The 283,750-nt window shown below is 40.4% G+C and overlaps 20 protein-coding genes, 5 long non-coding RNA genes and 1 other non-coding gene across 48 annotated transcripts in view; 15 read left to right on the plus strand and 11 right to left on the minus strand.

The window, feature by feature from the left end:
• The first annotated feature begins 19,132 nt into the window (after positions 1 to 19,132).
• tmem161a (transmembrane protein 161A) lies at positions 19,133 to 28,319 on the plus strand. The gene is made up of 11 exons (XM_061779459.1): positions 19,133 to 19,430; positions 19,889 to 19,992; positions 20,082 to 20,165; positions 20,780 to 20,871; positions 20,971 to 21,127; positions 21,697 to 21,912; positions 22,010 to 22,153; positions 22,224 to 22,337; positions 22,418 to 22,592; positions 22,770 to 22,866; positions 25,227 to 28,319. The coding sequence occupies exons 1-11, from the start codon at positions 19,428 to 19,430 to the stop codon at positions 25,532 to 25,534; spliced, it is 1,494 nt and encodes a 497-aa protein (XP_061635443.1). The 5' UTR covers positions 19,133 to 19,427; the 3' UTR covers positions 25,535 to 28,319.
• Positions 28,320 to 29,384: 1,065 nt separating this feature from the next.
• On the plus strand, positions 29,385 to 44,732 carry malt2 (MALT paracaspase 2). 8 transcript variants are annotated; one of them, XM_061778520.1, is made up of 19 exons: positions 29,385 to 29,562; positions 29,852 to 30,003; positions 31,686 to 31,852; positions 32,117 to 32,265; positions 32,342 to 32,501; positions 33,682 to 33,869; positions 34,157 to 34,253; positions 34,339 to 34,392; positions 35,035 to 35,121; positions 35,417 to 35,443; positions 36,097 to 36,300; positions 36,977 to 37,154; positions 37,236 to 37,310; positions 37,377 to 37,504; positions 42,366 to 42,515; positions 42,600 to 42,654; positions 42,729 to 42,831; positions 43,533 to 43,670; positions 43,751 to 44,732. In XM_061778520.1, the coding sequence occupies exons 2-19, from the start codon at positions 29,867 to 29,869 to the stop codon at positions 44,036 to 44,038; spliced, it is 2,385 nt and encodes a 794-aa protein (XP_061634504.1). In that variant the 5' UTR covers positions 29,385 to 29,562; positions 29,852 to 29,866; the 3' UTR covers positions 44,039 to 44,732. The 8 variants fall into 8 exon arrangements, with proteins under 8 accessions (XP_061634504.1, XP_061634505.1, XP_061634510.1 ...); XM_061778521.1 differs by having other exon boundaries at positions 34,342 to 34,392; XM_061778522.1 differs by having other exon boundaries at positions 29,386 to 29,562; positions 32,135 to 32,265.
• A 116-nt stretch (positions 44,733 to 44,848) lies between these two features.
• safb (scaffold attachment factor B) lies at positions 44,849 to 63,198 on the plus strand. Of its 4 annotated transcripts, XR_009789277.1 has the most exons (22): positions 44,849 to 45,143; positions 45,433 to 45,523; positions 47,539 to 47,603; positions 49,378 to 49,560; positions 49,635 to 49,688; positions 50,076 to 50,109; positions 50,900 to 51,308; positions 51,617 to 51,660; positions 51,737 to 51,840; positions 52,664 to 52,813; positions 52,905 to 52,993; positions 59,774 to 59,811; positions 59,891 to 59,967; positions 60,049 to 60,191; positions 60,273 to 60,378; positions 60,948 to 61,144; positions 61,218 to 61,383; positions 61,640 to 61,704; positions 62,186 to 62,244; positions 62,336 to 62,429; positions 62,510 to 62,567; positions 62,651 to 62,718. XR_009789277.1 is itself a non-coding variant. In XM_061778529.1 (21 exons), exons 1-21 carry the CDS (start codon positions 44,991 to 44,993, stop codon positions 62,745 to 62,747), a joined length of 2,382 nt encoding a protein of 793 aa, XP_061634513.1. In that variant the 5' UTR covers positions 44,849 to 44,990; the 3' UTR covers positions 62,748 to 63,198. The 4 variants fall into 4 exon arrangements, 2 of the variants coding, with proteins under 2 accessions (XP_061634513.1, XP_061634514.1); XR_009789276.1 differs by having other exon boundaries at positions 62,336 to 62,567; positions 62,651 to 62,741; XM_061778529.1 differs by lacking the exon at positions 62,336 to 62,429 and having other exon boundaries at positions 62,651 to 63,198.
• A 7,107-nt stretch (positions 63,199 to 70,305) lies between these two features.
• On the plus strand, positions 70,306 to 80,966 carry lpla (lipoprotein lipase a). The gene is made up of 10 exons (XM_061780732.1): positions 70,306 to 70,534; positions 71,396 to 71,604; positions 72,354 to 72,533; positions 73,757 to 73,868; positions 74,599 to 74,841; positions 76,562 to 76,804; positions 77,199 to 77,319; positions 78,304 to 78,486; positions 79,394 to 79,501; positions 79,991 to 80,966. Exons 1-10 carry the CDS (start codon positions 70,432 to 70,434, stop codon positions 80,040 to 80,042), a joined length of 1,554 nt encoding a protein of 517 aa, XP_061636716.1. The 5' UTR covers positions 70,306 to 70,431; the 3' UTR covers positions 80,043 to 80,966.
• A 4,681-nt stretch (positions 80,967 to 85,647) lies between these two features.
• On the plus strand, positions 85,648 to 95,323 carry LOC133481409 (lipoprotein lipase). The gene is made up of 10 exons (XM_061780733.1): positions 85,648 to 85,911; positions 86,434 to 86,630; positions 87,874 to 88,053; positions 88,418 to 88,529; positions 88,614 to 88,847; positions 90,438 to 90,680; positions 92,812 to 92,932; positions 93,177 to 93,395; positions 93,996 to 94,103; positions 94,198 to 95,323. The coding sequence occupies exons 1-10, from the start codon at positions 85,812 to 85,814 to the stop codon at positions 94,217 to 94,219; spliced, it is 1,536 nt and encodes a 511-aa protein (XP_061636717.1). The 5' UTR covers positions 85,648 to 85,811; the 3' UTR covers positions 94,220 to 95,323.
• A 1,323-nt stretch (positions 95,324 to 96,646) lies between these two features.
• Positions 96,647 to 128,444, minus strand: si:ch1073-396h14.1 (disintegrin and metalloproteinase domain-containing protein 10). 4 transcript variants are annotated; one of them, XM_061780727.1, is made up of 15 exons: positions 128,164 to 128,441; positions 125,681 to 125,828; positions 124,553 to 124,671; positions 124,289 to 124,438; positions 118,962 to 119,053; positions 118,224 to 118,346; positions 115,089 to 115,181; positions 114,793 to 114,961; positions 105,234 to 105,397; positions 102,647 to 102,818; positions 102,411 to 102,555; positions 101,560 to 101,743; positions 100,321 to 100,420; positions 99,823 to 100,043; positions 96,647 to 96,899 (listed from the first exon to the last, which is right to left on the minus strand). In XM_061780727.1, exons 1-15 carry the CDS (start codon positions 128,222 to 128,224, stop codon positions 96,795 to 96,797), a joined length of 2,046 nt encoding a protein of 681 aa, XP_061636711.1. In that variant the 5' UTR covers positions 128,225 to 128,441; the 3' UTR covers positions 96,647 to 96,794. The 4 variants fall into 4 exon arrangements, with proteins under 4 accessions (XP_061636711.1, XP_061636712.1, XP_061636715.1 ...); XM_061780728.1 differs by having other exon boundaries at positions 99,743 to 100,043; XM_061780731.1 differs by lacking the exons at positions 125,681 to 125,828; positions 128,164 to 128,441 and adding exons at positions 125,321 to 125,420; positions 125,503 to 125,660 and having other exon boundaries at positions 124,543 to 124,671.
• On the plus strand, positions 100,610 to 105,310 carry LOC133481411 (uncharacterized). The gene is made up of 4 exons (XR_009789551.1): positions 100,610 to 101,263; positions 101,442 to 101,596; positions 101,687 to 101,792; positions 105,203 to 105,310. It is a non-coding gene; the product is annotated as an uncharacterized LOC133481411 (long non-coding RNA).
• LOC133481410 (uncharacterized) lies at positions 112,242 to 126,010 on the plus strand. Of its 3 annotated transcripts, none has more exons than XR_009789550.1 (6): positions 112,242 to 112,463; positions 116,790 to 117,003; positions 122,023 to 122,199; positions 124,412 to 124,468; positions 125,293 to 125,428; positions 125,668 to 126,010. It is a non-coding gene; the product is annotated as an uncharacterized LOC133481410 (long non-coding RNA). The 3 variants fall into 3 exon arrangements; XR_009789548.1 differs by having other exon boundaries at positions 125,671 to 126,010; XR_009789549.1 differs by lacking the exon at positions 125,293 to 125,428.
• Positions 128,445 to 133,367: 4,923 nt separating the features above from the next.
• On the minus strand, positions 133,368 to 137,334 carry LOC133480708 (uncharacterized). Its single transcript, XR_009789347.1, has 3 exons — positions 135,723 to 137,334; positions 134,918 to 135,011; positions 133,368 to 134,804 (listed from the first exon to the last, which is right to left on the minus strand). It is a non-coding gene; the product is annotated as an uncharacterized LOC133480708 (long non-coding RNA).
• Positions 137,335 to 144,023: 6,689 nt separating this feature from the next.
• On the plus strand, positions 144,024 to 173,479 carry tpm4a (tropomyosin 4a). Of its 4 annotated transcripts, none has more exons than XM_061779198.1 (9): positions 144,024 to 144,454; positions 146,213 to 146,338; positions 165,576 to 165,709; positions 166,487 to 166,604; positions 166,708 to 166,778; positions 167,124 to 167,199; positions 167,312 to 167,374; positions 168,682 to 168,751; positions 172,402 to 173,479. In XM_061779198.1, the coding sequence occupies exons 1-9, from the start codon at positions 144,341 to 144,343 to the stop codon at positions 172,482 to 172,484; spliced, it is 855 nt and encodes a 284-aa protein (XP_061635182.1). In that variant the 5' UTR covers positions 144,024 to 144,340; the 3' UTR covers positions 172,485 to 173,479. The 4 variants fall into 4 exon arrangements, with proteins under 4 accessions (XP_061635182.1, XP_061635181.1, XP_061635185.1 ...); XM_061779197.1 differs by lacking the exon at positions 172,402 to 173,479 and adding an exon at positions 170,113 to 170,577; XM_061779201.1 differs by lacking the exons at positions 144,024 to 144,454; positions 146,213 to 146,338 and adding an exon at positions 153,089 to 153,580.
• Positions 173,480 to 174,839: 1,360 nt separating this feature from the next.
• LOC133480707 (small ribosomal subunit protein eS27-like) lies at positions 174,840 to 177,731 on the minus strand. The gene is made up of 4 exons (XM_061779202.1): positions 177,578 to 177,731; positions 175,736 to 175,850; positions 175,123 to 175,233; positions 174,840 to 175,029 (listed from the first exon to the last, which is right to left on the minus strand). Exons 1-4 carry the CDS (start codon positions 177,581 to 177,583, stop codon positions 175,001 to 175,003), a joined length of 261 nt encoding a protein of 86 aa, XP_061635186.1. The 5' UTR covers positions 177,584 to 177,731; the 3' UTR covers positions 174,840 to 175,000.
• A 3,102-nt stretch (positions 177,732 to 180,833) lies between these two features.
• Positions 180,834 to 195,911, plus strand: LOC133480438 (ras-related protein Rab-8A). The gene is made up of 8 exons (XM_061778427.1): positions 180,834 to 181,075; positions 181,469 to 181,529; positions 184,122 to 184,182; positions 185,245 to 185,322; positions 185,699 to 185,788; positions 187,027 to 187,092; positions 187,165 to 187,215; positions 192,501 to 195,911. Exons 1-8 carry the CDS (start codon positions 180,952 to 180,954, stop codon positions 192,588 to 192,590), a joined length of 621 nt encoding a protein of 206 aa, XP_061634411.1. The 5' UTR covers positions 180,834 to 180,951; the 3' UTR covers positions 192,591 to 195,911.
• A 2,394-nt stretch (positions 195,912 to 198,305) lies between these two features.
• On the plus strand, positions 198,306 to 206,310 carry hsh2d (hematopoietic SH2 domain containing). Its single transcript, XM_061778426.1, has 6 exons — positions 198,306 to 198,411; positions 198,546 to 198,689; positions 201,326 to 201,415; positions 202,319 to 202,484; positions 204,895 to 205,026; positions 205,107 to 206,310. Exons 2-6 carry the CDS (start codon positions 198,571 to 198,573, stop codon positions 205,413 to 205,415), a joined length of 816 nt encoding a protein of 271 aa, XP_061634410.1. The 5' UTR covers positions 198,306 to 198,411; positions 198,546 to 198,570; the 3' UTR covers positions 205,416 to 206,310.
• A 1,324-nt stretch (positions 206,311 to 207,634) lies between these two features.
• On the plus strand, positions 207,635 to 215,712 carry tax1bp3 (Tax1 (human T-cell leukemia virus type I) binding protein 3). Its single transcript, XM_061778428.1, has 4 exons — positions 207,635 to 207,834; positions 210,985 to 211,104; positions 213,838 to 213,915; positions 214,073 to 215,712. The coding sequence occupies exons 1-4, from the start codon at positions 207,796 to 207,798 to the stop codon at positions 214,235 to 214,237; spliced, it is 402 nt and encodes a 133-aa protein (XP_061634412.1). The 5' UTR covers positions 207,635 to 207,795; the 3' UTR covers positions 214,238 to 215,712.
• A 3,907-nt stretch (positions 215,713 to 219,619) lies between these two features.
• On the plus strand, positions 219,620 to 232,878 carry slc1a6 (solute carrier family 1 member 6). 3 transcript variants are annotated; one of them, XM_061780341.1, is made up of 13 exons: positions 219,620 to 219,727; positions 219,822 to 220,011; positions 220,085 to 220,144; positions 223,669 to 223,938; positions 225,365 to 225,502; positions 226,064 to 226,271; positions 226,867 to 226,909; positions 227,095 to 227,220; positions 227,299 to 227,483; positions 228,870 to 229,103; positions 229,588 to 229,782; positions 230,428 to 230,562; positions 230,751 to 232,878. In XM_061780341.1, the coding sequence occupies exons 4-13, from the start codon at positions 223,713 to 223,715 to the stop codon at positions 230,947 to 230,949; spliced, it is 1,689 nt and encodes a 562-aa protein (XP_061636325.1). In that variant the 5' UTR covers positions 219,620 to 219,727; positions 219,822 to 220,011; positions 220,085 to 220,144; positions 223,669 to 223,712; the 3' UTR covers positions 230,950 to 232,878. The 3 variants fall into 3 exon arrangements, with proteins under 3 accessions (XP_061636325.1, XP_061636323.1, XP_061636324.1); XM_061780339.1 differs by lacking the exons at positions 219,620 to 219,727; positions 219,822 to 220,011; positions 220,085 to 220,144 and adding an exon at positions 221,742 to 221,847; XM_061780340.1 differs by lacking the exons at positions 219,620 to 219,727; positions 219,822 to 220,011; positions 220,085 to 220,144 and adding an exon at positions 221,742 to 221,847 and having other exon boundaries at positions 227,302 to 227,483.
• A 1,272-nt stretch (positions 232,879 to 234,150) lies between these two features.
• ccl44 (chemokine (C-C motif) ligand 44) lies at positions 234,151 to 239,164 on the minus strand. Its single transcript, XM_061780387.1, has 5 exons — positions 239,001 to 239,164; positions 236,552 to 236,681; positions 235,956 to 236,103; positions 235,145 to 235,223; positions 234,151 to 235,051 (listed from the first exon to the last, which is right to left on the minus strand). The coding sequence occupies exons 1-4, from the start codon at positions 239,062 to 239,064 to the stop codon at positions 235,185 to 235,187; spliced, it is 381 nt and encodes a 126-aa protein (XP_061636371.1). The 5' UTR covers positions 239,065 to 239,164; the 3' UTR covers positions 234,151 to 235,051; positions 235,145 to 235,184.
• A 282-nt stretch (positions 239,165 to 239,446) lies between these two features.
• LOC133481249 (uncharacterized) lies at positions 239,447 to 241,616 on the plus strand. Its single transcript, XR_009789494.1, has 4 exons — positions 239,447 to 240,054; positions 240,216 to 240,464; positions 240,580 to 240,754; positions 241,537 to 241,616. It is a non-coding gene; the product is annotated as an uncharacterized LOC133481249 (long non-coding RNA).
• A 1,850-nt stretch (positions 241,617 to 243,466) lies between these two features.
• On the minus strand, positions 243,467 to 246,812 carry LOC133480835 (alpha-2-HS-glycoprotein-like). Of its 2 annotated transcripts, XM_061779478.1 has the most exons (7): positions 246,578 to 246,812; positions 245,813 to 245,923; positions 245,648 to 245,732; positions 244,616 to 244,785; positions 244,420 to 244,536; positions 244,236 to 244,316; positions 243,467 to 244,165 (listed from the first exon to the last, which is right to left on the minus strand). In XM_061779478.1, the coding sequence occupies exons 1-7, from the start codon at positions 246,779 to 246,781 to the stop codon at positions 244,022 to 244,024; spliced, it is 912 nt and encodes a 303-aa protein (XP_061635462.1). In that variant the 5' UTR covers positions 246,782 to 246,812; the 3' UTR covers positions 243,467 to 244,021. The 2 variants fall into 2 exon arrangements, with proteins under 2 accessions (XP_061635462.1, XP_061635463.1); XM_061779479.1 differs by lacking the exon at positions 244,236 to 244,316.
• Positions 246,813 to 250,190: 3,378 nt separating this feature from the next.
• Positions 250,191 to 250,742, minus strand: LOC133480943 (uncharacterized). Its single transcript, XR_009789401.1, has 3 exons — positions 250,624 to 250,742; positions 250,451 to 250,518; positions 250,191 to 250,384 (listed from the first exon to the last, which is right to left on the minus strand). It is a non-coding gene; the product is annotated as an uncharacterized LOC133480943 (long non-coding RNA).
• Positions 250,743 to 254,874: 4,132 nt separating this feature from the next.
• LOC133480861 (alpha-2-HS-glycoprotein-like) lies at positions 254,875 to 257,146 on the minus strand. Its single transcript, XM_061779534.1, has 7 exons — positions 256,906 to 257,146; positions 256,377 to 256,487; positions 256,213 to 256,297; positions 255,532 to 255,701; positions 255,347 to 255,463; positions 255,144 to 255,224; positions 254,875 to 255,075 (listed from the first exon to the last, which is right to left on the minus strand). The coding sequence occupies exons 1-7, from the start codon at positions 257,107 to 257,109 to the stop codon at positions 254,932 to 254,934; spliced, it is 912 nt and encodes a 303-aa protein (XP_061635518.1). The 5' UTR covers positions 257,110 to 257,146; the 3' UTR covers positions 254,875 to 254,931.
• Positions 257,147 to 258,727: 1,581 nt separating this feature from the next.
• LOC133480836 (antihemorrhagic factor cHLP-B-like) lies at positions 258,728 to 260,773 on the minus strand. Its single transcript, XM_061779481.1, has 7 exons — positions 260,521 to 260,773; positions 259,989 to 260,099; positions 259,825 to 259,909; positions 259,557 to 259,726; positions 259,362 to 259,478; positions 259,173 to 259,253; positions 258,728 to 259,106 (listed from the first exon to the last, which is right to left on the minus strand). The coding sequence occupies exons 1-7, from the start codon at positions 260,725 to 260,727 to the stop codon at positions 258,963 to 258,965; spliced, it is 915 nt and encodes a 304-aa protein (XP_061635465.1). The 5' UTR covers positions 260,728 to 260,773; the 3' UTR covers positions 258,728 to 258,962.
• Positions 260,774 to 263,585: 2,812 nt separating this feature from the next.
• Positions 263,586 to 266,236, minus strand: LOC133480828 (antihemorrhagic factor cHLP-B-like). The gene is made up of 7 exons (XM_061779462.1): positions 265,957 to 266,236; positions 264,630 to 264,740; positions 264,466 to 264,550; positions 264,200 to 264,369; positions 264,015 to 264,131; positions 263,826 to 263,906; positions 263,586 to 263,759 (listed from the first exon to the last, which is right to left on the minus strand). Exons 1-7 carry the CDS (start codon positions 266,158 to 266,160, stop codon positions 263,616 to 263,618), a joined length of 912 nt encoding a protein of 303 aa, XP_061635446.1. The 5' UTR covers positions 266,161 to 266,236; the 3' UTR covers positions 263,586 to 263,615.
• A 1,944-nt stretch (positions 266,237 to 268,180) lies between these two features.
• On the minus strand, positions 268,181 to 270,278 carry LOC133480851 (alpha-2-HS-glycoprotein-like). Its single transcript, XM_061779519.1, has 7 exons — positions 269,986 to 270,278; positions 269,569 to 269,679; positions 269,405 to 269,489; positions 268,792 to 268,961; positions 268,604 to 268,720; positions 268,437 to 268,517; positions 268,181 to 268,365 (listed from the first exon to the last, which is right to left on the minus strand). Exons 1-7 carry the CDS (start codon positions 270,187 to 270,189, stop codon positions 268,222 to 268,224), a joined length of 912 nt encoding a protein of 303 aa, XP_061635503.1. The 5' UTR covers positions 270,190 to 270,278; the 3' UTR covers positions 268,181 to 268,221.
• Positions 270,279 to 272,935: 2,657 nt separating this feature from the next.
• On the minus strand, positions 272,936 to 282,900 carry pole4 (polymerase (DNA-directed), epsilon 4, accessory subunit). The gene is given in 11 exon segments (XM_061778961.1): positions 272,936 to 273,125; positions 273,197 to 273,277; positions 273,372 to 273,488; positions 273,558 to 273,682; positions 273,685 to 273,717; positions 274,239 to 274,323; positions 274,394 to 274,504; positions 274,886 to 275,046; positions 280,943 to 280,984; positions 281,188 to 281,272; positions 282,630 to 282,900. Coding segments are annotated over 11 exon segments (1,245 nt in total). The 5' UTR covers positions 282,891 to 282,900; the 3' UTR covers positions 272,936 to 272,981.
• trnap-cgg (transfer RNA proline (anticodon CGG)) lies at positions 276,778 to 276,849 on the plus strand. The gene has a single exon. It is a non-coding gene; the product is annotated as a tRNA-Pro (tRNA).
• Positions 282,901 to 283,075: 175 nt separating the features above from the next.
• The window catches only part of LOC133480618 (serine/threonine-protein kinase NIM1), a 16,443-nt gene continuing 15,768 nt past the window's right edge, over positions 283,076 to 283,750 (plus strand). The window contains exon 1 of one of the 2 annotated variants that reach the window (XM_061778958.1): positions 283,076 to 283,208. In XM_061778958.1, the coding sequence (XP_061634942.1) occupies positions 283,199 to 283,208 (10 nt within the window). In that variant the 5' untranslated portion in view covers positions 283,076 to 283,198. Of the gene's footprint in view, positions 283,209 to 283,249 lie in introns of those variants that run through there. The other variant, XM_061778957.1, reaches the window with a different exon arrangement.

Below are 283,750 nucleotides of genomic sequence, written 5' to 3' on the forward strand. Positions count from 1 at the left end.
CCTGGACAGCGTGGAGAGGTTCTGGTGTGGATGAATATCTGCTCCTTTTAGCATTGGACTTGTAGGTTCACATGCAGGCCTGCTGATTGGAGATGTGATGTGTGTCTCACGGGAAAATACCTGGAAACAAACAATGCATTTATATGAGAAAGATTCCATTTGTGAATATGAATTGTGCAGCATGCCATAATATATAACATTTAAGTGACACTACATATTTAATGTTGGATAGAATGAGTTATGATAGTATGCTTTGTCTACTTCATCTTCTATTTTATATATTATTTACCGGTCCATTATATTCATTTACGATTACATTTCAAACTACTGTATATGCATTTGGACACTTCTTGAGGTACGGCTGCACCATCTATTGATATTAAAAGTGTTGTATGCAATATTCTGAATTTAACATGCTTAGATTTATGTTATTGTAGAAGTGCTGTATAAGGTTGCCAAAATATTAGGAACCGTCCTTAATATGATGAAGTGCTTTTAACAACCAATAAAATAAATAATGTTTTTAAATGAAGTTGCCAGTGAGTGTATTTGTGTATGTATGAGTGTATTTATTTGTATGTATAAAATGCCTCCTAAAAAGGAACATCGCTCTTTGTGATTTAATTTTTATTTTTTTTGCAATTATTTCAGCTGCAAACACTAAATGGACGACAATTGGAATCTCTCTTTTTCACACACACACACACACACACACACACACACACAGGGAGGCGCACAAGCAGCGCACTTCACAAGCGATTACACAAAGTAGTGCGAGATTACATCCACCGAATATCTGACGTCCTTTGCGGATTTAAAGCTGGCTTGTCAGCCTTTCAAATTCTTTCCCTTGGTTCCCTCACATGGGTCAGAGCCTGTTGCTAGGCTACCAACCCCAGAATTCATAAGTTCAGGGAAAAGGGTTTACAGATATATATATACAGATATATATATATATATATATAGAGAGAGAGAGAGAGAGAGAGAGACAGAGAGAGACAGAGAGAGAGAGAGAGACAGGCTGTTGCAATTCAAAGTAAAAAATAAGTTTCATAACTAGGTTTCGATGGGTGGAAGCAAGTGTAAATATTAAGTAAATATCAGTTTTCCACTATATATTTAAAAAAAAAACATTGTCAATTGAAAAATGCACAAATACAATCCACATGCTCCTATTTTTGGGAATAAATCACTCAATTCCACACATCAGTGTGACCAGTGCTTGAAATCAGCTTCTTTCTAAGCAGCAGCATAGTTCTGCCTTTATTTTATTCTGCAGAGGCAAAAAAAAAAAAAAAAGGAAAGGGAATAAAATAACAAATAACACTCTAGCATGTGACACACACATTCAATGTACAATCCAGCATGTGACAAACTAGAATAATATCTACAGTATACTGTATAGCAGGGCTAGGCACCCTGAAGCTTGTGGGTTATATTATTGGGTATAGATTTTCACGTTTGGCTATGTAGTTTTCAAACTTAATATGCTTAAATTACAGGCATAACAAAAACAAAACTGTTATTGCTGGATGTTTAGTATTTAATTGCTACTGGTTTAATCCCTATAAAGGCTCATCATACTGTGTATCATAATAAAACATTTGTTCAATTGTTGCAACGTCCTGTTGGGTAATGTAGAGAAAATATTCCCCAACGAAAGCACATGATTTGGAATAAATGAGACGGCATAGCAATAAAAATGCTGAAAAGCAGACACGGGAAGTTGAGCAATCAGTGATGGAGACAATGCAGCATGGCAGGTGTCGGTGGACCAGACCGGACCAGACCAGACTCCATCTGGTGCTGAGGGCCTGAAGAGGGCCCAGACAGACACATATTAATGTGGGAACGCCGACGTCTAGCCTGCCTGACTGAATTTCAATCTCAAAGCCGCCCCCCAACCCCCTTTCTCCGACCCCCCTATTTATTACCCCACAGCAATGCATTCATTCCTACCAACCAACTGGGCAAACACTGTATGCGTGGGTGCATGTGCAGTCAGAGCATAAATGGCATTGTCAAATTAAATGGCGCTATAAATGCGTTCGCCGGGTGTCGCAATAATCCTATTAGACACAAACGCGACACGAATTAACACACCTTTTGTACTTATCAAATCACAAAGTACAATATTCCTGTGGATACTGAAATTAAAATTTACAAATAGATTGTGAATGCTGAGACACACAAATATTGAGGTCATTAGTAGTATAACCCGGTGGGGTGGCAATATTTTCTATATTACTGTAATAAAAGTTCGGAAACAGCAAATTCTCTTTCTAGTTCATTGCTTGCAAGTAAAAGAAGAGATTGGATAGGGCAGACACACTATACAATGTCTTCTAATTAAGACGGCAGCTGGTGTCCCACTTAGTGGATATAAAAAGTCTACACACCCCCGTTAAAATGCCGAGTATTTGAAATGAGACCACAAGTGCGCACACCCGCTTATTCCTGGGATGTGGTGTTCAGAATTAACCAATCACATTCAAACTTTGCATGTTAAATGGGTGTCAGCACAGACCTGCCACCATATGAATTACCTCAGATTAACTGCAAATAAAGTTCAGGTGTTCAAGGCTTTTCGTCTTTTTTTTTTTTTGCTTTGTAACTTTTTTTTTTGCTTTCTAAAAGAATGAAGGTTTTGTGCTAACAACTGCTCTTAATTCATTCCACCTTGAGTTCCGAGTTGAAGCTGGAAAAAAAAAACACCAAAGCATGCCGCTGCCACCAACATGCTTCACTGTAGATATGCTGTTCTTTTGGCAATGAGTGGTGTTGTGTTTGCGTCAAACATACCTTTTGGCCATTGGAATTACGGCCAAAAAGTTCCACCTTGGTTTCATCGGACCATAACAAAATCTCTCAAACACATGTAGAAAGACATACAATTGAATATAGTTACTTGGAACAGAATCACCTTGGCCAATGAGCCGCTCACAGCATTGACACAAATTGTATGACAGGCAAAGAAAGTAATGCTTTTCTTTCAGCATTCGCAATTTGTTATGAATACTCATCTTTCAGTAGTCACACAATTTGACAAAATGTTACCTTTGCATTGATACTCATCTCTCAGCATTGACACATTCTCTCATTAACATTGTGTGACTGCTTGTCTCTTTGCAGCCGCACATTTTATTATGGACAATATACGCGCGCCTGCTCCTTGAACAATAACAATACAAATGCTCATCTTTCAGCAGAGCAGAGAAGTTTTTATGGACTAGAGGGTGAATTCTTAGCATTCACACATAATTATAAATAAATGTAATATTGACAGGATTTAACAGTGTCATTGCTTCTGCCTTAACATATTTTCATTTATACTACATGTCTCTCAGCATCACAAACAGCATGGATGCCTGATTAACTCATTTGTACAAACTACAGTGTGAATGCTCATCTCTCAGCACGGACATAAGTTGATGACAATACCATTTGTATTATTGAGGACCTAAACAATGTAAATACATCTCAATATTCATTGACCAACAATAACACTTCCTCTCATAACTGACATCTATGGGCAATAGCACTATTGACAGTGCTCATCTGTCAGTATTGACACAAACATTTTGTGATTGACAATCGCAACAATAACACTTCCTCTCATAACTGACATCTATGGGCAATAGCACTATTGACAGTGCTCATCTGTCAGTATTGACACAAACATTTTGTGATTGACAATCGCAACAATGTAAAAGAACTCAATATTCAGGCTATTCAATATTCAGTCTATGCCGCATATAACATTTCAGTTTCCTGATAATACAAGGGTTACTGATCACATGGCACACAAAAAACACAAGAGCAGTAGCATGGCTAACTCCTTCTCCACTATGTGACTCAGTGACATGACACTTTATGGAAGCTATAGCTGCAGCTCTGTAGCAGCTCCAGCACTGCACTGTGGCTTGTTTAAAATTCAGGCCCTTCTCAGACAATACATCCAGAGCGGAACTAGGAGAGGCGCTTTTCCTTCTCAGATAAAATGGGGGGGGGGGGGGGGAAATGATGGGTGGCATCATAAAAAAAACTAGACTGACCCTGCATGGTGTCTAATCTTGGCTCTCAAATCATACTGACAGGAAATATTTATATATAGCTGCTGCGTGAAATACTGCAACATACAGGGATGCTTGGGAGTGGTTAAGAATGCGGCTGGAACCTACAGGGGGCTCAAGTTCGACTCCCTGGACCACCATAAAGACTTGTTTCGTTGCCTACTGCTATTACTTTTGAGCCAGATCAAAAGTTATTCTCCATATGTTAATGTCTCTTTACTTCATATAACAGTCAGGCCTTACACATGCATCTTGGATCTGGCTAAATCCTGGAATGAAGGGGCTGAATCGCTCTCTGCTTCAATAGAAGATTTCAGTTTCAGGCCCCAGTAAATTAATAAATATGATGCAACAATCATATTCTATTCATTTGTGGGTTAAATATTTTGCGGTGGCAGAAAAGTCCTATGTTCAAATCTCAGTTTGCATGTTCTCCTTGAGGATAATCCAGATACTTCATCTTCTTCTCACAGCCCCAAAAACACACGTGTTAGGTTAATCCATGACTAAATTGTTCATAGGTGTGAATGTGCGCGTGAATGGTTACATGTGCCCTTTGATTGGGTGGCGACCAGTAAAGTCAGATGTGGCAACCTCCAGTTCAACGTCAACTGAATACATCGTAGGTGGGCCTTGCTAAGTGAATGACAAATATAACAATCAAACATATATTGTGGGCATTTGTAGCACAAATATGAATAGTGCCTGCAGTGACGCTACAGGATGAAAGTTGTCAGGTCATTCCATGTGTGTGGACAGCAAGAAAACCAAAGGACAAGGACAAGGATGCTGGCACATTCTGCTCCACTGAACAAGTGCATTTTCAATAACCATGCATTGACTTTGGGGGAACGTCGACCTCCCCAACATGGCCGCCATGTAGGAACATCAGTTAGATGGGCTGCTACAGTTCGATGGGGTATTTAGTTTTCATATCTATGATTTGTCGGTCAAAAGTTTTTTTATTTTTGTTATTTATTTATTGTATTTTTTTTAATTGCATATGGGCCAGATCCAATGCTGTCTGGACCATATGACCCATGGACTTTAGGTTGCACACCCGTGAAAGACAGCCCTGTGAGCGCACCCAAAAAAAAAGACTACTCCAGCAAATAGATGGCATCCAATACGAAATTTCATAATTGAAATCACCCCCTCTCAATAAAAGAGAAAGAAGGGCATAGGTGCATTTTTTTCCCTGGCTCGATGGGCAGGATGCATTCGTTTGGAGCAAGGGTGTGCTGGTGCAGTGGACCAATCAGAAGGCTCTCTCACCAAACACATCCGTACTCATGTCATGCCCAGCATACAATAATAATATAATTGACAGAATAACAGAAGACGTGCGTGTTCAAGTGAAGCAGCACCTCCTCCAATGGAACCTCCCCACGGCATGGCAGTCACTCCACAAAAACGCATAGCGCCATGAATCGACCCCCCCCCCCCCTTTTTTTTTTTGTATTTGATGCTCCAGGTTGCACGGGAATATACAGGTATACATCCAAAAACGGGGACGGAGGAATGAAGGGTCTCTTTTTTACCCACGTGATCCACGCGGACGACGCTTGCGTGCTTCTCGGTCCTCCATCACCACCATCATCCTCATCCTCGCTCCATCCCTCCTCGCAGCCATGCGTGACGTGACGTCCGCGGGATTAGTTTCTACATTCGGTTCTCTAGCTTTATGATATTGCATAAACTCATACAGCTAGATAACCAAAGAGAAAAACTAACCCACGTCTCTCTTAAAGGAGCCGCCGCCGGCGCCGACGCTGCAGCGTGTTGTGGTCACGTGGAGAGAGCCCTCCTTCGCCCCTCCCCTCGCCTCGCTCACCTTCCTTCTTTAATCAGACAGATGCGTTCAATGACCATCGTAATTGGCAAAGCAACGCGGGGAATAAGCCGTACTTGTGCAACCCCGCCGCAATTGAACACTGACGACGCGTGCAGTCGTGGAGGATGACATCATCACGTCGATGACGTCAAACCCACCTGTCGTGCGTCGTCATACACAAACGCTCGGTGATAATAAAGTCTGACGTGTAAACCCACGCGTGGGTCGTGCAGCCTTTCAATCATCGCAACAAACAAGAAGCGTTATGTCTTGTGTTGCGTTAAAGGCCACCTCACATCGACCCCATTTCACACACACACACTTTCCACAGTGAATTAATCCACGGATTGTTGGAGAACACACGACAAATATGGCAACAGCAGTTAATGTCAACACAACATAATCGCTCATCATGGACATGTGTGAAACATGCGTTGAACTCAGTAGCGTGTATAGTATACAGAAGTCCATTCATACGACTGTCGAGATTGAATCACATGACCTCCAAAAGCAGGAAGAAAAAAAAGGTTAAAAAAAAAAATAATACAAAAAAACAGATTCGGATATGGTGAGGCCTAAGTTAAGTATTTTTCTTAAACCGTTCTTATAGTGTAAAAATCACAATATTGAAGCAAGTTCATTCCAAATATCAGCGGGCCTACCCTGACATGCAATCCGAGGTGGGAGCCTCCCTCCCCGGCCTTACCCAGCCGTGATGGCCGGCGACCCACATGTTGGCCGGTGGTTGGTGTCGAATTATTAAAAAGCTTAACTGTATGCAAAGGAGCCAGCAATGCATGTTTTGTTTTAAAATAGCACATTTGATGTTACCATAAAGCCAAGGGAAGAAAATGCGAGTTCGTAGTGAGGAAGAGGCCAAGAGTGAGCAAGCATGCTGATTTATGACGAAGGTAAAATCATAGTGCTTTAGGCTGCATACGAATATTTAAAGATGTCAACAATGACTCCATAATGATCACAAAGGTCCACCTTAGAGAAGACAATAGGTTTTCATACAAATAAGTGCCAAAACATCGGAGACTACAGTCATCTTTATGTAAAATAAATTAAGGAGAAGAGACCAACAACTTTGGAACTAAATTGGCAGGAGGCGATTAAGCATTAAATACCTTTCCTTGACTCATATCATGCCTCAAGAATATTCATATTTTCGCAGTAATAATAGAAATCGAGAGCTGCTGCTAAAAGCAAATTAGCAGTGGAACAGTACGTTTAGGAATGAGTAAGATCATTAAAATATATATATATATTAAAAAAAAATAAGAACTTGTGTAAAATATCCACAAATAATTGAGATTATAGCTACTTGTTTTGGAATAATTAAATAAAATAAATGCTACCATATATTTATTGTATTACTATAGCTTAATGGGTGTGTGTGTGTTAGATGTAAGAGACAGTTTTCTTAAGATTTACATTTCCTACATCATCAGTCTTGAGAGAGTCATAAAAACATTTATTTTATATTTTTATTGGCATTATTTATTTATTTAAAAGAATATTGTGTAAAAGATTGTTTGAATATTTGTCATTATGAGCGATTATGAAATTGCAATTTGTTTGACAGAATGGTGACGAAAAAAATATTCGTCAGCTCAACGTGACAACCCCCCCCCCCCCCAACCCCCCAGCTACGTCACCTCCCATCAAATAGGCTACAGTAGCGCGTGTGTACGTGAATGCACCCAACTTGCTTTGATTAAAGTGTTCTCTGTGTTCTGTATCGTAATACAATTCCTATATGTTGTTGCCAGAACGTCCACTGAAATGAAAAACGTCTGAAAATGAGACACAGCTTCGACGGGACTATGCGACCACTGTCCATGGTGCTGAAATTAATTTAGAAAACACACACACACACAGGAAAAGCTTTCCTATCAATAATCTTGGAAAAATCGGTTCAAACGTGAACGAATTTCAAACCGCAATACAACTTCATGAATACATGTTGGTTGTGGAACTGTAAAACGGTAAATTATATGTGTGTGGTTTTTTTTTCTGATTAAAATGTCAACGAGTATAGACCTTTCACAAATTAAGTTTTCATCAGCAAATGGATAAATTGTTGTATACAATCCATAAAAAGAAAAAAAAACTGGATTATCCAGCCAAATGTTAATAACATTATGTTTCTTAGTTTTCGTTAAAAGCACATAGAATTATCATAGCAAATCAGGTTCTTTGAAACTTAGCACGTTTGTGCGATCATTGTATTAGTTACATATAGTTAAACTGTGTTATATAATAGGCCTGTAAGACATGACGCAAGGAAATGTTGCGTGTTTCTACTAGGGGCGAAAATATACTACACATATAAAACAGCCAGTATAAAGTTCAAGTATTAAGAAAAAATAATAATTTTTAGTATAAATTAACAGCATATATAAACAGCTTTAGCTGCGTGATATGATTTAGCATTTTGTTTGTACTTCAAACTGACTTCCATCGTGATATATATATATAATGTTTTTCTCACTCTCTCTTTGCTGCTGCAAAATGTTAACATGCATGCTATAAATTACTGAGACGAATTAAGATTATATATATATATATATATTTTTTTTTTAAATCCAGGCAAAAATAACAATAGATGCAAAAAAAATGTCAACATCAAGTTCAACAACGTGCTGGCGCTTATTAGCATCACAATGCTGTCTGGAGAACATACACACACACATGCACACACACATGCAGACACACACACGCACGGGGAAACATTTTCCCATGGTTGTGCTACCAACACACAACTAAATGGACGCCACTGCCACTGACGCCCAATTGCGAGCCATTATAAAAACACATTAATCCATTGAAAAAATAAAAAATAAAAGAAACACATGACTTACATGCAGTATGGTAAATCCATCTTAATGGCTTCGAGTCCTCCCCCACACCCCACCACCCCCCTCCCGAGTTGCTGAATTTCGAAGTGAGCCAAGCCTTCGTTGGAACGTAACATCAACTTGATCCAGTTTCACTTTCATACAACAAGGCGCCATTGCTTTAGCTTCACTAGCATCCACGCAGCGTCTCGTCCGGGCACGTTCTCGGATGAGAGTGCGCGTGGCGTGGACTCTGCGTCTCCTTGGTCCTTCTCTCTCTCTCTCTCTCTCTCTCTCTCTCTCTCGCTTTCTCTCTCTCACTCTCTATCACTCTCTCTGACGTAAGACGGCTGTTCTTTCCGGGTAAATGTAGAGAACATTGTAGAACAGACGTGTTCTTGAATGGGGCGCGAATAGTGGAGTTAGAAGGAGACAACTCGAGAGGGTGCTGCTATAGCGAGCAAAAAGAAAAAGGAAAGAAAGAGGAAGAGAGAGCGCAAGAGAGAGAGAGAGAGAGAGGAGATAGACGGCACAGCGCGATGACGTCGCACGCCAGGATAGGCTCGTCCAAACAGGAGGTCCAATGAGACGCGTCCATTCGGGTGATATAAAACACCTTGTTTCGCCGAAAGATAAATTTAAATCCATTTTTAATTCGTGCTTTTTTGTATTATTATTTTAATTCATTTAAGGCATTGAATGAAAAATATGTTTCGCTTACTATATTTTTTTATAGGCTAATTATGGGCTATAATTAATTATAGGCTAATTAGGTCAAGGCTGCCCACAGGCAATCGGCCACAATATTAGGTACACTTGCATTCAAATTGTGTGACATTTATATTCAATTCGGCCTTGAATCATCATCATCATCATATCGGTAACAATAAGCCTTAATATGACACCCATAATAATTAAAATTAATACAATAATCTATTACTCTTCCTCTTACTACTACTACTACAACTACTACTACTTCTAATAATAATAGTAATAACAATAATAATAATTAGAAATACAATACAAATATTTTAAAGCATAAATACAATAAAAAATACACTGATAATCATGAAAAATATGACAATTCATATTATTATTACTACTACTACTACAATTACTTCAAAAAATAGTGTATAGTAATAGTATTGTACATTTTACTTTGCTTCCCGTGTTTTCCCATTCTACTCAGTTCTCAGTCATGCATTTCTCATCAACCATTTTATGGCTTTAAATCATATTTTTAGATTATATTAGATTATAACTGCTTTTACATATGGGACGAGGGGTGGCAGGTAATTGGGGGATTTGTTGTCACCTGTTTTGTGAAGCACTTTGTGCTGCTTTTTTTATATTAAAGACTATATGCAAATAAAGGATTGCTTGATTGATTGATTGTGACGTAGAATTTCACTGCACATCACAGACATGACAGGTGCACCTAATATTTTGATCACCTACTGAGGAAGGCAAAATATGAGAAACCCCTCAGTACAATGCATTGCAGTTAAAAAAAATGTACACATAAAATTCTCTCATATATTATTGCGACATGAATAACTCTCAGGTATCAATCAACAACTAGCATTGTTGATGTGTGCATACAGACGCATTGAATATGCGCAATTATTATTATGAGGTTTGCTTTTGGCGGGTTCATTGACCTTCAATTTTCCAGTCGCGAAAAAAAAAAACGCGCAATCAACGTGAGCAATGGCGACATCTATCGGTAATAAGTGGCACTGCAGCGCATTAAAAGGCCCGGGAAGAGAAGACCACGACGGCCTTCGTCGCGCGGCAGCCACGCCCACTTTCGGCCATTTCAACCAAACCCGAATACATAAACACGTTCAATATGAATCAAACAATAAATGAGATATTATAGCTGCTTTATAGATTCAATCGAATGCAGTTAACACGAACCGAGCCGCTTAAGTGAGGCCTTTTTACACGGCGTCTGATCGGAAACGAACGCACTCTGATCTTTTTGATACCAGAAACATATTTATTGCTACTAGGAAATCATAACTACAATATGTGAAAATGAATTGATTTTACTAATAGAAGCAATGTGCTTTTCATCTCTCTTTTCAGCCAATTCAAATAGTCAAAGGTGCTTTGTGCATGATCAAATCAAATCATTTGTACGGGCAATCAAAATGATGTTAAAGCACTCGCTATTAATATACACAAATACAATATAGATTTAAAAGTAGTATAAATAAAGTAATAGACGAAATACAAGTTTTGTTGTCTATAGTATCGTTATAAGATACTATGCTCGGAACAAGAAATTCCATCATGACTTCATATAAGAAGCTTTCGCCTTGAAAGTATAGGGGTAATAATAAAGATTAAAGCTGCAATATTTAGCCTAGTAGAGGTAGTATTTTCCTGCATGTTAAAAAAAAATTATGAATGTAATGATGTTAGAGTTTGTTTTTTGTTTTTTTAATTCAAAACGTTTTAATGTTGTATTTTATGCATTTTGCAACATTCAAGAATAGGCTAAACTGCAGATTAATGTAACACGATGAACTATAATTAAAAAATTAGCATTATTTTACATAAAATAAAAAATTCATGATAAGCCTAAAAGTTCAACCTTTATTGTGTATTTTTTTACCCAAACTATTGATTGATAATTTTAAAAAAAATTATTTCAACTCTTAAAAAAAATTCTCGAAAAAATTATGATTTAAATATTTTTTCAACATGTTCTTTCCATCTCACATATGTCAAGCGTATTTTAAAAATCTATTGACTTGTACATAATACTTATGCTGATAAATTTCATTGAAGAGAATTAGTATTAATATGCTAAATGCTTTACATTTTAATGATATCCTCTTACCTTGGTGTTATATCTGTCATGTACTTCCATGTACAGTTGTTATTTCTAGTAGATAATTAAATTTAGTGAATGTGAGGTGATTGTAAATACACACGTAACATTCACAGGAAGAAGGACAAGGAAGTTGCCTGAAATAAAGTGATCATCTTGCAAGTCAACATGCATGAGCCAATGGTTAATCACAATAATAAGTGACCCATTCGAGTGGACACCTCTCGAAATTGTAATGGCTGCCCTTCAGAAAAGAGGTTTCATCTGACATGAAGGACATTGCATGAGAAGTCCAAATATTTGAGCAAATATTTGTCTGCACTCCAAATAACACCAGATTGTTGATGGACGTTGCACAACAATGGGAAGAGTGACAGAAAATATTGAAATAAATTCTCCCATTACATTATTTATTTCAATTAAATCAGGATGCATAATGTCGGGGCAAAGGACTTTTACGTTACATTTATGTTTGTCACTGTAAATGTACAGTTTATGTATATGATATGTATATGTAGATGATACTCCATAGAATGCATTTTGGTAAATTTGGGTCTTTAATTCGGGTATCAAACTGAAAAATCCTAATTATCCTATGTAAAGTTTATGTATGATGGTGTTATGGCAAGATATGATGTGTCTTAGAACGCTTGAGTCCCCAATTTGGGCCTTGAGCTGAAATAGTCTTGGAAAGCTTGATTTAAATGCAAATAACGTTTTCTGTCAAAAGCAAGTTCACAAGAATTTACCACAGAAATGACACACATTTTGGAGATGGCGGCTAGCAATATGAAGCACAAAATGTAGGCCAAATGAGCACCCGATCTAGTGCAAAGATAATTTGGTTGAATGTGTAAAGCTAATTGTGCATGTACAGTACTAGAAATGTACCATTAGCAGGGCTTGGAAACATAGATCCTTTGTGCTTGTGGTGGACTACATACCAACTTGCCTTTGTGTTTTCTGTATATAAGCCAGTATTGATAGTGCAGTGATGACATGATGGCTGTCAGATGTTCAAATACTTAATGGCAAATTAAGACCTAATATTAGGAGAATCTCAGGATTCTCTTTCATTTACTGATGATGTATGCAAAATAAAAACATGCTTTAGTAAAGCGCTTGAGCATTATATAGCATTACAATACTAAATCCTTTTTTTTTTTTGCTGTTTTTTGTGTTTTTGCTTTTAACCACTTGGTGTGCTCCTAAAATGACACTAATCGGATGCATCAGCTTTATATCTGAGTTTCTAAGGTGCATTTTCATATATACAAAAGCAATGCCCTTCTTCAATTACATAGATATTGTGATGTATCGTCTGCAATTTTATTCTAATATATCCAGTTGGATTTATTTGTTTTTCATAGTCCTGCTTTTGCCCTGTTTCTGAATGGTGTTTTATATAAAACAAACCAAATATCTAAATAGTAAATACAGGGGTAAAAAAAAACCCAATAAAAATAGAACAACTATTATAAATTAAATACATTAAAATAAAAAATGACAAAATAAAGTTGAAAAAAATACCCCCAGAAAATATAATGTGAACATGAGACATATGTTTGTATAAAAACCTCTGTTCTAGTTTCTTCTTTTCCAATATATTGATTACCACAAAATTGCTCTAATAGTACGAATTAGAAAAACATTTATTCCCATTCTTACTGCCTCGATGTGGCCTCCCAGGAAATTGTAAAAAACAATACAACCTCACATAAACTGTTTATAAAAAAAAAAAAAAAAGAACCCCATAAAAATATTAAACCCCCAAATGCTCATACCTTATCTTATTAAACATTTGTTCAATGATTGCATAATATTCTTAGGGCCCTCAGAGGACTTCCGAAAAACTGAATGAATCCTGACAGAAAACACACATTCACACACAAAATTACTCTCACAGAATGCATAAGAACCATACAAAAACAGGTAAAGAACACCTGTGAGGTCATCATTTAGTGGTAATAAATAACCAACTTACACTTTGTGAAGGAAGCCGACAGTGAGGAAGACAGAAGATATTTGCGCATCCCATAGCCACGTGCAAACCAGACTAGTTTTTCTTCGACGCTTTCCTGGTTTAATTGGCGACGAGGGGCTGAATCTTATGCAAATGAGCGGCGGCATCAGTCTGGGTGAAAAGGAGGGGAGCAAGAGGGCCAAAGTCTCGCCTCTTTTCCCAGGCAGTTCCCTCGGTCAAGTTCAAGCGCATTCAGACAGCCACGAATGCACACAGCAGATTGATTGGGGGAAGGTGGGTGCACTCTGGAGAAGGGGAGGGACCTGGGGGGGGGATGTCTGACTCTGCATAGGGTGTAAAACTCTTGACAATTATAGCCCATTTATTAATTTTTTTTCATTAGGTTATTTATTTTTTTTTTTTTGATGAATTGAGTACTATTGTCTTAAATCTTCTGCTGTGACATTGATGTGAGGGAATGTCAAACATGTTTTATTTGGCACAAGTTTCAAGGATATAAAAAGCTAAATGGTGTGGTTTGGGGGTATGTGTTGGAAATTCACCCAAAAGATAACACACTCCTGAAAGATTTCAAACTATTTTCTCCTTTGTAATATTTTCAAAGCATGTCTGGTTAAACCTTCATTATGAAAAGTACAAACTACTACGAAACTGACAAGACCTCACAAGATTTGAGCTCAGCAAGCATCAAAGAGTTAACTGTGCATGTTTTGCATTTTCTTTTGCTTGTTTGCGACAGTTTTTCCAAAGAACAGCACGGCCTCAACAAGGACTTTTCAAAGAAGAATATATGTAATTTGGAAGTTACGTAAAGGGGATGTTATTTCAATAACCTTACTAAATTAGAAAAAAAAAAAAGTCATTCATATGCAAAAAGAATAAAAATAAGTCATAAAACTTCTTCAACAACCATTTCGCATCGCACACTTGAGATGTCAGATGTCAAATATTGACTTCAGCATTACGTGCAAGAGCACAGTTCAGCAAGCTAAGGCTACAGCTATCGGTTATTCTACAATAACCCCATCAATTAATTGAGTAATCGGATATAAATAGTTTCTCTATTATTAAACGCAATGGTCTCTATTTTCGTGACTGGCGTGAATCTGGCGCAGCGGGTGGCATAACTGTGTGCGCAGGCGGGTTAGACCCGGTGTTCGTAATTTTGCAGACGTGATCACAGCCGACTTCATTCACGTCCAATCAAAGCGACTCCTCTCATTACCTTTAAATGCGACACGCTAGTAGCGCACTGACAGTCTTTGACATACCGGAGAGCAGACAACCAAATTTTTCCAAGAAAAATTTGATTTGTTCAAGTCAGGGAGGTCGAAGCGCGCAAAGTACAATTATACGGAACTGCAGACAGACCTCCATGGGCAGATGATGTAAAGTTTTCTTGGGAGGAGATCACAAATACAGTATCTGCGATGTAAAGTGAGCACTTGGAGACCGCGCTGCAGATGCGCCATCTTTGAAAATATGACTTTAAAGGTGGGACCTGTACTGGTGAGTGACGTGGGTGTCAGCAAATGAGCATTAATAAGTAAGAACAACAATAATTTCTTTAAAGTAGTAAAATATGCACACACAAAAATAAAGTCATCAAAAAGTTGCACAAAACATTAGCGCGTTGTCCAAGAAGACTTCAGGAAATCTGGCAAGTTTTCAGTAATAATACAGCAGCTCAGTACAGCGAGCATTAAAGGCTTACCTCTTTGTGTGTGTTTTACGTTTTCTTTGGCTTTTTGTGACACTTACTCCAAAAGAAGGAGCAGTCTTTACAGGGGACAAAAGAAATACACACACAAAAAAAAAGTCACACAAAAGTCGCACAAAACTTCAAAGCTGCAACTGGTGTCCTGTGAGATGTCAGTAGATCTCCCAAGATTCCAGTAATCGTACAACAGCTCGGTACAGCGGGCGTTAAAGGATTAACTCTGTGTGTGTTTTTCCTTTTGTTTGGCGTTTTGGTGACACTACAAAAGAAGGAGCAGTAGGACAAAAATGTCGGACGAAACACCAGAAGTTCTTACAGCCAATATGCATTACATCACTTGAGATATCAGAAAATTTGATATCCGCTGCCCATGGGCACCATGCTGGTGTCCCCTGATGTACAATCAGTCAATGGTCAATCTATCACTAACCTATGCTAGCACAGTAGTAAAGTCATAATTGCAGTAAAAAAAAAAAAATCTATCAAATTAAAAGCGGTAAATACTGCGGTAACTGAGCGTGCCTTCTTGTGCCACGTGACTACTTAATTCTTAATTCTGCCGTTCAAACTCGCAACCTCAAAATGTCATTAGTACAGCAAATATTTGCATGAAGAAAACTTGGCTATATATACAAAATTTAATGAAATATGAAATGTCATTTCATGACCATTGTAAACTGAGGATCCCTTTTATTTATATTTTCAGACATTAAAACGACCTACTGGACCAGAAAACAAAAGATCGGACAGGCACACGTTTGTAAATTCACCTTGAGGTTTCACTCGAAATGTATAATCAATATGGTTAGAAATAACAAAAATACTCCTATATCGCTCCGTCTTTCACACATTTGGGTGGTGAGCTGCCCAACTTTTATGCTCTCTGTCAACTTCACATGCAAGCTTTAATCTCATCATATATGCATGTGTGTGTGTCAATTCAAAGTCATTTAAATAAACTCAGTGTGACAGTGAAGGCTCTTCACGACTGGTTCCCACAGAAGAAGAAGCAGCAAAATGAAGGGAGAGGGTTGGGGCACCATGGAAACATTTGCATGTATTCAAATTAGCCGTTGAAAGGCTGCGCACAAGGCCGGACAAAGGCGAGCCAATGGCGGGGTCGCACCCCCCAACCACCACCCCCTCCCAGAAACCCTGCAGCAGCCTGAGAGAGGGAAGCAGTGTGGGAACCGGGAGGCCCCGATCCACTAAAGTACCGGGCGCGAATTTGCATTTTATTTGTGTCCATTTCTCCTTTGCTAATTTGCGGCTGCCCACTCACTAGCCACAGATGGCTAACACGGTGAAGGGATTATACAGCTGTGGTGATGATAATGGAAGACGTTCTGTGTGTGTGTGGCGACCTGCTTGTGGGAAATATCATGGGCAATATACTTCCAAGATTGGAAAGCAAAATTTAGTTTTTATCATCTTTCTTTTAAAAACTGGTCATATGCTGCATTCCCAATAAGGTAGTACTTTCCAACATCCAACAAGGAATGGTGAATTGACTAAAAAAGATTCCCAATTTGTAATTTAAAAGCAATTTTACCCATTGAAAAAAAGAGTGGTATCTTGACTTGTGAGTTTAATTAATTTCTGTGACGAAGCTTGTAACTCAATTTACTCAAATAAATTGTTGCCATTGATCTGAATAGAAACACTATTAATCTGTTCCAGCCCCCTCACAAACACATTTTGCTGCAATTTTAGTTAGAGATGCAGCTCTACACAGCGGTCATCGAATCAGTCATGTGTTCTTCTATCACAGTCTGGTTTGGTGCTGCTACAAAAAAGGACAAACTCCGACTGCAACGAACAATCAAAACTACTGAAAGGATTGTCGGTACCCCCCTACCCACCCTTGAAGACTTGCACGTGCAAAATCCTCTCGGACCCTCCACATCCCGGTCACCGGCTCTTCCGGCCTACAATTCCATTGCAACATGCTGCCAATTTTTTTGTCTGACTTTGCTGTCACATTTATGTCGGGGCAATTATATATTACTTGTGCACTCATTGTAGTAGTCTTGCCACGCTGCACTAATTGCATATCTGTTGTTGACCAATACTGGCCACTCATGCATCTGTTCCATTTGCACACTGATTGAGGAGTATCTGCAACATTTGCACAATCAACATTGTCCCAGATTAGCGCACTACTCACTTGAAGTCTCGGCACCCTTTGCACAATGGTCATTGCACCCGACTATTGCTATATTAGTCATTCGAACTGCTCTAAGTGCTAGAGGACATCTTTTTGCACAATTGTCCCCAAAAAAAAAATTGTACCGGCATTACCAGATAACTAGCCAGAGGAGCGTATCAGAGACTTTAAGCCTAATCATTAGCCTAATGCTCATTTTTACCTAACCAAACGTAAAATTACATGTTGGAGGAAGCATGAAATGATGAGATTATCATTTGTAAATACGATGGTGCGATGTATTGATACAAAAAAAATAAGACAGATAATTGTAGTTTAAAGTTACAAATAATCTGGTTTGTATTTCTCTTTTTAAAAGCCAATATAATCAGTAAATCATTTTGTTGCTGCTTCATAAACAAAAACAAAAAAAATTGGAATATATTCTCATCACAGCCAGTTGAACACAGAACGTGACCGAACACCACTGAACTATTCGCATCGGCAACTAGTTTTGATTAGTTGTTGAACATCTGCAGCTAGTTTGGCTGCGATTCCAAATGTCAATTTGCAAGTGAATGGGATTACAACATCTATCATCACATCATCGATGTTGTTTTTTTTCCTTTCAAATTTATTTTCGTTATTATGAATGACTTTTACACGGTGGCCGACTGGTTAGAGCGTCAGCCTCACAGTTCTGAGGACCCGGGTTCAATCCCCGGCCCCGCCTGTGTGGAGTTTGCATGTTCTCCCCGTGCCTGCGTGGGTTTTCTCCGGGCACTCCGGTTTCCTCCCACATCCCAAAAACATGCATGAATTGGAGACTCTAAATTGCCCGTAGGCATGACTCTGAGTGCGAATGGTTGTTTGTTCCTATGTGCCCTGCGATTGGCTGGCAACCAGTTCAGGGTGTACCCCGCCTCCTGCCCGATGACAGCTGGGATAGGCTCCAGCACACCCGCGACCCTAGTGAGGAGAAGCGGCTCAGAAAATGGACGGATGGATGGATGGATGAATGACTTTTATCTTCGTAGTTCAATAATATAATCCATGACTGTATATCACTGGAAGGCAGGATGTCGCTCTTTTGCAGATAGCGTACAAACAAACAACCATTCGCACTCACAGTCACACCTACGGGCAATTTAGAGTCTCCAATTAATGCATGTTTTTGGGATGTGGGAGGAAACCGGAGTACCCGGAGAAAACCCACGCAGGCAGGGGGAGAACATGCAAACTCCACACAGGCGGGGCCGGGGATTGAACCCGGAATTTGGAATAATTTGGATTTTTTGGGAATTTCATAAGGATTAAATTCATTATTGTTTTCGTTAAAGAAGTGATGTTGTTGGGAAATATCTGAATTTACACATTCCTATTTTGCATTTTTGTCTATTTGATGTCAATGCTCTGATAGTACTTGAGTATCTTATCACTAAATACTCAAATAATTACTTGGAGGACTACATTTTACTGTTACTTGGGTGACGTCATATGTTATTTAAAGTAACAGTACTCTTACGGGAGTACATTTTTGGCAACTCTAACGTCACATTACTAGCAAAACACAGATTTTGAAATTATATTCATTAATGTTAATGTTTGATGTTAATCTATTTAAGGTCAGAAACAGAAACGTATATTAACTTACATTAAACAGTGTTGGATATGTTTCATAGACTAACTACAAGACCTACCACCGGTGTGACAATAATGCAGTTTTTACTAGTTGATGAAATTCACAGAGTATTTGAAGGCAACGCTTGACCTCGCGGCCACATGCGGGACGCTGAAGCGATTCCCCCCGCCAAACGCTCGGGGGCAGCAACATCTGTCAAGCGGCCAACGCGCACATTGCCGCTTACGTCAGAGACGACGAAGAAGAAGCTTCACATGTCCCTTCTTCAGCTGTCGTCACCGCTTGGAAAGTCTCTGCTGCTCTTCGTCGGAGCGAGCACCTAATTCGGAAAAAAATAAAAAAAATGGTAACGTTAATTTACAGTAATTTGACTAACAGCTGGTAGGTTTGACAATGACGTCTTTGGCCAGCGTGCTAATGCTAACGAGCTAACGCCTGCAGCAGCACTGACAGGTGCTTAAGTTTGGCTAAATTTAGCTCGGCAGCCACTTGCCTGCTTCATTCATTCGCTCTTGGCTTGTAGCACACTCTTAAAAGAAACTATTTGTGTGTGTGTTTTCTTAACATGTTGAGCGACTTCCGTTGTGTACGGTTGGAATTAACTTACCTGCAGTGTAGCGCAAATTGTCGTCCCTGGAAACACTCAACCTCCCCCACCCACTCAGCTCTGGCTATGTTTGGCTTGTGACCACCAGGGTGTAACCCACGCTGTGATAGGCTGCAGCTCATCCGTGACCTGCCTGTCGAATGAGAAGAAGCGCCATTGGCTAGACATTGAATTGATGTGTTTTGTCCTGACACTAGGCACTGATGGGAATCCAGCTGGTGGTCAGTTTGCTGACCGCCAGCATCATGCAGAGGATGGCGCCGCATTGCTCCTTTGCACGCTGGCTCCTCTGCAATGGCAGGTGAGTGGCTGTTAGGCTACTTTTGCGTTCATGTGGGGGGGTGGGGGGTGGGGAACACATTTTTGTCATTCCCGATTTTTTTCTTTAAGTCTGTTCCGGTTCAAGCACCCATCCGAGGGGGAGCTGTGTGCGCTCGCTGGGAAACAGATGCCCAAAACAAATAGGAGAGACAGGTGGGACAACAAACACTACAGGAGAGAATGACTGCAGGAAAATTCATGTATTGCAGGTGTCGATGTTCTTAGTATTATCCCAATGACCTCACAAACACTGCATCACTGTCCAATCAAATGCGTTATCTTCTTTTTATTCGAAACATGACGAAAAATGCAAAATTTGGAGACACATCCTTTTTTTTGTGATGTGTATTTTAATAACTGAATATTTTTCGAATACATTTTTTCTTTCAGTAGTTCAGTTCAAAAAGTGTAAATTGTATATGATGCATTCAATAAACAGAATGAAATATTTAATTATATTATTTAGTTTTAATGATTATAGAGTACAGCTTATGAAAAACCCCAAATTCACCATGTCAAGAAATTGTAATGTTACATAAGAAACTATAACGAAAAAAAAATACAGAAATTAGGTAGGAAGTGGCCTTCCGAAAAGTATTTTCCAATGTGTTTAATGAATCTGTAGAATATGAATTTCACTTTTAGAAGTGAGCTACTGAAATTAATGAGGAACTAAGGAAAACAAATTGTAAAAATTCCAGAATGGTTCTTTGGTTTTACATTTTCATACCGGAATATTATTGAATGTGTTGATGTTGTATTCTCAGGAGACAAAATGGAGAGAACAAGCCTCTCACTGTGCCCAGAGACATCAACCTTCACCTGGAGAAAGCTCCAGTCAATGCCATGGACGCCCTTGGTTTGACAAACGCTTCTCAAAACCATATGAACCAACTAACACTCACTAGGCACTTGCAAATAACACTATTCTTCTTTTCCTTTATACATTGGCTCTCAGTGCTGCGTTTCTTCCTGGAGTACCAGTGGCTGATTGACTTTGCCGTCTATGCGACTGGCGTCTTCCTTTTCACCGAGTGTTACTACAATGTGGTGGATGCCAGCAAGGAGGTGAATATTGGCGCCATCTGGTGTGTTCTCACTGTTCTTTTTGGCCTGTATCCTTTTCTGGAGAATCTCAAAATCTACCAAACATGCCTTCTCTCTTCATTAAGTCAATTATTCATCTTCTTATGTGATGACAGGATGCTGAATTAAAAAGTATATCCAGTTACGGCAATATCCTACTTTGCTGGTCTCTGTGCAAAGGCAGATATATGGCAGATCTTCTGTTAATGCTCTGATGTGTAAATTTTGCAGGATCTCTGTAGCCACTTTTTACAATGCCATCTGCCATTTTTCTGTATCCATGTTCTGTACAAATGGCAAAGTTGAAGTGTTGCCCTTACTGATTTTGTATCAGAGTCATAACAGAGATAGGATACTGGTTGTGTTTTTGAGATCTGAAGTGTAGCGAAGTAGGACAAATTTAAACCTGGTCCCGGCTTTCCACTCTTTCCTTTCACACAAGTGAAATGCCTGTAAATCTGGAAAACTCTCCTTTGTCCTCCCATTGTTGGTCCCTTTTTGACACTTTACTCGCACTGTTGTGTTGTTGTATTAGCGCAGCTTTGCAGGTGTGGTACTCTGTGTGAGATAGAGTTTTCCTTTAACCTGAATCCTTCAGCAAAACCCTCCACACGCTGATGAGCCACTACTTCCGCTCGGAGGAGGGCGGCGAACGTTCCGTGTGCCTCGCTTTCGGCTTCCTGTGCCTGTTGGTAGCCATGCTGGTACTGGTGGTCCGGGAGGACTACCTGGAGTTTGGCTTGGAGTCGGGCTTTTCCAGCCTCTTCGACAACTTGGAGGTGTTTGCCAAGCAGCAGGGCTACGCTGACTGGTCGTAAGTTGACTGATAGCATTGCCTCACTGTTCTAGCGGGTGTAGAACATAAACTCAAGAGGCCACAACACAGTACACTCTCGTATGCTGGTGTCAAGGATCCCCGTCACCAAGCTGACCGTGAAGCTCAGCCTGGCCGCCTTCTGCGCCTACGTCGGCGCTCTGATGGCGTTCCCTGGATTGCGTCTGGCTCAGACTCACCTGGATGCCGTGCAGATGAACTCGGATCGTCCACTCATTCAGTAAGTGATGATGCCTTTAGCAGAAATTCGAAGGTACTCCAGCTCAACGCTCACTTAATGTCTCCTGTAGGATTTTACTACACATGAGCTTCCTATCTCCGGTTGTCGTGTTGATTCTGTGGGTTAAACCCATGGCCAGGGACTTCCTCGCCAACGCGCCCCTGGGGAAAACCTCTGTCATTCTGTGAGTGCATGCAACATTTTCCTCATAACCAGACGGTCACTTGTGAGCACCCTTTTGAATGAATTCACCTCACCTTGCAGGGTGTCCAGCGATGCCTTTGACAGCGTGCGGCTGTGGACCGTGGTGGCTCTGTGCGTCCTGCGGCTAGCGCTAATCCGCTACCACCTGCAGGCCTACCTCAACCTGGCTCAGAAGTGGGTGGAGCAAATGAAGAAGGAAGCTGGGCGTATTGCCGCCATTGACATTCAGAGGAAGGTCAGACCACCACTTTGTTCATTTTTGTTACCTTTATTAATTTCCTCCATTTATGATACTGTACTTAAGTGTATCTGCGTGCGCGTGTGTGTGCGTGCACGAGTGTGTGCGTTTTCATTTATTTTCTTAACCGTGAGTTTGAAATAATCCATTGAATTGAACACTCTATGTCTCCAGGTTACACGTGTGTTTTGCTACCTGAGCGTAGTGACTCTCCAGTATGTGGTTCCAGTGCTTCTCATCCTCTTCTCCACGCTGGCCCTCAAGGCACTGGGTCAGTAATTCCACCTTATACACACACCTGGTAATCATGGTCAAAGAAATAACAACAGCAGCCAACTTTAACCCTTTTATTCTGACGTTTGACAGCAATAAAAATAGCCTAACTGTAATTTTTTTCACCCTGAAATTTGACGACTTTTCCTGAAGTGACCCAAAAATACACAACGATGCAAATATTTACAAATGTCTTTCTTATGCACATGTGCTTCAAAGTTTCGAGGAAGCTGTTCTGGGTCAAATTTTACCCATGTCTTCTCAAACGAGTTTTGGATTTACCAGTGTGTGTGTGTTAAATCAAGGAAAATGGTGCTAATGGTGGGAATCGTACATTTGTGAAACTATGTGCCACAAATGTGTTTATCTCTTATAGTGATACACACAAAGGTGTTTATCAAAACAACTACCTGCAATGCAGCCCAAAAAAATATCCATCCATCCATTTTCTTTTACTGCTTATCCTCACCAGGTTCGCTGCTGGAGCCTATCCCAGCTATCTCCGGGCGGGAGGCGGGGTATACCCTGAACCGGTCGCCAGCCAATCGCAGGGCACATAGAAACAAACAACCATTCACACTCACATTCAAACCTTCGGGCAATTTAGAGTCTTCAATCAACCTACCACGCATGTTTTTGGGATGTGGGAGAAAAGGCACTGGGATAACATGCAAACTCAACACGGGCGGGGCCGGGATTTGAACCCCGGTCTCCAGAACTTTGAGGCAGATGTGCTAACCAGTCAACCACCGTACCGGGCCAAAAATTAATTAAATAAATAAATCTATGCTCATGAACCTACCTGAGCTGACATTTCGGTGAGTGAGGTTATGACAGACAGTTGATAGATGATTTTATCCAAAACGAGTGGTGTCAAACATGAAAACAAATCTATTTCCGTTTTTTCTGAAACATTAACGTGTGTAATGTGCGCCCATGTATAATACATACCCCCAAAGTTGACCTCAAATTTCTGGAAAACCCTTCTACCAATGTACAATGCATTTTTACAATGCATGATTTTGCTTCTACCCATATGATCAAAACATGAAGTATTTTTTTCAAATAATCATTCTGAAGTTAAGCACTCTATTTGAACATGTAATACTTTTTTATTGACTTCCTCTTATTTTGAAATTCACAGCCCTACTTTTATTTACTAAACGAGAAAACACACAGTTGTGCTTATATGTTTGATTACCCAGCCAGAATTTGTACGATGGGTACAATTCTTTAAAGAAAACATGAAGGGTTAGGCGAAGCACATTTAATTTTATTTTAATGGGATTCAAATTAGACTGTCAAGCATTTCAGAAAAGCATGATCATTAAACAAAACATAACCATAAAGAAATGAATGATGGTTGTTGGTCAGTCATCCATCCATCCATTTTTCTGAGCCGCTTCTCCTCACTAGGGTCGCGGGCGTGCTGGAGCCTATCCCAGCTGTCATCGGGCAGGAGGCGGGGTACACCCTGAACTGGTTGCCAGCCAATCGCAAGGCACATACAAACAAACAACCATTCGCACTCACATTCACACCTACGGGCAATTTAGAGTCTCGAATTAATGCATGTTTTTGGGATGTGGGAGGAAACCGGAGTGCCCGGAGAAAACCCACGCAGGCACGGGGAGAACATGCAAACTCCACACAGACGGTATCGGGGATTGAACCCGGGTCCTCAGAACTGTGAGGCAGACGCTTTAACTAGTCGGCCACCGTGCCGCCTGTTCAATCATATTTAAAATAAATAAATAAAAATAAAATATTTCACAAATTCTGCCAGGGTATGCAAACTTAGGAGCACAACTGTATATACAGTATATGCAGTCATACATACCCCTGTCATATTGGAATGAAAGTGTAGGCTACACTTTTTTCATAACCTCTAGGTGGCGGCATATTAGAATGAAAGTGTACACCTTTCTCATAACCTCTAGATGTCGGTATACATTTATAAAATGGGAAAGTTTTTTTCATTTTGAAAACTTTTTCCTATACCTATGTATAATGCGCACTATTGACTTGACAATTTTTTGGGGGGGAAATGCGCATTATACACGAGAAATTACGGTAATACATTTGATATAGACCGGTAATTCTCAGTGTATTTGCCTTTAGTGGTATTTGAAAGAATCAATAAGTACAGTTTAGTTGTATTTAAGTCATTCATTCATTAAATGAAATATATTTGCATATAAGTTTTAAGAACTGTTTGTTTTTCAAAAGTTACTGTACTTGGGTATTTTTATTTATGTGCAGTACATTTTTATTGAAACAATAAGTACAGTTTTGATTATTTCTTAAAGTTGAATTTTGATAAGTGATGTTTTTTTTTTTTTTTTTTCTCTCTTCCAGGGGGATTCTCTTGGGGCGGAGCAAGTGCAGACGAGACCCCCGGCGTGAAGCCCGCCTCGCCGTTGCCCACGGCGGCGCCAGTCATCTCGGGCGCTCTGGACGAAGATGAGGAGTTATTCGAGGACATGGAGGAGGACATCCAGGTCACGGTGGCGCGCCTTTTGGAGATGTTAGCCGCGCTGCGCTCCGTTCTCACACCGCTCTTCTTCAGGGGCTTCTTCGCCTTCCTCACCTGGTGGGTGGCAGCCTGCCAGGTGGTCAGCTCGCTTTTAGGCGTCTACTTCCACCAGTACCTTATGCACAACTAGGAAGACACACGGATGCACAGAGCTTTTGGATGCTCCGAAACATTGTTGCTCAGGTGAGACCGGAACCGGCTTCTGGTATGAAAACATCATCAACAAAAAAGGCAACATCTTCCACCTGCTTCACAACTTTATGCAACATTTCAGACTCAATCCTGCTGCTTCAAATGCTGCATTCAACATTTGACTTCCTACAATATTTATACATAAGGCCAGCTGCACATCAAGTGATACGGTCAAACATGACTGAAGTTTTGCTTTGTGTGAGGGGTTCTGCAACTACTGCTGCGATTCAAAATGTAAGGTCCCGTATTTTGTCTATTTAGACCTCCGTAGGATGACTCTCTAACATGGACTTAGTATAAAATTTTTAATTTTATTTAAAATAAAAAAAATTAAAATCCTTGGTTTTGTCATACGCGTGTCCAGAAAAGCCCCTCTGACAACTACTTCTGTTTGACCTAGTTTTGTATTCACTTTGTTCATATTTGGCTAAGACCCACTTGTGAGAATACGTGTTTGTAATGGTGACAGCGCGGGGTCTGGAACGGACAGGGAAGTCTGAGATCTTTGCTCGTGATGTAGATAAGCTTGATAAATTTCTGGAACTCAGGAATGCATGGACGATTTTAATTCATATTCCACATATTTTCTGAGGCACCACAGAGACAATATACCTTCCCAAGTACTACAAAAAGTTGGTTTGGCAAAATATATCCCCTTTAAATCGCAGGTGAACGGCATCGCAAAGTTGCAGATGTAACGGCCTATCAAAAAGGTTATCTCTTAACATGAGCTTTCACAACACAAATTTATGTTTCCTGGTATCACGCGAGATCAAGCCGGACGGCACTAGGCCGAACTAAGACAGTGCATACAATAATACACAACTACTGTATATAATTTCATATGTACATCTGGATGAGAAAGCGAAGCATGGAGAGTCTCTGTAGCCTAAATGCACGAGTGGAGCCAATAAATTGGGCGCTCATTGCCAAGAGCCTTTCAAATAGTCACACTCACGCTCCTGTTTTCTCACTTTGTATTATTGTAATATAACTACAGCGGCCATGGCAATCCTCGTGGCAATGGCGCCACGTTATTTGTGGTTCAATAATAAAAACTATGCAGTACAGTATAAGGTATGTGGTTCCTCAAAACTTTGTTTCCTGATGAGAACACCAGGGGTCGCAATTTTTCTGTTGTATTGAGTTTGTGTGTGAGGGTCAATCGCCAGGAGTGTGGGTGTAAGACTGTGCGTCATAGAATCTTTTGTCTCTGCTTGTCCAGTTCAGTCGCATTCAACTGTCGCTCAATGTGCAAAAACTGGGAAGTCTGCACTGAAATGCTGCTCAACTATATTTCTATGTCTCTGTATGAAGGAGTATTAGGACCTTAGAATTTTTTAAATATATATATATACACAAGTCGAGATCTTCCATCCATCCATCCATTTTCTGAGCCGCTTCTCCTAATTAGGGTCACGGGCGTGCTGGAGCCTATCCCAGCTATCATTGGGCAGGAGGCGGGGTACACCCTAAACTGGTTGTCAGCCAATCGCAGGGCACATACAAACAAACAACCATAAGCACTCACAATCACACCTACGGGCAATTTCGAGTCACCAATTAATGCATGTTTTTGGGATGTGGGAAGAAACCGGAGTGCCCGGAGAAAACCCACGCAGGCACGGGGAGAACATGCAAACTCCACACAGGCGGGGCCGGCCGGGTATTGAACCTGGGTCCTCAGAACTGTGAGGCTGACCCTCTAACCAGTCATCCGCCAAGTCGAGATCTTACTGGAATAAAGTATTTTTTTCGAAAGTGAAGTCCCATTTTTTTCAAAAAAAAAAAAAAAAGGCATTTTATGAAAACAAAAAGTCATAAGAGTAAGGTCATCTTACGAGGGGAAGTACTAGCAGCTTTTAAAAAGTGAAAAACCTTTTCACTTTTAGTATTAGATGTTCAGGAAAAAGAAGCACACAGAAACAAGTATTCTGTTCATTAAATGATCTTTGTTCTTGTATTATAACTTTTTGTTGTTGTCAGATATCCTTTCATTGCTCAAAAAAATCAACTGTTTGGCTTTACTTGGCTTATATTTTCTTTGCCACCTTAGCATGGTATCTAGCTATTCCCATGCTGTGATGTATTCTTTTGGGCCAAAAGCTGACAATTTTCAAGCAGCTTTGTTTACTGCTCGTCATTGGTGACTTTGTTAGGGCGACGCAGTGTCAACAGTGACAGTTTGTACTTTTTATTGGTGTGTTATTGTATCATGTTATTGTTTTATTAAGGAACCGATTCAAGAGTGCTATTCTTATTTTTTTTTTGTGTGGTTGAACATTTTTGTTAATCATCTACATTATCCCTCCAGATTTCCTAAGTGCCTGAAAGCTGAAGGATTTTTAACAAAACCTCCCTTTTATCCCTTTTTGTAACTATTTTTAGTAAGTAGCTTATAATGAGAAGGAATCATGACTCACCAGCTGTGTTTTTAGTTGCAGCATCTTAAATTGTTTTGTGAAAGTGGCATTTATTTATTTGTTGGTGACAAATTATGACAACCATTTCCTAAGAGGAATTTACTTCATTTGAAGTAAATTTTGCTTAGGGTTAAGAATTTGCTTAGTGAATTTGCTTAGGATAGAGATTATACAAAAAGATTCAGTAATGTGAAGTGCAACTGAATAATCTTTTGACGTTGGAATGCATGGTGTGTGTTTTTAAAATAATTGTTTTTTTTCTTGCTAAATTTTTGTGGCTTATTAAAAGCATTTATTCTCTCTCTCGTTTCCTTTTTAACAACTGCAAACAACCAAAATAGGAAAAGCATTTTGTTTTCATTTTGGGGGAAGCATAGCGAAACAAATAAATGTTTAAACATTATTAAATTACTGTATATTATATCATCACAATATAAAATATATTTATGTGATTCATATTTGTAAAATGATTTTATTTAGATTTTCTTTTTAATAAAGTTTTGGCACATTTTTACACAGTTTAAGACTTAATTATTCAACCTTATATTTTTTTCTAAACCATTTTTTCCCCCCTTGTTTCAGGTAACCCTGTTCAGAAATGTTTCAAGTCTTTTCTTGACATTTTATCTTATTCACTGCTCTATTTTTGTAGATTTTAAGTTATTTTTACATACCCAAGTGAGTGATTCTCAAATGTTTAGGCATGAGTACCACTAGTGCAGACTCCCTCTAGTGGTATATGAAAGATTCACAAATATTCAAACTGCATGCTATTACAGGTTCAGGTAGTCCAGTATAGTAATTTAAGTACAATTTTACAAAGTACAAAGTAATTTAAGTTAAATTGTATTTAACTTTTAATTACTTTACAAATACATTACAAATGCATTTAAACTTTAGAACTGCTTGATTTCAAACATTTGGTAGGTAGATTGTTATATCAAAGTTATGTGCAATACATTTTAATTGAATTATTATTTCAGCAGTTGTTTTCCTATGTTTAAGTGTGGCGTTAATGTTCAAACAGTACAGTAGTCTTACAGTAGCTTATAATATTAAATAGAGAATAGTTTTCAGGAATAAAACATGCCTTGTTTGATGCACACTTAGGCATGCTACTGTATTTTAAAGTGAGTCAGTGGTGATTATTTTCAGTATCTCAGTCACTTAGAATGTGTAAATCAGCACAAGTCTTCTCTTGTAGCGTACACACTGCTGCAGTACGTTTATAGCATGAATGATCGATAATCAGTATTAATGGCAGCGACAGAGAGCCCACAAATCAAGTTTCGCTTCCGGCCGCCTCTGTTTTTAATGTCGGTTACGCTCTTGGTGCGTACCATTGACCGCGGTGTGGTCGCCATGGCAACACGTGCGAACCAACCCCTTTATGCAGGAGATGGAACTAAATGAGGAACCGAGATGATCATCCGAGGAACCACTTCACACACTTCATGAGTGTTAAAATGACTCACATCAATTATTTTACAACCAACAGAGACGTCTCACGCGACTAGTTTGAAATCTTACGTCGAGTCACTCGGTAAGTTTTAAACGAGTTTTGTCACATCAACGCGGATGGCGGAAGTGCGAATTTGGAGTGGCGTGTTGAAACAAGGTTCACATCGTGATAAACTTGTAGTTTGTCAGTGGTGAGCCGATTCAATCTTACCCACCCAGAGCTTCGCTTCCTTTTTTTTATCGGGGAAATCCCCCCACCAGTGGTGAACATTTTACTGGGACTACTTTTTTTCACCGTGCTCCTTTTTTCCCCCAGTGATCTGTCTCTTGTGTGTCTTTTTTCTTTCTTCTTTTTCTTCTTCTTTTTATAGCTCACACGCGAAACGATGGAGGAGTTTAACTACAGTCTCGCTAATTTGCCTGTAGAAGTGCTCGACAGGCTGGCCACGATGTTGGACAACTCCACCTGCGGATGGAGGCAGCTGGCCCAAGCTGTTTCTGAAGAGCCGAAATTCCGCTGCAGGTGGGCCATGAACGCACCATCGGCACTCGTGTCGTATGTACTATATATACTAAATAAGAAGACTTTATCGAGTAAAAGAGCAAAGTTTTGCCTAAACCGTCGAATCATTTAGAATTGCATAATTATATTATCAATTATATTGTAACGAGATGTTTTGGTCTAGCTGCTAATGGTGAAATTACACTTTCTGGGCAAAAGTACTCGGATACCTACTGGCCAATACACGTACTACAGCAAGTGAAAGTGAAAACTGGTGCATCTCAATAAATTATATATGGCGGGAAATTCCCAGCAATATAGTTAATGAATCTGTGTAATACTATATATGAATTTCCCTTTTTAATTTGAACTACTGAAATAAATGAACTTTTCTACATTGTTCTAATTTACCGTATTTAGACTTTTTTTTTTTTAGTGCACCTGCTACAGCTTTCATTCTTCTGACTAAAAAGTCAAGACTTTCAAGACATTTGTGTTACTTATCTGTCCTGGATCATCCCAAAGGTCTTCTTTCACACAGTGTCAGACATTTTATAGGGTTTTACAGTAAATTAATGACAAGTGTCAAATCAATGTTTCTATACATTGCAGTAATGAGTTCCACTACATAAAAGGGAGCTCTTTTGGCTTGCAGAAGAAGAAAATCAGAAAATGCTTATATTAGAAGAACTGACCGGGATGTCACGCTATTGCACACAACCCACAGTCAGGGTTTCATGAAAACAAAGTGCAATGTATACTGTATGTAACCTGAGAGTTAGTCAGGCACATTCAACAAACTATGGGTAACATAAACACACATGATCAATGTTACGTTAATCCTTATCATTCATTAACAATAAGGAATAATGTCTTTATTACTGCAACAGTTCAACTTTTTATGGTGCAATGGAGCAAATGGCTTCACAATTCTGCTGCATGTAAAATACAATAACTCTCTGTGTGATGTCAACCAAAAATTCCATTATGCAGTGAAAACTGTAGTTAATTACTGTAAAATCACTCTAAAGTATTTTACTGTAAGGTATGTGATAAATAACGTTAAGTTTACAGGAATGTCTAACAGTGCTCCAAAATCCTCCGGGCACCCCTTTATCTCATTCACTGCCAGCCTTCCCAGTTAACACGGATATTTGACTTTTAAAGCCGTCAATGGCAGTGAATGTGTTAATAAAGAATTTCCTCATAGAGCTTATCTTGTTCACAGTGGAATAGAAAAGGTCCTTGCACTAAACTGTTCCTACAATTGGAAGGATAGAAATGGATGTATATTATTGAGTGTTTACCAGGGCTTTTGTCCTCATCGTGAACTCTTTACATTTAGAGTACCAGGAGAAAAACACACAACCCCTGGGAAAACATGCAAACTCCATGTAGGAAGGTCAGAGCTGAGATTCGAACCCAGAACCTCAGAATTGTGAGACAGATGTGCAAACCACTTTCACCGCATGTGTAGTTCATTAAAAAAAAAATCTAATTATGTGGGGAACTTGTAGCACAGCACCCCTGGACAATTGTGGAGGCTCTTTAGTAACAATAATCATCTCAGTTATCACATTATCACAAATGTGTGTGCAGTAGTTAAATTCATCATTAATTCTGGGAATTTTAGGTCCAACACCCCATATAAAGTAATAACATGGTAATGTTACTATGTAACACACTCAACTTCCCTCATGCAGTGAAAGGGATGTGACCAGCTGCTCGCTCCAGGTGCTGAGTGCAACAGGAAGCCCGGGACGTAGCTTCTTAGATCTGCTGGTCGAGCGATCTTGTTCTATGCTCTTTCTGCTACAGTGTTTGAGGAAGATTGATCACCGGGAGGCTGTGCAGCTCCTCACCGCTATGGGTAAGCTCCTACCAGGCTAAATGTCTACTCGAGAATAGGGGTTCTTAAACCGTAGCTTGGCGGTCCGCAAAAGAATTCACAATGAATTCTTCTTCTTCTTCTTCTTTTTTTTAAAGTGCATGTTATTGTGTCAATAAAACAAATATAATAATAACAATGATTAACATATTGTTAGATTGATACTTTGCCAATTGTGGATAGTATGTTGGATTTGTCATTTAAAAAAAGCAATTTGGAAGCATTATTGTCTAAAATTAGCTATAGTTTCTCCTTGTAAAACAGCAACAGAGCTGATCCGGGTCACAGTACAGCCTAGCTCCCAGCGGGCGACGCTGGGCAGCCAGGTAGTGTTGACATGTAAGGCCTCCGGCCCTCCTGGACTAAGTTACCAGTGGTTCAAAGGCAAAGAGGAGGTGAGTATTGCTATTGAAAAAAAGATGTTGAGTTCAGATGAAATCATTACTATAGTGGTCTCTTTCTCTGTGTAAGATTTTGGAAGCAACTGGACACACACCTGAGCTCATTGTGTGTCCTTTGGGCCCCGAGCACCAGGGTAGCTACATCTGTCGGGTTAACCATGGAAACGCATGCGTCTTCTCCCAGTGGGCTCAGGTGCGCTTGGTTCAACCTTCACCCGGCACAAGTCCAGGTATGACCCTCCCCGCTCTCCTTCATCCATCCATTTTCTACAGCACTTGAAGAGTTCAAACACAAACGCTGACAAGCACCATTCAGGCAAAAAAAAAATTCTTAACCCTGCAAACCAAACTAGTATGTAAAACTATTTGAAAATAAAGATTGAATTGCAGAAACTGAAATTTTGCTGCAGCTAATATCAATAATGCCGATAAGCGCACTAGGTATCGCAGTTTTTCCGTTTCAGCGAGTTGCTTATGTATGCAAGGGTCAGTTGACTAGTGTGCGGCGTGGAGTCTTCGCCATTGTACAGTTCAGTCGCTTTCGGACACGTCTTGGTGTATGGCGGGCCTAAAATGTATTTAAAAATATATTTTACGTATTTTAATATATATATAAAATGGAAAGTTTGCAATTCTTCGACTCACTTCACTAATCCCCTCTCCTCCACCTCGAGTCTGACCAAAGCCACACCCGTCAGACGTGCGCAAGCACGATTCTCAAACATGGCCATTCATAGTGGTACAAAGTTATGAAAGTGCGTAATTGTGATAGTCACAGAATGCAGTCCAGCTTCAACAAATATTTAAGCAGTACTAAGCTAGACTTAGCACTGTAAAGCCAACATTAGCGCCATACAGCGTGCTTATGTTGGTAGAATGACTTATTCGTAATAGAGTGTTATCATCCATCCATCCATTTTCTACAGCGCTTATCCTCACTAGGGTCGCAGGTTTGCTGGAGCCTATCCTAGTTTTTAGCAAACACCTCTGGTTCCTCCGGTTTCCTTCCACATTACAAAAATATGGATGGTAGATTGATTGGAGACTCTAAATTGTCCGTGAGTGTGGCTGGTTATTTGTTTATGTGTCCTGCAAATGGAAAGACTATTGCTCCGCTTTTAAAGGGAATGAAGGAACCCGTTTCGATTGGACAGGATTTGGAGTCAGCCGTGAACACGCCCACATCAACGTGTACGTCCCACTTTTAAATGCGCTGGGGGAAATTACCATGCCATGGATTTGCGCCAGTCACGAAAATAGAGCCTAAATGTTGGTGAGAATTTGGGTTAAAATGCAGATACAGGAAATAATTTTCCTTTTCGCTGTTTCCAGTGACGAATTGGATGAAAATGGTACAGTCCTGTCCAGCCAGTGAACAAGAAATAACCTATTCAAATCTTCTCATTCCAGGATGTAGCAGCAACATCTTTTCAGGGTCATCCAGTGGGGTGCATATAATCTACCAACCAAAGTCCCAAGTGGTGTCTGAGGGTGACGCGCTACTCCTGGAGTGCACTGCCGTGGCCAATCCTCCTGCCCAGTGCCAGTGGTACCACAACTCGGCTCCAATGCCACAAAGCAAGGCTCGTCTTCTCAAAGTAAGTCATACGTCATAATTCCCATATCTTTAGATCATACTGTAATTTGAAAAACACAGTGAAACCTCCAATGGGGAATGCGATCAGCTCCATGATGCTTGTTGACTTCCAAGTTGTTGTCATTTAGAAAACTGGTTATGTCAAAGGAAATAATAGAATGAAACTTAATCACGAACCTTTGTGAACTGTACAGGCAATGCAGCATTCCCAACTGCCATACAAAGACGGTAGTCATAAAGTATCAGTGCATCACTAATACAATATCATTTCTGTTTCTGACATTCCAGATCCCGTGTGTGACCACAGCACATAGAGGGCAATACAGATGCAAGGTGTTCAACTTGTATCACGACGTGTGGAGTGACCCTGCAATTGTCAGCATTGGTAAAACATGGTTTATTGTATGTTTCATCTATATTGCATGACATTTCTGTAGCTATAATGTCATGTTTTTCCCTTTACGTATAAGCAGGCCCAACTTCCATCACTGATCCCTCCTGGGTAGCAGTTGACCGCGGCCTAGGTATTCCTTTAACAAAATATCTAGTTATGCAGAGAGGAACTGAAGATATGTTCACTTCCTCTGCTTTGTTCATTAGTACATCACTTGTTAATTCTTGTTTTACAGTGTAAACATTTGTAGAAAAACAGAGCACTGGACAAACAAATCCGCTTCAGCATTTCTTTCATGAAAATAAGCCTAATGGTGTTTTTATAGAATGAATGGTGATACAGTGGTTAGCATGTCTGCCTCACAGATCTGAGGTTTGGGGTTTGAATCTGGACAGTGACATTGGAAGTTTGCATGTTCTCCCTGCATTTGAGGGGGTTTTCTCCGCATACTCTGGCTTTCTCCCACATTCCAAAATCATGCATGTTAGGAATCGTTGAACGGAAGACTAAATTGTCCGTAGGTATGAATGTGACTGTGAATGTTTGCTTGTCAATACGTGTCCTGCGATTGGCTGGCGACCGGTCTAGGGTGTACCCCGCCTCCAGGCCAAAGTCAGCTGGGATAGGCTCCAACACAACCACAACCCTGATGAGGACGCGTGCTATTGAAATGGAGAAATAGTTGTTTGCATAATGCTGCTTATAGACCAACTAGGCAGACCACATGCATATTTATTTAAAAAAAATTTAATTCATTTTTTTATGTTTATAGAATCCCAGGAAGTGGATAGGCCTATCATCAGTGCAGGAGTATGTCCACAGATGACCAATCCACCACCATTATCAAAGCAGTTCTATGGTAAAAAGAATTTTCTCTTTTTATTTAATCTCAGCATATTATAAAAATCCCTAGATGCTTTGCAAATGTCCTAATGGACTCAAGTAATCGGTAGGGCTTGGTGATCTTATCGATTCATTTGTTATTTTTTATTTTTTTTTGTCAGGATGATTTTTTTTTAGCGGTTTCCTTAGTTTAAAGGACTTGTCGTGTACTGCTTACACTAACAATGGATGCGATCAGGGGAGCAAGTTTGCAAAAGCAGAGTCACTGTTGATACTTAGCAATTTGGTCACCATATTTATTGACTTTTCAGACACCTCCAGTGACTTCAAAGTGACTAGTGAGTATAATTCCCACTAAGAAAAAGACAACAATGTTTTCCATATGACAAGTAATTTATCACGCTGAACATTGCGAAAGCCATTTAGACGTTGCAAAAGCAGTGATTTATCCCCGTTGGAATGTTTTGACCCGAGGGGGTGTAGCCTTACTCTTCGACAACAGACATATGAACCAACCAATTCTTACAGTTTGATGGCTCATTTTGTTATGTTAAATTATTGAACATTTACAATGCTTATTAATTTGGGATCGTGTTTACATGCAGTACATATTTTTGACAAAAGGCATTTTTACAAGAGGAACATGTTTGTTATCAGGAGAAATAAAGCAATTCCCAGAAAGAAAGAAAAAAAAATCTAAACTTGTTTTAAATAATGTCATCTTCATTTTCTTTTTCTAAAAGCAAAGGGGACAAAAATCAGTTTTTGGTGGCAAAAAAGGAAGAGATTTTATATTAAGAACATATCACCCAGCCCAAGTAGTCGCATTGAACACTTATTAATCTGATGACCATGGATATACTGTATGCCCATAAAGGCTGTTCCTAGCGATTGACGAAATCTGAGGAATCTAATTGGACACGTATACAGTAAGTGTTACGAATTTCTTGCAACGCCGTGACATCGTCACTTAAGCTCTTTCCCTCCTCAGCCACAGACAAAGTGGCTCTCCTGATCGGCAACTTGAACTACCGCTACCACACTCAGCTGTCCGCTCCCATGGCCGACGTCCACGAGTTGAGCAACCTCCTCAGGCAAATGGACTTCAAGGTGGTCTCTCTGCTGGACCTCAACTGGCAGGAAATGCACAGCGCCGTCACCGAGTTCCTGCTGCTCCTCGGCAAAGGAGTTTACGGTTCGTCTTTGGGGCATAGAAGCTTTAAAAGATGTTGTCTTGTACTGCATTTCCTCAAATAATACATTATTTTAATCTAAATGAAAAAGATTGAAATACTGTACTAGAAAGATGTTATAAAAATGCAATTCATGTAAAGACACTGGTAAATTGTACTGTATTATCATAATACTGTACTATATATATATATATATATATATATATATGTAGTAATAGTGCATGTGATGTAAGGATGTATAATACTTATTGTAATATACCAATTTGTATTATAACAATATTAAATGTGTAAATGTGTGTGTTATCACATGTTGGTTTTATTATATCAATATTTTCTAAAAATCCAAATAAGATAAACTTATGATGATTTTTTTTTTGTACAAATAAAGGCAACCGCTTTAATAAGCGCCTTACTTATAATGAATGCTTGGTACTCTGTGGTTGAATAAATTTACACACTGGCCAGTAGGTGAGGAAAGATGGTGGTTTCAGATTTTCTGTTAAATTTTGTATTTATTAATAACACAACTAATCTATCAAATAAATGCTTATATCCCTATATGTATAGAACAACATTTCCTGGAAGAGTAATTACTGCAAATGACCACATTCAAATGATTTTACAAGAATCAAAACAAACATCATTCATCCTTCCTTGTTCATCCTTCTTCTTGCACAGGCTTGCTCTACTTTGCCGGTCACGGTTATGAGAACTATGGCAACAGTTTCATGGTGCCCATCGATGCGCCAGCCTCGTACACATCAGAGCACTGCTTGTGTGTGCAGAATATACTAACCAGGATGCAGGAGAAAGAGACCGGACTCAACGTGTTCCTGCTAGACATGTGCCGGAAAAGGTTTCACATTAAATGTTGCCTGCCTTTTATCTTACGTCCTCTCTGTGCATATTTGTGCTTGAACTGTTTTAATTCCTTTAGAAACCCAAACGACGAAGTTGCCGTCCAACCCGGACTGTTGAAGGTGACAGCAAATATAGTGTTTGGATACGCCACGTAAGTTGAAGCAAAAATACCCGCGGTAATATAAAGACCAATTTACAAACACCTTTTTGTATTTAGATGTGTCGATGCCGAGGCTTACGAAGTGAGGAGGGAAGGTGTGTCCAACGGCATCTTCATAAGCTTCCTCAAGCGGCGGGTTTGCGAGGATGAGAAGGTCACGGTCATGCTGGACAGGGTAGCAGAAGGTACGTATGTAAAATTGTATGTTTTCTATGCCGCCTGTCCTCATTAGGGTTGTGGTTGAGCTGCAGCCTAATCGCGGCTAATTCTGGGTGAGGGGCCGGGTACACCCGGAACTGGTTGCCGACTATTCATATAGCACACATACTGTATACTCAGATTCACACTAATGTACTATTTTCTTCAAATCTTCAATGAAACTAACATGCATGTTTTGCGTGCCCCTCTCATCAGTGGAAGTCCTAGTTTCAATCATAGTTTGAATGGTACCCTGTGTGAGACACCCCCCTTTGACATTACATAAAAAAGAAAATTAAAAAATTAAAAACATTTGGTAGAGCAATTTTTTGCTATACCAAATGTTTTTGGTGTTGCTGCCTCCCCATCCATTTTGGCCTGTGCGACCCCATATACTGCACATGCCAGAAACCGCCACTGCCTCTCATGTAGCTAAATGTTATAGTACACCTTATAGAAATTCTACTGTAATTTTAAGTTACATTCAAATCTGCACATTTCTTAAGGATTCAACCCCATAACTTTATTCAGGGCTCACGGGTGGTGTAATGGTTCTCTCACCCAGTAACAGTGCTGGCTTGAAATTGTATTTTTAATTTTTTTTTATTTTCTTTATTCTTTGTTTAGCCAGGAATTGTCTCATTGAGATATAAGATCTCTTCTTCCAGGGAAAAAAAGGTCATACATAATACACATGAAACACAAAAAAAAAACAAAATGAACATTAAGACACGCAAACAAAATAAAAACCAGACAGACACAGTAGGCTACTGTTTCAGTGGCAAGAAGGATAATCACGTCAGCACTGCTCATGCGCCCGGTGCGACACCCTACGATGTCGGCCTCCAGGTCTCTCGTTGACGGGGGGGATGGGTGCTGACAGAACACTTCGTTCCAAACCAGTCATTGTACGATCAAAAAACAACAGTGGGTGGTGGGGGGACATCTTAACGTTCCAATTCCATTTGTTTTCATCAAGATTGCAGCGTCGGGCAACTGCCCCTGTCGCCCATATCAAAATAATGTTACTGCACTTGCCTGACTTCCATGTATCCAGTATGGATTTAGTTCCCTCTAGGTGATACTGTGAATTTGAGTGTGAGCGGTTGGCTGGCTCATGTGCCCTGTGATTGACAGGCATTGGCAACCACTCCAGTGAGTAGTCTAACTTTCAGATGGGATGCACTCTAGCTTCCTGTGAGCCTAAACAAGCCTAGACATGTGCTATAGAAAAAGGATGGATGGTGAAAAACAATGGATGGAACTGTATTCAGTTTGTTGTATACTTAATTCATAATTTAATTTTTTTTTAGTTTGTGTTATTGTATATTTTCTTGCCTTATATTATTGTATTATCCCATGTTGTAAGCAAAATATTAGATACAATGCTCACCATCGCAAACTATAACCACAATAATAAACATTTTGTACCTCTCTGTCAATCAAAACAGAGCATTATAATCTATGGTAAAGGCAGAATTTATGTTAGAGCTCTTGTATTGGGTGTCATTAGATTGCGCAATCGTATCCAGTGTTGTGGCTGATAACAGGTGAACTTGTTTTTCTTTTTATTGCTTCCTTTTGCAAGCAAACACTGGAAATGAAATGACAGTCATTATTATTAAACACTTAACTACCCACTTAGTTATATAGGGAAAAGAACTTCAAACTTACTCTAATTTTCAGTGTTTCCGAATGGAATTGATAAAGAATAATTAAGTATACATGTTATATTTTAGGCGGCACGGTGGCCGACTGGTTAGAGCGTCAGCCTCACAGTTCTGAGGACCCGGGTTCAATCCCCGGCCCCGCCTGTGTGGAGTTTGCATGTTCTCCCCGTGCCTGCGTGGGTTTTCTCCGGGTACTCCGGTTTCCTCCCACATCCCAAAAACATGCATTAATTGGAGACTCTAAATTGCCCGTACGTGTGAATGCGAGTGCGAATGGTTGTTTGTTTGTATCTGCCCTGCGATTGGCTGGCAACCAGTTCAGGGTGTACCCCGCCTCCTGCCCGATGACAGCTGGGATAGGCTCCAGCACGCCCGCGACCCGCGTGAGGAGAAGCGGCTCAGAAAATGGATGGATGGAGGTTATAGTTTAAGTAATATTTTAATACTTTAAAGGGCCATGCATGCAAAAAGAAAACTCAATCACTATACAGTATGATCAAACTGAACCTGTCTACTCACCATTTGAAGACAGTCATGGAGAAGGAATAAGAAGTGTTACAGAGTTATACGGTCACCTCACGGCATTTTGTATATACAGACCCTTTCCAAAAAATCTGAATACCATGGAAATTTACAATTCCAGTGCAACATGCTGCCAATTTTGTCTTGAGTTTGTTGTCACATCTCTGTCGGGCCAATTATACATTACTCGTGCACTCACTGGCCACGCTGCACTGTTTGCATATCTGTTGTTGACCTATACTGGCCACTCATGTGCCTGAGTAGCATCTGCAACATTTGCACAATCGACATTGTCCCAGATTATCGCACTACTAGTCACTTTAAACTGCACACGTTTCTTGAAATCTCTGCGCCCTTTGCACATTGGTCATTACACCAGACTATTGTTTTATTAGTCATTTCAAACTGCTTTAATTGCTAGAGGACTCTGCATCTTTTTGCACATTGTCAAAAAAAAAAAAAAATAATAATAATAATAATTGTACCGGCATTACCACATTACTGGTAACCCTTTATTGCTCAGTGACTGGGTTTTTTATGTCTTTATGTCTTAAAAGTATTCTCTGTCAATTGACTGTCTGTTGTCATACTAGAGTGGCTCCAACTACCGGAGATAAATTCCTTGTGTGTTTTTGACATACTTGGCAAATAAAGATGATTCTGGTTCTGATGAAAAGTTTATTTCTTTCCATAATTCCATTCAAAAAGTTAAACTTTCAGAGATATATTTGGGGCCCACAATTTAAACAATTTCAAGTATGTATTTGTTTATTTTTACATAATTTGGGCTCCCAGCCTATAAAACCCATGAAATCAAGAATTTAAAAAAATAGAATACTGTGAAGAAATCACCATTTACTTCTCAGTTTTTGTCGAAAAAAATAAATAAATTAGGGTCCTATTAAAATCAATCAAAATATGGTACTTCCAAAACGATTTGTTAATCTTCAATACTTGGGTGGGAATCCCTTTGCTTTAATCATTGCCTCGATGCGCCATGGCATTGAGGCAATCAGCCTGTGGCATTGCCTGGGAGTTATGGAAGCCCAGATTTCCTTGATGCTTGCTGTCAGTTCTTTCTTTTTGGGTCTAGTGCCTCTCCTTTTCCTCTTGATAATACCCCGTAGATTCTCAATGGGGTTTAGATCCGGCGAGATGGCTGGCCTGTCAAGCATTGTGATGGCCTGGGCATCAAACCAGGTTTTGGTGCTTCTGGCGGTATGAGCAGGGGCCAGGTCCTGCTGGAAGATGAAACCTGCATCTCCATAGAGATCCTCAGCAGAAGGAATCATAAAGTCCTCTAAAACATTCTGGTAGACTGTTGCGGTGACCTTTGATTTAAGAAAGCAGAGTTTACCAACACCTGCACTGGACAGTGCACCCCAAATCATGACTGACTGTGGATATTTCACACTGGACCTCAAGCAGCTTGGGTTCTGTTCTTCACCCATCTTCCTCCAAACCCTTGGACTTTGATTCCCAAATGAAAGGCACACTTTACTTTCTTCAGAAAAGAAGACCTCGGACCACTGGCCGACAGTCCAGTCCTTCTTCTCCTTGGCCCAGTTGAGACGCTTCTTACGTTGGCTCGGGTTCAGAAGTGGCTTGACCCGAGGAACCTGACAGTTGTACCCCATCTCCCATATGCGTCTGAATGTAGTGGTTTTTGAAGCTGTGACTCCCGCCTCATTCCACTCTTTCTGGATCCCTGCTAGATTCTTGAATCTTCTGTTTGATAATCCGCTGAAGCCCACGGTCATCTCTTTTGCTGGTGCATCTTCTCCTGGCACATTTTGTCCTTCCACTAGACTTTCCGTTGATATGCTCGGACACAGCACTCTGTGAACACCCAGCCTCCTTAGCTATGAACTTTTGTGGCTTACCCATCCTGTGGAGGGTATCAATGATGGTCTTCTGGCCAGTTGTCAGTCTGCAGTCTTCTCCGTATTGAACCCAGCTCAGACAATTGAACCAAACTGAAGCAATTTAATGACACCTGGGGAAACCTGTGCAGGTGCTTTGAGTTTAGTAGATGATTTGTGTGTGACACTCAGTTTGAAACATTTATAGCCTGCAAAATTTGGGCTGATTTCTTCACAGTATTATAATTTTCTGAATTCCTGATTTTGTGGGTTTTATGAGCTGGAAGCCAAAATTATGTAAAAATAAACAAATAAATAATTGAAATTGTTTAAATTGTGGGCGGTGAATCTATAATCTAGGAAAGTTTAACTTTTTGAATGGAATTATGGAAATAAACAAACTTTTCCATGTTATTAAATTTTTTTAGAAAGGGTCTGTATTGCTGAAGTGTTGCTAATACCAGAACCTATTGTTACATTTCTGGTTCTTTAGTTACCTTGACAGTTTTCCTCTTTGCCATCACTGGTTCATCTTTGTGATGGAGTCACACAGATACAGCCAAATTAAAAGCAAAACACACTTGTGGAGTTACCGGTAATCCTTTAGATGCTCACTGAAGTGACATATATCGAGGTTTCATGAAGTTTCTAATAATCCAAGATTTAACTTTTGAGGCATTATTTCCATAAACTGTTAGTTAAACTCCAAATTGTACCGCTTCTGCACTCTGTATTTGCTGTATAGGGCATCTCATGACAACAGACCATCTGTCTTTTTTTCATCCTCTAACCAGACATGGGTCGCTTTGAAATCACGCGTGGGAGGCAGGCTCTGGAGCTCCGCAGTAATCTGTCCGAGCGGCGTTCCCTCACTGACCTTATTCAGACATCGGACTGCTCTGTGGCATATTCGACTCGTAACCTACAGTGGGCTGTAGCTCATGGTACATTAATTCAAACCACTCAGTCCAATCTTACCACAGTAAACTTCACTACTTATTCAAATGTGCACATTTGCATCTTTACAGTTCTGCCGAAGAGCCATTTCATCCGATTTGACTGCGGTGTGAAGGTCCAACTAGGGTTTGTATGAAAACAGATGATGTCAGTTATTTTCCCCCAATAATAGTTAAATTTCCTCATAATATACACTGTAGATTTGCTGCTGAATTCTCCAACATCATGGTCATCTACACACGCATACTGGACAAGCCCAAAGAAATTGCGACATGCTCTGCTCAGCTTACTGACTTTCCTGAGGTATTGTTTGATCACACACACAATGGTGATGTGTTCCTTTTTCTAGTGCAGTATTCAATATTTAATACAGAGTAGGTGTTTATTTGCCACATAATGTCTGGAAATACACTTTACTTAAAATCGTATTTATTTTAATGTGATGGGGAGAATCTTATCTGAAGATCCGAACATGCAAACTAAACACAGGAAGGCCGTAACCAAGAATCGAACCCCAAACCTCAGATCTGATGTGCTAACCACTAGGTCACTGTGCTGCCATGTGATGTTGTGGAATAATTTACCCAGTTGACATAGTAATTGTTAGCGTAAATTGGAGATTTTGGCCTAGTGGTTAGCACGTCTGCTTCACAGTTTTGACCTTTGGGCTTGAAGGCTCAGGCCTTCATGTGTGGAGTTTGTATTTTCTCCTCATGCTTGCATTTGCATTGGTTTTCCCACAATCCCCCACAAAAAAAATAAATAATTTTTTTAACTCTCTAACTTGTTCATAGGTGCAAATACGAGTGGATAGTTGTTTGTCTATATTATGTGCCTGCGACCTCAAAGAAGATAAGTGCTATAGAAAATGGATGAGTGGATATTGAATGTCTTGGCAGAATCTCTTTCTGAATGTTCCGAACAGGAGCGTGATGCACACCAAAATACTGAACTATGCAAACTGTCCTCCCTCTCCTTAACTGCATGTTGTGTTCTAATGGCAGGATGTGGATATTGACCTGAAGAAGAGCAATCAAGAAACTCTGCTCGAAGCTGGCAGTTTATTATTAATCAAAGAACAACTTCCTTCACCTGAACTCCCCAGTCTGTACACTCGCATTCGCAGCCTGCAGAGACTCAAAGTCAGGCCTCTTTTCATAATGATCAGCTCTAATCGCCTTATGAACGCCTTTAATATTTTTAGGCTTGTTTCGCCTTACAGATGGAACTCACATTTGCCGTCTGTCTCCGATACACTTACGTCCACTTGGAGGAAGAAGTGGAGGAAAGGCGAAATGTTACAGTCGGCAAACCGCTGGTGTCCAAACTGAATCTCCATCAACTGCGACCGAACTCGGATTCGTCATCCCTCAGCCTGGACTCGTGCACTATCGCTGAGGTGTCCTCCTTCTCCGAGGACTTTGCCACATTGGCCTCCAACACGTGGTCACTATTTGCACCTGCTAATGCTGACAAATGTCAGGACAAAATGAATTACCATTCCTACTAAGCCTTATCAAATTATGGAGAAAAAGTGTGACATTTCATAAAAAAAGTTTTTGATTTTATCTATACATTACAATACTGTGCAAACGTACCTACCACTAGCTTTATTTTTTATAATGAACCATTATCACAGCATTTATTTTGGCATTGTAAACCAGTAACTATTGGGCAAATTGGCAGATTACACACAAAATAGACTGTAAAAAATAAAATCCAACAGAGATTAAATATCTCAAATCAAATATTTCAAACATCTTGACCCCGAAAAATCTTGATAAAGTATTACAACTAGTTTTATTAGTGGTTATGATTACATTTATCGTCAAATTAGAAATACCACAATTCAATAAGTGTAGGTGGTATGCAAACAATCACTATTGTTAGTGTTTTTTTTTAAGATGCTTTGTTTACTTGTGTTAAGAAATCTTGACAATTCAAATTTCCCTGTTTTTTCTACACGTATTTCTTTTCTTAAACATTACTGTCTTGCCCAGGGACACAACGACGCCATGCGCTCGGGCGGGGATACGAACCGGCGCCCTTCCGGTAGCGGAGTAGTACACTACACTCGTGAGTGACATTAGGATTTTGAGAGGTAAACAGCCCCCGTAACGTGTCTGGCACAAAAAAATAATCATAACCCCTGACCTTTTATATTACAGTTTTTTTTATGATAATAAACGCATTTGTGCATTAATGCACAGTGTAAATTGTGTGTTTACTGTACTGTACCGACTGAATGATCCAGCCTGTGATTGGTTATTTTGTTATGTCCGTGTTCCCCCATACCACCGCACTGCATTTACAACGCGCATGCGCCAAACGCCACACGCAAAACTGTCGGAGTGGACGCCATTTTGAGCTCACTTTTCCACGCCGCCGCAGTGCACGATCAGCGCGCTTTGCTACGATTATCTACAGGGAGAAGCGTTGTTTGTATTTTACATTTCGAAACGATGGCTGATCCATCGACCGAGACTGGGACTCCGGAGGGCGCCGAGGTTCGCAAACTAGCGGACCTGAGAGTTATCGATTTGAAGGCCGAGCTGAAGAAACGAAACCTGGACACCGTTGGCGTCAAGAGCGTCCTGTCGGAGCGCCTGAAAAAGGTCTTACTTTGTTACTTAAAAGAGCAAAAAAAAAAAAACCGAACCATATCAGTTATAAACCTCCACATAGCATTTTAATACGAAACGTGATAGAATTTGAATGTGCGCAACAGCTCAGAATAAAGTCACGTGATGAAGCTACGTTAGCTAACAGGCTAATTGACGCCATTGTACTAACTAGCTCCGAAAGGCTAAATCTATTAGCATGTGCTAAAATGGCCTCCGTTGTAAGTTGTAAGTCTCTCCGTGGCCAAATTTGGCATGTTTTTTTTTTGTCATACGCACACAGGCTATCGAGGAGGAAGGGGGAAACCCTGACGCAATCGTCCTTTCAGCGGAGTTGGCGCCGAAAAAAGCCACGCCAAGACGGGCTGCAAGAGGTAAACCGAACATGCAAAATATATACTGTGTGTGCTTAGCCCTATCTTCCAGCAAAAATCAAAGCATGCAAGGAGTGTATGTAAATATATGCTTGGCCATTATACCTACGAGCAGAAGTGAGCTCTTCATGTGCTCTTTTGTGCCCCCAACCTTAATCTGCAATCTCATGAAAACTCATGAAAGGTTTTTGTTTATGTAGTTACATTCTATTTTCATTTTTTTAAAACAAGTTGTTGGTTGCTTCTATACAACCTGAATTTATCCTCTGGGATCATTCGTGGATAATCTTATAAATAGACCATTTACATATACAGTGGAACCTCGATAAAACAGACCCCGATATAACTGATATCGGATAAAACGGACCGTTGGGACTGAACAATGTGTCCAAAATAGTTACCATTTGTCACATAAAATGGCATTGACAAAGTGTATTAGTTCCAGAATTGGCCGCTGTTGTGTATTGGTGCAGTGTGGCCAGAGAATGGGACTGACATATTTACAGGTCTCAGATAAAGAATATAACTAGATCCAATTCCACACGACGTGCGTACGTGGCGGCCATGTTGTATGTGGGACATTGACGTGGTGGCCATGTGACAATGGGTCTAGCTATTGAACAGACAGCGCTCTACAGAGAGAGAGAGAGAGACATGGCGCTGAAGAATACGAAACACAAGTCTTTGGAGTCTGGAACATGCTGTTTTTGGTACAGTAACAGTTTTTTTTGTCATCCCGTTCACTTTTGGCAACGGATTTGGAACAAGGGAGCGCACTCAACCCTCACAGCTCATGAAAGCAACTCTCCTATGATGATTACTGTATGTCAACAATGTCACCATGACCAAGCACACTGGTGTGGTAAGTTTGGATAAAATGTCAAACTTAAACACATTTTCAAGCTGTTTATTTACAATAACTTTCGACTATACTGGGGGATTTAGGGCACGGAAAACCCCTATAATACAATAATTTTGTACTGTACAGTAACGTGGGTGGATTTGGCCTTAAAAAAGGGCTTCAATGTAACGGACAATCAGCTACATCGGACGACCCCCCTGGCCTTATTATGCCGTTCTATTGAGGTTCCACTGTAATTCCATAACAGTAAAGACAGTTGTCAGTTTTTTTCTAATTTAGCATGATGCCACTTTTTTTATTAATTTTTTTTTTATTTTTTTTTTTATATACACGTATAACCATCTTCCATGTAAAACCAGCCATGCTTGAAGTGCTTTTTTTCCAAAAGTTATTGATTTAAAATTTTAGCCCATGAATAATAATCTATCTAGATGAGTTTTCGTTACGGTCCAAAGCCAATGTAATCATAACAAGAGATCTTAATTGTGTGGGGAAAATAATTTAAAAATATGATTATTATGTAAATTTTTCCCGTTTTGTTGATAGAACTTATTGAGAGAGCAAATGGTGGTGGGAAACTGAAATTCCCTTTTTTTTATTACGGTAAAGACAAAAGTCCATAACGGTAGTGAGTTGCACAATTTGCACTTCCAACTCTTGCTACAAATGCATAAGTGATCCTAACTACACAGTAAACCCATCACACTCTTGTCTTTATACATTCATTAGAATGGTAAAGGCATGTAATTGTTCTGACAAATTGTAATTGTTCAGACAAATTCACACATACCTCAGAAATGTTCTTTTGGTCTCTGCTCTCTGCTACTAACATTTCACCTGTAGGCCGCATGCTGATGTATTCTTATACCACTGTGCAAACTAGTTTGTTGCGTGCCATTCATTACCTAAATGACCTAATTACAGTAAAAAATTCATATTACCAAATCTTGAGCTTGACATAACTTATGATCATAAATTATTACACAATTAAATTTATACTCATCTTTGTTGCTCATAATATCCATCACAACAAAAGTGAAATATCCATAAGTATTTGGACTTTTTACACACACTTCACAATTCTCAGTTCATATTGGTCTGATCTAATAAATTCTTAGCTGTACATTGATTTTTGTCTGCCTTTTGTCCTCAGAAATGATGCAGGGCTGCGATGAAAATGAGGACTGCAACTTGGAAGATGAATCCCGTGATGGTCATGTATGTTTTCCCCCCCACCACCACCCATCATCATCAGATATACCCCTCAATATCAGAACAGACTGTTACGTTTATCAAGGTCTAAATATTAGGCTTTACACAATCAGGATTTTTGTTAAAAAAAAAAAAAACGATCCGATCACAAGATGGAGTAATGTGTCAGGATTTTGGTTAAACAAAACAAATGATCCGATCACAAGATGGAGTAATGTGTCTATTTAAATGACTTTGTTCATTTATTGTGTACAGTATACTGATTATCTTCACGTATTATCTAGCACACGTGTCAAACTCATGGCCCCGTGGACCAAATGTGGCCCGTCGTGTCTTTTTAGATGGCCCGCGGGGGCTTGAAAGGTCTTAAAATAAGTCAATTGAGCAGTTTACACGTGTATTCACCATCAACTGCATTTCCCATAATACGTCGTTGCCAATTTACCGTCAAGTGACGGGATCTTACCATTAGGTGGTAGTGTAAAGCAGCGTGACTTATAAGTGACTTGAGAAACGTCTACAAATGATCCCAAAATGTCGAGGAAGTGAAAAATTGATTCAGAAAGAAGGCTTTTTCAACAAAGATTGGAAAACCAACATATATTTTTCTGCTGCTGTGTTCACGGGTTTCTGTATTCATGCAAACACATTTTTACCATATTCACTATTCACACATTTCTCATGAGCAGGTGGCATTGCCTCTGCACTTTATACCAGGCTGATTTATATTTCTAAAATGCTAACTCTGTCACAAATGTTCTGAGTAGTGCAAAATTGTCAAGTGTAACAAAAAACTTTTGAAAAAAGTTAGTCACAAGTTGGGTTTGGAGATATTTTTCTTTATTTACTAAAATAGTTTGATGGTTGGTTGATGGGCACCGCGGGTTTCTTAGGATTCATGTTATAATACCAGGGCAATAAGTAATAATAAATATAGTTATTTAACTATGTTGAGGAGAATAGTTACATTTATTTTACGTTACATTTAGTTACATTTACTGTCTTCTAACTGGCCCTTCGATGGCATCGATAATGCCAATATGGCCCTTGATGAAAGCGAGTTTGACACCCTTGCTAACATTTTAGACGAAAGTTAAACATCAGTGACCTCTAGGGGGTATTCAAGGATTGGCCACTGACATAAATTTAGGTAAAATCAACATTACAACATGACAGAAATACTGGGTGATAACTTACTGTGATTAATTTACTTTATTGCAATTAAATTACCTTAACAAATACTGTTAATGACATGCTTACTAACTTTCTCACTGTCCCGGCTATTTGGACGGGTGTTGCCCAGAGTTTGCATCCATTTGGCTTTTCCTTTTTTTTTTCCCCCCTCCACGCTGCGTTGCTTGAACGCCGATTGCTCCTCCTTGTGTACATTCTTAAGGTGCCCGACGTTCCCCACGACGTACTTTAGTTGTGCAGACTGCATGTGTTGTTTGTCTGAAACACTGCAAAATAGTCCCACACCAGCGACACCGTTTTTTTCACCTACACAATTGAAAAAAACTTTATTGGTCGTCAGATAGTTACAGTACTACGCCACAAGACGCGTGACAAGGCTAAAAATAAACTAGCTTTTGGATTCTTACACGACAGCGACACGGACCAAATGTCTTTTGCGCAGCCGATTGATGTCATTGATCAGATCGGCGAATTATGACATGAAAGCCGATCGGAAGATCAGCATAAAATGCTAATTATAGGCCAATGCAGATCAAACCGATCAGATCGGTGTAAAGTCTACTAATTATGGTACCTTTCTCCTCAGGATGAACATGAGAACATCCAGGATATGGATATCCTTGACATGAATGTGCTGGATGAGGCTGACAATGACAACGCATTGCCGGAACAGGATGTAGATGAGCTGGGGAATTTAATTGACGGCGAGGAAGAAGAGCACCTGGATGACGACGACGTAACCATTGACTCTGAAGATGAAGCAAGACAGGTGTGAAATGCAATTATGTAATAACTGATCATCATGACAAGGACATTGTTTTATTCTAACCTCATTTTCATCAGCTGGATGACTCAGGAGGGCTGGAAGATGATATGTTGTGCTCTTCACTTTATGTGGTAGGTAAGATTTTTTTGGGGGAGATAGACCTTTCCCCCACAATATTACGTTTCACCTAACGCAGCACCAGTACATCACAGACTTTTGTTTAAAACGTATTAACTTATCCATATCAACAAAAAGTGCAGTTTACAGCCATCAGTAGTTTCTGTACATTTTGCTTGCAATTTTTTGTTGTTCAAATAAGTTTTCAATGTGTATTTAATAGGTTTAAATGCATTTTAAATTGTGTGGAAGGGGTAAAACAAACCACAAAAACTCTACTGTAGATTTTCCCCTAATGCGTTGGTCAGGAATTAATCCTGCTGTGAACGTGGGTTCGCTGTATTTGCATATTTTGCAGATAAAATCTGTTCATATTAAGAAGCTCATTATTTGTCTTTCAGACTGCAGACGCTGATGAACTATTGGCAGAAACAGGTAATGTATAGAAAGGGTCAGAAAATGGGGTTTTCTTTGCGTTTAGTTTGGAATGCAAACACTATCTTTTAATATCAACAAGGGGAGAGAGAGAGAGAGAGAGAGAGACTGGAAGCCCAAAGGGGATTGCTGGCTCTGTGTTGAAATTTGGTTGACAGCCATTGTTAAAAGTTGTATAATCTGGTCCAGTTACCATTTTTGGCCCATTTTGGGGGTTAACACTTTGACGCACATTGACAGCAATCAGACTGACCGAGAGTCAGGGTGAGCTGTTGCAGGCTGCCTGCAGTGTTTCCAGGTGGACGCACGAAGACGGCCAGCGTGAAGATCCATCAAGGCAACGAGCACCTTTTTACAATACGGTCTCAAGCTCTCATAAGGACATGAAACTGTTGGATTTGAGTTGAAGTTTTGCTCAAAAGACACTGTGAAGCCAAGCATAAGGACTGTTACAAGTACCCCCACTGTGGCGACGCTGATCTTGCACCTCTCTTCCACAATGGACTCTCTGCTTTCGATCAGGTGAACAGCTTAGCAGTTTCTCAACCTGCAAGGAAAGAGATAGTCTCCCCCCCCCTCTACATGCTTGGTTATCTTACTACCTTTTGGGCTCCCTTCCAGTCTCTCCGTAGGGTCTAGGGTCTGCTTCAGCACTATGCTTAGTTGTTCTAGGAGCACAGGCACGTGGTCATGACGTTCCTAATCCTGGCCTTGCCACTTCCTCCTTAACCATTGCTGTGTTTCAGAAGTGATTAAACTCTGTGCCATTCTATTCCTGTTAAACCTGTAGAACATGACAAAGTAGCTGGGTCTTGTTTATCTGAGCCGCTTTTCGAAGACCGCCACCTGAGCCAGGAGACGAGCGCCGATGAAGAACAGGCTGCCTCCACCGGCGGGGAAGACATTGTGTTCACCGAAACGGGAGCCAAAGCTGACGTGGAAGGCGACCGGGATGCTCTTGAGATGGACTCCACGGAGGCCGGGGATGCGGAGAAGGCCCCAGAAGAGACATTGGACAATGAAAAGGGCTCACAAGCTGTTAGTGTAAACGAACAGGACGTTGGGGTTGAAAGTGTTGGTTCAGAATTGGGGTCTAAGAAGGGGGATGAGGATGAGAAGACAGAAGAGAATGCGACTGCGGATTCAGCCTCGGCAGTGAAAGAGTCGTCCTCTGTAGAGGGCGAAGATCAGAATAAGAGGTTTGTTGCTTTCTGTCTACTAGAAACCAAAATGGCTATCTCTCTTGAATTGGCTCTTTTGTGCTAGTAAGAATTGGATGCTCTTGAAGGCGGTAAAAACAATTCAATGCATTTGTCTTTCATATCTCACTCCCTGCACTTACACACTTCATCATCCGAGTAACATGTTGGGGTTGTCCGGTTGAAGTCCCGTTTACTCACTGTTAAATACCTACAATGGGTTGATCGTCGCCACTTTTTGTCTAAAGACACAAATTTGTTGAAGTGCTTGCAGATGTCCTCACTTGTCTTTGTTTGACTTTCTCTAGTTCTGATGACAAAGATGCTAAGGACGAGTCTAAGGATGAAAAGGGTGAGTGTGTTTACCATGGTAGGTTTTACAAACATTTGATGTCATGCTCATAAATTGATATTTTTGGTGAATTTAGCCACTGCAAGTGCTGCTACAGGCAGCAGGAATCTGTGGGTCAGCGGGCTCGCTTCCACTACCAGGGCGACCGATCTGAAGACGCTCTTCAGTAAACATGGCAAGGTCAGTGACATGAACGGTTGTATTTAATTGCTTGATTTTGTTCATCATAAATAATTGTGTAGATTATGTGTAATTTGCTCAAGATAACGTCTTCCAATGAGGTTATTTTGTGGGGTCATCGCATTATGGCCTTTTTTTAATACAAATATTGAATATTAGTGTAAGTTAGTGATGTTTATGTAGCAATGGTCTCTTAAGTAGCAGTTGTGTGAAGGTATATAATTACTCTGACATCGACGTTAATTTCCGTTACACCATCTTTGGTGTTTCGCATTAGTATGTGTCAGTGGGCTTTGGTTAAACATTTTGGTGCTTAGATTTACTGTACAAAGTTTAAATCTCTTTATTTTACGTGTCAGATTCATCCAGTAAACTTCACCTGGGATTTATAGCATGTTGTGGATTAGACTGTCTTCCATAGCTGCTTCAGGTGATGTCCTTCCGCGCTTGCCGTTCTGCCGCTGGGCTCCGGAGGCCAAATAAAGTATTCTACAATCTACTACAGCACGCTCGTCTGGTTTTCGTTCTTTCCGCACACAAATAGGAGTGACTATTAAACAGCTTGAAGCAAGCACACTTAACATATTTTTTGACAACCTGTGCAGAAGTACCAGTACTAAAAATATTTGATTGTTTCATTTTTGACAGTGCAGTCTCATGTTTTTTTGCAGTTCAGTTATACCATGCGACCTCTGTTATTGAAATAGAATAAATAGTTTTTGTTCATCCCAGGTTTGGGAAAGTATCCCTATTATTATTGTGGGGGCTTACAAGGCACTCTATGCTAGGGCACCATTCCTTACATAGCCCATTTGTCTTGCAGGTTGTTGGCGCCAAGGTGGTGACCAACGCTAAGAGTCCCGGTGCCCGCTGCTATGGCTTCGTCACCATGTCCTCCACAGAAGAGGCCACCAAGTGCGTCAGTCACCTTCACCGGACTGAGCTCCACGGAAAGATGATCTCTGTTGAGCGCGTGAGTTTTGTCACCACGGACCAAAATCAAGATACTCAGATGTGAAATTTGATGGCCCTCTTTCTACTTAATCCCGTCTTTAATATTGCAGGCTAAAAATGAGCCTGCGGGCAAGAAGCCAGCTGACAAGACTGATGCCAAGAAGTCAGGCGGTGAGCGGAGACACTCCACTGACTCCAAGTAAGCTTGACTGCATATTTTTTTTTTTACTGCCTCAGCATACACCGCGTGGAATGTCAATTGAAGTTGGGTGAGCTTGGAACAATATGTCCATGCCAACATTGAGGCATCTAACAAGTTAAAAGGTGGGTTGCACTGATGGATTTTAGCGTTTATTTTAGTTTTCAAACCAACGTAAGAGCTGATGACAAACACAAAAAAATAAAAAGTATTTTACCATACTGGAAAGAAAGTAGTCTCATTACAAGCTTAACATTGAGCTAAAACTTCACCAAAGGTCAATCTAGCAACTTTACATCACAATGAATTGGGATAGAAATCTCACAAACGTTGTCTCACAGAATCACAAAACACTGACCTTGTGCCTCATCGGTGGGTAGGTAAAGGAATCAACGTTTTACAGAGTATTTGGTTGGATTCATTACTTTTTCATGCCGTCTCGTTTTACTTTCGTTTTCACCGGTGTTGTGTGAAGTTACATTTTGTGCCAAAATGCTGCGTTTCAGTGCATACCCTTCAAAATAAAAGGCTACATGCTCAAAACAGGAAGTCAGGTTGAAACATATAAAACCATTCGACGTGATAAAACAGTCGCAAATAGTTTTAACAATGCTATATTTAACTTTTAGCTAAAGCAATTAATGAATATTAAGTCAATTTGCTTAGGTACACGGAAATTGCCTTTTTGTTCATAGGTCTGCTATTGACACTGGTTATAAAGAACCCTGAGTCGAATTTTAGTCTATGCTGCGGGTTGCTAAGAAAATGAATGTTCATAATTTGAACAGCCCCTAAAAGAGTCTGAATGGAGAATCTTTTGGAACTGGAATTGAAGTTAGTAATCAGGGCTGGAATCCCTCAAATTCAAACAATGCTCAACCCTAAACACAACCTGTTGCTCCTCAATTTGTGTCTGGCAGCAGAGTAAGCGTTCTAATTTGCAATCGCTCTGTTTCACGTCACAATGACTGTGTCTGTCTTGGCCAATCTTGCTTTTGACTGCACACACAGAATTTGCAGTCATGAATACTGAAAAGGTTTCATATTTACCATTGTCTGCACTGGTTGCAAATCAGGGATGGAAAAATCACTTTTAGCACACCCTCACACCACAAGACAATCTGTGCTGAATTTGATTGGAAGAGGTCAGTAGCTCAAATTTGGCTGATTATCTGTATGCGTGTATCACACTTTAACTCCACAGTTAGAAATGGCTATGCCTGTTATTTTAATTACTATCGACTTCGCGTTCGATAAATAAAATGGACACGATAGTTTTTCCGGACTCGATATTTTATTCTCATGTTGTGCTGACTGGCGTGCGGTTGGACGTTTCCACTGCCAAATGGCCTGCTACTAGCGACTAGGTTAGTATGTATTAACCGCTGCAATGGCGGACCGGCGTTGGCGCTGCCCAGTACTCTACAGCCTTGCTCTATGCACCTCGTGAAGATCCACATAACAGAGACACTTAAGGCAAACTGAACTGTTAATTACGTTTGCTAGGAGACGAACTAAACATCTTGCTCGATCATGGCGGCAACGTAAAATATTTGCTCTGAGTTGTTGTGTGTGGTAGTCCCCCACATAAAACACACACACACACGGGAGTGTTAATGGTTTATTCACCATGACCATGGCGGCACACGTTTTTTCACCCAGTAGTTGACTACAGCGAATGTATTTTATTGAGAGATGTAGGGGTGTCTCGAGCGCTTCAGCGAACACACCCACATAGTGCTGCAGCTCAAGGACATGTCTTATTTTTCATGATTTCTGTGTTTTTGGGAAAACATTTATGTTCATGCATTGTTGACCTTAAGGATCTAAATATTCCTTGAAACAACAATTACCGTATTTTCCGGACTATAAGCCGCTACTTTTTTTCCTTGCTCTGAACCCTGTGGCCTATGCAACGATGCAGCTAAAATATAGATAATATATAAATACTTAAAACATGACCGTTTCCCATAATGCACTAGGGTTTGGGCATGCGCAGATGCCTCCAGCGTGTAGAAGACGACGAGGCTAGTTTTTGGTGCACTCAACGCAAAACACAGTAAGACGCGCACTAACACAAAATATGTTTTATTTTTCACACCCTCATCATGGAAAGTACAAGAAGAAAAGCGTATGATGCAGCTTTTAAGTTGAAAGCCGTCGATCTGTCTATCGTGCTTTTAAAGCGGAACTCTGAGGTGAGTGGGAGGCTTGAATGACCAGCGGCGAGAAATCTTTCTCAAAAACTGGCCGCATGCGAAGATCATCCTTTTCTGAGGTCTGCCAGTGGATCTTAAAAGCGTGGAGCAGTGTGAAATAATCTACGATCACCAATGGATTTCGAAAGGCTGGACTGCTACGTGAGGAGAACAGCACAACTTCAGCAGTAACTGTCTCTCGAGATGAAAATGACATTGAGAGCGAAACCGACAGAGACTGAAACGGTGTGTGACGGAGATGTTCTAAGGCTCTTCAACTCTGACACTGAAGAAGACGACTTCAGTTGTTTCAGTGAACAGGAGGAGGATGAATAAAAACAATGACATTTCTGTTATGTTTGAGCCGTTTTACTGCCGTGTTACAGGCACAGTTTGGAAACAATTACGGTATGTAAATAAGCATTTACAGAATCTTTGTGTAAATATCTAATTTCACAACGTATATATGTGGCGTATAGTCTGGAGCGGCTAATATGTTTTTAAAAAATTTTGTTTTCCCCCAACAAATTTAGTGGGCACGCCTTATATTGCTCTGTAGTCCGGAAAATACGGTAGTCTCAAAACCACAAATGTGAAAAGGAAGGTGCCATTTCGATACTGACAGGTTGGCTACGTGGCGGCACGGTGGTCGACTGGTTGGCACTTTGTGGAGTTTGCGTGTTCTCCCCGTGGCCGTGTGGAAATGAATTCACTCTTTCAATACTAAAGACGTTTTATAAAATTCCGTTCAGTGCCGAAGCCACTCCTTCGTTAGTTTAGCTGTGTGCTTAGGGTCATTGTCTTGTTGGAAGGTGAACCTTCGGTGCAGTCTGAGGTCCTGAGCACTCTGGAGAATGTTTTCGTCCAGGATATCCCTGCACTTGGCCGCATTCATCTTTCCTTCGATTGCAACCGGTCATCCAGCTGAAAAACCACCATGCTTCACTGTTGGTCCTGTATTGGACAGGTGACGAGCAGTGCCTGGTTTTCGCCACACGTACGGCTTAGAATTAAGGCCAACAAGTTTTATCTTGGTCTCATCAGACCAGAGAATCTTATTTATCACCGTCTTGGAGTCCTTCGGGTGTTTTTTTAAATCAAACTCCATGAGGGCCTTCATGTGCCTTGCACTGAGGAGAGGCTACTGTCGGCCACTCTGCCATAAAGACCCGACTGGTGGAGGGCTGCAGTGATTGTTGACTTTCTAGAACTTTCTCCCATCTCCCGACTGCATCTCTGGAGCTCAGCCACAATGATCTTTGGGTTCTTCTTTACCTCTCTCACCAAGTTTCTTCTCCCCCCATTGCTCAGTTTGGCCGGACGGCCAGCTCTAGGAAGGGTTCTGGTCCTCCCAAACGTGTTACATTTAAGGATTATGGAGGCCACTGTGCTCATAGGAACCTTAAGTGCAGCAGATTTGTTGTTTTTGTTTTTTTGTAACCTTGGCCAGTCTGTCTGAGCTATTCAGGCAGTTCCTTTGACCTCATGATTCTCATTTGGTTTGACATGCACTGTGAGCTGTAAGGTCTTATATAGACAGGTGTGTGGCTTTCCTCATAAAGTCCAATCAGTATAATCAAACACAGCTGTACTCCAATCATCTCAAGGATGATCAGAAGAAATGGACAGCACCCGAGTTAAATGAGTGTCACCGCAAAGGGTATACATATGGCTGTGTGATATTTTAGTTATTCTTTTTTTTAAATGTTTCAGCAATTTCTGTCAATATGGGGTTCTGTCTGCATATTGAAGAAAAATGATTTTAGCAAATGGCTGCAATATAAGCGTGAAACATTTAAGGGGGTCTGAATACTTTCCGTACCCACTGTATATCCGTTGAGTTACATCACTTGAAGCAGGCTTATCGGTAAATACATTATTTTGAAATCAAATGCTATTCCTAAATGTTTTACCTAGTTCATGAAATAAAAACTGTTCACATGTTGGGAGTCACAAAAGCAAAAAAAAAAAAAAAAAGGATTCATCAAAGTCACGGTATGCACCATATTGTTTGTTTAAATAAATAAATAAATACTTTTTTCCTCCGGTTTCTAGGAGAAATGACTGAATTTAGTAAAACCTACCTATATTCAACTGCTTATTACTAAAGAACGGAAAAAGGAAGAACCTTCTAAAGCAGTCAATAGCAGTGAATGTTAAGAACGGTACCTTTACTCTGTTACAATGATCTAAATGTCGCTCGCTACTTTTGTTGATCAATTATTGCTTATTTATCAACTATTTCGTGTGTGAGACTTCGACTTCCGCATCGGGCGCTGTTTGCGCCAATCCAGTTTAAGTCTAGTTCACCAATCAAACGACACAAAGTCACATGACCTCACACGTCTTCGGTTGTGCTTCCCAGGCATAGGTATTAACACTAGATAAGCCACCCCGGCTGATTGTAGTGCCTACGTGGTGGCCATATTGGGAAGGTCGTCGTTACCATGAGAACGAGTGCGCTACTCTTGTTTACATTGAAACGAACAAAAACAACAGCTTTCATGTATTGTATTATTTGTCTGGCACTGTCTGCCCAAACGTGGATATTTCTGCTCACTTGTAACTTTAGAAAACACTGTGCAGTAAATTGCAGATGTTTTGACACACACACTGCAACATCAGAATTTGCACATTCACATTTTATTTTGTAAATGTTTTTTATTGATGCTCATGCTGTGGTTAAAAAAATATTACTCACTATTTACTTAGTACTTGAATTATTTCACAGTGTACTTTTTATCCTTAGTAATTTTTTGGACTACTTTTTACTTTTACTTGAGTCACATTATTGTCAAGTAACAGTACTCTTGAGGACAATATTTGGCTACTCTCCCTACCTCTGGAGCGGACATCCTCTATTGTTACTCTTACTTTTAAGCAACATTTTTACTCATCAGATCAGCCCGTGTCGTACATGTTGCACTGGCCTTTTGTATTTTCGCGTTGAGGTGCTACGGGTCCTGGCCCGGGTTGTGGTCCCAGCGGAACTGCGAAGCACGCGTAACATCGGCGATAAGAGTTGATCCGCTAGTACATTTTCTATTAATTAGGAAACACGGCTACAATTACCTAATTAGTTTACGGATGTTAATGTTAAATGTATTAAGTGACGGAGCGATGTTAGGGATTATGTCACAAAACAGAATGAGCTACCATATTTTCACAACCATAGGGTGGACTGTATTAAAACGAGCAGTCTCAGTTACGGGGTCTATTTCTGTATTTAACACATACATAAGGCGCATTATTGGGCGCAGGCATGGTAAAACATTCGCAAGCTTAAAACATACGGTACCATGCATTCACGCTAAAACAATGTTTTTAAAAAGGCAGCGGGAGCAAAACTGAGTTCGGTAGTACTTTATTGAAGTATTTAACAATGTACTCACGTTATTTCTTAATCAATCCTCATCCACAAATCCATCCAGGTCCTCATGTTCTGTATCCGAAATGAACAGCTGGGCAAGTTCTTCATCAAACACGGCAGGTTCGAGTCAGTCTCGTTGCCGTGTGGCTCCTCAGAAATGCTTTTACGAAAGCTCGAACAACAGAGCAAGCAGAGACGTTAGCCCAAGCATCCACAATCCATTCACAAATTGTGTCGTAACTCGCCCGGCGCTGCCTCGTAGTCTTTGTAAAGCTGTGTTCGCCATCTGTCATCCATCGCTCCCACGCCGCTCGCAACCTCACTTTGAACGCCCTGTTTACACCGATGTCCATCGGTTTGAGTTCATTAATCCATTGCTCTAGTTGGTCTTCCAACTCGGGCCACCTCGCCTAGTTTACGCGTTTTGGTTTTCTTTTTTTTTACGCGGAAACTCAGCTTCGTCTTCTTGACTTGACGAAGCTCGTTTTCCTGCTTCCTCCACTTGCGAACCATGGATTTGTTGATCTTGAATTATCTCGCGGCTGCTCTATTCCTATGTTCCTCCGCGTAACTGATAGCTTGCAGTTTAAACTGTGCTTCGTAAGCGTGTCTCTTCATAGGTGCAGTTTTCGACTGCGGTCAAGCCAGCCTCCACTTGTAAAGTAGCAGTCAAGCCAGCCGCCCCTAATTTTTTTCATAGTAGGCATTACGGTAATAGGTCGCCAACTCGCGGCAAAAGGCACCTTCAAAATAAAAGCTTCCCAATAATGCGGACGTCAGTGCTCTTCAGTTAAGGAATGCAACCAGAAAAGTTAATTTGAATCTTGAGATACATTAGAAAATGTAGTTTATTTGATATTTTAGGCACTTATATAGCACTCTATCTACATCATCACAGTGCCCAAAGCGCTTTAATCATAAATTTGTACATCAACATGTACTTTAGCGGTGTAAATAAGTTTTTCTGCGTGAATACATTTATTTTTGCCCTTTTGTAGTCTTCCAGATTGCTTAATTTGTTAAAATAAAAAGAAAATTATCTGCAGGGTCCCAGGGGGATCCCACCAGACCCCCCCCCCTTACAATGTTTTGCTTTTTGTCACCTTTTTCATGCCTTTGGCGTTTCCATGTCTGTGAGAAATCAGACTGAATTTTAATTGAACATCCCTGTACTAGTATAATATCAGCTGACCAAAATGTCATATCCTGCAGGTCTGGAAAGGATGAGGGAGAAGGAAAGGATGGCAAAGGTGAGTGAAGGCGATTATTTCCCCGCAGCTTTTTAATAGCAAATTATTGCTATCAAGTCATGGCTCTTTGTTTAAACAGGGGACGAAAGGACCGTAGTCATGGACAAGTCCAAAGGGGAGCCTGTCATCAGTGTCAAGGCCAAAAGCAAAGAGCGCGTGAGTGTGTCTGTGATGATAGGAGGAAATGGAACCCGTGAAAGGTGGTCTTCACTCCCCAATGCCCCCTCTCCCCACCAGAGCTCAAAAAGTCAGGACCGCAAGTCGTCCAGTAAGGAGAGGAAAGACATCCTGTCGTTCGACCAGATCAAGGAGCAGCGCGAGCGTGAGAGGCAGAGGCAACGGGAGCGGGATATGCGAGAGATGGAGCGACGCAGGTATAAGTAAGGAGCCACGCAGGGAACATAAAAGCAGAATCTACTGCACATCTGACAGGAATGTAACCGGATTCTTTCTCATTGCAGCGATCGTGGACAGGATGGACGGCCGGACCGAGAGCGTGAACGAATCCGCATGTTTCGTGAGAAAGAGGAGCGGAAACACTTGATAAAGAAGAGACACTGGCTAGAGGTGAGGTCATAATATACTACTACTAATAACACAGCACTACACTATCTAGACAAAAGTATTCAGACATCCATCCATTTTCTACAACACCTTACCTCATTAGTCACATGTGAGCTGGAGCCTATCCTGCTCAAGCACAGGCACATGTAGACAAGCATTCACACTCACATTCCCACCTATTGAGGTGGGAAGCTGGAGAAACTTCACACAAGCACGGGAAGAACATGCAAATGCCACACAGGAAGGCCGGAGCCAAGATTTGAGCCCCAAATCTACGAGCTGTGAGGCAGACCCACCTTTCTGCAATATCCAGACACTTCATAAATTAATCAGGAGTCCGAGTAGTTGTCATACCATCTTAAGACATTTTGGACAGTTTCAAGGTACATAACTGTACCCGAGTACCAGATCTTGAAGTGCATCAAGCACCTTTGGATTGAACTAAAACAGATTGTGAGCCAGGGGGCCCTCTCCCATTCATTATCATTGACTATAATATATAAAAAAGTTAGATTTTATTTTAATGAAAGGACCAAAAATTCCACAGAATTCATTCTAAAATCCCCACGCAGGCTGAGAAAGAGCGCCTGAATGTGGACCGCATGGAGCGCCAGTTCCTGGAGCGGGAAAGGATGCGCATCGAGTTTGAGAGGCGTCGGGAGCAGGAGCGCATCATGAGAGAGCGCGAGGAGCTCCGGAGGCAACAAGAGCAGCTTCGCTACGAGCAGGATCGGCGCCCCATGAAGAGGCCTTATGACATGGACGGCAGGTTCGGGCCGTTTTATTACGAGACCAAGTCTTTCCGCTCAAATGTGCCCCTGTGACAAATTCCTCCCTCTCAGGAAGGACGATTGGCCTGACAAGCGCTTGAACATGGACGACCGGTACAACCGCTCTGACTTCGGCCGGCAGGATCGTTGCCAGGACTTTGACCAAAGGGAGCGAGGGCGGTACCAGGACGAAATGAGGGGCGGCGCTCGTGGCATGGGAGGAGACAGAGATAGTCTGGTAAGAACAGGAACATTCCCTGTTCACCTACAAGTACTGTACACTGCCGGGTTTAAAGTAGTCTTTGAATAATTTGGTGTGGGGGGTGGTTATGCAAATGAGCCCGAATGGCTCTCTTTCATCCATTTTCAGAAATAGGCATATAACTAAAGATTTAACCAACGATTTTTCTATATACAATGAAAAGTAAATTTTTCGTCTCCCCTCTTAATTAATCTGTGTGGCACGCAACTGTTTGAACTCTTTGCATCTGTAGACTTTCAACGACAGACATGGCCGAGACTCCTGGGGCGGCGGAGGCTATGACAAGCGCATGAACAGGTGACTTCCATTTTCAGCTCTACTCATGAAAATTTCATCTGCCACTGAGCTTTCAAGCTCAAATCCCTGGATGCAGGGGTACAAAATGTAGTACGACGAACGCTCCAGGGCAGTTTCACCAACCTTTTTGAGAGAGAGCTAGCTACTCTGGTACAGATTAATGGGAACTGGACTAAAATCTGGCCAAAATCTCTTTAGGCATTTACTAGAAAGTTGAATGTGATGAGGAATTTACACAGCATGACAGTCACTCAAAGCATGCATTTATTAAATCAACAAAATGATGTTTTTTCTTTATCTTTTTGAGCAATAAATAAAATGATCAGCAAGAGCCCAGATGGAAATCCAGTCTAAAATATAATCACGGTGTCATATTTCTGTATGCTAATTTGCTGTGTTCACTTCTGTATCCAGTGCCACCTTCTTGGCAGTGGTAACAAAAGTTGTCACTATAGTTTTCTAAAGTTGAGATTTGTTGCAGGGATGGAGGCCGAGACTGGGATTCTGGTCGGAAGATGGATGGGGACCGGCCGTGGCAAGGTACAAATGCTTTTATTGATTTTATTTTATTTACTATTATTTACGAACATGATTAGGAAGGATTCTGCATTTGTTGTTACTGCTTTTCTAGTGTGTGGTGTACTTGAGATGGCCAACACCACAGACTATACCTAATTCTCTGCTACCAATCGGGAGCAGCCATCCCCCAAACCAGTCCCAATTGTGTTTGTACCCTTAACATACATTTCTTCCCAGTTGAAAAGTGTTTCTCACAACAATGTGCGCATTTGTCGCCCATGTTCAGGTCGCGATGGTGGTATCCCGGGCTCAAGCCACATGGGGGGACGTGGTGGCATGGCAGGGTGAGTTGCTTTGACTCATCGTGGTTTTACCTGCTAAAGTTCGGTGATAAATAAGTGTTGTGTGTGTATTTGTGTGTCATTAGTCGCGGAGGCTACATGAACTCATCCCAGTCTCTCTCGGGGGCGCTCAATCGACAAAACCAAACGATGCAGGGCGGAGCCTTCAATCGACGCTTCTGAACTTTTGTCTGGAAACAACAAAACAACACCGTCTCTCTTTTAAAAACAACAACAAAAAGTCCACAAGGGAAGGTTTTGACCATTTTGTATTTTCTTTTTATTGGGACTTCTTTCCTTCGGCGATGTTCTTGTTTCAGTGTGGTAGTGGTCACTCGAGTGTCTTTTTTTTGTCATTGTAAATTGAAATGTTTTATAGACACATGGTTGATGGACCTAACCCTCACCCGCATTTCATGCTCAGCTTTCACTTTTGCGTCTCTACCAAGCTGAAGCAATTATTATTATTATTTTTTTTTTTTCTTTTTTTGTGGGCAACAGTTTTGTCTCAGTCAAGTTACATCCTAATTGTAATCAGCTCCCTTAAGCCTTTTAATTATTTCCATCCCAACGAAAAATGTTTACAGTTGTTCTTGATTGTGTGAGACTGGTAATAAATGGTTTGTAATTGAAACCTTTTTTTTATTGCTGATTTAACTTTTCCTCTTTAGCTGCTAGTTACATTAGTGACACTGAATCTCATTGACAGAGTTGAACTAGACTGGAATATCTAGTGAATGGCCTCACGCTTATGAGTTGTTGAACATTAGAAAGCAATTATGACCTGTAAATGTATTGGTTTAAAACTCACACACTCCCAGTCCACCATGTTAACATGGATATTTGAATACAACAGCTGTCAATGGCAGTCAATGAGTTAATAGTGCAAAATTAAAGCCAAATACATCACCCTTGTCGGGGTTTGGCAACAATAGTAGAGACAATATTATTTTTGCCTTTTTGTGCAGAGTTGTACAGTTACATCTCAAAGCCAAATGCTGTGGAAAAGAAATTAGATTTCCCAAACAGGAAAATGTTAATGGTTTGATGAATCCAAGAACTTTGAGGTCATAACTCAAACTGCGCAAGCGACACTTTTGCTACTGTACAGTAAAGCATGCTGGTGGCAGCATTGTGCTTTGGGGGTGTTTTTCTTCAGCTGCAATTGGAGCCTTCGTCAAGGTGGGAATCATGAACAATTTGAAATACCAGTCACTGTTAGCATGAAGCCTTCAGTGTTCTCCTAGAAAGCAAAAAAAAAATAAATACAGCAAAAGCTTACAAGAAGAGCTGAACTTTATTTGGGGTTAATCAGAGGCATTGAAATGGTGTCAGATGTTCCGACTCAGAATGAGTTTGAATATCCATCCATTCTGTACCGCTTATCCTCACTAAGATCGCAGGCGTGCTTGAGCGTATCCCAGCTATCTCCGGGCGAGAGGTGAGGTACACCTTGAACTGGTTGCCAGGCAATCGCAGGGCACATAAACAACCATTTGCACTTGCATTCACACCTATGGGCAATTTTCTTCAATCAACCTACCATGCATGTTTTTGGGATGTGGGAGGAAACCGGAGTACCTGGAGAAAACCCACCCAGCAGCATCCCTTGTTATATATTCTCACTCTATTTTTAGTTTACCTCTTGAAAAGCTGTATCAAGATGTACATGTACTTTACATTCTGTTTTGCTTACTTTATCCAGCTGCATGAGAGGGCCACCATTATAGACTACAACAACATATCAAAATATTTAATATCTTTGACGTTCAATACATACAATACGAGTTCTGGCTGATTATTAAAAAAAAAATAAAAAAAAATCTATTATTTTGACAGCTCTTGTATTGGATCTCGTTAGATTTTGCAAGTGTACCTAATAAAGTGTCCGGTGGATGGACCTTTTCCTAAATGTTACCCAAATGTTCTCACTGACGTTTTACTGCTTGTGCGCTAGGAGGCGCCCTTCACTCACGATTGAACACTTAACACGTCTCTCAGACATACGACGTTTCCATGTTACGAACGGAACACAGGATAAGAATATGTGACTAGCGCAAAGGAAGGCCCTCAGTTACTGCTGTATTTTCTGTTTTTCATTTGATTTTTGAAATTTATTTATGGCCTTGGAGTGTTTTTTGTACAAACATTAGCTGTAATTATAACTGCTATTTTATTGGTGTAGCTCAGTGATCTAGCACATTCTCCATCTGCTAATAGTGCACATGTACTGGAAAGCGGTCACTTTAAGTCAACATGACAACTAGGGTTAGGGTTAGAGGACTCCATGAGGCAGAGGACTCATGGAGTGAGAGGTGGATGACTTCCAACTTTCATAGGGTGGAAAAATGTACACAATCCATGCTGGTGCTCCATGCTGTGTGGGATCCTTTACTTCACTTCTTGCCTTTGGTGCATGTTTATTTACCTTTCAGTGTGTGTGTTCTCTTCACCAATGGGCGGCTACTGCCGTGCAAGGCACTGCCAGTCTCACTGGGACCAAATCAGCGTTGAGTGTCTTGCCCAAGGACACTTCCGACACTCGGAGCTGGGATTCGAACCAGCGGCCCTTCGGTCACTGGACGACTCGCGCTACCAACATCCGCTGTATTGATAGTTTTCTTCTTCCAATACTTGAAGCTGAGGCAACTTTTGTAAGGCAACAAGGGGTAATGGTGTGATGCCACGCCAGTGTTGCAACTGCAGGCCTCTCACAATCTAAGACTGCAGAAAGAATTGATGCAAAGTGTCATTAAAGTGTAAGCAGCCACTGTGATGCACGAAAGAGAAAAGGTCGGAACAGACACACACATCACAGTGAAGCCATTTCTGCTCACATGTTTTTGTTTGAAGTAAGTTTGTGTCAGGTACTATGATCTTGGGACCTATAAATCTTTTTCACCATCTAACTTTTTTACCGCATCAAGATATACCGGTACTCATTTAAGCCGCTGTTTTCTGGCAACTAAATGAAATGCCTAGATTGGTCTCCAGCCAATCACAGAGAACATAATCAACAAACAACCAGTTGCACTCACATTCCCAGCTTTGGACAACTTAAGAGTCTTCAGTAGAAAACCCACACAAGCTTGGGGAGAACATGCAAACTCCACACAGGAGGGCCCGAGTCGAGGTTCAAACCAAGAACCCTTCAAAAGTGAGGCAGACATGATAATCACTACCACCGCGCAGAATATCTTTATTCAAGTTTTGCCTATGCCCTCTCTGTTTTTCTATATTTGAAACTGACCAAAAGTCTGTAATTGTGATGTGGACGGAAAGCAATGATGACTTGAAATAAAGTGTCCCGCGACCCTTGTGAGGATAAGCGGCTTGGAAGATGGATGGATGGAAGGATGAAATAAAGTGCACTTTAACCCAGACACAGAAGCTGTTGAAGTCCAATAATTATGAAATCCCCTGTTGCCATTTTGTCTGCATGGCTCAAATCTAATAAACACGAACGTGAGTAGCTGAACCAGATGATAAACAGCCCAGTGAAGGCCTGGCCTTCTGCTTCTAGAACTTGCAGATAAATAAACCACTGTCATGCGAACGCACTATAACAAAATATACATTAAGGACATACACATATAAGTACTGAGACTCATTAAGCAAAGAAAGGTGACCAGTAGTGCGTTAATACTGAAGAATCTAACAGTAATAGCAGTCCACATATGTTTTGATACATTTTTATTTTACTATAACGAATAAAAAAATTTATAAGGCAGTTGTGTGTTCAAATCTGGACTTGCTCCGAGTGCCCCGACTTCCTCCCACATTCCCATGACCAGTCCAGTGCGTACACCGCCTCTCGCTCAAAGTCAGCTGGGATATGCTCCAGCTCACCCATGACCCGAATGAGGACATGCGCCACAGAGAATAGATGGCTTTATATTTTGCAACATGACTCCAGGGTGCTTTGAGGTTTTTGGGCTTGATCCTATGGAGGTTACCCGTGTAGCAATCTCCACTTAGACTCAACAAAAGAAATAGAAGCCACAATAGAACCGCTTTAGGAAATGGTTGCGATGTATGTGAGTTTAAATAAGGGTTATGGCACATATCACATCACATCACATCACATTGGTGGATGGTAGAACTTCTTTTTGGCTCCTTTGAAGGACCAGTTTCCTATGTGTACGTTGTGTGCAAGCATCAATGTGCCTATCCGCTGCCATAAGAGAGCATTCAAGTGCCAAGTTAAGAGCGCGACAAGCTCTTTGTGTCACTTCAATAAAGGAATAAAATATATGATACATGTTCTTTCTTCCCTTCCAACTGTTATGCCTACAGCCCACACTGTGTTGTGCCAAATTAGAACGTTGTTTCTTTAAGAAAGAAGTAAGCTATAAAATGCAAAAGCCTCTTACCCTGGGTTTTTTTATTTGACATAATTTACTCTCTCCAGCTGGCCTCAAGGCCTGGCTGGTGCAGGAAATTACTCCCGCAAGGTCTTCTTCTCTCTTGTTGTGTCTGAAAGATGGTGGCAATGAAAGCCGCCGACCCCCACCCCCAAGAAAACCTGTGTTGTTTGAGTTCATGTAAGACATCAAGAACACGACCTTGCACGTGTTTTGCACACTACATGTACAGTAGTATGTAGAGGGGCTATTGCTAAACTTAGCAAAAACACGTAGACATGCAGTTTAGGGTTAAAAACTGGGAACGTGACAATATTGAAAGTCTACAGAAAATGCTGAATTGTGTGGATGTGAGCCCATACTGTATACACGTGTGCTGAATTATACAGGGGGCCCCTTCGCAATGTCGCTCCCTTGGAATATTTATTCTGGGAAACCAAATCCCATAGAGTATTCCTATTCTTTCTCGAAGCAGCCATGAGGAGTCATCACAACTTCCCCATTACATGTGCATCAATGCAACGTAATATTAGTGTCTCATTTTTTGTGTGTGTTGATGATCAAGATACTGTACGGTACTTCTAATCACACTGACCTGTGTACATACTTCTTAAAGTTTTTTTTTTTTTTTAGCCCTACACACTGACTCAAATAAACTGAACTACAGTGAACCAACATCCATCCCGTTCTTAAGCGTCCTCCCACATGCTCTCCACAATGGAATGTGAAACAAATGTGGATGCACCGTTTTAGTTTTGCCAAACAGATGAACGGTCAGCAACAGGGAACGCTAAGGAATTCGTACCCCAGTCGGATATTTCTTTACTCACTGCACTGATCTGCTTATTTATCTGGGGCGAGGCCTGAGGCCCATAGCTGCGTCCTAATTCACGGGCGGCATCCTTCACCGGCTGCATCTTAGATTGCTGACAATGAAGATTTCACCGCTGAGCCCGTTTAAATCCCGTCGCTAACCAAAACAGCAGCGCCTGCCAAAACATGTTAGCCATCAAAAGGTCATAATTGTTTCTAAGAAAAAAAATTATTATATCGTCAAGAAAATTAGCCTAAAGTAATAATTTCAAACTCTTTACCATTATATGTCCGAAATGAAGCCTCGTGATTTTCAGCGTGCTCTGAAGATGCTCACGACATATTTTTTTTTTAATTAATAGGGTTTTTCTCCTGTTGTTTAATTTGCCTTTTCCATGAAAACTAATCTAACTAATGCATCGTATTGTCTTCAGAGTTCCTTTTTGTTGTTGTTGTTGTTGTTTGACAAACCGTACTTCTTTGTCACTCAAGCTGTCTTTTACCGTGAATGCCAATGGAGAGAGCCTCACCATGTTGGTCCAATACACTAGAGGGAACTGTGGGCTGAAATACCAGGATGAGGCAGCCATTTTGCATTCATACAATAGCAGACAGGAAATTAAATTGTGTTATTTCTGAAATATGAATGTATTTGTCAAAGTGTTGTGGAACTATTGCATGTCTTTACCGTTATTACAATTGTGTAAAGACAAGAGTGTAATGGGTTTACTGAGTAGTTTGGCTCATTTCTGCACTTGTATCTGCAGCTGTTTATGTCTTTAGTGTTATACAAGAAGCCTAATTCAGTTGGTCACCATTTGCTTTGTCATTAAGCGTTGCCGTTACTATGAATGCCTTAAATTCTAAATTACCAATACGTTTTTTTGAAAATCGGACTTTAAGCATGGCTGATTCAGCATGGGAGACATTTACCCTTATTAAAACAAGGCAGCTTAAAAGAGCTGCTAAATTAGATTTTTTTGTTTTTTGTTTTACAAGCGTCTTTACCGTTATTGGTCAAATTATATGAAAATGACGTAAAAACTGTACATATGTACCTACATTAGAAGGAGCTGAATACTAAATGCATGAAATCATGATGTGCAAACTGTTTAATTTTTAACGCTCTATTCAATTTATGTACTGTATGTTTTTAAAAAGTACAATAGTGTAGTTTGCTATTTTTCTTATTAAAAAAAAACAAAAACCTGAAACAACATTTTCTGTTGGTGTTTTACCGGGGAGCTGGAACGGATTAATTGCATTTCAACACATTTCAAAGGGGAAAGATAAATTGAGATACAAATATTTTTAGTCACGAGCGTAGTCACTGGTCGCACCCTGAGCTGGTCGAGATTCGAAACCAAACTCAGAACTGTGCGGCAAGCTGTGCTTCCCTCTATTCCACCGTGCTGCAGCCGCAAAACATTCAGCCGTAGATCTTCATCATTCAAAATAATAAACAAATGCTTGACTGTTGCAAAAAAACAAAAAAAAAAAAACATGGTCAACCCATCCTTTGCAGCACTGCATGAAGTGACATTCGAGAACATACACTAATATTATTATGAGCAAAGTACAGACTATGGGATGGATGAGAGTTCCCACAATGACGTTTGGGAATGGAATTCATCATAAAACTCCGACACATGGTCTCGGTCAAGCATATCGTCCTATCCTACACGCGTATTTGGTGTTTATCACCTTTTACCACGTCCGCGCATTGTGCTAACATACTTTACATCTGACATGATGTAAGACACGAATGTGCTTTTCCTTTTTCTTCCCTCTGAGCATCTGTGTTGTGTTGTTGTTACCGCTGCACCGTTACGGTTTTAACACCAGAGGTCCCTGCTGCCTTTATTAATCAACATGATCAAAAATGTTCTATCAAAACTGGTAAAGGCCATTTTGTAGGGAAAAAGCTTTCTAGGGGTTAAAAAACAAACAAACAAACAAAAAAACGGAATACATAAAAATATCTGCATAAAAATGTGAATTTCCCACATTATTAAACACATAGCTCATTTAAAAAACTGATACACAAATATGATGTTTATTTGATTCACAAGTGTATATCAATAAATAAGAATATTGTTTCAGTAGTTACACCTACAGTATATCATATATTGAAACATTTGAATAATTTTCTTTTTTTTTGTAGTTTTGATGATAATAGCACATACAGCTAAAAAGCACCCCAAATGAAATTCATTAATCTCAAATTTTTAAATTTTTTTTTTAACTTAAGTTATTTTGAATGTGGACATTTTGTAGGAATTGGTCTTCTGAAAAGTATTTTCCAATTTTTGAAGATGACTTTTTGAAATTAACTCCTTACATTTTTTTTTTGTATATACAGTATTTTATGCATATATTTGATATGATTTTTAAAGAAAGAAAGAAAACACATTTGATTTCAGTCAGTGAGCTCTGCAGGCGGTCCGAAGTTAGTGACTGGTCAACACCTCCTTGGTGATTGGACCCTTGGGGAAACCCCGCCCTCGAAACCGTCACCCAATCACCTTGTAATATGCAAATGAGCTCTTCTTAAAGATAACTTTGGAGCGTCAACCGTGACAGACGGTAACGAAACTTAGGACGCCACGACTTTTCTTTCTATTTTGAAAGTCGGATATCAAGCCTCCAACACTACTTCGGACACCTCACAGGGCCAACGTTTTAATAATATGGGAAAAGAAAACATACCTTTTTTCACCGCTTGGATACTTTTGGGAAAAATCTTTGCCACTTTTTGTTCGGACCCTGAACTCACCACCAACGCCGTGTTTGGTAAGAGCGACATAATCAATACTTTGAATTCCCCATTTCCTCCACATAATGAAATATTATAACTATGTCATAAATTCCATCTCCGATCTGCTGCTTAATTGGTTGATGAACTTAATGCGGTTGTTTGAACGGGAATCACCTCACTAAACGCTTGAAGAGTAGACGCCTGCAGGTCTGCAAAGCATCTTACACATTCACCTCCGTGTGTGCATAAAGTAAAGCCTGCCTCCGGAGCCTTTGAGATAATAATAATGATAAAGAAGAATATCCACACAGACACTCATTTAACATAATTATTGCGTTGACAGACTGGGATTACGTGAAACCTGTTATGTATACACGCATAGGTTTTTAGTCATAACTAAATTTCACTTTAAAAAAAAAAAAAGAATTAAGAATGCTTTTCTTGGTTGAAGGCAAGTTAGAAAGATGACTGGATCTAGTTTATTTTCACTTTCTTCAAATTTGAAATTATAATTTAGTGATACTACTAATAGTTCGTAATTTACGACCCCTTTATTTCCCCTTACACTAATTTAAAGCTTTTTCCTGTGGTAGATGTGCTTTAAATGCAAAAGAGGGCGACATAGTCTTTGTTTTACGCACCTTCAGTGCCAGCAGAGATAAATACAGTATTAAAAAAAAAAAAAAGTAGATTCCCAACGAGGACGTATTTAATTGGAATTGATGGTTTTGTTGTGTTTTGCAAAAATAAAACAAAAGAAAAATTTGTCGTAAAAACATAAAAAAAAAAAAAAAAAAAAAAAAGGATTAGATTTTACTATGTGTGCAGTGTGCAGGACTTTTGTGCCCCAATGACCTCTCATGGTCGTGTATGTGTGTGGGTGTGCGTTGCAACAGTGAACAGCAGTGTCACCCCCACGTCCCCGCCCGCCACCACCACCGAGTGGCTCACCGACTACACAGACATCGAGTCCAAGTTCTCCCTGCGCACGGTCGACGTTCCCGATGACGACATGTGCTACATTGTGGCCGGGAGGCCCGACACTATCCAGGAGTGCGAGTTCAATGCGCAGACGCAGACGTTTGTCATCATCCACGGCTGGACGGTATGTGCCTAAAAACCTATAAACACATGACCTCTTGACCCCAACATGTGGAATGAGGGCTATTCGGAATGCCGACTGACTGGATGGATTGCTGTTTGGTGGGGTTTGTTAGGAAATACATCCATTTTCTATAGCGCTTGACCTCATTGGGGTCACAGGTGAGTTGGAGCAGGCTTTGAGCGTGAGACGAGTTACACCCTGCACTGGTTGCCAACCAACTGCAGATCCAAAAAGCTACTGCACATGCCCCCACTGTAGCACAGATATTAAAGTGAACATTTAGAGCAACTCAGGTCCTCTAATGGCCCAGAACATTAAAAACACCTAAACACAATGACCACGCTCACGCAGGAGCTGCTGTCAGCCACAGCCCAGACACGCCCAGACACTCACACACAGACCCACCAACGTCACATGCCACCCCATCAGGGCAGGCCCCTGTCTCTTAAAAAAGATATATTTACAGTATTTTCTATACCTTTTATGCTTGGATTTGTGTTAAAATATGTTTACAATGTGTTTTGAAAGTGTGTTTAACTATGTTTTTATATGTTTAAAGTGTTAAAAGCGTGTGGGAGGGTATATATTGCATTATCTGGGCTCTCCATATTGCAGATTTGTATGTATTGCCGGTGGTTCTGGAACATACCCCAGCATGAATTAAACAGAGGTTCACTGTAGATCCAAATTCCAAGTGATTCCATTCGATAATGCTGCTGACCTCACTAGTGTGTGTTGGTACTGCATAGGTAACGGGCATGTTTGAGAGCTGGGTGCCCAAGCTGGTGTCGGCCTTGTACGAGCGCGTGCCCAGCGCCAACGTGATCGTGGTGGATTGGCTGACGCGCGCCAACCGGCACTACCCGACCTCCGCGGCCTACACCAAGCTGGTGGGCCGAGACGTGGCCAAGTTTGTCACCTGGATACAAGTGAGTGCAGCAGCGTAATTAATTGTGGATGTACATAAAATCATCAACCTTGTAGTTTTTTTTTTTTTTTTTTTCCATCAGGAACATTTGGTTGAGTGAGATGGAAAAAAAAACTCAGAACTGTGCGGCAAGCTGTGCTTCCCTCTATTCCACCGTGCTACAGCCGCAAAACATTTAGCCATAGATCTACATAATTCAAAATAATAAACACATGCTCGACTGTTGCAAAAAAACATTGTTTAACGCTGTATTCGTCCATAAAAACAGAAAATAAATGGCTCGAGTAAAAGCAGAACAAAACATTGTTTAACGCTGTATTCGTATTCCTTTATTTGATATTTAGCAGGCTACTTCCTTGTCATAAAGGAAAGGGGGGTTCCATTTTGATTCAAAAAAAGAAAATTAGTAGATTTGGAGTGTCGTATTTGTGCTTGTTTGTATGTTAGCAGGCTACCTAATGGATCAGAGACAACAATGTCAAAGAAAAGAAGTGTACCATTTTGATTCTCGGGTGGGGGTAAACGCGACTTAAGCGGCACAACTGAAAGCAAAATTCTCAACAAAAGAAAGTGAAGAGATCGTTTATGCGTTTAGTTTCCAACAATTCAAATAAAAGTGAAAAGAACTAGAGTGTTGTAATTTTTTTTATTAAGCATATGTTACACCGCTCCAAAACGTACATTTTGTCTAATCTTTAACTTAAGTAAACAAATGGTGATCAAAACAACACATTACCTTTTGAACTGTGTGTTGGACGTAAATGGTCTTGTAATGTTCGCCAATATTTGGTCTAGTGTTGACATTCCAAGTATTTTTATGCATGTGACCAATTAGTTGATGATGATATTGCATTTTAAAATGTTTTTCCCACTGCTTGTCATTTCCTATAAATACTTTATACAAGCCTCCTTTACAATAATCAGTTTTTAGATAAGCACTACATATGCTTTCAAAAATACTCTAGCAGTAACTTGTTTGAAATTGTTTGCCTCACTTTTACTTGACTTCCTAGTCGAAGCTTGTATTTTTGTTGTTGTATTTTTTTAAACAGACCGCTCAATTCCTCTAATCCGCGATTACATTCCAAATGACGGTGAGGCTTTCAAACAAAAGCAGCCGCAGAGGCTTTCGGATCTTGTGCCGCCAGTTATTAGTTGTGTATATTAAGTGTAAGGCAGTCAGCATGATTGTTGTTGTTGTTGTTGTTGTTGTGACCCGTTCAGAAAGAGCTGCAGCTGCCCTGGGATAGGATCCACCTGCTGGGTTACAGTCTCGGGGCGCACGTGGCCGGGATCGCCGGAGACCTCACCGACCACAAGATCAGCAGGATCACAGGTGAACTGAACTGAACTGAACTAAGATTAAAGCTAAACTTCTAGCATCAGTTAAGTATACTCGACGGCACAGTATAAGGTACAGCGTAACATTAATTAATAATGATTTAATACAAATAAATTGCATATAAGTTAAATACAAATTGGACCTGAATGTTCGAAAAACAAACAGTCCTAAAAGATGAAATGCAAATGTATTGCACTTTATAGTGAAAAACAATTGAACAGCAATTAACAAATGTACCGAACAGGATTAATAAAAGGTTTAAGCTATTGGAAAATTAGCTTAAATTCGAACATTTAATTCAGTGATTCTTGGTTTACCACTAGAGGGAGCCCATGTACCACACGTTTAGAGTCACTGCTTTCAGCGATTGTTGTTTGTAATGTTACGATGCGATGTTACACGTCACCCCAACAGGCCCCACCTCTTAAAGGCACATAGCTAACATACAGATACTACAATACGTAGTTTTTTTTTCTATACTTATGATTGAATTTGAGTTCAAATACATTTACAATGTGTTTAAAAAGTGTTTTAGGCACACAATCTGATGAGATCAAATATAAAAAAGTACCTTAACAGCGATAATGCTTGATTTTGAAGTATTACGTACACCAGTGTTTCCCAAACATTATTCATGCACTTCAGTGGCTCTCCAGAGTAGCAAAGAGGTCAAAGTTATTGTCAGTGTATATAATGCCGTAACATGACAATCTGCACATTGCAGGACTGGATCCCGCCGGTCCGACCTTCGAGCACGCGGACGACCAGAACACGTTGTCCAGGGACGACGCCCAGTTCGTGGACGTCCTGCACACCAACACCCGAGGCTCACCGGGGCGCAGCATCGGCATCCAGAAGGCCGTGGGCCACATCGACATCTACCCCAACGGGGGCACCTTCCAGCCGGGCTGCGACATCCAGAACACCCTCAGGGGGATTGCACTTGAAGGCATCAAAGGCCTACAAAGTATGTACTCTCACCACTCGTGTACTTCGGTTTTGGATTAAGACCATAAGCTCCTTTTCATTTTAACTCCTAATGCACATTATTTACATCCTTTATATAATATACATAGTTCCAGCTGTAAAAACAATGAGACACCTCTCAGATGGTCTTCCAATAAAAACAATGGGGAGACGCGGGTATACATTTTATCAAACTGACATTTTGGCTCCTCACAAGCAGTCGCACAATTGAGATATGTTTGCCCTCTGGTCTCTCAACATAAAGAATTAGGGTAGAGCACACAAGCACGCTCTGGCTCATGCCGAGATGAAAGCCTTTTTTGATGATTTGCTGCTTCACTCCCTTTACTGTATGAACTGAGCACAGCAGAAAGTGACTGATATCTTCCAGAGGTAAACTGTTCTCATGGGTGTTTAGTAGGGTTTTATACAAAAAGTCCAGTCGAAATCGGACAGAATTTCGGAGTCATGCGAAAAAGCCTTTTTTTTATTTTTATTTTTTTTTGTTACCCCCACCAAGCTTAAAGAACCAGAATGGAGGTTATGTTTTTGCTTGTGTCATGTACACTATAGTCTGTAGAAGGCCAGTTGATTTTTGTGTGGACCTGGATAGCAGGTGATTTCCTGCAATTTGTTACGGAATACGGTGAACAAGTTCCTCGAAGTTGTTCGGCAGGTTTAACCACTTTCGAAAACACATTACCGCCAACTAGAGGAGTGGAGCGGGATATTCTCCACCACAACACTTTACAAAATTACGACCCTGAAAGTCTGTTATTTTTTGCTTGTTTGCATTTTTTCCCTCTGAAACAAACAAACAAACAAACAACAAATATTTCATAACAGCAAAACAAGCTCAAATCTTGTTTCTCTTATGCACGTTGTGGCCCTAGCTGCTAAACTAGGAGCTAGGGCCAAGGCGTGGAGGGCTGTCCTCTCTGGAATGCTCTTGTTAATGAATGTTATGAAAAAAAAATGCCTGAACCCCATTACTATTTGAAATGTATCCCCCCCCCCCCAAAAAAAACCCTACACTGTAAATCGGGATAGGGTCTATGGAGCCCTGCCATGAATAAAGAAAAAGATGTAAGTAATTGACACCCCTACATTAAAAAAAAAATAAAATTGTCTATAATAAAAAATACTACATACTGTTAATATTCCACAAAGATGATCCTAAAACAGTTTAATATACTTTCACACTTATCCAGCTACATTAGCCTTAATAATAACCAACGATTTGATTTTGAAAAATTGCACTGGAAATGCATTCCCCAACATAGAAAGATCTTAGTCTCTCAGTCAAGATGTATCACGTCAATGTTCAATTCATTTCCTTAAAGTAGTGTCATGTTAGCCATCTTTGTGGAATGTGCTGCTGGAGGACTGTAGTCCATTTTGAACCTTATTTGTCACTGTCTAATAAAAAGAATGATTTTTTTTTGGTATTTTCTCTTAATCTAAAACAGGGAGTAATTTTTTGTTGTTCTTTTTGGAATAAAACAATAATCTCTTAATATTTTGACATACTGTACCTTGTACATGCCTTTCATTGGATAGTAAGGATATGGTGATTTTTGTGTAATTTCTTACTAAATAATAATAAAAAAAAATCAGCAAATCAGTAAATAAAAGATTAGATCATCTCTATATCTTGGCGCCATTTCTAAAAACATTCTCTACTGTATGTGTGTGTGTGTGTGTGTGTGTGACATTTATAGACATGGACCAACTGGTGAAATGCTCCCACGAGCGCTCCATCCACCTGTTCATCGACTCGCTGCGCAACACGCAGCAGCAGAGCATGTCCTTCCGCTGCAACTCGCGTGAGGCTTTCAACAAGGGCCTGTGCCTAAGCTGCCGCAAGAACCGCTGCAACAAGATCGGCTACAACATCAACAAGGTCCGCGTGACGCGCAGTGCCAAGATGTACCTCAAGACTCGGGAAATGATGCCCTACAAAGGTAAACGTCATCATCATTATATTATTTTTTTTTTTTGCATGGAATTGGTCCACATTACGTACATCTAATAGCGGTACAAGCACTGCAGCAAGCTGGAAGTGTTCAAAAAGTCACATTAAACATTTAAAGGCTGGAAAGGCGACACCTCTGCATGCAAAAAGTTTATTTCAGTATTGTCCGCAATGTCAGGTAGGAAACTGCGTTGAAATTGAACATGTTCACATCCAACGTTTAACAGAAAATCCACTTTCTTACATGAAGCTACAGAAAGTCGCATTAAAGCTACTGTCATTTTAAATTACATGCTAGATAAATATGTATTAGAGGTGCAAGGACTAAAATATGCAAACTTAAACACTTCTTACTGTAATGTATAATGTCCGTGTCGTTTTAGTTTTCCACTACCAAGTGAAGATACATCTGTTCAGCAAGAAAAGCCTGACTTTCAATGAGCAGCCCGTGAAAATTTCCCTGTATGGAACCCACGGAGAGAAGGAAGACATCCCCTTTGTCCTGTACGTATGTTATGCTTGAATATATACAATTCTGACACACATAACTTTAATAAGACTGTGGTTGTTGTGAATTAGTAGTAGTAGTAGTAGTAGTAGTAGTAGTAGTCGTAGTCGTAACATTATACAGAGAGGTTTTTCTCGTATTTCGGTTCCCTTATTTAGCTTTAAAAAACAAGAATTGATGGAAATATAAATTGGACAGTAGAGGATTAATAATACCAACTTTTAATTTAAATATTTATGTAATTGCTACATATTTACAGCAGCAGTGTGCGTGGCAACTGTATATGAATGGCAAATACTATATATGCAGATGTGAATGTAATACTGTACATGAATAAGTATAATGTAAGTACAAAAGTGAATGTGAACAGTAAGAATAGTCAACAGCATTGCATGTAGCAAAACATATATACGTACATGTATCAATACTGTTAATAGTCAAACTGTATGCGAATACATACAAAAGTGAATTAACAACAGCAAGACCATTCAGCGCCATTGCATATGACGACAATACATGGATCAACAATACACTGCAAAAACTGGGCTTAACATAAATGAGAAAAAAAAGTCATAAAATGAGTAATATGTATTTTATTTCTTAAAACAAGTGAAGTTAGACAGCCTCAAAACCACTTAAAAGTTGTTTTAAAACATGCATTTATGCTACCCAGACCTATAGGAGGATACAGTATGTATATATATTTTATATTATATGTATATATACTGTATACTGTATCTAAATTAGATTTCCATGATGGTAGTACATGATGTATTTTAGTACTATGTGAATGCTTTCGGCAGGTGTACCTAATAAAGTGTCAATCAGTAGTTAAAAAAAAAAAACAGTGCTTTTTGACGTTCAGACTGGCAGTCAGGGTGACTCTAAATGAAGACGGCAGGCCAGCCGCTGTATGTGTCGCACCCGCTCACGCACACCCGGCTATAACGTGACATTTGAGCGGCTCACCTCTCCCGCAGCCCCGTCATGAACGGCAACAGCACGCTGTCCTTCCTCCTCACCACCGACGTGGACATCGGGGACCTGATGATCGTCAAGCTGCGCTGGGAGAAGGACGCCATCATCAGCTTGTCGGACTTGTGGGGCACCAGCAAGTTCTACGTCCGGAAACTGCGCGTCAAGTCGGGGGAGACCCAGTCCAAGTAAGTCTCTTTTCTCCAGTGTTTCCCAACCTGTATTGAGCCAAGGCACATATTTTACACACACCACAAAGCAAAAAAATGTCAAATAAAATATATACAGTAGTACCTTGACAGTTCTGTGTTGCCGATGCACTTTCAGCCATTTATGGAATGGGACAGAAAGTGAAAGCAAAATGAAAACACTCGCAAGGAGCATGGAGGAACACAAGCTAACTACGTGACTAGAACAGATAAATGACATTTCAATTCAGGAAACACAAAAAAGTCTCAAGGGAGCATGCCTGAAATTGAACAGGAAGTCAGCCATTTTGATATGGCTGATACTTTGGCAAGCTATTAGTATGGAATTTGCCCAAACGAGCCAGATCAGAAACGGGTATCCTAGATCAGTGCTTCCTAACCTTTTCTTGAGCCAAGGCACTTTTTTCTTTTTTGTCAGAAAAACACCACCAAACCAAAAGTATACATATTGAAAAAATGATAATCTCATCTCAATCTCCTCACAAATGTACTTACTCAGTGGGAAATTTCTGTTGTGCAGATGACAACGTGGTTAATTGTACCTTGCGCCGTCTAGTGGAAGAGAATTTCATTGTTCTGCATGTCACTATACATCGCTGGCTCAGAGAGAAGAACAAAGATGCATTTGTACAACTAGTGAATAAATAATACCTTTCAGAACAATTAAGGGGAAATGGCAAATTTCCCACAGAACACCTGATGAGTCAATGGTTGGGAATCACTATCTCCGACAGATGGGTGACGCTAAATTGCCACGCTTTTTTGCCCACGCCATGTAATGCAGAAGTAGCATGAGATTAGACTTATTAGGTATGAACATGGGGGCGTGAGGGTCCATTCATCGCTGCTTGCAGATGTATTGTGTTTATTATTATTAATAATACAGGGTGATCTTCAGTGCAAAGGAAGCAGAGTTCACTGACCTGGTCAGAGGAGGAGAAGCTGCAGTTTTTGTCAAGTCCAAAGAAGACAACATGAGTCGTAAAGAGAAATTGTAAGTTCAAGAGTAGACGCAAAATGTTGCAAAAAATGTGTACGGTCTGAACTAGAATATCAAAACAAAATCTATTCATTCGTTCAGTTTCTTTAGCACTTGTCTTCACGTTCGTGGGTATGCTGGAGTCTAGCCCAGTTGATTGCCAGCCAATCACAGGGCACATATGGACAAACAATAATTGAAATAATAACAACAATTTAGAGCCTTCAATTAACCTAACAAGCATGTTTTTGGAATGTCATATGTTCAGTTTCCCATAGCTTACGTCATGTATTTCTTCAGACAGTAAATTAGTTGGAACCGACTCGAGAATCAGTTGCGCACAACTGAAAAAATTCTTAACGTCCATCGAATAGATTGCTATGCCCAACCCTAATCCGAAGTAAGAAAATGTCGATACTATAGTTATTCTTTGGCGCGCGTTTTCGAAATGCGGATGCATTTGCAGTTTTCCATCTTGAACACGTCTTCCTGTCCGTTCTGCAGGATGCACAAGTTGAAGACGCAGGGCAGTCTGTTTGGTCAGAATGATGCTTGAACATGCAGAGGAACACATACACCCCTCCAAGCACCCCCGTTGTCATCATGATCATTATAATCATCATCTTCAAAGGAGGACAAAGCAGTGCACGGTCTAGAGTCTAGACCTTGGAAAAAAATGTTACACAAGTGATGATGTTCTCACATTTTACATTTGTACACGTCTTTGCAATCAATTGTCTATGCTTATGTTCGTTTGTACACACTTATTGTGCCTATATGAACTATGGATTTTTGCTTATATGGATGATTCAGGGTGACAGGCATAAATTTAGGCAAATGTTTGTCTTCCAAATGCAAAAAGATGATAATTTTTGTCCCTTTGCCTAACTACTAACCGCCAGCAATCGACAGGGACCAAAAAATTGTTGACTATCTCCTGAATCACATTGGTCTTGTAAATACCATTTTAAGAAAAATCAGTGTTTTATTTTTGGATTTCTGAATTGCGGTCATTTGATTCGATTGCCTTTTGGTTCTTGTATCACAGGTCACTTTAAAACGCTTTCCCTGCAGACATTTTTTTAAAAAGAAGAACTATGCCCAGTTTGAGATTTCAGCCTTACTTTCAAACGCCACACAAGTTACAAGATTGCTGGAAATAAAAATACACACGCAATCCGCTGCAGTTTGCAACAGGCCTTCCTACCACATAGCCACAATACATCTCAAGAATACGCCGTGTTGTATTTATTGAATGTACATTTATATATTTGTATATTAAGCTGTAATATAAATTGTCATGCTTTCATTGGCTGTATTTTTATAAAAAGCTGTTTTGTGATTATTCTTCAATGTGCTAACTGTTTGAATGAAGGATTCAATGGGTCATCATGCCTGCTGTTGAGCACATTTATCAACTGATTTGCAGTGCACTGTATTACGAAAAAGCCCGAGGTGGTTTAATAAAGATAGAAAATGACGGATTCTGACTGTTCAACTTGGTTTTAGTGGACATTTATAGAAAATAGCTATAACAATCAGCCATTTTTTCCTGATCAGCTGATGTCATGCTTAAGTGCCAAATGGAAACAAAACACACAAAAATTAAACTATGAATATCTAAGAAACCATCTTCACCTAATTTGCACATACAATGGATATAAAAAGTCTACACACCCATGTTCAAATATGGGATTTTTGTGATCTAAAATATCAGCACGAGATAAATCATTTCAAAACGTTTTCCACCATTAATGTGACCTATAACGTGTGTGACACTGATTAACCACAAATAAAGTTCTGATGTTCTAGTAGGCTTTTCCTGACATTTGACGGCTGTTGAACTCAAATATCCACGTTAACATGGAGGGCTGGCAGTGAATGAATTAACAATTAACCAAGTTTGACCTTTTTGGTCATAATTCCAAAAGGTATGTTTGGCGTCAACACAACACCAAAAGAACACCTTACCTACAGTAAAACATGGCGGTGGCAGCATCATGCTTTGGGTCTGTTTTTCTTCAGATGGAACTCAGGTCGTACTCAAGGCGGAGGGAATTATGAACCGTTCCAAACGTAAGTCAGTGTTTGCACAAAACCTTCAGGCTCGAAAGCAAAAAGCATGTCAGGAAAAGCCTACTAAAATAGCTGAACTTTAAATGGTGTTATCAGAGGTGCTTTAAATGGGGACAGTTTTGTGCTAATTCCCATTTAACATGAGTTTGAATGTGATTGGTTAAATCTGACCCCGGCCACCTCAGCAATTATTAGAGTGTGTGCAAGTCAAGTTATTTCTATAGCCCTTAATCAGAAAAGAGACTCAAAGGGCTTATTGGCAGGTGCCATCTAAAAAAAAAAAAATGTTGTTAAAACTGATCTTTCACTGGTCATTTGTCCTTTACACATTACAAAGGAACACAACAGTTTGTACAGAGCAAATATTAACAAATAATAATAATAAGAATTATGACACTATAAGACATTGTCAATTATACAGTATGTCGTAATTCCTTGGTGGCCTGTAAGTGCATTTTCAGTTTATTACAGGTCAGCCAACACATTCGGAGTGTTTTAAGATCACAGCTGGCTGTTCTCACCGAGACAACTTGAAAGAGTCAAAACACATTACGCACCCTGCACAATTCAAACAACACAAAGGGTTAGCTAGATTGGATTAATTGAATGTTGCAATAAACATCCATCCATCCATTTTCTGAGCCGCCTATCCTCACAAGGCGTGCTGGAGCCTATCCCAGCTATCATCGGGCAGGAGGCGGGGTACACCCTGAACTGGTTGCCAGCCAATCGCAGGGCACATATAAATAAACAGCCATTCACACTCACATTCACACCTATGGGAAATTTAGAGTCTTCAATTAACCTAACGTGCACGTTTTTTTGGGGGGGGGATGTGGGAGGAAACCAGGGTGCCCGGAGAAAACCCACGCAGGCACGGGGAGAACATGCAAACTCCACACAGGCGGGACCGGGGATTGAACCCCGGTCCTCAGAACTCTGAAGCAGACGCTCTAACCAGTCCTTCACCGTTCCGCCGTAATAAACATTGTCAATGGTACACAAAAATGTAGAGATGCAATTGTATGTATTTGCATTCCCTTGAGACAGATATGAATCGCTTTGGAAAGAAATAGAGCCAATTACACATTCAAGATTTGCAGTGTACAATTCATTTCGAATTAGCACTGTTTAAACCACTTGTTCAATTTCTGCAATTCGATTGATAGAATTCCTGCTTTGTATTTTTACTATAAAATATGTAAATTAGTTCCTAGATGAGGTTGACCTCTATGACATAATGATATATATATATATATATAATTTTTTTTTTACTGCTTATTGTCATTCTTCCAGTACGGTGGAAACTTTTTACTTTTGTGATCCCACATTCTTTTTAATCCATTCCCAGGGGTGGGAAAACAAACAAGAGTCACGGATTTTCGAGGAAAACATTTTCCAGCTTACGGAAGAATTCAAGCAAGACAGCTGCAGCGACATGTGGCGTTGCGCGTATGGGGAGGAGAGTGAATGCGTAGTGTACTCAGAGAACATAATACGGAATACGGCACTGTGTGAACAAATGTGATGTCAACTCGATATGATCATCGACTGGTGACCTGTCCTGAGAAGAACCTCACATCTCGCCCAAAGTCAGCAGGGATAGACTCCATGCAGATCACCCTAATGTGGACAAATGTAATAGAAAATGGTTTACTGTATAGATCTGAATTCCAGATTGGTTGTAAGGCCTTTCACACTGTCTGCAAACACTACTCACTACATGCCGGTGCTTTTTTCAGCAATGACCTTGTCCACTTTGGCATTGGCATCCGACGTCTGTTGTGAGCACACACACTGTGCAGCTGGCATGCTGGTCTTTCTTGTAAGCATCCTGTTCTGTAGTCTTGGTACTTTGGAGAAAGGCAAGACTAAAGCAGTATTTCACCACACCATAAAAATCAATCCCAGTATTGGCAGTTAGCAACAAGGTTACTAGGATGTTTTCACGTTTGATATCTAAACTGCAATTGAATATGAGTTTATTGCGGGGGGTTTTGAGAATTGGACTTTGGCTCAACTCCCTTTTTTTGCGTGTTACGGCACCAGCAGGCGATGTGAGGAAAAAAGGGGCCCCGGATGTCCTCAAGAGGCCCCTTGTGTTTAACTTTGCAGCCTGTCTCCTGGAATGTAGGTGACTGCTAACACGCTGTTAGCTCCTTAGCGTGCCACAAATTTAATTAACCTCACATCGGAAGCGAGAAACTAAATGTGATTGCCAAATAGCAGGTTTGTTTTCACAAAGAAGTACGGGAGAGCGGTGGTAGAAACTCGTTGGAGAAGACTAGAAAGGAAAATCTGGAAGGTGATTGAACCAATGTTTGCAAATTTCTTCTGGACAGCCATTGTTAATAATACAATACATAAGGTAATACAACTTTAATTGCATCGTAGCATCAGGTGCATTACAGGATTCCAATTGGTCACAATTGGTCAAGTGGGCGTGCTAGTGTACTGAGATTTGGCAGATGACTTTTTTTGCTCCACATTTATAATGACTAATTAACTACAGTTTAATTTGGAGGATAACCCATGTTTTGGGATGTGCACTGCATGGAAGGTTAAATCATCAAATGTTGAGGCCATTCATAATCAGATCAACATTCCTTTCAAGTATTGATGCATCATTATTATTTCATCAAAATGAAATTGAAATTTAGGAATTGCTCATGTAATAAAATAAAATATAATAAAATAAACCTATGAGCAATTAAGTGTTTTCAGTTAGCCTAAGAAGCATTTTTTTTTGTGTGGGAGGAAAACCTGTGAACATGGAGTTTAAATTTCAAGCAAAGAGGTTCCAATGGAGATTCTACGGTGGCCTGGATGTGCAAAATAATATGATCAATTCTGAAACACTTTTACCTTTCAGAAAACACATTAACAAAAGCAGAAACACTTTTACAAAAGACAAAACAAATTACAACTGAGACAACAATTGTACAATTTCAATTTACTCACAAATTTAGTTGCTCGGTGTGAAATCTGGGCTCGTTTAGTTGAACGCAAAAATATGATTCTGAATGGCAACGGGTGGATACACGTTACTTGTACCTTCTGCCATCTAGTGGAAGAGCATTTAATTGTTCTGCCTGTCACAATATGTCACTGGCATAGATAGACGAACAAAGATACGAGATCACAGGCGGCAAACTCAGGGCCCGCAGGCCAAATCCGGCTCGCCACATCATTTTCTGTGCCCCGCGAAAGCAAATCATTTGCATCAATTTCTATAATTTTTGGTAAAATCTGTACCAAAATTTCAAATCGTCATATGTAACAAATAATAGCCTTGAGCTATTGCAATCTTTTGTAACTTCACAAGGACTGACTGCGCATGTCAAACGTTTAACGAAAGTCAATGGGAAAACGTCCATCGCCCTAAACCTGAAGTTGTATCATAAAATGAGACAAGAGATAAACGAATCCATTTTACTCATCATTAACACTACACTATTCTTCCTACGTGCTAAAAATAGATATCAGGTGTAATATTTTCATTTCTATATTATATTTTCATTGTCATTATTTCACTTTGGCCCTTTTTTTAAGGTGACTCAGCAGCGGTCTGGTCGGGTGGCACCCAAGCGCCCCCTATTGACCAGCCCCTACTGATTACTATGATGGGGCAATGTATATTGTTTCATATTCATCTCAGCCCTCTGAAAGAAACCCCGTACTAACAATGTGGCCCACCATGACGACATTTAGTTTGACACCAATTTTGATAATATTGAAATTTCCCACGCTAAACCTGATGATCAATCAAAGGGGATCCAATGTGCTTAACCTAAAAGAAAAATTAAAACAAAGATATTAAATCAACATTGGAAGTAGCACTACGTTGGCTGAGAAGTACAAACAATGAATACAAATAATAATCTGTCGTTGTTCCAAATGCTTTCACTGAGTGCTTTCAGGTGTTTAAACAAAGTCAAATTTATTTTCATTTTTTTTTTTTTTACTGCACAACAGTGTAATGATTGACTTGAATACGACAGTATGTTTCCATTCTCCGCCCTGAGTTTGACAGCCAATGGGGCGGCTCAGGTTCCATTTAAGACGCGGACTCGGTTCAAGGTGGTTCACATGCCTGCGCACTGCGCGCAACACGACGCACGAAACGGGATTATTCCATTTGAAGAAACAACAACAACAACAACAATAATAATAACCAGGATACATCACCTGTTCTGCTTCTTCTTGCCGAGACGGTTGTAGACACTTTCTGAACAAAGCTGTCAAAGCAATGAAAGCATGGGGAGTTGGCTTTCTTTCCTTAGTGGTGTTGAACGCAGCGGTACGCTATGTGACGTCTCTGGAGCAAGAATTGACCGATTCTATTTTTGGTGAGTTGCCAAAAGGAGACCCCATCACACCCCCGACTACATTTGCGTGTGAAAAGTTTGACTGACGTAGTTTCGGCTGTAACTAATAATGCCGTGCTAATTTATTAGACGTGTATGTATAAATTAACGCTGAGATGAGTAGTGAAGCGTTTAGGCTACTACGATTTCTGTAGGAACTTGTGCATTTGGGGTATTTTATGTTTGCAACCTTATAAATGTGTGGGTTCTGTTTCCCCACCCCCACTCTGCGCGGCGTGCGCGCGCACACACACACACACACACACAAACACACACACGCACACACACACACACACACACACACACACACGCACACACACACGGATGAGTCACCTGACTCCTCAGAAACTTATAGAAGCTGCTGCTGCTTTCTATGGAGCCCAGTCTGACAGCGTGACGTCCAGTCTTAAGAGGCCACAAGGGGCGAGCCTCTCCAGCCAGAACGCGAGCTCCTCCACTCCCCCAAAATAAACACCTTTAATGTCAAACTTCTTCCACTCTCAGGCAATTTCCTGCATCCCATCAAAGACTTGTTTGACCAGAAGCATGACGCCAATCAAACGGTGGCCAGATTCTCCCTGCGCAGACCCTCCCGCCCGGAAGACGACCTGTGCTACATCCTCCCCGGCCGAGCCGAGTCGCTGGCGGCCTGCGCCTTCAACGACACCGCCAAAACCTTCCTCATCATCCACGGCTGGACGGTGAGACGTGCCACATACTTGTCCACCGATTATAAATTTGCTTAGGGCAATGACTTTTGGTGCTGCGTTCACTGATTGTTTTTACTATTGTTTCAAACTTATGAGATCACATGTCACCCAATTTCACTGATAAAAGAACATTTAAAATAACTTCCATCCATCCATTGTCTATACCGCTTATCCTCGCCAGAGTCAACCCCAGCTGACTTTGGAGGAGAGGCGGGGTACACCATGAACTGGTCGCCAGCCAATCGCAGGGCACATATAGACAAGCAACCATTCACACTCGCATTCACACCTACGGACAATTTAGAGTGTTCAATGAACCTACCGTGCATGTTTTTGGAATGTGGGAGGAAACGGGAGTACCCGGAGAAAGAGGCACGGGGAGAACATGCAAACTCCACACAGGCGAGGCGGGAGTCTGGATTTGAACGCATGACATCTGAACTGTGATGCGGATGTGCTAATCAGTTGTCCACCGTTCCACCTTAAAAGAATTTAATTATTAGAATTTTTTTTATAGGAAAAATAAAAAAAACTGAATCAATACATGTTGTCTATTACGCATGTATAATATACAATCGATACAACTTTTGTCATTACAGGGAAACGTTGACTAGCATTTGCAAAGAAGTCATAAACTGCAGTTAAATATGTCATGTGGGGATGCTAAGCTATGGAGTTTAGAAATAATAATCATCATTGTGTGTACTTTAACACTGACAAATGAGTTTTACACAATCTGAACTGTAACTCATATAGGGGTTTATACAGTGAACGGCTAATAAGGAATAGCATTTTGATTGACAATTAAAAGCAAGAAAATGTTTGTAAACAGAACAAATAAAAGTGCAGATTAGGCCAATGGATACACCGAATGAGTAGGTTTAATCTCTATAAATGAATTTAAACCATTAAACGTACCATGTTGAGGCTTGCTAATCGCTCAGAAGCAAGTAATCAATTTAACAAACACTGTGCTAAATGACTGAGGGGGGTGACTTATTTGGAATTATTATTTATTATTTATAATCAGTATCATCTTTTCCATTTTAAAGCCTGTTTTTATATAATTGCAGCGTGTTAGGGGATTTTTTTCCCCCGCCGATTTTGTGGCGCCCCCTGTGGGCCACAGCGCTGTTAGCGTTTGCCTATATTGCCAAACTGTTTTGAGTTCCGCTGTGCCCTGGAGATCATTTTTAAGGGCAGCACACTAATCTTGTGTTTTCACCTTCAACAGTTGAGCGGAATGTTTGAAAGCTGGGTGGCTAAACTGGTGTCGGCGCTGTACGAACGAGAGCAGGTGGCCAACGTCATTGTGGTGGACTGGCGCAGCATGGCGCAGAACCACTATGTGGTCGCAGCCCAGAGCACCAAGGCGGTTGGGCAGGAGGTGGCACGCTTCATTGACTGGATCGAGGTCAGTGGGAGCGTCCATTCATCCATCCATTTTCTATAGCACGCGTCCTCATTAGGGTCGCGGGTGAACTGGAGCACATCTCAGCAGACTTTGGGCGAGAGGCGGGGTACAGACCGAGATTGGTGGCCAGTTAATGGCGGGGTACGTAGAGACAAACAACCATTCACAATTGGCTGGTGACCAGTTGTGGGTGTTCTTTTCTCCGCCTCTTGTCCAAAGTCAGGTAGAATAGGCTCCGGCTCACCCGTGGCCCTAAAGAGAATAAGCCCGATAGAAAATTTATGGATTGTATGCATTTCTATGAATCAATGATTGTGGCTAAAAAAAAATATATATTTTATTTTTAATGATGGGTGTGTAACAGGAAACAACCAACATTCCTCTTGACAACCTTCATCTGATTGGCTACAGCCTCGGGGCTCACGTGGCAGGCTTCGCGGGAAGTCATGCGACTAACAAAGTTGGTAGGATAACAGGTAAAAGGCCAAAAGAACATTGTGTCACCCAAACACATTGAAGTCGCTTACATTAGCGCGGACGCTCCACTTCCCCATCTGCAGGTTTGGACCCTGCCGGGCCCGACTTCGAAGGCGAGCACGCCCACAGGCGCCTCTCCCCAGACGACGCCGGGTTCGTGGACGTCCTCCACACCTTCACACGAGGCTCTCTGGGTCTGAGCATCGGCATCCAGCAGCCTGTGGGCCACGTGGACATTTATCCAAATGGAGGCAGCTTCCAGCCGGGCTGCAACCTGAGAGGCGCTCTGGAAAAGATCGCCAACTTTGGAATATTTGGTAAGAAATGCTGTTTTCAAGCAACATTTCTGTAACTCAAGGTACAGTATTGCAATAATAATCCTTTGATGGTTGCTGAAATGAGGTCTACTGTGTGTAGAAAATTCCTTTTATGTGGATCATGTATAGTCTGTTTATAATGAGTACGTAAGTAGAGTAAGTCTTAATTAAGATGGGCCAAAAATATTATGGCTTTCTTCAATTCTGATGAATTTATGAGATTTTTTCCTATTATCATCGTAGACAGTCAATCAATACAATATCATTGTCATTCATGATTAACAGTTTCATTTGAGTTTGCCTTATTTTTAAAGCCTGTTTGGATTATTGTTGCATTTACAGTACATAACGTTGCTGTCCAACGAGAATCATGTATCCCCATACTGGGCATGTTCTTTGGTTAGACAGTGACAGTCTACAGTACTCATACGGTATCATAAATCACTGGAGAATGCCAGGTGGTATTTTATTGTTCTTAGAAGAAAGTGACAAAAAATAACTAGGAACTAATTTGTGCAAGAATACGTTGTCATGTGACACAAGAAGGCCTACCTTTTCCCATTTTAAATGTTTTGTATTTATGGCCAAGAAGTGTTTTTCATATTAATATTTACTATAATTGTGACTTTACTACTGCGTTAGCATAGGTTAGCGATAGAGTGTATGACACATTCCAACCAAAGGTGGGTATAGTCGTACAAGATTGGACTAAGTAAAAGTATCGGTAATTTAGAATAATATGACTAAAGTAAAAGTAAAAAGTAGCCCTCTAAGCCAAAATAATTGCTCAAGAGTAAGTGCTCGGTAAAAAAAAAATAAATAAAAAAACTTCTCAAGTTGGCTACTGAGTAACTGGTAAGTAGGAATGTGTAACTGTGCTGGCCAAAAAAATCACTTTAACTAATAAATAATAAATGTAATTTTCATAAAATAACATCTGTTAAGGCAACGTGAAACAGCACAATAGTCGCACCAGGCAGCGATAACACCCTGAAGAATACCGCAATGTTCAAGTTCAAAGCGGAGTTCTTGTAAGCTGAAATGTGGCCATTTTTAGACAGATACAGATGACAGCATAACATAGCAGTGACACTCTTTGACGAACCAAAAACAAATAGATTGCACATGAAAGAATCGATAGATCGATCGATATCTCCTTACTGCCCACCTCTGGTTCTAACTTAAGTACAAATTAAAGTTACATCTGAACCATAGAAATGGAACTCTGTCGTAAATAATCATTTGAAATGTTGTTACATTACTGTGTACGTAAACTAGAGGCAGTCTCAGTGTCCAACGAATCATCACGTGTGCTATTAGTCCACAAAAAAACAGTCCAGCAGCTTGGCTCCGCATTGCTTGTTACTAATCGGTCTTAGTTGGTGAACAGTGTTACTGCCACTCACACAATGACCCCATTCACAGCAAGCTGAACAGGAGCAGAGGGGCCCAAACATGGCTGAAACGAGTCTTTGTAGAAATTGGCACTGTAGATCTTGGCTTCCGATCCAGTTTGCTCAGTGGATGAGTACAAAAGTAACCACTTGCCGTTTTTATTTGATAAGTTTTCAATGTGCCGTTTCTTCGCAGCCATCGCCGACGCGGTCAAGTGCGAGCACGAGCGCTCTATCCACCTCTTCATTGACTCTCTGTTAAACGAGCGGGAGGCGGCCAAGGCCTACCGCTGCGGCAGCAACGACAGGTTCGACCGCGGCATGTGCCTCAGCTGCCACAAGAGCCGCTGCAACACGGTGGGCTACGACATCAACAAGGTCCGCAAAGCACGCAATGTACAGATGTACACCAAAACCAGAGCCACTATGCCCTTCAGAGGTTAGTGATTTGCAACACAACCACATGGACCCACATATCATATCAAAGCTCTTTTGTACAGCATAGACATCCTGCAAAATAGCAGCATAACAGTAAATCTGGCATTTGTCCGCCTTTACTCAGCAAAGACGGGATATTGTGACAAGGCATCCCACAATCAGATCATTCGATGTGTGTCAACTCGAGCGCTAACATCTGGGTAGATATGCAAATTATGTGAAATAATGGCTTTAAATACAGCAAAAAGAACTATTTCATAATAGGATTATGCTAGATAGGGGGATGATTTCGGAGCACAGCAGTTATAAGAGGGTGTGCACACTTGTGCAACAACATTATCTCAGTTGTTTCGTTGCTTCCCCTCTCGAAAATAGACTTGTTTTTTTTCCAGTTAAGTTGTACATGTATTAGGCCACAACAATGGAAAACGGATTAAAAATGTATCTTGGTGGCATTTTTTTTCAGTCACAAAATCCTGTCTTTTAATCTGTTCATTCATTCTTTGATCATATTAATTTATTGGTTCATTGGACGTAGCACCACAAACAGTGTTCGGTTTAACACCTGTTGAAAGCAGTTGTTGTTGACATCCCCATGCATCTAATTACGTTAATGGAGCAAGCCGTAACTGCTATGTGAACGCGCAGATGGTAATTTCCCGCTTTGGCGAGTTCTGTCTGAAAGGCAAAGACAAATAAATCCAAGTGCTACTGTTTCGCCTCTAATGCGCCAATTAGCAGGGATGCAGTGTGAAAATGGTTAGGGCCTCTTTGGCCAAATACCCAATTTGCCTGTGGTGGCATTCCCGGTTACTATTCTTCTGATCATTTCGCTTCTCTTTTGGTTTAAACTTGTTCAAACAAACTAAACAAGTTATGACTTAATTGAAGTATCAAAATATTAGACTGAAAATCAAGATCATGGACAAAATGGAATTGTATGCCATGGATGCCATGGCATTGCCTAAAAAGCACTTAATAGTTTGCATGGTTTCTCAGGATTGCTATTACAGTGGTGCGCTATGAGTTATCGGACTTACAAGTTGTTCAAATATGAGCCGTCTTGCGGCAAATTTTTTGCTTTGACTTGCGAGCAAAAATTTGAGATACAAGTGCTCAACTCACTTTACAACAAGCAGCACATTGGCAAATAGGGAATTCTTCAAAAATGATGTCAAGTTCTAGTTTCAAGCTTTTTTTTTTTGCCACTCCCAGTTGAAGTTTACCTTCAAATTAAACATTTAAAAAAATGACTTACACATTGCGTATTTAAAACAAGTAAATAACTTTGCCTTAAAGTTAATGCAGACACATAATTAGAAATGCCATAGATGGGCTAACGAATAGCATCTATGTGGCTTTAAGCGACAGATATTTGAACACAAATGATGCAGCAACACATGTAGACAGATAATATGACAATACTCACAGGCATACAGTGGACCGCCGCATACTTACAGTTCGGGACCCACGGATTCACCTATTCCCTGATTTATTTTCAAAATGTTTCCCCTTTTTTTCAATTTGTATTTATTGTGGGTAAACCATTCTCCAAAACGCACTGCACATTCAAGAATGATTATTATTTTTTTTATGCAATTATAATGGCTATGAATTATCTGTGAATTATTGCTATTCGCTATCTCCCGTGAATAGTGGGGGTCCACTGTATATTCTTTATCCTCTGCGAAAACAAGATTCATGTTACAACAGCTTACTGACTTACCACGTTTCAGTACTTGTGAAACTCTTCTCCGTTTGTGTCTGCATGGCTACAATTCAAAAGTATCCGCAATGAATTAATCATGATGCACAAACTGCTAAATACTTTCAAAGTGATTTAATTATGTTAATGTATGTTTTTATAAAGTACAATATTTATAGAGTGCTATTATACACAGAATTTTTTTTCTTTGGGATGTGGAACAGATTAATGGCATTTCTATTCATTTCAATGGGGAAAGATGATTTGAGAAGGTTTTGAGTTAGCGTAGCCAAGGAACGAATTAAACTTGTATCTCAAGGCACCACTGTATAGGCTGCCTTACGTTTTCTAAGAAGACGCTGAGATGTTATCAAGTCGTCGTCCACGCGCAAGTGTCTGTAATGCGACTGTGGCTCTCCTCGTCCAGTTTACCACTACCAGCTGAAGATCCACTTCTCCAGTAAGGTGAACCGCTCGGAGATGGAGCCCTCGCTGACCGTCTCGCTGTTTGGAACCAAAGGGGAGGCGGACAACCTGCAGCTTAAACTGTGAGTCTGCCGTAACATCTAGCTTCTGCGGAAGACAATTCAAGTACTCACAGTAGCCGATAAAAGTTAATCATGTTGCCGTGTCACGGCTGCAGAATAACAGAACAGGAAGAAACCATAAAGATGATTAGCAACGTGGTAAAACATTATTTTTGTTTGATGTGCTGGCTTCATAGGCAGTGTTTAACATGTATGACACACTCGGGTAAAGATTAACACCTTACCCGATGGTTGTTTCTGGCAGGAAGGAGAAAATAGCGGTGAATAGGACGCATTCCTTCCTGCTGGTGACCGAAAAGAACATTGGCGAGCTGTTGATGTTGAAGTTCAAGTGGGAGGAGTCGAACAGCTGGTCAGCCTCCAGTATGTTGAGGATGGTTTCTTCCTGGTGGTCCGGCGACTCCGACGGCGACAACATGGAGGTGCACAAAATTCGGATCCGAGCTGGAGAGACGCAGCAAAAGTAAGTCAATGGAAATGAACAAAAAAGACAATTACACTACTTGCAAAAAGTTGGGGATATTCTGCTTTAGGGTGAAATTTCAAGATGAACTTAGAACACACTATTTGTTTTTATTTAATTTGACATTCTCTAAACTTCTGAATGAACATGTCCAATTGTTAAATTTTGGGGTAGTTTTTGAACAACTTGCTGTTCTCTAACAAGGAGCTAAATGGAAAAATTCACAACAGGTGATTTTCCTGGTTCAATTGGAATTGGTATTGAAACTGTCGTCTTCATCATGCTGTTCACATGTTGACATCATGAGACCAACACGACACCCGGCAATTGATCAACAGTACCTCGCCATTGCGAGGCTTCCAACAGGATTTTCTCAGAAGGAAGTGGCGATCGAGATTACCGTGTCAGCAGCAGGTTGCAACAAAGATACAAAAAGATTGATTTTGCTGAACGGCTTATTAAAAAACAACGAGTTGTGCAAAAAAGTACTGAAACTTTGAACAGTAGGACGTGCATTCAAAGGTTTCGACCGCAAAGCAGAATAAAGGAGTGTATTGACTGTGGACGAAGCATGATTAATAAAAGTAACGTGTTTTTCAGGGTGGTGTTTTGCCTAAAAGATCCCGATTCTTCCAACTTAAAGCAAGAGCTTACCTTCGTCAAATGTCAGGACGCATGGAGAACAGATTCAAAGCGCACTTCCAAAAGGTAAGTAGGCTTTTTTCCACCTGTTTTTTCTGTGCAAACAAATCACTTTGTCAAGGTTTTGTGAATTTAAAACAAGCAATGTCTTTATCTATAGAGTAACCTTGGAGGCTCACTGACCCTGCGGAGAAAACCGCCACCACCACCGCCACCGCCACCCTTGTGTCCATTTCAGCAATGAGTAAATAATTTATTTGATGTCTCATAATACAAAAAAAAAAAAAAAGCCACGCACTGACTTGTATATAGCCAGAGGAGTATGCTCTTTTTATTTAAAACATTACATATGTTAATACTTTTTGTTGGCTTTATGACTAATTAACTAGTGTATCATTAGTGCCAGAGAGATGTGTCGCCACCCTTGTTATCTAGAAATCTATCTTTTGAGGTACTAATTTCCTATTGTGTTGATATTTATAGCGATCACTGTCAAACTGAATGGCTGCTTTTACATGGACATAAGCCCCTGGCCACAATCTCTTAAAAAATATTCTGAAGTGCTCCTGGGTGTTTGGAAATTGATTGACTGACACAAAATCAATAAAGAACCTATGCTGTGAAACGTGCAGGTAGTTGGCCATCCTCAACTCATAATTGTTTTTATTTTTTGTGACATTTTGACACAGTCAGTGGAATGTCCTCTTTTTTTTTTGTTTTAAACGTCCATGTAAACGTAACCAGTGTCCTATATAGTATTGTTACCTCCCCAAAGAAACAGGGATATATATATATACTTGTTTTCATGATAAATGTGTCCTAGGCAATAGTGTGTGTTTATGTACAGTATTATAAATGAAACCTAACAAAGCATTCACCACTGTGGCCCCCAGCACAATGTGACTGTGGGACTGGATCAGTGTGCCTTAAGCTCAACAAAGCGCTTTCTTGCTATGTGTGTGTTTTATGGGTACTTTATTGTTGCTATGACAACAAAGAAACATTACTCCTGCCTTTCTACTCTGTTATACCTCTGTGCTGCAAAACATTACTCAGCTGTTACCTCAACGAACAGGGATGCAGGGATGGACATGTTTAAACCGTGTACAGACAGGATTTGATGTAAATAAGAAACAGTCGAACAATCGGAAACTGCTGTAATCAACTCGTAACAAAAAGCACAGTTTTTGGTTCTATTGTGAAATGTAATCTGTTCTCCTTGTACATACTTGTAAATATGTGCTGGTGTATAGTGTATATTTAATAAACAACACATGAGAGGGCAACTTGTCTTCATTTTTTCCTCGTTTTTGCTTTTGATAAAGAAGTGCAAATAGTCGTTAATTTACTTTTAAATAATCTGTGATTGTCCTTGCAGCGGCGACACCACTGCAAGTTATGTCAAACTGACCCAAGGTCACAAAACATAAAGATTAAACAAGACGTACAGTACTTGAATTCTTTTTAATATGAGTCCAAAATAAACTATAACAACTGACCATATTTTTTAATTAACGCATTTTTTTCTTGCATGGATATCTTGAGGGTGGAAATGACTCTACAAATTATCAAAATAATAATAATAATATATATATATCAAAATTATAATAATAATATATATATATATTTATGTATCCATATATATATTTAAAGTCCCTGTAAAGTGAAAACAAATGTCCTCTAAATGTGATACATCACAGAAAGAAGTGTTGCTAGCAAGTGTGGCTAATTTCAATGATTAAAAAATTGACAAGTCTATAAAATGAGGCTTCAAAGTTTTTCATTGATGAATTTGAAGACCTAGGAGCCTAGGAAAATTACTTTTTGCAAACCATTTACTGTAATGTGTCACAATAAAGTGTAGTATATTTGGGCCAAAGGTCAGCTCTTCAGTGTTGCACCAGTATAACACCTGCGTGATAGAAACCTGGACGCCCGTCAGAGCGAGCATTAGCACGCGGGTTCAAAGACAACACGGACATGGTGACGAAATGAAGGGAAATTTTCCTTGGAACCTTTCTTGCTCTGACCATACCATACGCTATGCGAAGACCCTTGCAGTCGCGCCCGACCACAGTTGGCAACGACAGCGGATTTTTCCACAACACATGCTGTGTAACATGAGCAGGCAATTCATCGCGTGAAAACATGTCAGGTATTGCCATAACATGGACATACAGAAGACACAAATTTAGTACAAACATGCTCTTTGTCAAAAAATTGTGTGCATTCTTGAGGCGCAATAAAATTGAATTCTACGCTGATATTGCATCCATCCATTTTCTATAGCATTTGTCCTCATTAGGTGATTTGCCCTTATCAGTTAATCAGCAATTGATTGCCTTGGGCTCCACCCACTCACCAGTTACTACGATTTCTACATTATTTCCTTCATTTCAGGTGGGTTGAGAGCGTTAAAGTATAATTATTATCTCTAATAACTTTAAGTTGTCTCACATGACACATTTGTATCTGTTCAAATTTTGAGTACATTCATTGCTAATATAAAAACGTTTGTGGAGATGCTAGTAAAACGACTACACTAACGCTAACCCCTGATTGGCCAGCAGGTCGAGTTTAACCTGCAAATGAGATGCAAATACCAGGTGTAAATTTGTCACAGCCCATTTTAATACATTTCATCTGTATTTCAGTATCTGAAAAATGTAACAAAAGCAGCATCTCCAAGGAAGTGACTGGAAAAGGGACATGAAATGTTCAATAAATTAAATTTGTTTGATACATCTTCAAGGAGAGTCACTCCACGTTTCTGGTATCCAGAGTTTGGCCACAGAGGCAGACGGTGCAGCCCATTACCGCAGACATTGTCAGGATAGCCAACAAAATGGCCCACCAGTGAGCCTGTGGACACAAAAATCCATGTAGTTGTGCTTTTTTTTTAACACAACATTAAATCCCAAGGAGTTTTAACTGTACTGTAGTTAGTACAAGAGCTGGGTGATCGAAAAAGCCATAATAACCCAAAATGTGATTTTTGTGGAAAAAAATCCGATATCTTATTTTAAGGCCATATCTGTGCTACGCTGAACCATTTTTACACCCATGCTGGCATCTCAATTTCCGTATACTGTACTGTGTTGTACTGTGTAAAATTTGAAATGCTATAATGACCATATTGGGGGGGGCAGGGGGCGGGGGGGGCGGGGGGGGGGGTGGTTCTCAATTGAATGAGGTTACGAACAGAGTCCAATAAAGTTGTTTGCGCAGCGGCGTAAGAATATGTCATTGCTCGGAACAAGACGGCACAACTGTTTTCTATTTGATTTTTTATATTTATGGCTTAAAAGTGTTTTTCATACACATATTTACAACAATTATGATCATATGACTGCGCTAGCGTAGGTTAGTTCCTACAACTTGCGACTGTAGGAACGGAACTTAGTCGTCTTCTTTTCCTTGGGGCTTGTCCAGTTAGATGTCGCCACATGGCGACATCTAACTGAATCCATGTCAGCCTATCTTCTGCATCCTCCCCTCCAACACTCTCCCACTATATCTGTCAACCCTCATTTAGGTCTTCCTCTAACGCTCTTGCCTGGCCAACTCCATCCTCCTCATCCTTCCACCAATATACTCACTATCTCTCCTCTGGACGTATCCAAACCACCCAAGTCTGCTCTCTCTAACTTTGTCTCCAAAACATCTAACCTTGGCTGTCCCTCGGATCACCTAATTTCTAATCCTATCCAACCTGCTCACTCCTCGAGAGAACCTCAACATCTTCATTTTTTTCCATTTTTCATCCTCTTAAGTGCCTTTCGAACTTCCCCCTTACTAATCACAGCTACTTCCTGGTCCACCACCATAGCCTCTTCTGTTCTTCCTTCTCCTTCATCTTCCTCATTTACCAACTCCTCAAAGTATTCTTTCCCTCTATCCAGCACACTCCTGGAACCAGTCAACACATTTCCATCACTACCCTTAATCACCCTAACATGCTGCCCCTCTTTTCCATCTCTCTTTCTCTCTCTCTCTCTCTCTCTTGCGCTCTCTCTCTCTCTCTCTCTCTCTCTCTCACTCTCTCTCGCTCTGGCTAGTCTGTATAGATCTCTCTCTCTATCTTTGCAGTCCAACCTCGTAACACCCTGTAAGCTGTAGGCTGTATTAAAAAAAAAGGGGAAGTGTGCCTGTTTTTATTTGTGAATCAGTTTGCTAGGTAGCAGGCTACTGTTATCATCAATCTCTCTACCACATGAAGAGAATGAGTCATCACACATACTGTATGGTGAAAGAAGAAGAAAGAAGAGTTCCATAAGGGAGGGTCGTTCCCATCTCCGGTCGGCTCATTGACGTGCTCTTAAAACCCGGATGAGCATTCCAGATTCGCTACGCTGTCAAGAAGATCTAAACCTCAATGCTACCTCACACTCAAATATCAAAAGAGAAATGAATTCTGGGATATTTAGCTGAAATGTTGAGCAGGGAAATGCAAACTAAAGTGAACATCTGCTGCTGATGTTGGAAATCTTTGGTGATAAAATTATATAAAATTATGGACGAGGAATTTGTTGCTGTTTAATCCACTACGACGTCAGAGGAACAATCCGCCTAGATTTTTGACCATTCTTTATCTTTTTCTTTTCATCTAGTTTTTAAATTTAGACAAGCTTCTTTTCACTGAACACAGCCTCGGATGAGATCCTTGTTCTGCTCAATGCTTATGTGGTTGTAATTATGTTGCACCGAACAGATCAGTCAGTACGAGACAAGATAACAAACAACAACAATGGAGGAGAATGAGGGTTTCCTGTATTTACTTCACAGTCGAGAGATGCATTTCATTGAAGAGCAGACTTTGGGGCAGCAAGAAAACTGCTGAAGCATTGTGGAGACTGTGGAGTAAAATACTGAAATATCGAGCGCTAAGGCAACTGGGTAAGCTAACTTTAGCATGTCTGTTTATTTTTGTCATCACCTGTCATAAAAAATTTGCTTGACCAGTTAGAGACAATCAGTGATTCATGGTATTGGCGCCGCTAGGCAAACTTCGAACCTCGGCTGACCAGGTACTAAAAATAGGACCTGGTAGTACCTGCTTTTGCCAATCTAAAAATGTCAATAGTGAGTAGAGCTGTATCGAGTTACTGTAGTACTAGTTAAAAATGTAACCGATCAGGGATTTGTATTAGGGACAGTGGTAGTGTCTGTGCCTTTAAGGGGCGTGTCTGTGCCTTTAAGGGGCGGGGTCTAGTGGAGTGGCATGTGAAATCAGCGAGTCTGCGTGTCAACATCTGGGTGTAAGCTGTGGCTGACAGCAGTTCCTACACGAGTGAGCTCATTGTGCTTAGGAGTTTTACTGTTCTCCAAGCGTAAAAACTGCAACCGTGGCTTTCCTTTCCCACATGCAAGGACATTACACGAAGTAGACTGTCAAAACCTATAAATAAACGGTTGCTTAAAAATTCTGCAAAATAGCGGTGGTGTGAACGATGAACTGCAATATAGTGGTGGAACACTGCAGTTTCTTATGAAAAATAATAGCCTGTTAAAAAGACAGGTATATGTTGGGGTTGTTTTATGAATGTGCCGAAAACAATATATTTAAACCTAAACAACTTTGAAACCACTTTGTTGGAAAATGTAACTATTTTCAGCATAAGTTGTCCGCCATGTTCGTGGCAGAACGTAAAGTGTGCCGGTCAAGTTTGTAAGTAATATTAGGCTTTACGTTTTGTATGACTTACCACAAGATTTTCATAACATTTTAAGCGCTGTTCAGCATTATCGTCTGTTTGCCGTTTTTAAAGTTCCACTTCCGTATTACCTTCATCCACTCTCCTAGGTCTTCAAATTCATCAAGTTGGAGGAAAGAGTTCTTCAGCCTTGCAATGGGGCCGTCTGCATCAAGCAATCGGCAAATGTGGAATTTGTCGCAGTAGCCTTGGTTGCCCATGCACGGAGCCCCGCCCACCAGCGGCAAAGCCTTTCTCTGGAAGTGACGGGATAACACAGAGGAGGTGGTGCTGGCACATGTCCCAGGTTTGCCTGCCATTGGTTCACAGAAAATATCATTGGATAAATGTGAAGCAGATCGAACTACGATTCAGAATGTAGTGTCAGATTGAAAACCTTTGTAATAAATCAATCTTTCTTGTGGATGAAACATTTTACCAAACTGTTAGTTCTTCTGAGTAAGTTTAAAAGAAAACAACAAGGCCCAAAGGTGGCCTGTGCGCAAATTGACACAGGTGGAAGTGTTGAGAAAGTGTACAAGTGTAAACAGATTCCTTTGACGTAGAGGAGCATCGGGCAATGAGGTTACCGGGCTGCTGGCAGCACACGTGGCATTTCTGCTTCTTGGAATCGCCTGGACAGTCGCACTGTTCCAGGTTATGTTTCACACATACAGACTCGGCACAGACCTGCAGGCCAAAAAAAAAATAACAAACAAACACCCAAATGATGCAAAGGGATTCAATATATTGCAGCGCCTAATAGGTTATTCACAGAACACATCAACATTTGTAAATTAATATTGGTCGAAAGGTGTAGTTTAGGGAACAGTTCCAAAATCAATCTTATTTACTGGGGTGTAGAAAAGCAAAATATGTCTTTGTCCTGGCTGCTCTGTACAACATGGCTATGATTAAGATTAATGATAGAATGTACACCGGGGACTCTACTGTCTTAGACGGCCCAACTGCGGCGGGGCGAAAAAACTGACATACTGTATCGTGGTTTTCGTGCAAGCACCAGGCTCACTGCGATCGTTGGAGGGGATGTAGATAGTTTTAAGTCGCCAGCGGTTTTCACCATCTCATTCTGTAGTTATTAAGGGTACACGTATGCTAACTTTCAGTGCCGTTGTATCCTTTTCCGCATACAGAGACCACTCCATGTAAGACTATTGGGCCGCTTTTAAAGGGAATGAAGAAGACTGCTTCAGTTGGACAGGACTGAGGTCGGCTGCGGCGACCACACCAGCGCAGACGTCCCACTATCAAATGCGCTAGGAGTACGCCGGTCCATGAGATTACCAAAACCGGGTTTAGCCCACCCCCTCCCAGAGTTACGCCAAGCGCAGCGCTGCATATTAGCTAGTAACAAAAATAGAGAGCCCTGTAGGTGCGCTGCATTTGAAGGGAATGAGAGGACCTGCTTCGACTGGACAGGATTGAAGTCGGCTGTGATCCTGGGAGACTTTCTAGTATTTATGTGAGTCACTCACATTCCACGTTATTTACGAATTTGTCACATATCAGAGGGTGAGTACACAATTTATTCTAACTTATTTTTAGGGTTTTCTGTTAAATCGCTTTTTATGAAATACTGCATGTAGAGTTTGCATGTTCAGTTTCATGGTTCAGGTTTAGGATCATCGTTGAATACTCTTAAATGGCCCATAGATGTGATTATTAATGGCTGTCTCTCTCTATGTGTCAGCACTCTCCAGGATGTCCCCCGCTGAACCCAAATCCAACTGGGCTAGACCCTATCTTCCCTGTGAGCCTGACTCGGATCATCTATATAGAAAATGGATGAACTTTATTTTCTGTCTTACCCCGTTCAGGCAGACACGAGTCCCTTGACTGCAGATGGTGAGGTTTGCCTTGGGGCTCGGATCAGGGCACAGAGGTGAGAGACCTGAACAAATGCTCTCCTTCTGACAATCCGTCTCTTCATCACAGGTTTGACCCCCTGACTTTAAGCTGCAGTCCTGACTGCAGCAAAGACCCTGGCTGGGACTAGAAAAGAGGAGGCACATGTGAGCCGCACAGATGCTGTATAAGACAGGTATCAAATTCAAGGCCAGTTGGCCAGATACGGTTCTCCGTGTCATTTTATTTCCCGCGTGAAAGTTTCATATTTTTTTGGCTTCAGTTCAAAACAATCTAACTATCACGACTATTTGAGTTTCAACACAGAACACATACAGTAAGTAAGGGACAAGAAGTGCGTAAACAAACAGTGCAGCTTGGCTTCTGGCTAACGGATGGCATGGCATTCTTTTGGCAGAACGTCAAACGTTAAAATTTGAAATAGTCTCACGTCAATGTGCATATCAATGCTGAATGGAAATTAAGTAGCATGGCACAAAGGCAAGCAATAACAAATGGCATCGTAAGTGCTTTATTAATACAAACTGTTGCTGTTGCATTTGTCTGCATCATTCGTTTACTTAAAAAGATGATTGATGTTGCACTTTCCTAAAAAGAAAAGATTCAAGATGTTGATGATGAATTTTTAAAGTCATTAACTCTTTCCCTGTTTACACAGAATATAATAACCGTGCATTTCGAATAACGACCATGTGGCCTTTTGATAAAAATAAGTTCAACACCCCTGCTGTATAAGAAGCTATGTGGCATTTTACCCACAATTCTATGGCAGGTGAGTGTATTAATAGTGTACCTGCATATTTTGCCAGGCTTGAGGTAACACTGCACCCCTACAGGCTCTTTAGCACTGTAGCAGCAGAGGTCTGTGTCATTATGACCCACATCACAGTCCTCGCCTTCCTCCACAATCTGGTTGCCGCATATGGGCTGATCACTGACTGGCCACATAGAGCGCACATGTAAATACCGTGACAATCCAGAGATAATATTTATAGTGACTCACTCTTGTAAACGTGAACACATGCTCACCCACAAAGCAGTCGTCCTTCTTGAGGCGCAACAGCTCGCTGATATGTCCGACACTGCAGGTGGACAGTTTGTCGTTGTTTTCATGCACCTCGTCTGTGGCTTGGGGAAACATCAGGTACTTGCCCTTTCCACCGGAGGAGCCCAGGTTGCCACAATTAGTGCCTTCATCATGCTATAAAAATACATACAATAAGAATAGATTTAGTTTTCATATACACCTCATATCTATCTAATGCCACCCTATACGAGAGTATGAGTGATGTTTTATGTGCGAAAAGTGATAGGGCACCAATTACTTCCTATAAAATTCAAAATTCTTGTAACGTCAGAGTCGGTCAGATTTGAATGATTTAAAAAAATCACTAACTATATAAAATGAGGCTTTAAAATCTTGAAAAATCAAGCCATTCTCTCCGCTCTCAAACGGTGTGGGCGTGTCAACTGAATGTGCTAAAACCACGGCCCGTTTAACTGTCAACTGTCAATCAAATACCAACAAACTACAAACCTGGAAAATGGATGCTACTTCATCTAGCGTCTTTCTTTTGCCTACACATAATTGGAGTATATGTTTGAGCCATGAAAATATATCCACTTAAGGCCTCTGGTGGCTGAGAAAACTCCCACTGGGTCGCCGCGGAGCTTTTCCACGCCGCAACAATGAGGCACTCTAAAGGAGTCACACCAGCCCGAAGACCTGGTCCACACACTGGCTGTCAAGACAGACTTTTCCAAACATTTCTCCCCACTCCTCGCTATTTAGTCTTACTCTGCGTGACGTGTGCGAGCTCACGACCAACAACGAGCCACACTAAAGCAGCCACGCCAGGAGACTATGTAAAGGGAAGATTCATTTTCTGGGTGTAGGCATAGCTCGCTGGCTAACTACATGGTTCTCAGTCTTTGCTCATTTTTAGCAATTAGAAGCAAATCTCTGAATTTACTTTACACAGTCGTTGTTACAAATTGCCCCAATACAATGACAAAACATGTTCAGTGTATTGTCACTGGAATTCTAAGTTGCTTCTCTCTGAATCATCTACTGTAAATAAGAACTTATTTGTTCAACTGTCAAGTATTCATCTGCGGACAAAGAGTAAGCAAAGAAATAACCAAGTAAAGCCATCCAGTATGCCAGAATGCTGTGTCATTGACATTCGCAGAACAGTTATCTTTGTTGTATCATGTCATGTCAAGACCAGATTGCTGCAATGTGATGACCCTGGAGGTGTAGCTGGGAATGTTCTGTTCCATATTGACAGAACAGTGAGCCCTTCTTGCTTTGCTCTAGTATTTGTAAAACATATTTAGAAAACAATGTCCTGCTAATGCAATTGATAAAGAAAAAAGCAGCTTTTTCTTCCCCGTCGTAAAAATTTATAAATGACTAACAATCAAACTTTTCAAAACTTAATATGACCAATAAAATGTCCGGTTCAATTGAAAAAAAACAACAAATAATAAAAATAAAAAAAATTATATATATATATATATGTATGTATATATATATATATATATATATATGTATATATATATATGTTACAATACAATAGCAAACTCATACAGCACTTTATTATGTATAATTGTTGACTTTAATGACATTGAGTCCACTATTTCAGTATGAATCATCTTGACTTGATTAAAGACATTGTTTTACATAAGAGAAAACATATTTTATGTTTTACATTAAAAAAAAACATCTTTTAACAAGGAAGTGTTCACTTTCTATAGCCATTAACTGTAATCATGCTCACGGAAGAGGCCAATTAAAGACGGAAACTGCTGTAATCAACTCGTAACTGCACTCCCTTTGCGTTCAAGGGGTTGCTTCAATAGGAATGATCAACAAAATGGAGTAACACCTTTTAAAATCATATTTATCTTTTTAAATCTTCCACTGTCTATATTTGTGAGCAGAAAAGAGAAGCATGGCAATTTATGGATGGATAGGTCAAAGCGCTAACTGTATATTGTACACACAACAGTGTAAACAGCAGAGGGAGATTGTGAAGAATGGGACATAAACAAGGTTAATAGCGGACACAATGACTCAAACCTCCTCATGTGTGTCAATTTACATGGAGCTAACGATTCAAGAGAGGCCAGAGATTGACGTAGTAGAACTAATTGGCTCAGGAGTACCCCTACAAGATTATTTTTACCCCATAGAATCGTGTAAAAGAGAGGCCTGGGTGAAAAGACAAGTTTGGCAGACTGAAAAGGGTTGTGGGTCTTTCCAGTCATAACACAATAAAGGTGTATACGTGCATCAGTGTGTGCACATACGCTGTGTTTTGTTATGGTGATTTCCTGGTGAGGGCAGCACTGAAAAAGGATTCAGTAAAGCTGGTAAACGGAAAGAAATAGTCCAACACAAAGACACATATGGAGAAAAGTCAGGCTTTTGTCTCAAAAAGAAAAAGAGAGGCAGGAGACAGGTTTTCCGGCATCTTGTTATTTAAGAGTTTGGCTCCATGTAGTGGAGAAAAATATACTCTTCCTTGGGCAACACTGACACACATGCTACTATTTTTGTATATGGTGTCTATATTGTAGACATGACGAGGGTTCAAGGAAGGCGACTGACCGGCGATCCGAGACTGTGTCCGAGTTCGTGAGCAAAGGTCAACTGGACGTGCCGAGGAGGTAGGAACTGTCCGTAGTTCTGAATTGTGACCAGGCCCGTGTTGAGGGTGGAAGGGCGGCCATTACGAAGGCTGGTGTACTGCGAACAGACTCCTCCCCAGTTACCTGAAGACAAGAAGAGGAGAGGAGCTGGTGACTTTAATTTTAGTACGGCAAGGTATTGTTTTGATTCCAGTTGGATCCAAATGTGGTTGATGGGGTTGAGTTCAGGGCCAGTCTCTCATGTTCTTCCACACCAAACTTCAAGTTTAATGCCACTCCAGTTAAAGTTTACTGTCAAACTAAACATAAAACAAAGATTAAAATTACACATGTATTTAAAAGAACCACATAACTTACCTTTAAAGACAGCTAGGTTAATTCTAACGCAAAATTGTAACGCATGGACGGGCTAACGAACAGCATCTATGTGGCAATGTTATAACACTTGAAGGAACAGCTATTTGAACACAAACAGTGCAGCAACACAGGTAGACAGACAATTTGACAAAACTGACAGGCATATGTTGTATTCTTTATGCTCTGCGAAGAACGACTAATATTAATGCAGAACACTGAGTCACTTACAGTAGTTGAGTGAAATTCTATGTTTGTCTACATGACTGTATTGTACTGCCACCAGAAGGAGCCACAATGGTTAATCATGATGAACAAACTAGTTCTTTACAGTCTATTCAACACATTCACTGCCATTGACGGCTTTAGAAGTCAAATATCCATGTTAACTGGGAAGGCTGGCAGTGAATGAGTTAATTATGTTATTACTATATGTTTTATAAAGTAAAACATTGTAGAGTGCCATCTACCTTATCAAAAAACTTATCACAAAAAAAATTGTGTTGTTTTTTTGGGGTGGGGACACTGAAACAGATTAATGGCATTTCCATTCATTCCAATGGGGAAAGAAGACCACTATTATTATTAATACAGTATATTATTAATACAGTATATTCTGAAACAATTTCAAGTAAAAATTTACAATGTGAACTAGTACAATCAATCTATAGTAAAAGTAAGTAAAAGTGACGCACTGCCTACCATATAGTGAGCAAAGAATAAGCTCTAAGGCTTCAGTAGTTATAAATGATAGATTATAAATTGCAATACAAATGTATTGCAATTTGTAATAGGGCTCCCTTTTGGAGATGGAAAACAGCTCATATTATATATAAAGTGTCGCAGGAGTTTGAACTTGCCAAATCACAAGCCAACAATTATTGCTGAAAACTACTGTAAGTCATATATAAATGTTTGTTAATCCATTAAAAGGGCACCCTTCATGTTTTTGCCATGTGGTTCTCAACTGTTGTAACCCTGGCACAAACATTTTCCAATCGTAGCAAATTTGCAACCCACTTTTATAGAAGTTAAGAACAATAAAGAACATTGATTGTTTAAAATCAGCCTCATGAAAACATGTGATATTAGCAGTTCGAATGACTAATATTGCAATAGTCCGGTGCAATGACCATTGCGCAAAAGGGCGCCGAGACTTCAAGGAGTGTATGCGGTTTAAAGTGACGAGTAGTGCGATAATCTGGGACAATGTTGATTGTCCATTGTCCAGAGCACATTAAGAAACTTGAGCGTGAACATGAAAACTGCATGTATACAAATGAATAAAGTAAAATTTATTATCATAATGTCCTAGCACCAATCTGTTATTTTTAGGAAAGTTCAACATCAATAATTTGCTTTCTCTTTAGGAAATGAAAAATGTGGTAACGGTTTGATCAGTCTGAATGATTATGCTATAAAAACAGCAAATTGTTATTGCGTTGGCTCCATCTGACAAGCCCGGCAGAGGCTGTTTAAATGCAACTGGAAGTTGTGTATGCAACACGCTACGGTAGGAACGGTATATTCACATTCACACTAGCCATGATGTCAGCGAGCCAGAGGCTGAGCTCCACTGTATTTGTTTAAAGCGCAAACTAATGGCTAACGCACAATGCTTTCTGTTCCTTAACTAATATGTTCCATGTGGGAACTCAGTACGCCTCTGCACCATACCAAAAATCTGAATACTAATTTCATTTAAAAAATTTTTTTTTTTACTAGCTGTTGGCTTCCCACCCCAAATGGGTCTGCAAGCCTCTTTGGGTCCTAACCCATAGTTTAGAATCGCTGGTTTAAGCGGTACCATTAACTGATAAAGAAGTGTGTCCAAAGCCTTTTGTCCATAAAGTGTGCATTTTTTAGATTTTAGAAATAGGATGTTGACAGGTCCCATGGTGATCCTTTAAATCAACACGACCTTCATACTATACATATATCCCATTGACAAGGTTACGTAACCGAGCTTGAGCTACTGGAAATACTTTAAAAATACTTGCTGAAGTTATCAACCTCTGAGGCCCATAAAACAACATTCAACATGCTCCATTATCAAAGTTAAGGTATTTTTTTTAATTTTTTTTTTTTTACAGAGATTTGTTTTGTTCTTTTTACTTCTTTTTACACTTTTATAAAAACTCCGAAGAGGTTGAGCAGCTTCCTGAAACAAAATGTGTTTGACCTTGGCTGTTTCTTTGTATAACTGCAAGGTTGTCGACGCTGGACATTTAGAGTTGGCGCTGAGCACCCCTAAAGGTCAGCTGCTGCAATTACCCCTGGACGCCACTTCAATGTGTCCATCTCATCCCACCATGTGTTGCATAGTTACTCACTTTTTTTTTTTTTTTTTTATGTAACACATCTTGCATAACAAAAAAAGCGACACATCTTGCATAACAAGGCGGCACGGTGTGAACTGGTTAAAGCGTCTGCCTCACAGTTATGAGGACCGGGGTTCAATCCCCGGACCCGCCTGTGTGGAGTTTGCATGTTCTCCCCGTGCCTGTGTGGGTTTTCTCCGGGCACTCCGGTTTCCTCCCACATCCCAAAAACATGCATTAATTGGAGACTCTAAATTGCCCGTAGGTGTGAATGTGAGTGTGAATGGTTGTTTGTTTGTATGTGCCCAGTGACTGGCTGGCAACCAGTTCAGGATGTACCCTGCCTCCTGCCCGATGATAGCTGGGATAGGCTCCAGCACTCCCGCGACCCTTGTGAGGATAAGCGGCTCAGAAAATGGATGGATGGATGGATGGATATTTCATAACCTGACCTGTGGAATACCCAATTTTGGCAGAAGGCACTTGTGTTTGTCTGTTTAATATATTCCCATTTCCGAGAAATGTGAGTTCACTCTGTGTCATCGAGAACTGTGGGAACCAGCTGTGGGCATCTGGATTTCCCATCAACATGTTTGTAAGAGTGCGTGTGTGGCGTCCGAGTTTGAGCTCGGAAACAACAACAAAAGTGACTCCGCGACTCAATCCCCCCCACCGGCCAAACACGTTGAAGAAACAATGAGCGTAGCGGCGCCAATACGGAAGCAGCCAATGCTCCTTCTATGATAGGCTCACAGCTAAAAGGCAAACACTGTTAAACATGGGCAGCAATGCTAATCGGAAATTCTCCTGTTCTCCAGGCCTGCTAAAAGGATCATTCAAGGAGCTGCGATTCCTAGAAAGAGTCCTGCTTTGAAAAGCCTCTGCTGTGGATTTTGGCAGGGTGAGCACAAGAGGGTCTGCACATTTTTGTTCCCTTCTCCTATTCGTCTTGGCCACAGAAAAGAGTCACCATGAAAGGCTCCTATTATTAGCCTCATGGACAAACATAGCCAGAAACAAACTCTCCTCCAGAGCCCTTCACCTAACAACAACAACAAGTGAATGAGCAAGCGGCAACTTCAGGAAACATTTGAGCGCAAATAAAATTTTACTCTCCTCCTGAGGCACATAAACTGGTTTTACATTGTTCGGTACAAACAAACTCACAATAGAATAGTTCAGGGACTTTTTCCCCATTCAGAGTTCAAAGACCTCCACATTTAAATATGCTATTCTTAATTGTAAAGTACACACAATGTGCTGCTAAAAAGGCAGGCTTCATGAAGTGGATTTTAATTCACGATTTTCTTTGTTCTTTTTTTTACTTTTTTGACCCTGCGATTATAAGACAGATAGTTACCAAAAAACACAAAAGTTTCCAGGTCAAGGTTGTGCAGATTAACCTTGGCAAGACAGTTGCAGTATATGGGCTGTGGGGAAGATTTCTTAATTTCAGTTTGGCTTTTAAAAATGCTAAAGAAATAAGACATTTTTGCTCTGGTTTGAGTTAGAAAATAGATTTGGGTGGACAAAAGGGACATTTGTATTTGCCCTTGTTTACTTTTTTCAATGCTTTTACTGACCCACATTGAGCAATATTTGATACCCTTATTTAGAGAGGTAAAATATTTGAAACAGTTCTCGGTATGATGCAGTCACCACTGCAAACTCCATCCTCAATAATAAGCATTAAATTCATACCACTCATACTACAATTAAATCCATCATGTCAAACCCTATCCAAAAGACATCTTATTATGTTCTGTAGTAGTACTTGTGCTATTAATAGTGCTTTGCAAAAAGGATAGAAATAAAATATTTAGGATATAGCAGGTAGGTAACAGTTTGATGCCCCTCCAGATGCACTAATGTCATTAGATTTGTGCTCACCCTGACTGATTTGAGACGTTGTCCTCAGACGCCATAAGTCTGGTGAAAATGTGGATTTAAACCATGAGCTGTACATATCCTTTATAATCAACTCCTGTGTATTATTTAGAGAATAATTGCCCTTTTGTGCTGATATTTAATTCCCTACAAAGATTAGCTTACAATCCACAATGACCAGAGCGAGGGGGCTCATCTCGTCTAATATCGCAATTGAGTTGTTTCCGTATGGCATTATATAGACAAGGGCCACAGTACGATACAATAGAAAAGCTATATACAGAAAATTATATAGTATAGCTGCGATTGGCTGGCAACCAGTTCAGGGTGTACCCCGCCTCCTGCCCGATCACAGCTGGGATAGGCTCCAGCACGCCCGCGACCCTAGTGAGGAGAAGCGGCTCAGAAAATGGATGGATGGATCGATATATAGTATAGTATGTATTATATAGTATAGTATAGTATAGTATGTATTAACAACATGTTTATTATTGTCATAGTTTCCAGTGGTGTAAAACTGTACTGCATCATACTGAGATGTCTTTAATATTGTCTCTCACATAAAATGTCTGGTAGGCAAAATACAGCTCTCAGTACGATTTAGTGTAGTTTTACACCATGGCAAACTCAAACTGAAGTAATAAAGTGGCATGTCAATGAACCACTATAAACATATTGGTAACAACTTCATCATCAGTATAGTATAAAAAGAAAGGAACTTAGTATTTGGTAGATTATGTCTTTGTTGTAATGTTTACTGCTTCTTGGCAATAAATCTTATTTTGTTGGAAAGCTTGTTTATTAACCTTTTGCCATATGTGTTAGGAAGATGGATTTTGAGGGATGAGTCGCTGACTATGTGGGTTGAGCCCATGAAAGATTTGCCCAATCTTCGAAACCCAATGGCATCTTATTTCGCTGTTGGCATTGACTTTTGTTTTGTGCTCCAGGTACCCTCAGCGTGAGAAGTGAAAACCGAGTTGCGGCATTATTTGGAGTGAGCCCTACTACCATCCCCAAATCGAAATCTCCCTATAATAATAATGGAGATATGCTGTGACCCACCCACTCAGCAATTACTGTATTTTCAGTATGATGGTCTTCTACAGATTTTCAGTCAAGGTTTGCAGGACGATATGGCCAACGGCTCTCTGCCCAGACAATCGGGAACAGACGGCACTCAGCCAATCTCCAGTCTCAAGGGCTGCCAGGAGGCCTGCCATGACTGCCCTTCACCATCAGGCCAGTTTATGCTGGTGTCAACAACACGTATCCTGGAGCCTGAAGTTGTGGAGGAACGATATGTTCAGCGAAGAGTCCAGATTCTGCTTACAGCAGTTGGATCATAGGGTCAACATGTGGCGAAGTTGTGGAGAATGCTATGATGATTGCTGTATTTTGGTGGAGACAGTACAATGGTAAGGACCGGCATCTCCCTAAAAACGAGGTTTGTCACCATTGGAAGCAATCTCAAAGCAGAGAGATATCCAGATGATCTTTTGCAACCAGTGGCCGTCCCATATCTCCACAGTACTCTATCCTCCAAGATGACAATGCTCACTGCCACAGAGCATGAGGGTATCTCCAGAATTTGGGGGTGGAGAGGATGGAATGGTCTGACCTAAACCTTGCAGAATACTTCTGGGATCAGTTTGATGTTCATGCCGGCATGACCAACCCAACCACATCTGCTGACTTGTGGCAAATGGTGGTTAAAGAATCAGAAGCCATTCCACATCAATGTGTGACCAGGCTGGTGGCCAGCATGAGGAGAAGATGCTCTTGTGCCTGTGTACGGTTTCCACCGGATACTAATAAGGCTACTGATTGTTAAATGAGTGTTAAACTGCCAACATGTCTTGTTTCTTGCCTGTGAATATTCTTATTCAACCAGGTCATTTCATTCTCAGAGCATTGAATCAATCAGAACTGGACTCTTCTGGTTGTCTTTGGTTGTCACGTTTCACCTCTTATCCGAGCAGGTTTCATCATTTCATACACATAGGCTTGATAGGACAGCTCTAACCTGAGTGTTGGTGTGTAAATTTATCCTCTAAATAGGCGGCACGTACCAATGGTCTCACTCTTTTGGAATGAAAAACCACAGTCGTTAACATGCATTGAAAAGTTTTGTTTATTCGGGCTTTAATTATCCAATCCACCAAACACCAAACGAAAGTCAATGGCAACAGCAAAAAAAAACAACAAAAAAACTGTTTGCGATTGACAGATAAGAGTCGGTAAAAATAATTTGTAGGCACAAGCCACATACTCTGCTCTGCTGCTTATGTGTGTTCCTAACAAATTTTCTTTCCGAGGGCATTGCCAAGAGGCTTTGTTACAACAAAGAAAGAATTTCCCATGTTTAAAAAAAAAAAAAAAAGCTATTCAAGGCAATTGCCCATTTAGGCACCACCAAACATTTGTAGAATATTGGTATCAGTTGAAGGGAAGGTGGAATTTTACTGGGGTCCCAACCCCCAAACTCCCATTGACATATGAAACTTAACTAGAGGAGGAGTCTTATGTCATCGATGGGGGTAGTGCACATGCGAGTGTGTCTGCATGTGTGTGTGCGGGGGTTTCAGAGGCTCATCTGAGCCAGCACCAGCAAGGAACCAGTGGAAGTAAGTTTGCGAGATCCCGAGCGATTCAGTCGTCTGTGGTCAAATGTGATTAACATTAAAAAACTCAGTGACCGGTCACATGGTGCTCAGAAGTCGCAACAATCCCATTGGCCATAAATTTGTGCTGCTCACGTGAGACGTCACCATGGCGATCACACTGTGGAATGTAGCCTCTAAGACGTCTGGGGGTGGTGTCAGTAGTGGTGGTGTGTTCGTGTGTCAAAGGTTCATTGGTGCCTAATCACGTCATTGTGGCAGTCTGCACTCACCCCCCCTTAGGTTAGCCAATGACAAACAGGCAGGAAGTATCCTCTTATCGACACAATTCCCTCAGTTCTCTAACTTCCTGCTGCACAACAATTATACCACATAGGAAGAATACAAAATATGAACCTGAACTTAAAAATCGTCTTTCATCTAAGGTTTTCTTAGTAGTAGTTTAATATAGAATTTTGTATTTCTACCCCCATGCATTAAATTCAGATCTCGAACTTCGTTTTAAGTACTCCCTAAGCCATTTTAGAAGCAGCTAGTGTACTTAACTTTGTTATTCTAATTGTACGTTGCAAAGAAATGCAAAAATAATAATGACCACCATTACTTTCGAAAAGGGTTGGCAAAGTTTTTTGCTCAAGGGTGACATTTGATTCATGAAATTGGGCCAGGTTATTTGTAGATGAGATTTATTTTATTTTTTTTAAAGAAGAGTTAAAAATGTCTATGTAAAATATGACAAATAGTATATTTTTAAATATTAAATTCATAGATTACATAAATATTTATACTTAATATTTTTGTGTTTTTTTATTTATTTATGACACATTAAAACACATTTTAAAACATACCTTAATGATTTATATTTTTAACATTTTATTATGTATAAATTAATAATGTATTTATAATTATTAACCAATTATTTAACAAATTAAAATAAAAATGTTTAATGTAAAAGTTGTAAAAGTTTATTTTGCTGTTTTTATTTTGTTTTATTACTTACACTGAGATAAATGTGTAATATTATTGGGTAAAAAGCTGTAATATACAGTATATAGAAAAAAATATTGGCAGTATGATGTATTTTTGATACAGGATCTTGCATTGAATGTTATTAATTTGTCATAATGTTGTGTCCTGTCAGCAGGACAGTATAGCAGTTATAGTGATTGCACACAGTAACAAATACTGTTTGTGAGGTATTCTTCACCAACTACAATTTCAGTAGCATATCCCCCGGAAACATGTTGAGGCATTTTATATGCAAATAAGAAAAGGCTAGTTAATTGAGGAGTTCACTTACGTTTTGTTTGTGTTCCCCCAAAACCAAAACACTGCCTGCAGAACAAGACTGAATTAAGGATTCTGGCACCTGTGTGACTTTATTACAACTCCATATAAATTCCATCCAACACTCCTGGTTGTATGGTGTGTGTTGACCAGGTCATGTTGGTCATGACCAGGGAGTCCAAGAAGTCATATAAGCAATGAATCAATGGTGCACCATGCAGAGATTCAAACAATGGACAAAGCAGAGTGAACAAATATTATTTCACCTTTCAAGTCAAATATTTTGGTGAGAGTCGGGACACAAATCTTCTTCACGTTTTTGCTTGCTGCCTTCATCTCTTCTGTCAGGCTGGAATTTTAATTTCCTGGTGTTGAGTGATAACGTATTTGTAATTGATCTCAATGAGAAATGATCATAATATAATAATACATCATGTCATGATGCATAAATGGATGTGGTAGTACATGTTGGGGCATGGCAACTTCCTCTCCAAGAGAAGCAAACACATTGTGACTTGCACTGAGATTCAGTATGTATCAGAAACATTGGACGCAAAACAACAATTCTCAACTGAGCAGTTTAAATTTTTATCAAACAAGAAACCATATGAATCACTTGTGTGTGCTAAAACTGGACCCTGGTGACCTCACAATGAAGCTGTAAAACAATCTAGTTTCTCCCAGCCAATCGGCAAAGAAAAGTGTATCATGAAAAATAATGAAATACAAGGTGATTTAAAATAGGTGGAGCAATATGGTCTAAGGTTCAAATGTTGAATGGGTTAAAGTCACAATATAAATTAAACAATAAATAAATCAGCTTCAAAAGCATTTTGCTAGTAAACTGACTTGTTGCGAGGATGGTTTACATGTTGAGCACATGAATCCAGTGGCAGGTCGTGCAACTGAAACTTACTCCATCTTTTACTACCACGGTGGTAGTAAAAGCGTAAAAGCCTTTATAGAAACCATCAATACCGAACAAAAACACAATATAACAGCAACTGTTCTGTGTAGATCACCCATTGAGTGTGTTCCAACTTACCAGCTTTTCCCTCCCAGGCGAGTCCCAGCACTCCGCTGTAGTCTCGGTTGGTGAGCAGGTACGACAGGCAAAAGTTGCCCCAGTTATTTTCCGAGTAAAGACTCAGCAGCTTCTCTGGCCCGATGTAGAGAGGATTCAGAGGATCTGTTTTGTTCTCCACAGTCATTACCTGAAGAGTATAGAAGAAGAGACAATACCTAATATGACTGAGTCTCTTATTCCTCATCATGCAGCATTCACGTGAGTTATGTATTAAACCAGCAGATTGGCGGATGGACAGTTGTGTAGCTTCTTACAGTGAGCGATTTGACTTTAAAGTTGATCAGCTTTATTCCATCGAACTCCACTTTGTCGTATATGTCATTGACAGCTCGCATGTAGGAGGCCACCTGGGAACAAACCACACTATTATGCCAGAAAATATTAAGACTTATAGCTCACTTTGGGTCACAATTTAAAGAGAGCTAATGAAAAAGCTGTAATTAGAAAAAAAGCATTCTCTATTTTTTAACAACATATCATTATAGTTTTTATACTTTTCAGAAGTGTTCGTTTGTAGTTTGTATTATTTTCAATTTCACCACCAAAAATGTTCAATTGAAAATTCTTATCTGGGAACAATCGAGCTTTGGTCTGAACACAAAAACAGCAACCATCACTTTTCAGTAGAAAAAAGAGGATAGGTCCCCCCTCCCCCCCCCCAAAAAAAAATTAGGTCGGTGTTCACTGTACATATAAAAAAAGCACATACAAATCTCATAATGTGTTTTCATGCTGCCAGAAAGACATTCACGTGTTAATTAGCTCACTGCCGTAGACGTTTATATTTGTCTACTGGAATCCAACTGCCACTGATGTATATATTTGTCATTTTTCAATGGGTAGGCATGGAAAATGGTCTTTCCCAGTTTGTCTGTGAAATTTAGGCTGCATTGCATTGCTTTGCATTTTAGATCAGTACAGCTTTTTAGTTGAAAAAAAAAGAGATTAGAGGGTAAATCTCAGCTAGTCATGTTGATGAGGGAGAGAAATGCTAACATGTTGGAAGTCGGACAAGTTCGCATCTCACACTCGAACAGAGTATTTATATGTATGGTAGAATTTGAGTATTTGTCACGGTAGTTAGGAGAAAGTGTGTGTCGAGAATGCCATGTAAAAAAAAGTCATAGACGTTCAACTCGAGCCAATGCGATGAGTCAGCTTCGCTCGTTTTACAGTTGGATATCTATAAATGAATTATTATTTTGCCCTCAAGTCTTTTCTCTGTCTTGTTTTCTTGTTTTTATAGTTAGAGGTAATATAAAAGCAAAAAACACTGTTCTGCTTGAAATAGTTTTGCACAAAAAGCTTATTTTCCTCTTTTTGCTCAAAAGTCCGTGTTTTTTGCTCAAACCAACTCGAGTTTACTGCTGATCGTCACAGAACACAATATTCGGTGGGTCTTTGAAATATCAGTCAAAATGCTTTAAAACAGCTGGCAATATGGGAAACTGCTTTGGAAACGGCTGGTAGAGAATGACATAATGGGAAAAACTGAATTTAGAACAACAAGTAAACAGAATCAAGGAAAGATTTGTATTCAACTGGAGGTTTCACTCTGGTGGTAACCAAAATCAAATGTTCTATAATAACCTCTTTACTTAAAGGACTAGGCAGTGAGTGGAGCATACACTGGCCTTTTTCAATTCAAAAGGCCCGTGGCCAACTTTTGAATGAATAATAAAATTCAGGTAAATAGTACATGGCACTGTTAGCCCGCAGGATGCTTTCCACAGCGGTCACACACTTAAAGACACACGTGAAAAGCCTTCACGTGCGATGGCCCGGGTGTATGTACGTCGGGGGTTGAACACACACCAAAAAAAAAACAAAAACAAAAAAAAACCTTGAGCCAGCGGGGAAATTTTATTTGTAAATATTGACACCTAGGACATAGGAGATGGTGAAAGCGGGGCAGCAGCGATTGACAACAACTTTCTGTCTATTTACACCTACAGATCATGTGATGGCATCACTTACAGTGTATTTTCATAGTCCACCTTGCAAAAGTCTGGCTGGAAACCAAGGACAACACGGCTGTGTGTTTGATTGCTTGGTGTGGAAAGAATGCAAAGGAGGTCAGCTGAAGTGATGCGAGGACAGACAGCACAGAGGGAGGGAGGGAATACCAACTAAAGACCAACTTGCCTGACAAATACCACAAATTGTGAGGTAGTATGATGTGTTTCCATTCTATGTTGACGACTCACAATGTGTTTTGAAACTTTTGATGTCATAACATCATACATCATGCACAGCGTGCTGTGTGCAATGCCATGTCAGCTGCGTGTAGAGCTTTGCATGCCCTGATAGTTATTTCAGCCATGCAGCAGCAACACAACAATCGTGTGTTGTTGTTGTTGTTGTTTGCAACATAGCAAAACTAAAACAAAACAAAAAAAATCTGTAAAATTTGCTGAGTAGCTGCAGTATGAGTAAAAAAAATAGTTGATTAACCTTTGATCATGATCTGAATATGGAACATTATTGGAACAAGGGCATAACACAAATGATTTTGATCCTGGAATTAGAATCTGCATTCAGACCAGTTTTGTACAGAACAGATTTTGACAACTCAACTTTGGTGAGTAGATTCTGCATGACCCAAGGATCACTTCATCATGATTTGTATATGAGCTAAAAGACTGACATAACTTAAAAAATTGTGATCGGATTGGACAGGAATCTGGATCTAGCTTATATTTGTGACTCAAATATATCGCAATGTTGTGGATGGACTTTAATTAAATGTAGTACTTAGCTTCATTATGACCTAAGGACATCATTTTCTACAGCGCTTATCCTCATTAGAGTTAAGGGTAAACTGGAGCCTATTCCAGCTGATTTTGGCGAGAGGTGGGGTACACCCTGGACTTGTCGCCAGCCAATCGCAGGGCACATAGACAAACAACCATTCACTCAACCTAACATGCATTTTATTTGTTTTATGTTGGCGGAAGCCAGAGTACATAGTGAACTCACCCGAGCTGTCAAATCATGGGTGATGAAAGCTTGTGCGAGCGCGGTATGATTTAAATTGGCCCCACTATGACTTCACAGTAGGGCCAACATTTGAATATCTTGCTTCAAGACACATTTTCGCAATGCTAAATCAAAAATGTAAGAAGTAAAATTCGGTAACTGGTTGTCCTTTACATTGTTAAGTACACAAACAAATAAACTTTGCTGTAGGGTATAGCACAATAACATTCATTAGAAGTTGTCCAAAATCAGACTGTATCATAATTCATCACTGTGAATTTAGGAGATTAGAGATTAAATCTGGCTGCATTAGTGATTCAGATTAGTTTAATCTATCTGAAATATTAAAGTCAAGCGAGGCATTTAACTTCATTAAGAGCAGCGAAAGATAAAAGGTATGTGAAGCTCACCTGAGCCACAACAACCTCTACAGACTTAAACTTGTTGAAGTAGCGGTGGTCAGCGGTGAGGTGCAGCAAGCAGCTAGTTTTAGCCTCGTCCGCCATTCTCCTCGCACGACTCGTTACCGCCTCCTGTGGGACGCCGAGACGAAGGATCACATGGGGAACTTGTGGCGACAGAAGACAACTTGAACTCTCCTACAGAAACAACATCTGCTCGGACCATTTCACAAGGCCCAGAGACTGGAAATGATCTGTACAGGCAGGCATGTTGCTAAAAATGGATACCTCTAAATGTTCTGAAAGCCATTGTTGATAACGGACACCAGGGACACTTCACTAGTTGATGAACAATAAGATATAGTTACCCTTTGGGAATATTAATTAGTACGTTGTAGATCACATTGACTTCTACTGGCATTTTTGTAACCACACAATCAAAGTTCTGCCACAAAGCCTCGTGAAGTTTAATCAAAGTAGTCAGACACTTTCAGAAAGGTCCATTTCCTGTTTTATGGTGACACGTTCCCTTGTTGCCAATACTGGTACACTTCCGTGGTGGCATCAGGAAAAAAGCCAAAGAAAAAGCAAAGCAGACTTTGGGAGTTAATCCTCAAGTCTCAAGAGATTTGTCACACGTGATAATGGTCTTTTGAAGTCTTTTGAAGCTTATTTTTCCAGAAGGTTTTGGTTGAAATTGTGATGTTTGACTGTGTGTACAGAGGTACCAGGTTAGGACATTCCTACCTGATCATCAGTTTTTAGGCTTTGGGCAAGCGCGTTTAGATGATCTGAACCACAAGATCCAGAATCCGGTCTAGTCCCTCTTGTGGGTAAGACTACAAAAAACAAACAAACAAAAAAAAACAAGCACAGGTCATTGGGATACAAAATTAATTTCACTTTTACCACAGTTCGCACTTTGTTGTTTGTCATGAGTCAATATACTTACAGTGGCTAGAAAAAGTCTACACACCCCTGTTCAAAAGCCAATTTTTTTGTGCTGTAAAAAATGAGACCGCGATAAATAATTTCAAAACTCTTTCCACCATTAATGTGACTTAAAACCTCTACAACTCAATTGGAAAAAAAGGAATCTTTTTGAGAGGGGAAATACAAATAAATACTAACTGAGATAGATAGGTAGGTTGCACACGTGCGCACACCTTCTTATAACTGGCGATGTGGCTGTGTAACCAATCATATTCAAACTCATGTTAAATAGAAGTTAGCACACAACTGCCACTATTTAAAGTGTCTAATTAACCTCACATAAAGTTCAGATTTTCTGGTAGGCTTTTCCTGACATACATTATATTTGCTTTTTAGCAGAAGCCTGAAGGTTTTGCATGAACACACACCGGTCTTTGAAAATGTTCATGAGTCCCTTCACCTTGATTGAGGCCCCAGTTCCAAAAAAAAAGCTCCTAATTGTGATTCTACCACCAGCATGCTTCATTGTAGGTATGGTGTTCTTTTGATGATGAGCAGTGTTGTGCTTTCACCAAACATACACTTTGGATTTACGGCCAAACATTATTTATGAACTTTATTTTGGGTTAATCGAGGCACTTCAAATGGTGGCAGGTGTATGCTGACTCCCCCTTGACAGGAGTTTGAATGTTATTGGTCAATTCTGAACACAGCCACATCTCCAGTTATAAGAGGGTGTGCACACTTTTGCAACTAGATTCCTTTTTTTTTCCAATTGAGTGGATAATTATTTATCTTGGTCTCATTTTTTCCAACAAAAACAGGAATTTGAACAGGGGTGTGTGGACTTCTTATATCCATTATGCTGAAAGTTGTTCACCGCACAAACATTGGAATTCATTGAAGCAAATTGGACAGGAAATAAACATAAAATGTGACTGTGGACCAATTGCCTAATCCAAGTTCCTTCCTGGAGTCATCAAGGTTGTCTCTGCTTTGGCCAGGTGCAGCCAAGAATTACCGGAAGAGGGCCTGTTGTACATAGGACGTGCTTGTACTGCGGTTGTGGGAGCGACAACAGATTATCTCTATAGTTTATCTGGCTGGAAATGGACTTGGAGACAAGCTTCTTCCTTTGGCTCTTACACATTGTACCCACGCGATCGTGAGACACCTGGTCATTAAACATACAGGAAGTGTTGGGTTAATGTTGTTGTCGTCCCTTCTTAACGATAACTGCTTCCACTCTTCTGGAAAACTTTATACAAGATGTATGCCTGTGGGAATTTTTGGTCCACTTTGTCCACTCGATTTTTGGTAACCGTTCTGGTTCATTACAGAGGTATTCGATGGGGTTGATGTCAAGGTTCTTTGCGGGTTCTTCCACGCAGCGCTCATCCAAGCATATTATAGTCCAGTGTTTCCCAACTTTACTGAGCCAAGGCACATATTTTACAATAGAAAAATAGTTCAGGGCACACCACGAAAAAAAAGTTACAAAAAGTAGACACAGGTTTATTGTACCTTCTACCAGCTAATGGAAGAGCATTACATAGTTTTTTTTTTTTCCTGTTACAAAATATCACCGGCATAGATAGTTGAACATTAAATTTTGTAAAAAAAAAATAAAAATAATTATATATATATATATATATATATATATATATATATATATATATATATATATATATATATATATATATATATATAAAAGCATTATTTATCCAATTTATCCAGGTAATACCATTTAAAACAGATTCCCATTAGAAGTGTTGACCTGGCTGCAGACAGCAGAGTCAAACAAAGAACAAACTGTAAATATGTGATAGTGACAATATATATTTACATAATACATTCCAGTACATCTTAGCATATTGCAAATAAAAGGTTCATTGACAGGCTAAAATCACATGTGGCATTCATGTACAGTATCCCTCACTAACTTTTTAAACGATGATATTGGGATGTATGAGGTGGGTTTTATGATTTGTTGCAAAGTGTTCCAGTCGTTTGGACCAGAAAATTGTAAGGATTAACTAAAAGTAGTGCGGACTTTGGGAACGAAGAGGTTAATAAAACTGCTGGAACAGAGAGTGCGGGCGGTGGTATGCATGGTGAGCAGAGAGTGACGATAGGGTGGGGTCTTGCCAATGAATGTTTTAGAAATTAACATGGACCAGTGAATCAGTGCTTAAGTGTTATGGGGAAAATTTTGCTCCAACAAAGTTTGTAGCTTTGGATTGTCCAAAATGTCATTACAATTAGAAGAAAGACGGTCAGAACTTATTTTGCAACCCTATGGTTACTGGGTGCATTTTTAACCACCACACCACAGCAGTTGGGCCATTGTGCCAGATGTCATATTGGGAAACAGTCCCTAAATTGCCTTTGTCTGCAAAGACATATCTCTGCCAGTATAATTTTTTAAGTCTTAAAAAATAAAACTATCTCACTCATGCTGTCAGACACTGTACAAATACTGCAGACAGGTTTGGAAATGTGGCCTTCCCAGTGGGCTTTCTGTAGAAAGTGGGGTGATAGGTTTGATTTCAGTGGGACAGCTTTGGGACAGCGTTCTTCATCCACTGCTGCAATAATCCTTGCTCACATGGGAGTCATTGCATTTCCACAAATTTCTAAATCATGTTGCACAGCCCAAATCATTCAAAACTGTGTCCAACACTAAAAAAAAAATGTAGTAGGTTGTGTTACAAAAGTAATTAATGGTGGTGTAGAATTAGCACAGAATGTCTAAGCATCTGCTCATACAACAACAAATCTTCCCTGCAGCATTCAGTCAAGACAAATGGTTCTAAATTCCCCTACATGCTGTTGAGTCACATGACCTTAAATCACTCTCACATGTTGTTTGCAGTCGCATTAGAGAACCGAAGCAGGCGATGTTTTGTCAATTAACCGGTGATCCATAAGAAGTTCAAGGCCGAGACACATGGACGAGAGAGTGGCAGCGAGAAAACACACCACTCAACGAAACTCCACCTCGGCCAACCACAAAGCAGAAATCAGCTCTGTACAGGGCAGGAGAACTAAGGTATTTACAGAAGGTTGTACTATACTCATATTTTCTCACTTGGATTTGGGTTCCAAAACTAAAGAGGTACAATTTTGGACTCATTTGCACTAGAGCTGTACAATGACTCGCTTTATCTGGTCCGATTAAAACCTAGTGCACATTCTGAGACCCCGAACAACTGTGCTTTCCAGGAATTCCACAAATGCAACTTGGAAGTCCAGCTGCAATACTGTATCATTAGCTCCATTGGAAAAACCAACAGAGTTCAGCCATCTTTCATAGACATATGTCTTAACTCATTGGCTTGTCCAAAGTGGCTGGGCAACAGTTATGAAAAGACAAATATCTGCAAATGATTTATAGCTAATTGGAGCTAATAGTTAACTGCTTTGGCTCACCCACATCCAAATTTAGACCCGAGAGAGTGACTGAAAATGAGATACAGTACAGTAGCAAAAAAGTGAGGCCAAAGGAATCAGGCTACCCCATGACAGAAAGTTGGCTGCACAATTTTTAAAATATTGATATTGAACTCTAATGTTGGGATTAATAAATAGCCAAGCATTCATGGGGTCCCAAAACATATACAAGCAGCTCAGTGCTGTGTCTTCTTGATAAAGATCACAACCACAAACATCTGAGGTGAACTATGTTCGCTCCTTTAAAGGACCAAACATAATTCATTAAAATTTAATGAAATAAAGTATTGACTTTAAGCAATAGGACAGTCATATCACATTTTAAAGAACGTACATAAACATTGGTCTGGAAAAAGAAAAAGAAAAGTATTTCTTTATTTGAATCAGTGGTTCTCAAAGTGTGGTACAAGTACAATTTTCGTTAGTGGTACGTAAAAGAACCACGGAATGAAATTTTCAAATTGTGTTAAAATCTTGATGCGGAATATGTTTTGATTTTAAGGATGTAGACAAACAACCATTCTTACATTCACACCTATGGACACTTTAGACTCTAAAGTTTAGCGTCTTTAATGGAGCTTATATACACAAATACAGCAAGAACATACAAACTCCACGCAGGAGGGTCGGAGCAGAGATTCGATTCCCGAACCTCAGAACAGTGAGGCAGATGTGCTAACCAGTCGGTCACCGCATTGCAGTGGTGAAACAAATTTGAATTTATGACTGTATTTAGCGCAACATGGACCACCCTGTACAGCGCTAGGAGTCTCAAATCTGAGGGTGACATCGTGACATCGCCCATCTCAGGGGAGATCACGTCCTCTCAGGCCTTTGTTACTCCCAGACGACATACACAGAAAGTGGAAATACACGTTGTACCAGACGCATGATGCCTCCCCCCCTTGTGTCCAAATTTAAACTCAGAACGGGACCGTCGATTGTTGTATCGAAACATCTCGTGTGAGATTGTTAAGCGCTTCCTGCGAAATAACCTGACCTGAAGATGAATGCGCAGGCTGTTGTCATTTTGCATTGCTATATCAAAGTCAAGGTTTTGTCTGACAGGATATGAAGCAAGGCTACGTGTGCTCCCAGTCAAACATTCTGGGAATTTGGGACGCTTTCTTGGAAAAAGAACATCACACTGAGAAAGATCACACAAAGTAACACACATGCACTCAATAAAGACGGGCATCTGACCATTATAGGGGGGGGGGATGTTTATTCTATCCATTCGATTTAATTACGAAATATTTTTCTAGTTGAAGTACAATATTATTGAGTGGTATTTCTCCTATTGAAAAACACATTTGTCTTTTTTTTCTTTTTTAATTGGACTTTGGGGCACAAATGATTGGGCCCCACAAGTTCTGTCTAGCAACAAGCACCCACACAAGTACATGCCTTGACCAGGCAATTCTGTTGATCTATGTTGCCTACTCGCGAGATGAACATGTATTGTATTGGGTTTTATAACAGACTATATAATGTTTGTGTTCTGGTACTGCACATTGTTGTTGGAGGAGAAACTCGACGTAAAAACATAAAACAAGATTAAATATTAAAAGGAGTGTGAACACAGTACAGGGGCTGACATATTTTTAACAACTTCTGAGACAAATAATACGCAACACAAATCTTCCTGTTTGATGTTCTGATATACTGCATGGGCATAATTTTCTTACCCATGTCATCCTCACGATAGATGATGGAGTGGTGGTCAGTGACGGTGTATCTGTGAGCCGCTTCTACGTGATAAGTAACGTTGTTTGTGTGTATGCTTCCTTCAAATTGACCCTGTAACACAGATCCATGACACGCTGAGTCGTGTTCACCTGCAAGAGGGGGTTGAAAGATACAACAAGGTCAGTGAGCTCGATTCTCATTAGCTCCATGGGAGCACCTACATACACACACACACACACACACACACACACACACAAAGTCACCCTCCAGTGTCCCTGAATATAAGTGGGAGAGGTCAGCCGCTGTGGCTCCATCCTCGCTGACCACCTTAAAGTCGCTGGAGAATGTCCCAGCATCTCGTCTCAGACGCAGTCGGAAAGTTCTACAGAAAAGAAACAGACAAGCAGTGAAAAATAAGAAAACCACAGTGCAAAGTCTAAAGTTAAAAATAATAATTAGATATCTAAAGTAGCAGTTGAAAGAATCACTTCCCTGTTCAAAAGTGCTGTCATCAATACACCTTTATTAACTGTAGGCAATGTACATTTTTTAACTAAATAACTAGCGTTAAGAGTGGAATGTGAAAACAACAAAACGGACTAAACCTCAACTTTGATGAAGAGTCGCTGAGATTACTGCTTGTGTTTGGGTGGGGACCTTCTTCATATAAAAGCATAACACAGCCAAGTTAACTTTAGAGCAGAAGTGTCCAAACCATCTCCAAGGGCTGCAAAAGAGCAACTTTCACATCCTTACCTTTAATTTATGAAACACGCTAAAACCAATTCAACAGCGTAGGTAATGATAAGATAAGCAATTATGCATTGATTTTATGTATATTATATGTTGAAAACTGCTATATCACAGCTTTCTGTTAAAGGTGAAATTGTTAATGATTTTTCCGGATTTTGTGGCCTGCGGTCCTGTCCCATCTCCACATTCAGGACCAAAACAGGAGCTGACAATCTTTAACAGTGTGTATACTTCATTTGTATCTTTACAGTGATAGTGGCTATAAAAAGTCCACACACCCCTGTTCCAGGAGAGAGGCGAGTCTTTCCTAAATCGTATCAAGTTCCAGTTCCAGTTCTTTGGTTGTCACAAATTGCCGTCTTTGCCATCACTCGTACCCTTCATAGGTAACATCAGAAAAATCCCAAAGATAAAGTAAAACACTTGCGGAGTGGAGCTAATCCTTAAGATGTTCACTAACCTGAACTTTCATAAGACATGCCGAGGATTCTTGCCTTTAACAGCATGGAAAACATATAGATTTTTTTGGTCCTGGAAAAGTTGCAAACCATGGAATCCAATTTATCCTATAGAGTAACATTAGAAGTGGAGGCCATTCTGTACTCTGTTTTTTATTTTTTTTTAGTAGAAGTCCAGACCTGTGAAAAGCAGTGAAGTCCAGATCCAGTATGTGTCGCTGAGATTGTGCAGCTCTGCGGGCTCGCAAGTGCTTCCTGTGGAGATCCTCCCTGTCGTATGATAGGCCCTCATAGTGTTTTATGTACGGACTGATGAAGCTCATGGGACCTGACAGAATAGGAAAACATTGTGCATTTGTTTTTTGTGTGTGTTGCTCAACCAGTGGCTAATTATTATGGGCACAGAATGCCAAGGCCAAACCTATCAGGCTACCCCGTGACAGAAAAACTGCTGCAGTTTTAATAATATTAATAAAATGGTGGTCTTCTTGATTAAGATCACAAGCACAAGCATCTGAGGTGAATGATGTTTGGTCCTGTATAAAATTATAGTTTTGTTGTTGTTGTTGTTGTTGTTTTGAAAGACAAAGCCATATTTAATAAAGCACACATACACCTCAATAAATTACAATATGGTAGAAAAGTCAATTTATTTCAGTACTCAAATCAAAAACTTGAGAAAATACTTTTCAGAGGGCAAATTCCTGCCTAATTCCTAAATTCCAATCATCTCAATTGTGTCTTGATTGTTTGTTACATAATATTCTAGTTTTTTTTTCTAGTTTAGTTTTGCTGTAAGCTATATTCATGAAAATTACACATATATATTTTGAAAAAAAAATCATGAAATAATTCACTATGAGTTTACTTTTTAAATGGAACTACCTACCTAATTTAAGCTTTTGACACTTCTAGTTTATTGAGCTGAGCATTTGTATGGAAAAAGAAAAAGATATCTATATATCAGTGGTTCTCAAAGTGTGGTATAATTAGCACTATTGGTACGTGGGCTCCTTCTAATGTGTCGTTTTTTTCGGTATAATGTTTGACTTTAGCGTGCAATACACTTTAATTGAATTACAGAGGACGTATAGACAAGCAACCATTCTTGCATTCACACCTAGGGACAATTTAGGAACTTTAATGGAGCACAAATTGTGACTATATTTAACTTGACATGGGCCACCCTGTACAGCACCAGGGGCCCCATATCTGAGGGTGGTATCTTGACATCACCCATCTCAGGGGAAAGCACGTCCTCTAAGGCTTTTGTTACTTCTAGACGACAACCACGGAAAGTGGAAATACACGTTGTACCAAATGCATAATGTGGCTTCCTACTCCCTCACTCGCTCTTGCCGTGAGAGTAATCTGATTCCATGACCTCAAGTAAACCAGCCGACAGAACATTCTGGAGTTGACGCTTGCTGCCAAAATGGATGTAAATCGAATTGTGAAGGGGATCTACTGTAGCATGGAATTCGCAGTGAAGTTTTTTGCCGTTAGGAAAAAATCTTGTTACATTGTCAAACTAACAATACAATAGTCTATATTTACAGTGTCACTATTTGGATTGTTGCCACTCCACTGCTATTTTACTTACATTACCCTGTGTTGTAAATATGTACAATGACCGTGGTGCCTTAAGATACAAGTGATCCAACTTGCGACTTTTTAGAGATACCAGACAAGAATGCTGCACTTAATTCAGAAAAAAAAATCTATTAAATGATTGCAGATAGAATATAATTTTAGCTAAAAATAGTTTCAACTGAAAATAATAAATCTAGCATTTCCATGACACCTGAATGCTTGGAAATACTGTATGCAGAGTGGGAGGACATGAGAACATTACATTCGTTGCATATCATCCCAAGCAATTAAAAGACTTACAGGTAATTTTAAGCACATTTGGATGCCAGTGTGCACAAAACAAACTATTTTAGAGAACAGAAAAAATGATGGACTAAACTCCAGTAGCTTGGCTACTTATATATATATATATATATTTTGTGTGTGTATTTTTAAATCAATTACCAGTAATCCTTTACTTACCATTGCAAAGTCTAGTTCACTGACTTGTGGAAAAAGGCACAAAGAAACATTATAGTGTATATTGACAATGAGTGTAGAAAATAGAATAACACCCACAGGCAAGTGATAATTCACTTCCCACATCCACATTTGCCTTACTAAAAATAGGATACATATCCGAAAATGATGACTAGTCGTCCATGAGAAAAATGTCCAAGATGACTTTCATAGGGTGAATACATGGCAGTGATAGGTCATAATCACATCTCGTCTTCTGACAATTAGTATTTTTACTTACTTTGTCTTAACTTTTTACAACAACAAGAACTCTTGTTCGGATCCTCATTGAGTCTGCTTCAACAAAACACTTAGGGCCACATTGATTCCCTACTAAGAAAGACAAATGTCACCAACAGCTTTTGTATTGCCGGCAGTAACATTCCCGAGAGGATAAATTTGTACAAGCCAAAAGGACAGAGATGAGGCCGCTCTATGTTAGTTGACAACACATACTTTTGCACACACATTGGGCAATAAAACCATAAACAATGGGAGAAAAAAACCCACTCCTTGAGACACACACACACGCACACGCACACTAATCTGCACATTCATGCGACACACAGTACCTGTAATCCGCTCTTGACAGTCGACCAACAAAATCAACAGGCAGCAAAGTTGAGCCCTCATGACGGCCTTACACGAGAGGTCACTTTGTCTTGCTTTTCATTCAGCTTCTTCCTCCTCTTAATTCTCTAACTCATGTCTCCTTTATCTTCTTCTTCATCCCATCTGACCTAAGGGGACTCAAACTCACGGTCTCCCCATGCTGGAATGCGACTCATTGGGGAGTTGAAGTCGTGCAATGGAGAGGCATATTCAGACTTGTACTCTATGCATGTACACAGGTGTAAGAACGCCAAACAGAAAATGCGATGGGAGAAGTATTTGCAATCAAGTTGTGACCTGAAACAAAGCCCAGAGTGGCTTATTGAACAATTAGATTTTTAGTATTACAGTTATGTAAACAATCAAATGAACAGTTTAATACAATGGAACTTCAAACCGCTCACCTCAACTGCTTTTGTGTGTGTGTGTTTTTTTTTTTTGCGATAATCTCGCCGTAATTGGTCCAATTTAGAGTTAATCCAAAATATTTTGGAAAAATATGTCTCAAAACATTATCTATCATCACTCCTGGTGTAAAGTGAAACACACCAGCAAATCTGAGACTTCATCTAAGGGAGCACCTCTTTTTTTTTCTGTTTTGTTTATGGCACCACAGAAGAGTACTTGTGATAGCCATAAGGAAAAGTGTGACGATAACCATACAACCAGAAATGAAACTTATTGGGATATGTATAATTAAGTGTCTGGCTGCTCAGTACGGTCATACAATTGAAGAAACATCACAAGGCTTTATTCATTCAAACAATGGCTAGGTGTTTTAACACTGTACAGTACAGTACAAAACACCAATAGGTGGCAGTTCCTTCTCATGCTTCACATCTGTAAGTCTCCTATAAAGGTGGAGTCGGTTTATTATGGAGTGGTTCAAAATGTAACTTTTAACATTGCCTGTACACACACACACACACGGACACACACACACACAAATTAGGATTGCAGCAACCATAGCATGGGAAAAGCAACTTAAACTAAGTTGAGAAACATCTCTGTCCTGGCTGTATGTTTTTTTTACGCATGTCTCAGCATTCATGCAAAAATGTTCATGTTGTTTTAGTGTAATAGAAAGAGGGCAAGGCAAGTTTATTTGTAGAACACAAAGCATACATGTGGCAATTCAGCGTTTTACAACTACATAAAATTACAAGAAGGCAAATAAAATATTCCATAAAACATAAAATAATGATCAATTAATTAAAAGCGAGGAGTCGGGTGACAAGGGAGGTTGCCCCAGAACGGTGATGTTCTTCATGGCCGGGAACTGTCAGATGCTCAGGACATTGTGCGCAGGCACGTTGTATGGTGAAACAGCCACGAGTTGTCCTGCCACAACTCTCGCCTCTTCTCGCGCATGGAATGAAGCTGAGTTGACTTAGGCTACTTCCACTACTGTGTCTAACGTTTCAAACGTCACCCTGATTTCTATCTCCCTTCATTTTCATGTCGTCAGTAGGTAAGATATTTTCATTCATTCTAATATATTTGATTGTGTTTCATGTTTTAATTGTATTTTAATTTGTATTTATTTTGGTGATTCTTTCACACATCACTAGAGGGAGCCCTTTTCACACTTTGAGAATCACTACTTTAAGCTATTAATTGTCATTTTCATGCATAAAGCTGGTGGTCCAAAATGGAAGTGTACCAAACTGAAATGATCCAAGGCACTCCACTTAACCTGGACAGTGTAGACATGTGGTCCAGGTTCACTTTGCCATATCAGGGTTTATTACGTTTCCTGGTAAAAATTTACATATTTTAGGGGTCTGGAACATTACCCCTCCAAAACTGAAATCAATAATGCCACCTGACAAGTAAGGCCAGGATACCAGTTTCACCAGAAAACAAGAAATGTTGTTATATATTATTATATATCCTATTATAACAGGATGCACGGAAAGGTCTCAAGGACCCATGCCCAAAAGTGAACAGGAAGTTGGCCATTTTGATTTGAAGCTGTCATTATGGGCAAATTCGAGGCTCGTACATTGACAAACTCCTACTACGGAATTTGCCCAAATGAACCCTTTCAGAAGCATGTATGCTAGCTAGATGGGTGATGCTAAATTCTGTCACTTTTTTGCCTTTGTCATCTAGTGCGAAAAAAAAACAATAGACTCAGCATAAAAAAAGTGGGTGAAAGGGACCATTCATCATTGCTCACACACATTAAAAGAACTAAATTTAGGTTCCTGTAGTGCAACGAAGCATCTAAAACTCATGGGAAGGAAGTTACTTGTAAAATTATCACCGTGTGGGAGGTATTTCATGAGCTCACTCGAAAATGGGGAACCATCTCAGCGGAACATGAGGTCAAATAAAACAAAGGTTGTATTCCTTTTGAATTCATGAGGTTGCGGTAGTGTTATTCAGCATAAAGGCTTTAAATCAGGGGTGTCCAAACATCTTCTTCCAAGGGCTGCATACAGAAAAATTGAAGGATGCTAGGGGCACTTTGACAATCTTCACCTTCAATTAATTTAATACACTGACAACAATTTATCTGTGTATGTGATTGATAGATAGATAGATTGATTGATTGATATCATTCAAGTCTTTTTGAGGTCCGTCAGATTTTGGTACAGTATACAGTAGTGTTTTTTTGTCAAGCCCTTCAATATTGCATCTAATCGTAACGGAGGTGAGAAATGGAAGCACACTAATCTTAGTATTGGTGACAAATTGGAACTTATTAAGAAGTTAGAGTTGGGTTCTGTGGCCAGAGTATGTTAGGAATACGGCGTGATAAATCAAACTAAGTGTATGCAGAAGTAAGGGGGGAAAAAACAAAGCTTTTTAATGAAGTTTGATGTGTTTGAGGTCTATATACTGTACATGTATTTACAAATATTTTGTACTGCTCTGGGTGTTTTTAGGTGACAAAAACGTTTTTTAAATTAATGGACAAACGACATTCATGGTCGACCCCTCCCCACGTTAGTACGTTAAATTGAAATTCCACTGTATTTCGATGGACCGGCATAGAAACAAATAAAAACAAAAGATTGAATATACAACTTATCATTATGCAGAACGTAGTTGTAGTTAATGAGAGCCCTCCGCATGTTTTCCTTTTCAACAAGCTGGCCTATTTCATCTTGTATTCCAAAGCATAACGTAATGTGAACAGTAGATCGTAGCTAGGTACCAAAAAATGAAGCATTTCTAGATTTCACACTTTCTATTTCACTAGTGCTTTTCTGGTATTTAACGATAGACATATTTTGCAAGTGACCACGCTATCGGTTTCATTTTTGGTAAAATATTTCCACACACTGGTATTATAGTATTGCCGTATGCCACACTGACACAAGTGTTACAATAAAGTGTTGCAAAGCAAAGTGTCGTGATTTTGATGTGTGTTGTAATATGAATAAAGTTCTTGTTATCACATAGTTGTTGCCCCGGTATTATAGGACATAGCAGTTTGGCAATGAAGATGGAGCTTCACTTCGAGTCCTTGTTCTTCGCCACCAGTCCCGAGCTACTGCTTGTATGAATATTGTATTTTAAGAGGGAACATTAGCCGAAGCTACTGAGGATAACACTCTCAGACGTGTGCAGACGTATGAGGATTTGGTCGCCTTGTTGGCCGAACATTTTGTCGCTTCACAGAACGTTATAGTCCGGTGACGGCAGCAGATAGATGACTCGAAAGTCCTCTGTAAATTAACCGATTGGAAGACAACATGACAAAAGCATGTAATGAACTTCAAGCTTTAAATGTTGATATGGAGTAGTAAAGTTGATTTGTCGACTAGTCGACTAACTGGTTCAACCCATAATCTGTGCTAAAATGATCTTGACACAGAGCAGAAAGTAGAGAAAACAATCGTAGGGAGGTTGTACCAAATGATGTGTAATTAGTGGAAAAATTGGAAGTGAGAGATGAGAATGAATTTCTCCTTCTTTTCTTCTGCCTTGTTACCCAGTGTACAAAGCATTAGTTGTTAATCTTAGTAGGCTGTATGTTGCGAGCTGCTAAAAAATGGAAGGCAGGCCACCACTGCCTGTCATTGTTGATTAATAAGTGCAGGGAAGGAATGTGCAAATTAAGTAAAATGTATCATAAAAATAACTCCCAAGTGGAGAGTGTGTTAGGATGAAGCCAAATTACATAACATGCAGATCGACAAGCAGTGTCACTGCACCCTCAATCTGGTTCAGACAGCTTCTTGGCCTGAGATACTACACACATCATACTACCCTACCTACTACACTCAACATGTCAATGTTTCACCCCAATACCCCCCCCACCCACACACACACGCATGAAATACCATACCTCAAATCAATCATTCACCTCCAGAAACCTCCCCCTGATCACTGATTGGCCAGGAGAGGATCACCCGGACCTGAGCCAATGACGTCACATGCTAAGACACACCCACCAGTGCCCCCTCCTCTGAATTATACATACATTCCCATATGGATCATGGAACTGTATCCGGTCTCCCATAACTTTAACATGCAATGAATCACACTATCACAAACACATGTTGAACTAAATACATACTTGGAGACCCTGTAACTTTGACACAGGATTTGTAATTAAAACCTGCATTTATCAGATAGTTACCCTTTATGGTGTCGCTTGAAAAGGTCAGTTGAGGCCATTCGCCATGAATAGCTATGTGACCATAACGCGCCGAAATAAAAGTATGTGCAGTTATGTGTATTTGTCTATTTAAAAGTGATGAAGCTATAGAATGTATACACTACAACTGGCCCAAACAAAAATTTACAGTAACAATTGAAGTGCCACTGCAACCTCCTTGACTGTACAAAAGTGTGCTATTCTTTACCAGATAAAGGATCACAAGGGATAATTAGTGCGACCGCAGCTTTCTTTGGCTCTCAGAGCGCTCATGGGCTGTGGGAATGACCAGATCTCATCATTTTTTGCTGAGTAGGCACTCAGTTAACCCCTTCCCAAACTTGACCCACTTCACCAAAAGGCTGAGGCCTTCCTATTCTGCACAATATCCAGCCTGTGACCACCCTACACAATGAGTGCATTGTATTTTAAAGCACTGACATACATGTGAGCTGATGTGGTTGCTGAGCTGAGACGTATTGCAGCACATTTTAACATCAAAATGTATGCTATATACCCCCAAAGAATTTAGCCAGGATGATTGACAGGTTGCGTTTTATTCAGCTGTTTTTTTGTTTAGATATATATACACATCTAAAAAAAATTCCTGAATAATGTTTTTAAAAAATGTATAAATCAGTCATGCAGGAGTATAATTTCTTTGAAAGATTTTAAACTAGCTGCTTCTCATTTTACATAGTACAATGCTTCCCCCTGCAGGAAAAACTACAGAATACAGGATGTATATTCTCGGCCACCACATTAGGTACAGCGATCAACGATCCATTCAAACATTTTCTATAGCTCTTGGCCTAATTAGAGTCACAGGTAAAATGCAGCCTATCCCAGTGCGGTACACCATGGAATGGTCACCAGACAATCGCAGAGCATATATACACAAACAAGTATTCTCATTCATATTCTATGGACAATTTAGAGTCTTCAATGGAGCTAAGACACAGGTGTCAAACGCAAGGCCCGGGGGCCACATCCGGGCTGCATCATCATTTTGTGTGGCCCGCGAAAGCAAATAATCTGGGTCATCTTCCATGATTCTTGCTCACATCTGGACCAAAATTTAAACTCATTATAAATAATAACTTTGAGATATTGCAAGCAATGTGGGTGTGAATGGTTGCTTGTTTATATGTGCCCTGCGATTGGCTGGCATCCAGTTCGGGTGTACCCCGCCTCTCGCCCGAAGATAGCTGGGATAGGCTCCAGCACGCCTGTGACCCTAGTGAGGATAAGCGGAACGGAAGATTAATGAATGAATGAATGAATATTGCAAGTATTATTTATTACCAACCCCATCTTTGCAGTAACTTGAATAATAGTTGAATAAACAATTATCCTTGATTTCTAATGTCAAACCTAGTTATCCATCATTTTGTTGTGTATATGTAATACTATGATGAGGCGATGAAACAATTATATGCTTTCACAGTCATAACGGCCATCTGAGGGAAACTGTACCAACAATGTGGCCTGCGAAAAAAATTAATTTGGCACCCCTGGATGTTTTTGTAGAGAGAAAACTCTCACGTGCATAGGCAGAACATGCACCGTCCACACAGGAAGGCCGGAGCTAAGATTCGAACCCCAAACCACAAAACAGTGAGGCATACATGCTAATCACTAGGCATATGTGCTGCCCCCTTGTTCAACTGAAGGGATCCAATATGAGCAGTAATTTATTAGATATTGTAGTTTGATAACTCATAACTTGACTATACATTTTTGGTTGTAGTTTTCAGTGATGTAGAATTGCTCTGGAGAGAGCTGTTTGTAATATTTTAGTTACCTTATACGTCAGCACGATGGAGCAGTGGTTGGCATGTCTGCCTCACAGTTCAGATGCTCTTTATTTGAATCTCTTCCTGAGTAGAGTTTCCATGTTCTCCTATCCTTGCTTGGGATTTCTCAGGTGTCTGTCATACCTCTCTTCCAAAGTCAGCTGGCACAGGTTCCAGCTCACCCGTGACCCTAATGAGGACAAGGGTTATTCAAAAAAGAAAAACAAATAGATGAAGAGAAATGGGATTTGTTACATTTATTATATTTGATTGCATTACCACTGCAAGATTGTACAACTATACCAATTGAAGTGTCTGGTAAGCGTGTGGCTCCCAAAAACAGGCCAAGGTCACCTGCATCGCTCAATGTAATGGTATCGGTCCACGGTGGAACATCCTGTGAAACAACAATCTGCGTTATCTTTATTTGATATGAACCGAAAGCAGCCTTGACACGGCACAGCGTCAGCCTCTTGTTGAATTGCTGGCATCTTTTCAAGTCTAACACATTGAATTAAAAACAAGTAGAGAATGTCATAAATACACACGAACAATAAGTGTAACACATTACAACAGGAACATACCTTTGGTAACAAAGTACATTTATTTCAGTAGTTCAATTCAAAATGTGAAACTGCCTTTGTACAGATTCATTAAACACAGGGACATACTTTTCAGAAGATAATTTCATTCCTAATTTCTATATTAAAAATAATGTTGATTCTCATTTAATAATTCAAATTTCTTAAGATGACGAATTTTGTGTTTGCATTAGTTGTGGAAAGTATAAGGCACTGGTGGTGTATAGTGGTACATGCTGCTGACAAAAGGCAAGTGTGGTGAAGGACCAAAGTGCAAAACACTGAACCACGGGAAACGTTGGAAAGGATTTTAATAATCAATTTAAGATCAAGTGTGACAGGTCAATTCAAAGGTAGAATACAATGTGCCTCTCAGTCGAGAGAGTCAGGCTTTGAAGATAGGAATTTTGTTTTGGGCCAAAATGATGCAATGTTTCGTAATCCACACATACCAGTTCAGGAAATGCTCAGATTTCACCGTGTCTTAACCCACGATTCACAGAGAGGAGAAACAGGGAAACTCACACCTTGTTGACCTTGTATCAGGATCCCCAACGGCCATGGGAGAAAGGAACAGGCAAACATGTTGAGGCGTCTTGAATGTATGATTGTCAGCCACTCTGACACTGATTGCATCTCCAACAAGGCCTTAAATAGACAGGTGTAGCTGACTGTGGTCAGTAGAACATGATTGGTTGACAGATTGCCTCTACAATAGAAAGTGATTGGCTGACAGATTGGCTGTCTGTCAAGGCAGCAGACTGTGACAGCTGCTAGGTTTCATGCATTTGATTCTGGGCCAATGACTTAATACCCAGCCGTAGCTGGTCCCAAGCCCAGATAAGAAAAAAGTGGGTTGCATCAGGAAAGCCATCTTTTGTAAAAACTGTGCTGAACCCTGGATACTATGCAGATACTGTATCCGCCGAGAGCAGTGAGCTTCAGTGTGGTAGTGTTACCACTAGTATCACATCGGCTCCCTCTAGTGGTATGTAAAACAATCGCTTTACTTGTATCTTTTATGTTCACTGAATTTGCATTTCATCATTAAGAACTGCTTTTTCTTAAAGTTGTATTTATTTAGCTTCAGATTTTATTAAACTCCTACTGTATGTGCAATACCATTTAATTGAATCTTTAGTCAAATATTTTTTTCATTTTCATTTTCCTTTATATTTAAGCACAGCGTTAATTTTCAAAATTCAGTATTTTAATGTTGGTCATGGTGGTAGTACATGAAGAGCTATTTTTGTTAAGGTGGTACTTCTTGTAAAATGTTTCAGAACCACTGCCCTAGCGTATATAAGCATCATCAGATTGGTTGCTGGATCAGTGCTGTGACATTCCAGCAATATCATGTTCTTGTGGGAAAATTGTCCACATTTTAAACATAAATGTAATACAATAACAGACATACTGGATATACTGTAGAGCTAATATAAAATAATAAGGGAACATACCCAGTTTGACTATTTTCATTGCAATCCCATAATCATGGTTAGAGAAATTATGACATGAATAATTGTAATGTTTATTTTATCCACAAGAGAGCACCATTGGCATGTTTCACTGTAGAGTGGATTACAGACTCCCCTTTTTTTAAATTGGGGGTACAAAAGAGGGGTTGAAGAAGTAAAACCGAGCAAAGCATTTGAACAAATAAGAGGATAGACAATAAAAGAATGCACTACATAGTTGAAGGCATATAGTTTGCTGCTTGTTTATACAGCTTAAAGCAAACGACACCATCCGTTAGTGTCTAAATGTATCCATATGTTACACAGAATGTGGGAGAGGCAAAGGACACAAAGGGAAACTGTCTTTCACATACAACAGAAGAAAAGTAATCAAGACTGGGTTTTGATTCATTCATTTGCTCATTTACTGTTTGTTTGTTTAATGTAATCATTTACCATATCATTTATTTTGCATAATGACTATTTATAAACTACCACTGAGGATGGACGGACTCTTTAACTGATGGTTTACAAAGCTTTAATTTCTTGAGCTGTAGCTCCTTGAAAATATGCCTTAACCACTTTTTGACCACACCGTAAGACCTACGGAGCTACGGAAAAAGAAATATACTTCTAAGACTTAACAATTTTGGAGGTGATTTTTTTTTCAACAATATATTTTGAATATATTTTAAAATATGTACACTTTTTTTTTTTTTTTTTTACAAATGACAATAATACAAAAATACATATTACTCTATCATTATTAACATCACATTTTTGGGTGATTTTTTTTGTATGTATGAGTATGTGACTCATGGTTATTTATGATAAATATTTGTTTATGTAAACTATACAAATAATAAACATTATTATTATTTAAAAATTGTGTATTTTATACATAAGAACACAAAACTAAATTAATTGATATTATTGTGAAATTATTCTACTGTATGTATAGTTCATCTTTTATTATCCTTTTTGTGGAGGCTGACATGTTTAAATATGCGTCTCTGCCATTATTTAGAAATAAATTATAAAGTATTTTAAAAATAATTAATTAACAAATACATACATACATACAGTAAATACATACATACGTACAATTTATTTTTTATTCTCACTACATTTTGGCGGTGATTAAAAAACATCATAATCGCTGTATACATGTATGACAAAGTTATCTGTTGTGCTAAGAAAGAAAGAAAGAAAGAAAGAAAGAAAGAAAGAAAGATAGATTTCCTAATGGGTCTTGGTGAGGTTTGAGTTGACACTCACTCAAGTTACCATTAATGGTTTCCTACCTGACAAAGAATTGAAGTACAACACACCATGGGTACCAAATACAACGTACATAAAAGTACATTCTAATTTGTATGAGGTGAAAGATAATTGGTGTTGAGATAGGGACTGAAAGGAACAAAAAGAGAGTAGGGACAGGCTTTAGGAATTTAGGAATTTCTCATCTAATTTTAATGTGGCAAGTTAAATCCTGAAGGGAGGATTTTGGTCCAGGCTGGGTGGGGTGACATCCAGGGTGCTGCAGGGCAGGAAGAGAATGCGGCCAGTGCTGTCTGACCAAGACTTTTGTTGGGACAAAGGCTGGCCAGATCCTAAACTGACTTCTAATCCAGGAATCAGATTTAGGCCCGAGTCAGTGCTTGCTGCTGCTTTTGGTTGGTTGAGTGACCAAGATGATGGTACCAGTGGTGGCGGCACCTCTTATGGTTCAGGTTGCTGGCAGCCTATCAACAGAGTGGATAACGTCACACATTCTTCCTGCGTGAGGTCTTGAAGTGCAGCGCTGAGATAACCTCTGCATCATGGCTTTGCTCAAGTACCAATTTGTCCTGTTTGAACATTGTAAAATTAGAGATGACATTAGGTACAACAGCAGTACTGTTTTCTCCTTCTAGAGCTCAGACCACGACCAAACGATACAGTGATAGTGTTAGCACAAAACCTTCAGGCTTCTGCTAGGGAAAAAAATAAAACACCAGGAAAAGAACAGCTCGATTGTATTTATGGTTAATCAGAGGCACTTTAAATTGTAGTAAGTGTGTGCTGACTCCCATTGAACATTAGTTCGGACGTGATTAGTTATTTCTGAAAACAGCCATATCTCCAGTTCGGGTGTGCACACTTGTGCAACCACATTATCTCTTGTTGTTTCAGTTGAGTTTTACAGGTTATAGGTCACGTTAATGGTGGAAAAAGATTTGAAATGATTAATCTTGGACTTATTTCTTTACATCACAACAAACCTGGCATTTGAACAGGGGTGTGTAGACTTTTTATATTTACTGTATATGGGAGCAATGTACAATTTAAACCCCACAGGAAAAATACCACCTAGCACTTTGCATTTGAACTTGTTTTATAGGCTGTTAGGCTAATTGCCGGGCAGTTTTACAGTCAGGCTTCACTCTTGCCGCTTCTCATCCAGCAACCTTCCAAAAGCCAGCAGCTGTTTCCAGTGAAACTTGGATGCACTCCGCGAGCAGAACAAGGGGCAGACAAAGGCGAATGACTCCACTCCACTCAGATAGTGAGTAGACACAAAGTATTTGCTGATGGTGAGGGCTATTTAAAGGAAAGTTAACACGCTCTCATGGCCTCTCATTGGGGGCAGTGTAGTCACACAATGTCATGTTTGTGAGTGTACACACACACACAGAAACAGACATTGTTCACAAAACTCTCATGGAGATTAAGAAAAGGGCAATCCCTTCCGTTTTAATGCCCACTAACATCAAGAGAATATTTCTAAAAGCATGCAGTACATGGACAGAAATGCCATGATAGCTTCATAAAGTGAAAATGGATAATTGCAGAGTTTCCACTCTTCTGGAAACACTTTCTGCAAGTTTTCAAAGTGTGTTTGTGTGAATTTCAGCATGTGTCCCAAAGTGAAGTTCTTCAAAACCAAACGTCACGTCAAGTGCCATCCATCCATCCATCCATCCATCAATTTTCTGTAGCGCTTGTCCATATGGAGTCTCAGGTGAGCTGGAGTCCATCCCTGTTGACTTTGGACAAGAGGCAGGTTACACCCTGGACTGGTCACCAGCCAATCGTGGAGCATATTGAGAGAACCTTCCAACCTATGGATAATTTTGAGTCTTCAATGAACCCAACAGGAATGTATCGGAAATGTGGGAGGAAGCCAGAATATTCATAGAAAACACAAGCTGGAGATTGAAACCTGGAACCTCAGAACTCTGAAGGAGACGTACTAACCAATTTTCCATCGTGCCTCCCAACTTGACATGCTTATTTACTGCATTTTCAGTTACTGCAAGTCCTCCCTCCGGCCCTACCATGAAGGAAATGCATAAGGTCTATTTCCCACAACCCTGTTAATGAGTCAACAGACATAATGGGTCATTACAGCTATAATGTAATGACACAACATCCATAAACGCTCTTGATAGGGAGGTATTATAAAAATATGACTAACCACACGTGTAAAACCGACTGCACTCGTCATGTTTAATTTAGCGTTTGCTTTCTTTGCTCATATTATTTACTCTACTTATTTTATCCCCCAGCTTTAAATATGACTATATCTTTTAGTCATTCCCTAGAGAGAGAAGAGTTTTTTGTGGGAGTTTTTTTTACCTTAAAAGGCCATGTAGAGTGGAGCGCTAGTTTCCTGTGGGAGGGCTTTTCTTTGTCTTTCTCTCTCTCTCTCTCTCTCTCTCTCTCTCTTGACCGTGGAGCTCACACATACACACACACACACATGCACACGCATGCACACAACAAGCACACACACTAAGTTCCTTTTTGCAATCCCAGAACAGTTGTGAAATCCAGCTAAGGCCAGATGTACATAGTATGAGTGTTTGTCCGTGCCTGCAATCGACACTGACACCCCGCAACGTAAAAGGAGGTGAACGTGCGGTCATGCACAAGGTAACAAGAGGCACTCAGGAAGGAGTCCAGAGAAAGACAGACCCGGGGAAGAGAGGGAAGGGCTGCGGGGAATTAAAGTTTGGGAATTAGAACAGAGAGAGGAAGCGTAGTGTTGCAACAGTGAATGGGATTTTGTCCCTCATTCTACTAAGGTTCAACACAATTGTTTATGATTGTAGCGTCATGAACTCCTGAATCATTTCCCATAAAATTCTGACTGTTCTCAATAAAATTTTCCAACTTTGAAAATTTCATGGATTTTGCAATCGTGTCCTTGTAGCCTACAGCTTGGGACATATCTGGACCTTTTTGACCCGGGGAACATACCTCGGCTAATATCATGAGCCTTATGGGGCCCTATCAAGGAAAGAAATTGTGTTACAATATCATTTGTGACAATGACAATGACAACATAGCAACATAGTCAAGATCAGAGAACCAAGGCAAATAAGACATATAAATTAGATGACAAAACCGCAATGCTGCTAAAGTGTCTGGTGCGACCCTGAGTCTGGTGTGTGTGTGTGTGTGTGTGTGTGTGTGTGTGTGGATGGAAGAGAAAGCGAGTCAGTGAGTGTGGTGGTAGTAATCATTATAATCATTACGTCATCGTAGTTTTCTTGTCTAGGTGAATCATGAGGTACGTTTCCTAGGACATGCGGACCGACAGGTCACAACATTAGATACCCCCCCCCCAATCAATGAGATCCAGGAGAAGAGCCGTACTGAGCGAGCGCATTTGAGCAATTTATCATTTATCATTCAGTGTTTATCATTGTAGTCTTTGCATCTTTTTAAATTTGCTATCAGTTTGTGTTCTGTTTTTAGCATTCAATTATTCAGATCTTTTTATCTGGCCAACATTTTAACATTCTACCATTCAGTGTTGTTTGTCTTTTTAGCCCTTTAGCATCTTATCATCCCAGCGTTTGTTTTTCGTTGTCTTTTAACATTGTAGGATCATTCTGTGATCTACTGGTATCTTTTTATTGTGTTGTCATTTTAGCACTCTATCATTTTGTGTTCTATTGTTTTTTTTTCCTTCCGTCATTTATTTGTATTCTCTAATGTAAGTGTGATGCATTTTCTTAGAGAATTGGTAAAATAGGTAAAACTATAGAAAAATGTAATATTATAAATTGTTGAAATGAGTTCAATAGGCAATACATGTATGGTCTCTAGTTATATAAACCAGTTTGTGTTCTGCATGGAATCTTTTTGGAATGAAAGTTTAAAGAGATGTTTAAAAAAAAAAAAAAAAAGGCGATGAATAGTGGGATTGTTTCATCCAAATTGATAGGATAGTTCAATATTTGTTTTATGACACTCCCTGCTCTTAAAAATATGTTCAATATGTTCTGTTTCACAAATATGTAACCTAAGTTTGACAAGAAAATATATCAAATCAGTGGCTCACTCTTGCCAACCACAATCCCCTCACTCGCTCTTTAAAGGGTTTGCAGCTCCAGTAATTTTCCTTTTCCCTCAGTCTGCTTCATCTCCTCTGTTCCACATGCTGAGTGACACCATGGTTGTGGTTATTCCTCCACATCAGCACTGCTGACAGTTGCTCCATGCATCAGCCACAGGCTGTCGGCTGACTTTCTGGACTCTGCATCTAAAAACTTTTCTCCTCATAAAATGCATGCTGATGTTTTACAGTATAATTCTGAGCGACGACGTGCTTGGACAATGTTATGATTCCATTGCGTTAAATAACATCCAAGTGGTATTTCCATGGTGGAAATGGAAGGAATGTGACACACACTCACAGTATGACACTCATCAGCCACAACATTAGAAATGAGAGCAATGATAATCTGACACGGTTGAAATATATAATAAATATCATTGACCTTTTGTGTGCTGTGGAATTCTCCAGCACTGTGGAAAAGTCTTATCCACCATTCGATATGTCGTTTTAGCAATGCTATTATGACTTCAATATTTACCGTGGATATAAAAAAAAGGCAACCCAACCCTGTAGAAATGCCAGATTTTTGCGTTATTAAAAATAAAATAAAATAAATCAAACAGACTCGATAACAGGTAGAGACAAAACAATATATCTAATGCATTTGCTGTTAATTGCTCAAATTGGTAACAACTTCAATTATGCTGTCGGCTTGGTCTGTCCAAACTGGTTCTAATTTGTCTTTGGAATAAAGAAAATATATATCTCCTTGATTTTTTTGGGTCAAGGCAAAATGTTATATTCACATTAACATTGGAGCTGTTAACATTAATATTCTTCTCATTATATTTTGTTTACATAACTGTTATTCAGAAATCTCACGTGCAAATTTGGTAAATACATTTTTAAAGATCACAAATCGACACTGTTGGTCATGTCCCACAAATCAGAAATATTCGTCAGTTACCAGGTGGGTCTGTCTAATTTGACAAATTATTGATCAGTCTAAAGTGTTGAAAATGGCGTGCTAGCTTTGATGATGCAAAGACAACAGCTCAACAAAGATAAAAATATTTTGTGTTCCTCAAAAATGATGGTCGCCTGACATCGGCGATATAGAATATGACGTGGACTGATGAAAAAATTAGCTGTGAGCCCCCCATTCTATATATTGGAGATCCCTGTACCAAGTTAACATCACTGGAGTTGTCCCTCAGTTCAATGAACAGACGAGCGGTTTTCAGACTGGAGCTTCACTTTATTTGCAAGTTGGTACCATCAGACACCTTGTGCAGTCATCAAACACTGAAAACTAACTACATAGAAAATTAGCTAATTCCACTTGCCAAGAGAGCTAATCTAAGATTCAAGACTTCAACTTTGTTTCTTCAATCTGTAGCTGACATTCAAAAATTGTAATTTTTACAACAGAATGATGAACATAAGGTAAATACAATTACAGGTACATAGATACATGAAAGCAAAATACCTTTGGTCTGTCAGGGACGTAGTCTTGGAATCCAGGACTTAAGTTTCCCTGCTTTTGTGCCCTTAAGTGCCCCTTTCCAAAGTCATGGAGAGAACCAGTTTCTCCTTGAGAACCCTGTAGCCTGATTCTATGTATAATCGCCTGGAAAGAGGTTCGCAAATAAAGCTTTGGGAAATGAAGATGATTGCCTAAGAGTACTACTGTGCATGTCATTTAAACTGTTGTGAAAAATCCACCAAAACAACACAGCGAGAGGTGGGCGATAAGACTTTTGCACAATACTGCATGCTTGTTTTTGTTTTTGATTCCAGTTAGAGGGCACTATCTAATTAATGATGATGGGCCTCAACAACATGTACCTACAGCAAGTTCTCCCTCCCTCCCTCTCTCTTCCTCCTGTTTATAAGCTCTTGTTGGTTGGTTAAATGTGCCTCGCTCTCTCCTGCATATTTCTTCGTGAAAGCGCAGCACCCCAAATAAGGACATCATGCACGGGTGAACACCGAGGGAGCTGAGCAGATCACTCCTTAATGGAATGGCCTTGGGTGAGTGCTTTGATAGGGTGAAGTGTGAAATAGTGATAGTCGGGGAGATGGGATGGAGTGCATGCAGTGGGTGAATGGAGAGGAGGGGATGGACGGACGGATGGATGAGAGGAGGAGGATTGGAGGACCTGTGGGCAGGTTCTGTTGCACTTTACATCACTCCCCATATAGAGCTCAACACTCCATTTTCCTGCCTATCTCCTCCACTCGAGCTCCAACCTCCTTCAACGCACAGACAAGGACTCTCCTCACATCTTGAACCAAACACTTTGGGAGAAACGGTTCATCATCTCACCAAGCGGGATCCGAGTGAAGAGCCACCATGGAGGCCATCAAGAAGAAGATGCAGATGCTAAAACTGGACAAGGAGAACGCCATCGACAGGGCGGAGCAGGCAGAGACGGACAAGAAGGCGGCTGAGGACAAATGTAAACAGGTGGGTGCGTGAAGAGAAGGACACATAGACCAGTATTAATACAAATAGAAATTGCATTAGAAAATAAGGTTAAATACAGACACAGTTATTGTTCAAAACAATTTGCTTATTGCACATATTGCAACAAAATTAACACGCTGTTTGGCGTTTGTGTTGTCATGTAATGTTTTCCTGGGCACTTGTTGCTCAGCTGAGTTTATACGGCTCGATCAGAGAGCCATCAGGAATAGGAAGTCAAACAGACAAATACTGAGGAAATTACTCGATAATGATAGTTGAAATGTCAACGACAGAATATATCCAAAATGAGCAATAACTTGTCCGAAATTGCTGTTGTCAAGCAACAAAAAATGTTTTCATGCAAAATAATAACAAAGTACTTTGATGATCTACAGATGGTGGGACTACTTGGGAACTAATGTTTATATTTTGCAATCGAAATATTCATATAATCTCATTGTTGATGCAAAAGAAAAAAGTAGCTCAGAGGAGATCTTCTGGAAGCACTTTTCTCGTGTATTTACATTCCCCAGTGTTCATTTACTCTATTGCATGTATTGGCATTGGTCTAACTGCGAAGAGCAACCACTTACTGCAGCCAGGACAAACAACGATAACTCATAAAAGTTCTCTCAATTGTACTTCTACTTAATATAAAATATCCAATAGGAACACAAGACTGGTGAGGGCCAAAACAAAGAGACCTAGAGTCTATTTGACAAGTGGATCCAACATGGAGCACACTCCATTAACATTTAATTGTCACAGGGCAACAATGACATCTTTAACACACACTGTGTGTTGACTGTAAAGGGTGCCTGCTCGCTGATAACGACTCTAATATTGGACACTGAAGTGGCGACTGATTGTGTACTATAGGGGGAACACTTATCATAGCGTGTGTGGGAAGGGGGAGGTGGTCAACAGCAAACTATTTAAATCTATACCACATATCTAGTTGCTGTATGACCATTTTTTGTCTTACCTTGTCAAAGGATATTGAGCTGATACATACAATACATACATACAATGTCAGTTTGATAAGGAAATGAACCAGATTTGGTTAAACATGAAGAAGTTAAAATGGACGTTACACACCTCACTATGAGGCAGTATAATCACATCATTTCTGCTTGTCAATCAGCAAATTATAACAATTCACAAGTTGTAATTACATACAATTACTGTATAAGTAGACAGCAATTCTTTCTCACAATTGAAAGGTTCTCTGTTTGAATCTCAGCTCAGGCCCTCTTGTGTGGACTTTGCATGTTCTCCCAATACTTGTGTTTTCTCTGGATACTCCGGCTTCCTCCCACATTCCAAAACCATGCATCTCATGTTAATTCAAGTCTTTAAATTGGTGTGAATGTGAGTGAAATGGGTCTTTGTCTGTACCTACCCTGCGATTGGCTGCCGACACGGGGAGAACATGCAAAATCCACACAGGAAGGATAATTTATTCACACATTTATTTTGCAATTGAGGGCAGCACATCTGCCTCAGAGTTGACTGCATTTTCCGTAGGAGTGAATGTGAGTGTGGATGTTTGTTTGTCTATATTGTGCCCTGCGATTAGCTGGAAACATCTCCAGGTTGTACCCTGCCTCTCACCCAAAGTCAGCTGGGATTGGCTCCAGCTCTCCCGCAATGCTAATGAGGACAAGCACTATTGAAAGGATTGGAGGATTTTTTTTTTAATTATTACATATAAACATAACCTAACGAAACATAACGAAATTCTCTATTTATCTACAGCTGGAAGAAGAGCTGCTTGACCTCCAGAAGAAGATGAAGCAGACGGAGGATGAACTGGACAAGTTCTCTGAGGGCCTGAAGGATGCTCAGGAAAAACTGGAATTGTCTGAGAAGACAGCGGCAGACGTGAGCAAAAGCACACACACACATATGCACACACACACACACCAAAAGTGGGGGTCAAATAACTTTCACATCACTCAACTCGACTCACTTTCCCTTCTTGTTAATAACTTGCTGAATCCACACTCGGCTCACAGCAAAGCCCAATTGAGCACTGTGGAGCCTGCTATTCCACAGCTGGACTCTGTGGAAGTGAGAGCCAGCTGTGGCTTCACTTTGATCCATATGAATGCTTTGGAGCTCTTCAAACACTATGCATTCCTGTACAGCCACTCCTGAAAGATGAGCGTTCACTTCTACCAAGGCACACACACACACAAACCACATCAACAGTTCACAGTTCAGTTTTCAACATTTATGTTCTTCCACCCCCTACAAAAGTCAATGTAAGTTGCAGCAGACACATTCATCACCATCCATCCATTTTTCTCCATTTCTTCGGGTCTAAGCAGGAAAGCTCAGACCCAGGGTCGTCCCTAGGACTCCACCCTGTTGGACATGCCCTGAACACCTCACCAGGGAAGCATCCATAAGGAATTAGAACCATTCGATCCATTAGAAATTGGATCACCATTTTTCTATGGTGGAAGGGTTTAGATATCATTTAGAGCAGGGATCACCAACTTTTTTGAAAGTGTGAGCTACTTTTTTGGTACTGATTAATGCGAAGGGCTAACAGTTTGATACACACTTCTGAGAAAACAAATTTGCTGAAATTGGTAACCCCTGCTTTAGAGCTTTATTGTTCAGGGCTTTACAGGTATACCCTTAGTAAGGTTTCCCAAGGCAAATGTGTCCAATAGGTTCAAACTAGGAGTGATTCAGAAGACCTCTGTGAAGAATAAAAAACACTTTTTAATGGATACTGGGCGCCACTAATGCCAGGCTCACTGGCACGAGCCTGGTAGCCGTGCCTTTACCAATGGGACCTTCATCAGACTACCGCCCACAGGTGTAATTACAGGGGCAAACCACCTCGACGGCCCAGTTTCTGGCCAAATATTCAGTGGCTCTTGAATTTAGAATGCCCTGAATGGTGTTCGGTTTGGGGTTTGACCAAAATGGTCAGTTTTCAGAGTTCGAACCTTCCCCATCCAACACATAACCTAACCTGTCAGCGTACTTGGCTTACTCATTTACACCAGTATGTGTTTTTTTTCTGAAAGGATAATAGTGATAAGAGAAGAGGAAAAATAATATTTACTGGAGGTTATATTTAAGTAAGCTGGATGGAAGGATGTATACGTCCTCTTGGCCAAAGTCAAGCGGGATGGGCCCTAGCACACCCCAGTGAGAATAAGCGCTATCGAAGATGGATGATTTCACAATAAAACTTCTTTTAGATTCTGCTGATCAATAAAATATTTTTTGTTCAGACTCTCTGTTTGGCAGGTAGCAAATGGCCTGCGGCTCAGTAGCGATCCGCTGCCCAGTGGTTGGGGACCCCTGGTCTTGATGTAAGTTCACCCCAATCAAAATGATCCTACAGTAGGTTGACTCTTCTTGCACAAAATCTCTCACACATTAGATCAAACATTGGAACATTAGAACAAGTCCAAACTAAAGAATGCTTCTAATATCTAATATTTATATTTTGTTCGATCATAGCATGATTTATTTATTTTTTATAAATTTAATTTGTGATGAAGACATAACCGCCTTGACAGAGTTAGTAAATTAGATCACTATTTGACATTATTGGAAACTTCACAAAGCAAATGACAGAGGTGACAAATCTAAGCAAGTCTTCATTTGGGAACAGCTATACACATAATAATACGTTATAAAACGACCCATCCCAGACTCATATTACGAGTCACGGTCATTCATGTAAGACTACTGCGTAAACACTTTGAAGAAAGAACCATAGTAGACACGACATTGTTTTGAGTGTAGTTGGAGGATATCCAAGGGAAATGCAGTGTAGCAGGACACACAAAAGAAAGGGAAGTGTGTCAGTGAGTCACGCCAGATTAAGTTCTCGCTCTGTTTAAATAAACTAGAGAATACTTCTAAGAGCTATTAGTTCCAGTTGTGTTTCAAGAGCCATCAAAAGCTATTCGTACAGTATCAAATGCCCTGTCACTAAATCTCTCTCTGCCTTTGAAAAGATTAAAATGCTCTGTTTTGATTGGTATTCATTATATAATGTTTATTGTTTTGGTTTTAGTTTTTGTATCATACTGGGACAAGAACAGCTTTCAGTATGATGCACACTAATGAAAACTGCAACCATAATAATAAACATTTTGTTAAATGATTACCTCTCTGAAAGTGTCAGTGCAAGCATATGTACAAGGTGGGTAGTACTGGGTACATACAGTAAGAAGGTGTTGAATTTGGTGCTAGCTTGCCTTGGAGTAGTTTTCTACTGAGCGCCATTCTAGTTACCTCTGCCATGTGCATAAGCGCAACATGAGCTCTATGGTTTGTTTGTGTCACAGTTTGTTGGTTTGCGTAAAGATCTTTTCATACTGGACTTGGTTTTCTTGGTGTTTTGTTTCAATCATACCATTCCAGAAAGCCTACTACTGGACTGATAAACAAACACAAATGCATATAAGCACTCCATGATTTTTTTTCTACTTCTATTAGAATCACAGATTTGAATCACACATCAAATATGATGCACCACGATGTTGCCACTTGTTGTTAACGTAATATTGTTTTTATGTATTGTATTATGAGTATTACAATAGAAACTGTTTCCCCGTCCCAAAATCAAATAGTTCTGGCATTAATAATCTCAATGAACCAGAAGGTAACATGCTAACAAACACAGGGCAAAACAAAAAAATATTTCAATGATTTCCCCCCCCCCCCTCTTTAGTTAAAATCATTCCTTAGCATCATATAACAATAATTAAAACAAAAAAAAAACAAAAAAACATCCAACCCTGCTAACTTACAGATGAATGAACAAACAAAGAAAAATATGATACTCCAAAATTCTCTCGTATTTGCTTGAGTAGTTCATGTTATTTGTAATGTTTGAATCAAAAGTAGTTAGTGATGCTGTAGTGGTACAATCTGACTTCAGTCCATGCCGCATTGGTTCAATTCACACTCAGTGACGGTGTGAATGTGAGACTTAATGGTTGTTTGTGTTGACTGGCGACCAATAAAGGCTGTAGTCTGCCTTTTGCCTGAAGTCAGCTGGTATGGGCTCCAGCTCTCCCTGACCGCCAACAGGATAAACAATACAGAAATTTATTGAATGGATGGATGAACCAAAATTGCACTTTTTCCCCCACCCCAAATATCATATGGGGCAGTTCCAATTAGGTAAGACATCATTCTCTGTGAAGCACATGCAACACTATAATTTCTCTTTTTGGAACCACATTTGAAACAACTCAACATACATGTTTTTTGGAATATCGGATGCAGCTCAAGTACCCTGAGAAAACCAATACAAGCACGGGGAGGCCATGCAAACGCCACACAGGAAGGCCGGACTCAGAATTGTGAGTCAGACCTACTAACCACTGGGTCACTGTTCTGCCTCCAGACACCTTTGTTTTGGATATTGGTTCAATATAAGTGCAGGTCTACACTAGTTATCTTTTTGAAGGCGGAACTCAATCATGCAAGTGTACCTAATGTTGTATCCAGTGAGTGAAGACGCCGTTCAAATATGGGTCATTGCAACTGACTAGCAAGTCTAGTAGCCGTGCGTTCCACCGAATCCTCTGATCCCAATATCAGTAGCACAAAGGTTTGAGAGAAGGAAAGACACTGTGGCACCATGTAGACACAGTTCACTTAATGATAACAGCAGTGAAAACACTTCTTCAGGGCACGTTGGTGGGAGAGGGGGAGAAGAGGTTGGGGGGGGAGGGGGGGGGCTTCTCTGGAATGTCAGGAATGCAGCTAAGGCAAACAAAAAAAAAAGCCAACGCTCCTGTCTCCAATGAAATCTACGCTTCCAGCATTTCCGCTGCAAATCAGACAGAGTAGCAAACAAGGTTGATGGTTCTCCTCATGCTTGGCAGTGAAGACAAACAAGCTGCTGTCCTATTTGTTTGGTTCCAAGGCCAGGGAAGCATCCTCATGATTTACACACTTGTGCATCATAAGCAAGTAAGCAATTTGTAAATAATTTTGTATAACTGAGCAGCCAGGACAGACCTACATGCAACACTTTCCATCCATTTATCCATCCATCCAATTATGTTATTATATGTATTTTCTTGTCAAGTAATATTTTGAGTGAGGAAATTTCAAACACAAAAAATAAATTTTATTAATTTAAAAAAAAAAAAAAAAAAACAGTCTTATGTTGCGCAACGTCACTTGAGCTAGCATTTTAGCATATGACCTAATAAAACAGTTCGTTCATGGGTGTGCGTTTATGAGCTTAGACCTGACTAACTAAACTAAAATGAAAACACCTCAAGAATATACACAAATATTACCTTCATTCAGTTTGCGTACATAACCCATTTTACTCTGTCGTCTATGACCATCTTGGCCATATTTCACAACCTTCTCAAGTTGTGCCAGTAGACACTCGCAAAAAAGAATTTCACCTACAGTACAGTACATGGCTCAAAATGTAGCCCCTTACATATCAATTGGTAGTACACTGGCCATATGTCTCACAGTGCTTAACTATTGGCCTACACTGAGCAAAACTGTCCCTTAACTAATATGAGAAGCATCCCGAATGAAGTCGTGTTATAGATTAATGTTAGTCTCACTGATTTGCGCTATGTTAATTTTACATTGTCTTGGGTCTTACGCTACATTCTGTATGTCTTCAGCGGAGTTGTTTTCAAGATTGACGTGCTTGAGAGCCCTGCTGTTGTAATACGCAAGGTCTGTGTTACACGTCACAGGTGTTTGCCTTGCTGGTCAGTCTGAAATGCTACTACACTTTTGGCATTTTATCTTTTTTTTCTCACATTTGTCTTCTCTGACGTGGTCGCCTTCTTCCCGCTCCTTGAATCAAATTGGTGCACTTCACCTCCGCCTCTTTCCCTCACGTACGTGACATAAGCGCGTTGTGCGCATGCATCCCTTGATCTACACAATTAAATGAGCGGTTCCCCGAGGCAGGGACAATTCCTCTTTTAATTTTTTTTTGTACTTGAGGTACTCAACAAACTCAAATACTCGTTTCAATCCTATCTGGAACAAAAATGTTCAAAGATGCTAGACTGAGCGCATTCGCAAAAATGTTCATCAGGCAGAAATACACTATGTTCAGTTCAAGTTCGCCCAAAATATGAACACGTTCATGAGCTCTCCTTTATTGAAGTCATTCAGGAACAACACCGGCGGTAGTATTAGGCACTGTTAAATAGTTCATTAGGTTTTGGATTGTGTTATCTTGCTAGCTTGTGATTATCATGTGTAAGCAAATACTCAAGTTTTGTCATACGAGTGTCCAGAAAAGGCCCCTCTGACAGCTACTTCTGTTTGACCCAGTTTTATATCTGCTTTGTCCATGTTTGGCTAAGACCGCCACATTTCCTCTGATTGGTTGCCTCTGTGTAGAAGACCCACTTGTGAGAGCATACGTGTTTGTTATGTTGACAATGCTGGCATGTAGATGGAGATCTTCGCTAGTGACAGATAAGCTTGAGAAATTCGAATGACCTGATTTCAGGCTTCTCGGCAGAAAACTGTCTGGTACTCAGGAATGTGTGGATGATTTTAATTCATATTTCACATGTTTACTGAGGCACCATAGAGACAATATTATATCCCAAATACTAGAAAAAGTTGGTTTGGCAAAATACGGGACCTTTAAATTATCGAATTCCAAACCTAAAAACTGTGAGGCCGATTTGTTAACTACTAGGGCACCATCCTATATACGGAAAAATGTCTCCTTAAAAAAAGAAGAAAAAAATGTATTTGCTTTTGTAGGAAGAAACGTAAACAAAAATTGGGACATAAGATTGCAAGATATCACACTAACGTGACTTAAAATGTGAAATGTTATTTAAAACTGTACTCAGGCAGTAGAGGTTCATGCATTTGGTACCAGCTGGGCCTTCAATGGCATTTACCTGACTGTGAAACCTTCGATACTATAAAAACTGCAGCATGCAAAGATGCCATATACGTTATCGAGAGCAGTTCAGAAACAATATTTGTCTAATAACTTGACAAAACGTAAAAAATAAAATAAATCATACTACGAGATCTAGGGAGCAATGTGTACAGATTGCTACAGATGCTAGTCGAACTTGGCTTGCTCTCCAATCAGAGGACTGAAAATGCTTATGTCATTGAGGGCCAACGCTCTGGTCATGTGAGGACAAATATGAAATCTGATTGATAAAGGAAACAGGCCTGTTGCTAAAGGAGTTCAAGTTACATCGGCCAGCACTACTAATTCTGAAGGAGCCGGGCAGATTAGATTGACATGGCAGCAAACAGGCTGGAATCTGATTAGACAAAAAAATAAATAAAAATCCAACATCCACATACATGCACAGTGCACTCAAGAGAAACGAATAGGCTGTTGGGAATACAATTTTATTGTCACAAATAATTTAATTCAGGTTGATAGAGTTTCGGCCAGTAGGAAAGACGAACCGCTAGTTGTATTATTGTACCGCACATTGTACATCCGGGTATTTCATTTACAAGTCCCATTGAAGTGATCCACGTCAGTCGGATCAACTTGAACGCATACCCTAGGCCCCGCCCCCTGTGACCTCACCATCCAATCACGTGTCTCCTCCTCTGGCCTCCACAGTGTGCCTCTCTCCTCCATTCAGCCTTTCTTTATCCTTTCAAGTGCACGGACCAAAGAAGTGTAACATTCCCGAGGAGGACCAATTTCCTTACCCCCCCCCTCCCCACCTCTCTCAGCTTTCATTCATTCTTCGGCACCAAAAGAGATTTTCGGGGGACCACCTGAGCATTCCTATTTCCCGGTTTAATAACGCGTTTTTGTTGAACGTCTCCGTTGTCAAGACGGAAGGACCTTTACTCGCTCATTCAAATATTCTAGTCGTGTTTTTGTTTAAGTAGTCATTTTTGAAAGTAAGACCAATACAAACAGGCGGGTTATTTATTTATTTATTTTTTGGGACATCGTTTTCCCCTCCCGTTCACGTGTAGTGTAAAGTTAAGCCATACAATCAGTCGACAATGGCAGGTTTGAACTCTTTGGATGCTGTCAAGAGGAAGATCCAGTGTTTGCAGCAGCAGGCAGACGACGCCGAAGACCGGGCTCAGGTCCTGCAGAGGGAGCTGGACAGCGAACGAGAGCTCCGGGAGAAAGTGAGACAATTAAGTTCTTGTATCTTGTATCCCCCCCGTCTCACACGTTCATGTCGCAGTAAGGGTGGTTATTTTTAGCTGTTGATGTATTACTCGTCGTAGCGAACTGTTCGGCTATCAGTGTGGTTCCGTTATCCGGCGATAGCAGTAGAATAAAAGCGAAGAATAAAGCTGTGCCATTCATTGGTTGGCCACAATGCTAGGCGTTGGTCTCGTTCGGGGTGGAGAAACAAAGTTTGGATAACTGCGGTTCTTTGCGCATGCGTGGTGTAGCTCAGCATTCAGGTTGAATGATGGCTCTCGATTGTCCATAGGTGTAAAATTGTGATGTGAGTGTGAATGGTAGTTTGGCTTGCGACCAGTTAATGGGAGTCACATGGAGAGTTAGCTGTGGGATCGGCTCCAGCTCACCCATAACCTTCATGAGGACACGTGTTTAGAGAAAATTGATGAACACTGGAGTTAAAATTGACTCCTACTGTTAAGCGATAGCTTTGCCTACTCAGTCAGAAGACATGGACTTTAATGTTTACTTGGAGTCATCTCTTGGTATGAGCCTACACTGACATGGCTAGTTTCACAAATTGTTACTCAATAAAAACAGCCAACTGTGTCGTAAGTGACTCAGCCTTTTTTTTTTTTTTTTTTTTATAAATGTGCCACCTGCCTACCTCTTGACACAACTAGTCCACAGTAGAAGAGTCAAGACAATGGAAACGCTTAGCAAGCACACTTTTGTAACACAGTCTTTTTTCATTTATGACATTTCACAGTGTAGAGATATGGCGAGTGGAGAGATTCAAGGTGATTGGGAGGGTAAGGTGTAGCTGTGAAGGTATGTGAATAGAATTTCCCTGAGGGACTGTAGGTCAAATTATTAATAAGTTTATTAATATTTTTTTTGTTTTTTAATTTATTTTTACTAGTATCCCAGTATGGAGACCCATGCTCATATTACAAGGGGGGGGGGGGGGGGGGGGGGGGAATTGTGTGTGCTTACTGCTCTTAATGCTTATGGTGTACATGAAATGACCAATGCAGCACATCACACATAACGATGACCCCACCTACAATCATGAGTCCACCTCCCCCAAACCAGAAGTCTGTCGTTGTACCAAGACTGACCTGTGAGAGGCAGCATGGTGCCACAGGGCATCTAGACTTTTGTAAAATATAAAGAAGAAGGAAGAGTAGTAGTAGACGCGACAGAAAAAGATAGGGTATCTGTGAGCTTATTTGGTAACAACATTGTGGTCGCAAACATTTTTATTGTGGTAAATTACTTTTCAGACACATAATTTCTTTGCGCCATCGGTTTTCAATGTGGTTATAATGTTGCGTCAATTATCCGCAGATTTTTGCAATTCACGGTCCGGCCGGTTTTTGCAGGGGTCCACTGTATAAATTTCAACCTGATTATTGGTATGGGTGTACCCCACTTTAATGGTTCTATTTGGCTAACCAATGTAAACTCACTTTATACTCACTTTCCATCACTCAGTTGCAATCAAGAGATGGTTGAAGTTCTCTTAATGTTCTGAACTCCTTGTGCTGGAAGAGGCCTTTCATGATGTGTAAATTGTGTGCGAATACATCTCGAGAGCCTATGCTGCTTGCAGCTAAGTAGTGCACTCAATTTTACCTCAATTACTTGACATTAATATTTCCTCAAAATCAAATAGCAAACAATACTGTATATACAATTTCAATTGGTATTTCCAGCTCAAAGTTGTTGTCCTTCATCTCGCTCCACCCTCGTGCTTGTGCTTATAAAGTTGAATGTAGCATCACGTCTATTGTATGGCAGAGTGCTGCACTCCCATATGTGAATAATTAGGACAACCTGGAGTTATTCCTTGGCACAAAAGTGCTTTCATTGGAGCTCGGGGAGATCAAAAGAGGAGCATTGCTGAGTGTGTTCATGTAATGAATCATTGTTTCACAACATGGACGCAAGAGACACAGGCTGCATATCTGGCTAAAAGTGAAAAGTACTGGGGTTTGTTATTTTTATTTTCTGTGGTTTCAGGCTTTTTGGAAGTGTCACTGTCTAGTAGTGCAGTTATGTCTTAAATTTGACCTGGCTGTGTTTTTGTCACCGGTAAACTGTTTGAATAAAGAGTTTACTATAAGTTCTTTACATAAACTGTTTGTTTGTTGGTTTATGGATCGACACCAGACTTCCTTTTTCCATCCATCCATCCATTTTCAACCGCTTAGGCCACCGCCCAGCTCACACTGCACCTGACCCCTATGGCCCCTCCCACAGGTGGTGAGACCATGGGAAGGGGGGTCTTCCATTTTATTTTTTTATTTTTTTATAACTTAAAGTTGCATTTTGTTTACCATAAAGCATGCATGGTTGAGAAACCTTGGCTGCCCTGACCAAGATGTCGCCTGCCAAATCTGGCCTTCACTTCCTGTCACTGTGGGCCCAGTCTCACAGGAAAAGGAAGTGTATGCAATGCACTACGGGTTCAGCGGACAAAAAAAACAAACAAACAAACAAACAAAAAAACATACATTCATTTTTATACTCTTGCTCTCTGTCTCTGGTACTCAATTTTTAAGAAAAGAAATTATGCAGCAACTGGAAAGATCAAGTTTTATTCCACAAATTCATCTTCCCTCTTCAACACTTGGCAGCTACTCTACCCATAATCCACCTTGACTGCCAGCAGTCAGGCTTGAAATCTGGTAGTGTAGTGCCAGTAGTGATGAACGCAGCTGTCATATTGAAGCGCCTGGTGGCTTCTTCAAGCCGACGCATGGTTCTGGTTAAGCGGAGTGAAGTAATTTCAAGCAGATGATCAGATTTTGTGCACTTTCTAGTCTTTCGAGGCGTAGGTTACTTTTTTAATGTTTATAAATGCAACTGAATGCTTACTTTTTGGCAGTGGCATTTTCAGATTGCATAGAGTGACGTCAGGGTAAGGAGCTATCAGAGAGGAACCTTTGACATTTTAATTTCCTTGTACTTTGTTCTTACCACCAACTTATTGTTTTACTGTTACGTTGCCATTTGTCTATTGCCTGGTCACGACAGTGCACTAATAACATTACTCTGATGTTGATTCCAAAGTTGAATATATTCCACTCTGTGACCATGGTTGACTTTCAGTTTGTTAAAATATTTTACCTTAAACATGACACCAATCACAATTACTTTAAACATGACACCAATCACAGAAGACCCAGCAGGAAGGAAACAAAGAAAACAGGAAGTATAACGGTAGCCAAAATAAAACCACCGACTCAACAGAACCAACACTTCTGCTCAGTTATCCATGAGGAATAGCCAAAGATACAGCAAAAACATGCAGAGTTAATCGTTTGAAAGTTCTAGCCAGATTCCAAGTTTAGGGCATTCAAAAGTTAAGGGTTCCACTGTTTTATTGTTTTTTAAGTATTTAGAGTGGAAGGAAAGAGATGCGTACAATGGCCCCATAGCACTCTTGCTCAGTATTGTAACAATTCCAGTTATTTGTGTCACTATCAATCATTTACGCCCAAGAATATGCAGAAGTGGGTTGAAGAATGCAAGTGTTTTCCATTATAAGCATTATTTTCCTCACTGTTTGCCATGTATAAATTGAAGTTGTCATCCCTTCTGGTGCAGTGGGCTTCTGCTCCTCTCACACTCGACAGTCTGTGGAAAGAATGACTTCCTGGTTGCTCTGTTTTCTTTGGAATTCCTCCCAGGGACTAGCTCAACTTTCCAAATATAACGCATATCGGTTGCGTATCGTCAGCAGCGGGCATTGTGGGGAACACTCCCACGTCTGTGGCTTTGTGGCGGAGAGATAATTATGTGATTATGCCGACCAAGACTGTGTGATTTAGTTGAAATGATCTGTGCAGTCTGTGCCAGCAAAAGCCAGATTTACTCTTAAGCCTTAAGATGTTTTTAGCTGACCAAATTGATTGAGTGACTCAATATATTGAAAGTGCTATAATAGATGAATAATACAAATGTATAATTGGAAAAACAATGACCAAACAAAAAAACAAATGGCAGTGTTGCTGTATCAAATACATGTTTTCAACTAGTAACAGAGTGGATTCCCCCGTGCCTTGTCAGCAGATTTAGTATCAATCTATAATGCAAAAGCATACCTGCTTCATTTAATGGCAGTGATAAAGTTTATCCATGGTTCATCAAAAACCTAGAACACAAAATGGAATTTAAACCATTTTTGATTAGGACTCCAATACATTTTGTTGCATAGTTTATAGAGTACTACAAAACAATTGCAAACTGCTGCAATGTTCCAAAGCCTAACATGTTTACATTGTTTAGTTATCCTGGATCCAAATCACCCCTTGTGACTGGCAATGGTATTTAGTCAGTGCCTGAAAGAGGCATGCAAAATGTTTTATTGCTGGGATGTTTACTTGACCAGTGGAGAGTTAAAAACCCTGACCTCTCTTTATGGACAGACAAAACAATAAAAAGTTATTTCGCTGCAATGCAAGACAACAGACAGATGTTGGTCTGAATTCAACTTTGAAATTATCTCAAAGATCAATTGTAGGAAACACTATGCTGATATAAATTAAATATATGGGAAAACATTGCATACAAGGATTTCTGATTGAATCTTTTGGGGTCAAACTGTTGCCATCATAAAACCTTTATGAAAACACGGAAACACTCAATTTCTAACGTAAAGTCATAGGTGTAAAAAAAAAGTTAACCACTGTTGTTATTAAAACAGTAATAGACTACCTTTACATAGACAGCAAAAACGAATGAATTAATCTGAGTCTCATGTTGTTAATAACCTTTGTGCCAAAAACAAAAATGTACAGACTAACTACAAACTAAGACTTGTGCGATATGCTAACATCTAGCACAACATTGTATTGTATGACAGCAACACCCTGGTGCATTTGGGTTTCGAGATTCCACTATACTCGTCTATATTCCCATATTGGTTAGGGAGCGGTCGTATCAAGAATAACCACCACAGAACCACAGCGGCGTTGTGTCGCTCATTAGCCCACTGCCCTGGAATCAGCTCGTAATTAGATTCCTCTCTGGCTTGGCCTTGATTTTCTTAGTAAAAGTCTCTTCAATACTGTGTATCTGTAGACGTTAAGGTCAGTCCTGTAGGAACTGGACTATATCCAAATGACAGATTACTTTGCGGACAGTAGTGATTTTCAGGATATTATATTACCTTCCTGCTTGGTCACTGGGGTTATACATGAAGATGAGCGTCTTATTAAATTTGCACTACAGCTCCAGTTTCACTATTTTTTTTATTCTGTAAGGAGGGGTACTTCTCTAACAGCTGGAAAGTAAAAAATGGGTGCTGAGATAAGGGTGTGATTTAAAAACAAAAACAAAAAAACTGTTCGTAAAGGAAATTTAAAACTGCTAGGCAGCTGACCCATGTCATTGTTGAGTGCAGTTTTATAGAATACAAGAATAAACTCATTAGTCCTGCAATGAGTGGACAATAACACCACACATGAATAATTAATCCATCCATCCATCCATCCATCCATTTTCCACCGCTTATCCGAGGTCGGATCGTGGGGGCAGTAGCTTTAGCAGGGACGCCCAGACTTCCCTCTCCCCAGCCACTTCATCCAGCTCTTCTGGGGGGATCCCGAGGCGTTCCCAGGCCAGCCGAAGGACGTAGTCTCTCCAGCGTGTCCTGGGTCGTTCCCGGTGTCTCCTCCCGGTGGGACGTGCCCGGAACACCTCACCAGGGAGGCGTCCGGGAGGCATCCGAATCAGATGCCCCAGCCACTTCATCTGGCTCCTCTCGATGTGAAGGAGCAGCGGCTCTACTCTGAGATCCTCCCGGATGACCGAGCTTCTCACCCTATCTCTAAGGGAGAGCCCGGACACCCTGCGGAGGAAACTCATTTCGGCCGCTTGTATCCTGGATCTATATATATATGAATATATATTGACTGGTAAATTGAGAGCTATGCCTTTTGGCTTAGTTCCTTCTTTACCACAACGGACATATACAAAGTCCGCATCACTGCAGACGCTGCACCGATCCGCCTGTCCATCTCCCGTTCCATTCTTCCCTCACTCGTGAACAAGACCCCAAGATACTTGAACTCCTCCACTTAGGGCAGGATCTCACCCCGACCCCGAGAGGGCACGCCACCCTTTTCCGACTGAGGACCATGGTCTCAGATTTGGAGGTGCTGATTCTCATCCCAGCCGCTTCACACTCAGCTGCGAACCGCTCCAGTGAGAGTTGGAGATCACGGCTTGATGAAGCCAACAGAACCACATCATCTGCAAAAAGCAGAGATGCAATACTGAGGCCACCAAACCGGACCGCCTCTACGCCTCGGCTGCGCCTAGAAATTCCATAAAAGTTATGAACAGAATCGGTGACAAAGCCTTGGTGGAGTCCAACCCTCACCGGAATCGAGTGAGGAATGCAGACCAAACTCTGACACCGGTCGTACAGCGACCGAACAGCCCATATCAGGGGGTTTGGTACTCCCGAAGCATCCCCCACAGGACTCCCCGAACGTCTTCTCCAAGTCCACAAAGCACATGTAGACTGTTTGGGCGAACTCCCATGCACCCTCGAGGACCCTGCCAAGGGTGTAGAGCTGGTCCACTGTTCCACAAATAGACCTTACCAGGCAGGCTGAGGAGTGTGATCCCCCTGTAGTTGGAAAACACCCTCCGGTCCCCCTTCTGAAAACGGGGGACCCACCACCCCAGTCTGCCAATCCAGAAGCACTGTCCCCGATGTCCACGCAATGTTGCAGAGGCATGTCAACCAGGACAGCCCCACAACATCCAAAACCTTTAGGAACTCTGGGCGAATCTCATCCACCCCGAGGCCTTGCCACCGACAAGATTTTTAACCACCTCTGTGACCTCAACCCCAGAGATAGGAGAGCCCGCCTCAGAGAACCCAGACTCTGCTTCCTCATGGGAAGGAATTGAGGAGGTCTTCGAAGTATTCTCCCCACCGACTCACAACGTCCCGAGTCGAGGTCAGCAGCGCCCCATCCCCACTATACACAGTGTTGATAGTGCACTGTTTCCCCCTGCCGAGATGCCGGATGGTGGACCAGAAGTTCCTCAAAGCCGTCTGGAAGTCTTTCTCCATTGCCTCACCTAACTCCTCCCATGCCCGGGTTTTTGCTTCAGCGACCACCAAAGCTGCATTCCACTTGGCCAGCCTGTACCCATCAGCTGCCTCAGGAGTCCTACAGGCCAAAAAGGCCCGATAGGACTCATTCTTCAGCTTGACGGCAGCCCTCACCATTGGTGTCCACCAACGGGTTCGGGGATTGCCGCCACGACAGGCACCGACCACCTTACGGCCACAGCTCCGGTCGGCCGCCTCAGCAACAATAAACAAAAGCAGTAACAATTAATACTCTACATGAATAAATAATAGAGGAACAGTCTCAATATGACATTCTGTGGCATCTTTTGATCTGGCTGGAAGTTATTGAATTGTGGGCAAAAGCTTTTAATTACATGCATGCCAGTTTGGTTTGTATATAATTTGTATCTCTTGAAACAGCGTTCGTTGTCCTCAAGGAATTCCCCCTCCTCTGAGTTAGGGGGAAACCTGATCACATTAACTGGTTTGCACCAATTTGTGACTTCAATCTGCTGGCGGTTGCCCATTGTCTTTGTGTTGGTGACTTCAGAATCATCTTTATTTGCCAAGTATGTCCAAAAACACAAGGAATTTGTCTCCGGTAGTTGGAGCCGTTCTAGTACGACAACAGACAGTAAATTTACAGAACACTTTGGAGACAGAAAGACATTGACAAAAAAACAAAACAGTCACTGAGCAGTAAAGGGTTGCTAGTTATCTGGTAATGCCGGTACATTTTTGTTGTTGTTGTTGTTGTTTTTTGACAATTGTGCAAAAAGATGCAGAGTCCTCTAGCACTTAGAGCAATTCGAATGACTAATATTGCAATAGTCCGGTGCAATGACCATTGTGCAAAGGGCACCGAGACTTCAAGGAGTGTATGCGGTTTAAAGTGACGAGTAGTGCGATAATCTGGGACAATGTTGGTTGTGCAAATGTTGCAGATACTCCTCAATCAGTGTGCAAATGGAGCAGATGCTACTCTGGCATGAGTGGCCACTATATGCAAATAGTGCAGCATGGCGAGACAACTACAGTGAGTGCACGAGTAATACATAATTGGCCCCACAGAAATGTGACAACGAACTTGGCATGTTAAATGACAACCTACACTTAACTGGACACCATTCTAGCTAGTTCCTAGCCTGCAATTATGTCTTTTAGGGGAGGTAACGTGGTTGAATGAGTGCTTGTAGTGTGTTATGTCTGGAAGCGTGCTAATGTGTCTTGTCTAGTTGACCTAAAGCTAATGAAAAGCCTGTTTGTTTGTACTCCAACAGGATTCGTCGTTGAACACAATTCAGGAAGTAGTAGGTCATTTCTGTTATTTCAGGTTCCACCCAAGTTCTGTTCTCTTGAGCCAGATGTGCTGTCGACAGATGTCAGCCCGTTCAAAGTAGATTTAACGATGTTGAGCCGATTCAGTGCTTTTCATTCACCCCATGGTGGGTGAGGTTTTCTCGTCTTATCAGCTGCTAACTGTTTTAACACACGTCGACTCTGATTCAGCAGACATTTCCTGCCTGAAGTCAGTAGCCTCCCCCGGCAGCAGTGCAGCAGACTCTATGACTCTGGGGGTGGGGTGGGGGGTGTTTGGTAAAATGGAAAGACTTTCCAACCATTTAAAACAACAGCAGCGACAACATGGATAAATTGTATTGCTTTCAAAAGGAAACCATGTCTTCATTTCCTGAAATATCCAACTGACCCAGTGACGGGCTGACGCCACTCTTACACCACTCCTAAATGCAGCAGTGCATAATAGGTACCAATGTGGCCCAGACTTAGGGTTTCATTTCAGTAGTCTATTCCAAATGTCCTTCCTTAAATTCTGGGACATACCATTTTGGATACTTTTTTCTGGTGACCACATTTGTATCCCAGCTGCTTTTGTGTGTACATAACACAGGTCAGGATGTTTTTGGGAGTATAGGGTCAATGATTTTGAACAATACCCAAGATCCCAACATCGGCCAAAAGTCACACCCCTTTCTTCAAATTTAATAAATAGATTGCATTTTTTTCCCTCAAAGAGTTGAAGGGTTCATCCATTTTACAGACCACTAATCCTGTTTACAGCCGTGGTAGCATATGGAGTCTATCGCAGCTGACCAAGGGGAAATAGAGGACTACACCTTGAACTGCTAGCTAGGCAATGGCTGGGCATGTTTAGTGGGAATTTATCCCATAACAGGTGCACTAACGTCTGCTGATGTGATATGTTTATGAAACAGCTTCATCAGTGGTTTACGACGGTACCAACATACAAAGTTGTATACCTCGTCCAGTGAGCTACTACCGCCGAAGTTGCTTTTATCATTTGATTGTTTTATATGTATGGCCAAGAAGCGTTTTTCATACAAATATGTACTGTATATATTTTTTTAACCTCATTTTATTCAGGTAACGCGAATGAGAACAATTTCTTATTTATAGTGCTGACCTGGCTTCAGACAGCAGAGTAAAAAAAGCAAAATAAAAATAACAAATACAACAAACTGCCAGCGTGATATAGTTACATTATACATTACATCATAGCATATGAAGAATAAAATATTGATGAATATTTACTGAAGTTATCCAATCCAGTCCAGCTTTATTTGTAGAGCACATGAAGAACAACACAGTTGACCAAAGTGCTTGACAAAGCATAACCTAAACAAAGAAACAAGACCCAAACACAGCAACGAACAATACATGTTCTGACTTTACTACTGTGTTGGCGTAGGTAAGCGACACACAACGGTGCGTTCTGCTTTATGTACAAGTACGGGTACGTAGCCACCACTGGAACAGAGCTACGTCATAACCTGAGTTCCCGCTGCACATGAGGAAATCCAGATGGTGGGACACACAGCAGGCGTCCACGATCGTATGTTTCTAGGGCAAGGTCAATTGAATTTTTATAGCCAAATTGGACCAAGATTATTGTCAATTAACCCATGCTCTGTACTGAGCTCACCAATCTCTCTGCAATGCTTCCTTTTGTCCTCGTTTTATTTCACCACGTCTGAATGAATAACCTGGCCACTGCTGATCCAAGTGAAAAGCACTCGTGCTTGGTGTCGATCTAACTTCTGGACAGCATGACGAGCTTAATGAGTCACTGACCTACTAACTTCTGCCCTGCAGCTGGACACAGAATCATGTTTGTCTAAGGAACTGCTAGCTGCTCTCTTTTACATTACATTACACAAGTACATTTTTAGTGCTTGAGGTTTTACTAAGTGGCAATTTCTGTAAGCAAATAAAAGTCATTTTAAGACTGAATGGGTTAATCTGTGGAGTTGAATCTCTCATGCAGACTGGATCTCAAGTGCGCAACCCCTCCAACAGGTGATGGATTGACAAATACACCGACATCTCAGAGGAAATTCCTATATAGTTGTCTGTTTTTTGTTTTTTTTCCTCCTTCTGCCTTTGTTTTACAAAGAGAAGGGCAGATTAGGGGAAACACTCCAATTGTCGATGTAGAGTTACTGGAAATTGATTTAGGGCTTCAAATCCTACAATCTTCAGATATTTAAAAAAAGTATTTGGGTTTTGTCAAGTCTTATTTATTACAGGGATGTACTGTCATGCAGATGTCCACCAAAGGCCCCCAGCAGGCGTTTAAAAGGCATTATCAAGTATGCTGTTGGAATTACAACATAGTGAGGGGTAAGGGTAAAAAAGGGAATGGGGTGTTTATTTCAAAAGTGAAGCTGACTATGTTGAGAAATTAAACACAAAATTAAAAACAAAGGGCTGATTTGAAATAGGATAAACAACCAAATAACTGTTAATTTTTCATGATATTGGATAGTCTCTAAATGTTCTGATGTCCTGTTCCCATGCCAGTGTCATATTGAGCAGAATAATTTTGTGCCGCTGTGCCATAAGAGAGGTCTTTATGTGTGTGTGTATATATACATCTATCCATCCATCCATTTTCTGAGCCGCTTCTCCTCACTAGGGTCGCGGGCGTGCTGGAGCCTATCCCAGCTATCATCGGGCAGGAGGCAGGGTACACCCTGAACTGGTTGCCAGCCAATCGCAGGGCACATAGAAACAAACAACCATTCTCACTCACAGTCATGCCTACGGGCAATTTAGAGTCTCCAATTAATGCATGTTTTTGGGATGTGGGAGGAAACTCCACACAGGCGGGGCCGGGGATTGAACCCAGGTCCTCAGAACTGTGAGGCTGACGCTCTAACCAGTTGTCCACCGTGCCGCCTATACATCTATATATATGTATATATATATATATATATATATATATATATATATATATATGTGTATATATACATATATATATATATATATATATATATATGTATATGTGTATATATACATATATATATATATATATATGTATATGTGTATATATATATATATATATATATATATATATATATATGTATATGTGTATATGTATATGTGTATATATATATATAGATATGTATCTGTGTATATATATATATATATATATATATCGATATATATATATATATATATATATATATATATGTATATATATATGTATATGTATATACCAATTATTATGCCTGATATTTGGAGGAGAGAACTGAATTTAGAAATAACACATTTAATTAAACTTTGGAGTCTTTTCACCCCCTTTTTGATGTGGAGACATACTGGAAAAGTGAATTTCTATGCCTTCATATTATTATGCAGTCTAGAGAAAACAATCAAGGTACAGGCTGTTATTTTTTCTGTTTGCTAGACTTTATCAAGCAGTGGAGTTTTTTTTTTCCAACCTTCCCCTGTTTGTGCTAATTCCCCTTCTTCCTGTTTAATTGAAGGGGGAAGGGTGCTCCATCTTGGATGAGTTAAAGTTGAATGAATGACTAAATGTATCTTCCCCCTTTCCTGCGGTCTTTCAGGCAGAGGGTGATGTCGCTGCGCTGAACCGTCGCATCCAGCTGGTGGAGGAGGAGTTGGACCGGGCCCAGGAGAGGCTGGCCACAGCGCTGCAGAAACTGGAGGAGGCCGAGAAAGCTGCAGATGAGAGCGAGAGGTTAGCTGGTTTCTCTGTATGATACATGCAGTTTAGATGTGGCGGTGTGCCACTTCCTTCACATTTCCTATTAGCCTTGAATAAGTACAAACCACTGAACAGACTCTGCAGAGATAGCACTACATGATATCTGTTCATTGATACCATGATGTGATACTTCCTCTAGCAGTGCAATTATTATCATTGGCAAAGTATTGGAATAGAACAGATAGTTTGTTAGCACAAAAGTGTAAACATACAGTGTGTGTCTGTGTCCAAGTGACAGATTTTCAAAATGTATGCAGCTATGAATATTTATTCCAGAGTTTATTTGTTGTACATTTAATTTGGGAGGGGGGGGGGGGGGGACTTTAAACTGTACTGTTATAGGTAGGTAGGTGCCAATAATTAAAATCTTTCACATCAGAAGTGAGCTATATTAAAATATGTGACCTTTGGTAGTCTTCTCTGGTGGTCTGAGATATACAGTAGATACTTAAGGTTGGTAAGCATATGTTAGCCAAAACGTCAACACAAACAGGCTTGCTACAAACTCTATATTGGGTTAAAACTATAAGATACACAATGGTTAGTGTTTTAATTATTTCTAATAATGTGCTCCTCGGTTAGGTACCATACTGTGGAATCTTTTAGCTACATATTGTATATTATTGTATAGGCTTTCTGAAGCCAACTCCTTCACTTGACTTTAATCTAATAGCTCATGAAGCCTGTTGATAACGTCTTTGATTTTTTTCACTACCTTCACGTTCCCACCTGTTCCCTGTCCTGCTTCAGAGGAATGAAGGTGATCGAAACCCGAGCAATGAAGGATGAGGAGAAGATGGAGATTCAGGAGATGCAGCTGAAGGAGGCTAAACACATTGCGGAGGAGGCCGACCGCAAATACGAAGAGGTGAGACGTTGAATCTGAGAATTCAAAGAACGAGACTGACACTTTGGTAATGTTAATTTTGAAGCCATCTGAGAGGCTTAAAATCCCGTAACTCTTCCTCCAGGTGGCTCGCAAGCTGGTGATCCTGGAGTTGGATCTGGAGCGAGCTGAGGAGAGGGCCGAGCTCTCGGAATGGTAAAACCCCCATCTATTTATGACATCCAGTTAGGTCCGGAATTATAAGGACAAGTTTACATTTTTTACTTTACATGATGGAGCCAGAATGAAACAATTAAGATGTGATTGTAATGAAGATTTTACATTTTAATTGAAGATAATATTTCAGTTTACCATAGGAATTAGTCATTTTATACAAAGCAACTCTAGGGACTCAAAATAATTTGGACAAGGTGACATACGGTAATTGTAAATATGTAACCATAGTTTTAGGTGCTTGACTACTTTTTCCTTTTTAGTTGAGGTGAAAATCCTTTTGTGGTCAATGACCCTCATGTATTTTCCATGTAAACGTTTCCACAGTAAAGCCAGCGACCTGGAGGAGGAGCTGAAAAATGTAACCAACAACTTGAAGTCCTTAGAAGCCCAGTCGGAGAAGGTGAGGAAGTGTGTGTGAGACATAAAGTATATGATCAACAACAGTCACACTGGAATAACAACTAGCCTCCACGTGAGGTAATATTGTGTATCTGTGTTGTGTGTGTCAACAGTACTCAGAAAAGGAGGACAAGTACGAGGAGGAGATCAAAGTTCTCACTGACAAACTGAAGGAGGTGTGTTTCATGTTCTATTCATGCCAATGTTGTTTTTTTTAATTAATTTTCATAGACTTTCTCACAAGTGAAACAAGTCACAGATGTTACGATAAAGGAATTCTTCCAATCTTACAACTTCTTAGTTAAATATTTATGTGGCTATATATAGTTCTTTGAAAAAGGGTTTGCCCCCTTCTAAAATTCTTCTTTATTTTTATTTTTGTATAGTTTCCCCACTTTAATGTTTAGGCTCATCAAACAAATGTAAATATCAGACAAAGATAACCCAAGTAAACAAAATGCAGTTTTTAAATGGTGATTTTATTCATTAAGGAAAAAACTTTCTATTCAAAGCTACCTGGCCCTGTGTGAAAAAGTAATTGTCCCCCTTGCCAAATAATGACTTAACTGTGGCTAATCAAATTTTTTTGGAAAGATGAGTTCATTTTAACAGATCACACCCAAAACTGATTACCTCCAGACCTGTTCAATCAAGAAATCACTTAAATAGAACCTGTCTGAAAAAATAAAGTCGGCCAAAAGACCTCAGAAAGCTGCAACCAAATGCCACGAACCAAAGAAATTCAAGAACAGATGAGAAATAAAGTAATTGACATCTAGCATTCTAGAAAGGGCTAGAAAGTCATTTACAAAGCTTGAATTCAGTTGTTGCTGCTGAGGCACAGGGCCTGGTAGCTTTCAATATTTTTTCCCCTTAATAAATGAAATCACCATTTAAAAACCAAATTTTCTTTACTTGGGTTATCTTTGGAATTTGCATTTGTTTGAGGATCTTAAACATTATAGTGGGCAACCTACGCAAAATAATAAGAATTTGAGAAGGGGGTAAATATTTTTTTCACAGAACTGTACATGCTCAAAAGACTATTTTACATGATCACATTAAAATAAATTGTATTAAGCTATTAAGAAATGTTTTATGCAAAGGTTTATGAAAATATGTTTTAATGTAGACCACTGAAGGAGGAACTCATGGAACACATTGGAAGGGTAGTCCGTAACAGTAACTTTTATTACTATTAGCATTAATTGTAGTAGTAGAGCTTAACAAGATCCGTAAATGGTATCTTGGTATTCCATTTTGAAGAAGTTGCCTTTTGATAGTCCATACTGTATGCAGTATCATAAAGCAATTGAGGATGTCCAGTGGAATACACTGCGGTCATCTCTGCCCATGTATTTCCAGTTTAATTTCTCGAACAACCATCCTCAAAAAGAAATTTTTAAAATTAAAACCCATGGGACCATAAGTACCGTATTCACTCCATTTAGTAATCATAGATTATTGTCTGTGTTCCCATCAGGCCGAAACCCGTGCAGAATTTGCAGAGAGGACAGTGGCCAAACTGGAAAAGTCCATCGATGACCTGGAAGGTACGAGTTTAATTCTGCTCATTGTGTCCAAAAATATAGACAGCACAAACGAAAGACTTAAAGAAAGAAAAGAAAAAAATCATTCGTACTTAGTTGCGTGGATTACACAGCTGGTTTGTCAATACAAAGCTCTGTTTGACGTAGATCTCAGAGGGGGTGTCCTATTTCAGCACCACTGGAACATTTTTGTGGTATAGAATATGTAAATATGTGGAAAGTTAAAACCCGCTAATAAAGGGACAGAATGTGCTCAGATGTCTAAGATTAGCTTCGTTTAGCTGTGAGTATCCATAGTCCGGCCCAGGGGCCATTTACAGCTCACATCGTGTTTTGTATTCTAAAAATAAAATTAAATATGACCTGCATCAGAACATTAAAAAGAAGGAAAGTGGCCACATGGAAAAAAAACAACAACAAAAACACGTATGAACACACGTTGAAAGTTAATAGCGCGTACTAATACATTACCAATAACTCTTTTGACTGTTATTTGCTCGCGCAGGTCATGTTACATGACGCTTGGCAGAATTCAAGGAGCACAAACAGTTATTTTGCCCCATAAGCCAATGAAAAGAAAAATACTGGTCACACCTACTTTGAGCTTTTTGAAATGTAGAGGCAGAGGTCTTTGCTATCCCACCCAGAAGAGAAAACGGACAGGGAGATGCAGCATGAAGATTAAGATGTGAGACAAAACAAACTGCTACTCCTTCTCTGTATTAAATATAAAATATTTGCTCCAAGCACAGTATGTTTTGTGGACATGTGTTACTGTTCGTGGCACTCAATTTACTTTGTTGCCTACAAAACAAAGCGGAGGCACAAGCTTTTTTCCCCCTTTAAATATATTTAACAGTGAGAGTACAGTGTAATAGTTTTTTAGCAGATCTGCCTCACTGTTCTGAGGTTCAAGGTTTGAATCTCGGTTCTGGCCTTCCTCCACGTGCTTGCAAGGGTTTTCTGTGGGTACTCTGCCTTCGACCCACATTCCAAAAACATGCATGTTACATTCACTGAAGACACTAAATTGACCATGGGTGTAAATGTGAATGTCGATGATTGTTTGGTGACAAGTCCAGGGTGTACCCCGCCTTTCAACCAAAGTCAAGTGCCAAACGTTCACCTAAATTTAACCAAAATTGAATTGTTTTTTCCGTGTTTAATGTATCAACCTTTTCAAAATGTTCATGAAGTATTTTTTTTAAATGGTCAAGCATTCACTCATTTCATCTTTCATGTTTTTCTTGCTGACCCCCCCCCCCCCCTTCTTCTTCCTCCCTCTGCCTGCCTGCCTCCCTGCCTCTTGCTCTGCTTTTGGGCTCTGCTCTCCACGACACCCGCCTGTACTTCCTGACCTCCAGATGAGCTCTATGCTCAGAAGCTGAAGTACAAGGCCATTAGCGAGGAGCTGGACCATGCTCTCAATGACATGACATCTCTGTAGATGTGCTTGGCTTTTTCTTTCTTTTTTTTTTTTTTGGGCTCAAATTCATCCTTTCAACGTGCCTTCTGTCCATCTCATCAAACGGCAATTAAAAAGCTTTCTCTTTCCTACATAGAAACTCTCATCATTCATGCCCGCATAGTCATGTAAAACAGCACCAGTGACATCATTTACATTGATGTGCACTCTTTTGCAAGTGCGTTGACAAAGACTGTATGTTGCCTCAGGTGAGACTTTGTGTGAATGTAGTTTATTTTCCCCTTTAACATGATTTTGTTGGTTTTATGAACACTGAACAGTCACTTTTGTACATCTGCTTATTGTAATAACATTCAATACAAGAGTTGTATCATCCCCAAAAATAAAAAGATAATTAAATGTATTTGTTATTGAAACTGTCAACTATTCATTTAAAAATGTTGTTTATTAATATGATAATAGTTTTCACAGGTAGCCTATAAAATTATGGTTGTGGCAGTGACTCAAATAATTTCCTTGTGGTGCTTTTCTATTCAAACAAACAATAGTCAGCATTTTTTTAAGTTTTAAAGATTAATTTGTGCAAATTTTGAAGTTTACAATGTTGGCTCTTCTCGGGCATACTAAATACAGTATCAGCTGCTGAGTCAAATCCTAACTTTTTAGAATGTAAAAAGTCATAAACGTAAAATAAAGCAGAATTTCACAGTCACTGCAGTGCGTCATACTGAGTTGTTCCAGTATTTCACCTCATTTAGCAACACTTGAGTCTACCGGTACGTACAGTATCAGAACCAACTCTGCTGTTCTATACCACGGCAAACTACAACCAAAATAATGCATTTATCGTTAGCTTTATGATTTGTAATCATAATTGCCTTATTAATTTTTGATATGAAAAAATATTGAAAAAATAAAATTAAACAAACAAGAAGAGTCCAGTTGCCTCGATTCAACCTTTTCAGATTACATCATGACCTGAATGACTGAGAATCTATGCAGATATACCGTAAGAGGGAAAGAAACACAATTTTTAGCAAGCACATAGGTACAGTATCTTTTATTGATATTGTGACAATAAGTTAAAAATGACTTGGAAAATATATGCCATTAGGCTAACAATATTGTTGAAATTGATACCTCAAAATGAGCATTGTTACTTTATTTACTCAAATTGTGGACCCCACTCTAATTAATGCCCCCTTTTCCCATCTGGAGACCAACTATTATCTCAGTTAATAACAGAGATTATAGAGAGTTTATAGATTCTTGTGTATAAAATACAGTTGTAAAAGTAGAAGTACCCATTCAACTTCTGTACTTCAGTAAAAGAAAAACTACAGACTGGAATGTATAAGTACGAAAGTTAAAGATAAATGGATCTTTACTGTGAGTTGTGTACAATACCAATTTGAGAACTTTGGACAATGAAAAAAAAATCTACACAATAATTTTGCTCTTTTATTAACTTATACAAAGTGCTTGTACGGAGAAGCAAAAAAAATGACCTAAATGTTTTTTTTTTTTTTTTTGTTTTTTTTAATCAAGTGGCAGCTAACTTTGGCTCTGCCTTTAATGTGATCCCAAAAAAAATTGTTCCATTAGGTTTGCGAAAATTGTGAATGAGTGACAAAAAATCCTTAATGATGACAACTGAAAAATACACTTAAATGTGTGTTGTTTTCAGAACACAAATAATTTTTGGATGTCGGTGATTTAAAATATGTTAACAATGTGTTTAAAAGTGTGATTTAAAAAGTTAAAATGTGTTTAAAGCGTGTAGGAGGGGTAATATTATTCCAAAAATGCTTTCACATAAAGGCTTCCGCCTCAATTGAGTTACTTCGTTGAGTAAATTAACGCCCCCTGTCCTCTATTTGAAGAACTACGGTATGTAAAGGCTGACTGTTTCATACAGCTCTTTCTTTATATTTGATCCCATTACCTTGTGCAGGTATACCTAATGTTGTGGCTGGTCGATGTATGTGCTATCTGTGCATATTCTAACATTTCCCTAGTAAAGACATCTGCTCTTTGTTGCATGATAAGCACATCACTGTGGTTGGGATTGTCTGCATGTTGCACATCTTAACCAAAATAGTGTCTAGGGGAACAAGAGTTTTGGTGACAAAAGCCACACTGTGGAATTAATAAGCCCACGTTTATACTTATTTCTATTTCACAGTAGTTGAAGGTTCACTGTGTCTATTTTTCTATATCTTTGCAGAAAAATTGTCACATGCCAAAGAGGAGAATCTGGACATGCATCAAATCCTGGACCAGACCCTGCAGGAACTTAACAGCTTATAAACAAACACACACATTCGCATGCACACACACGCACACACACAAGGATGAGATGTAACATTCCATAAATGTTCAACTCCATTCCACTGCATTCCTTGAGTAAGGGGGGATTAGTTTAATGTCCCTCGATGTTCTTTTTGTTTTGTTTTTTTCCAAAATGCAATTTTGTTTTCAAGACATGACGTTAAACACACGGTTCCTCTCAAACTGCACAAATTCTCTCCCCACATCCAGCCTCCAATTATTTAGACCTCTTTAAATAGAAACCATTCAAATTGACATTGTTATTCCATCCAGCCACACCTCACAGTTGAGGAAGAAGCACAGACTAAAGTTTACCTTTCGTTATTTTTTATTCTTTTTATTTTTGTTAAACTCTCTCAATTGTAGCAAGACTCTGAAGCGCCACACTGTGGTGGAATGCAGCTGGTGAACACAATCAGCATGGTTGGTTATCAAATGTTGGTCACATACAACACCTACTTGTGTGTCTTAATGGGCATTGTTAATTTTTTTATTATTATTTTTTTTTTTAGGTCTGGTACAATACAATTGAGTTCAAAGTATACATGTATTGCATACACGATAATTATCTAGCTTTGGCCAACTTTTTAAAATTTTTAAATTTATCTTGTTAAATTTCAACAATGGAGGCAATATTCTGATTATATATGAAATCAAAATCCCCAAACCACTGGAAGTGTTGTCAAGTATGATAAGCCACGGATCCTTGTTGTATATAGTAGAATAATGTGAGGTTTAGTACTGCCTTTTTTTGTTTTGTTATTTTTTTTTATCACTTCTTGATGCCAGAGGAACTTTCAAGACCAAAGAAAACAAACAACATGCACAATAGATTGTCAACACCATTTTTAAAATATCATCTCATACCAGGGCCATTTAAAAATGCCTCCAATTTTGGTCAAGAACATTTTTAAAGTGCTTAATTCACCAAATCCCCTCCATGTTACCTAATAAAGGTTTTACAGAAATGTTGACTAATTTGACTTCTTTTTGGTCCATTCCTATGATTTGCAATGGTTTTACAGCAATAACATTTTATTTTAAGTGTATGGTCATTAGTGTTGGAAAAGGGAAGAATATTTCTTGTACATTTCTAGAGACTTTTTTGGGAAACTTCCCATGGGAATCCCATGAGATCCTCCTTTGGTGCTATCCACATCTCCCTCAACAGCAATACCCCCAAAAATGTAACTCTATGCGGCCGCACATATTGCACATGCCACACATCGCCACTGGGAATCGTGAACGTTTGGTAGTATTATTTTTACAAACTTTACAGGCATGCAAACTTTGTTAAAGAAATACTCTCCGTACAGTATGTATATTCCAGTCTGATCTGGTCTTCGTTTTTGGTGTCACTAATTATTGTTTGATTTATTAACTGATTTTCTTTTTTAAATGTAAAACTTTAATATGAAACCAAGAGGGAACCAAGAGTATGCTATTAGATTGATATACATTTTTTTCCGTTTTAACAACATTTAATTTAATTTCATAGATGTTCTATTCCAGGTGTAGGCAAAGTATAATCCATTCTTTAATCCATCACACTAAAATATGCATTTACGCTATCAAGAGTTTTGTAATACCTTTCTTAATTTACCCCGGTTTGTTTCCCTAAATTTAGTAAAATTTTGGATTCAGTTAAGTTGTTAAATATTTGGTGACTTGATTTATTTTAAGGCGGATGGCTGGTTAGCTGGTTTTCTCCGGGTACTCCAGTTTCCTCCCACATCCCAAAAACATGCATGGTAGGGTAATTGACGACTCTAAATTGTCCGTGGGTATGAATGCGAGTGTGAATGGTTGTTTGTTTATATGTGCCCTGCGATTGGCTGGCAACCAGTTCAGGGTGTACCCCGCCTCCTGCTTGCAGTTTGCTGGGATAGGCTCCAGCATACCCACAACCCTAGTGAGGATAAGTGGTGTCCAATGGATGGAAAACATTAGTCAAATAAAAAAAAAAAATACTTTTTTTTTTTTTTTTACTTCTTTTATCAAATAATTGGTTGATTATCGTGAAATGAATTATGAATACTCAAATAAAATGAGGATGAAATATGTTATTATTAAAATAAACTATTTCACACATTTTAATGGATCCACCTCACCTACAAATGACTTGGCCGCTTTGCCCGATTCAAAAACTGAGTGCAAACATTTGCCCATACCTGCTCTGTTATCTTTAATTCCTTAGAATTCTTATTTATTCCCATGGAAAATTGCCAACATCAAATCCCTGCAATTTTATAAAATTAACACATAAGATATTTAATTTTGCTGGAATAAGGTATTTTCAAACACCTACATCTTTACAATAGATGACAAATCTGGTGGTGATTTATTTTTTTAATGTCTCATTTATTAAATCACAACTTCATTGAATGAGAAGGTCTCGTGGACTAAAGTTGTCAGACCGGTCCGTCTGTAGCCGACGAGACACTCATTTTGGTTTGTGATCCTGCCAGTCAGGGTGTGTGCTCCCACATTTCCGCTCAATAATACTTCCTCCTGAAGGCACATCCTGGATGGACAAGAGACATCCTGTACATGTTGGTTTCATCCTGCACAAAACCATTTGGAAATAGAAAATGACCTGATATTTCACTGTTCTCACCTGTAGTTAGTTTGCATTTCCCTCCACGGGGCCTGCAGAGGATTATTGAGCAGCCAACACAGGGCACCACTGTCTGGGCATGGCTGTAGATGGTGGCGATCTTGTAGCAGCCTGGTATTTAAAGGGAACATCATATGGAAAATTTACTTTTTAATGTTTGTATACGAAGTTTGATTTCTGGAGTGCCTGCCTACTCATCAAATGTAAAATTAAACAACTAAGTAAATTTTAAATTTGTCAGACACATTTTCTGAAATAGTCAATGAGCAAGTGGGGCGTGGCCTAGTTAGTGCTCTCAGAAGCGCTAGTCAGTTGGGTTGGCCACTTTGTCTGCGTGTGAGCGTCTGGGCATGAATTGTGGCCTACAGCAGTCCATTGCGAGCTAGTGTTTGACTATTCTCCCATTCAGTAAAACTGCTGAAAGTTCATCAGTGACTATGGCTCTCCTTGCCCACATGCAAGGGCATTACACTACCTAAGCCTTTTTTTTTTTTTTTTTGCTCACTTCATTCGAGCGGTGGCATATATGATGCCCGCAAGGAACTGAAATTTAATTTTAATTGTGAAAGAATGCATGACGAATGCTTAGTTGGTAAATATAAGGGTGCCTTACCCATGCATTTGACATCCATGAAGTAGCTATTAGGAGACTGCACCTGACGCTTCTTCTTGTGTCTGGCCTTCTCCTCAGCAAGGGTGGGGTACATCATGTCCTTAACTTTTTTTTTCTGAAACACAAAAACAGTCATTGAACATACTCCCGTAAATGTGTTATCTTCGCTTCTTACGCGCTTCTCTGAACTCTCACATCTTTGTTGTTAGTTGTTGTTAGTTTTACCATGAAGATGCTAACCCAGTAATACACATCATACACAAGACTTGATAATAAGATTAAATCAGTGTATTCATGCAGGAACGTTATGAGTAGGCATGGGTCGTACGTTTCCAGATTGTTTTATTATTTTATTTATTTTTGTTATCACAGATTTCAGCTTCTGTGTTGCCATGTCAATCTTATCTGCCCAAATCCTTCAGAATCAGTCTTGCTGGCTGATGTAATTTAAACTATATTTGCAAAATCAGCCTCATGGGGCCACGTCAGTGTTTCTCCGTCCTGTAATTAGTTGATCAGGGCAAAAGCAGACTGGTACATGAATACATTTATTAATCAGCATCTCATGGTTAGGGTAACTATGATGTGTTTTCCATCCATCCATTTTACATACCGCTTATCCTCACTAGCATCGTGGGGGTGCTGGAGCCTATCCCAGCTGACTTTTGGGCGAGAGGCCTGGTACACCCTGAACTGGTCACCAGCCAATTGCAAGGCAGATATAAAGAAACCACCATACACACTCACATTCACTTTGACACCTATGGACAATTTTGAGTCTTCAATTAACCTACCACGCATGTTTTTGGGGTGTAGGAGGAAACCTGAGTACCCGGAGAAAACCCACGCAGGCATTGTGAGAACATGCAAACTCCACACAGGCAAGGCCAGATTTAAACCCGGGTCCTCAGAACTGTGAGACAGCTGTGCTAACCAGTTGTCCACTGTACTGGCATGATGTGTTTTATTTAAATATATTATTTAATGTATTAAAAAACTGTTTGTATCCCTTGCCAGTTCGGAATTCAGTTCGGTAGTACAAACAAATTGAGCTTCCATCCAATGACTCGTGCCGCCTTCAAAAAAAGAGGGTTACACTTTAAAGAACATCAGAGTACAGTGCCATGGTGTTAATTAGTCAAATGGAATCTAGACTGGAATGTGCCCACAAAGTCTAGGCTCACTTTGTTTTATAATCTGATTCCCTATCAAGCACACTAAATGAACTTTAACCTTTATTGAATGCAGGTGGTGGCACGGTGGGCGACTGGTTAGAGCGTCAGCCTCACAGTTCTGAGGACCCGGGTTCAATCCCCGGACCCGCCTGTGTGGAGTTTGCATGTTCTCCCCGTGCCTGCGTGGGTTTTCTCCGGGCACTCCGGTTTCCTCCCACATCCCAAAAACATGCATGAATTGGAGACGCTAAATTGCCCGTAGGCATGACTGTGAGTGCGAATGGTTGTTTGTTCCTATGTGCCCTGCGATTGGCTGGCAACCAGTTCAGGGTGTACCCCGCCTCCTGCCCGATGACAGCTGGGATAGGCTCCAGCACGCCCGCGACCCTAGTGAGGAGAAGCGGCTCAGAAAATGGATGGATGGATGAATGCAGGTGCATGGGCAAGCCCAGACAAGTCCAAGCATCATTTGTTGAAAACTTACTAATACTATACAGTCAAAGCCTTAATATGTATCAATAAAATGATCTATCTTTATCATATTTTTATTCTTTTTTTTTAATCCATAAAAATATATGAATATTTATACATTTTTTGCTAATAAGTGAATACTAAAATACAGTAAACATAGTAGTCAAGTCTAGTAGTCTAAGAAAGTCTTACTTACCCCCATTTTGTTCAAACCACACAATTCTTTTCTCCCGAGAAAAATTTTTATTAAAAGGAAAAAAAAAAGAGACAGTTTTTAAATGCGTCTCTCTCAACAGTTTGCTGTTGGTTTGATTGAGCATTTAGATTTGAGTATAAGAGTTGGTTAAGCAGGCGGGGTTGGCTCGCCACAGAGAAGACACAGCCGGTCTAACTAGTCCGAGAACATCATCCTTACCTTACAGTACTCGTCGTCAAATATATCTTATTTCATAAGTCGTAAAATGTAAAGACTCATACAATACCGATTTAACAGTAATCAAGTCAGATAGATCTGTCAGATGAGTGAGGTCATTTATAAATGAGGTAAAAAAAAAACAACTGAAATGTGCATGTAAAATAGTTTATTTCAAACAAACATAACTATTTACTTCGTATATTATAAATTTGATTAGTCTCATATAAAATTATGTTAATAATACAATAATTCAAGTATTTTCCCAGTATAAAAGGCATAATAAAGGTGGATTTTTTTTAAATTCACTTGTTAAAATATGACTTCACAGTAATATTGTAATATTACGACTAAAAATATATATATAATAAAAAAATAAGACTTTATTCTCATGAGATTAAGATTTTTTTATCCCAACACAGTGTATCTTTGTTCTTGTCAATTAAGAAATAATTTCTTGAAAGAAAATCACTTTATTCTCATAATGTTTTTATCTCTAAAAATATGAATTTAGGGAGTAAAAGTAAAAAGTCATCAGAAAACTAAATACTCAAGTAAAATACCTGTAAAATGTACTGAAGTATAGTAACTAAGTATTTGTACCTGGTTACTTCCCAGCACAGACTATTTTGACAAAGTAAAGACGAGCCCCCCTCCTTGAGCCGTCACCTTATCATGGTGGAGGGGTTTGTGTGTCCCAATGATGCTACGAGCTAAGTTGTCTGGGACTTTATGCCCCTGGCAGGGTCACCCATGGCAAACAGGTCCTAGGTGAGGGACCAGACAAAGCATGGCTCAAAGAACCCTTATGATGACGACAAAAAATTGACTCAGGTTTCCCTTGCCCAGACGCGGGTCACCGGGGCCCCCCTCGGGAGCCAGGCCTGGAGGCGGGGCTCGAAGGCGAGTGGACATCGAGTTCGAGTGGACCATGTTCCATGCCTCCATTGCTGAGGCGGCCGACTGGAGCTGTGGCCGTAAGGTGGTTGGTGCCTGTCTTGGCGGCAATCCCCAAACCCGTTGGTGGACACCAACGGTGAGGGATGCCGTCAAGCTGAAGAAGGATTCCTGTCGGGCCTTTTTGGCCTGTGGGACTCCTGAGGCAGCTGATGGGTACCGGCTGGCCAAGCGGAATGCAGCTTTGGTGGTCGCTGAAGCAAAAACTCGGGCATGGGAGGAGTTCGGTGAGGCCATGGAGACAGACTTCCGGACGCCTTTGAGGAAATTCTTGGTACACCATCCGGCGTCTCTGGAGGGGGAAGCAGTGCACCATCAACACTGTGTATAGAGGGGATGGGGCGCAACTGACCTCGACTCAGGACGTTGTGAGCCGGTGGGGAGAATACTTCGAAGACCTCCTCAATTCCACCGACACGCCTTCCCATGAGGGAGCAGAGTCTGAGTTCTCTGAGGCGGGCTCTCCTATCTCTGGGGTTGAGGTCACTGAGGTGGTTAAAAATCTCCTCGGTGGCAAGGCCCCGGGTGTGGATGAGATTCGCCCGGAGTTCCTCAAGGCTCTGGATGTTGTAGGGCTGTCCTGGTTAACACGTCTCTGCAACATCACGTGAACATCGGGGACAGTGCCTCTGGATTGGCAGACTTGGGTGGTGGTCCCCCTTTTTAAGAAGGGGGACCGGAGGGTGTGTTCCAACTACAGGGGGATCACACTCCACAGCCTCCCTGGTAAGGTCTATTCAGGGGTGCTGGAGAGGAGGTTCCGTCTGGAAGTTGAATCTCAGATTCAGGAGGAGCAGTGTGGTTTTCGTCCTGGCCATGAAACAGTGGACCGGCTCTACACCCTCGGCAGGGTCCTCGAGGGTGCATGGGAGTTCGCCCAACCAGTCTACATGTGCTTTGTGGACTTGGCATTCGACTGTGTCCCTCGGGGGGTCCTGTGGGGGGTGCTTCGGGAGTATGGGCTACCAAACCCCCTGATACGGGCTGTATGACCGGAGTCAGAGTTTGGTCCGCATATCCGGCAGTATGTGGGACTCGTTTCCGGTGAGGGTTGGACTCCGCCGAGGCTGCCCTTTGTCACAAATTCTGTTCATCACTTTTATGGTTGGGTGGCCTCAGTATTGCATCTCTGCTTTTTGCAGATGATGTGGTTCTGTTGGCTTCATCAAGCCGTGACCTCCAACTCTCACTGGAGCAGTTCGCAGCCGAGTGTGAAGCGGCTGGGATGAGAATCAGCACCTCCAAATCTGAGACCATGGTCCTCAGTCGAAAAAGGGTGGCGTGCCCTCTCCAGGTCGGGGATGAGATCCTGCTCCAAGTGGAGGAGTTCAAGTATCTTGGGGTCTTGTTCACGAGTGAGAGAAGAATGGAACGGGAGATCGACGTGGATCGGTGCAGCGTCTGCAGTGATGTGGACTTTGTATCTGTCAGTTGTGGTAAAGAAGGAGCTAAGTCGAAAGGCGAAGTTCTCAATTTACCGGTCGATCTACGTTCCTACCCTCACCTATGGTCACGACCCACAGCTCGTGACCGAAAGAACAAGATCCCGGATACAAGCGGCCGCAATGAGTTTCCTCCGCCGGGTGTCCAGGCTCTCCCTTAGAGATAGGGTAAGAAGCTCGGTCATCCGGGAGGATGTCAGAGTCGAGCCACTGCTCCTCCACATTGAGAGGAGCCAGATGAGGTGGCTGGGGCATCTGATTCGGATGCCTCCCGTACGCGTCCCTGGTGAGGTGACATGTCCCACCGGCTGGCCTGGGAACGCCTCGGGATCCCCCCGGAAGAGCTGGATGAAGTGGCTGGGGAGAGGGAAGTCTGGGCATCCCTGCTAAAGATACTGCTCCCGCGACCCGACCTCGGATAAGCGGTAGAAAATGGATGGATGGATGGATAAAGACGAGCAGAAAGTATAGTAACATTTCAAATGTAGGGAGTAGAAATAAAAATTCGTTAAAAAAAAATAAACACTCAAATAAGAATCTACTCAAGTACAGACAGTAACGACATATTTGTACTTTGTTACTTGCACCACCACATTTGGGGGAGTCAAGCGCTGAATAAAAGCAACACACCCAACCCGGATTTCCGGAGCCACGAGGGCACCGCTAATTGACAGTTGATCGGACCAATAGGCCGCCATCTGAGACCAGTGACGTCATAACGGGCGGGATATCCGCAGCGGTAAAGCTCGAGCTAATAACATGGCGAAGACTTACGACTACTTGTTCAAACTGCTTTTAATCGGCGACTCCGGGGTGGGGAAGACGTGCGTGCTGTTCAGGTTTTCGGAGGACGCCTTCAACTCGACGTTCATCTCCACTATAGGTGAGTTCGTGTCGAACTTCTAGTGTGCCCGACAAAGTGGTCTGAGGAGCTGCCCATCCCGTCAATGCTAATTTGCTGCTAACTTTTTGAAGCAAGGAAGCAGCTCGTTTAAGGGGATATTCTGTCCTCTCGTTGCAAACGCGAATTTAGAAATGGATGTAAAGTTACGAATTGTTCTCTCATACAAACGTAACATTAAGTGTACTCTTCGAAACTATTTCCTACGGACTGGCTAAACCTAGCGGCTAGCTCAGTTAGCAGAATCATTTCTCGTCCAGCTGAGTACGAAACCATACAGAGCGGAAGTTCTACGAAAATCATCCTTAAACTCCACAATGTATGATGTCATTCGTGTCGAGCGACCTCTCTGTGACCAAATTATATATTTTTTAGGTATTGACTTCAAGATCAGAACAATAGAATTAGACGGGAAGAAGATCAAGCTACAGATATGGTAAGATATGTCACACACTGTCTATCACATGCTGACACTGCCAGCTCAGCCATTAAGCATCAGGTGTGTCATTTCATTTTAGGCTTTGTCGTCAGATGCATAAACGATACGCTTTCACTTCACTGCTAGATGACCAACATATCCACTGCGAATGCATGTACAGGTGCATCTCACCAAAGCCAAACTATCGTAGAAACCTTCATTTAAGTAGTTCAAATTTCAAAGTGAAACACATTGGACAATCTCAATATTAAAAATCATTTTGAGTACCTTCTCATTGGAAGGCTTCAAACAGGATGTTGTCAGAGGGGAAGTGGCCACTAACCTTAGTCTCACAGTGTCATCACCAGGTTGCAGCTTGCAACAGACAGACAAACTGGAGTAGTAACAGAAAGGCGTAGATGTTGACATCCTTTGCAATTAACAAACATGAGACAACAGCAAGTTGTGCCAAAGTACTGAAAGCTTGAACGGTTGGACAATTGGATTCAGAAATTTATAAAATGTCAAATAAAGTTAACCTGACAGGGTTATAGCGCATGTTAGGTTGATTCAGAAATTTCAACCCAAAGCCCAACATCCATTAAAACGTCTCTCTCTTTTGGGTGACTTGCGTAATAAAAGTTACTTACTTACTTTACTTTTTCCCTGATATTTTAATTTATTGCGATGCACTTTTATATTTATTCATTAATTAAATAACACTCCATTTTAATCATTGCATCAAAGGTAGACAGTCTTTTAATTTCGGATTTATATGTGACTTACTCATATTACCTCATGATGAGCACGGTGGCGGCCTCACCCTTGAGATGTTTTGGTTTGAGATCTCAGCTCCGACCTTCCTTTATGGAATTTCCATGTTCTCCATATGCTCGTGGGTTTTCGACAGATATTCTGGCTTCCTTCCACGTTCCAAAAAACATGCATGCGTTTCATTGATGACTCTAAATTGTCCATAAAAGTGAATGTTAGTTTGAATGTCAAGGGTTGTCTGCATGTGCCCTTTTGATTGGCTGGTGATCAGTCAAGCTCACTGTCAACCCTAAGCATTACAGAAAATGGATCGATAGACTTGTTTGTGCCTTTAGGTTCTTTACCCAACAGAAATTAAATAAGCATTGAAATTTGACAGGTGACAAGATGGCAAATGTGGATGTTCCCCAAATATTTTAAGTGTTTCTTCATACCATTAATGAAAATGGTGCTTCATGCCATTGTTGAGAGGGCTAGATTTACATTGGAGGTCCAAGTGCCCAATTCTGATAAAATCTTTGTCTGTATTCATTTATTCTTTGTCTACTTCAATCAACATTTCAAGTGAAACCTACCCAATATGGTTGTTTACCCTGACAGAACACCTTCAAATAAACCCCATGCACAGACGCCCACATTTCATGCACAGTCCCCTCCAAAAGTATTGGAACTGCAAGGTCAATTCCTTTGGTTTTGTTGTATACTGAAGACATTTGGGTTTCAGATCAAAAGATGAATAGGAGAAAAAAAGTTCACAATTCCAGCTTTTATTTCATGGTATTTACATCTGGATGTTAAACAACTCAGGGCAGAGCACCTTTTGTTTGAACCCACCCACTTTTCAAGTGAGCAAAAGTATTGGAACATGTGACCAAAATTTCTTCAGTATACAACAAAAAAACTAAGGAATTGACCTTGCCATTCCAATACTTTTGGAGGGGACTGTAACTCTTTAAGTGTCAACAACATACAGCATCAACACGGAAGTATAAAATAGGTAATGCCAATATTAAACATTTTAATATATACCGTTGGCATGGGCTGACTCTTCTCCAATTGCTTTAAATGCCATTAGATGTTATTACACAATTGTCCGTCTCCTGTGCCCTGTGACTGACTGGCGAACAGTCCATGGTGCGGTCCGCCTTTTGCCTGCTGTCAGTTGGGATAGGCTCCAGCACCCTGCAATCCTGAACAGGATAAGCAGTGTGAAAAATACATCAATGAATTACCACACTCTCCACCATTGACAATTATTTTACTTTAATAATGGCCATACCTCTAATGTAACATATGTAGACCATATTTAATGCTTTGTGCTGAGCAGATGTTTTGTTTGTGTTGTCTGGGAATTGTATCCGTCACCAATTAGTTTATTTTACGTCGAGCTTGCATTGATGGGGTTTATCTGATCTGCACGTTTCCGCCGCACTCTCCTTGGCAGATATCCAATACATATTGGATTTTTAACTACATGTAGAAGAGGCTTGATTCGGATTTGAAGCAATCCAATTGCTTTTTTTTTTTTTTTCCTATTTACAGAACCATGATGCTTATCCGATTTGTGCCACTTGAGAGCAAAAACAAAGTGACTGTCACTTGAACCGTGCAATGTAAACACAGCCTTAGAAAAATAAACATCTTAACTTTGGCTTAACATTTTGTGACCTTTATTTCAAATGTACGTTAATTTAGCCATAAAACTGAAAGAATGTGTTGGTTTCATCTCAAATACAAGCTACCCTAACCCCATTTGTTATTCGAGCTGATGATAAAGATTATGCTGATTCTGGGCTGCTATCTGAAGCTAAAGTTGTACATATTGTTCCCATGCAGGGATACAGCAGGACAGGAGAGATTCAGGACAATCACAACAGCCTACTACAGAGGAGCCATGGTAGGATGCTCTTCATACTAAGAGGGTTTACATGACTTCAGATTTTATTTAATTTTTTTAAGTCTCCACGAATGTGACAAAACTCATGTTGATGTCGACGAGATGACGTCATTGGTATTTTTTCAGTTAAAAAAAAATATCAGGAAACGCTTTGCAATAATAATTGCAAACCCTAACCCAACAATGAACAGCTGAAACACAGAATTTACGAAGAACATGCTCATGACAACACAAGAGCATCGACATGAGCTGGGTAACGCCCACTGTCGTGTAATGGTATTTCCAGCCAGAGATGAAATCCTTTCACTCGACGTGCTTGGCCCTTGTTACCTTACCAGTCAGGTAACATTTGCACAACTTGGCCAATCGGGGAAACCTGTCCTCGTTCTGCAGCAAGTTCTCCATGGTGAGACTTTGTAGTGTTTACAAATAATTCAGAACAGTCTTTTTTGTGTGCGGTAAGACTATTATCCCACTCTCCTTCCACTTTGATAATGCCGGCGAGTTGACTTCAAGTATCCCTTTTTATTTTTATGTATTTAATTTTTTTTAATCCCAGTAACTGTTGTATAGATGTAACACGAAGTTCACTTCCAAACAATAAAGGTTGCAGCTGCCTTTTTTGTGTACATGGCAATTTTATTAATTTTGTTGTCGACCTAAGTTGTTGCGACAGACATGTACCACTTTTGTTGGTTCGCTATTGCTGACACAATAAATTCAATTTCCCGTTCTAGGATCGTTTTTCTTCGTCTCATCAGTTGTACCCTTTTGTGGTGGCAACACCAAACAAATGCACAAGTCAAAGAAAAACAGAACACAGTCAATCTTTTGAGTTTTCCTGAAGATTTTGTTCACTTTTCATGTTTCTGTCGAACAGAATATAATTTTTTTTGTTTGAGGAACCATGACTTACTACATTGACAAGCATTTTTTTAAACTAACTTTTCAGATACTACAGAAAACCACTCAATGAATTTCCATGTCTTCTTGAGCACATACTGTATTTGCGCTGAATGTGATTGTTGCTCACTTATATTTGATCTTTTATGAATGCTGCAGGGCATCATGCTTGTATACGACATCACCAACGAGAAGTCCTTTGACAACATCAAGAACTGGATACGAAACATAGAAGAGGTAAACTTTACAAAACTCGTATTTATCTACTACATTTCGAGGTTGTGCTGCGGCATAAGAATCCATGGTCCCATGGAATAAGAGGGCACGATCCAGTTGCTGCTGTACTTATTGTTTTCATTTGGTTATTTTATATTTTACTATGTTAGCATAGGTTAGTGATAGACTACGGTACATTCTTGGACAGATCATTATTTGTAACACGACAATGGAGCCACCATTTGGATTATTTTGCATGCAGTAAATTTCACATTTTCCCCCAGATTTACATACAAATCTGGGATACATCTCTGCCGCAGAAACGGAACTCTTGTAAACTGAGGACTTCTTGTATTTTCTTTGTATAATGTTCACAAAGTGACTCTTCTGTCCCCAGCACGCCTCTGCAGACGTGGAGAGGATGGTCCTTGGTAACAAATGTGACGTCAATGACAAGCGACAGGTGTCGAAAGAAAGGGGAGAGAAGGTTTGTGTTACATTTATGATTAAGATGGTGCCTCTCAAAAAATTAGAATATCATGGAAACATTAGATTGTAGTTTAATTCAAGAAGTTAAGACGAGTTAAAAAAAATTATTTTGCTGATTATAGCTAACAAAAATAAATTCATGTATTGCAATAAATAAGAATATTTCATAAGAAACATTGTTTTTAATTGACATTGTATTGAATAAATCAAAACTGAAATAATGAAAAAAAAGCTGTCAAAAATATTAGAAGAAAATATAAAGTTCTGTTCAGTGTTTTTCCAGTGGCATGTGTTTGTTTTGGCTGAGATGCAAATGTTCATCTGAAAAGTATTTAATGAATGTGTAAAATAGGACTTTCACTTTTTGAATTGAACTACTTTCATAAATGAACTTTTCTGTAATGCATTGTTTCACGCTATTTGGTGGGAAAAAACCGAGCCCTGCTGTGAATAGTGAAAATCTGCTACTTTTGACTAAAATGGTTCTTAAGTTTTACCTAAAAGAAATACTTGCCTCTCGATGTACCGCCATAATGACTAACATTAAAATACCGTAACTAGAAGGCCTTAGTGTTTATCAAAAACAAGTCACTTTTATTCCTAAAGTATATTTAATATTATTGTAAACCACTGTCACGATAGCAGTTTGAACTTTAGCACTGCTAATAAATTCAATTACAGTAAAATGTACTGCAGCTAAAGGTTAAATATAAAATTTACCCATTTAAATATTAAAAAAAAAAAACAGTTGTCAAACATTAAATGCAAACATTTTTAACATAACAGTTAAATACAACTGAACAGTACTCTGGCAGTGATTCTTTCGTGTACCACTACTAGAGGGAGCTTGCGTACCACACTTTGAGATTCTCTGGTCTAAATGAAATTTCAACACACTTGACCATAGTTCCTTGGCACCAAGTTGCCACAAGATGGTGGCAAAGTATTACGCTTGTCTTGAAAAAATAAATAAAGCACCTCAATTCATTTGGATATAGTTCCTTGGCACACAAGATGATGCCAAAGTAATACTTTTGTGCACAATAACAGCAAATGGGAAAGTTTTTCAGAAAATAACTGAGGAAAGTTTCCCGCAAAAACCTGCAAATAGGTAAATTCGCCAATGCTGAATCATACCAATCACTGAACTGTATTCTGATTTATCGAGATGCACCTGTCCATCATAGTCCTACAAGGCTCGACAAACTAATTGTGTCTGGCTGCATTTCTGTTTAGCTGGCCCTGGAGTACGGCATCAAGTTCATGGAGACCAGCGCGAAGGCCAACATCAACGTGGAGAACGTACGTTCATGCTTAACAATTGCTGACATTAACCCACCTTGGTCCATTGACTCTTTAAACCTTGATCTGCAGGCCTTCTTATCCCTCGCCCGAGATATCAAAGCAAAGATGGACAAGAAGCTGGTGAGCATAAACACACAGGAGCAGACATAATAATGATAATAATCATCATTATAATAAGACATGGAGCCATGGGGTGTTAAACAATTTGTTTTGGCAAATCTTTTTCTGACAGAATAAGTAAGGAAGCAATCTTGTTTTTGTAGTTTTTTTATTACGAGAGAGAAAAATCTTTGCAAAAAGATGAAAAGATACAAGTTGTCACGAGTTGTATCCCCTTATTAAATCGGAAGCAAACAATCACCTTTGTTATACAGAAGTGAGGGGGGGGGGGGGGGGGGGGGGGGGGAACCATTTGTGGGTTTAAAACCATCAAAATCTTTGGTCACATTGACGTAGGGGAGAGGAGAACCTGTTTCAGCAAGAACAGTTCGGTTAAGGTACTGTGGACTGACAAAAGAAGGTGCAAGTAAAGAGTGATAACGAATTGGGATGCGGGTAAGGTACTACCTGGGTTTGCAACGGCATGAAAGAACAAACATAGCAGTTAGAATAATTTTGAGTGTGCCACATAAAGGGCATAAAAAAATCCAAACATTCATACTGGAGGAATTGAAATTAGCAGAGGTAGTGGCGATCGCATGTAATGCAATGATTAGTAAGGGGGAAGTTAGAAAGGCATTAAAAAGAATGGAAAAATGGAAAGGCAGTTGGTCCTGATGACATTCCTGTGGAGGTATGGAAGCATCCAGGAGAGGTGGCTGTGGAGTTTTTGACCAGCTTGTTCAATATAATTCTAGTGCGTGAGAAGATGCCTGAGGAATGGAGGAAAAGTGTACTGGTGCCCATTTTTAAGAACAAAGGTGATGTGCAGAGCTGTGGCAACTATAGAGTAATAAAGTTGATGAGCCACACAATTAAGTTATGGCAAAGAGTAGTGGAGGCTAGACTCAGGACAGAAGTGAGTATTTTCGAGCAACAGTATGGTTTCATGCCTAGAAAGAGTACCACAGATGCATTATTTGCCTTGAGGATGTTGATGGAAAAGTACAGAGAAGGTCAGAAGGAGCTACAATGTGTTTTTGTAGATCTAGAGAAAGCCTTTGACAGAGTACCCAGAGAGGAACTGTGGTACTGCATGCGGAAGTCTGGAATGGCAGAGAAGTATGTTAGAATAATACAGGACATGTACGAGGGCAGCAGAACAGCGGTGAGGTGTGCTGTAGGTGTGACAGAAGAATGGACAGAAGGTGGACGTGGGACTGCATCAGGGATCAGCCCTGAGCCCCTTTTTGCAGTGGTGATGGATAGGCTGACAGATGAGGTTAGACTGGAATCCCCGTGGACCATGATGTTTGCAGATGACATTGTGATCTGCAGTGAAAGCAGGGAGCAGCTGGAGGAACAGTTAGAAAGATGGAGGCATGCACTGGAAAGAAGAGGAATGAAGATTAGCCGAAGTGAAACAGAATATATGTGCATGAATGAGAGGGGTGGTGGGGGAAGAATGAGGCTACAGGGAGAAGAGATAGCAAGGGTAGAGGACTTTAAATACTTGGGGTCAACCGTCCAGAGCAATGGTGAGTGTGGTCAGGAAGTGAAGAAACGGGTCCAAGCAGGTTGGAACGGGTGGAGGAAGGTGTCAGGTGTGTTATGTGACAGAAGAGTCTCTGCTAGGATGAAGGGCAAAGTTTATAAAACAGTGGTGAGGCCGAGTTACGCAAGTGCGTGTGTGTGTGTGTGTGTGTGTGTGTGTCTGTGTCTGTGTGTCTGCGCGTGGTGTGCTGTGCGCGGGTCAGTTCGAACAACAGATGATTGTTCGTTGTTCGCCTTTAATGACCCATCTTCTGCTCCTTTGTGACCTGTCGACGTGCAATCAGTTACCAGGACTGTTTGTAGCTAAAAGTGTATGCTAACAGTGAATCCTCTTTCTTTGAGGTGATTATTTAGCTTTCTTAGGCTGACCTTTGTGGACATCTGTTGTAGAAGAGGAGGAGTTGTGACCATAGGAGACACTAGGACTGTCTTGCAGTATGACGTGTGAACCCACAGAGCTCTTTCAGCAACTCTTACTGCAGTGTTGGTCACAAGGAGGACTTGAAAAGACCCCAGTCAGCGCTGATGTCTCCACGTTTTCCGCCAGAAGTTCTTAATTGGTACAAAGTCGGCAGTTTTGATGTCATGGAGGGATCCGTCGGCCACCCTTGGCAGTGCTGATCAGACTTTTTTTCCTTTCGCACGACGGCAAGCCTCAGTGAGTGCCACCACCTCATCTGCTTGTGGTGTATGCTGAGAAGGGAGCGGTGAAGATGATGACGCTGAAGTCGTCAGCCAGCAAAGCCACTCCGGCAGGAACCCATATCAGGGTCTCTCGAAGAAGAGCCATCTCCATAAAGGATCAGATGCCGGTTTTGCAAGGGTGTGTCAGAGAGGTCCAGATGAGATGTACACAAATATTGTAACTAGGAAATGCACTAATGTGGCGTACCCTCATCAGGGAGGGGCATGAGCGTGGCAGGGTTAAGAGTCCCAACTTCATTAGAATTGGGGTTGTACAATAATTCCAGCTTGGAGCAATGCCTCAAATACTGGCCGTACGCAGTGGGTACTGACGCTGTAGAGGGCGATAGGACAACTTGGGTTTGATTTTAATCGGTGGACAATTCTTAATTAGCCCTACATCATGCTTGCTGGTAGCCCACAGCAGGAGGGAGATGTCCGTCGGTGTTTGTGTATGAAATGACTGAGCTCTAAATGAGGTCAGTTTCAACGTAAGATAGATGGAATGCAAGGCACGTGCATGTGCACTGAACACCTTTCAGTGTGCATTGACAGATTTTGGAGAAAAAAACCCGTCAGATCCGATGTTGGTGCCCAATCAGTCGCGCATCAACATTAATAAACAAAAGGGCCTACGTCCTGCCATTGCGCCACAGGTCGTTTCGCTAGCGAAATGTTTGGTGCTGAACGGACATCAAGGACGGATAGCTGCGCTTGTGTTAGTGAGAGAAATGCTGCGCAAAAGTTATGACCAAGAGTCATGAAAGTCCTGATTAAAAAGTCTCCTCAAAATGTCGGTCTGGTCCCTCATGTACATGTCGTGCAATTCCATTTGCGGCTGTCCATTACATTTGAACCAGGAGAAATGAACTGAGTCATAAATTGCGTCAGGTGCTCATTGGACCGCTGATTCCCCAATAATAAATGTATAGCGTTTTGTGGGGACTAAATTTAACAAATGACGGTTGTGTGCCATCAACTTGACGCGTGATGTCAATACCGTCGGGAGTGGACGTCAGTACCAATCCTAATTCTATTGTGAGGTCCCTTCCCAACAGATTTATTGGACGTGGCAGCAACCACAAACGGATGCTTGAATGGCACGCATAAAGCGGGGTATGTGAATTTATCTTTTGTGAAACCTCCATTTGCACACATTGAATAACATAATCATTTGGTTGGAGCGAGAACAATGTTTTCGGAGGCCATAATCACAGAAATTTAAGCCCCAGAATCAACAAGGAAGGTAACAGGTGTATTGTTTACCAAACAGTCAACAGTGACAAAGTTCACGCAGGCTTCAGTTTTCAGAAATGTGTGAATATTTGGCAGTTGGGCCGCAACTTCTTCCTCGAGCGCTACAATATTATTCTGTATATCAGCAAGCAATTTATCAGTGCCCAGCGCATCTTCATTGCACAAAGGAGTGTGTGTTGGGTGCAAGGTGTGGTGTGTCTGTGTATCACCAGTTAACGGTGTTGCTTTATCGCTGTGCCTGTCAGAGGCGATGCCGTATGAACTTTCCCCAGGAAACCCGTGAATGTGTGTGGGACACTCGTGTTGCCTTTTCGGGCACTCTCTTCGCCAATGTCCCTTCTCTCTACAGTAATGACAAAGATGACACAGAAGATGGCACTCACTTGGTTGTCAAGTTTGAGGTTGTCGCCGCCTTTCCCACCCCCTCTGCGTCCCTTGCCTTGTCTGACAACATGTCCTCGACTTTGAATGTGGCCTTGAGCAAATGCAGTCATGGCAAGGTGTGTGTTCAGTGATCCCTTTGCAGATTCATCCTCTTTCTTCTTGCTTTGGTCATGTTCTTTTGTCTCAGCATACTTAGCATGCTGCATAATTTCTGCCAGGTGGTTGTTTGGCCAGCCGCCAGTCAGTGTAGAGGCCATGATTCTGGTCAGTGGGGGACGTAGACCATCCGTAAATGCTGCTAACACTGGACTCGTAGGGGCTCTCGTCACCATCAAAACTAGCCGGTTTAGTAAGTCCAGAATGGCTCTCACAAACGTCCATGAGACTGCTGTCTCATCTGCCCCTTGCACGCAGGTGCGTATCCATGAAAGGTCAGTGTGGAGGGGGAAGTGCATCACCAGGGCCTCCCCTGTGGCTGTCATTCACCATTGCCATGGTCCGTTTGAGTTCCAGGAGGCAATTCTCACTTGCAGCTGCTCGTACTTTACTTGTTCCACCACTGCAGCAATTTTGTTGAAATTCTCTGCTCCAAGGTGGAGGAGGAGAGGTTTACGGACCTCGCTGCCAATGGGCCTCCACTGTTGGAAGAAAACAAAGCTTGTGGTTGCCTTCATTGGGATGTGGCCACTCCTTTATTCCCACTTTAATTTCTCGGTCCATATCACGGTACGCTAGAACAGGTTGACCGTCAGGGCTGGGGAACTCAGTCATTGACATTCGAAGGTTTAGATCCATCTTGGCCTTCTGTCTGGTGACCGGTGCTGATGGCGGACTTGGGACCCATCTATCCTGTTTCATGACACGAGGTGGCATGCTGCCAGCAGGAGTACGCTGTGCAGGCAGGGAGGAGAGGGGAGCAGCAGTAGCAGGTTGTGTGAGGGAAGGGAGCAGTAGGAAGTGGCAGTACTGCGTGCGCAGGAGGCAGCCACTGATCAGTCACCTGGCTGGACCTGCTGAATGACTTGTGCCCCTGGGGGTTATGGGGGAACCCAACCACTGGCGTCATCCCGACGTCTTCCACCAGGCAACCCCGGATACAGGGACACAAGAGGAGATGCACACTTAACAGTTTATTTGAACGTTTTTTTTAAATTTAATATTATTCTTGTCTGAGTCCTTTCAACCCTTCTCCCGCCTATTAGCCTTTCAACCATATTTCCAGGAATTTTACATTTTCTCAATTCAAAATCCTTCGATTTGTATTTTAATTATTTTTTTCCCACTCCAACTTTTCCTTCAGTTACTGTAACTGCCGAACACTTCTCAACACACTCCATTAATTAATTAAGACCACACTGAAGTGCTGTGGTGTCTAAATATATGAGAAACAAATTTTCCAAATCGACTTATTCTGTGGTGTGTTTCAGGAGGGCAACAACCCCCAAGGCAGCAGTCAAGGAGTGAAGATCACGGAGCAGCCCAAGAAGAGCAGCTTCTTCCGCTGCTCGCTCCTGTGAGCTGTCATCGGCATCCACCATCAATCGCCTTAACTTTTGTCCTCCCCCCGCCACTGGACAGAACTGGACAGAGACGGCTCAGATCTCTCCTTTAAAACGTCTTAACCCGTCTTCCTCTTCACTCGGCTATTACCCCCCCCAATCCGTCGCTTTATACAAGTCTTCCCATGATTCCTGTGAATTGACCTACGGTGGCCTGTTGCGTACGTGCTGAAGCCATTATGTTTTGTACGAATGCTGGTTAAGAGTAACAACTGTAGATTTTGACTTTTAAAGATCCTCCTTTTTTTTTTTATATATAATTTTTTTTAAGCTTTATCTGAATGGCACTATCCAGCCCAAAGTGTACTAATTGATTGTTTTGTTTTTTTTTGGTATATTTTCAATGAGTTATACTTTTTTGGAAGACGACTGGGTAATCTAAATTACCATGGTCAGAGGCACCATGTCAATACATCTACAGTGGTACCTCAACGTACGAGCGAATCGAGTCGTTGGTTTAAAAAAAAATATAATAATTTGAGTTGCGAGCAATTTGAATGATAGTTGGCGGCAGAGTTCGCCACACCATCCACCCAGCATCCCGTGTCTCGTTCACAAATCAAAGCACACGTGTTACTCGTCGTATAAACACTGGGGTTTATGTTTATCTGTCCACCCCACAACCCCCGTCCCCTTCAAGCTGAGACATTCCTTTTTGTGAAGACTTGGATGTGCAATGTGATGTCATTAGAGGCCAGTTGGGCTTGGTTCATTGACAATGTCAATATTCATGGCACAAAGATGGCTGCCGCTTTGTCGTATGCACTCCCCCCCCCAAGAGGAAACAAAGTGTCACAGCAGCACAAAGGGGTGGGGATTGCAGTGACAATTTAAAATCCCCCCCGCCCCTTGCATTTCTTCTACTTCCTGTTGCCGGTTTCCAATGGGGGAATCACATACACGACTGTTTTGAGGGCCTTAGATTGGGGGCTGTGCTGTAGCAGTATTTATGGAGCAAAGAAAAAAAAAAAACAGGACATAGCACCAAAATGACAAAGTGCCCTTTTATGTTCTTATCAATCATGCACTTTTTTTCCTTTCCTGTGTTCTTTCTGTACAAAAGACAAAAATATCATTATCGGATCTATCTTTTCTTCACATTTGTTGACTGTATTTGCTGCAAGTCTTAACTGAAAGTGAACCTATCCATGCACAAAAACACCCGAGCACTGAAATGCGTTTTATGAAAATGAAGATGGCATGTTTGTAGCGCTTGTCTGCAGTTTCCCTATAGTAAATCTTAAATGTTTTCAGCAATGTTGAACATTTAATTTAGTTATATCCTCCTCATATCTTAGCACAGCCATCTGAACTATGCATTCCGGGTGCATACAAACCTCAAGAGCTTTATTTGAGAAACGTGCAGAGTATAAAGTGGATACGGAAAGTATTCAGACCCCTTAAATGTTTCACTCGGTTATATTGCAGCCATTTCGTAAAATCATCCCCCCCCAATATACACACAGGACCCCATATTGACATAAAAAACGGAATTGTTGAATTTTTTGCAGACAAAAAAAAAAACAACTATCACAAAGCCATAAGTATTCAGACCTTTTGGTGTGACACTCATTTAACTGGTGCTGTCCATTTCTTCTGATCATCCTTCAGATGGTTCTACACCTTCATTGGAGTCCAGCCCTATTTGATTATACTGATTGGACTTGATTAGGAAAGTCACACACGTCTATATAAGACCTTACAGCTCACAGTGCATGTCAGAGCAAATGAGAATCATAAGGTCAAAGGAACTGCCTGAAGAGATCAGAGACAGAATTGTGGCAAGGCCGAGATCTGGCCAAGGTTACAAAAAAATTATGCTACACTTAAGGTTCCTAAGAGCACAGTGGCCTCCATAATCCTTAAATGGAAGACGTTTGGGACGACCAGAACCCTTCCTAGAGCTGGCCGTCCGGCCAAACTGAGCAATTGGGGGAGAAGAGCCTTGGTGAGAGAGGTAAAGAAGAATCCAAAGATCACTGTGGCTGAGTGCCAGAGATGAAGATGGGAGAAAGTTCTAGAAAGTCAACCATCACTGCAGCCCTCCACCAGCCGGGGTTTTATGGCAGAGTGGCCTGACGGAAGCCTCTCCTCAGTGCAAGGCACATGAATGCGCTCATGGAGTTTGATTAAAAAACTTTTTTAAAAAACACTTGAAGGACTCCAAGATGGTGAGGAATAAGATTCTCTGGTCTGATGAGACCAAGATAGAAATTGTTGGCCTTAATTCTAAGTGGCATGTGTGGAGAAAACCAGGCACTCCTCATCACCTGTCCAATACAGTCCCAACAGTGAAGCATGGTGGTGGCAGCATCATGCTGTGGGTGTGTTTTTCAGGTGCAGGGACAGAGAGACTGGTTGCAATCGAAGAAAAGATGAATGCGGCCAAGTACAGGGATATCCTGGACGAAAACCTGCAGAGTGCTCAGGACCTCAGACTGGGCCGAAGGTTCACCTTCCAACAAGACAATGACCCTAGGCACACAGCTAAAATAACGAAGGAGTGGCTCCAGAACAACTCCGTGACTGTTCTTGAATGGCCCAGCCAGAGCCCTGACTTAAACCCAATTGAGCGTCTCTGGAGAGACCTGAAAATAGCTGTACACCAACGTTCACCATACAACCTAACAGAACTGGAGAGGATCCCCATATCCAGGTGTGAAAAATTTCCCATCAGTCCCAAAAAGACTCATGGCTGTATTAGCTCAAAAGGGTGCTTCTACTAAATACTGAGCAAAGGGTCTGAATACCTATGGCTGTGTGATACTTCAGTTTTTCTTTTTTAATAAATCTGCAAAAAATTCAATAGTTTTTTTCTGGCAATATGGGGTGCTGTGTGTCCATTAATGAGGGAACTTAAATGATTTTAGCAAATGGCTGCAATATAACAAAGTGAAAAATTTAGGGGGATCTGACTACTTTCCATAAGCACTGTATTTGTGACTTTAATGTCTTGCTGTCACTCCAAATTCAGCTCCAACATGAAAATATAGGAAATAGTTGAAGTTTGTTAAAAATCACCTCTGTGTTTCTCCACCTGTGGATTTAAATCTCAAATTTGCCTGATTAAAAAAAGTTTTAAGCTTCAATTTGGGCAGTTACAAAATATTTTCTTTCCCAAACTAAATTTAGATTTCATTGTGTGTGGAGGTACTGACATAATTCAGCAATTGTAAATAAGATCTGCAACGATTGTACTTTAGTTTCATAAATCTGATTGGTCTACACACCTGTAGATATGTGTTCGGATGATTTATTAAAAGATGGGATTGAAAATGATCAGTGTGCTTCGGTTACATCCATCCATCCATTTTCTGAACCTCTTCTCCTCACTAGGGCCGCGGGAGTGCTGGAGCCTATCCCAGCTATCATCGGGCAGGAGGCTTTACACCCTGTACACCCTGAACTGGTTGCCAGCCAATCGCAGGGCACATACAAACAAACAACCATTCGCACTCACATTCACACCTATGGGGAATTTAGAGTTGTCAATTAACCTACCATGCATGTTTTTGGGATGTGGAAGGAGTGCCCGGAGAACGGGGAAAACATGCAAACTCCCCACAGGCGGGGCCGGGGATTGAACCCTGGTCCTCAGAACTGTGAGGCAGACGCTCTAACCAGTCAGTGAATTTAGATTTGTTTTTAAATTCCTCGTTAATTTAGAATTTTATAAAGGTTGTCATTTTCACCATGTTTATTTACTTCTTATCATAACAGGTTTTCTGACAATGTCATTGCGAAGCTATCCCGATTATGAACAGGTTCCCTGGGTCTTTAAAAGCCAGTTAAATTTTTACAGTTGTCACACCACTTGGTTTTGGTACAGGCGTGACATCAAGTCTTTTTATACTAATACGCAAATTGGCTTTATGTTAAAATACAATAAACCATTGTGGGAGATTTAAAAAAAAAAAAAAAAAAACATTCCCATGTGCATTTGGGCTCTGAATGGATGCAACCATAAAAGGGTGTAACAGGGTGTCAACAAGACTGGCATGTGAAAACCTTTCAAACTGGTTCTCTTGGCTGTGACTCCATGGGGGGAAATACTGTATATGTAATCAGTCAACTATCTTGTATCACCGACAACACCTACAAAGGCCAACAAAGGCACACAGTGTCAAAATAATGTCCCTCAAGGATACAATTTACTCTAATAATACCCCAAAGGAGAAATTATGGGACACCAAGATAACTGTTTTACCCATGTGTCCTTTTCCAGGACCAAAGAGGTCAAATGTCAAAAGCAGAAAATAACAGCATCTTTAAAGTTACTGCCTAAGGGACAAACCATAATTGGACCCCTGAAGTGAAACCAAATGAGTTTAGTTCCGCTCTGTGATTGACTGGCAACCAGTCCAGCGTGTTGTCCCGCCTTTCGCCTAAGGGCAGCTGGGATAGACTACATGACCCTGAACAGGATAAGCTCTTCGGAAAATGAATGAATGGATGGAGTTTAATTCCCCTTAAATAAATTATTGAATCTAATTTAGGTAAAAATCTATATCAAAATTATTACGAGAAAAACCTAAGGATGAACAAGAACAGATTGTGTGAGCCTAGGTGGAGAGGTAAATTGCGATTTTAACTCGGTTGCCAGTTAGACTATGTAATTTTAGACAGTTACAGTTACTCGGTGGCAGGCCCTGCATTTGGAACATGAGCACTTCAGTGGGGATTTACCTGACTTAATCCATCTCTTATTATCACCACTATCACATCACAATTATAAAAATAGAAACCATCAATCCAATTCAAAAAATCAAATGGTCTACAACGGAACAGAACGGCGCTGCTGTACATCATCTTGAGCAGTTCAGAATCAATATTTACTTAATTACATGACAAAAACATTTACAAATATATCATAACCACCAGAGATGTTGATTAGTAAATGTATTAGTGTGTGTAGATCACTGAAGATGTGTACTAGTACTAGTTGAACAGTTTTGCTTTCACCAGCCAATTAAAGGATGGAAAAATGCTGATGATTGTTGCTCAGCTAGTTGGCGCTTGGAGGATAATTAGAAATCTGTTTGGTCAAGAAAATGTCCCATTGCTAATATAGATTAAGTTACATCGCCAAGCAGTACTGATTCTGAAGGGCCTGGGCAGATTAGATTGACATGGCATCACATAGAGCCTTAAATCTGATTGGACAAAAAAATGAATATCCACAAACATGCACTGGAACAGTGCAGTCAAAAGAAACACTATGAAATGAATAAAATAGACTGTCAATTAATTGATACAATTTCATGGAACAAATATTAGAAGTTAGGTTATAATTTTTTTAATTTTTATTTTTTTAATTTTTTTATGGGCCTCGCTGGAACAGAACTCCCACCACTGTTTTTGGTGGGGGTTTTGATGTAAATAAACGCTTGTATAACCAGTTTTGTTTCAGATTTTCTGCCAAAATAAAAAGAACAAAACCATTCAGCAAGAACCAATACACAGACACACTTTATTTGCTTTAATGTCCACATGAAATGTAGAGGGTCATATCTGGCCTTGAGTGTGAGACCTGTAAAGTAGTATCTCGAGTAACATTGAACAATAAGCAATTTTTTCCCCCAAGTACATTTTCATTTATATCCATGTTGTTTACTACCTGCTCTACCCTGTTGTTGACAAAGCTGGGAGTACGCTATTTTTCGAAACGTGTCAATCTTGATATGACCTTGTTGTTTCGGTTGGATCCCGCCCACAGCAGGACAGGTTTGTTCAGGTGTGAGAGCACAGCTGTCATTTTCCAGCTGCAAGCTTAGTAAGGGTGAGTTGCTTTGTTTGGCTTGGGCACATTTCTAACTAAAATGAAAAGCATTGATTCGTGAAATTAACAGTAAATTGAAAAAAATTAAGAATTCGAAATGAAAGATTGTTTATTTCTTTCTCCTTTCTTCACAGACCATTAAGTGAAGCCTTTTCCAATATGACCGAGCTGAGTCAGCCGTCCCAACCGCAGAATAATATCTGGTTTGTCTCTTCCCAAGCCACTTGGATTAAAAACGGATTTGTCCCTGAATGGTTCCATGGCAGAATTAGCAGGAAGTAAGTCACCGTTCGGGCCTTACCATCTGTGTGTGTACACTTAACAGTCAGACCTTAAAGCAGGAGCGGGCAAACTTTTCAGCTCATGGGCCATATTTGATTTTTAAAATGCACAGGATCGGCCAGGTTATTCGTAGATTAGGTTAAAAGAAAAAGAAAAAAAAAAGAGTTCAAATGTGTATGAAAAATATGCAAAATACTTTTATTTTAATCTAATAATTCTTGAAGTTAGGTTTACATTTCTAACATAACAAAATTAACAACAAGATATATATATATATATATATATATATATATATATATATATATATATAGCGGCACGGTGGCCGACTGGTTAGAGCGTCAGCCTCACAGTTCTGAGGATCGGGGTTAAATCCCCGGTCCCGCCTGTGTGGAGTTTGCATGTTCTCCCTGTGCCTGCGTGGGTTTTCTCCGGGCACTCCTATGACAGTATAATTTTAACTGATGATGTTAGGCAATGTTTTTAAACATGGCACTGTCAATCATGGCTGGATAGTAGATTGCGATCAGTATTCATCAAGCCTTTCTAGACTGACTGGTAGGCAGTTGTTTTTCACCGAAGCTCATGTGTTCCAGTTTCCTCATAATCCTCACTACCGGAGGTTCGCAAAACTTCCTATCCTAATCCTAACAACAATTAAATATACTGTAACTACCATGCCATGGGAATTAAAAAGTTGGCTTTTTCTGAAAACAAAACAAAAAAAAAAGTCACGTTTTTTAATGAAAAAAAGTAGTATTTTTATGAGAATAAAATCCTATTTTTCCAAGAAAAGTTGTATTCTTGACAAAAACAAAGATGTATTTCACAAACAATTGCCTGGGGACCAAAAACATCTCATAAAAACAGATTACCGGTAAATAATTGTTTTATCATGATTGTTTGAGTGCTTCCGCCCTCTTTGCTCATGCAATGGATAAATCCATGTTTTTACTGCATATTTGTTTCATTCAGGAACTTGTTTCTGCTTAATTTTCCTCACAACATGCCAACAAGTTTGTTTTGGGAAAGAATATGACTTTATTCTTGCAATACTACACTTAAAAATATACTTACAGTCCCCTCCAAAAGTGTTGGAACGACAAGGTCAATTCCTTTGTTTTTCTTGTATACTGAAAACATAAAGATAAATATGAGACAAACGTTCAGAATTCCAGCTTTTATTTCATGGTATTTGCATCTAGATCGAGCACCTTTTGTTTGAAGCCACCCACTTTTCAAGTGAGCAAAAGTATTGGAACAGACATTTTTAAATTAACTTAAAGTGAATAACACCCTGCGGAAGAAATTCATTTCGGCCGCTTGTATCCGGGATCATTTTCTTTCGGTCACGACCCACGACTCGTGACCATAGGTGAGGGTAGGAATGTTGATCGACCAGTAAATTGAGAGTTTCCCCTTTTGGCTTAGCTCCTTCTTTACCACAACGAAGCGATACAAAGTCCGCATCATTGCAGACCCTGCACCAATCCGCCAGTCGAGCTCTCGTTCCATTCTTCCCTCAAGACCCCAAGATACTTGAACTCCCCTACCCGGAGAGGGCACGCCACCCTTTTCCGACTGAGCACCATGGTCTCAGATTTGGAGGTGCTAATTCTCATCCCAGCCGCTTCACACTTGGCTGCGAACTGCTCCAGTGAGAGTTGGAGATCACGGCTTGATGAAGCCAACAGAACCACATCATCTGCAAAAAGCAGAGATGCAATACTGAGGCCACCAAACCGGACCCCCTCTAGGCCTCGGCTGCGCCTAGAAATTCTGTCCACAAAAGTTATGAACAGAATCGGTGACAAAGGGCAGCCTTGGCGGAGTGCAACCCTCACCGGAATCGAGTCCGACTAACTGCCGGCAATGCGGACCGAACTCTGACACCGGTCGTACAGGGACCGAATAGTCCGTATCAGGGGGTTTGGTACTCCTGAAGCACCCCCCACAGGACTCCCCGAGGGACACGGTCCACAAAACACATGTAGACTGGTTGGGCGAACTCCCATGCACCCTCGAGGACCCTGCCGAGGGTGTAGAGCTGGTCCACTGTTCCACGGCCAGGACGAAAACCACACTGCTCCTCCTGAATCTGAGATTCGACTTCCTCCTCTCCAGCACCCCTGAATAGACCTTACCAGGGAGGCTGAGGAGCGTGATCCCCCTGTTGTTGGAACACACCCTCCGGTCCCCTTTCTTAAAAAGGGGGACCACCACCCCAGTCTGCCAATCCAGAGGCACTGGAATGGGCTCATTAGTCTTCGTTGATCATGTAACTCATGATGGTAGCAGCAGAAGGAATTCTGAAGTCTACAATTCCGAACTTTTGTCTTATATTCATCTTTTGATCTGAAACCGAAATGTCTTTTAATTGGACAATAAGGTAGGGAAGACTAATTGGTTTCGTATGTTTAGTTTTTTTTTTTTTTTTTTGGGGGGGGGGGGGGGATTCTGGTCCTCATAGCTAGGTCTGGAATGCATTAAATGATACAACATTATCATTTATTGCAATTTTGTGGACCCCCAAGGTTTGGCTCACAAACTCCCAAAGGTCCAGGGACCCCAGTTTGAGGCATAGAGACAGATAATTTTTCATATTAAAGAGGCTTGTCTTTGTGTTTGTGTGCAGGGCTGCGGAAGAACATCTGATGTCCAAGCCTCCAGGCTCCTTCCTGATCAGAGTGAGCGAGAGCAGAGTTGGCTACACGCTCTCATATCGGTAAGCTTTCACAATACGAATGAAGGCTGGCGATCACCACATTGCAAAAAAAAAAAACAATCTAACATATCAATGCAAAATATAGTTGTTCTTTGTCTGAGATTTTATTACTGGTTGTCAGTAAATTAAGCTAAAAAAAAAACTAATCCCATAACTCATAAAGTGTATATAGTATAAATACACTATTTTAATCGGTGTAGTTTTTTTAGGGTAGCTACTTCCATCCATCCATCCATTTTCAACTGCTTATCCGAGGTCGGGTCGCGGGGGCAGTAGCTTTAGCAGGGACGCCCAGACTTCCCTCTCCCCAGCCACTTCATCCAGTTCTTCCGGGGGGATCCCGAGGCGTTCCCAGGCCAGCCGAAGGATGTAGTCTCTCCAGCGTGTCCTGGGTCGTCCCCGGGGTCTCCTCCCAGTGGGACGTGCCCGGTACACCTCACCAGGGAGGCGTCCGGGAGGCATCCGAATCAGATGCCCCAGCCATACCTACTTTATGTTTTTAATAGTTCTTGCCAAGTCAAATTTTCCTCTACTATTAGCAGAAACATTGACCCCAAAAGGGGGGACTACATGATTGAATAAAGTAATGTGAACTCACAGTAGAACGAGGAATATTTTGATAGAGAAAGGTAATTTGGATCTCGGTTGTGTGACTGTATAAAAATGTTTTTTCATAGAGCTTATTTTTAAGGGAATATCACCTCATTGTTTTGAATGTCCACATGGCTCCAAGAATGGAAGCGGTTTCCTAGAAATGTTTTTGAGCGTCTCTGTGTTCAGTAAGGATCAGATCGCCAGCTCCAACCATCTGTGTCTGTCTTATTGGCCCATATATTTATCCACAAAAATAAACTGCTGAAATTAAATAAAATAGTCCTAATTTCGCTACTGTTTTCGCCTCAGTGCCGTGGGCTGCTTCAGACATTTCATGATTGAGGACATGAAGGATGGCTCTTGTGCCATTGTGGGCGAGAGATTGCATCACCCCAGTCTGCAACAACTGGTGGACTTTCACCAAACGGTCCCCATCGCGGCCCACAATGAGGTGCTGACTCTCTCTTGTGGAAAGGTGAGGATGCCTGAACAGTCACTTTGCAATACAACAACAAATCTCCACCAAGGCTATCTAGCCATCCATGCATTTTCTATAGCACTGGTCCAAATTAGGATCGAGGGTGAGCTGCAGTTTATCCAAGCAGACTTAGGGGTGAGAGACGGGGTACACCCTGGACTGGTTGCACATTCTAAGAAGATCCAATACAGTACAAGAGTTGTGCCATTTTCTTTTACTATTCCTATTTAAGAAACTCAATCGTTATAGCCTTGTGTCTATTCATGTTGGATGTGTTCAGAATTAACCAATCACATTTAAACTCATGTTAAATGGGAGTCAGCACACACCTGTTACCATTTCAAGGGCCTCTGATTAATGCCAAATAAAAAACAGATCTTCTAGTGGGATTTTTGTCACATTTTTTCGCTTTCTAGTAAAAGCCTGAAGGTTTTGCGCGACCGCTGACTGCTATTTTGAACTGCTCCTAATTCACTCCACTTTAACTAAGGCCCCAGTTCCTTCCAGCTGAATAAAAACAGCCCCTAATCATGATCATGCCACCACCATACTTTACTATAGGTATGGTGGTCTTTTGGTGATGTGCAGTCTTGTGTTTGTGCCATACATACATTTTGGAAGTATTGGACCATAACACATTTTCCCACATGTCTGGGAGATCTTACTATGGTCCAATGAAACCAAGCTTGACCTTTTTGGCTATAATTCCAAAAGGTATGTTTGGCGCAAACACAACACTGCTGACAACATCATGCTTTTGGGATGTCTTTCTTCAGATGGAACTGAGGCCTTAGACAAGGGAGAGGGAATTATAATCCCAAATACCAGTCTGTGTTAGCACAGCACCTTATGGCTTCTGATAGAAAGCAAAGAAAATGTCAGGAAAAGCCTATGAGAACAGCTAAAATGTATTTGTAGTGAATTAGAGGCATTTTAAATGGTGGCAGATGTGTGCTGTCTTGTATTTAACATGATTCATAATGTGATTTCGACTTCCCCAATTATAAGAGGGTGTGCACACTTGTGCAACTACATTATGTCAGTTTATATTTGAATTCCCCTCTCGAAAAAAAAATTTTTTTCAATTGTGTTGTATTTATCTTGGTCTCATGTTTTTTATACCCAAAAATCTGGGTGTGTAGACTTTTTTATATCCACTTTATGTCAAAAAATAAATACGAAGTTAATATTTACCATGTTTACCCTTCTCAGGAATACAGTACATGAGTACATCACTTCTGAGACAGATCGTGACTTTTATTTTTCATTACGACAATAAACAAAAACAGAACACCTTCGTACAGTCATTATTCATTTGTGCAGAATTTCCCAATAGCTTATGAACTTGTGAAACTAAGTGATGGGGAGGAGCATGGCTTAATGAGGGACTGATTACATTTTGGGATGGATCCTGATCAAGGTGTGGATACAAAATTACAATACAAAAATACAAAAAAATCAGGATCTAGAATAGAAATACTGTACTTATTGCTCTGTCAAGTCATTGATGGAGTTACAGTAGTACAGTATTTGTATTCTAGATCCTGATTCTTGATCCCTGGGGTATTTTGACAAAAGCATGTCACAAACTTGTTATTAAAATAGCTGGAGGCTCATTTAAATTGTGAAAGTGCATAATGTCATATTTAATATTGCAAGATTTATTTCTTACTTGTTCTACATTTATCATAATTTGACATGATATTTCATGCATTATTCTCAGGGAAAATAAGCACAATGTGAATAAATGAAAGCAAAAGTAATCATTATCAAAGCTAATGCTAATCTGTGCATCCAACAAAACTCAATGCAGCTCTGCTTAGCTCTTGGCTTTGGCAAGATAGCAGGCACGACATGATAGTGCCACTGCATGATTTCAGATAATGTAATCACTTGAAAGTGGCTCTGAATCGTCACCCAGCCTAGCTGATCTCGTCATGGGCATAGAAACTGAAGTTGGTCATTATGTAAATTAGCCTTACTGTTACCTAACATTGGGGTGGAAATGCAGAACGATTTGCTCACAGAAATATTTTTTAGAATTAGTAATGTAAAAGATTATTTAGTTGTCATAAATCTCATTCACTGCCAGGCCTCCATGTTAACATGGATATTTGAATTCAATAGCCTTCAATGGCAGTGAATGAACTTCACAGTTGATGGGTGGACAGCCACTACAGAGACCCAACAATTTGTATACAAGCCATTAAAAAGTTAATCTTCCATAATATCTGCACCTAACTGTAACGTGTTTGTCCCACTTCTCCACAATGTATCAGTATGAAATCTGAATCTGACAAACAGTATGTTACTGTGCACATTTGGTAGAATGCTAATGATTGTGTGGAATAGTCTTACACTTACTTTTAAAGCTTGTGTTCATTTATTCTGTCTGCTTTAACATTAGACCTCAGTTGCCGGGAACAAATACAGTGGGATAAGTGCTGTGGATTCTAACAAGAGGCACATAATAGCAAAAGAACTCAGACCTAATCATCAAAATAACAATGAACACCGCAGCCATACACATCCAGCCATGGTAAGAATCATTTTACTATCATCAGTTCTGTTATGCTTCAAATAATTAATTTTCTGTCTTGTTCTTTTGGTAATCTGAAGCCCGTTCCAAAGAGCAGGAAGAGATACATCACTGACATTACTCTTCCCGTCAAACCCCTCGAGACTCCTCCTGAGAGTTTGCTCACCCCCCCCAAGACGCAGGTGGCCCCCCCTCCTACCAGTGGCCATGAGAATGAGACAAACACTAAGAGGAACACCCCTTGCAAGACTGACGATCTGCAGGAGATGACCTGGGAAGAACTCTTCGACGCCGCACTCTCCGCTTACAATGACGAGGGCGAGATGCTACCAAAGGAGTACTCGCCACCTCCTCCTTTCGCGCCCGGTTACCAAACAGAAGAAGCGTGAAGGAGAAAACACATCAATGGGATTGTTTACTGGATTGAAGCTCACCCACTAATAGAGGCAAAACCCTACTAATGTGAATGCACAAAAAAAAAACCAAAAAAAACAACACACTGAGAATTTCCATTTCATGTCAAATTGGCATTCACTGGACTTGCATTAGCTGCTATGCTTGAATGATTCGATCTCGGGTGGCTGTATTCAGTAACACAATAATAATATACATCACATGTTGTGATTTATAATCACCACCCGGGCACTATAGATACTAAACGCGAGAAGCAAGTGCTTTACAATTGCAGGGAAGCACTGTAAAGCCAATAGTTTTACTTTCTAACACGGATGTCCTAATCAAGCAAGGTTACATTTTATAATCAGTACATTTTGCAGGTGTGTATGTGATGTAACAGTCAAGTTGTTACTACTAGTTTTTTTCATCTGATTAAAACATTAATATTTACAAGAGGTGTGGGCTCGTTCTAGTGGTACGACAGACTCCCTGCCTAAGTACAGTTCAGTTGACTTTAACTTTTAGGATCGGTACATTTGTATTTAGGGCGGCACGGTGGACAACTGGTTAGAGCGTCAGCCTCACAGTTCTGAGGACCTGGGTTCAATCCCCGGCCCCGACTGTGTGGAGTTTGCATGTTCTCCCCGTGCCTGCGTGGGTTTTCTCCGGGCACTCCGGTTTCCTCCCACATCCCAAAAACATGCATTAATTGGAGACTCTAAATTGCCCGTAGGCATGACTGTGAGTGCGAATGGTTGTTTGTTTCTATGTGCCCCCAGTGAGGAGAAGCGGCTCAGAAAATGGATGGATGGACATTTGTATTTAATCTTTAAGAGCTTTTTGTTTTTTGACATTTATGTAGGTAAGATAAAATTTGTATTTGCTTTACATTTTAATTGAATCATTATTTAAAGGTAGAGTATGCAGTTTTCACACTGCTAGCAAGATTTGAACATAGTCTCACATCACTGCTTGGGCCTCCCCTCCCCCTTGCATGTATCACTAAAGCCACGCCCCTCACTACGGTGCACATGGACATTACACATGTTTATCTTTATTTTGTCTTGGGATCTGTCCAAATTCTTCTTTTGAAATTTTGTTGCTAACTGGGGGAATAAATCTGTCCCCCCCAAAAAAAAGTCTACAGGTGGGTGCTGATCGTCCAGGCAACGAGGCTGGCGTATAGCACATGCCACGTGTGCATCCGTGTGTACGCGCATGAAAATGATTGACATCTCATTCGGTCATGCCTTCTGTCTCTACAGTCTATGATAGGCTTTTCCTCGAGTGTCGTGGCAAGTTGTAAAAAAATAAAATAATTAAAATGTAATTAGAGGCATTACATGAGGCAAGATAGGGATGATTTTTCAATAGGTCATTCTAATAGGCTTCTATTGTCAGGTCATACAGAGCATTTTAACATATAATATAACGTGTTTTTAAACCGCAAATTCTACTTTTAAGTTTTCTCAGTGCCGTGTTGATGTTCGAACTGGGCATAATGTTACAGTGGCTTACAATATTAAATAGAACTTTTAGGAATATAACCTCTGTCTGTTGTTGAGCAACTGTACTTACAGCAAATGTTGGTCTTCATGGTGATGCTTAGAAACCTATAAGTATTTTTTTAGGTGGTACTTGGGCTCAAAAGTTTGATAACTATTGTTCTATACTATACTATCAGTCAATCATAGGGATATATATTTTTTTTAAACATGTATTTATCCGGGAAAACCTCATTGAGATGGAAACTTTAAAGTTAAAGACGAACAACCATTCACACTCACACCAATTAAGAGTCTAACATGCATGTTTTTAGAATGTGGGAGGAAGCTGTACCCACAGAAGACCCGTGCAAGCACGGGGACAACAGGAAAATTCAACACACCAGAGATGAGAACCCAGAATCTCAGGATTGTGAGGCAGATGGGCTAACCACTATTACACCATGCTACCATTCACAATTTTATTTTATTTTTGTAACTTTTTCTATTTTAACAGAATGACCAGCCAAGTGTCAAGTCCTTTTGTAGGGTCCTGTTATACTACTGCATACATTATTTCATTTTTTAAAAAGATGAGCAGCCTATGCATATAAATACAAAGACAAAAAAGTTTTTCTCTTCATGAATACAGTACTAATTAATTATATATAACACAACTACATTAACCACAATGCACCAGTCGAGTTACATTTTTTTTAAACCCACGCCCAGTTTTCCACCTCGGGATCAGCCCTGCTGAAACTCATGTAGCAGTCATCAAGGAAGTTGCCTCCTTTGGATTTTTTTTTTCCCCTCCCCTCCACAACTTTACCTTTAAGTTGTTGTCGTTTACGTTGTTATTTCCCCGCAGATCATTTCAACAATAAAAATGTCTTTCATACCCGGACAGCCGCTGACTGCCGTTGTGGTAAGTTCATGTTTGGGAGTAGGACTGAGTCGTTCAATGTTACTTAATTTTTCACATTCTTACGCGAAGTTTAAGCCCTTATTTTCTTTTCATTCCCCATCGCCTGTAGTCCACGTATTTATAAATTAACACCGTTAAATAACCAACTTAATATTTGATATATTTTTATCCGAACTGTACTCTAGCTAGCTGTTGTAGCGAAAAGATTAGTCGCTTTGTGAGCACTTGAACGCATCCAAGCATTAGCTGACGCAAAGCGTCAGTAACATTAATTTTATTTAGGACATTCGTCATTCAATCATTCAGCTATACGTTTAAAAGATGACAATTCTGCTTTACGTTTGCCAAATGGTTGTTGATAGCCCAATGGGCGTCACCGTCAATGACATGATTTTCAAGCTTCCATAAAACTGCGGCGCCTTCAGGAGCTGTGGGAATTATCATAATTACGACCAGGTGCACTGCAAGCCATATAAAGTGCAGTGTTTGAACCTTGTCCTTGCCTATGAAATGTTTGTATAAATAGCGTCTATATCTCTCTCTGTCAGAGGCCAGGAGCTAACTAAATAGTATTTTATGTAGTCCTCCCATACTCTAAATATATTTTCTTCTTAATCCACTAAATTTGATATTTAAATTGATTTAGCAGTAGTAGTATGCTTTATGGTTAGCACATCTTCAATGAATACTCTTGTTCATAGCTGTACTGTGAACTGTGAGTGTGAATGCTTGTTTGTATTTTAAGTGCCCTGGGATATGATCCACGATTAGGATTAATTAGGACAAACTATTTAAAAAATGAACTGCTAGGAGCCTTAAATTAAGCAGAATTAGATTTTTCCGACAGTGTTTTTTTGTTGGGATGTCCCAATCACGTATTTTTTTCTTTCTTTCTCCAAGTCCCTTGATTTTGATTAATTGCTTTTAGCTTTTAGGTCAATGCATGAAAAAGGGGGGCGCACGTCCAAATTGCCACAACTATCTTATTTTAATACATTTTTAAAAAGGAAATTATCGCAACACTTACTTTTGTATATCGCTATATGTAGCTATAGTGCAGCAGTGATTCAAACCAAGTAAATAAATAAAATCTTTTAATAGCATACCAGTGGCGCAGCACAAAATAAATGAAATCTAAGAAATAAAATGGTAAAAATTTCAGTTGATGCAGTAACAAAATAAAGATCATCTTAACTGATCAATGAATCAGTTTTACACAGTGCAACATTTTAGAAGTAAGACTAGCGCACGTAATTTTACAAAGAGCTCTGAATTTGTTTTACGTTATTTGGGTAGTGTAGTTCTCTTACTGTGTGTGGCGTAATGCTGTGCAATATAGACAAAATGTTACATAGGTAATTTTTTAAGTAAAACAATTAATCAACTGACAACTATATTGCGAATCGATTATTCGTTTAGATCCATTGATTAACTGAAAATTGTCCTCAACTGTAAATATTTTCTCATTTTTGTAGTCTTCCATGAAAGGAGACTGATTATCTTTGTTTTTAACCAAAATAAGACATTTGCAAACATCTGCTTTTACTTTGGAAACCAATCATCAACAATTTCCCTTTTTTCTCACATATTACAGACCAAACCAGTAACGGAATCATAATCAATCTATGGGGGGAAAAAAGTGTCAGTTTAATCTATTATGAAAATATTGGTTATTTTCAGTTGTAGTATGAATAACCTGTACTTGACATGTAGTTGAACCTGAAGCAGCCTCAGTCTATGTCGAACTCGGAGCCCTTTCATTAATCGATAACCAAGAAATAGCTCTCTGTTCCAGAAAGGTTGTCACTTTGTGTGATATTGCTTAATAGTTGTTTATTAGGTTTTAATTATTACATGAGACCAAATAAACAACAATAATCAGTTAATAAACAGTAATTGGTAAAAATATTTTGCAATGAGTTTTAATGCAAAATACATTTTATCCAATTAATCGATGTGATAGAAATAATCGATTAAAAAATGTTTGATAGTGACAGCCCTTGTAATTTTATATTCTGATTACAGTATTTTAAAATTACATGAAATTAATGGCAAATTTATCTTACCTTTTCTCTATTTATGAAACACAAACACATTTTATCTCAAACACAATAAAATGAATTAAAGAAATAAAAAATACAATAAACAACTATTCAGTGGAAAAATACCATTCAAAGTTTCTGGTAGTACAACCAGTTTCCTTTACCATTGTTTTTGTATTTTAGGATTATTTTGTCTCTTTATGACCTGTAAAAATGAAGAAAATACAAAATCTTTTTCACCCACTACCAATTAGGCCCAGATTTCCATTCCATGCTTTTTGGAACCGCCTTGAATGTTCATAGGGGCCCAAACAGCCACTTAATTTACTTATTATGCCTCTGGATGGCTCTGAATGAACAGTGTGAGTGGACTTTGGCTGCCATTTTATAATTATTTGAGGTTCTTAAAACTGATTCGCTGACACCTCATTGATTGAATGACTTCCAGGCAGCGCTCCAGGCCTCTTTAGACCTCATTGTATCAGCTGCACCGCTGATGGAATGTATGCTTACTTCACACACGCACACAGCAAGTCTTTGTGTTGATGAGCCACCCCGCAATCGCAGTCATCCAACCTGCAGCTGCTTTTCAGTGTCACTAGCACTGACACTATGGTTCTGTCTCAAAGCCGGGTCCGACTTCTCGGATCAACCATTTGTTCTGCATGAGGGCACCGTCGCATATTTGTGCACCAGTTGTTTGAAACCCATCCATCCATCCATTTTCTGAGCCGCTTCTCCTCACTAGGGTCGCGGGCGTGCTGGAGCCTATCCCAGCTGTCATCGGGCAGGAGGCGGGGTACACCCTGAACTGGTTGCCAGCCAATCGCAGGGCACATAGAAACTAACAACCATTCGCACTCACAGTCATGCCTACGGGCAATTTAGAGTCTCCAATTAATGCATGTTTTTGGGATGTGGGAGGAAACCGGAGTGCCCGGAGAAAACCCACGCAGGCACGGGGAGAACATGCAAACTCCACACAGGCGGGGACGAGGATTGAACCCCGCACCTCAGAACTGTGAGGCTGACGCTCTAACCAGTCGGCCACCGTGCCGCTTGTTTGAAACCACCTAATGATTTATTCTTTTTTTCTTCTGTCAAAAAGCAAAGGATTGAGATCCAAAAGTTGCGACAGGGAGACAATCTAATCCTGGGCTTCAGCATCGGAGGAGGTATTGACCAGGATCCTGGACAGAACCCCTTTTCAGAGGACAAATGTGACAAAGTAAGTGCACTCTATTTATGTTCTAAATAATACATGTAGGAGAGTCGAGTGGCCAAAAATTGTCCTCAAGTAAGAGTACTGTTACTTTGGAATAATGTGACTCAACTAATGCCTGGATCAGACAAATGTGGTCTTTAACAATAGCACTATGTCAGACTACTGCCATATAATCGTGCCGAATCTTGGTAAGCTGCTGGCAGCATTGCACAACGTTTTTTAGGACCACCACCTTATCCCGTCTTTTACCCTTACCGGGCTTTATCTTGTCAAATAAACAGGGAGACAGGACCACAAAACATGTCACCAGACAATGTGACCGGATATACCCGTTACCATGGCAACGATATCACCAATTTAAATCGCGCCAATTTAATGTATTGTGTTGGGGAAAAAAAGGACAAAAAAAGAAAAAATGTGGTGGTGTCACCGGTGCTCGGGAGTGGGCTGTCCATTCAAGAAGAGCTTGAGTTATGTTCACGTACCTTTATTACGATACGGCTCGCAAACAGACAACATAATGTTATGTAGCCTAGCAAGCGAGTGTTCGCAGGAACGTTTGTACGTAAATATGCCGGCTTTCTGTCCAGTCATGCTATAAAGCATCGGTAAACGTTGTTTCGTGTGTGTGAATAAATGTTGACAACGCCAACCAAGTATGTTGACAACAGCAAGCAAGAGAGGTGAAACGCCAGTCGCAATTGCAATCCTATTGATCGACGTCAAGGTGTGCTCTTGTCATTGATATGTCACACTACACAGAAGATACCCAAAGAATTTTGCCGTCATAGGGCTACCGCGGAGCCAAATCGTTGGTCGTGGATTATGTCACACTGCAAGAAGTTTTGTCATTGCCGACAAAATCTGGGAAATCGGCCGCGATCGCTAATCGGGCCACTATAGAGGCTAAAATCCTGTAGTCTGATCTAGGCATTAGCAGAAGTAAAAAGTAGTCCTCCAAATATTTACTTCCGATTTATTTTTAAATTGTTCATGAGTGTCAAATAGACAAAAATATAAAATAGTGGTAGGCAAATTAAAATATTACCCCAGAATCACTTTAAAATAATATATTTTTAATATAACAAATTAAGGCAAATCATTTACATAGAATGGTCTTAAATTAACTTTCTTTATTTAAACATGTGAAACAGCATGATAGGCTCACCAGGCAGACATTAATTATATAATAATACATCATTTGATTATATTGAACTTAACAGGCCAATTCCCATTTATCAGCAACACTGATATGTTTCATTAATAAAAACAGTGTGTTCTGCCAACGTCAATTTACATCTTTACCTTCAGTGCTGTGCATACATTGTGGATTGCTTTTGGCTCCCTGCTCCTTTTGAACATGCACAACCCTTTCTACAGTGAGGAAGAAAGAGCTGTCTGAATGGGTTGGACAAACTGCAGTTTGCATTTACATGCTGTGGTTGAACTGTGACATCTTGGTGCGAGGGAACCATGTTGAAGTCGGTGTATGAGCTTTAGTCTGGCTATATAGCCTTGTCTGATATAAAAAGTGCTTTTCTGCCATCTTGTCTCATCTGTAGAAAATTAAAAACTGTTTTTGGGTGGGCATCAATTACTCTGTTTGCCGTTTGTGGTGCTGTGTAACTGTGAAAGTGAGAGTGGTGTACGTAATGATGATCGGATATGAAACATAAAACACAATAAATGTGTATGCATCCACTTCGCAACCTATAAAAATAGCAATGTGACAAAAAAGACAGTCTGTCAAAATGCTAAGTCTATTTGGAATGGACACTTCAACTCGAGTACAACACACCATGAATTTTGAAAGTCAAATGATGGGTTCCCCAGAAAGTTTTCTCTGTATTGGGAAAAGAAAATTGCTTTTTTGGGGAATGTTTTTGTGTGGTATCGCCTATAGAAAATTCAGGTAAAAATATCCACCAATTGCTCCAAATCGACGCATCAAAATTACCGTGACGTTTCAAAAGGCGTCACTTGCCCTAATAACTCGACTTAAATAAGAAAAATGGAACACTATTTGTGAGAACAGCAGTGTGGGTAGTAGAATAGGTCATGTACTTTAGAAATTAATAGGTTTTTTTTCTTGAATTTCTTTTGTTATGGAGGAATTTAGAGGTGTTTGTTGTGCTCATTCCTTGTTTTTTTATTTATTTATTTTTTTTTTAATTGAAAATTGTGGAACGTTGTCAAGCAATAACAAGCCATTTCTTTTCGTCTTTTTGTTTGTGATTTTTAATTGCCACTCAGCAGAGCAATAATGAGTGACAAGATTTCCCAAAAATGAAAGGCTGTCAAAATGCAAAATCTTGTTTGAGTGGCCACTTCAACCTGTGTGCAATACACCAAGAATTTTGAAAATCTGATAATGGGTTTCAGAGAAAATGAATCTTGGTGTGTCAAAATATTAGCCTTTTTGGGGAAATGTATTTGTGTGATATTGCCTATAAAAAAAATTGTCATTACACCTAGTGTAATTTATTGTCATGGCTTCAAAATAGTTTTTAACTTTTAAACTTCTTAAACCTCATTGACAGTTAAGAATCTTAAAATAGTACTTTTAAAATGTCCTGTACTATCGAAAAGGTTTTATGATGAAAAACTGTATTGCGTTCATTCTTAGTAATTCCACTGTATTTTGCGTATTATTTGCTGTAAATTAATTTTGGATGTCAATTAATGAATTAATCTTGTTTTTATTTTTTTTTAAATTATTTATTTATTTCCCCCCAGGGTATCTATGTGACCAGAATAACGGCAAAGGGACCGGCAGACATGGCCGGCTTAATGATGGGAGACAAAATTATGCAGGTACTTGAAACGTCCACTAGATGGCACCGTGTGACCACGAGCTCACTGCAGAGGCTCCCCACGCTGCCCAAACATCTTATGTTCAAACTCCATACAAGAACACTATTTAACCAAGTTGTTTAGCCACTAAGCAAATCCACATTGTTTGTGTTTGAAGGTAAACGGCTGGGACATGACCATGGTGACTCACGACCAGGCCCGGAAAAGGCTGACAAAGAAGAAAGAGGATGTGGTGCGGCTTCTGGTCACCAGAAAGTCACTGGAGGACGCTGTGAAAAATTCAATGGGGGGCAGTCAGCCCCGAAAGCAGCAGCAGCACTGAGACCTTTCCGCAACCACCAAGTAGCACAAACACGAACACACAGATGCTCTGTGGAATTGATCTCTACGCTAACTGTTTTGAGTCCCTTTATTCCATTAAGTCACTGAACAAGAGGAAGACGCACTCCCAAAAAAAAAACTGTCCATGTTTTTGTAGCATGAAGAGGAGAGATGCATTTTGAGTACAAACAAGACACTATCATGAACAGACTGAATGAATCCTGTAGCTCACTGCCATTACTTTGTAACTGCATGTCTGATTTTTATTCTTATTAATACCTTTTTTATTATCTTGGTTGTAGGTATTTGGAATGTAGCGATCTCTAATTCTACACCACTGCAAATGCCAACCACAATAATAAACTAAATTAATAACACTCTTATAGTGTCAATCAAAAGTGAGAGGCAGGATCTTTGTTGAAGCAAAGATTTGTATGAAGCTGCGTTTGCAAGCGTAGTACTTTTGTTGCCATGGTGATGAAGCACACTTTTCATTGTACAAACTGTCTTGAGTATTTTGATTCCCTTTTCTGTTCAGTGACTCCTTTTAAAGGGACAGAACAATTATGGTAAATTTCCAGAAACTTTCCATGGGAAGTGGAGTGCAGGAATTTAGGAAATATTAGATGTTGGACAAAGTTTGGAATACACAACCACTTATTATACTAGTAATTAACTGGTAATTTGTGTTTCCTGACAATTACCATACCCCGTATATCCCCTGAATTCCCAAATTTCCCAACTTTGAATTATTCCAGCATAGTGATTAGCATGTCTGCCTCACAGTTCTGAGATTCTGGGTTTGATACTCTGGTCGGGTCTCCCTGTGTGGAGTTTGCATGTTCTCCTTGTGTTTACACAAAACAACTATGTTAGGTTCATTGGAGACTAAATTATGCAGAGGCATCAATTTGAGTGTGAATGGTTGTTTGTTTATATATGCCCTGTGACAAATCCAGGGTGTCTTGCCCAAAGTCCGATGGGATAGGTTCCAGCTGACCTGCAAATTTAGAGAATGGATGGATGAATTTATTAAAACACCATTCCACAGTATTTCCTCATATGATTATGTATATTTTTTTTTCAGATCGCTATGTTTCAACTTTAGAGCTCTTGGTACTGAAAACTTGTTAGTGTGTGTATTAGATTATCAAAGTGTGAATGCCTGCGTGCGTGCATGTGTGTCATAACCATAATTTGAGTGCTAATCCTGTTGGTGATCAGAGTGATGTAACCTTTTTTTATTTTATTTTTTATTTTTTTAAGAATGACTTTATTCCTTCATTTGAAACCTAATGTGAAGCTAATTTAGGGTGGTGTCGACCCCTCCACCTGGGACCCATTTCTTTGGAATGTCAATTCTCCTTGTCCACTTCCATATTTTGGATAAACTTGCCTCACAGCTCAAATGTTTGGCGTTTGATTGTGCTAATCCAGATGTTTTGGTTTATAAAAATACACAAGGAATGAAATATGGCTCAATGCGTTGTTTTATTTGGTAGTCCTTTTCTTGTGAAGACTCTTGAAACAGCTTCACAAAGTTGTCTGCAATTAGCTTCCAAGCAGCGGCTTGAAGGAATAAAATGATGCGCTGTGTATATATTTCCTCCCTCCTAGTAATTATCCATTACAGTAAGGCAAAAAAACAAACAAACACTAAGAATGCTTACTGCTTTTTTACATCATGGCCAGGGGACTACAGATGAAAACTAGCCTTCTGGCTAATTCTGGCTTTTTTAACCATGTGTACTTCATGTGTTTTATGAAATTGCATTGTCCCCTTTCAAAAATAAACTGAAACTGAATAAACTGAATGTATAAAATACAGAATAAAGTCAAAATTTACAAGAATAAGGTAGTAACTCCAAAGAACACATATTCAATAGCACCTTTGGAAATATATTTAGTGAGAAAAATGGTGACGTGTTAAATACTTATTTCAGCCGCTGTATATTGCAGTACAATAGGACATACTTTATAGTATTCCATAGAATATATTGATTCTTAGAAGAAACTTAGTTCACTAAAAAATCTATTTGGGTGCAAAATTGACCCCGGCATATTTGCAGTTCGGCATTTGCAAATTCACCTAATCGAGGATTTTGGGGTAACCTGCTGATTATCTGATGGTTGTCACGGATCCCTGCTTATTTGTGGGAGTTTTTTCGCCTTTTTTAAATTTTTTTAAATGGCAGTTATAAGGGAGCATCAATTCATTACGGATTTTCACCATTCGTGGTTGTCTCCACTAATATTTTTCAAAAAGTTGTAATATTACAAGGGAAAATGTGAAATTTTAGTTGTAAGTTGTAATATGGGAAAAAGTAATAATATACAAAATAAATCTATTTATTGCAAGATTCAAGTTGTAATATAAAACAAAAGTCATGATTTTACATGAATAGTTTAAAAAATATTCAAAATTTTACAGTCATAACACGAGCACGAATGTATACATGTGGTTATACACAGTAAATAATGAATACTATTAAAAAGAAGGGGGAAAAATAGTGTTAAAAAAGACATTAGAATAAAGTTATACCTAATAGGTTTAGGGGTACTTTTTTTCTTGAAATATTATGATTATTATTTTAGCATTACAACTTTATTACCATCATTTTATTATTTTTTTTAATTTAGTGAGGCCCTAATATTCCATGTTCTTCTCATATTCTTTTATATTTCGGCGCTTAATTACACTAGCTTGATAATAGCAGACACGTTGTGTACAGTAGGTGTTCCAGAGAGTGAATTTGCTGCCTCATATTTTGTACTCGGAATAACACCTGCTTGGTGTCATCTCATGGCACTAGGTTGATCTAGGGCATTGCTCATTCCTTTTGAGAAATAATTGATGAGCAAAGTGTGTGTGTGTGAGTGTGTGTGTCTGTGTGCGTGTGCGCGCATGTGTTGGGTCGAAGGGAAGCACGCTCCATTCCACTTGCCTGTGCATCCTAATACTATTACACAATATGATGAGACAATAAAGAGGCTGCACAAACATGGCTCGGACTCCCAATGTCTGTGAGTTTGTTGTCACTAATAGCACAACATGAACACTCTTCGTGTTGCTAGGTAACAAATGGACTCGTCGTAAGTGGCCATCTGACTTTATTTCATGAGATAATGTGTGTTTTAAGTCAATCAGCATTTGGCAACGTTGACTGTCACTCATTATTTTGTTACCATGGCCCCAAAGATGACTCAGTGGACCAGCAGCTTTACACATATTTCTATTACTTGTGTAAAGCATTTGTTAACAGCTTCATGGGATTGTTGCACTCAATGTGTTTCGGCAAAGCACAAAAGAGAAGCGTTGCCTCCTGCAGGTGTGTGAATAATTACATCCATCTAAATGCGGATCATATGTGTTGTGTTCCTCCCACGTTATGTAGCAAGATACTTGTGTTCCCATGGCGATGCAATCTGTTCCTAATACTTTGGGCCTACACTGGTGTGAAACCAGAGAGGAAACCACAGTTTTACATTCAGATATGGAAAGCATTTATTCGATATCCTTGATATCTAGCTTGAGGTCTATGTATTTGTCTGCACTTCAGCACACTCGTAGAATGACTGTGTCTTATTACGTATGTTTTTTCCACTACTAGTGCCACTACGTAATTAAACCTAAATTTTAAACTATACTGCGCTGCACTAGTTACATTACTCGGCCCAATTAGTGAATAAGCTTGATTATGTTCTGGGGCTGCTTGACTACATCTGGCACATGGTATGTGTCTTGAATCGTTTGATTGCAGTGATCGCCTCAAGTTTGTGCAACAAAACATTACTTTGAAGGTACCATCATTTTTGTCATTTTTCGTTTTCTTTTTTAAATAATAATTTGGGTGGTGTCATGAATGGATGGAGACTGGACCTAAGAGCAGGCGGAGGCTGAGAGGTTGTGATGAACAGTTTATTGAAAAAGGGAAATGTAGATGGTCCTTGAGGTGCGCTGGCGGGTTGTGGAGGCAGGGAATGCGTGGCAGGCGTGACGAGGGCAGGCGGCTTGGCGGTACGAAGTCACTTGGTGACAAGGAGAGACACGGAGGTCAGAAAGGAGACGAGGAATTGTCTAGCTTACGTGGAGACTGGGTAGCCATTGGAATGCTGGTGGTAACGAGGGCTGATTGGTGACAGGTGCATGAGCAAGGAAGGTGCTGGAAAGAGAGAGGGGAGGGGAGCGAGTGGGCCCAAAGCGCCACCCAGGCTCCAACAGGAGAACTGCAGGATGGCTCATGACAGGTAGACCATATTTTTTATTTATTTATTTTTTATTATTTAATTTTCAGTGAAATTACATTTATTATTACTTTTGTCAATTTTTGACGGTATTTCAGTAAAAATTGTGGGTTTTTCTTTCTTTAATGGAATGGTACCAACAATTTTGTCCATGCGTGTATATTTACATACATGAGTTTGCAGTGTTAAAACTACTAGCAAACTTTAAGTGCCGCCTCACTTAACTAATCTTTCACCCCCTCGAGTCTCTGACCAAAGCCGTTCACTAACATGCAACATACGATTTTCACAGAGAATGCATATCTAGCTTCAACATAATGGAATCGCTAGCAATACTAAACTAGCAGTAGTGCTGTAAACAAGTTGACGGTAGCCACGCCTGCTACGTTGGTATCATTACTTAATGGAGTGTCACTATAACACTTAATGTTATCAGTTTCAAGATTTAAAACAAAAAAAACACTTACCTGTCGAGCAGAATTGTTGGGAGTTTCGCATTGCTTCTGAATCTTCTCAGCTGCCTGAGGTTAGCTCCATCTCTGAATGGCAACTCACGTACCCTGCTTTGCATTTTTTTATTTTCCGGAGGTGGATATTCTGCCATAGTTTCAGCAAAGCTCCTGAAGCCTAAGGTAACTGGTCAGTGCAAGCCCAAAGGGCGTGCCAGCTATGAGTGTGCCCGTGAGTGCACAATAAATAATTGCCTCCTCGTCAGTCATTTTTTTTCACAGATTGTTTCACTCATGTACTATTGTCAGATGATACTGACAGTTTTAACAAATATGACGAAAAGTATTTGGAGTACAGTCATAGAAATAGAGGCTGTTAAAAATAAACAAATAAACATAACGTACTGTATCCATCCAATGTGAAATATAGCTACAGCATTCAAACGAACCAACATTTTTGTCTTTCTGGTGGTCAGCTTTAACATGTAGCGGTGTAGTTTCATCCCATTCATTGGAAGCCAGCGTTGTATATGAATTGTGCGAGCTTGCTGAGTGGGCGTGAGGGCGTCAGGCTGGGTGCCAAAGGGTTACAAATCCATGAGCAGATGCATGTTGTCATAGCAATGACTTGCTTGCGCAGGCAGCCTTCTCCTGCAGCACCACAACAACTGACTGTTCCCAATTAAGAACTAAAGAAGGCTGCTGACATTCCTCCCCGGGGGGGAATCGTGTCACGGTACGCGACAAAAGTGGCCATCATGCACGTTTAAACTAGCGATCACATCCACAAGAAAAAGGTAATGCAAAAAAGTTGCACCACATGTGAGTGTTGTGGGTGCGCAACATGTGGTTTTTGTCTTCATTATTTATTTTTCTTCTTTCCTGCTGAAGGATCCTTATCCTCTCCACCTCCCACGTAGAGTTCCCGGGCGCTGCTCCCCGCCGGAGGCTTCACCAACCAGCGTAGAACGTGATGGTGGGCTAATGTGTAGTGTGTGAGCAACACTAGTTCATTATCAGTTTGTCGACGCAGAGAGAAGACGTCCATGTCGCAGAATGAGAGGAGCTTCTCTCTCTTCAGGTGAGTGGAACTTTTCTAAAGAAGTGACCCGATGGCTTTTTTTGGAATTAAAGTTTTGATCCTCCCTTTGTAGGTTCTTCAAGGAAGGACATTGAAGACCTAGAGACCCATGTCTGCTTGACTTGAACCAAGGGTATCTATTTACCTATAGCTACTATATCTGTCTACTGTGTATCTATACTGTATGTCTGTCTATCTAGCTATCTGTCTATCTGTAATCATGACAGCTCATCAGTCTATTTATTCATGACCCCTAGACTACAACCAAATGTATCTGTCATCAATCCATAGCCTCAAAACAGCGTGCCAACAACCAAGGCTAGCTGTCTATCCATCTCTGCATTCATACCACTCTAGCCAAGCTGTTCTTATTCATGCTTGTCCGTCGGCTGTTGCTCCTGTGGCCGATTTGATGTTTGGTTTAACAGTTTGTATCAAAGTCGGAACATTTAATTCTACAATTCTACTATTAGGTCAACTTCCTGTCATGTCAAGGGCCAATCAAGAACAGAACAGACTTGAACTTGCACTCAAATGGGCGTGGGGTCACTGTGTGCTTTTGTGTGTGCGTGTGCATGTGCGTGTGCGTGTGTGTGTGTGTGTGTGTGTGTGTGTGTGTGCGTGCGTGCGTGCGGGCGTCTGTGTGGAAATATAAAAAGGTCAGAACTTGAGAGATGTTTTAATGTCTGTCTGCTCATGAGGGCTGACCAGCACAGCACTCACCATCACTGGACGCTTAACCTCTGGACACACGCACACACAACACACACATACACACACGCACACACACACATTGCAGTCAGAGTCACACAAGCTAGATCGGACTGTTTCGACACGCTGAATCATGAGCGGTGAGTTTTGACTTTTCAGTCTATTAGGACTAAATATGTTTTTAGTTGAGAAAATGCTATGAAAGTAAGCCATCTAATTAGAAGGTAAGTGAATATAGGCTAAAATAACTGGATATGTTGTAGGCAACATTGTGCGACACAAGGTTAGCAGCCTAGTATGTTTTGACAAGGTGGTCCAAAGTGATTTTCTCTGGAGGTGTGAAATGCTGCACACCCTTTTTTTGCTGCACCAGTCACACAGAATAGAATTCAAAATGATTTGTATCATTGATGATTCTGCTGTTATTTAGCTGTAGATATTTCCCATTTCATAAATGTTTTATTTTCATTTTTTAATTTATATGTATTTATAGTTGGCAAAAAAATTAATAAAAAAATTACAATTTGCAGAGATGCTAATCTGCTTCCTGACTACGGTCAACTTTACTCTCTTGAGTAAAGCACCGACCCAATCAATGCCAACCTTCCTGGTACAGGTTCTTTTAAATTTGTAATAATTTCCAATATTGAACAAATGACTCCTCCTAATAAACATCACAGCTATCTTAAGTTGTACTTAAAACACCATTATATTTTAAACAGTGGTTTGGTTAGAGTAATAGAAAAGATACCAGCACGTGTTTGTAACATAAAGAGTAGTTATTCTGGTTTATGGCACAAATATCCTAAAAGTTGCTGTCAACAAAAAGAAGCAGGAAGTGTGGTAACTTCAATGGTAAAAGTGCATTATTGCTGTGACATTGTAATCAAGTTAAAAATGTAGTAGTAAGGTAAGAAATTAAGATATAAAAGAGGAGGCCAAAAGAACGTGTACACGGAAAAGCAGATAAGGACTCCGCCTGTTCTTTTGTAGTTGACCATATAAGTTTGTTTGTTGAGGCCGGCTGGGAGGAAATGTTGTAACCTACTAAGATAAAACAGCTTGAGACCAACCGCCACATGCACACCTACCACTGCTTTGTGTTGATCCACACAAGTCAAAATGGTAAGCCTATGGAAATGTTTCAAACCATATTTGACAGCGTTTTCATTGTGTTAAAAGTAATATTCCTGACAAGTGTTTACAGGGGTCAAATAACAGATATTGAGTAAGAGAAACAAGCCTTTACATCATATGGCTCATATCATGTTTTTTTTTTTGAAAGCTTTTAATTTAATAATTGAAGATGTATCTTTACAAATCCAACAATGCTCAGTTTTGAGAGAAATTTTCAGAGGGGTATTATTTTACAATGTTTATTGTTGTGGTCATAAACTGTACTTAGAGCTGTTGCTAATGTCTTGTCCTTTTTTTAATGTACAGTGGAACCTTGGTTTCCGAAGGATCGGGTTTCCAAACATTTCAGTTTGTGATTTATTTATTTATTTTTTTTAAAATCAAAATTAACTTTGGTTCCACACTATTTTCGGTTCACGAACAGTCTTGGCAAGGCCGCGGAAGGCTCAGAACTTTGTGCTAATATTGTTGGCTCCATGCTTCAGGTATCTTTGTTTTTTGCCTAAAATGGCCGCCACATTCCACAATGCAACGTGAAAGCTGCGCTGCATTGTGGGATTTGGCAGCCATTTAGGGCTAGCAGTAACCGCGGTGAACGTAAACATTATACTGTGCCGGAAAAGGCTAAGACACTGCACAGTGGATTGCTAGCGAAACAACTATTTCCTCATCAGAAATTGTCCATCCGTCCGTCCATTTTCTGAACCGCTTATCCTCACTAGCGTTGCGGGTGTGCTGTGTGGTCACTTATTTGTATAGTGCACAGTATTTATTTTTAACCACAGAAGGATCAAAATAAGGTAAATATAACATCGTTTTGCGGAAACACAAATCAATTTACGAACGTTTCAGTTTGAGACTGCGGTTACGGTACAAATAACATTTGTAGCGCGAGGTTCCACTGTGGTTCAATAAGCTACCCAAAATATTAGAAACAGCTCTCAGTATAATGCAATAAAAAACAATAACAGTAATAAACATATTGTAACATGAACAAATCGCTGACAAAATAGAGAATACTGTACATATTTTTCTAAAATATGATTTGTAGATTTTATTAGCTTGTCTGAGTGTACTTAATGTTATATTATTTAATTAAATGTTAATTAAATAATAATAATAAAGAGTGGATATAAAAATTCTACACACCTCTATTAAAATGACACGTTTTGTGATCTAAACATATGAGACCAAGATACACATTTCAAAACCTTTTTCACCATTAATGTGAACTTGTTTTTTTTTTTTGCGGGTATGTAAAAGTAAACTGAAACGTGGTTGCAAAAGAGTGCACACCTGGTTATAACTGGGATGTGGCTGTGTTCACAATTAACCAGTCAGATTTACACTCATGTTCAATGAGTGTCAGCACACACCTGTCGACATTTAAAGTGTCTCTGATTAACTCAACATGCATTTCTGATGTTCTAGTAGGCTTTTCAGGCCTTTTTCTTTTCTTTGGTTTGTTTTTGGTTTATACTGATTGCTGTTTTGAACTGTGATTGGTTAATTCTGAACATAGACACATCCCAGTCATAAGAGGGTGTGCACACTTGTGCAACCACATTCTTTCAGTTGTTTGTATTTACTTCCCTTCTTGAAAATATTTGTATTTATTTTTTATTCAATTGAGTTGTACAGGTTATAGGTCACATTAATGGTGGAAACAAGATTTGAAATTATTTATCTTAGTCTAATTTTTTAATACCACAAAAACCTGGCATTTGAGCAAACGTGTAAACTTCTTATATCCACTGTATTTCATTTTTTGTTTGTTTTTATTCCCCCCCTCAATCATATCCTCCCCAGTTTCACACGAGACCTGCCTCCTGGACCAGGTTCTGGAGCTGATTATGAACGAGAAGCCCCAGTCCACCAGCGCAAATTGTTTCCTCAACAAGGACACGGATAAAACCCCCATCCCTGAACGAGTAGACCTGAAGAGGAGAATTTGTGCGGCCATGGAGCGCAGAGCGAGCATCACAAAGGAGAAAATAAGCTCCATAAACAAGCAGAGCATCAAAGGGTTCCTCAAAAGAAACCTTTTTGTTTTATTCACCATTGCTGCTGTGGCTCTGGGTGAGTGTTCTGGTCTTATCTTGCATTAATGAGCAGTATTGGGAAGTAAAAAAAGTACAAATTCTTACAGTCCCCTCCAAAAGTACTGGAACGGCAAGGTCAATTATATTGTTTTTGATGTATACTAAAGACATTTGGGTTTCAGATCAAAAGATGAACATGAGACAAAAGTTCAGACTTCCAGCTTTTATTTCATGACATTTACATCTCGATGCGTTAAACAACGCAGGACAGAGAACCTTTTGTTTGAAGCCATCCACTTTTCAAGTGAGCAAAAGTACTGGAACAGACATGATTAAATTTGGCAAACTAATAGGGAGAAGCTTCACCATGCAACAAGACAATGACCCAAAACACACTGCCAATACAACAAAGGACTTCATCAGGGGGGAAAAGTGGAAGGTCTTAGACTGGCCAAGTCAATCACCGGACCTTAACCCAATAGAGAATGCATTTTACCTCCTGAAGAGGAGACTGAAGCGAGAAACCCCCAGAAACAAACAAGAACTGAAAGAGGCAGCAGTAAAGGCCTGGAAAAAGCATTTCAAACGAATAATTCAACAGTCTGGTGAAGTCAATATGTCGCAGGCTTGATGCAGTGATTGCAAGTAAGGGTTATGCCACCAAATATTAAAGATGATTCACTTTCAGTTAATTTAACAATGTCTGTTCCAATACTTTTGTGAGCAGCTTCAAACAAAAGGTGCTCTGTCCTTACATCTAGAGTAAATACCATGAAAGCTGTAATTCTGAACTTTTATATATATTCATCTTTTCATCTGAAACCCTAATGTCTTCAGTATACAACAAAAACAAAGGAATTGACCTTGCCATTCCAATACTTTTGGAGGGGGCTGTAGCTACTATGGTCACTGATGATGTAGTGGTACACTCGCCTGAATTTGGTGTGGGCAGCGTGGGTTCAGTTCCCACTCGGTGACGGTGTGAATGTGAGTGCGAATGGTTGTCCGTGTCTATATGTGCCCTGTGACTGACTGGCAACCAGTTCAGGGTGTAGTCCGCCTTTCGCCCGAAGTCAGCTGGGATAGGCTCCAGCACCCCGTGACCCTAACCAGGATAAGCGGTGTGGACAATGGATGGAGCTACTATACTTAAATAGATTATTTTTCTTTTTATCTGTACTTGAGTATTATTTTCTGACAACTTTTCACTTTTACTCCCTGCGTTTTTGTAAACAGAACTGTACTAGTGTCAACTCTGTACTTTATCAAAATTGACGGTATACTTTTTAACTTTTATTTAAATACAAGAGTTGAATCAGTACTTGTACTTCAAGCAGAATCTTTTTTACACAAGTATCTGTACTTCTCTGAGTTACAGTGTGACTACTTTTGTCACATCTGTATAATAAGTTATTTGTTCATTCATATGTTGTGTAACTTTCTTGATGTGCTGCTTTCTTCAGGCATCATCCTGGGCTTCACTCTGCGCTCCCACAAATTGTCCCTGAGGGAGATCAAGTATTTCTCCTTTCCTGGGGAGCTGCTTATGAGGATGCTTAAGATGTTGGTGCTGCCACTCATCGTCTCCAGCCTGGTTACAGGTACATTTTGAACAGGCTCAAAACACGTTTAAAGGGCCCCAAGTGCATCAAGGCTCCGGTTGGGTGTTCATCTGTCCTTTTTGTTTAACAGCGGTCGCCAAACTTTTTTTGTGCCACAGACTGATTTGTAAAGCTAAATTTTGACAGACTGGCATAAAAACTAAAAAAAAAAGATTACAAATGCAACTAATCAATATGCTGAATGTAGTTGTTGTAATTAGTTGGAGACCTGGGCTTCTTTCTTCTTTGTGTTTTATAGATTAAATTGTTCATGGGTGTGAATGTGCCCTGTGATTGGCTGACGACCAGTCAGACGACCCGCCTCTTACCCAAATTTCTCCAAAAATAAAAGGATTAGAAAATTGTCAGCTTTAATGGTCAGTGTGTAGACACACATGAAATGCACTTTGGATCTAACCAAAAATACCAAAGTATTAAGTAAGAATATGAACAGTAAAGTGCACATTTGGGAATATTTACACATCCAATGTATTGCTTTACGTATACACCTAACTGTAGATACTGCAGAATGTTTAATGGTAATGATGTACTCTGTTACAGGAATGTCTTCCTTGGACAGCAAAGCATCAGGTAAAATGGGCGCACGCGCTGTGGTCTACTATATGGTGACCACCCTGATCGCCGTCTTCATCGGCATCGTCATCGTGATCATCATCAAGCCCGGTAAAGGTAGCAGGGACAGCCCCATGGCCCAAAGCAGAAACGTAGAACTGGTCCAGGCTACAGATGCTTTCCTGGATCTCATCAGGTAATCCAGCCACATTGAGTGACCAGATTTGTGGGTTTTTCGAGATACAAGCAGTCGTTCGGCTGAGTTTTTGCTTTGACTTGTGAGCAAAATCTTGATGCAAGAGCTGTATGGTGGCAGTGAACTAACTGAACTCAACTCACTTCACAACAAGCAGGAGATAGTGAACAACTATTCAAAAAAAGAGGCTTGAATTTTTTTTACAAAGAGAATTAGAAGCTGTGTATTTAAAGCAACCACATAGCTATATTTAGCTTAATGCAACAAACAATGCAAAACAAATTACTCTAAATTTCTTATTGATTATGATTATTATTATTATTGATGAGGGTCATTCGTATAAGAAAACATCTTAATAATAATATATGCAATACATATTAATAATAATGATATGCTGTATTTTTTAAGTATATAAACCGTTATATTTCCTAATATTTTTTTAATCTGTAGGTGTTACCCTGTACGTAATGGTGCAACTGTTAAATTGACAGATTTTCATCACTTTTGTTTGTGGTTTTCCCCTTGCAAATGTATTCAGTGTTATGTTATCGACAAAATGTATCACCAAGAAGGTTATCTTTTAATTTCTTCACAGGAACATGTTTCCACCCAATCTTGTCGAAGCCTGTTTCAAGCAGGTGAGACAATACTCTACGACGAAACGCAAATGAAATCATCTTTGTGCTTTTCTTTTCAGGAACAAACATTTTATATAAAATAAAACTTTTATTTTTATTTTTTTTTGTAATCAAACCCAACCAACTCAAAGCATTAAAAATGTCATTTTGCACGTCTACAATACTGCTTTTTTGTCGTGTTGCAGTACAAAACCATGTACAAGAGGATTGTGCAAACAAGAAACGTGACTGTGAGCCTGAACCTCACTGACAATGCGATCAATGTGACGGACGCCAACGTGAACCTCAGCAGGGTGCTTCACACCATCCAGGTGAGCCCATGTGACCCCATGCCCTCGTCTTACATGTTCACCACGTAACCATGACACTCTCCTCCGTACACACACAAGGAGACGTTGGAGGAAACGGTACCCGTGTCGGGCTCCTCTGATGGCGTCAACGCTCTGGGTTTGGTCTGCTTCTCCATGTGCTTGGGTCTGGTCATCGGCAACATGAAGCAGAAGGGTCAGGCCCTCAGGGACTTCTTTGACTGCCTCAACGAAGCCATCATGAGGCTGGTGGCTATAATCATCTGGTCAGTACACACACAGTAATGCATTACTTGAACTTGAAGTGAAGAAACATAATGTACAGTATGAAATCACTGCACTTTGGTACCGAGGTATTCGGAATACAGTGGAAGGAATGTGCATAAAATCGTATAGTTTTGGAGCAGTTTATCTAAAGTGTGGTGCAGCTCCCTCTATTGGTATGTGAGAGAATCACTGAATTAAATGTTCAAACTGAGCATAATGTTTCAGCTTCTTAAATTTTAAACTATTAATCCAGTACATTTTTTAAGTACAGCTCAATTGTATTTAAGTACAATACATTTGCATTCAATCTTTTAGAATGGTTTGTTTTCAGTTATTTAGGTACAATTTTTATTAAACTTTAATATGCAAGAAGAATATGCAATACATTTTAATTGAATCGTTATTTAGGTAGTTGTTTAATTTTCCTATGTTGAAGCACAGTGTTAATGTTCAAACTATGCTGAATTTTACAATGGCTTACAATAATATTAAAAACGCAAACTTTTTAGGAATAAACTGCCTCATTTTTTGATGAACATGTAGGCCTATCACACAACTGTATTTTGATATTTGTTATTTTGGTGGTACTTGGTGGCCAAATTTTTTGAATTGGTACCTGGTGTAAAAAGTTCGAGAATCATTTTTTTACAGAATACACACTCATTGGCCACAACATTAGGTACACCTGCACAGTCTCATGAGAAGCACAGCAAGACCTGTACAAAAAATAAAGATTTCTATTATGTGGTTTTAGTAACGAACTGCATGACAGGTGCTTCTAAAGTCCATTTCTGGTATCTCACATGGCGAATCCTCCAAATGATCAGCAAATTTGACGCCATGCTCCACCCACAAACAGACAAAATAGCTTCACAATTTAGCGTCACCCATCTGTTTAATCTTTCAGCATCCGATTAAGACTCATTTGTTATGAATGAACCCTGGAATTTGCCCAAAATGGCTGCTTCAAACCAAATGGCTGACTTCTTAATTTCGGGCATCATTCCTTGAGACATTTTAATACGCCCTGTTATCATAAACATATCTATCAAATTTTGTATTAACTGGTAAAACAGGTGTTGGGGACTTTTGTTTTTTTCCTAAACTTCCAGGGGTTTTGGGAGATTGTTTTGAGGACCTCTGAAATACATACAATTCCACTAGACTACACGCATGTGCAAAACCTTTTGACTCTTTGGCATTGCTGAGGCCCCTAAAAAGACATTTAATTTTTTGTAAGAATAATAATAAAAGTCGTTCCAAAACATTCTTCGCCTGGTGGTTGTTTCCAAATAGCTTGTTTGACTCATAAACAAAGAGTGGGCTATATTTATTGATTAATTGGGAAGACAACTGAACAATTTGACTGTGTGCACACATGCCAGGTATGCCCCGGTTGGCATCCTCTTCCTGATTGCGGGCAAGATTGTGGAGATGAAGGATCTGGCGGAGATGGGAGGCCAGCTGGCGATGTACACTGTGTCGGTCATCGTGGGGCTCCTCATCCACGGCCTCTGCGTCCTGCCACTGCTCTACTTCCTGGTCACCAGGAAGAACCCATACAGCTTCATCGGAGGCCTGCTGCAGGCGCTCATCACAGCTCTGGGAACCTCCTCCAGGTCTCGCTCAGATCTTCCACAATATTAAAGTATTACCCACACCTGCACACTCCAATGAGATCCGATACAATCAGTCACCCAACAATAAATCTATATACAGCACTGTATACAGTTGCATCGAATTGAGGTGCGGTGTTTAACTGAGGCACAATGTCTACTACATCGTTATTGGAGGACATCATTAGATTGTGCAGGTGTACCTAATCTTGTGTCCAGTATTTGTATCTCAGTGGGAATGGAAAGACAAAGAATATCTGACACGACATCTTATCCACTTCAGAGTGAGACAACGCTATATAAATAATGACAAAAATAGCATTAATGTAGCATTTACTGTACAATATATACTATTGGAGTTATAGTTTGCATTTTAGACCTGCATTACATCATAACTTGTCCCCTGACACAGGCAACAGTTAACGTACACATTGTATACTATATCAATTCAAGTTTAGATGTCATCTATATCCTTTTCATTTGATAGCTCTGCTACTTTGCCCATCACTTTCCGCTGCTTGGAGGAGAATAATCGGGTGGACAAAAGGGTGACGCGTTTCGTCCTCCCCGTGGGCGCCACCATCAACATGGACGGCACCGCCCTCTATGAAGCTGTGGCGGCCATTTTTATCGCCCAAGTCAACGACATGGACCTGAACTTTGGGCAGATTCTCACCATCAGGTAACGCTTACAAAGGAGCGATCCTTATGGTACAGTATGAAAAAAGTGACTTTTTAATTGCTTGTGTATGTATATTTGGGTCTATTTATATATATATTTGGGTGATAATTTTCTGTAATTCTTGATCATTTGACTGGCGCATGTCACACCTGGGAACTGTTTTAACTTCTGAAAAAAAGGCATAATATGTCATGTAACGTGGCGGCACGGTGGCCGACTGGTTAGAGCGTCAGCCTCACAGTTCTGAGGTGCGGGGTTCAATCCCCGTCCCCGCTGTGTGGAGTTTGCATGTTCTCCCCGTGCCTGCGTGGGTTTTCTCCGGGCACTCCGGTTTCCTCCCACATCCCAAAAACATGCATTAATTGGAGACTCTAAATTGCCCGTAGGCATGACTGTGAGTGCGAATGGTTGTTTGTTTCGATGTGCCCTGCGATTGGCTGGCAACCAGTTCAGGGTGTACCCCGCCTCCTGCCCGATGACAGCTGGGATAGGCTCCAGCACGCCCGCGACCCTAGTGAGGAGAAGCGGCTCAGAAAATGGATGGATGGATGTCATGTAACGTCATTTTCTCTTGCTAACCTCAATGGGTTGAAATCAACAAACATGTCTCCCTTCCTTCTGCATCCCCTCCTGTCACCCATTTAGTATCACGGCAACCGCTGCCAGCATAGGAGCCGCAGGCATCCCTCAGGCTGGCCTAGTTACCATGGTGATTGTATTGACATCGGTGGGACTGCCTACAGAGGACATAACACTCATCATCGCCGTGGATTGGTTCCTGTGAGTTGCCCGCTAAATGTCACCATGATGGGTGATTGGTCGGGCTTTTCTGCCTAAATGTCATTGTGATGCTCGAGGGCAACCCATGAGGTGCCGCCATGAAACATTTATACTAAGAGACACATGTCTCATAGCTGGTGTACAGTTCTGTGTCACTATGTTTATGCCATGTGTGGTCGCCCCTTCAGGGACCGCTTGCGTACCACCACCAACGTGCTGGGTGACTCCCTCGGGGCGGGCATCTTGGAGCACCTCTCTCGGGGCGAGCTGCAGAGTCAGGACGACGAGGTGCGCAACTCCGTCATCGAAGAGAACGAAAAGCCATACCAGTTGATCTGCCAGGGCAGCGACATCGTGCACAACCACAACAGCGAGACCACAATGTGACCACTGAAAGCTACAATACATCCGGTAATGCTTCAATGTGTGCCGAGTGGAGGTTTTTTTAGATGGAAAATTATGTAGGCCGCATACGATTCCAATTACTCACCAAATAGCAATGTGCTAATCATCACAGATGACAAATAAGCTATGTGATGCACTACAAAACTGAAATAGAATTATAAGTATCTAGCTGGCAGGTGTAGAACCCTCAGATTTTTGCCGTGATGTCAGACGCTGTATGTTTGGGAATCATGGCGAGGTAAAAATATGCCGTTTGTTTTGGCATCTCGGTGGCGGGGTGCCCCACTGCCGCAAAAGCAGAGAAAGGACACGGAGAGGTGGCAGGGGCCAAAGTCACACGCATGAAGCACAAGCACACAAAATATTAGTAAGAGGGCGACACTGAAAAGATAAAATTAGGTCATAAAGTTATAAGATTGAAGTCACAATACGATGAAAAAAGTTGGCAAATAGAAGTTGTAATGTCACGAGACAGAAAATTTTACTAATTACAAGAAAAATGTGTCCAAACTGTTGTAGATGTGCCAAAACATTAACAATGGTTTTGTTTATGAAATGTATAAAGTATTGTAGTGTAACTGGACAAGCCTACTTTTATGATTGAAATATTACAATTTTATTCTCAAAGTATTTTTTTTTTTAAATTCTTGCAAAGCTATGACTTTATTCTCACAAAGGACTTCATGCTCGTAGTTGTAATCACTTTCAGGATGACCCTATACAAAACTGAGGATTTTGATTCACATGTATTTATACACATTAATTTTCCAAATGAATCACTGCTGTAAGAGACCAGCCTTCTTCACATTTCAAGGAATACAATCCTGGCCTTCTGTTTTGGGGCATTTTCTTTTGTGTTTATTGTGAAAAATCTGAATACCTTCACTATTTCTGCTGCATAATTATTACGTAGTTCTGCAGGCATTCATTTTTGTGGAACCTCCAAAGTAGAGCACGATCCTTTGTGTGATGCTGGTGAACTTGTTCTAATTAAAAAAAAATAAAAAATTGCCACATTGGAAATAAATTCAAGTGAATTAACCTGGCTCAAACTGTCACCATCATAATTACATTTGCAGGCTATGGTGGAAGTAGCATTTTAATTTTGTTAACCACAACATAAGTACAAAGAAGTTAACCACTGTATAATAAAACAAAAATAAAGTAAAAGTTATTGAATGATGACAAGCATGCCAATGGTTTTGTTTACCTTTTGAGACTTAATACTCAATTTGCACCTCTTTTATGATGTTCCAATTTGGAGGTTCCACTGTTTGTCGGTAATCATCACGACTACCTCTAAGAGAAGCTGGACATGGAGCTTCAGCAATGTGACACAATAATTGTGCATGTATCTCATTTTCTCAAGTTAAGTTTGCGTACATGCTGTAAATGCTCAAATGTGGATGCAGTTGACTGTTAAACACTGGACTTTGCTACCTATTGTTTTAAATCCTAGTGACTTGCCAAGGTGTATCTGCTTATTGACTTCTTGTGAGTCTTAATATCTGTGCGCTTCTTAAGACAGTACTGCTGTGAACTAATTTAAATACACTCAGTTAAGATTGTCTGTTAAGTTTTTAAAGAAGGACACTATTTTAATGTTCTTTTTATGATTTTTTTTCATGTATGATTTGGATATCTTATACTTCGATGGGGAAAAGATGTTACAAAGTAATATTTGTTATTGTGAAGAGGTACTCTAGTGTAGGGAATTGAATGTGCAGTAGTTTCATGCTTTTTGTACTGGATGCTTGACATGTGAATGGAATAATTAAGAACAGTGAACGCTTTGTAACTCTTAAGGCGATGTCTTTAGTTTTAAAATGTTTCTTGTAATTTAAGTGAAAGTGGTGTTTCCCCAGGAATTTATGGCACAATGTGATGAAATAAATGGTTCAGGAATTAGTACTTTATGATCATAATTGTGTTTGTGGCTACCCCTGGTGGAGGAAATTCTCCTATCGTGGGTCAAACTGTATGGTGATAAATGGACAGTCTCCAAATCATCCGCTAAAAGGTAAATGATGTCCATCCATCCATTTTCAACACCGCTTATCTTGGTTAGGGTCACAGGGCGCTGGAGCCTATCCCAGCTGACTTCGGGCGAAAGGCGGACTACACACTGAGCTGGTCGCCAGTCAGTCGCAGGGCACATATAGACACAGACAACCATACGCACTAACATTCACACCGTCACTGAGTGGGAACTGAACCCACGCTGGCTGCACCAAAGTCAGACGAGTGTACCACTACACCATCAGTGACTGGTAAATGTCCTTTTTTTGTTTTATTTCTTCTATTCTTTAATTGAAAACCCAAACTGTTTTTTTGTTTGTTTTTGTTATTTGACATAATTTCTTTGTTTGGGTCAGTACTTAAGTTACTGGCTTGCTAACGATGCTACATCAAAATGACGTGGTGCACAAAGCAAGGTCAGCAAAGACATGGATGAGAGAATTTGGTATGGATAAACTTAACTGGCCCACACAGAGTCCTGCCCTCAACTGGGTAGAACACCTTTGGGTTGATTTTGAGTGGACAGTGAGGCAAGTCTTCTCATCCAAAATCAGTGTGTACCTCACAAATATGCTCCTGGAAAAATGGGCAAAAATTCTCATAAGCCTACTCCTAAACCTTGTTCAAAGCATTCCCACAAGAGTTGAAGCTGTTATAGCTGCAAAGGGTAGACCAATATCATATTAAACCATATGGATATAGAATGGGATATCAATCAATCAATCAATCAATCAATCAAATATGTTAGCCTGTACACTGTGTGCTCAAGTGTCTGTAGTCAGCTACTGGCTGAATAAGGTGTGCCACTCTAGTTCTGATTAATAAACAGTTAACTTTCCTGTGTCTCTCCCATATACAACAACACAGAGCGAGGCGCTGATGTATTTGAAACCCGCTGCGGTCGATTGAACTCCTTAGCTTGCTAGCTCCTTAGTTCGCAGGCTAGCGAATGTAATAAACAGTTCACGTTCCCTTAAGTGTCTCTGTGTGGATCTATCCGTAGCGCGCCTAAGTGTGAAATCTAATAGCATGCTAATATACTATGCAAAAGATAAACTACTTTCTGGTTTGTGTTAAGCTAATGCTAATATTTAGTATCATTAGTAACCTGTTAACAAAATGAACAATAATAATTTGTCTGCAATAAGACGACACCAAAAGACAGATTATTTCAGGTTGTTTATATAAAATTGTTCACTTGACATAGTGTGTTTCATCGTACAGTGTATTCTTCTACAATACAATGATTGGGTGCTTAACACACAATCGAGCCCTCAAAGATTGAACAGCCTAGTTACATGGTGAATGGAATCAAGAAGAGTACTTTGGCATAGTTTAATGGCAGACTATGTAGTGGTGACGATGACGAATGCAGATAGGATTAAATAGCTGGTTTAAAACGCTGACGCTAGGGTTACTCTATGAACAGTCAAGATAAAGAACAGACAGATTGCTTTTTACTGTATGTAGGTTTCACATTTCGAGTTCAGTTTTATAACAGTCACAAACGGGAGGTCAAAGTCTGAAAGGGACTGTGAAACCTGGATTGTACATAACAAGGTGCAAGTCACTTGAATAAAAAATGCTCCCCTATAGGTTCTGCACCCACAAAACCTGAACTACTTACTCAGAGCAGTTACACATGAATGTGAACATTTACAAAGCACAAACAAGCATATAAGTACCTTGCTTTAGGACGATATTTAAATCACTGCTCATTTATACTATATATATGCTGTTCCACAGATCAGGCACAAAGACGTTATGGATGGAGAGAGGGAGACACTTTTGAGGCAGACTCTGGCAAATAACAGTAAGAGCCATTTTAGATAATTTCAACCCGCATATCTTACAAATCAATCCTCCTCCTCCTCCGCACTTTCACAATCTGTCAAGCACAGTTCATGTTTTAAATATATAATGCCATTTAAATATATATTGCTGCCCAGGTCTGGTCCACTGCAGACAGATAGTTGTGATATAGAGCGAGAGAGACAAGACGACTGGAGAGTCAGCTAACTGCTGTTTTACTGTAGGGTGACGAGCTGCTGACAGTTTACTTGGCCTACAGGGAGGAGAAACGACTATAAGTCTTTAAGGTAAGACCTTTGACACAAAAACTTTCCATATGTAAAAGGTAAAAGATAAAGAAACATACCTACGACTATTCATTTTCCTCCATATTTGATGTTTTTCTATCACTGCATATTGAGGATGGCCCAGTTGTCTTTCTTCTCCTGATGGTAAAAGAAAGGGAACATTTAAAGCAACAATGTTAAATATTGCTACCTTCAAATAACAGCTTCATAATCATGGTGGTGGCTTATAATTGAGAATTGCATCTACTGTCATTGCCACGGCAAACCCCAAATCAACTACTAAATCAGAAGTAAAAAAAAGAAAGGCCCAAGGAGTCAAGCCAAGAGAAATGTGAATACCCACCACCCACCCTATTACTATGGTTACCAGATCCCCGATTGGCAACCATTATCCCTGTGCCGTGATCGTGCGTGGTGGAGTGTAGTGCATTAAAATTGGGGAGACTGGTCGAGACGAGACGGTCACAGGGCAATAATGAACCGCAACGACACCCCCACCCAGTCCAACCAGCTCCGAAAGGATGTGCAAATGTATGTGGTGCATTAAAAATCCACGAGGGAAAGGCCCCGCACCACTTTTATGTCTCTCTTAAAGGGTTTGATAGTGCTACTTCTGAAATTCACCTGCATTTGGCCGGTTGGCAGGTGTAAATGTAAAACCCTGGATGTGAATATGAGTGTGAATGGTGGTTTGTCTCTATGTGCCCTGCGATTGCCTGGTGACCAGTCAGGGTGTACCATGCCTCTGGGCCAAAGTTACCTGAGACAGACTCCACCTCACCTGTGACCCTAATGAGGACAAGTGCTACAAAAAATTGATGGATGGATGGATATTTCCTATCATATAGTGTGAATGACATAATGTTTAACCTCTGTCATGACGGGTAGGTTGTCGTGAGGAAGGAGCCACATTGTTCGATGGGCTTTGGCCCGCTGTCTCTGCAGGAGCTTCCGCAGCAACCTCTTTACCTTACGGTCCCTGGGGTCAGCACACTTCACCGCCTTTTTGGTGTAAAGACTGCCAAAAATGGAAAATCATACTTATTGTACATCACAGCATCATAGAGAAGCTCTACTTGAAAGTAAGCTGCCTACATTTTCCTGGTCCTGCACTGAATCTGATAGAGGGAGGGCTGATGATGGAACAAAAAATAAATTCTTAGAACTTGAAGAATTCCATGTAAGCTTGCATTCCCCAGCAACATCGGATTTAACACAATAGCGTTCTCAACCTTGCTGTTTCTGGACCGACTGGCTGTGGCCAGGCTCTGCTGGCTCGGAAAAGTATTTACAGATGTCTTGTCATTTCCACATATTTCCTCTATGACTTCCCTGGCAATTACGGCCCTCGTGCCACTTCACAACAACATGACCTGGAACCATGACCACGGCTCTCTGGGTAACCAGGGGCATATTTTCCACGCCTGCGCTCTTTAGCTCCCGGAGTGGATAGTTGGAATACTTGCATGATGGCTTGTATACTGCAGTCTGGCCCCTCGGTCTGCACCTCAAACCGCAGCACGTCCTTGGTGCGCACCTTGCCATGGGAATACAACATGCAGCACTGAACATCCCGCTGCATTTGCACACCTTTTCCTGGAAACCATAAGTGGGACAAAGCATTATGGGAACATCAGGGAAAGATCACCCAAGAGTTGCCTTTGCGTTTCTTCATACAGTGGCTGTTTGTAAAAGTACAAAATGGACTAAATGTTTTTATCCCTCCATCCAATTTCTATACCGCTTATCCTCAATAGTGTCGCTGGTTAGCTGGAGCCAATCCTAGCTGACTTTGGGTGAAAAGCGGGGTGAATCCTGCACTGGTCGCTAGTCAATTACAGGGCTAAATACAGATACGTAATCAAAATAATATACAGTACTGTGCAAAAGTCTACCATTTGATTTGTTGTTTTAGCAATGTAATAAATTCCTCTATCCCCACCTTTATCCAGACCCTCACCAAAATTTTGTGGGTACTTCCTTGGCCTGTGTACCAGCCCTCTACAAAGCTTCATGGAAATCAGTGTTGTATCTTTTAGCCTAACTAAGCTAACTTTATCTGTCCTTCTATTTACTGTTTTTACCCATGTCTATCCACATTACTGTAAGTATGCAAACAGCAGCACTTTCTCTTTAAACTCCACTTCAAAATTTCAGCTTTACAGATGCTACATCTGCTCTGCGGCTTGTTTAAAGATGGCTACCACAACACATTGTGGTAATAGTCATAGTTAAGGTAATTGCAGCCACCTAGAGGGGAAAAAGAGAGGTATCTGAGAAGTGAACGACACACCTGCATGATAATTTTGGAGAGCACGGTATCTATTAGAGCCACTAATTTGAGGAAATGTGTCATGCCAAAAGTTTACTTGCCTTAATGTAGTACAATTATGAAAGAAATAAACAACTAACAATGTAAATTATTAGTTATTTGGGTCGGTATCACTAAAGTGCATTTGGTGTCATTCATGAAAATGTACCAGAATAATGAAACTCTTATTACAAGTGGCCAAACATTTGCACACATACCAGTACAATGATAAGTCTCTTAAAGTGTGTTTCTACATTTTATAAATTTGTATTCCACTGGATGTATGTGATTTTGACATGTCGCACACAGTGCTCCGCCAACTACTGTTCAGGGAGTGTAAGAAGTGCCATCCATCCATCCATTTTCTGAGCCGCTTCTCCTCACTAGGGTCGCGGGGGTGCTGGAGCCTATCCCAGCTGTCATCGGGCAGGAGGCGGGGTACACCCTGAACTGGTTGCCAGCCAATCGCAGGTGTAAGAAGTGGTTAAATGATAATAAATCATTTTGTTACATGGTTCTCTTTTGTTTTGTAATTTTTTTACATCATATACTGTATGTGTGTAGTTAGATGTTGTCAAGCTTAATATGTCCACTCTGTCATGGTGAAATATCAACTGAAAGAAGAAAAAAAAATAACTTTCAGAAATTCTAAATCTAGTTGTTAAGCATCAAACAGTCATCTTGCTAACTGAATCATGTTGCTAAGTGAAGGTCCATGATGCATTTTTGGCTAATGCTAAGATTGGCTAAAAATGTCCATGCTGTCATTGTTCACCTGGTCAGCAAGCTCACATATTTTGCTGTTTGCATGTACATTTTCTGCTTGCAATTCATTTCTCAGAGTGTGGGAGCTTGACCATGCAAGATGCATTTCTAACTACATAACATCTAAATATAATTATTTAGCTCTGGAAAATCTCAACTTTTGGACTGAAATGGGGAAGTCACAAATGCACCTTCTAGTGCTATTGAGTCATTAATCCAATGAAATGAACTCAGTGCTGTAAAGTATTTGTGGCTACTTTTACTCGATGACGAATGTTATTTTTTTGTGCAAAGAGAGTGCGAATCACTCACAGTCACATGCACATATGGACACGCTTGAAGTACAATGGTATCCCACTGTGCTGTTCTCCCTGTGTGACTGTTTTCCATGTGCGCGCATGTGTGTGTGTTGTGGTGGAGGCTTTCATCCAAAGCAATTGTGTAAAGCAAACCAAAGTGTGATGCGGATGCAATGTTGTGGGGTGCAAAATAGGACAGCGCTGCCTGGCTACGCCACATTTGGAATCCAGACCTCAGGCACACGTCACGGCGTTTGCAGCCACACATGCCACAAGCGACGGCGAGACGAGGCGACACCATCGTGCAGGCTGACACGCTTGCTCGTGCTGATTGTTGGGCCGTTTTCCTCCCGCTCGCTCCTCATGCGAGCCCCTCTTGTTTACATTCGTCGCCGCACCTCCTGCCGTGCTGCGTTTCCTCCCCCCACTCCACCACCTTTTTTTCTTTCTTTCAGATTCGCCATAGCTCTTTCCACACTGTACACCTGCAGGGTGTATGCAATCCATGCAATACACACACGAACGCTCGCCTTGTCTTACCTTGCACAGATGCCAGGAGGAGAACAGTCAGGGAGATAACAGTCAACATCTGCAGCATGAACATGATGAGGCTGGCAGAGAGGATGATGATCTCGTCGCTCACCTCTCCCGCTGTCTGCTGCCTCTCTTATATGACTCCCTCCCTCTTTTTATACCTCCCTGCCCATCTCTCACTCACTTCCACCACCTCTTTCTTTTTAATCTCACTATCTTTCCCTCCCTCCGTCTGTTTGTCCAGTTTCATCTTGCCATATTGTCACACTCCACTCCCCAGGCCGCACCCGCCTCCTCATGTGTGTCTTATCAGAAGATTAAAAATCACTCCACATTCTTTTGCTTTCTCAGGCCTAGAGGGCATTAGGCTGTTTTACTAGACAGATATTTGGATTTTAAAAATTGGCCAACATTTACAAGTAAGACTATTTACTCTGGCTGTACAACATCGTTGAACAGCAGGTGTATCCAGCTCAATTCTTTCAGGATCAGGATTTCTGGAAAGTTGTGTTCACTGTGGGCTCACTATAAAACTATATTTAGAATAGAGCCATGGCTCGCTCCAAGACTTTCTGTTGTGTTGGATGATAAATGTGAACAACATGCCATTCAAACCAGAAATGTGGACCCATATCACAGTTGAGTGCAAGTTTGGCTTGAATTTTAGGGGTTTGAACGCTTGGCAGCAACTGCCCTTCGTGCTCTTTTACAGAGTTAAAAACAATGGTGTTGCCGTTTATGGGCATGTTGAAAGCTGTACATTAAGGATACCCAGGAGCGCCATAGGTGATGATGATTCTAAGGGCCCATGACCGACAAGGCGTCTGAGAAAATTTAGTTTCAATTAAAGTGGTGGGGCTTAAAGTGTGTTTGTTTGTTTCAATGGAGCACCAATTCCCTGACTGCACACTTGTGGATACTGACCCCCCAAAAAGTATTTTGATTATTCCTTGCCTTTTAGTTATTTTCCAAGAGAAGGACCAGCCTCCACAAGGGATGTTACAAGAAAAAGTTAGAACATACAGGGACTGGCCAGCTGATATACATCATCACTTTAAAGGTAGAGTTTGGTATGTTTTACTTGACTTTTATAAGCAAAAACTCTTTTACACTTCCGTGAGAGTTAATGTTGAAAATGAGATCTGACTTTTACTACATGCTCTACATTGGAGTTGGCCTTCAAGTTGAGAGTCCATCTATTCATTTTATTTTTCTTATCAGAGGTCACGGGGCCAGCAACCAAAGCAAATAAGGCCAGACTTCGCAGCCACTACTTCCAGTTGTTCTGGGGGCATCCCGAGACATTTCCGTGCTAGCCAAGAGACATAGTCTCTGCCTCACCAGGGAGACATCCCGGAGGCATCCTAAACAGATGCCCGAGCCACTTCTTCTAGTTCCTCTCTATGCGGAGGAGCAGCAGCTCTAATCTGAGCCCCTCCCGGATGACTGAGCTTCTCCCCCTATCTCTAGGTAACTCATTTTGCCTGTTGTATCCGCGATCTTGTCCTTTCGGTCACGACCCACAGCTCGTGACCATAGGTGAGGGCGGGAACCTTTTGACTCAGCTCCTTTTTCACCACAACAGACTGATGCAGACTCCGCATGACTGCAGATCCACCTGTCGATCTCCCGTTCCATTCTTCCCTCACTCGTGAACAAGACCCTGAGATACTCAAACTCCTCCACTTGGGGCAGGATCTCATCCCGACCTGGAGCGGGCACTCCACCCTTTTCCAAAGACCATGGCTTCAGATTTGGAGGTACTGATTTTCTTCCCAACCGCTTCACACTCGGCTGTGAACCGCTTCAGCAAGAGTTGAAGATTGCAGCTTGATGTAGCCAACAGAACCACATCATCTGCAAAAAGCAGAGACGCTATACTGAGGCCATAAAACTGGACCACTTCAACGCCTCAGCTGCACCTAAATTCTGTTCAGGGATTCTATTCTACAGTGATGCTGTATATTTTGACAGGAATAAATGAAAACCAACAGAGTCCTGGCAGCGAGCGTACGGGTATTCCCAGCTTTTGTTTTATGTTTCTCTTAAAGGGTTTGACTCATACACTAGTGTCACCGTGTAATTGTCATACATTTAGCCAGTTGAATGATTCACATGTTTTGAAAATGTGGCCCTCGTATGTCTGTTCGGCCTCACCCTCGGTCTAGCGAAGCACAGCAAGAATATGCTGGAATCAAAAACCACTCTGTGCTCGAAAACAACATCAGGATATGATTATTCCGAAAAAACCCAAACAGATTTCTCTTGTAATTATACTGAAAATGAGTATGTGCATCTATAAATGACTGGTGTTTTAGCAATAAATGGTGGCAATGATGTTCATGCAAGTTGATACAATAGATATAGTGGAATCTGTAAAATCACACCATCGAGGCCATATAATTCGGAATTCAAACTAGATTTTTGTGAAAATATGCTTCAAAAGTGTCACAATACTGGGCCGTCCTATCATGCGAGACATATCTTATCAGACTACAGCAAGTATCAAAACATTAACTTTTCTTTTTCTTTGGCCTTTTAGAGACACTTATTTCTCAAGAAGCAGCAGCAGCAGGACAAGGGAACTTGAAAGAATGGAGAAAAAAATGACATCATCGGAAGGTACGCGAAATGAGAGGACTCCCATTCAAAGCAGCATGACTTTACCATCCATACTACTGTGGTTAACTTTTTTTTGCACTTATCTAACAGAAAAAGAATATTAGAGGAACTTCTGCAATAGAAATCACCTTTACATTTCATCACGTTGTTTTTTTCTTTTAATATTTACAGTGGTAAATTTGAGTTATACTTGTAAGACAGTTAAGAATGGTAAAGTTTTCACATTTGTGACAGGATTATTTCATCAGAGGTTGACCTCAAATATTGCATTGTATTGCTTATAGGGACACATTTGTCATGTTTCATGAGCACATTTTGGAACTATAGATGCTTATTGGTGGACATAACGATCCACCATTCACAAATTAAACTTAGTGTTTGCTCCCTGGGCAAACTGAGGAACTATTCAGAGAACAAGGCAACAATACATCCCCTTAAGGGGCATTCTTATTTGAGCCATGGAAGTGAAACTATGCAGTAAGAGCACTGAAGGGGCGAGTATGGAGTACAAGTATGTCCGTGCATGTGTGTCCATGCATGCGTGTGTATGCGGACACGCGTTTGGGGACGGGGTTCAAGAATTTGATCCAAGAAATCAGGTTGGAATCTCAGCTGCAAAAACATACTTTCCACATGAACACAGGTCTGCTTGTGAGCCAGAGACATTTTCTGCATAGCTGTGTGGCGAATAAAATATCTCCTGTCAAGGTGTGCAGACTCACAAAAATGTGGGCAATCAAAAATAAAAGTTACAGTGAGACGCTAATGTGTTCCTCTTAGAGGGGGGTTGTGGTGTGGAAGGGCACCTCCTGGAGAGGTTGTAGGGCTCAAATCACAGCTCTTCTGGAGCCTAAGGGATTTTGCTGTACCTGGAAGAGATTTCCGAGGGATAAAAGGCACAAGGGCAAATAGTTGATCTAATCTTTGCTATGAAGCAAACAAAGAGGTGCGTGATTCAGAGAACAAGTTATGTAAATCTGAACACAAATAAATTCCACATTACAACATTCTGGGAATTATTTGGATTAGGCAAGCAGCAGCATTCTTGTTGTTAATGGGTGTGTTTTCTTGCCTTCAATTGGTCTCTGCAGTTCAAAATCAGCCACAAGAGCTAAATTTGCACATTGTTTCATGTCAAACAGACTCTTTTTACATGTATTGTCTAACTACATGGAAAATAATAGCTTGAGATCTAGGGCACTATTTTCATAGAATGCACAACGTGCACTGGAGGGCGAATGCTGGCATTTCTCGAGGTTTGTGCAAGAGTAAGGCTTGCTGCCTTGTTTGCCAATTTGGCAGACCGGCCTGCGCCAACATGAGCTTACCAAAGCAAAAAGGCATGTGAGAATTTGGTGAAAGATGGTCTAAATCTCCACCTGCTCAGACCACATCTAACTTTTGGACCGCTGGTGTAAGGCAATTTTGGTGAAATTGATCAGGGCGCAGACAGATTCTAGAGTTCCGCAGATGTAGTAAATCAGCTACATGTCATTGATTGTGTGAACAGCAGACATCCCACCCTCTGAATCATTGTATGAAGCAATGCAATGATCCCATTCTTATATTTTGAGGTCTGCAGACATACTATATACATTGCCTGTGGTAATCATCAGCTCATCCTTTATTTAATCAGGTTGCCTGTTGCCACATCAGCCAAGAGCAGTGACAAGGCTCCGGTCACACACACAGATCACTGAGTCCTCTTCCGCATATAGAAGTCTCCATCACCAACACCTTGTAATAGCCAACTTGTTTTCACAGAAATACCCATTACATACTTTTCTTAATTGTATAATTATGCCAAAGAGTGCACTTTTTTGTGCCCCCAAAAGTGTCTACACATTCCCATTAAAATTCAATGGGAAACTCAACACAGGCTAAGAATTAGCACGTGGCATTGTTATCCTTTAAGCAACATATCTGAACACCATTACTAGAACACACACACACACACACACAAATCAAGGAAGGTATGCTTAATCATTTGCAAAGAATTAGTGCCAGACTGATGAGCTGAGAAGACCTTAGATGTCAACAGTATACTTGCCACAAGTGGCCAAGGCACACCAAAACAGCAGTTTGTCAGTTTAATTCTTTAATATTCCTGTACATTTGTATTAAGTATAGAGTACATTTTTTGGGGGGGGAGGCAAGATCAGATTAATGGAATTTCCAATCATAATGCAAGATGATTGAGTGACAAGGCAGGTCCAGGAATGAATTGCTCAAAAAATAAAAATAAAAAAGCTACCACTTTAGTACAATTAGAATTGACCAAGACCAGGATAAGAACGCCAACTTAAGGAAAGACTAAACAGCAATGAAGTGTTCTTGAATCAAGTATGATCACATAAGTGCCAGCAAAGTACTTTCCCTTTTTTTTTTTATTACAAGAGGTGACATCACTTAAGCGGGAATGGACAAATGTGGTGGATCGCCTGATTGGGGTTGTGCAGCCGCGCCTTGCAAACACAAGCTTCCGGACTTTGGTGGAACAAAGTCCTGCATACGGGCTCTGGCACATCAGTCGGATGGGGGCCTGGATTCTGTGGAGAATAAAAAGGTTAATTTTGTGCCACTTGTAACCGTGTACAAGTGGCACTTTTGTGGACTTACTTTTGGTAGATATAATTCACACTTAAGTTCTCCCACTCGTCTGTGCAAGTTGTAATAGGAGGTTTGACAAAAGGCATGATGCTTAAATAGAAAAACAATCAAGTTAAGAACCAAATCAAAACAGAGCCATGTGTGTTTGGATGTGTTCATCTTTGACCAGCCATTAGCATGAAAAACAACTCACAGCTCTGTCCGGACAGCGAGGCGTACAGGCCACAAAAGTATTCCTGGCACCTCTGGGACACGTGGTCTCAACCAAGGCAAACTTGAGAAAGGTAATCGTGCCAATGGTTGTAACGGACTAAGAAATGAAGGATAATTTGTTAAAAGTCCATAACGCAGCAAGGAGAATGTTTTTTTGCCCATTTTCCTGTCATTACCCCCATTGTCACATGAGCCACTTCCATCAGGGTGAAGTAATTCTTGTGTTTGTTCTCCCGGTTGAACTTGACCACAGCTTCATGCACCGCCTTCACAGCTGTCTGGTCATCCAGAGGTAGCATCTTGGGGCAATAGGGACAAATTGTCACAAGCTCCTCGTTGGTAAGTTCTGCACACAGATGGCACGTTACCATAAAGTAAAAAAGCATGAATTTTATTTCAAGAGCTTAAAAAAATAAAAATTCAGATTGTTGGAGGAACTTTGAGGTACCAAGTCAAGCTTTAATCCTGTTAGTGTGTTACAATAAGAGGTGCATTTGTTCGGCATCCGGGGGGGGGGGGGGGGGGGGGGGGTTAAGTCAAGTTACATTTTGAGTACCTAAAATTTGTTCTAAATAGGAATCTCATCAAACAAAATGTTACTGTAGGAAGCCAAACTGTACTAGTTAAGGAACAGATAGCAAAAAAAAAAAAAAAAAAAAAAAAAAAAAAAGTTTGCAATCTTTGCACAATTTATCCCAAATCTACCTTCCATATTGTATATCCATCCATCCATTTTCTGAGCCACTTCTCCTCACTAGGGTCGCGGGCGTGCTGGAGCCTATCCCAGCTATCATCGGGCAGGAGGCGAGGTACACCCTGAACTGGTTGCCAGCCAATCGCAGGGCACATACATACAAACAAACAACCATCCGCACTCACAGTCACACCTACGGGCAATTTAGAGTCTTCAATTAATGCATGTTTTTGGGATGTGGGAGGAAACCGGAGTGCCCAGAGAAAACCCACGCAGGCACGGGGAGAACATGCAAACTCCACACAGGTGGGGCCGGGGATTGAACCCGGGTCCTCAGAACTGTGAGGCTGACGCTCTAACCACTCGTACACCGTGCCACCTCCATATTGTGTATTTAAAAAAAAATTTTCAAAAGGGAATTCGTCTTTCACTTCATGGACAGAGTTTCATAACTAAGGTTCCACTGCATTTTGTTTTAGAAAGGCAAAGAAACATGACAAAGAGCGGTTGTGACCTGGTCTGGTGATGCAGTCGTGTCTGGTGACTTTGGCCACGCCCCACATCACCCAAAATTCAATGCTGCAGGTGGCCACTGCACCCTAAACAAGAAACAACAGCACACTTAGCACGTCACCTACATGAGCAGCTGTAATCTTTCGGGACCCAAATTCATATTTACCAGTTCATCCAGTCGCCACAGCTCACATTGGTCATCAGGTTTGGGGTTGGTGAAGTGACATTTGGTCTGCACCAGCTTCACATTCACATCTATGTGGCAACCTCCTGATACCTGGGTGGAGGAATAGACAATCCAAATGTTTCAAATTGATAATTTTCTGCCATAAAGATCTCGCCATCATGAGTCAATCCTTGTTGGCCTTGTGTGGGGTTCCTGGTTATGTCACATGATCCCACCCTCACCATGCTAGGTGGTTACATTTGAACAAACAAGGTTTATGACACATCAGATGTTAGTGTTAAAAAGGTGACATTTGAAGGTCATCTCCAAACTGGGCCTGCCAAAGTGCAGTGTGAGGTCATGGTGGGGTGGGGGAGAAACACAAAGTTGCTTTGGCTTTCATTCTACAATTTATTTAAAAATAAATAAAATAAAATAACCTGGTAAGCCATACTTTAGAATTAAAAAAAAAAAAAAAAAAAAAAAAAAAATTTAAAAAAAATTCCACCCAAGAAAATGCCAACCCCACAACAACAAAAAATTATTTACAGTTATAGCTTTGTCTTTTCTCACTCCCTTCTAGAAACCTTATTCTGTTCAACTCTGAGTCTCAATAAATAGCCATAAAAACACCACAACCACAGCTTAAAAAGTCCACTGTCACAGTAAAATTGTTCTGGCATAAAAGGGATACAGATCCTACTTTCTGCCTGACCGAACAGCCAAACGGGACAAAAAAAAGAAGAAAACTTATAAAATGCCAACCTGTTGATAACTGCTGCTCTGGATCACCTGCAGCTTGAATCTGAATCCATGCTTGTGCTTTCTATTGATGTGTTGGACACTGAGGCTCACAGCTACCGCCACGTTTTCCTTGTCACAGGTGACTGCCGGCAAAGGCGGAGCCGCAAGGAGGCCAGGAAGAGCTGCAGCGCACCAGAGCAGAACCACAAATAGGTGAGTCCTCATTATGACAACAAGGAAATGAAAACAGCACACATCACACGAGACGCACACAGACCTTAACCAGGCTGAGGAGCTCTGACCACCAATCGCAGTGGAGGACAAATGCCCAACACCTGTGTCCAAATTAGGGGTGGTTGTACTTTCAATCAATCAGGTTCCTTCACCTCAGCTGAGCATTAGGAAAGAAAAAATAAACTGGAGTATCCATCCATCCATCCATTTTCTGAACCGCTTCTCCTCACGAGGGTCACGGGCGTGCTGGAGCCTATCCCAGCTATCATCGGGCAGGAGGCAGGGTACACCCTGAACTGGTTGCCAGCCAATCGCAGGGCACATACAAACAAACAAACAAACAACCATTCGCACTCACACCTACGGGCAATTTAGAGTCGTCAATCAACCTAGCACATGTGTTTTTGGGATGTGGGAGGAAACTGGGGAGAACATGCAAACTCCACACAGGCAGGGCCGGGGATTGAACCCGGGTCCTCAGAACTGTGAGGCTGACGCTCTAACCAGTCGGCCACCGTGCCGCCAACTGGAGTATCATTTAAAAAATATATCTACATTTTTGGAGGAAAAGGTTTGGGAGAAAAAAAAGATACACTTTTTAAAATATATATTGTTAGTTTAATAATGACATTTTTCTTTTGAGAAAAAAATATTTGTCATGAATTTATGTTTCAAGACAAAAAAAAAACAATCTTCAAGAAAATATTTTGAAGAATTATTTATTTTGAAGAAAATACACCAGAAATGTAGATTTTCTTTTTAAAGGAAAGCTGTAATTTTACAAGAAAAAAAGTCTAATGCATATGAGAAAAAACGTATTTATAAAAAGAAAATGAACTTTTATTTTTTCCAAGAAATAAATGTTTTCAAGACAAATTCGTAATCTATATGTATCTCATAATTATTCTGTATTTGATATTTTTCAACTAAAAATGTTTAATCTGAAATGGTGGCAGATGTGTGTCGACTCCCATATATATATTTTTTTATTTTATTTGATGTTCATGCTCTGATTTAAAAAAACAGGTTACTCACAAGTTACTTTTCCTAGAGTAGTTTTTTCATTGAGTACTTCCTACTCTGACTCAAGTAAAAAGTAGTCATCCAAAAATTACTTGTCATTATTCTAAAGTAACAGTACTCCTACTTGAGTACAATATTTGGCTACTCAACCCACCTCTGTTCTTAAGCCATTCAGAAATTGACTTAGTGTATTTTGTATCGTTATGCTGCTGCAAAACCCAAGTACGCTTCAGCTTGAGGTCACAAACTGATGACTGAACATTCTCCTTTAGGATTTTCTGTTAAAGAGCAGATTTCATGGTTCCATCAATCACAGCAAGTTGTCCAGGTTCTGAAGGAGAAGCAGCCCAAGACCATCACTCTACCACCCACCACCATGTTTGACTGTTCTTTTTCTGCAATGCTGTGCTGCATTTACGCCCAAAACGTCTGAAACTCAGAAATGTATGGACGATTTTATTCATATTTCACGTTTACTGAGGCACAGCAGAGACAATATTGGATCCCAAATACTAGAAAAAGTTGGTTTGGCAAAATATGTCTCCTTTAACACACATGGAGCAGGACCACATACAGACCATCGAACAATACTAACCAGTATATATTCTCCTTGCTCTGTGAGGACGACTATTACTGAAGCTTAGTAGGGTACCTTCGCTGCTTCTTCCTCTAGATTGTGCTTCATCTGTTCCAGTAGTCCTACCTGGCATGTGGTACTACTGTACACTGAAAGCCTGCAACTCTAAATTTGTATTTTTAAAAAAACATGCCTGTATACAGTAGTATATATACACATATATATATATATATATATATATATATATACCTGTTATATATACATATATATATATATATATATATATATATATATATATATACCTGTTATATATACATATATATATATATATATATATATATATATATATATATATATATGTGTGTGTCCAGAAGTGTCCAGAAAAGGCCCCTCTGACAGCTACTTCTGTTTGACCCAGTTTTGTATCTGCTTTGTCCATATTTGGCAAAGACTGAACCATTTCCTCTGGTCGCCTCCCATGTAGATCCACTTGTGAGACCACACGTGTTTTTTGGTGACAGCGCTGGCTCGGGAGCGGAAACGGAAGACGGAGATCCTTGCTAGCGACGTAGATAAAGCTCGAGAAATTCGAATGACCCGATTTCACGCCTGTGTAGACGATTTTATTAATATTTCACGTTTACAGAGGCACCATAGAGACAATTTTACATCCCAAATACTAGAAAAAGTTGGTTTGGCAAAATAAGTCTCCTTTAACACATGGAGCAGCACCACATCCAAACAGCGCATCCAACAATACTAACTGGTATATATTATAATTGCTCTGTGAGAACAACTAGTACTGAAGTATGTCATAAGTGGAGGCTGTACATAACAGAAGGAAACGTGAAGAGCAGCAGGGATGGTCAACAGCATTGTATGTTGCACTGAAATGTAAATAGATCATGCTCACAATCCATGTTGCAATCACAATCATCTTTATTTGCCAAGTATGTCCAAAAAACAAGGAATTTGTCTCCGGTAGTTGGAGCCGCTCTAGTACGACAACAGTCAATTGACAGAGAACACTTTTGAGACATAAAGACTGTTGTCAGATGCCATCTGAGAAGAGCAGTTGGGACCATCTGCATTCAAAATCAGGTTTTCAGTCAAGTGAAAGTGCCTACACAGGTAAAACTGGCATGTTACCAGATAACCATTGGTCTAGGGGTATGATTCTTGCTTCGTGGGAGAGGCCGTGGGTTCAAATCCCAGACAAGCACTCATTTAACAGTTGGATCTTTCACACATTGCACTCCTTTAGCAGTTTCCTGTCTACACTGTTAAGAGTCACATGTTAACAGCTAAACAGGGATATGAACATGCCTGTTAAAATTCAATGAGAAACAAGACACATGCTAACAATTGGAATCTGTGGCATTGTTTCCCTTTAAGAAACAGCTGAACAACAAACCATATACTCAAATTTATGCATGCTTATGTGCAAAGAATTAGTGTCATACTGATGAGGTGAGAGGAATTTAGACATCTCAATGAACAGTGTCTTTATACTTCCCCCAGTGGCCAAGGTCCACCACAAACTGTGACAGCAGTTTGTCATTACTGCATGTTTATTTCTTAATAGATTCCCATTACATTAAACATGTTTTGGGGGAAGCAGGAACAGATTGAACAGCATTTCCAATCATAATGCAATATGATTTTTGTTTGAGCTACAAGTCCAAGAATGAATTACTCATTAGGGTACCACTTTGGTAAGAAATTAAGAGCTGACCAAGCCTAGCATTAGAAAGGCGACGTCAGGAAACGTTTAGCCATGAAGTGTTCTTGCATCAATGATCACAGATAAGTACTCGTTTTTATTACAATCAAGTTGACAAGCAATGGCATCACTTAAGCGGGAATGGACAAATGTGGTGGATCGCCTGATTGGGGTTGTTCAGCAGCGCCTTGCAAACACAAGCTTCCGGACTTTGGTGGAACAACAGCCTGCACACGGGCTCTGGCACATCAGTCGGATGGGGGCCTGGATTCTGTTGTGAACAAAAGTGGAACAATGAAGCACTCTACAAGTAGAAGTGGCACTTTTGTAGACTTACTTTTGGGAGATATAATTCACACTCAAGTTTTCCCACTTGTCTGTGCAAGTTTGACAAATGGCGTGACGCTTAAAAATAGAAGAAAAGTCAAGTTTAGAACCAAATCAAAACAGAGCCATTTGTGTTTGGATGTGTTCATCTTTAACCAGCCACTAGCATGAAAGTCAACTCACAGCTCTGTCCGGACAGCGAGGCATGCAGGGGACAAAAGTATTCCTGGCACCTCTGGGACACGTGGTCTCAACCAGGGCAAACATGAGCGAGGTAATCGTGCCGATGGTTTCAACGGACTAAGAAAGGAAGAATAATTTGTTTAAAAAAATGCATGAATCTTATTTCAAGATGTTACATTTTAAGAAGTAAATTCTCAAATTATTGGTGAGGAAGTTTGAAGAACCAAGTCAAGATCCAATTGTGTTATAATAAAAATGCTCGTGCTTTCTATTGATGTGTTGGACACCGAGGCTCGCAGCTGCCGCCACGCTTTCCTTGTCACAGGTGATTGTCGGCAAAGATGGCATCGCCAGGAGGCCAGGAATCGCTGCACCGCACCAGAGCAGAACCACATATAGGCAAGTCATCATGATGGCAACAAATAACTGGAACCAGCACACATCAGACCAGATGCACATGGACTTTAACCAAGCTGAGGAGCTCTTACGACCAATCACAGTGGAGGACAAATGCCCAACACCTGTGTCCTGATTTGTGGTGGTTGTCCCCTCAATCAATCAGGATCATTCACCTCAGCTGAGCATTAGGAAAGAAAAAAAGACACTGGTGAATCATTTAAAAAATATGTATAATTTGTTTTTTTTTTTTAGAAATAATACGTACTTTATAAAAATATATTGTTATTTTAAGAGACATTTTCATTTTAGAAAAAAATATTTGTCATCAATTTATGTTTCAAGACAAAAATTAATCTCAAGAATATCTTTTCAAGAAAATGTTTTGAATTATTCATTTTGAAGTAAATAGTAGAAGTAGATTTTTTTTAAAGAAAAACTGTAATTTTATATACTTATGAGAAAAAAATATTTATATAAAGAAATTAAACATTTATTTTTTTCACCAAGAAATAGATTTTGTCTTTTTTGTGAGAAAAAAATCTGTCTTGTCGAATTTTTTTTTTTCAAGAAATAATAATCTCATGAAAATCAAGAAAAAAAAGTTTATCTCTGAAAACCAATCACAGGGTTAGCGAGGCCCGCTAGCTCATTAGCCAACGTGCAGGTGTCAGCGTCATCCAGTATTTCACTGCCTAACTCGGTTTTGTTGTGCATGGGTCCACAGAGCGAGCTAGCGGGTGGACCAGAAAATCAGCAATGTACAAAGATATTTTCTTCCCTTCCACATTATTTGAACGTGAAAACACACTCAAACTTAGCACTTTGAAAAGAATTATGAAAAGACAAACTCGCAGAGTTCTCCCAATAAGAGGGAAATCGAATTTACTTAAATTTGTTTATTTGTCACTCCAAGTTAGAGTTTACTGTCAAACAGACAAACTGAAAATGTGTATACAGTACCGTGAAAAAGTATTGGCCCGATTGTCAAATTATTATATTTTTGCTTATCAGACAAAAATAACCCAAGTGAACTTAAAATGCTGTTTTTAAATCGTGATTTCATTTATTAAAGAAAAAAATCTATACAGTTGCCTGGCCCTGTGTGAAAAAGTTATAGCCGCCTCAACCTAATATCTGGTTGGGCCACCCTCAGCAGCAACAACTGAAATCAAACATTTTCTAACTGCCAATGAGTCTTTCACATCTCTGTGGAGATATTTTGGCCCACTCTTCCTTGCAGAATTGATTGAATCCAGCAAAAATGGAGGGTTTTCGAGCATGAACTGCCTTTTTATGGTCTGCCACTGGTCTTCCACTGCATTTAAATCATATTCAAGTCTGGACTTTGACTAGGCCACTCCTAAACCTTCATTTTGTTGCTTGAGCCATTCAGAAATTGACTTGCTGGTGTGTTTTGGATCGTTATCCTGCTGAAGAACCCAAGTGAGCTTCAGCTTGAGGTCACAAACTGATGATTGAGCATTCTCCTTCAGGATTTTCTGTTAAAGAGCACATTTCATGGTTCCATCAATCACAGCAAGTTGTCCAGGTCCTGAAGGAGACAAGCAGCCCAAGACCATCACTCCACCACCACATTGTTTGACTGTTGATATGATGTTCTGAAATGCTGTGCTACATTTACCCCACATGTAACGAAATACACAGCTTCCAAAAAGCTCAACTTTCACCTCGTCCGTCCATAGAATATTCTCCCAAAAGTCTTGGGAATCATTAAAATGTTTCTTTCCAAATGTAAGGTCAAGGTTAAGGTGCTTTTATTGTCAATTCTTCAATATGCGTAACACATCCAGAGGATTGAAATTATGGTAGGGTCCGCGGTGCTACAAAGACAGTACAAATAATAACATCAATATAAAAAGCTAAATAAAATTATGGTATATACTTTATAAAAGGTATTCATTTAATGTGCAATATCAAAGATCAGGTGACATGTGCAACATAGTCAAGGTCAGAGAACCAAGGCAAATAAGACATATTTAAATTAGATGACTGCGATTGGCTGGCAACCAGTTCAGGGTGTACCCCGCCTCCTGCCCGATGACAGCTGGGATAGGCTCCAGCACGCCCGTGACCCTAGTGAGGAGAAGCGGCTCAGAAAATGGATGGATGGATAAATTAGATGACAAAACCCCAATACTGCTAAAGTGGGTGGTGCGACCCTGAGTCTGAGTTCAGGTGGGCAGAGGGCAGAAGAGGTAGAGGGGCCAGAGCAGGCGGAGAGTTCAAATTCCTGACAGCCTGATGAATAAAACTGTCTTTGAGTCAGCTAGTGCTGGCCCGCAGACTCCGCAGTCTCCTCCCTGATGGCAGAAGACTGAAGAGGCTGTGTGATGGACGGGTAGCATCCCCCGCTATGCGGAGGGCTTTGCGGGTGCTGTAAATGTCCTGAAGGGAGGGAAGAGAGGTTCCGTTGATCTTCTAAGCTGCCCTCACTATGCGATGGAGAGTCTTGCGGCAGAATGCGGTGCAGGCTCCATACCACACAGTGATGCAGTTGGTCAGGATGCTCTCTATGGTCCTCCTGTAGAATGAGCACATGATGGGGGTCGGTGCTCTGGCTCTTCTCAGCTTGCGCAGGAAGTAACGACGGTGGTGAGCTTTCTTGGGCAGTGATGAGTTGTTGCTGGTCCAGGAGAGGTTCTCGGTGATGTGCACTCCCAGGAACTTGGTGCTGCGCATTCTCGCCACCGCCGCACCGTTGATGTTCAGGGGAGCATGCTGGGTGTGCGCTCTTCTGAAGTCCACAACAATCTCCTTGTTTTTTTCCACATTTAGGGAGATATTGTTGTCCATGCACCTTCCGGCCCCGTTGCTGATGAGACCCACCACAGTTGTGTCTGCAAACTTGAAGAGGTTGGAGCTGTATGTCGGTGTGGAATCATAGGTCAACAGGGTGTAGAGGAGGGGACTCAAAACACAACCTTGAGGGGCCCCCGTGTTCAGGGTGATGGTGCTGGATGTGTTGCTCCTGACCTGTAACGCCTGCGCTCTCCCTGTCAGAAAATCAGCTGCACAGCGAAGTATTGAGCCCCAGCTGGTCCAATTTGTAGATCAGCAGTTGAGGTATGATGGAATTGAATGCTGAGCTGAAGTCTATGAACAGTCTATGAATAATTGAGGGCAATAGGCAGCATAAATGATCACCTTGCTCAATTAATGTGTCCTCACAGATAGTGAATTCATTAGACTGGTGAACCAATTAATTCTGAGTCCTTGCCTCTATACATCATTAAAATAAAATGTTGCCAGGCATTAATTGTTCATGTCTCTCTGCTGTGCAGATTTATGATAGTTTCCCAGCATCACCTCTGCCGCCAAAGCACCAACAGCTGCAGAAACGTGCGTACGCCAGCCATGAAGTTGGCGTGAGGCACCGCACATTTCTAGTCATTTCACACTTGATACATTAGAACATTATGCACACTTTGTGCATATGCACCTTTTGTGCAAGAGGCCCCAGGTGTGTTGAATATTGCAGCTCTCAACAATATTAAAATGTTCCCAAGGTACTCAATTTGGAGTTTGTTAGCGATCAAAGGAAAGTCTGAAATTCTAAGTTTCACTTTGAATAGCACTGAAAATCAACATTGTATTCCATTTGCATTTTATTTTTCTAAAAAATTATTTTGGGGGAGGGGGCAGGAACAGATTAATGGCATTTCCAATAAGGAAAGATGCTTGAGTTACAAGTGAGGCCAAGGAATGAATTGCTCTTAAGGTACCACTTTAATAAGAAATTTTGACTTTACCAAGACTAGCATTAGGAAAGCAAACTTCAGAAACACTAAACAGCCATGTAGTGTTCTTGCATAAAGTATGATCACAGATAAGTGGCAGAAAAGTTTTCCATTTTTTTTTTTATTACAATAGAGTTGACAAGCAATGAAATCACTTAAGCGGGAATGGACAAATGTGGTGGATCGCCTGATTGGGGTTGTTCAGCAGCGCCTTGCATACACAAGCTTCCGGACTTTGGTGGAACAACGGCCTGCACACGGGGTGTGGCACATCAGTCGGATGGGGGCCTGGATTCTGTGGTGAACATAATGTGAACAAAGAGACACTGTGTACAAGTAGAGGTATAACTTGTGTGGACTTACTTTTGGGAGATATAATTCACACTCAAGTTTTCCCACTTGTTTGTGCAAGTTGTAATAGGAGGTTTGACAAAAGGCATGATGCTTAATTGGGGGGTGGGGTGGGGGAGAGAACAACCAAACAGTCAAGTACCAAATCAAAACAGAGCCATTTGTGTTTAGATGCATTCATCTTTGACTACCCATTAGCATAAAAGTCAACTCACAGCTCTGTCTGGACAGCGAGGTGTGCAGGCCACAAAACTATTCCTGGCACCGCTGGGACACGTGGTCTCAACCAGGGCAAACATGAGCGAGGTAATCGTGCCGATGGTTGGAACGGACTGAGACAGGAAGGATAATTGTGTTTAAAGGACGTGACGGCGCACGGAGAAAGGAAAACAGTCCTCACCCCCATTGTCACGTGAGCCACTTCCATCAGGGTGAAGTAATTCTCATGTTTGCTCTCCCAGTTAAACTTGACCACAGCATCATGCACTGCCTTCGCAGCTGTCGGGTCATCCAGAGGCAACAACTTTGGGCAATAGGGACAAACTGTCACCAGCTCCTCATTGGAAAGTTCTGCACACAGGTGGCATGTTAACATTAAGTCAAAAGCATGGATTTTATTTCAAGAGGAGCTGAAAAGTAAATTTTAAGATTGTTGGGGGAAATTGAAGAACCAATCCTGTTGGAGTGTTACAATTTAAAAAAAAAAAAAAAAAAAAAAAAAAAAAGTGCATTTGTTCAGCGTCCAGGAGGAAGAAAAAAAAGGAAGATTCACAAATAACTTTTTTGCTCTCCTCAGTCCACACCTAAGAAAGTGATATCAGTGATGGTGTTATAGTAGGAAGCTAAACTGTAGTTTTAAAAAAAGTAACTGCAAGCAAAGCAAAGCAAAAAAAAATAAAAAATAAAATCTCTTTGCACAATTTACCCCTAATCTACCTTCCATATTGTACATTTCATTTAATCAATTTATTTCAAAAGGGAAATCATGTTTCAATCTCAGAACAAATAAAGTTTGGGAACTGAGGCTCCACTGCATTTTGCTTCAGAAAGGCTACGAAACATGACAAAGAACGGTTGTGACCTGGTCTGGTGGTACATTCGTGTCTGGTGACCTTGGCCACACCCCACATCACCCAAAATTCAATGCTGCAGGTGGCCACTGCACCCTAAACAAGAAACAACAGCAAACTTAGCATGTCACCTACATGAGCAGCTGTAATCTTTCAGGGCCAAATTCATATTTACCCGTTCATCCAGTCGCCACAGCTCACATTGGTCGTCAGGTTTGGGGTTGGTGAAGTGACATTTGGTCTGCACCAGCTTCACATTCACATCTATGTGGCAACCTCCTGATACCTGGATGGAGGAACAGACATTATCCAAATTTTTCAAATTGTTAATGTTGTGCCACAAACATGTCCCCCTCCCCTTGAGTCAATCTTTGTGAGCATTCTGTGGACTTCCTGGTTATGCCACATGTTCCCACCCTCACCATGCCCAAACAAATAAGGTTTAAAACATGTTAAGTATGAGTGTTTAAAAAGGCTATAATAGGCATGATTTTAGGGTGCTTTCCAAACTGGGCCTGCCACAGTCCAGCGTGAGGTCATTGGGACACACACGATGCTTCAGCTTTCATTCACAAGTAAATAAATAAATAAATAAATAAAATAAATAAAATAAAAAAATAAAATAAAAAAAGACTACCACCCCACCCCCATAAAAGAGAGGGGGAAAAAAAACTAGCATGCATGAAAACTTGAAAAGTGCCAACCTGTTGATATTTGCTACCCTGGACCTCTTGCAGCTTGAACCTGAATCCATGCTCATGCTTTCTATTGATGTGTTGGACACCGAGGGTCGCAGCTGCCGCCACACTTTCCATGTCACATGTGACTGCCGGCAAAGATGGCACCGCAAGGAGGCCAGGAAGAGCTGCAGCGCACCAGAACAGAAACCCAAATAGGTAAGTCATCATGATGAAGAAATAAACTGGAAACAGCACACATCATACCAGATGCACGCAGACTTTAACCAGGCTGAGGAGCTCTGACAACCAATCATAGTGGAGGACAAATGCCCAACACCTGTGTCCTAATTAGTGGTGGTTGCACTTTCAATCAATCAGGTTCATTCACCTCAGTGAGCATTGGCAAAGAAAAAATTAACTGGATATCTTTTTAAAAAATTATTATTATTATTATAGTTTTTTATAGGATGTTTTTTGGTTTTGAGAAAAAACATTAAGACATTTTTCATTTTACAAAAAATGTGTCATGAATTTATGTTTCAAGACAAAAACTAATCTCAAGAAAAAAAAATGTTCAAGAAAACAGATTTTTTTTAAGAAAAGCTGTAATTTTACAAGAATAAAGTCTTATAAGAAAAAAAGTATTTATTAAAAGGAAATAAACATTAATTTTTTTCACCAAGAAATAAATGTTTTCAAGACATTCATAATCTTATGAGAATAATTATATATTACTTATTTTTCAACTAAAATGTAATAAACAGTAAATAAAGTGGCAGTAAAATAATATTGTAGAAAAATCATTTTTTGTAAGAAAACAATTTTTAAAAAACATTTTAAGAAAAAAATAAAGTGAATTTTTCAAGAAAAGAAATGTATCTCTAAACAAACATCACAGGGTTAGCGAGGCCCGCTAGGTCATTATCCGTTCCGGCGTCAGAATCCTCCAGTATTTCACTGCCTCACTCGGTTTTGTCGCATGTGGGTCCACAACAGAGCGAGCTAGTGGGTGGACCAGTGGCCGGATCGTCTGGAAAATCAGCAATATACCAAGACCTTGTAAAAATACATTTTTATGTAGTTTTATCTCTTCTACATGCTTTAAACACATTTTAACTTGTGAAAACACACTTAAATTTAGCACTTTGAAAACAAAATATTTTAATATTATAAACCTTTCAAACAACTGCTGATTTAAGGTCCTGTATTTTGGCTAATTAGACCTCTATTGAGTGACTCTCTATAACTTGGACTTAATATAAAAGTGTCAATTTTATTAAAAAAAAAAAAACACCTTGGTTTTGTCATACACGGGTCCAGAAAAGGCCCCTCTGATCGCTACTTCTGTTTGACCCAGTTTTGTTACCGCTTTGTCCATATTTGGCTAAGACCGCCCCATTTTCTCTGATTGGTTGCCTCCATGTAGAAGACCCACTTGTGAGACCACACATAGTTCTTTTAGTGACACCGCTGGCTCAGGAGCAGAAAGGGAAGGCAGAGATCTTCGCTAGCAACGTAGATAAGCTGGAGAAGTTCGAATGACCTGATTTCAGGCCTCTCGGCAGAAAATTGTCTGGAACTCAGGAAGGTGTGGACAATTTTATTCATATTTCACATTTACTGAGGCACCATAGAGACAATATTACACCCCAAATGCATGAAAAAAATGGTTTGGCAAAATATGTCTCCTTTAACGCAAATGGAGCAGCACCACATATAAACAGAGCATCCAACGATACTAACCGGTATATATTTTTTGGTCGAGGAGTATGATTCTTGCTTAGTGTGTGAGGTCCTGGGTTCAAATCCCTGACAAGCACTCATTTAACAGTTGATGGATCTGACAGACTTTGGAACAGTTTAATAGCATTTCCGATCATGAAACAAGATTGTTTTGAGCTACAAGAATGAATTACTCATGGGGGTACCACTTTAGAATTGACCAAGACGAGCATTAGGAAGCCAACTTCAGGAAACAAACAGCCATGAAGTGTCCTTGCATCAACTATGATCACAGATAAGTGCCAGCAAAGTATCCTTTTTTTTTTTATTTATTACAATCAAATTGACAAGCAATGACATCACTTAAGCGGGAATGGACAAATGTTGTGGATCGCCTGATTGGGGTTGTTCAGCAGAGTCTTGCAAACACAAGCTTCTGGGCTTTGGTGGAACAACGGCCTGCACACAGGCTCTGGGACATCAGACGGATGGGGGCCTGGATTCTGTGGTGAACAAAAGTGGAACAATGAGACACTGTACAAGTAGAAGTAGCACTTGTGTGGACTTACTTTTGGGAGATATAATTCACACTCAAGTTTTCCCACTTGTCTGTGCAAGTTGTAGTAAGAGGTTTGACAAAAGGCGTGATGCTTAATAGAGGTGGGGAGAACAAGCCGTTAAGTACCAAATCAAAACAGAGCCATTTATGTTTGGAAGTATTCATTTTTGACCAGCCATTAGCATAAACATCAACTCACAGCTCGGTCCGGACAGCGAGGCGTGCAGGGCACAAAAGTATTCCTGGCACCTCTGGGACACGTGGTCTCAACCAAGGCAAACATGAGCGAGGTAATCATGCCGATGGTTTCAAAGGACTAAGAAAGGAAAGATAATTTGTTAAAACTCCATGACGCAGCAAGGAGAATGTTTTTCGCCCATTTTCCTGTCATTACCCCCATTGTCACATGAGCCACTTCCATCAGGGTGAAGTAATTCTCCTGTTTGCTCTCCCGGTTGAACTTGACCACAGCATCATCCACCGCCTTCACAGCGGTCGGGTCATCCAGGGGCAACAACGTGGGGCAATAGGGACAAATTGTCACCAGCTCCTCGTTGGTAAGCTCTGCACACAGGTGGCATGTCATCGTAAAGTCAAAAGCATGGATTCCACAATATTTAGTTTCAGAAAGGCAAGAAAACATGACAAAGAGCAATTGTGACCTGGTCTGGTGGTGCATTCGTGTCTGATGACTTTGGCCACGCCCCACATCACCCAAAATTCAATGCTGCAGGTGGCCACTGCACCCTAAACAAGAAACAACAGCACACTTAGCATGTCACCTACATGAGCAAATGTAATCTTTCAGGGCCAAATTCATATTTACCCGTTCATCCAGCCGCCACAGCTCACATTGGTCATCGGGTTTGGGGTTGGTGAAGTGACATTTGGTCTGCACCAGCTTCACATTCACATCTATGTGGCAACCTCCTGATACCTGGATGGAGGAACAGACATCCAAACTGAAAATGTTCTGCCATAAACATCTCCCCCTCCTGAGATAATCCATGTGGACTTCCTGGTTATGCCACATGATCCCACCCTCACCATGCTAGAACAAATAAGGTTTAAAACATGTTAAGTATGAGTGTTAAAAAGCTATAAAAGGCATCATTTGAGGTTGCTTTCCAAACTGGGCCTGCCACCGTGCACACACATACACTTCAGAATTTAAAAAAATTTAAAATCTTTTCCACCCAATAAATATCCATCAAAATACTAAGAAGCCACAACAGCAGCTTAAAAAGTCCACTGTGACACAGTAAAATTGTTCCAGCATAAAAAGGGATACAGATCCTCCTACTGCTTGACCTAACAGCCAAACAGGACAACAAAAACAAAAAACAAAAAGTGCCAACCTGTTGATAACTGCTGCTCTGGACCACCTGCAGCTTGAACCTGAATCCATGCTCGTGCTTTCTATTGATGTGTTGGACACCGAGGCTCGCAGCCACCGCCACGCTTTCCTTGTCACAGGTGACTGCCGGCAAAGACGACTGCACCGCAAGGAGACCAGGAAGCGCTGCAGCGCACCAGAGCAGAACCGCATTTAGGTGAATCATCATGACGAAAGCAACAAACTGGAAACAGCACACATCATAACAGACGCAAACAGGCTTTAACCAGGCTGAGGAGTTCTTACGACCAATCGCAGTGGGGGACTAATGCCCAACACCTGTGTCCTAATTAGGGGTGGTTGTACTTTCAATCAATCAGGTTCATTCACCTCAGCTGATCATTAGGAAAGAAAAAATAAACTGGAGTATCATTTAAAATATATATATAGGTTTTTTTGGAGAAAAAAGTGTTTTTTTTTTGGGAGAAAGTGGAGATTCTTTCTCAGAAAATATATTTTTATTTTAAGAGACATTTTTCTTTTTATCATGAATTTGTTTCAAGTCAAAAACTAATCTCAAGAAAAAAAAAAAAAATTCAAGAAAATGTTTTGAATTATTTATTTTGAATTACATAGTTTAAGTAGATTTTTTTTAAAGAAAAGCTCTAATTTTAGGAGAACAAAGTATTGTACTCATGAGAAAAAAGTATATCTAAAAAGATTTATTTTTACCAAGAAATGTATTCATGACAAATTCATAATATTATGAGAATTATTTTGTTTTTTATATTTTCCCACTAAAATGTTGTAGTCTTTTGACAGTAAAGTTGAAATAAAATAAGAAATCTTATTTTTGTAACAAAAAATCTCTTGTAGAAAAAAATAAAAATTCAAGAAAAACTAATCATGAAAATAGCCATATTTTTCAAGAAAAAAAAAGTTTATCTCCGACAACCAATCACAGGGTTAGCGAGGCCGGCTAGCTCGTTAGCCGTACCAGCGTCATCCAGTATTTCACTGCCTATCTCGGTTTTGTCGCGTGTGGGTCCACAACAGAGCCAGGTAGCGGGTGGACCAGTTGCCAGATCGTCTGGAAAATCAGCAACATACAAACACCTTGTAAAAATACATTTTTATGTAGTTTTATCCCTTCCACATGCTTGACACACATTTAAACTTGTGAAATCACACAAACTGAACACTTTGAAAAAAAAATGATGAGAAGACTCGTGCTCGCACAGTTCTCCCAATAAGGGGCAAATCGAATTTGCTTCAATCTGTTTATTTGTCACTCCCAGTTGAAGTTTACTGTCAAACAGACAAACTGAAAATGTGGACGCAGTACCGTGAAAAACTATTGGCCCCGTTCTCAAATTCTTAGATTTTTGCATAGTTTCCCCACTTTAATGTATAAGATCGTCAAAGAAAGGTACATATCTGACAATTATAACCCAAGTGAACTCAAAATGCTGTTTTTAAATTGTGATTTCATTTTTAAAGAAAAAATAAAATAATATTCCGTTACCTGGCCCTGTGTGTAAATGTAATAGCCCCCTAAACCTATTAACTGGTTGGGCCATCCTCAGCAGCAACGACTGAAATGAAGCCTTTTCTATAACTGCCAAAGAGTCTTTCACATCTCTGTGGAGATATTTTGGCCCACTCTTGCTTGCAGAATTGATTGAATTCAGCAAGTTGTCCAGGTCCTGAAGAGAAAAAGCAGCTCAATAATTCAAAACATGATAGTTGGGCTAATCGAAACGAGTATCAATGTTACAGTAATTATAAACCTTTCAAACAATTTGATTGTATTCATATTTACTGAGGCACCATAGAGACAATATCATATCCCAAATACTAGAAAAAGTTGGTTTGGCAAAATATGTCTCCTTTAACACACATGGAGCAGCACCACATACAAACAGCGCATCCAACAATACTAATCGGTATATATTCTCCTTGCTCTGTGAGAATGACTAGTAAGTAAGCTTAGTAGGGCACCTTCTCTGCTTCTTGCTCTTAGGCTGCATCTGTTCCAGTAGTCCTACCTGGCATGTTGTGGTACTACTGTACACTGAAAGCCTGCAAGTCTAAATTCAGACTTGCATGTGTACAGTACTGTAAAACAAAAATTGATTGCTGAATAAATGTCCATTCACAGTATTTCCTAAGTGGAGGCTATACATAGAAGGAAACGTGAAGAGCAGCAGGGCTGGTCAACAGCATTGTATGTTCCATTAAAATGTAAATGAGATTGTACTCATAGTCCATGTTGCAATGTGTTGTCAGATGCTGTCTGAGAAGAGCAGTCAGACCATCTGTATTCAAAATCAGTTTGCTCCAGTCGTGTCTACACAGGTAAAACTAGCATTTTACCAGATAATCAGTTTTTTGGTCTAGGAGTATGATTCTTGCTTTGTGTGTGAGGTCCTGGGTTCAAATCCCTGACAAGCACTCATTTAACAGTCAATGGATCTGACAGACTTTGCTCTCCTTCAGCAGTTTGTCTACACCGTTAAGAGTAGCATGTTAACAGCTAAACTGGGAAACAATTGACACAGGCTAACAATTAGCATTTGTGGCAGTGTTGCTACCCTTTAAGGAACCTCGGAACAGCAACATTGGTACAAAGATCATATACACGAGGCATGTTTGCTTATTTGCAAAGAATTAGTGTCATACTGATGAGCTGAGAGGAATTTGGATGTCTCCATTAACAGCATCTTGATACTTCCGCCAGTGGTCAAGGTACACCACAAGCAGCACAAGTGGAGAAAGTGTGACAGCAGTTTTTGTCAGTTTAATTCTTGAAATATATGTTCCTGTATGTTTATATTAGGTAAAGAGTTACTCAAGAATACATGGCTTGGGGGGGGGGGGGGGGGGCAGGAACAGATTAATGGCATTTCCAGTCATGAAACAAGATTGTTTTGAGCTACAAGAATGAATTACTCATGGGGGTACCACTTTAGAATTGACCAAGACAAGCATTAGGAAGCCAACTTCAGGAAACAAACAGCCATGAAGTGTTCTTGAATCAACTATGACCACAGACAAGTGCCAGCAAAGTATTCCCTTTTTTTTTTTTTATTACAATCAAATTGACAAGCAATGACATCACTTAAGGGGGAATGGACAAATGTTGTGGATCGCATGATTGGGGTTGTTCAGCAGCGTCTTGCAAACACAAGCTTCTGGGCTTTGGTGGAACAACGGCCTGCACACGGGCTCTGGGACATCAGATGGATGGGGGCCTGGATTCTGTGGTGAACAAAAGTGGAACAATGAGACACTGTACAAGTAGAAGTAGCACTTGTGTGGACTTACTTTTGGGAGATATAATTCACACTCAAGTTTTCCCACTTGTCTGTGCAAGTTGTAGTAAGAGGTTTGACAAAAGGCGTGATGCTTAATAGAGGTGGGGAGAACAAGCCGTTAAGTACCAAATCAAAACAGAGCCATTTATGTTTGGAAGTATTCATCTTTGACCATCCATTAGCATAAAAGTCAACTCACAGCTCTGTCTGGGCAGCGAGGCATGCAGGGCACAAAAGTATTCCTGGCACCTCTGGGACACGTGGTCTCAACCAGGGCAAACATGAGCGAGGTAATCGTGCCGATGGTTTCAAAGGACTAAGAAAGGAAGGATAATTTGTTTTTAAGGACATGACGGAGCACGGAGAAAGGAAAACAGTCCTCACCCCCATTGTCACGTGAGCCACTTCCATCAGGGTGAAGTAATTCTCCTGTTTGCTCTCCCGGTTGAACTTGACCACAGCATCATGCACCGCCTTCACAGCTGTCGGCTCATCCAGAGGCAACAAGTTTGGGCAAGAGGGACAAATTGTCACCAGCTCCTCGTTGGTAAGTTCTGCACACAGGTGGCATGGCACCGTAAAGTCAAAAGCATGGATTCCACAATATTTAGTTTCAGAAAGGCAAGGAAACATGACAAAGCAATTGTGACCTGGTCTGGTGATGCATTCGTGTCTGGTGACTTTGGCCACACCCCACATCACCCAAAATTCAATGCTGCAGGTGGCCACTGCACCCTAAACAAGCAACAACAGCAGACTTAGCATGTCACCTACATGAGCAACTGTAATCTTTCAGGGCCAAATTCATATTTACCCGTTCATCCAGTCGCCACAGCTCACATTGGTCATCAGGTTTGGGGTTGGTGAAGTGACATTTGGTCTGCACCAGCTTCACATTCACATCTATGTGGCAACCTCCTGATACCTGGATGGAGGAACAGACAATCCAAACTTTTTAAATTTTTAATGCTCTGCCATAAACAGCTCTCCATCATGAGTCAACCCTTGTGGACTTACTGATTATGCCACATGATCCCACACTAGGTGATTACATTCACAAACATCAAGGCTTGTAACATGTCACGTGTCAAAAAGCTTGAAAAGAATGTGACATTTGAAAGTCGTTTCCAAACTGGGCCTGCCAAAGTGCAGTGTGAGGTCATGGTGGGGGAGAAACTAAGTTGCTCTGGCTTTCATTCATGAAAATGGGGGGGGGGGAGTAAACCATCCTTCAGATTTCTATAGAATAAAAAAAAAACTTCCACCTCAGAAAATCAACGAGTTTGCATTAAAACTTGAAAAAGTGACCCCCCCTTATCCTTTCCCTGTCATCAGGTACCCCTACCCGCCCTCCTTTCCATCAAACAAGCGACACAGTCCCGCCCTCGGAACAGCTGCATTGGGGCCCTGCGGCCTCCGAGTGGCCAGTTTTCAGGTCACCTCGGTGGGGCCGGCAGACCGACCTGGGTCCTTCTGTGTGGGACGTGTCCAGTCCACCGGGCTGCTCTTGGGTGGACTCCTGGGCCCGAGCCCGCCTCTCAATTGACTTGGTGGGGTCCTCGGCCTCCCCGGTGCAGGCACAGCAATTACAGGACACTTGTCAGTCATTGTGCATGCAAAACTCTTAATTCACATGCATTTGTCTGCAGAAACACACCCCTGGGGATTTATTCACTGGGTGTGGGGCCACTCACTTAAGACAAATAACTCCTGAATAGGTAAATTGCTTGGGTATCCCCTCACTCACACGCTGGTCCTATAGACCTATACATTTTCATCACCACTCCCACCAAACTTCAGTTGTACAGCCGGGTTCACAACCCTTGTCCTGTATGCTTCCCCTCACAGGGTGTAGCACTACTGCCCCATAAAACATTCATATCCAATGTTTCATTGCTCCAGGTATATAATTTACAGTTACTGCTTTGTCGTTTCTCACTCCCTTCTAGAAATCTTGTTCTGTTCAACTCTGACTTTCAAATATCCATCAAAATATTAAGAAACAACAGCAGCAGCTTAAGAAGTCCAGCGACACAATAAAAATGTTATAGCATAAAAGGGATACACATCCTCCTTTCTGCTTTACAGATAAAGGACAAAGACAACAACAACAACAAAAAATAACCTTGAATAGTGCCAACCTGTTGATAATTGCTGCTCTGGACCACCTGCAGCTTGAACTTGAATCCATGCTCATGCTTTCTATTGATGTGTTGGACACCGAGGCTCGCAGCCACCGCCACGCTTTCCTTGTCACAGGTGACTGCTGGCAAAGACGGCACCGCAAGGATGCTAGGAAGTGCTGCAGCGCACCAGAGCAGAATCGCAAATAGGTGAGTCCTCATAATGGCAACGAAGAACTGGAAACAGCACACCTCAGACCAGATGCATGCAGACTTTAAGCAGGCTGAGGAGCTCTGACGACCAATCACAGTGGAGGACTAATGCCCAACACCTGTGTCCTAATTAGTGGTGGTTGTACTTTCAATCAATCAGGTTCATTCGCCTCAGCTGAGAATTAGGAAAGAAAAAAATGATGAATGATTTTAAAAATATATAGTTTTTTTGGTGGCGGCACAGTGACCGACTGGTTAGAGCGTCAGCCTCACAGTTCTGAGGACCCGGGTTCAATGCCCGGCCCCGCCTGTGTGGAGTTTGCATGTTCTCCCCGTGCCTGCGTGGGTTTTCTCCGGGCACTCCGGTTTCCTCCTACGTCCCAAAAACATACATGCAGGTTAATTGACAACTCTAAATTGCCCGTAGGTGTGAATGTGAGTGCGGATGGTTGTTTGTTTGTATGTGCCCTGCGATTGGCTGGCAACCAGTTCTGGGTGTACCCCGCCTCCTGCCCGATGATGGCTGGGATGTGCTCCAGCACGCCCGCGACCCAAGTGAGGAGAAGCTGCTCAGAAAATGGATGAATGGATGAATTTGTCTTGGAAAAAATATTTGTCATGAATTTATGTTTCAAGACAAAAAAAAAAAAAAAAAGAATTGTTTTGAAGAAAGTACATAGTCGAAGTAAATTGTTTTAAAGAAAAGCTGTAATTTTATAAGACTAGTCTTATACTATTTGTTTATTTATGTATTTATATATAGTCATACTATTTATTTATTAGTATTTATAAAAAGAAAATTAACTGCTTTTTTCCTCCAAGAAATAAATATGTTGCTTTCAAGACAAATTCATAATCTTATGATAATTATGAATTTGATATTTTACAACCACAAATTTGTAATCTCTGACAATAAAGTTGCATTAAATTAATCCATCCATCCATTTTCTGAGCCGCTTCTCCTCAGGGTCGTGCTGGAGCCTATCCCAGCTGTCATCGGGCAGGAGGCGGGGTACACCCTGAACTGGTTGCCAGCCAATCACAGGGCACATACAAACAACCATTCGCACTCACAGTCACACCTACGGGCAATTTAGAGTCTTCAATTAATGCATGTTTTTGGGATGTGGGAGGAAACCGGAGTGCCCAGAGAAACCCCATGCAGGCACGGGGAGAACATGCAAACTCCATACAGGCGGGGCCAGGGATTGAACCCCGGTCCTCAGAACTGTGAGGCTGACGCTCTATTAAGAAAAAAAGTTTATCTCTGACAACCAATCACAAAGGTAGCAAGGCCCGCTACCTTTGCTAGGGTTGCTAGTTACCAGATAACTAGCAACCCTTTATTGCTCAGTGACTGTTTTTGGTCAATGGCTTTGTTTCAAAAGTGTTCTGTCTGTTGTCATACTAGAGCAGCTCCAACTACCAGGACAAAGTCATTGTGTTTTTTGGACATACTTGGCAAATAAAGATGATTCTGAGGAGCTGATGACAGGAAGGGATAGTTTTTTTTTTTTATAAAAAAAAAAAAAAAACTTCAAATTGAGCTAAAACTTTACATCACAATGAATTTGGACAAAATTCACAAATGTCTCACAGCATCACAAACCTCAGTGGGTAAGGAATGGAATCAGTTTGAAAGCATTTGGTTCCATCAGTTAAAAAAAATAAAAAGCCATGTGAAGTTACTTGACAAAATGCCACATTCCAGTGCATAGCCTTCAAAATAAGCCTAGAAGCTTAAAACTCAATGATTTTAATGCCATATTTAACTTAGCTGAAAATAATTAAGTGGGTTAGTCCCACACAGCCTTTGAGTTTGTATGCTTGATATTAATACTATTCTAGAGAACACCGAATCAAATGTTCATTTTAGTCTATGCTGCAAGCTACCAAGAAAAATAGGGAATCAATAGATTGGAACCGGAAATCACTCAAATTTAAAAAAAAAAAAAAAAAAAAAAAAAAAAAAAAAAAAAAAAAAAAAAAAAAAAAAAAAACTCAACCCTACAGATAAGGGGAAGCAAAGTACTTTCCATTTTTTATTACAATAGTTGACAAGCAATGACATCACTTAAGCGGGAATGGACAAATGTGGTGGATAGCCTTATTGGGGTAGTTCAGCCGCGCCTTGCAAGCACAAGCTTCTGGACTTTGGTGGAACAACGGCCTGCACACGGGCTGTGGCACGTCAGTCGGATAGGGGCCTGGATTCTGTGGAGAGCAAAAAGGTAAACAATGAGGTGCTCTGTGTACAATTAGAAGTAGCACTTTGGTGGACTTACTTTTGGGCTATATAATTCACACTCAAGTTTTCCCACTTGTCTGTGCAAGTTGTAATAGGATGTTTGACAAAAGGCATGATGCTTTTAAAAAAAGAGAGTCCAGTTAAAAATCAAAACAGCCATTTGTGTTCATTTTTGACCATGCATTAGTATGAAAGTCAACTCACAGCTCTGTCCGGACAACGAGGCGTGCAGGCCACAAAAGTATTCCTGGCACCTCTGGGACACGTGGTCTCAACCAGGGCAAACATGAGCGAGGTAATCGTGCCGATGGTTTCAACGGACTGAGACAGGGAGGATAATGTGGTGTTAAAGGACATGACTGAGCAAGGAAAACCGGCGAAAAACTCATTACCTCCATTGTCACGTGAGCCACTTCCATCAGGGTAAAGAAGTTCTCGTGTTTGCCCTCCTGGTTGAACTGGACCACAGAGTCATGCACAGCCTTCACAGCTGCTGGGTCATCCAGCGGCAACAACTTGGGGCAAGAGGGACAAATTGTCACCAGCTCCTCATTGGCAAGTTCTGCACACATTACCAAAAGTAAAAAGCATGGATTTTATAAAAAGAGGTTACATTTTAAGTTATAAAAAAAAAAAAAAAAAAAAAAAAAAGTGACTTCAGATTGTTGGGGGAACTTTGAAGAATCAAGCCTGTTTTAGTGTCACAATAAAGGTGCATTTGTTTAGCATGCAGGAGGAGGGAGGAATAAAATTTAAATTTGTACTACAACATCTTCAAAATGTTATTTTGCTCCAAAAAAATAGATATAGTATAATATCAAGCTAAACTGTACAAGTAACATAGAAAAAAAGCATTTGCAATCTTTATCCCAAACCTACCTTCCATATTCTACATTTAATCCATTTCAAAAGGAAATGCAGAGTTTCAGAACAAAAAGTTTTAACTGAGGTTCCACAACATTTTTGTTTCAGAAAGGCAAAGAAATGTGACAAAGCAGTTGTGACCTGGTCTGGTAGTGCAGTCGTGTCTGATGACTTTGGCCACGCCCCACATCACCCAAAATTCAATGCTGCAGGTGGCCACTGCACCCTAAACAAGAAACAACAGCACACTTAGCATGTCACCTACATGAGCAGCTGTAATCTTTCGGGACCAAATTCATATTTACCCGTTCATCCCGTCGCCACAGCTCACATTGGTCATCGGGTTTGGGGTTGGTGAAGTGACATTTGGTCTGCACCAGCTTCACATTCACATCTATGTGGCAACCTCCTGATACCTGGATGGAGGAACAGACAGTATCCAAACTTTTCAAATGAATGCTCTGCCACAACAGCCCCCCCCTTTCCCCATTTTATAAAGCTACAAAAAGGAGACATTTGAGGGTGCTTTCCAAACAGAGACTGCCAAAGTGCAGTGTGAGGTCATGGAGAGAGAGTCAGGGGAAACCCCCACACACACCAAGTAGAGCAGAACCCATCATGCTTTGGCTTTTATGCTACCATTTTTTCCAAGCAAAAAAAAACATATAATAAATTTTAAAAAAATCCAACTAGCTTGTATGAAAACTGGAAAAAGTACCAACCTGTTGATATTTGCTGCCCTGGACCTCTTGCAGCTTGAACCTGAATCCATGCTCCCGCTTTCTATTGATGTGTTGGACACCGAGGCTCGCAGCCGCCGCCACGCTTTCCTTGTCACAGGTGACTGCCGGCAAAGGTAGCGCCGCAAGGAGGCCAGGAAGAGCTGCAGCGCACCAGAGCAGAACCCCAAATAGGTAAGTCATCATGATGACAACAAAGAACTGGAAACAGCACACCTCAGACCAGACGCAAACAGACTTTAACCACGCTAAGGATCTCTGACGGCAAATCACAGTGGAGGAGAAATGCCCAACACCTGTGTCCTAATTAGTGGTGGATGTACTTTCAATCAATCAGGTTCATTCACCTCAGCTGAGCTTTTGCAAAAAACAAAACAAAAAAAACTGCAGTATCAGTTTACAAATATGTATTTTTTTGTAGGAAAATATTTATTTAATTTTTTTAGAAAAAATGATGTACTTTATGAAAAACATATTGTTATTTTAAGAATGATATTTTTAAGTTTAGAAAAATTATGTGTCATGACTTTCTGTTTCAAAACAAAAAACTAATCTCCAAGAAACTATTTTTATTTTTATTTTCAAGAAAATGTTTTGGAGAAAGTACATAGTATAAAGAAAAGCTGTAATTTTATGAGAATCATCTTATACAAATGAGAAAAAAAAGTATTTATAAAAAGAAAAAAAAAAAAAATATATATATATATATATATATATATATATATATATATATATTTGAGAAGGGGGCCAAAACATTTTCACGGTACTCTACACTGCGGACGACTGGTTAGCACATCTGCCTCACAGTTCTGAGGACCGGGATTCAATCCCCGGCCCCAACTGTGTGGAATTTCCATGCCTGCGTGGGTTTTCTCCGGGCACTCCGGTTTCCTCCCACATCCCAAAAACATGCATGGTAGGTTAATTGAAGAATCTCAATTGCCCGAAGGTGTGAATGTGAGTGCGGATGGTTGTTTGTTTGTATGTATGTGCCCTGCGATTGGCTGGCAACCAGTTCAGGGTGTACCCCGCCTCCTGCCCGATGATAGCTGGGATAGGCTCCAGCACTCCCGCGACCCTTGTGAGGATAAGCGGCTCAGAAAATGGATGGATGGATGGATGTTTCTGTAGGGCCCAATTGTTGTTGGTCTTGGAGCAGTTAAAAACTTAAATGGTGGCAGGTGTGTGTCGACTCCCATATATATATATTTTTTTTTAGTTTATTTGATGTTCATGCTCTGATTTAAAAAAAAAAAAAAAGTTACTCACGAGTTACCCTTAACTAGTAGTAAAGTAGGCGGCACGGTGGACGACTGGTTAGAGCGTCAGCCTCACAGTTCTGAGGACCCGGGTTCAATCCCCGGCCCCGCCTGTGTGGAGTTTGCATGTTCTCCCCGTGCCTGCATGGGTTTTCTCCGGGCACTCCGGTTTCCTCCCACATCCCAAAAACATGCATTAATTGGAGACTCTAAATTGCCCGTAGGCATGACTGTGAGTGTGAATGGTTGTTTGTTTCTATGAGCCCTGCGATTGGCTGGCAACCAGTTCTGGGTGTACCCTGCCTCCTGCCCGATGACAGCTGGGATAGGCTCCAGCACGCCCGTGACCCTAGTGAGGAGAAGCGGCTCAGAAAATGGATGGATGGATGGATAGTAGTAAAGTAGTTTTTTCATTGAGTATTTTTGTTCTCAAGTAAATATTTGAATGTCTTCTTTTTACTTTTAGTTGAGTCATATTATTCAAATGTAACAGTACTCTTACTTGAGTACAATAATTGGGTACACTACCCACCTCTGCCAAAATAGTAGTAAAGGTTGGCTTGGCAAAATATGTCTCCTTTAACACACATGGCGCAGCACCACATACTAACAGAGCATTCAACAATATGGTATTTATTCTCCTTGCTCTGTGAGGACGACAAGTACTGAAGCTCAGTAGGGCACCTTCTCTGCTTCTTCTTCTTGGTCTTCATTGTGCTCCATCTGTTCCAGTAATCCTACCTGGCATGTTGTGGTACAAGGTAGTACGACTGTACACTGAAAGCCTGCAATTCTAAATTCAGACTTGCCTGTATACAGTACTGTCAAAATCAATAAAAACTGATTGCTGAATAAATGTCTGTTTCACAGTATGTTAGAAGGGGAGGCTATACATGAGAAGGAAACGTGAAGAGCAGCAGGGATGAAGACCCCAAAGAAGAGTGTGGCAAAAACCAACGCACACGAAGATGTGCTTGTGCCCAACGGCGGCGAACATGTTAACTTGATTAATAGCCAGTCATCTCAGTGCAACATTTGGAATATTATATTGTGCAAAGGAAGCTTTCACAGAGCGTCAGTGAACTGTCAATTGGGTGAGTGAAACAAAATACATCTATGCCAACATTGAGATCGCTAACGGGAAAAATGGTTGGTTGCACTTTTGGTTTTTAGTTTGTCTTCAGACCAACACAATAGCCAATAAAAAAAAAAAAACACTTGAGCTAAAACTTCACCATAGCAACTTTACAATGAATTTGGACAACATTCATAACATCTCACAGTATCACCACTAACCTCAGTGGACCAAGGAAAATAATTCCATCCATTTACATAAGAAAATTAAAAAGACAAAAAAAAAAAAAAAAAGTTACTTTGTGCCAAAATGCTGAGCTCTTGGGCATACCCTTCAAAATAAGCCTACAAACTTAAAACTTGCACATAACCATTTGTGATAAAACAGCAGTTAATGAATGTCAGAGTTAGTTCCACATACTGCCTTTTAGCTCATAGAGACTCTTAAAGAGTCAAATGCTCATTTTAGTCTATGCTGCTAAAATGTTCGTTATTTGGACAGCCTTTATTTAAAGGCAAACCTTTGACCCAGCAAAGTATAGAGAATCATTTGGAACCAGAATCCCTCAAATTCAAACAATGCCCAACCCACAGAGAAGTGAAAGCAAAGTACTTTTTATTACAATGAGTTGACAAGCACTGACATCACTTAAGCGGGAATGGACAAATGTGGTGGAGCGTCTGATCGGGGTAGTTCAGCCGCGCCTTGCAAACACAAGCTTCTGGACTTTGGTGGAACAACGGCTTGCACACAGGCTGTGGCACATCAGTCGGATGGGGGCCTGGATTCTGTCGAGAACAAAAAGGTGAACAATGAGGCGCTCTGTGTACAAGTAGAAGTAGCACTTTTGTGGCCTTACTTTTGGTAGATATAATTCACACTCAAGTTCTCCCACTTGTCTGTACAAGTTGTAATAGAAGGTTTGACAAAAGGCGTGATGCTTAAATAGAAAAAGTCAAGTTAAGAACCAAAACAGCCATTTTTGTTCGGATGAGTTCATCTTTGACCATCCATTAGCATGAAAGTCAACTCACAGCTCTGTCTGGACAGTGAGGCATGCAGGCCACAAAAGCATTCGTGGCACCTCTGGGACATGCGGTCTCAACCAGGGCAAACATGAGCGAGGTAATCGTGCCGATGGTTGCAACGGACTGAGACAGGAAGGATAAGTGTTAAAGGATGTGATGGAGCAAGGAAAACCGGCGAAAAACTGTCATCACCCCCATTGTCACGTGAGCCACTTCTATCAGGGTGAAGTAGTTCTCGTGTTTGCGCTCCCGGTTGAACTTGACCACAGCATCATGCACTGCCTTCACAACTGTCACGTCATCCAGAGGCAACAACAGGGACAAATTGTCACCAGCTCCTCATTGGAAAGGTCTGCACACAGGTGGCATGTTACCATAAAGTAAAGAACATGGGTTTTATGTCAAGAAATTACATTTTGAGTTAAAGGGGGGGAAAAAAAAGAAAAAAACAGCTTGTTGGGGGAACTTTGAAAAACCAAGTCAAGATCCTGTTGGACTGTCATAACAAAAAGGTGCATTTGTTCAACATCCCCCCAAAAAATAGTTACATTTTAAAATAGACCATTTGTATTAAAAAGGAACCTCTTCGAAGTTATTTTGCTCTAAATTAGTACTCAGTTTGCCACCAAAGAAAGTGAAATCTGTTTGTGATTAGTTATAGAAGGAAGCCAAACTGTACAATTTTTAAAAATTAACTGATGGCAAAAATATGCAATTTATCTCAAATCTACTGTCCATTTATTTCAAAAGGGAATTCATGCTTCAGTTCATGAATGGAGTCTCAGAACAAATAAAGTTTGTCAACTGAGGTTCCACTGCATTTTGTTTCAGAAAGGCAAAGAAACATGACAAAGAGCTGTTGTGAGTTGTGACCTGGTCTGGTGGTGCAGTCATGTCTGGTGACTTTGGCCACACCCCACATCACCCAAAATTCAATGCTGCATGTGGCCACTGCACCCTAAACAAATGACAACAGCACGTCACCTACATAAGCAGCTATAATCTTTCAGAACCAAATTCATATTTACCCGTTCATCCCGTCGCCACAGCTCACATTGGTCATCAGGTTTGGGGTTGGTGAAGTGACATTTGGTCTGCACCAGCTTCACATTCACATCTATGTGGCAACCTCCTGATACCTGGATGGAGGAACAGACAGCCAAACTTTTCAAAATTGTTAATGTTCTACCACAAACAACCCACTCCCCAGAATTAATCCTTGCTGGCCTTATGTAGACTTCCTGGTTATAAAACAAGTGTTAAAAAGCTATGAAAGGAGGAGACATTTGAGGGTGCTTTCCCAACTGGGCCTGCCACAGTATAGTGTTAGGTGAAGGGGGTGGGAGAAGTTGAGCAGAACAATTATGCTTCAGCTTTCATGCTACAGTTCCAAACAAAACCATACTTCAGAATTAAGAAACGCTTTTCCACTAAAGAAAATGCAACCCCCTCCCCCCAAAAAAAAAAAAAAAAAAAAAAAAAACACAACTAGCTCACATGTAAGCTTGAAAAGTGCCAACCTATTGATACTTGCTGCTCTGGACCTCCTACAGCTTGAACCTGAATCCATGCTCATGCTTTCTATTGATATGTTGGACACCGAGGCTCGCAGCCACCGCCACGCTTTCCTTGTCACAGGTGACTGCCGGCAAAGATGGCACCGCAAGGAGGACAGGAAGCGCTGCAGCACACCAGCGCAGAACCGCAAATAGGTGAGTCATCATGATGACAACAAAGAACTGGAAACAGCACATATCCGATCAGACGCATACAGACTTTAACCAGGCTGAGAAGCTCTGACCACCAATCACAGTGGAGGTCAAATGTCCAACACCTGTGTCCTGATTAGTGATGGTTGTACTTTCAATCAATCAGGTTCATTCACCTGAGCTGAGCATTAGGAAAGAAAAAATAAACTGGAGCTTCGTTTAAAAAAATATGTATAGTTTTTTTTGTAGGATGAATGTATTGTTATTCTAAGAATGACATTTTTCTTTTTAGAAAGAAATATTTGTCATGAATTTATGTTTCAAGACATAAAAATATTTTTAAATTTAAATGTTTACTTTTTTTCAAGAAAATATTTTGAAGAATTATTTATTGTGAAGAACGTACATAGTAAAAGTTGAAGTAGAAGTTATTTTCAGAAAAGCTGTTATTATACAAGAACAGAAAAAAAGTATTTATAAAAAGAAAATAAACATGTATTTCCCCCCCCAAAATAATACAAGACCAATTCATAATCTTATGATAATTATTTTGTATTTTATATTTTTGCACTAAAGTGATAATCTTCTGACAATAAAGTTACAATAAAATAATATTGTAGAAAAAATCTGTCTTAATTATAAACCTTTCAAACAACTGCTAATTTAAAAGTCCTTTATTTTGGCTATTTAGACCTCCATAGAATGACTCGCTAACACGGACTTAGTATAAAAGTGTCAATTTCATTAAAAAAAAAAACAGTCATATGAGTGTCTGACAGCTACTTCTGTTTGACCCAGTTTTGTATCCGCATTGTCCATATTTGGCTATGACCGCCCCGTTTCCTCTGATTGGTTTCCCCCATAGAAGAGCCACTTGTGAGACCACACGTTCATTATGGTGACAGCGCTGGCTCGGGAGCGGAAAGGGAAGGTGGAGATCTTCGCTAGCGACGTAGATAAGCTCAAGAAATTCAATTGACCTGATTTCAGGCCCCTCAGCAGAAAAAAACATCTGGAACTCAGGAATGTGGGCACGAAAAAGCAGCCCAATAATTCAAAACATCATAGTTGGGCTAATCGAAACGAGTATCAATGTTACAGTAATTATAAACCTTTCAAACAATTCGATTTTATTCATATTTACTGGGGCACCGTAGAGACAATATTACATCCCAAATACTATAAAAAGTTGGTTTGGCAAAATATGTCTCCTTTAACACACATGGAGCAGCACCACATAAGCACACACTGAAGCTTAGTAGGGCACCTTCTCTGCTTCTTCCTCTTGCTCTTCATTGTGCTGCATCTGTTCCAGTAGTACTACCTGGCATTTTGTGGTACAAGGTGGTACTACTGTACACTGAAAGCCTGCAACTCTAAATTCAGACTTGCCTGTATACACTACTGTCAAAATCAATAAAAACTGATTGCTGAATAAATGTATGTTCAGAGGGATTCACAGTATGTCATAAGTGGACACTATACATAACAGAAGGAAACGTGAAGAGAAGCAGGGATGGTCAAAAGCATTGTATGTTGCACTGAAATGTAAATAAACGATTGTCCTCACAGTCCATGTTGCAATGTGTGCTCAGATGCTGTCTGAGAAGAGCAGTTGGACCGTCTGCCTTCAGAATGAGTTCAATGCGCTGTTCAGTGAAAGTGCCTGCACCAGTAGAACTAGCATGTTACAAGACAACCGTGGCTCGTTGGTCTAGGGGTATGATTCTCGCTTCGGGTGTGAGTGGTCCCGGGTTCAAATCCCGGACGAGCCCTCATTTAACAGTTGATGTATCTTTGCACTTCTTTAGCAGTTTCATGTTAGTCTTCATCTGCACTGGTTAGGCTAGCATGTAAACAGATAAACAAGGTTATCGTTCTTGCTTTCAGTGTAGGCGATCGTGGGTTCTTCATGAACTGTAGTTTAACACATACCTGAAGGATCTTTTGCCAAGGGTTTCAACTCCTTTGGCAGTTATAATAATACCTTTATTTTATGGATCGTTTTTAAAGGGCACTCAAAGATGCTTTACAAATAATAAAATAATAACATTTAAAAAAACAATAAAAACAGGAATAAAACATGACAGATTTACACGTTAAAAACAATTCAGAAGAGGTGGGTTTTTAGTTGAGATTTGAAGGTGGAGAGATCTGAGTAGGCGTTTTGAGAGATGATTCCAGAGGTGCAGAGAAGGCTCTGTCACGTCAGGTACGATGCCTGGTCCGGCGTAGTGGAGAAATTGGTGTAGGAGATCGGAAAGATAGGGGGCCTGGTTACGGAGGGCTTTGTGAGTGAACAGAAGGGCTTTGAACTGGACGCATTGTGGAATCGGGAGCCAGTAGAATTAATGGAGGACAGAGGCGGGCACATGAGCTGGATATACTGATCTTCATTGAAAAGTTTGCTGGATGAGCCAAACAGGATGCTATTACAGTAGTCAAGTCTTGATATGACGAAAGCATGGATTAGGGTTTCAGCTGTTTTTGTGATCTTGATGCTCTTGAAGGTGAGGTTGGTGTTGAAGACCACGCCTTTCATTTTTTGCAGTTACCACTCCTTTGGCAATTAAGTGAAAGCCTCTGCACCGGTTCCTCTCATATCCCCAAAACATGCATGGTAGGTTGATTGAAGACTCTAAAGTGCCTGTAGGTGTCAATGTGAGTGCAAATGGTTGTCTGTTTATAGATAGAGAGTGAAAAGAGCTAAGTTTGTGAAATTAGCATGTAAGCAGTTACTCATTGGTCGACTGAGAGGTACAATACTTGCTTTGGGTGTGGTCCCGCTAATGTTGTAAATGCTTTTACAGTTCAGCTTTTGGGAGAGTAAACAGGTCTCTGGTGACAAAAATAGCTTGCTACATGTAGCTTGTTTGCAAGAGGTATGATTCTAATGTAGGTTACGAGGTCCTGGGTTCAAATCCTGTACAAGCGTTTGCTTTACATTTAGTTTAAGGATCTTTCAGTTTCCGCTACTTTGGCAGCAGGGGCGTCACTAGGTTTTATTTTAGGATGGCTAAAGCCCCTCCTATGAACTTCTAAAGCCCCCCAAAAAAATATTTGGTAGTATGTTTTTATGGCAGGTTTATTGTCTTAATTGTACTATTTTTTACGAGAATATTTAACACAACGCATTGTAATATTTTTCTTGATTTTTCAAAATAAAATTCACATCATTTTAACACTGTGTTTTTAAGAAAATTTCACAATATAAATAAAAACAGTTTTTTCCTCCGAATTATTTTTTTTATGAGAATAAAGTTACACTAGGGGAACAGGTTACATTTTTGGAGTAAACAATAATATTCAATCACGCAATATTATGAGACAAAACATTATTAACATTATTCTTGTAATGACTTTTCATATATATTTTATCCAGTGTGGGTGGCTCTCATTCTTTGGAGAGTGCTGGTTTATGAAAATAAAAGTGACCATTTGGCCAACCATTCCTCAATGCTTTCATTCATTGAGAGTCTTTAGATTTTCTTCTCACCTGAGACTGCCTTAATAGAATGTCTTTCTTGACTGTGGAAATAAAAATGTCCAATCCTTCAACATGAGCTTGTGTGTTTTTGTCTGTGTGTCTGTGTCAGTAAAACATTCCTCTGTAGGGAGTAGACTGGTGCACTCTTAGAACCAAACATCTGTGATTCTCACAGTTCTGTTTCATCGCCGGCCGAAACACTAAACCCAGAAAATCAGCTAAAATACACTCAGACATTTATTTGGAAAATTCGTAGTGCAACAACTTGCGGGGGCTTGACTGTACTTCCAGTGTGAACGAGAGCATTTTGTACGTGTTTCATGAATGCGGTCAGCAAGAACAACACACAGAGATCCCAGACATTCCATGTGTGTGTGTGTAAAATACCTCCACAATGTGGGACAAAATTCAGCACTTCATTATTTTTTTCCTTTAACTGTGTGGCGAAGCGAGCCACTGTATAATAAAACTAAAATTAAGTAAAACAACTCAACCTTTTGGAACAGGACGGTATTTGCAGAGACACTGACACCCTGTGGTTATGTGTAGGTACAGCTGGAATTAACACGTCGACTTCAAATGTAAATTTATTCTGTGATCAGGATTGTAACTCAGTTTACCCCTATATCATAGCAACTTTCCCCATTGAAATGAATTGAAACACAATTAATCCATTCCAGTACACCCCAAAACACCACAATTTTTTGTTACGTTTTTAATAAAGAAAAATAGAACTGCATTGTACAAAAACATAAGAGACTATAAAGAAAAACAGTTTTTATAAAGTGTAATTATTATACATTGGGGCAAGCCGAAAGTCACAAGACAGGTTGGCCCTCCTTTGCCGGTTAGCCTGGATGTGAGTGGCTGCGTGTGAGTTGTGGTCTACAGCAACTCCTTGTGAGTATTTTCATTTTGTATTTGTGTGTTTGACCATCTGTCCCGTTCCATAAATGGCGAAAAGTGCATTGGCAACTGTAGCTGTCCTTGCCACATGCGAGGACATTACAGCACCTGAATTCAATTTTTTCCCCCACTTCACCCAAGTGGTGACATATCTGAAGTACGCTCATAACTGAAATTTTGGCTTGCAACACAAAGCAAAAGAAACTGGAAACTTGAAAAACTCATGAGTTGGGGCACTTGTAAGTCAAGGTAGCACTGTATATTGATTGGTAGGCAGACCTCATCCTGTCGCAGCTCAATTTCTGGGTCTAGTCACACTTGGCCAACATTATTATTTTTATTTGTTTTTTTGGGTAAACCAACTGAATATGTTAAGGGACTAGGTTTAAATATCCATATGTAAAAGCAATCTGATACAAAGACACGCAGTCAGCACCTTGGACAGCGATCACTTCGACATGGTCACCTGACTGCATGTTAAATTGTTAAACACTTGTGGAGTTTACGTAACATAAATACATTAATCATCAATTCACAGTGGTTTCCTACTAAAGTAAGCATATTACCAAAATAGTGCTACATTGAATGACTGGGTGTACGCTGCTTGGATAGACTCTTGTTCACGTGACCTTAAATAGTGTGGTATAAGTGATTGAAAATGAATGACAACACTAACATGATAGTACTATGTGATAAATATGAAGCTCTCTTTTCCAGTTGGAGTTAAGATCTTACTTGGTATTATAAAAACTCTACAAATTGTCCAAACTAAATTTGCACAAGGGTGTGTGTGAGCAACAGTACATCACATGAAAAATGCTGAAAACGTTATGCAATATTCCATGAAATTGCAATATTTTTATACATAAAAGCATACCAATAACTCATTCTGAACAAAACAAGTTGTCTGGAACTTATATTTATTTCACCGAATAGCAACATTTCACCAATATTTACAAATAAATGTACACTTGCAATGGCCACACGTAAAGATGTATGTAAAGAATGACATATTACCATCGAAGACACACTGTAGAAAACCAGACATAAATATCCAAATTGTGAAAAAAAACAGAAACATAGCAGAGATGTATTTACTTTGTTTTACGTCTATAAAGATAAAAAGGTTTGACTGGATGGTTTTGATTTGCGGCACAATTTAATCTAACGTACCTGTAAAGAAAATAAAAAAAAACAATAATTAACAACTCAATTAGAGATCAGCCATATTACTCACTTTCAAAAATGATGTGTAGGGATGGACATTTGACTACACATCTGTAATTTACCATGGTAAAAACTAAATCAATATTTATTTATTTATTTTTTTGAAGGATTTTTAGACTGAAATCCCATTTTTGATATTAAAAGAATATTGCTGTCTGGAGGAGTGGTGCTGTGGTGTGTTCCACTTGAAATTATCAAAGGATAAGTGTATGATGCCCAGAAAGAAAGAAATTAATAAAGAAGCTCACCTTCCAGAAATGCAAATTCATCTATGGCCTCAATTGCGTTGTCTGTAGAACAACAACAACTTCAGTATAATTTATGTTACCCTCACACGAGACTTCATTAGGTACACCTGCACAATTTAATATAATCCAATACAAGAGCTGTATCAAATATTCCGCTTTTATAAAGCTCTCGTTCAATCATGTAGGTGTACCTAATAGTGCTGAGGGAAAATATTATCACGTATAGTTCCTTTTTGTCCACTTACCCAGGTCTTTTCTTTGCAATGTTTTTCTCTTGCCTTGCTGCACATATACCAAGGCGTCTTTGGCGATCATCTCGACAAACAACTCCTGTGGGACAAACAGCACCGTCAAAAAAAATAGAAATAAATAAATCCATATCCGGGTTTTAAGCGAACAAGTCTCAGCCGCCAAGCCATACAAATACAGTCAATCAAGTATACATGGGTTGTGTTTTATAACAATACAACAGTGAATATAGTGAAATGTGCGTTCACTGTCGCCCAAATTTGCATGACAGATGAAGGTAATGTTGAAGTGAATGGGAGCGGAGGACGAGACTAACCTCAAAATATCCCATTTTCTTTATATTTTGGCGAATTGCGTTTCACATTGACAGTAACACACGGTAATGCCACGTCGCTATGAATGCTTGACCGCCCTAAGAGACCGTGATTTAGCCAAGGACCATTTAGAGCAAAGCTGTTTTACTTATTTATATTGAGAATAACAGCAACCCAATCAGAGCAAAGTTTATTTAAGTGAGCAAAAGCGACACAGAAAATGGATGGATGGAAATATTAATGAGAAATTGGGCTGTCTCAAATGCCAGGCAGAAAAAGCTAACTAGAATAGCTAGAAAAAGGACATTGTGGGCATCCATCCATCCATTTTCTGAGCCGCTTCTCCTCACTCGGGTCGCCGGCGTGCTGGAGCCTATCCCAGCTGTCATCGGGCAGGAGGCGGGGTACACCCTGAACTGGTTGCCAGCCAATCGCAGGGCACATAGAAACAAACAACCATTCGCACTCACAGTCATGCCTACGGGCAATTTAGAGTCTCCAATTAATGCATGTTTTTGGGATGTGGGAGGAAACCGGAGTGCCCGGAGAAAACCCACGCAGGCACGGGGAGAACATGCAAACTCCACACAGGCGGGGCCGGGGATTGAAACCGGGTCCTCAGAACTGTGAGGCTGACGCTCTAACCAGTCGGCCACCGTGCCCATTGTGGGCATTTTCAACCCAAATTATCTTGCAAACCCAATTAAAACACATAAAAGATTATTTAAAAAAAATAAAATTAATGATGGAAGGGAACCTTTAAAGTGTTTAGTCTAGAATTCAAACCCGTTTTCGTGGCCAACAATAAGTAGATTAATGATATTTTTAAAGTGCTGACCAAAAAATAAATAAATCTCATTATCACATCTGATAGGGCTAAACCAATGAAAGCGAAGTTTACACAAAAGGCCGTCATAAATCACAATCCACAGGGGTGATTTTCGTTGTTAATTGACTGATAAGACTTAAAGTATTGATTATATTATTATTATTATGAGGCACATTCTCGTGGGAAATCAAAATATTTCACGCCGCAGCAGCTAAATATCGCGAGACTGAATCGCCTCACGACAATCACAAGGAATATCCAGCGCTTGGGTCTGTTTTGTTTATTTGAGCTTTACCGTGGCTTTGGCGATGATGAAGACAGACTCCTGGCTGGCGAGGGACACGTCTGGGTCGGTCTTCATCAAGGCCTTGATGCGGGTGAGCGGCAGCTTGGACAGCCGGTTGTGGCCTACGGCTGCCGCGGGGCCCGTCGCCTGCTGTTGAACGCCCTCCTCCTCCGACGGCGCCTCGGCCCCACGGTTCTCCTCCTCCTCGCTCGTGCAGCGGTCGGCCTCGCGTTCCGCGTGGGCGGCGAGGATCGCCACTGTGGATGCCATTTTCTCCTTTTCTTCCCCCGTCGTTAACTTTTACAGAAAACAAAGAAAAAACGGCTTTTTCCGCGGCATGACACAGATGACAACAGTGGAAGAGCACGAGCATGTGCTTCCGGTTGCGTTGAGGTCCTAGGCCGCTGATTCGTCAGAAGGCTTCGCTGATGTCCCACCTTTTCCTCGCCCGCCAACTTGATAGTCGCCGCCGATTGGCTAGATTGGAAACCAGGACTTTACTGTTGGCTCGAATCAAGCGCCAATCAAATAATGTTTTGCTGCTCTGCACAAGAAGGTTGAACGTAAAAAGTTAATACATGCTGAATGGTAATGTGTTTATTTTCCGTATTGATACAGTGCGTACTCATTTTCATGCGTTTGTTTTCTATTTTCACCAAACATTTACTTGAAATTATGGGGAAAATTTGTATTTCTTCTCACTTACACATTTTTATTGGACTCTAACCTAACTTAATAATAATGATAATAACCTGTGAGTGTTTAACGAGCTTTATTGATCCAAGGCACGTATTTTACATTAGAAAAATCTCACGTCACAGCGTCATACACAAAAAGTGGATAGACAGGTTAATTAAGAACTTTCTGCCATCCAGTAAAAGAGCAATTCATCAATTCTGCCTGTCACTGTACGTCACTAGCATAGCTTGAGAAACAAACACACTTCATTTGTAGTTAATACATAATTTTCAGACGAATTAGGTATATATTTCATGAAACATAAAATATAAAAGTTATGTAACATGAAAGAAAATACAAACAAATCTATCATAAAACACAAATAAAGAGAGGGGTGGAAAGCCACACAAAAATATATAATGTTTATGAACCATCAGCTATGTAGTATAAAA

The sequence above is a fragment of the Phyllopteryx taeniolatus genome, chromosome 7 (assembly GCF_024500385.1).
Source record: "Phyllopteryx taeniolatus isolate TA_2022b chromosome 7, UOR_Ptae_1.2, whole genome shotgun sequence".
NCBI lineage: Eukaryota > Metazoa > Chordata > Actinopteri > Syngnathiformes > Syngnathidae > Phyllopteryx > Phyllopteryx taeniolatus.

Excerpts from the sequence above, each read along its gene's own strand:
- tmem161a (XM_061779459.1), top strand. Across the intron at positions 19,993-20,081 it reads TGGCTCCTCTGCAATGGCAG|TCTGTTCCGGTTCAAGCACC; the intron begins GTGAGTGGCTGT and ends TTTTTCTTTAAG. Across the intron at positions 20,872-20,970 it reads CAATGCCATGGACGCCCTTG|TGCTGCGTTTCTTCCTGGAG; the intron begins GTTTGACAAACG and ends ATTGGCTCTCAG.
- malt2 (XM_061778520.1), top strand. The coding sequence starts at position 29,867 with ATGGAGGAGTTTAACTACAGTCTCGCTAATTTGCCTGTAGAAGTGCTC. Across the intron at positions 37,311-37,376 it reads ATAGTGTTTGGATACGCCAC|ATGTGTCGATGCCGAGGCTT; the intron begins GTAAGTTGAAGC and ends TTTTGTATTTAG. Across the intron at positions 42,516-42,599 it reads ACAGTGGGCTGTAGCTCATG|TTCTGCCGAAGAGCCATTTC; the intron begins GTACATTAATTC and ends GCATCTTTACAG.
- safb (XM_061778529.1), top strand. The coding sequence starts at position 44,991 with ATGGCTGATCCATCGACCGAGACTGGGACTCCGGAGGGCGCCGAGGTT. Across the intron at positions 45,524-47,538 it reads GCCAAGACGGGCTGCAAGAG|AAATGATGCAGGGCTGCGAT; the intron begins GTAAACCGAACA and ends TTTTGTCCTCAG. Across the intron at positions 51,661-51,736 it reads CGAGTCTAAGGATGAAAAGG|CCACTGCAAGTGCTGCTACA; the intron begins GTGAGTGTGTTT and ends TGGTGAATTTAG.
- lpla (XM_061780732.1), top strand. The coding sequence starts at position 70,432 with ATGGGAAAAGAAAACATACCTTTTTTCACCGCTTGGATACTTTTGGGA. Across the intron at positions 70,535-71,395 it reads CACCACCAACGCCGTGTTTG|TGAACAGCAGTGTCACCCCC; the intron begins GTAAGAGCGACA and ends GCGTTGCAACAG. Across the intron at positions 73,869-74,598 it reads CAAGATCAGCAGGATCACAG|GACTGGATCCCGCCGGTCCG; the intron begins GTGAACTGAACT and ends TGCACATTGCAG.
- LOC133481409 (XM_061780733.1), top strand. The coding sequence starts at position 85,812 with ATGAAAGCATGGGGAGTTGGCTTTCTTTCCTTAGTGGTGTTGAACGCA. Across the intron at positions 88,054-88,417 it reads GCTTCATTGACTGGATCGAG|GAAACAACCAACATTCCTCT; the intron begins GTCAGTGGGAGC and ends GGTGTGTAACAG. Across the intron at positions 88,530-88,613 it reads CAAAGTTGGTAGGATAACAG|GTTTGGACCCTGCCGGGCCC; the intron begins GTAAAAGGCCAA and ends CCCCATCTGCAG.
- si:ch1073-396h14.1 (XM_061780727.1), bottom strand. The coding sequence starts at position 128,224 with ATGAGGGCTCAACTTTGCTGCCTGTTGATTTTGTTGGTCGACTGTCAA. Across the intron at positions 102,556-102,646 it reads GAAGGACGACTGCTTTGTGG|TCAGTGATCAGCCCATATGC; the intron begins GTGAGCATGTGT and ends CTATGTGGCCAG. Across the intron at positions 96,900-99,822 it reads ACCTAGGAGAGTGGATGAAG|GCTCACTGGTGGGCCATTTT; the intron begins GTAATACGGAAG and ends TTGTGTCCACAG.
- tpm4a (XM_061779198.1), top strand. The coding sequence starts at position 144,341 with ATGGAGGCCATCAAGAAGAAGATGCAGATGCTAAAACTGGACAAGGAG. Across the intron at positions 165,710-166,486 it reads GCTGCAGATGAGAGCGAGAG|AGGAATGAAGGTGATCGAAA; the intron begins GTTAGCTGGTTT and ends GTCCTGCTTCAG. Across the intron at positions 166,779-167,123 it reads AGGGCCGAGCTCTCGGAATG|TAAAGCCAGCGACCTGGAGG; the intron begins GTAAAACCCCCA and ends ACGTTTCCACAG.
- LOC133480707 (XM_061779202.1), bottom strand. Across the intron at positions 175,234-175,735 it reads CATGGATGTCAAATGCATGG|GCTGCTACAAGATCGCCACC; the intron begins GTAAGGCACCCT and ends TTTAAATACCAG. Across the intron at positions 175,030-175,122 it reads GAAATGCAAACTAACTACAG|GATGTGCCTTCAGGAGGAAG; the intron begins GTGAGAACAGTG and ends TTGTCCATCCAG.
- LOC133480438 (XM_061778427.1), top strand. The coding sequence starts at position 180,952 with ATGGCGAAGACTTACGACTACTTGTTCAAACTGCTTTTAATCGGCGAC. Across the intron at positions 181,530-184,121 it reads AAGATCAAGCTACAGATATG|GGATACAGCAGGACAGGAGA; the intron begins GTAAGATATGTC and ends GTTCCCATGCAG. Across the intron at positions 185,323-185,698 it reads GGATACGAAACATAGAAGAG|CACGCCTCTGCAGACGTGGA; the intron begins GTAAACTTTACA and ends TTCTGTCCCCAG.
- hsh2d (XM_061778426.1), top strand. The coding sequence starts at position 198,571 with ATGACCGAGCTGAGTCAGCCGTCCCAACCGCAGAATAATATCTGGTTT. Across the intron at positions 198,690-201,325 it reads CATGGCAGAATTAGCAGGAA|GGCTGCGGAAGAACATCTGA; the intron begins GTAAGTCACCGT and ends GTTTGTGTGCAG. Across the intron at positions 202,485-204,894 it reads TGACTCTCTCTTGTGGAAAG|ACCTCAGTTGCCGGGAACAA; the intron begins GTGAGGATGCCT and ends CTTTAACATTAG.
- tax1bp3 (XM_061778428.1), top strand. The coding sequence starts at position 207,796 with ATGTCTTTCATACCCGGACAGCCGCTGACTGCCGTTGTG. Across the intron at positions 211,105-213,837 it reads CAGAGGACAAATGTGACAAA|GGTATCTATGTGACCAGAAT; the intron begins GTAAGTGCACTC and ends ATTTCCCCCCAG. Across the intron at positions 213,916-214,072 it reads TGGGAGACAAAATTATGCAG|GTAAACGGCTGGGACATGAC; the intron begins GTACTTGAAACG and ends TTGTGTTTGAAG.
- slc1a6 (XM_061780339.1), top strand. The coding sequence starts at position 221,802 with ATGCACACCTACCACTGCTTTGTGTTGATCCACACAAGTCAAAATG. Across the intron at positions 225,503-226,063 it reads CGTCTCCAGCCTGGTTACAG|GAATGTCTTCCTTGGACAGC; the intron begins GTACATTTTGAA and ends ACTCTGTTACAG. Across the intron at positions 227,221-227,298 it reads GGGTGCTTCACACCATCCAG|GAGACGTTGGAGGAAACGGT; the intron begins GTGAGCCCATGT and ends TACACACACAAG.
- ccl44 (XM_061780387.1), bottom strand. The coding sequence starts at position 239,064 with ATGTTCATGCTGCAGATGTTGACTGTTATCTCCCTGACTGTTCTCCTC. Across the intron at positions 236,682-239,000 it reads CCTCCTGGCATCTGTGCAAG|GAAAAGGTGTGCAAATGCAG; the intron begins GTAAGACAAGGC and ends TATGGTTTCCAG. Across the intron at positions 235,224-235,955 it reads ACCTACCCGTCATGACAGAG|GAGAAGAAAGACAACTGGGC; the intron begins GTTAAACATTAT and ends TTTTACCATCAG.
- LOC133480835 (XM_061779478.1), bottom strand. The coding sequence starts at position 246,781 with ATGAGGACTCACCTATTTGTGGTTCTGCTCTGGTGCGCTGCAGCTCTT. Across the intron at positions 244,317-244,419 it reads CTCGCTGTCCGGACAGAGCT|CATCATGCCTTTTGTCAAAC; the intron begins GTGAGTTGTTTT and ends TTTCTATTTAAG. Across the intron at positions 244,166-244,235 it reads GTGAATTATATCTACCAAAA|AATCCAGGCCCCCATCCGAC; the intron begins GTAAGTCCACAA and ends TATTCTCCACAG.
- LOC133480861 (XM_061779534.1), bottom strand. The coding sequence starts at position 257,109 with ATGATGACTTACCTATTTGGGTTTCTGTTCTGGTGCGCTGCAGCTCTT. Across the intron at positions 256,298-256,376 it reads TGTGGCGACTGGATGAACGG|GGTGCAGTGGCCACCTGCAG; the intron begins GTAAATATGAAT and ends TTTCTTGTTTAG. Across the intron at positions 255,076-255,143 it reads GTGAATTATATCTCCCAAAA|AATCCAGGCCCCCATCCGAC; the intron begins GTAAGTCCACAC and ends TGTTCACCACAG.
- LOC133480836 (XM_061779481.1), bottom strand. The coding sequence starts at position 260,727 with ATGATGATTCACCTAAATGCGGTTCTGCTCTGGTGCGCTGCAGCGCTT. Across the intron at positions 259,727-259,824 it reads CGAATGCACCACCAGACCAG|AGCTTACCAACGAGGAGCTG; the intron begins GTCACAATTGCT and ends ACCTGTGTGCAG. Across the intron at positions 259,254-259,361 it reads CTCGCTGTCCGGACCGAGCT|CATCACGCCTTTTGTCAAAC; the intron begins GTGAGTTGATGT and ends ACCTCTATTAAG.
- LOC133480828 (XM_061779462.1), bottom strand. The coding sequence starts at position 266,160 with ATGAGGACTCACCTATTTGCGATTCTGCTCTGGTGCGCTGCAGCACTT. Across the intron at positions 264,551-264,629 it reads TGTGGCGACTGGATGAACGG|GGTGCAGTGGCCACCTGCAG; the intron begins GTAAATATGAAT and ends TTGCTTGTTTAG. Across the intron at positions 264,132-264,199 it reads TGGCTCACGTGACAATGGGG|TCCTTTGAAACCATCGGCAC; the intron begins GTGAGGACTGTT and ends TTCCTTTCTTAG.
- LOC133480851 (XM_061779519.1), bottom strand. The coding sequence starts at position 270,189 with ATGATGACTTACCTATTTGGGGTTCTGCTCTGGTGCGCTGCAGCTCTT. Across the intron at positions 269,680-269,985 it reads AGGGCAGCAAATATCAACAG|GTATCAGGAGGTTGCCACAT; the intron begins GTTGGTACTTTT and ends TCCTCCATCCAG. Across the intron at positions 269,490-269,568 it reads TGTGGCGACGGGATGAACGG|GGTGCAGTGGCCACCTGCAG; the intron begins GTAAATATGAAT and ends TTTCTTGTTTAG.